The sequence below is a fragment of the Fundulus heteroclitus genome, chromosome 16, assembly GCF_011125445.2.
Source record: "Fundulus heteroclitus isolate FHET01 chromosome 16, MU-UCD_Fhet_4.1, whole genome shotgun sequence".
In the NCBI taxonomy this organism is placed as follows: Eukaryota; Metazoa; Chordata; class Actinopteri; order Cyprinodontiformes; family Fundulidae; genus Fundulus; species Fundulus heteroclitus.
In genome coordinates, this window is record NC_046376.1 from 35,938,855 (window position 1) to 36,227,212 (window position 288,358).

At 41.2% G+C, this 288,358-nt stretch overlaps 11 protein-coding genes and 1 long non-coding RNA gene across 22 annotated transcripts in view; 10 read left to right on the forward strand and 2 right to left on the reverse strand.

Moving 5' to 3' along the window:
- Positions 1 to 589: 589 nt before the first annotated feature.
- Positions 590 to 8,958, reverse strand: LOC118566446. Its single transcript, XR_004933017.1, has 4 exons — positions 8,683 to 8,958; positions 5,861 to 5,986; positions 5,450 to 5,590; positions 590 to 837 (listed from the first exon to the last, which is right to left on the reverse strand). It is a non-coding gene; the product is annotated as an uncharacterized LOC118566446 (long non-coding RNA).
- A 15,071-nt stretch (positions 8,959 to 24,029) lies between these two features.
- ppp1r35 (protein phosphatase 1, regulatory subunit 35) lies at positions 24,030 to 32,402 on the forward strand. Its single transcript, XM_021308227.2, has 6 exons — positions 24,030 to 24,167; positions 29,041 to 29,281; positions 29,809 to 29,911; positions 30,131 to 30,243; positions 31,386 to 31,476; positions 31,619 to 32,402. The coding sequence occupies exons 2-6, from the start codon at positions 29,042 to 29,044 to the stop codon at positions 31,924 to 31,926; spliced, it is 855 nt and encodes a 284-aa protein (XP_021163902.2). The 5' UTR covers positions 24,030 to 24,167; position 29,041; the 3' UTR covers positions 31,927 to 32,402.
- A 919-nt stretch (positions 32,403 to 33,321) lies between these two features.
- On the reverse strand, positions 33,322 to 42,045 carry prmt1 (protein arginine methyltransferase 1). Of its 2 annotated transcripts, none has more exons than XM_012882144.3 (10): positions 41,909 to 42,045; positions 39,400 to 39,486; positions 39,146 to 39,301; positions 38,988 to 39,051; positions 38,770 to 38,912; positions 37,994 to 38,081; positions 36,550 to 36,665; positions 36,309 to 36,459; positions 34,914 to 35,035; positions 33,322 to 34,840 (listed from the first exon to the last, which is right to left on the reverse strand). In XM_012882144.3, exons 1-10 carry the CDS (start codon positions 41,933 to 41,935, stop codon positions 34,757 to 34,759), a joined length of 1,038 nt encoding a protein of 345 aa, XP_012737598.2. In that variant the 5' UTR covers positions 41,936 to 42,045; the 3' UTR covers positions 33,322 to 34,756. The 2 variants fall into 2 exon arrangements, with proteins under 2 accessions (XP_012737598.2, XP_012737590.2); XM_012882136.3 differs by having other exon boundaries at positions 39,400 to 39,495; positions 41,909 to 42,044.
- Positions 42,046 to 47,520: 5,475 nt separating this feature from the next.
- Positions 47,521 to 80,366, forward strand: ap2a1 (adaptor related protein complex 2 subunit alpha 1). Of its 3 annotated transcripts, XM_012882095.3 has the most exons (22): positions 47,521 to 48,334; positions 52,448 to 52,659; positions 56,593 to 56,786; positions 56,907 to 57,036; positions 57,135 to 57,236; positions 58,292 to 58,551; positions 60,232 to 60,400; positions 61,001 to 61,138; positions 61,881 to 62,063; positions 62,764 to 62,861; positions 62,946 to 63,177; positions 63,274 to 63,462; positions 63,540 to 63,694; positions 70,235 to 70,297; positions 72,977 to 73,039; positions 73,550 to 73,632; positions 76,152 to 76,241; positions 76,486 to 76,609; positions 76,932 to 77,048; positions 78,229 to 78,298; positions 78,454 to 78,588; positions 79,354 to 80,366. In XM_012882095.3, exons 1-22 carry the CDS (start codon positions 48,268 to 48,270, stop codon positions 79,429 to 79,431), a joined length of 2,952 nt encoding a protein of 983 aa, XP_012737549.1. In that variant the 5' UTR covers positions 47,521 to 48,267; the 3' UTR covers positions 79,432 to 80,366. The 3 variants fall into 3 exon arrangements, with proteins under 3 accessions (XP_012737549.1, XP_012737557.1, XP_012737565.1); XM_012882103.3 differs by lacking the exon at positions 70,235 to 70,297 and having other exon boundaries at positions 47,522 to 48,334; XM_012882111.3 differs by lacking the exons at positions 70,235 to 70,297; positions 72,977 to 73,039 and having other exon boundaries at positions 47,522 to 48,334.
- Positions 80,367 to 83,190: 2,824 nt separating this feature from the next.
- On the forward strand, positions 83,191 to 88,031 carry si:ch211-195b15.8. Its single transcript, XM_012882125.3, has 5 exons — positions 83,191 to 83,382; positions 83,677 to 83,769; positions 84,430 to 84,589; positions 84,797 to 84,920; positions 86,971 to 88,031. Exons 2-5 carry the CDS (start codon positions 83,677 to 83,679, stop codon positions 87,755 to 87,757), a joined length of 1,164 nt encoding a protein of 387 aa, XP_012737579.2. The 5' UTR covers positions 83,191 to 83,382; the 3' UTR covers positions 87,758 to 88,031.
- Positions 88,032 to 92,782: 4,751 nt separating this feature from the next.
- On the forward strand, positions 92,783 to 111,388 carry rras (RAS related). The gene is made up of 7 exons (XM_036148582.1): positions 92,783 to 93,491; positions 93,643 to 93,795; positions 99,000 to 99,087; positions 102,691 to 102,793; positions 105,063 to 105,171; positions 109,599 to 109,717; positions 110,064 to 111,388. Exons 2-7 carry the CDS (start codon positions 93,709 to 93,711, stop codon positions 110,149 to 110,151), a joined length of 594 nt encoding a protein of 197 aa, XP_036004475.1. The 5' UTR covers positions 92,783 to 93,491; positions 93,643 to 93,708; the 3' UTR covers positions 110,152 to 111,388.
- Positions 111,389 to 114,380: 2,992 nt separating this feature from the next.
- On the forward strand, positions 114,381 to 132,159 carry prrg2 (proline rich Gla (G-carboxyglutamic acid) 2). Its single transcript, XM_036148583.1, has 7 exons — positions 114,381 to 114,572; positions 114,664 to 114,760; positions 122,335 to 122,507; positions 125,573 to 125,606; positions 127,384 to 127,516; positions 128,944 to 129,090; positions 131,952 to 132,159. Exons 1-7 carry the CDS (start codon positions 114,531 to 114,533, stop codon positions 131,989 to 131,991), a joined length of 666 nt encoding a protein of 221 aa, XP_036004476.1. The 5' UTR covers positions 114,381 to 114,530; the 3' UTR covers positions 131,992 to 132,159.
- Positions 132,160 to 132,831: 672 nt separating this feature from the next.
- Positions 132,832 to 157,766, forward strand: LOC105939767 (proline-rich protein 12-like). Its single transcript, XM_021308174.2, has 5 exons — positions 132,832 to 133,070; positions 143,636 to 143,784; positions 151,648 to 151,809; positions 151,972 to 156,515; positions 157,143 to 157,766. The coding sequence occupies exons 1-5, from the start codon at positions 132,991 to 132,993 to the stop codon at positions 157,146 to 157,148; spliced, it is 4,941 nt and encodes a 1,646-aa protein (XP_021163849.2). The 5' UTR covers positions 132,832 to 132,990; the 3' UTR covers positions 157,149 to 157,766.
- Positions 157,767 to 159,425: 1,659 nt separating this feature from the next.
- On the forward strand, positions 159,426 to 198,010 carry LOC105939680 (proline-rich protein 12-like). The gene is made up of 13 exons (XM_021308190.2): positions 159,426 to 160,243; positions 174,656 to 174,871; positions 178,111 to 178,194; positions 180,367 to 181,171; positions 181,312 to 181,916; positions 183,143 to 183,259; positions 184,370 to 184,503; positions 184,633 to 185,405; positions 187,200 to 187,319; positions 191,795 to 191,892; positions 192,007 to 192,138; positions 195,246 to 195,341; positions 196,985 to 198,010. Exons 2-13 carry the CDS (start codon positions 174,656 to 174,658, stop codon positions 197,117 to 197,119), a joined length of 3,315 nt encoding a protein of 1,104 aa, XP_021163865.2. The 5' UTR covers positions 159,426 to 160,243; the 3' UTR covers positions 197,120 to 198,010.
- A 1,132-nt stretch (positions 198,011 to 199,142) lies between these two features.
- Positions 199,143 to 225,661, forward strand: si:ch211-195b15.7 (synembryn-A). 3 transcript variants are annotated; one of them, XM_036148584.1, is made up of 14 exons: positions 199,143 to 199,252; positions 199,597 to 199,688; positions 200,194 to 200,241; positions 202,430 to 202,447; positions 208,947 to 209,036; positions 209,231 to 209,775; positions 212,770 to 212,905; positions 213,611 to 213,799; positions 214,082 to 214,173; positions 214,303 to 214,453; positions 215,978 to 216,073; positions 219,189 to 219,333; positions 222,558 to 222,840; positions 225,059 to 225,661. In XM_036148584.1, the coding sequence occupies exons 2-14, from the start codon at positions 199,599 to 199,601 to the stop codon at positions 225,258 to 225,260; spliced, it is 2,085 nt and encodes a 694-aa protein (XP_036004477.1). In that variant the 5' UTR covers positions 199,143 to 199,252; positions 199,597 to 199,598; the 3' UTR covers positions 225,261 to 225,661. The 3 variants fall into 3 exon arrangements, with proteins under 3 accessions (XP_036004477.1, XP_036004478.1, XP_036004479.1); XM_036148585.1 differs by having other exon boundaries at positions 199,151 to 199,252; positions 199,546 to 199,688; XM_036148586.1 differs by lacking the exon at positions 199,143 to 199,252 and having other exon boundaries at positions 199,558 to 199,688; positions 200,194 to 200,240; positions 202,428 to 202,447.
- Positions 225,662 to 229,260: 3,599 nt separating this feature from the next.
- On the forward strand, positions 229,261 to 240,281 carry unc119.2 (unc-119 lipid binding chaperone B homolog 2). 2 transcript variants are annotated; one of them, XR_004933048.1, is made up of 6 exons: positions 229,261 to 229,601; positions 233,174 to 233,287; positions 235,642 to 235,732; positions 239,132 to 239,304; positions 239,466 to 239,828; positions 239,904 to 240,281. XR_004933048.1 is itself a non-coding variant. In XM_036148749.1 (5 exons), exons 1-5 carry the CDS (start codon positions 229,346 to 229,348, stop codon positions 239,621 to 239,623), a joined length of 792 nt encoding a protein of 263 aa, XP_036004642.1. In that variant the 5' UTR covers positions 229,261 to 229,345; the 3' UTR covers positions 239,624 to 240,281. The 2 variants fall into 2 exon arrangements, 1 of the variants encoding a protein (XP_036004642.1); XM_036148749.1 differs by having other exon boundaries at positions 239,466 to 240,281.
- Positions 240,282 to 269,684: 29,403 nt separating this feature from the next.
- si:dkeyp-72e1.9 (syntaxin-binding protein 4) overlaps positions 269,685 to 288,358 on the forward strand; it is a 189,076-nt gene continuing 170,402 nt past the window's right edge. For 2 of the 5 annotated variants that reach the window (XR_004933019.1, XM_036148589.1), the window contains exon 1: positions 269,687 to 269,988. Coding sequence is in view for 4 of the 5 variants with exons in the window: in XM_036148589.1 (XP_036004482.1) it covers positions 269,924 to 269,988 (65 nt within the window). In the remaining variant the exon portion in view is untranslated. Of the gene's footprint in view, positions 269,989 to 271,553; positions 271,592 to 288,358 lie in introns of those variants that run through there. The other 3 variants (XM_036148596.1, XM_036148594.1, XM_036148593.1) reach the window with 3 other exon arrangements.

Genomic DNA, 288,358 nt, shown 5'->3' on the forward strand with positions numbered 1-288,358 from the left:
TAGCTGCAGGTGTGGCCATCACATCCCAATTTAGCCAAATAAACTACAAAAGCTTTGAATAAATCTTTCACCTGATAAGTTCTTCCTCCTGCTGCCTTGATGTTCTACCCACAGCTTTTGTTAAAAGTCTCGCCTGTCATAACGTCTGATTTGACTCAGATAATCAACACGTCCCTTCTGTAAGGGGTTTTCCCTGTCTCTAAAAACAGCAAATATCAACTAGCTGTTCAAAAATTACAAATTATTACTGCAGAACTACAAGCCCATCTCAAACCTCCCCTTTATCAGTAAGATTATTGAAAAAGCTGTGTTTCAACAATTAAGGCTTGATGGTGTGCTCTGATTGGAGAATATGAACTACATAGAAAGACAACCCATTTTCTGACCTGATTGTTTTTGAGCAAAGCAACAAAGCTGACAGCCCCTCAGCAGGTCCTTTGGTATTCAATTTTGACATTCACACGGCCTCATCAAGGCACAACAGATCAAATTATACCCCAAAACCTCAGAAAAAATACATTTGTTTCCAGAGCCCCTTTAACAGTGCTTAAACTTCAAGTTAAAATACTTTAGTCAACAAACTCTTTCACTAAGCTAACAACATTCAACTAAACTACTAACTAAAATGAAAAGAATAAGTAAAACATCTAAATTAGCTGATAAAAAAATAGACAATAAATCAGAAACCAAAATCCAATCAATTGATGCAGTGATGTCACAGTTAAGTCCGGCTTTAATGCTCTGGGAAAAAACAACTAGAAAACGTTCTCCCTGACCTGTCTGCTGGGTTCCTTGGTTTTCATGATGCTGGTTGTTCTCTAATGTTCCCCAACAAACCTGTGAGGGTGGAAACAGAGCAGGTGCAATTAAACTTTGCTTAAATTCAGCACAGCTGGACTCCAGTTACTTATAAAGCGGGTTTCTGGGGGTCTCTGGTGGGACTGGATTTTATTTAGGGGTATCAGAGTATAGACAGCTAAATACCAACGCACATCACACTTTTAATATACTAATTTAACCATGTATAATGTTCCTTCCACTTCACAACGGTGCAACGTTTTGCATTTGTATATGACAAAAAATACATTAAAGTTTGTTGTTGTAACATAAACACCTGTACCTGGCACTGTAGGCAGCTTTACAGTCCACTGAGATATGGACCTGTGCAGGTGTCGCTGTCCATGGTGCTGCAGCAGGTCTGTCTGCTACCATTATTAATTAGAAGTAAAATCCCTTATAGGCCGTGAGGCATGCCTTGAAATTGTCCACTTTTACTGAACATATCAAAAAACTATGCAATTTCACAGTTCACAGTGGTTATAGTTCATGGTATGTTTATTCCAAAAACAAAATATTCTAGATACAGAAGTTGCACATTAGTAAGATAGGAGCCCTCAAAAGTCGTTTTTGGACCAACCATTTTCTGCCATGTTTTCTGTTGACTCAGTTCCTACTTTGGCCACATTGCCGCTGTTTTCCAAGATGGCAGCCCCCATTAAAATGCTGCATACACTTGTTACCAAATGAAAAAGGACAATTAACATCACTATCTGAGGCAAATTTTCGAAAAATAAGTGATTGTACGAAAGAATTGTTATGCTTGGAAGGGATTTGTCACAATGTGGCAAAAGATTTAGCTAGTGACTGTGATAAATGTATTCATTCAATTAAATTTTATTTATATAGCGCCAATTCATGAAACATTTCATCTCGAGGCACGTTACAAAGTCAAAATCAATCATATTATACAGATTGGTCAAAAATGTCCTATATAAGGGAGCCAGTTGATTGCTTCAAAGTCCCGAAAGCAGCATTCACTCCTGGAGAAGCGTAGAGCTACAGGGAGAGTTGTCTGCATTGTCCATGGCTTTGCAGCAATCCCTCATACTGAGCAAGCATGAAGCTAGCTCAGTATGAGGGAGCATTGCTTCAGCTCACAGATTGAAAGCTGACTTGTTTGTGCATGCTGACCCATGGTCAGACTCCAGGACCATACCTTTGACGTCTATTGCCAGTGAACTGGGAAATGATATCTGTGATGCTCTGATTGGCCTGCACTGTTTTACAGGCTGTGATTCTGTCAGTGCTTTTAAAGGAAAAGGAAAGGTGAAAGCTTTCAAACTCATGAATAACAATAAAGAGTATATAGAAGTGTTCCAAAATATTGAAAAGAACTGGAGCTTAGATAACGTGAACATGATAGCCATCCAGTCATTCGTCTGTGCTCTGTACAACAAACAAGGGTTGATTGAAAATTGATGCTCCTAGCCCAGTTAACAACGGCTGGGTTCTGAATGAAGAAAATGCTCTGGATATTGTATGGAATACTCAGCCTGTTGCCCCTGACTCTGTCATGAATCTTATAGCTTGCTCATGTATCTTGTATCCAGGGAAAGTGCTCCTGCAACATGAATGGGATGAAGTGTTTAGAACTGTGCAACTGTATAAGTTGTAAAAATGTCCAAGAAATAGTTAATGACGTGGGACTTACTGAAATAGACATCAGTGATGATGAAGACGATGATGATAACTAGGCCCTACATGTATATGTAGATACATATCAACAACTGAACTTTACTAAAATTGGAATTGATAGACACTCCAATGACAGCTCGAATTTGATATATATAGATGCCTCAATTAAAATGTTCTATTCATTGTATCTATGATTTTTTTTAAATTTGTTAACTATATACATTTGGCTTGTAAAGGGTTATTGAGCTTATCGAACAACTGGAACATTCAATGTTTGGAATATAAGCCATCCATTTAACTATTCTGTCAGTTCATTTGATTATGAGGGGTTTGCAATAAGGAGGAGAGATAAGAAATCAAATATTTAATTTTTTGATCCATCTGTCCATTAAGGGGTTAATAAACAGGTCTAATGATAAGAATATTTGACTTTTTGAATGGGAACCTCCAGTATAAATCAGGAAACACTTAAAAGTATTTTACATATCTATTTGTTTGGTTTGTAGACAGGTATGTTATAGTAAAGAGCAAAAATTGAGTTAATGTGCAACTTTAGCATCTGGAACATTGCATTTTTGGAATCAGCACCCTCACATTACCTACTATCAACTATCCTTTTGTAGTTTTGAGATATGTTCAACAAAAGTCATTTTTTTAAGCAACTTTTTCTGGCATGCCCCATTGCCTATTAATCGAACCTTTTGGGGTTTATTTAACCCCCTTCAGTGTTTATCGAGTGTAAATAAATATTTGACATCCATAATGTTTTGCCTTTATATTTATTGACTTCTAATCTAATGGGACATATGGGTAAACACATATCGGAGTTCTTTGGGGTCAATCTGACCACAGGCTGCTTTAGCAGTAGAAAACATAAGGTAAATGTAAATTGTATTGAGCTTTATCAAGTCTGACAACCCCAAAGCGCTGTAGTGTAGTGTAACTACATTCAGTCATTCAACCATTTACGCACACATTCACACAGTCAGGGTGTAAATGTGTGGCTACATTGTAGATCCATATGGGGCAGGCTGATGGAAGCAAAGCTGCCATACATCGACGTCATAGAGCCCTCTGACCACAGCCAGCAGGCAAAGAGGGGGAAGTGTCTTGCTCAAGGAAACAACGACTGAAACGGTCAGAGCAGGGGATGGAACCGGCAACCCGCCGGTTACAGGACAAACTCCCTAACTCCTGCGCTAATGTCATCCACATAAGAAATATCAATATTTCACACACACTTTGGCTAATATTGAGGTCACTATAATATAAAATTTACTAGTCTTCAAAAGACTTTAACAGGGTGAGAACCACAGATAGTTCCCAAGACATAGAGAAGGGAAACACAGTGAGAAGTTTAATATTTCCCATGTTGTGGAGCAGAAAAATCCCAGTCCTGTAAAGATATTAATGCTTCACACAAGTTAGGGGTGTAGCAAACATATAAAAGCCTGGACAGCAGACTTCTGAAGCCTTTCTCTTGGTGCTCAGTGTGCTCTCCCTTTCTGCCCTCTGCTCAGCTATAACTAACTTCTCTGAAAAGGTTTTTGCAAAAATAAGTACTTTGTAATTGAATAATATTATAAAGTCGGGCTTTATAATATTAGTCAATAACAAAGTATTTAGCGCAGGAGAGAACAATCCCTGACACGATTTAAAAATACTGTTTTTTGTAAATTAAGTTGCTAAAAGAAAAAGCTGACATACAAGGAGGAGGAGATAAAGACCCTCGCTTCCTTCTATCATCATGGGAAATGATCCCTAGCAAACAAAGTGGAGGAATTATCTGGCCTAATGAAACATCAGAAGCTGCACAGAGAGGCTAGCCTGCTGCTGCTAACAGAAATGTGGCTGACAAAAGCTAATCCCAGATGCTAGTGTAAACATTGACGGCTTCCACATGATCAGAGCCAACAGGACAACTGAGAGCGGTAAAACGTGAGGAGGGGGTGTGGCTGCGGTTACTAAAAACCGCTGGTGCAGCTCTGAAACCGTTATGGTTAAGGAGAGACCTTGCACAAAGGACATTGAGCTGCTAACTGTTGGTCTCAGATCACACACGCTTCCCAGAGTTTTCACACCTGGCTGTGATAACGCGTGCATCCCCCCCAGATCTGTGGGAAGAGGAGGAGGAGTGGCAACTATCTTTCAGTCCGATTTATTAATTAGTCCCAGGCCAATTAATAATTACAGTTCTTTTGAACATTTAACCCTCAGTTTCCCTCATCCAAACTGCAAAGCAATAAAACCTCTTCTGTTTGTTGTTTTGTATCGTCTCCCCTGGGTTCTTCTGATCACAATTTCATTTATTTACAAACTGGTGATCAGGCTTTCATGTCAGGAGATACAGATGAGCTGAAATATGTGCAGAAAAGACTGGGGAGAAAAATTAGAGAAGGAAATAACAGATACAGGAGGAAAATGTTGTAGCTGCAACATCAGTGATTTATGGAAAAGCCTAAAAACCATCTCGGGTCACAAACAGAACGTCCAGGCTGTAGGTAACCTGAAATGGGTGAATGAGCTGAAACAGCACTGAGGTTTGAGCAGCCCACCCCCCCCCCCCCTCCCCCCAACCCAGCCTAACATGCCTAACATGCTGCAGACACCCTCACCTGCCTGTTCTTCCACCCACAACTGCATATCTTTCAGCTCTCAGCTGTCATCCATCCCCTCCTCTTCAGATGACTTCACTAGTGAGCCCCCGCCACACCCTGCCCTTCTCAATGCTCCAAGTGAGGAACATTCTGCGAATGACCAAACCGAGGAGGCCTGCAGGTCCAGATAGCATCAACTCCAGGCTCCTGGGTGCTGTGTGGATGAGCAGTGTTGCATCATGGGGCATATCTTTAACATCAGCTTGAAGCAGAGAAAAGTACCATAGCTGTGGAGAATCTCTCGTGTGGTACCAGGGCCCAAAACCGCACACCCCAAAGACCTCAACAGCTACAGGCCTGTAGCACTAACTCCGCACCTGATGAAGACCCTCGAGAGGCTGATCCTCATCCATCTTTGCCTCCTGGTTAGGTCTTCATTGGATCCCCTGCAGTTTGCCTACCAGCCTGGCATCGGGGTGGATGATACCGTCATCGACCTGCTGCCCATCTCGAGAATCCTAGAAGGACAGTGAAGATCATGTTCTTTGATTTCTCCAGTGTGTTCAACAACGTCCAACCAGGACTGCTGAAGGACAAGCTTGAGGGGTCAAGAGTGGATCACCAACTTTTCCAGCGGATACTGGATTACCTCTCCGGTCGACCGCAGTATGTGAGGACATGAGGCTGTGTTTCTGACAAGCTGATCTGCAGCATGGGAGCACTGCAGGGAACTGTGCTGACACCGTTTTTGTTCACTTTATACACTGCAAACTTCTCCATCAACTCACCAGGCTGTCATCTACAGAAGTTCTCAGATGACTCTGCCATAAGGTCTCATCACAGATGAAGATGAGTCACAGTACAGACAGTGGATCCAGAGCTTTGTGGACTGGTGCCAGCAGAACAGCCTTATGCTAAATGCAGGGAAAAACAAAAGAGCTGGTGGTGAACTTTGGGAGGTGCAGACCCACCTCTCTGACGCATTCAAACATTCAGGGAACTGATGTGGAGATAGTGGACTCTTATAAGTACCTGGGTGTTCACCTGAACCATAAACTGTACTGGACTCATACCAATCCTCTCTACAGGAAAGGTCAGAGCAGACTCTACCTGCTGAGGAGGCGGAGGTCTTCTGGAGCGCCCCTACACTCCAGAAGACCTTCTTTAACTCTGTGGTGGCATCAGCCATCTTCTATGGTGTGGTTTGCTTAACTGCAGCTTAACTGGATAAGCTCATTACGAAGGACACCTCTCTCCTGGGATGCCCCCTGGACCCAGTGCAGGTGGTGGGAGACTAAAGGACTTTAAGAAAAATGATGAACATTTTAAGAAAGGACTTTAAGAAATGAAACAATGTCTCCCACCCCATTCACGGAGCTGTTGCAGAACTGGAGTGCTCTTAAAGTGACAGACTGCTGCATCCCAGATGCTAAGGAGCGCTTCCGTCAGTATTTATAATCTTAGCTGCTCCCAACAAACATAATATCTGTTTAAATCATATAAATTGTTGCACAGGATCTGATCCAACCATTAACCATTGACACTGTTCTAAGATGCTAAGATAACGGTCTACATCATGCATATCGTTGCACATGCTCTGACTGAGCCATTAATTGTTTACAATGTAACCAGACGTCAAGGTAACTTGTACACGCTTTAGCTGGGATGCTGTTGGACTATGATACATAGTACATATTGTATAAGATTTGTACGTTGAAAAAAATTGTACGTATGGCAATATTGCATTCTCTATTATCGTGTGTTAGGTCTATAGCCTGGAGTTATCTTTCCACTATCAAATAACCTTGTCTTCCCTTTGGTCAATTTATTTATTTACGCTTATATTCTACTCTTGGTGTTTTCTTTCAAGCCAACTTTAGAATAGACAGTTTATGCATGTTTGCCACTGTCACACCCAAATTTCCCCATTGAGTGACATTAAAGGAATTCTTATCTTAAAACTGTTAAGTGTGCCTTGTTGATTTTGTGATGAAATGTTGCATGTATTGTTTGATTTTCCTGGGGTCAAATCGACCCCAAATATAAAACACGTTACTGATTTACAAAACAGAAGTTGCTTTTCATTACAAGTGTTGTACATAAATTAAATATGCTAATAATAACGGCATTAAATTATGTCAGTAAATCTGAAAGGAACAGGAGGGTTAATGATCAAATTATGGATGTTTTAGTAGCTGATGAACATCAAAAGTAGCGTGTATAGAACTGTCTGAAGTTTAATCAATGACCTAAACCCAACTTAGATCAATTCAACCACAGAAATGGTCCCAGATGTTGTCCAGCAGCAGCTGGACCGGATTCTGCTGAGGTTTGCTGACATACAACAACGTATTTAATCGTGTCAGATTTACCTTGATAGAAATAATCTAGCAGCAGGTGATGAATTGCAGTCATCAGCACCTGTCACCTGTGGCTCTAAAACGCTGTATAGGAATCTAGTCCAGGTTCTCAAAGCACGGATGGTGAGCCTGCAGACCCCTGAAGCCCCAGATGAACAGCTGCTGATGGAGAAACATCTGGAAACAGCAGCCCCCGTCCCGCCAGATGCTTACCAGATTTAAACTAGAACCTTCAGATGCTGCATGTGGTGAGAATTTGGGCACCATCATGCCCGGCAGCAGAACTACGAAGATCGGGGACTCCTCCCGGCAGAGCCCTGGACGAGGTCTGGAGGGAATCAGAGCAGCGAACTAAGTGGGAGGAGCTGACAGCTGCATGGAGGCAGGAAGGCGAACTTTAACCTGTCCATTTCCTTCTTCAACAGCAGCAATGCTTTATGGATTAGTGATGCACACTAACAATTTAAACCACCCGAAAATAGCTCAAATTACAGCTTCAGTTTAGATGCTGCTTAGTTAGCAGTCAATGACTTCCAGGATGTTCCCATAGATAGACATCATATATATCATATCAGGCCAGCTGACAGCTTTGCTAGGGCCCGGGACAACGCAGTCTTTCTGGGCCCCCCTCTCTACTCCTGCCGCCAACACACAAACACGCGCGTGCACACACACACACACACACACTAAAAAAAGTCAACTTAACTGTGTACTTCATGCCCTGGAAATCTCTGTATTTTATATTGGATATTTTAAACCATTCTATTGAATTTAGTGCACTGGTTAATCTTTTCTTCATAAGAGAACAGCAAGCACTGCAGCAAAAATATGGCCTTTTTTGACCTGCTGTATATTAGCCAGTCCCTAAGCTTGATGTATCATGAAACTGTTGACCTTCCGGGTTTTGTGATTTTTATTTTACTATTACAATTAAATAATAATAATAATAATCTTATGTTCATAGTGTTTTTTTCCAAATCAACCTCTTATATCTTTCAATCCTTATGTAATTTTGTCTGTGTTGTGTGCACCTGTCTGTTGCTTTAATCCTATAAATTTCCCTGTCGTGGGATAAATAAAGGATTAGTAAATGTTATTTTATCTTAAATAACACTTTTTAATAGGATATATGTACTGGGTTCTTTCAAGGTTTTCATTACATTTTCTGTGTGGGCTCCAGTAACATATGATAGATAATATCTACTTTGAAAGTTAACATGAACTGCTGCTGAAGATGAACACTGATCTACCTGGATGTTCCATGGAGGACTGAAACGCCTCAGTCAGTGACGTCAGTCTGTGGGTCTGTCGGGGCAATGAGAGAAGATTCGTCTCCTCTCTCCGTTTGTTGCTCAACGTTTTCTTGCTCATAGTTTTTCCCGTGCTTATATAAATGTGTTATGTTAACACTGAATTTAACCGGCTTTTTACAAACCTAACAGCCTGGTTTCATTTACGAAACCAGGCGCCATTTTAGCCAAATGGCGCTTCTTTCCCTGTTCATGTTTTTTTTCGCTTGCGCAGTCCCTCTCTCTCTAGGAGTCTGATCATTTGAACAGCACCGCGGATGTTTGTGTTGGGAGCAGAGTGGGCGGGCCGGCTGAGCCTGCGTGCTGATTGGCTGGCGCCGCTGAGCCATTTAGGAGAGGGGAGGGGGATCAGCAGAGTGCCGTGAGGGAGACTTTGGTGCAGCTTCTGCAAGCAGCGCATGCGCGCTGGTCAGAGTCAGTTTTGCCCCCCCCCCCCCCTCTGTCCTGGGCCCGGGACAACAGACCCGTTTGTCCCCCCCCCCTGTCGGCGGGCGTGTATTCATGTCTGTGGCTCGCTTCACACTCGTCGCTAATACACATGCGCGTCGGAACGTTGGTGCGGTGCGGGGGCGGTGCGGGGGCGGGGTCATACATCATAAGGTATTGTGACGTGATCAACGTCATAGGCAGCACTCGCTTTATATGGATTCCGGTTTTAAAACGCATCATTTCGAGAGAAGCATTTATGGAAAGAGCATCTTTCGTTAAATACTTTGAAAACCAAAGACAAACTTCAACCATGGAGGAGCAAAAACAACTAGAGAAAAGAAACATCTCCCTCTCAGTCGACAACTTGGAGGAAATAATATTGCCTCCTTTGAACACCATTTCTCCAGCCCAGTGGAGCTCCTTCTCCCAGGGTGTTATGGACTCACATGTAGGAGGAGTGATGGCTGACATCATTAGCAACATTCTACAGCAATGTGTAGGAAAGACATTAACAATCCTGGTCCCGGAGATTGAAGAGAGAAAGAAGGCCAGCATGCAGACTGAAATGCCGGATGAGAACATCCGTGTGCGTTTGACCAGTTTGATTTCATCAGAAATGGCCACCACCCTGGGGCTCACACCAGAAATCTGCCAGAGCGGCGAGGAGTTAAACACACTGATGGAACAGGAGATCTCTCAAAGAGTTACCTCCATTGCAAACGAGATCAGAAGAACCCACTCTTTTCCTGAGGTACCTGCAGCAAAAGCGATCAGCTACTTTCCTAAATTGGAAAATTTCAACAAAATGATTTCCAACACAGTTGATAGTCTCCAAAAACATATAAACGGAGCCAGAACCAGATGTGCTGAAAGATACTGGAGCATTTTCACAAAAAAGCGGACTTCAAGCACGCCTCCACCAAAACCACAGACTTCATTTGACCCTTCAGAGAAAAGCCTTTCTCCAGATGTAAAATCGCTCTTGTCTGTGGACTCACTTAGTGAGAACATCACTTACATAATTGACAAATATGCAGAAGAGTTAACCGATCCCAAAGATTCAGAAATCGATCCTTTAGAAATAATCGAAGTTTCAGAAAGAATTAGCCAAACTATTCTTGAGGACCTTCACTACTGTAAGTCTGCAAGTTCAGTTGGACAGGAAGATCAGAAGTGTTCCTGTGGCCCACATTTTGAACTGAAAAAAATTGTTGGTGATATCAGAAACGTTTTATCATCAAAACTGAGGACTGCTCCAGCTGGAAAACAACGAATCACCAGCAAGCCTGAATTTTCTAAATTCGTGAAGACACAGTTTGCCAACATGGGGGCTTCTCTGAGGAAAATGTTGGAATCCTGTGATGCGAAGGTGGTCAAACTGAAACGTTGCAGCCCTACATCAAATGAAATGATGCGCCTGATGTGTCCTGGATGTGTTCCTGAACTTTCAGAGGAGGAAGGAGCCCAGTCAGTGGACCACGTCGACGTGAAGCAAAAATACATGGATTATGAGTCCATCACGCCTCAAATTCAAAAGCTGTGTGCAGAATCTTTGGACAGTCCACATCTAGATGACAAGATCAAAGAGTTTGCAAAGGAACTGACGGATCAATTATACACCGACATCATGAGGGGGCATTACAATAAAATTCCCGTTCCTCGAAAAGGAAGATTTCTTTCTGACTCAGTCATCTCTTGCAAGAAAATACGGGACATTTCTGGCCAGATACAGATTTGCCCTGAAGTCTTCTATGCTACAACAGAAGATGAGGTCATGAAGTTTCTCCAAAAGACCTTTCTTTGGCTTGAAAAGGAACAAACAGATCAGATAAGTGTTGGCGACAGAGTGTCCAACGTGCTCTCAGAGATCGATGACCTGGTTGGACAAATATTTTACAGAGCGACCAAGAGCCAAAGCCCAGGAACCAGGTCTCCAGAACCCTGCAGTCCAGAAAATGACAAGGATTCCTTCCTAAATGTTTCAAGTGAATTCACAGACCAGCCTGAAGATGTAGAAGGAGACCAGATCTCTGTAATATCTCACACGGATTCCTTGATTCTGACACAGAGAAGAGCTGCCAATAAGATGTCATTCAGTGATTCATTCCCAGAATCTAACAGCGATCAACTAGAGAGAGGCATGACTTTGTTTGTACTGGATGCCGTTTTAAACTGCTCCAAGGAAAGAGGGGGACCCCTGAAGACAGAAGAGATGAGAGAGATCTTGGCTCTTTTGTCAGAGGAGGAAGCTGAAGAAACATCCGACATTATCTTCACCATGGACAACGAAAACATCAAACAGTTGGTTAGGGATGTTTGCAAAGAGCTGGAAGATAGGTTTAGCTCCGATGAAGAAATGTGGAAGGCTGTGCTGTCCCAAGCTGGACGTCCTGTCCAGAGGGCTGTATTGAGATGCCTAAAGAGGTACCTTCCCAAACAACCCCAGAGATCGGCTTTTCGCTGCTGCTTTTCAGGAATCATGAATCTATTCCAGAAAAAGAGAGGATCCTCCACCTCCCAGTAGATTACAGAGCACAAACAGTCTCTGCCATCTTTTAGATTTAGCATTCAATAACATCGACCTAACTAATAGCGCCAGGAATAACTTTAATCAACACGCAGCTTTTTTCTAAATTTTAGGTCAAGACATCAAGGGTTAAAATCCCAGTCTGACCTTCTTCCAACAGGGTCCAACCTTTTTAGGTTTTCACCGGGCGCTCCGGTTTTTCCTTTAAAAACCTTTCATCTAATCTAATCAGATGTTTTAAATGTGCCCTTTAAATACTAAGGTGACTTCTTAAAATAATTAACACCACTTCTTTATCTAGAGTCCATCAGTTTGGGTTTTCGCCGGGTGCTCCAGTTTTTCCTTTAAAAACATTTCGTCTAATCTAATTAAATGTTGATTCAAAGATTTACTCTGAAAAAAAAACACTGTTGCTACAAGAATGATCTTTACAAGACAAAGACATTTGATTCAGATCAAGGACTATGTGGCCAAATCATATCAGTACATTCCAACCATATGGACAGGTGTGAAATTCAATCCCCGACATTTGATTTAACAACCAGACATTGGTTTTCTTGTCTTGGCTTAATGTCTCACATGTGACTTGAGAAACTTATAGTGCAGCTTTTATACTTCAACATTTCATACCTCCAAACCTGATCACGTAACCATTTTTCTATCCTCTTTACTGTGGCTCCCTGACCATTTTAGAGTGGGTCTTAAACATTTCTTCTTTAAGCACTTAATGATCTGGCCCCTTCTTATTTCTTTGAATTGCTCAGCTATCGTGTGCCTGGTGTGGATGAGAGGAAATAAGAGGCTCACTGAAATGAGTGAAGAAACCTGAGATGATCTCGTGTTAGCTGACTCACTGACCAGAGTTAACAGTATACTTGCACATCAACTACTACCATACACATACACTTAATGTAGTTATACACACTTTATGTAAGTTTATACATGCTCATTCATGTTTAACACCTTTTCACCTCACATCACCACAGCCCATTTTCTTGTCCCAAACAGGCTCTAAGCACAGCTCCACTTCTTCCTGAACTCCTTTGCTTCCTGCCTTTCATTACTAGTCAGACTGATTAATCCAGGTGTGTCTGACCTCAGTAACCAGCCACACACACCTGGATTAATCAGGAAACAAAGGAGCTGCTGAAGTTCAGGCAGTAGTGGAGCTGTGCTTAGAGCTCATTAGTGGAATAAATAAATCTGCTTCTTTGAGATGCGGTCAGTTGACAGTAAGAAACATATAATCATCCTTTACCTGCGGGCTTGACCGCTACTTGTTTTTGATGTTAACGCAGAAAAAAACTTTTTCTCATAGGTATGTAGGCGTGAACAGAAACAAAAGTATTTGTTGCACTTTTTTAAAAATGTGGGGGAACTCTGTCTCCACAGACAGCCACAGGCTAAATGTTTGTATTTACTGTTTTTTCTTTTCCTCATGTCACTCTCCCCTTAGGAGGCAGCAGAGCTCTTTGGGCCCCACAAAATTAGAAAGCCCTGCTAACCACCCTTGACCCATCCACTCCCACCCCCACCTCTTTGCCCCAACCCAGAGACACAGTTCTACTTTTCTATTAATAACACTATCCATTTATTCATTTTGTTAATCATAGGATATACTAAAAGTGTGGAGAGGCACATTCCTGGCTTTTACACTGGATTTTTGTTGTTTAAATATTAATAAATATGTAAAAAATAAATGAAACCATTACTGTCCCCTTTTCCTAATTTCATCTTGATGAGATGTATAGATTTTTATCCACGAGCAAGAAATGTCCCCAGATTTGATTTTCAGAAATCTGGTCACCTTAATATTTGGTAGCTTCAAATTGATCAGGGATATATATATATATATATATATATATATATAGTTAGCAGTTACAATGTTTTGGCACGAGAGAAAAATGTTGACTGCTGTATGCTAGCGTTAGCTACGGCGATGATGCTAACTCTGATCTTAACTTGTATCTCAATGTTTGTCGTGCTTTTCAGGGTTTAAATTATTCTCTGATTGTTTGTGCATGTGTTTGGTTTATTTTGGCATTGCAGTATTGACAGTCACCCCTCGACGATAAGTAATGAATAGATACGTCAGCAACATTCAAGGATTTGCATGTAAGTGACAGCAAACGTCTTGGTTTTATTAAACTAATGATATTCACATTCAGAGATGACACTCAAACTTACAGTGCTAAGGTAATATGCTAATTCAATGTACTATAATGGTTATAAGTTGTATTTACCCTGTTCCCATTCAAAGAGATTGTTAAACACACTGAAGTCGTAGATAAAGAGATAAAATTAATGTTTTACTAGTTTTTGTGGATATGTCAGCTAGGCTACCATCTGTACTGAGATAAGTGGATGGTGGTGCGTCTAACCAGAGTTTTCAAGTTTAAAAATATCTAAATATGTTTTATTAAGTGGGCATACATCAATGGGACATTTTATTTTTGCAGCTTCTACCTGTCATAGTTTTCAGGTGTTGAACCCACATGCAGAAACACTCGAGAGAACAAATCAGAGCTTTTCACAATTTATTTAAAGAACAGAGGTTAATCCGCCGAGATCGGTAAAACACTGGAGGCTCAGGAGACAACTGGCAACGACGGAACGTCTGGTTTTCTCAGGAGGCAAAGGGGGTTCGGGTTTCTAAAACAAGAGAACACGGTTAAATCTGAATCCCCCGGTGTGGTCTAACCGAGTACACCAGAGAGAGTTCGCCAAGGGGTGCGGTCTACGGGTTCTACGGGCGTTCGGAGCACAGGTGACTTGAAGGCAGGTTGACTGATGGACGAGAGTGGGCCGGGTCTGGCTGACGGGGCTCTGAGGGATCCAGGTCCGACTGCCAGCTGGGATCAATGGGGAAGATCCGGGGCGATGAAATTTACAAGCAACTTTAGAAAAAATAAGATCAAAGTCGCATAAAATAAATGGGTTTCGCAACAGTGAGCACTCTTTCCAAGTTCGTCGTATCACTCCGCCGCTCTGGTTGGTAGACAAATGTCCTGGCAAATTCTACATTATAAAAAAGAAAAACCTACCGAAAAGTGTCGCTCTCATGTCATCTTGAAGACATTCTTCTTCGAAATGTTGGCTACAGATGACGTTTTTTTTCTCTGGCCAGAAGCACGATGGCAAATCCTCACTCTTTAAGTAGGTAATCCAACAAAACAGCCCGTGGTGTATGATGAATCGGAAAGGTGAAAAAAAACTGATGTTTTTTCCACTTTTACCCGATGTATTGGAACACCCAACGGCCATGCACATGAGCATTGTTGCTTCAACAATAGCTCTCGCGAAATTCAATGATGAAGTCCTCTGGAAATCCGAAATAATTGTTGCTGATCGCAGCTGTGTCCAACAACTCCTATTGAGTTTGCTTGTAAAGCGCGGAGAACTGCCCTCGGCTCAACGCAATGTTACGTCACAGTGTCAGGCGGCCATTTTTGCCCATATTTGGGCAATAATGGCCGCCCCATACACAGTGATCCAGACAATTTATGCTTTTATTTTATTATTGATTAACGCTAAATTCATTAAATCACCACAAATGTATTAGTTTTAGTTATAGCTAATGATCCCCTGATCATTCTCATTCTCGTTGTTGACCGGACCATAGACATTATATACGTAGACGCCTCGTTGGGTGGGTTCTGCCTATGCTGGGGATGCGTCAGAGCGTCCGCCATGTTGAATGTGGCAAATATGCAGTTAGACTCAGTCACTTAAACAGTATCAGTATCTCAGAATATACTTCATATTTGTAATATTTTTATTTTTGTAATATTAGGAGTTTATTTTCGTATCCCTCTTGGCTTCATTCTCCTGACTTTATTCTCGTAAAGAATAAAAATGAATATAAGAATCTATTCTGGGCCTATTACTCCAGGAATAAGATAGTTCTACAAACTGTGGCTATATTGGAAATGTTCCCTCTTAATTGTAATAAAATGACGTTATTCTCATATTACCACTTTTGTGTTTTTTTTTTTATTCTCCCATGACTTTTTTCTCATATTAGTACTTTTATCTATTTAATACTCCCTCAAAAAGTCTGTTCCTAATCTGTGTCTATACCAGATCTTAAAAGGTTCATACGGTTTTATGAAATAATGAAGACCACAATGTTTAGATTTAAGATTTAACCATTTGATTTTTATATTCATAACACATACACACATATATATATATATGTCTCTCTCTTTCTCTGTCTCTCTCTCTCTCTCTCATATATACATATATACATATATATATATATATATATATATATATATATATATATATATATATATAATACTATGTTTGAGCTTTTATGATCATCAAATAATACAGAAAATTTTATTTACATTGCAAATCAAAAATAAAAAAAAAATGGCCTGTACAGCTGTAATATAAATTCAGAAATGGCAACTGTAATATTAGACTATATCATCATAGTAATGATAGTGACTGTATCACAGTACACAAATGGCTACTGTGATACCTGTGGGAAACACTGAGGCCTCGTTTATTTCTACTCTTTAGTGTATTATCTCAAGCTACAAAGTGATACGGTAAACATTGTTGTCTCTTAGCAGGGAGATTCATAGTTTCAACCTCAGCTGAGAGTTTACATTGTTAGGTTACATGTTGCCCTTTATTTTCCTTCTACTGTCCAAATGCATGCATGTTAATTTCATTGTTATTTAAAAATGATTCCTAGCAGGGTAGGTGAGTTGTGATTTCACTGTGTGAAATGCTTAAAACCTTATTCCTGATTGCAGCTTTGATCTGCCTTGATCTGCTTGTAACCCCATCATAAAATACATTGGGTATTGCAAATTAATATTCATGTCCCTTGCTACAGTCTTACTGTAACTCTTCCAGGGTATACTGTAATGTGACAGACATTTCAGGGGACTCTCCTTAAACAAAAACCTTTGTGTAGAATATGTATAATTTTAGGTCACATCACTCAACATAAGACGTATTGTATTATGTATTTGTGCAGTATTTTTTTGAGTAAGAATTTTCTTGTTTTTGTTTTAATAAGGACATCCAAGTGCCTGACATTGACTGGAACGTTGCTGCTGAGTATGATGGACATGTGGATGGTGCAATAGTGGTCCCTGAGTTTCCAGGCAAGCAGCAACTGGCTGAGGTGCAGTTGCTGCTTGAAAATGAGGCTGAGAGTGATACTACAGAACTTTTTCTACTATGTCGTGAATATGTGACTACAGCTTTGTCAGGTGCTGAGTAGCCTATAAATAAACAATGACATATTTGGACCCAACATAAATAAACATTGCCCATTATGGCCACGACTCTGTTTTTTTCTATTCAATACAAAAAAAAAAGTGTTTGTCAGAGGGCAATAAAAGCTGAATGGCTTCTGTGAAGACGGAGCTGTGCCATTGCAGCCCACGGAGTAACCATGTCCTCCACAGGACTGACCCACAACGGCTCTTTTAAGAGCCACCCACAACAAACTAAGAGCCTGATTACTTAGTTCCTGTATTTACTTAGTCATTTATTTTGTGTAGCTGGCTAAATACTGAACCTGTTGGACTAATTAAATCTACAGAGTTCTTCCTTATAACATGCATGTATTTAGTTTTTCTGTTGTTTATCTGTCTCCCTCCTGTTTGCAGAAAGTAGCTGCCTGGGGTCCGTTCTTCGTACGTTGCTTAAAACATCCGAGATCAAATGACACATCCAAGATGACTTCATCTGGCTAATCATGTTCCGGCTAATTGGATTCTTCCAACACACCTGTTGTTTATGATTAGTATCGCTGGATTGAGTTATATGAGATAACTGTGCGTTCATGCGTTTGTTTAAAAGGGGAAATGTATCGATAGTAGAAACAATGATCAGCAGCGCTGCTATTGGCTGTTCAGCATGGCCAAAGAACGGCAACAGTTTTTCTCCCAAGCAGAACAAGAGCTTTTAATGGAAGGTTATGCCGAATTTGAGTCATTAATTAAAACGACAGGTGACACCTCAAAGTCTGCTAAAGCCAGGAGAGAGGGCTGGCAAAAAGTAGCAGACAAATTAAATGCATAAGTGCTGTCCATGTTAGATGTTTGTATCACTTTCTACAGTATGAATTTTTGCATTTAATAATTTCACATTTACTTTGTTCCTTTATGTCAGAGCCTCCACGGGACCCACTAGAACATGGGGACAAGTAAAAGTGAAGTACAAGAATATTCTACAAAATGGTATCCTTTAATTATTATACTTTATTTTAAAAAGCCACTTGTTATGGCAACAGATCCAATATCTGTGTCATTCCTTAGACACTGGAAGTTAAGGACGCGTACAAGACAAATACAAGATACAACACACTTCCATTTATAAACAACTAAAAATATAATATAAATGGTATTATAATACAGAGATAATATAATAACAGTATCCAGTAATACACATTAAAAAACACAGAATATAAAACTATAAAGGTATCTTAAAAAGGTACAATTTTTTACATGTTATTGATTTTATTGGTATATATTTTGATTACTTTTATTGGTATTTATCAGTATTGTTAATATTAATAATGTATATTTTTATTATCATTATTATTACTATTATTACTTTTATTATTATTACTATTATTAGTTATCATCATTATTATTATCATTGACATTATTATTAACATTAACATTATTATTATTATTATTATTATTATTATTATTATTATTATTATTATTATTATTATGGTGGATTTCCTGGTTTCTTCAGCTGTTCTATCAGTCACTGCTTCAAAGAATTGCCCCCTGAACTACTGGGGCAGAAAGTAGCACTGCTGAAGCGGATGTGGCCAAACTCTTTGATTTTTGGCTGTCATTTGCTGCATTTGTTAAAAGCCACTTCATGTACATATTTTCTTTTTTGGCTCCCAGTGGCCTCCTCTTCTGCCCTGCATCGCCTGTTCCTTTGAGTGAAGCAGGACACAGACACAGGGGCACTAGGTGCAGGAGCCACCTGTGTGGAGCCAGGGCAGGAGCATCTGAGAAATGACCTGCTGCCATCACTGTCAACCCAGGGTTCAATAAAATAAGCTGAGCTGGGAGCGGAAGAGGAGCTGCTGAGGTGATTGGCTGCACAAGCAGGTCGTCTGCCAGGCCGCAGCTTAGGAGCCTGTCCTGCTCCATTTGGTGGGAGGACAAATCTTCTGCAGTAAGGCCTTGGGTAATGACACTCATCTATTGTGTGCTCTCCGTTCAATTAAACCTGCAATCAGAAAATTGTCATTATAATTAACTGCAATACTTATCTTTCAAATGTCCAAGTAAAAAAAAAAAAAAACATTGTGCTTACCACTGTGTAAGAGTCCTCTGATGAGGACAAAAAGCTGAAGAGAGGTGGCCTCCATCAGGGTGTGGCAGTCCAGCACCAGGTCTCGGATGAGGTGGTAGTCGGTGAGCACTTTGGTCCACGAAGAAGCCGAACTCCATCCCTCTTAGTTGGAGACTTGTACAGCGAACATAACTTGATGCACATGGCCTCAACCAAGCAACTGGTGCTGGGCCACTGAGCCGGACCCCCTGGATGACCAGTCAGGCACTTCTTCAAGCTTCCCATACCTGCTGTGATGCCCGTGTTCTTAGGGGCCTTAAAGCGGCCGTGGCCAGCTTGGGATGGTGCCTGGGCTGATAATGGATCAGCCTCTTGTCTCCATCAGGAAGAGCAGTCCACAGGCGGATGACCTCTGTGACCTGCTGCTCGTCCAGGTAGAGTGTCTGACGCAGGGACACCAGGTACTCAGCCAAATCCTGCACCTTAACCCAGCCAGGGATGCCTTCAGGCTCTAGGACTGCAGCCTGCAGGGAAGTATTAAAATACAAAATACATTACTGCATGTAAAATCTCAGTGTTAAAGCAAATACATGAGGTGCTGATGTTCAGGCACTCCTAGGCTGGATGTAGATGGTGCAGAGGAAGAGGGGTTGAAGGCCTGGGGGACGTTGCTTTGTTTTGGATGATAGAGGATGGGCACTGTCAGGTCCTCGGGTTCCTCTTCCACAAAGCCTTCATCATGCACCGCCTCATCATCCATCAGCTCCACCAGCCCATCCTCTCCCTCTGGGTTATCCATGATGGTCAGCGACCGACCAGACTGACTGTACAGGTACTCCATCCCAACAAGCTCCCATGTAAAAGAACGCAGATATAAAGCACAATACACATTATTAGTCTAGAATTAGAACTAAGTAAGTATTCAAACATGCACTCCATATCAACAGTGGTGGAAACTAGCAAAGTAAAAAGTGGAAGTAGAAAGTGATGATACTTACTACATGGCTACATTTTGACGCAACTATCTGTACTTTCTACTCCTTTAAAGGTTTAAATTGAACGAAGAATCAAAGTATTTTAAATAGAAAAAAACACTGCATCCTCTTTCGGTCTTTGTTTGACTGGCTTTAGACTTTGTTTGTGACAACAATTATTCATTAAGAATAATAAAAAGATTTTTTACAACTAAATGTGTTGCTTCTGTTTCTGTACTTTTAAAATTGAGAATTCCTTTTAGCACTGCATCAGTGCTGGTTGGTTGAAAGACATCGGCATAAGAAAACCATTGATGCATTTCCAGAGTGAGACGACAACAATGAGCTTTAGTTGGGGATTAGGATATAATGAAATAAACAAAGTTCAAACAAACCTTTAAATACCCTTTTTGCTTTGAAGAGTGAATGTAGGCCAACACTTGGATCAGTGTTAATTCTCTGCGCAATAAAATAAAAGAGCATTTTGGGTCATTTAAAAAATACTTATAAACACCAACTTGTTTGTAAAACGTTGTTTGTGATTCACATACCTTGAGGAAGATGTTCCTCAGCTTGCGAGGCCAACAACCTCCATGAAGCACGGATTATTATAGAAGCAGCAACAGCGTGATCAAGATACTAACGTAGTTAGTATGCCTCGCTGAATCTTAAATCTAGAGCTAAGCTCCGGCTTTAGGGAAACAGAGCTATAAATATACGCCTAAAACATTTTGATTAATCCACAAAAATAATCACCAAAACCCAAAAACTTTAAAGATTCTAATATACAGGCATGTTAAATTGTATCAAGTGCCTTGTAAAAATCAAGAAACTAAATAAGGCTTTCAATGTCAATGAAGCCGCTATAATCTAGCATGTCAAGTACCAGTTGAATATGATTGTGTATGTTCCTTCCTTTGACTAAGGATGATTGGCTTTCATCAATTAAATCTTTGAGTCCTCTATCCAGTTGCTCAACAAAGACGTGAGCCTATATCTTATAAATCATTACAAAGCAGAGTGATAGGTTTCCAGTTATCTAAAAAAGTTAGATCTTTATTAGACTTTGGAATAATAATAATAATGGATAATCACCTGTTTCATTGTGTTAGAGAGATTACCTGCTGAAATGCAGTCTAAAAAGGCTTGGAACAACATCTCTCTAAAATCTTTCCAAAAGAACCTATAAAATTCTGTTGTTAATCCGTCTAAAACAGGCAACTTTCCAGAGGACATCTTCAAAATAGCCACGCCTAATTCTTCAATTTGAATCTGTTCCTCCATGAATGTTTTAAAATCAGCATTGATTACTTTATTAAATTTCATTATATTGTTTAGAAAACAAAACAACGTGCTTCAGAATAATTGGATTTATATAAATTACAATAGAGATGGTGTAATTCCCTTTGTATCTGACTGTCAGTTCTGCCAGTTCTCTTATCTTAAATTTAAGCAATTCCCATTTACTTATAGGTGACATTTCCAAGGCAATAATCTCCACAATTAGCTGTTCAGCATCTTTACAATACTCTGAAATCTCCAAAAGGCTATTATTAAGTTTCCAAATAGGAGCAAGACCAGGATTGGACCGTGAAAATGAAAGGAATATGGAAATAACACAATGATCAGTTAAGGGGGAAGCAGAAATGTCACATTTAAAAACATAATTTGATAAGGAAGCAGAGATGAGCCATGTGATCTATTCTAGAACTGTTCCCAGAAGCATGGAACCAGAAAAACTGCAGGTTCCTAGGATTTTAAGCCTCCAAAAGTCAATCAGATTTGCACTGTTCATTAATTTAATATTCAGGTCCTCATATGTATGACATTTAGCCTTGCGTGGGTTTCTATCATCAGGCACCAAATTAAAATCACCTCCTAGTAAAATCTTATCGGTGAAATAAGTGTGTGTACTATCTGTTATTTGTTTACATATGTCAGAAATCAATATCCTGTTTTTCCTCTTTCATTGTAGCCATAGACACATACTAAGATAAAATGTTGATTAATTTTTGTTATCACAATCAACCAATGACCACTTGTGTCACTAATATGATTAATGATTTTTCCTGGAAATCTCTTTAACAGAAGCATAACACCAGCTGAATGTGATGCCCATGACTAACAAAGATTGAATCACCCCAAAATTTCACAGCATTTTTAACAAAATGAGTTTCCTCTAGAAACACGCAGTTGGCCTTTTGCTTTTTACAAAACCTGAGTCCTCTGTTTCTGTTTAAAGTTGTGGACAGAGAAGACAGGTGGTTTGAGAGAGGAGTGGAGAAAGCCATTTATGTAAAGCAAGAAAAAAAACTTTTAACAGAGGCAGATGATTCAGGTTTCAACTTTCAAAAACTTACAACACAGCTATAGGTTTGATTGATAAAGGCTGCAATGCGCCTGCACGCATTTGAATTATAAATTCAGATTAAGGTGTGAAACACACTGCAATATACAAGTAGCCTGAGAACGAGGCTTTTATGAACATTTATCCAAAGAAACAGAACTGGCAATAGGCCATAACCATTGAATCTATATAGCTTGAACCTATTTATTTCTGTAGGCCTCGTCACCAAAACCATCAGGTCGAAGGGAGTCTAGAAACACTATCCCTCTCAGTTTTGCCAGTAGAACCTGCAATTGATATTCTTTTAATTATCGCATCATTTAACAGCAATACATATCCATCATTCACTGAAATTATTTCAAATAGAAAAATGTCATTACACAGAGGAGGTAGTGATCAGCAGCACTCTGTTGTCTCCATGCTGGGAAAACTACAAAAAAATTTGTTGTCAAGTCCTAATAATACCAATATGCATTAATATTACATCATACATGTTATATACACTAAAAAATAGAAAGAGTGAGGAGGACAGCAATATGGATAAATTCATGAAAATACCTACAGGCAATTAACACAAAGGATCCACATTTTCTGACCTCCACAGGGGCACCACATACAGATTGAAGATGAGTATTTATCTTCCCTTATAAAAACAGAAAGAATGATGTTAAGCATTTCGATTGGTTCATAGGGCTTAAAACCGAAGATCTAGGTAATTTAATTACACATCTTTTTGCCGTTTCCTCCACTGTTTCCAGGCAAGCATGTGCAATCTGAAAGACAATGAAATTAACCAGTGAGTTGACAGTTAGATATTACAGGTTTTATGAGACGTAATAAAGAATACTTACATTTGATTCCATGCACTGATTTAACCCCAAGGACCAGAAATCCTTCCCTGTCAGGCACACACTTCCCTCCTTCACAATCAGTTCAGTAGATGAACGATCCTGGTGAAACTGTGGTTTTTGTGAGGTTGAAAGTGAAAGTCTGGAACACCTTTACTTTGATTGCACTGTAGTCCAAAGCTTTTGGCTTGATTTTCTATTGTGGATCCAGTCAAAAAGAATTCAGTTACCTGACCTTACCCTAAGAGAAGTGTTATTTGGTGTAGTCATGAAAATTGGGGTAAGGAAGTTGGTGTTAATATTTTAATTTTATTAGTAAAATTTTATTTACAAAATGCCATTTCTTCAAATGTAAACCATTTATACCCCATGAAAAAATAAGACGAAATCCTATGTAAAAAGTGCTGGTAATTTTCTTTCTTTTGTGAGCAAATTTATTCTGCTGGTTTAATGCCCTGTTCTTGAATCTATGCAAAATATAATGTTACCCCTTTATTATTATTATTATTATTATTATTATTATTATTATTATTATTATTATTATTATTATTATTATTATTATTATTATTATTATTATTCCCTCTTCTTTTATTTTTGGTTTTCTTCTATATTAAGATATGCCTTATACACTTTCTGTGAATGCTGTTTATGCAGTTCTGTACTGGTACCTGATGGTAAATAAAGTTTTTTGGAAGAAAAAAAATAAATGAACGATCCTGGTCCAGTATGTAACTTAGCTAAACAGAAGAAAATTACATTATTTCAGGAGAATATTTACGCAGATACAAAGATATACAAAAGGAAACACCCGCCGCGAAAAAAGACAAAAGAATAAAACGTAAGAAAAACGAAGCTATACCCGGAAGTTTTTCTGTTAGCGCATGCGCAAATTAGCTGATGAAACGGCTCGCGCTACCGGTACGGATCGGGTAGTGAGAAGGGCGCTTATTTCTCTGCAGAGTTGCTTTCCCGTCAGAAGGTTGGAACACGGATCTCGGAGAGAAATAAACCAGGTAACACACGCTCGAATAGATGCAGCGGTGAACTTTAAAGATGTGTACACAAAACCGACACAAAGTTATTCAACCCTAACTGCCACAACTACTAGCGATTTACTGGGGTAGTGTTCAGCTGGGGCTGCAGGACTGGCTGGTTGGTGCTGGCTGTAGCCCCTAAAAGCAAACCGTGAGCAGGTTGCCCTGGTTACCAAGCTCAGAATCACTCTGAACAATGGCTTCAGTCCAGTGGCGGCTCCAGAGGTTTTTCTCTGCAGGTGTTATTGGGGGGGCTAAGACTTTTACTGAGGGTGCTATGAAGGATCAGACGCAAGCACAAGTGCGTCCAGAACTCAGACATCTGCACTAGTCACCTGTTAATGGATAATGAATATGTGGTATTCTGCTCTTAGATTAAAGCATATGCAATACATCAATGTCTTCTGTTTGCCCAGATGTATCTGCGTTTGTGGAAAATATTGATCAAGTCAGCCTTTGTTCAAACTTCGCACTTGCACTCCAAACAGAAGAGATGGATGTTTTTGCAGAAGTGGTCGTCTTGGTCCATCTTGACTTCTGCTAAGATCCTCTGGCCATGGACTGCTAATAGAGTTGGCCTTCTCAGCAGCAGTGGAGGGATGGCTGCACGGTTGATCACCTTCATCCAGATTAATATTTCTTTGCTGGTTGGGGTCTGCTTCCAAAATATCATCCTTCTCTTATTCCATCCATGGAAATTTGGCGCAGTAAAAAATCTTTGCATTACGCATTCCTTTTAATCAGTGCTTTAATGGAAAAGATTAAGTGTCGGTACTCCCCCTTAATGTCATACAAATATGGGACAGAAACATGAGTAATAAGATCAACAGTTTCACTGTACAGAGATGACAAGAACAAAAGAACAAAGGCAGTTCTAAAACAAATCCACATGAGCCACATTCAGTGTCATGAAGCCCCTTTTAACTTCAAGCCTCATGGTGTTAACATGGACATAAAAAAAAATCTAATATAAAACAAATGATCCTTAAAAACACAAAGAATTGATAAGTTATCAATAATCTTATTACAGTTATAGTTTCCGTCTGTAACATATTTCTTCTCAGAATTGGGCCTGGCCTCAACAAGCCCATGTCATTTTAGCGATATTATCTTACCATTAATGGAAAACTATGTTACTCTTCAAAAACTCAACATATTGACCAGCCATACACAGCGTCTCTGCTTACCTATCGAAGTATTTAATCATATTTAATATCATATTTCCCATCAGGTAACGAGCTGTATACAATAAGTGTGAAATCTAAAAAGTCATCAGGTCTGATGTTGGGTAGTCGACTGGAGGAGAACAACAACCGGCTGTCTCCACTTCCATCACCCTCAGGAATAGATATGAATAGGAGACAGCAGAGGCTGGAGGAGAAGCAGAAAACATGAGCCAGATATGGAGAACATTAAAGTCTCCAGCAGGTCATCTTTGCTAAATTGGTTCGGTGCTTCCTGCTCTCTCATCAGCAGCATCCTGCACCTGATCCTCTGACCAACAGTCTGGCTTCCGCTCATCTTATCCGACGTATCGCTGACTTCTCTTTTTGCTGCTAAATCCACAGTGACAGGCGTCTGTGCAGCATCAGTATCCCTGTTAGATGCGCTAGTGCTAGCTTCCATGGTCCGACCTGTTCAGGGCTGCTTTTATCGTCCAGCTCGAGTCCTATTGAGTCCTCTTGGATCTAGGACAACATCATGGCCGTGATCATTTCCCTCCGCTTTTCCTCTCTCATCCGAAACACCTAAAGCCACGTGACTGTACGGTAAGCATTGTGCGGCAAAACGAGGGTTTCTTTTGAGGCAGTACTTTTAATCAGCACATGCAGAGTCCAATTCCTGATGCGTGACTTTTATTTTTATTTTCTTAACTCGGTATGTAATAGTTGAATGTATATTGAAATTTTATGTTTTGTGTAGAAAATATCACAACAATCACATGTTAAATGATATTAACTTAGATGAAAAAGAAAATAATCTAATATTTTGTTGGAGGTGCAATGACTTTATCAGGGAGAGCTATAGCACCCCCTGGCACCAGCACTGCTTCAGTCCTTTGCAGAAGTATTAATGGTATAGCTATTAAACATAATCTCATTCTATCAAGTTGGAGCCAAACTTCTTCTGGGTCATTTTGGAAGATTGACACCAAATAGTGAGTAGTTGTGAAGTTAGAGGAAGCTCCAACACGGTTTTTAAAACACAACTTTCTCATACTGAAGGAAACCATCCCCACAGCATGATGCAGCCATCACCGTGTTTTACTCTGAGGATGGTGTGTTCAGGCGGTTTTGTAGTTTGAAATTTGCATCACAGACAAACAGTGCTTTGTTTGTAGGCCAGAAACCTAAATTCTCATCTGAGACATTCTTCCACATGTTTGCTGTGTCCTCTGTGTGATTTTAGGCTGTTTTCTTGCTCCTTCACAGGTCAGTTTAGTTGAGTCAGTAATATTTTTTCTCCAGGCAGATTCTCCCACCGGAGCTCTGGATCTCTGCAGCTCCTCTAGGGTTACCATATTCCTCTTGGCTGCTTCTCTCATTAATGCTCTCTTTGCCCAGCCTGTCAGTTAAGGTGGACGTCCATGTCTTGGTAGGTCAGCAGGTGGTCCATGTTCAGATGATGGATTGATCAGAGCTCTGTGGATATTGTTTTAGAACCTGACCCAACTATAAACCTCTCCATGACTCCTCCCTGACCCATCTGCTGGGTGTTCTCTAAGAACCCTCTGAGGCCAGAGACAGAACATCTGCAGTCAAACTCAGATGAAATCACACACTGATGGTTGTTGGTTAGGTAACTGCTGTGGACATGCGGTGGCCCTGCAATTTACTTGGGGCACAGAGTAAAGGGAATAGAACAAAAATAATTGCCCCTCTTCATATTTATTTTTGGCAACAAAAAAAAAGTCTGACTCCCATGAAGCAGGGCTGGCCAATATGGACTTTAAATTTTTTCACAATATTTTGTGCTAACAGTAAAAGACTATTCACAGCTTCTTGTGCTCTTTTTCAGGTAACTGTGTGACTGCATGTCAAGTAGCCCAATAAGCACAATTACTGTCCTTAAAAATATTAAAAAATGTAACGTATATTAAAATAAAATTCTAAATATGATTCATCAGGGCGCTAGTTGCATAAAATTGTGTATTTTTTTATTGCCAAACTGCACACAGTAACTGCATTTAATCATATTTTGTAATTTATTGATAAGATTCTCTCAATAAACCACCAGTGGAGAAAACAGCAAAAATAACAATCCTGACAATATTAGCATTTTTTTAAGACCCCACTAGTTGGAATTTATCCCTGTCAAGATAAATCCAAATTTTTACCATCTTAAGGAATTTTTCGAGATAACGTTAGAATAAAGGCCCGCCCCTACCATGAAGCGCGATCCTTCCATTTGACTCTTAGGTACTCATTTCTGTTGGCCGGTCATAGAATCCCAATAAAATATTTAGTTGTAATGCAACAAAATGTGGAAAAAGTTTAAAGATGTAAATACTTTTGCAAAGCTCTGTGTGTGTAGACATGGCTCTTTAATAAATCCTTTTGCTTACTGATTTCCTTCAGCCTGTCTGGCTTACTGAAAAGAACACTGCTTCCAGTTTACTGGTACAGTCTCACACTTTCATCCCTCTGCCCCTTAACTTTGACGTTTTAAATTGGATCCAAGTGTCTCAAATTGGTTTTTGCACCAAAGTTCGTATGTTTTGGAAGTTTAGAAATAAAGTTATTAGCCGTCACAAATTGTGATTTAAGGGGTCTGTATTCAGTGAAAAAAAATTGAATTTCATATTTTTTGTAGTTACAGCTTTAAACAGATCCAAATGCTTTCAGTTCCTGAGAAATGGTGAGCGGGCCCTTTACCACGCTGTTGAAGGCGAAGCCAGCTTCAGCGCTTTGTTGTCTCATGATCTGACCTGCTACTACCATCTAATGTAGAACAGATTACTGGATCAATGTGTGCTTCTGTGCTTTTTTGTTTCTCTTGTTGTGTCTCTGCTCTGTCTTCTGTAACCCCCAGTCGGTCGAGGCAGATGATCGTTCATACTGAGCCCGGTTCTGCCGGAGGTTTTCCTTCCCGTTAATGGGGAGTTTTTCTTCCCACTGTCGCTTCATGCTTGCTCAGTATGAGGGATTGCTGCAAAGCCATGTACAATGCAGATGACTCTTCCTGTGGCTCTACGCTTCTCCAGGAGTGAATGTTGCTTGTCGGGACTTTGATGTAATCTACTGGTTCCCTTATATAGAAATGTTTTGACCAATCTGTATAATCTGACCCAATCTGTATAATCTGACCCAATCTGTATAATCTGATTGAATTTGACTTTCTAAAGTGCCTTGAAATGACATGTTTCATGAATTGGCGCTATATAAATAAAATTTAATTGAGTCTGTGGAAAATAACTTCATATATTCAAACTAGATAGATTGTTTGGTCATCATTGTCATGAAAAAATAATGTCAACATCTCTAGAAGAACATAAGAATTGGTCATGGGAGGATGGTAGGAACCCTGCTAGCTCCTAATCTGAACCAACATGACCTGGATCAGGATCCTTTAGTTGTGAACACATAAAGGATCCCAGAAGTCTGTTGTTCTCTGTATAGAGCTGCAGCCTACAGAGGAGATCAGGATGTTTGACCCAGCCCAGTTTTACTTCTGAAAGGCTGGGCAGAGGAGATTGTAGCATCTGTGAGCCTGTTAGTTTCAGACCACTTGTTCCGATCTTTCTCCAGTGTGTCAGTCAGTCAATGAGACAGAGTCAAGCTGGACCGTGTCCTGCCGGGAAGCATTGGGCTCTGAGTTTTATGTGTTCTCTCCTTGTGTTCTTTACCTTCAGGATGAGTTTCTCCATCCTTTACTCTCCTCCTCCATCCCCCCACCCTGTTCCCGCTCCCCTCCCTGCTGGATCCTGTGAGATGCACTGCCCAGAGCTCGACCTGTCGCTCACTCTTAGCCCGGCCCCAAAGACTGACCACAGGCAACAGCAGCCCTGTCGGCCCAGGCAGAGTCAGCAGGGTGACCATCTCCAGCCGAGGCTCCGCCCACGAGGACAGACTGGGAAGAAGAGGAACACAAAGGTTGCTCTGAGCATCAGTGACATTACATGCACCCTCATGCTGATCCTAGGACAGCTCTCACAAGAAAAAATGCCCTTTGAGCCTGTTGCAAACCATTTTAAAGACTTTAGAAACCAACATAGTTCACCAGATTTTCCTATTAGCATTAGATGGATTCCTAGAAAGCATGCCTTGGTCAAATCTGTGATGAGGACATGCAAGCAGCTTTAGAAACGTTTCCATATTCATTCAACTTTTGAAAGTTTCAAACAGAAACCTCTATCTGCTTTACTGGTATTTGATTACCGTTAAATATATGTTTTGAATTTTTTTGATAATTATTGATATCGATCAACATCATTTTTATTCTATTGCTGTGTGATTTTTTTTTTTTTTTCCCATATCGTCCAACCCTATCCCCTATACTCTGATGTCCTTAAATAAAAGGCGTCCGGCTGCTGACAGAAGTAACCTAATTGATCAATTGTGTGTGTGTGTGTGACAGCACTATAATCCTAATTTGTATGTTTTCATTTGTTTCTGTACAGGTGCATTTTAAAAGGCCGGTTGTCATAGTAACACCTGAACCACACGTTGTTCCTCATCAGCAGCCTATTAGAGCTAAGAGAAGAAGCTCAGAACATCACCAGGGTAACTATGAGGTTTAATTAATTTAGTGTAACTTAAAATATGTTCATTCAGTTAATTTCACTTTAAAACTTCATTTTTCTTTTCTCTTGAGATTTATTGATAGAAATGTTGGGCATTAAATCAGGAAACCGTCCCTGTGTGCAGAGTCAGAAATGTCAACCTGCCAGGCACAGACGCACTGTGAAGCTAAACTGTCTGCTTCTTTCCTGTGGTGAGCAGGAAGCTGTTCTGTGGCTCCTCCTGCTGCAGCAGGTGTCCTGGAGCCAGGCAGTCTGAGGAAGCCAGAGTTGAACTCCACTCTGGCCCTGAAGGAGGAACTTCAGTCACTGCAGGTTCACGCTTTGCTTCATCACCGCCATGTTTCCACAGAGATGATGGCCGTGCATCTGATCTGCTCATGTATTCTATTTAAGAAAAAAAGCTGCAGTGCTTTGTGAAAGTTCTCGACCCTTTAAACTTTTCCACACGTTGCATTGCAACCAGGAATTGATTTAACTGGGATTTTCTGTGACAGCCCACCACAAACTATAACATTACTGAGAAGTGGACGGGTCCTCTTTATCTGGACATGATTGTGTCCACAATTATGGAATTTGACGTTGGTGACAGCACTCACAGCGTGCAGACATGAGGTAGAACGTTTGTTTTTGGAATATTAAAAAAATAAAATAAAATGAAAAAAAAACGGGTGGGGGTGGGGTGGTGCTGGTTTTACAGCGGTGTAGCTGACTGCTGAGGCTGTATGGTGTTCATCAGAAGGGGGGGAGAAACTGTCTCTGTGGCGGCTGCTTTTTGCAAATAACGCACAGTAGCGCCACCTGAAGGTAAGAGTCCAATAAGGTTTGTGTCCAGGATGTGGAGGGGTCTGCAGAGATGCTAGCTGTCCTTTTCCTGACCCTAGACCTGTAGAAGTCCTGGATGGAGGATCCTGATGATCCTCTGTGGACATAATTGTTCACAGCAGTTTGATCCTGTCCTGCTTTGTGGACGAGCCAAACCACACAGTGGTAGATAAACCCAGCACAGACTGAATAATGGCTGTGGAGAAGATGACCAGCAGCTACCGTTGGAGGCTGTGCTTCTTGAGGTGCCGCAGGAAGTCCAGTCTCTTCTGGGCCTTCTGCCAAACAGTTTCTATGTGCATGGAGTGGACAAGCTCTCCTTCCAGCAGAACAACCATAAGCATCCACTCAGGGATGAAATAGAATGGTTTAGATCAAAGCAGGTCCATGTGTTAGGTTGACCTAATCAAAGTCCAGACCTGAAAGTGATATTCACAGAGGCACTGCTGGTACAGGATGCTGGATGTGCAGAAAAAGATGCCTATGTAGAAATACTTTTCCAAGGCACCACAGATCCGCCTGGCAGTTTCTCAGCATTGGTTTTAGGGTCTTTGACCCTCCTGATCTTTAAGTATGCCAGAAGTGTTCAAGGCTGAGCAGATAACCACATGAGCCTGTTCTTTATCCTGCAGGAGGCAGAGTTTAATTCCCAGAAAGCCCTCCAGGAGACTCTTCAGAAATCAGGAAGGACCAAGACCCTGATTAATGCCAGAGCAACTGACGGTACCTCCACTCAGCTCTTTCTCTCAGACCTTACTGCTTTTGTCTTTGCTGCCTAGGGAGGTCTGATGTCTGCTCAGAAGTTAAGGAATGAGAGAATTTAGCTGTTTATGTTCTCTCTCTCTCTCTCTCTCTCTCTCCCCAGTGGTGAATGTCTCCCGCTCCCAGCTCCTCTTCAGCTCTCTGGTGAGCGTCAGCGTACAGGAGGATGAGCTGCTCAGCCAGGCGCTGCAGGCCAGGCTAATGCTGGCCCCACCACCTTCCTTCTCCTGTGACAACAAGACGGCAGAGGGCCCCTCCCTCAACTGCTTCATCACCTCTGACCTGTTCAGGCAAAAGCCCCTCCCACAAGAGGAGGAGCCAACCTATTGCAAGCCTTCCCTAATCCCATGTCCAGCCGACTCCACCTTTGACCTGTACAGGAGACAGCGATGCTGGGAGGCCACACCCTGACATCAGACCCATCAGTAATTCCTGTTACAGTTTAGTATATCCTTAAAGCCTTTATAAATATATTTATTCTTTATGTATTCTTAGAGGGAGTCTTGTAGTTTTCCAGTCATGCATTTAGCCTCAGGGCCAATCAAGTCGTATTAGTTATTTATTAAAACCAGAAATTCAGCAAGTACTGGAAACAGAGATGTTTTGCAAACAGTTCTGCTAAATATTCCAAGAGGGTGAAGAGCTCACTTTGGTTTAGCCGCTGCACTCATGAGCCTCAGAGTGGATCCAGTGGGGAGAGGGATGATTCATAAGGACAGGCATGGTGGGATCATTCTGAATATTGAAGGATTTAAGATTTATTCTCTGATACCTCTGTGTTAGAAAGTGCTCATTGACAGTCTAATGAAGGTTTGGGGTGTTTCTAAATTCTTTTTGTAATCTTCATTTCATTGTTTTTCTATTTAATAAAAAACGTTTTAAGATCAGCCTGGTTCTGGCTCTGCTGGAGGTTTCTTCCTCTGAAAGGGGAGTTTTTCTCTCCACTGTTGCTACATGCATGCTCAGTATGAGAGATTGCTGCAGTTAATTGCTGTCAATGTCTGTACATGCTCACCCAAGAGGGATTGCTGTAAGTCAATGACTTAAAGCAATCTGCTGGGTTTCCTTTGATAGAAAATGTTTTACCAATTGCAATAATAAACTAAATTTGACAGTTGTTAACTAAGATCTAATTGGAGTGCATATAATTAATTTTTGTGTGTCTAAATATATATATATATAATTTTGTTTGTCCAATGCCTTCAGATATTGTAATGTATGCTCATTTTGTTCATGAGCATTGGTTTTATAAATGCTATTTCTTCCAGACCAATGTGTTCTAAAGTACAATCTGGCAACAATTGTTGCATTCCATTTGCCTTGGAAAACTAAAATGGGAACTGGGAATGGGGTAAACCAAATAAAGATTTTCCAAAGGAAAGCTTGGCCCGCCCACATAGTGCTCAGACCATGCACCACCTCACCAGGAACATACCCAGGTATTGTAGGGAGGCCACACATGCTACTGAGCCTCATTTTGACTTGTTTTAAGGACATTACAAAGTTGGATCCACCTGTAGTGTTTCCACTTTTGAACGTGGCTCAAAATCCAGACCTCCATGGGTTAATAAATTTGATTTCCATAGATCACTTTTGTCAGTACATTCAACTATGTAAAGAACAGTTTGTAAGAATATTTCACTCGTTCATATCTAGGATGTTAGTGCTCCCTTTACTTTTTTTGCAGTGTATGTAGAATGTTTTTCTCTGAACAGCCAAGCATGGAAAATGAAAGCAGACCTAGCTTTATTTTCAGTTTTATTCACTTCTACCAAGATAAATGAAGGAAAACCATGAACACAGTCATGTTTTTGCCGATGAGGTTTATTGAAATGAAGGTACACTGAACCTAACAAACCAGGGATGTTGAGGAAAATAATGGCATAGATTACAGAACTCATGCTGCCAAGTTCTGAAACACTCAGAAAACAAAACATACAAGTATATTTAACTTCTAATTTAATGTAACACAACCATCACCTGTTTGTACTCTTTCCATTTCAACAGGCTACTGGTTTCTGAACCATGGTCCACTCATTTGCCTTCACACTTCTAACGAAAGGCTTTCTTTTCCAATATGTGGGAATGACAGTAGGGTTACAGGAACAGGTTCTTAGAAGCTTCCTGTCATGAAGCCAAAGAGTTCCCAACCTGGAGCGGAGCAGGATATGACTGAAAGTTTCAGCTCTATTGTAAACGTATGACAAAACTCGGGTACAGTAGTTTCATCAACCCATCACAGACTCTTAAAATTGGATGGAATTGCTTTATCTAAGATTCCTGGAGGACAAGCCAACTTTCTAATGGCTCGCACATAAAAGTTGAAAATTGTAGGCTGTGTTTTTTACGTTTCAGAAGATAGATGCCATCTTGGTGTGTGCTGATAACTAAAGCTGAGTCTCACTGATGCACTCTCTAACATTCTCAGTCCATGAATGCATCCAACAGCAGGAACATGGATGGCCTTTTGGGTTTAAGAACAATCAGATGAAGGTTCGATCCATGTGCTCTGGCACACAGATCTCTGTATCCCCACATTCTGCTGAATTTAAAACCAACACCTCCATCAAAGAACCTGCAGTATCTTTTTTCTATCTTGTAGTCCTCAGAAAACTAAACAGTAATTGGTCCAAATCAGGACTGGCAGGGTAGACCTAAAAAAAGCAAATCAGCAGAGCCCAGGAAAACTCTGATTGGTGCATCTCTACTATGAAAGCGAGGATCTTTTAGAAGATCATGAACACTTTGAAGGCGAGGGAGGAGAACCAACAGTTTATTCACTTTATTTGTTAAAAAGAGCAGCAGCCAAAAACAATACAAAAAAATCCCACTTTATTTTGGCCTCGACTTCCAGCTGTTTACTTTTGGACGGCAACTTCTCACTTTGAACTGTCTCAAGCCTGCAGAGGACCACCAACCAACCGTTGGGCTGTGTTTGCATGGATGCCAATGGTGCATGTGCAAACCACAGGAGCCTGGAAGCAGAACCCAGTGAGATGCTGAGCCCAGATACCAGGCGGAGAGAGACTACTGCACAAGAAATCACCACACCAATGTACTCTAAACTTAAAGATGTGGAAATATTGGAAATACTGTAAAACTATGAAAAAAAAAACCCAACATGTCTTTAAAAGGTCGCTGCAGGGGAGCTTTAACTAGAGAACACCCGCCCAATTAACCTAGATCAACTGTATACTGTGTCTGCTAATAAAGACCCACACAAAGACAGGGGAGGGGCTTCCTAACGCATCCTGTACTCCAAAGTCTTTGACATCTCACACAGCTGGCCCCTGAAGTCCACGTCGACAGCAAAGTCCAGGTCCCTCTGCAGAGAGAAAACGGGTCAGAACCAGAGAGAAAGCGACAGGTATTGATCAGGGCATGCTTTATCTGCCTACATTGTTCTTGACGTTTGGCTTCATGCTGAGGGTGCCGAAGATCTCCTCTCCGGTCTTCACGGTCAGGTAGTCATCCAGATAAAACACTGTCTGCTTCCAGTGGGTATAAGGAGACTCTGGGCCTGGAGAGAGAACATAAAACAGCCCAATGTTACTTAATGACAATCATGATTTCATTAAACACCCACTGAGAACAAATCCTAATCTGAAACCAAAGTCTAATTATTGTTACAATTAACCAGAGGCCCTGAAACAACACCTTCATTCTGATGAAGCTAGAGCTGTAGAGGCATCAGCTGGTGACTGGATTCAGCTGTCCTGGACTGTGACCTTGAAACTCTAAAATCCTATCTTTCTCCAGTCATGAATGCACCATGCATAAGAACCTGAAGCCTCTATTCAGCTACACTCTGCTGCACCGTGGATGCTGTTATTTCAGGAAGGAGGCTGAAAGTTGGCAGTTCTCTGCATCAATGACGTGCTAATGAATGAAATCAGATGGTGCAGATTCCATTTCTTCTCAGTTTCACTTTCAGTGGTAGTTTAAACCACCTGCAGTTCACCAAGGCTGCAGCAGAGGGCAGTATAGCGTCACTTCCTTGATGAGCAAAGAGCACTTTGCTGAAATATCTGCTTGGTTTATTTCAGTGTTCATTTATCACTAAGATCAATGGCTGAGATTAGGGGGAAGCTACATGATGTTTTATTTAACCTTAATGTGTGACTAGAGCGCTGGAGTCTATTTGGAAATGAACAATTAGCTCATTTTTAATATTGAAGCTGGGAATATTGGCAAATAAATAAGCCTGACTGCAAACATGATAATATGCTCCTCTTTTTTTAAACTGAGCTATAGTCCGCAACGTTAAAAGCTTCAAGGTCCAAAGATGGTTTTAAAAACATTTCTATGGTAAAAAAGTGTACTTTGATAGAAATATCAAAAAACTAAGTCAGTTAACTTTAAAATTAATATCTTATGGGGGATCATTTATAACGCTAATAAAGGAGAGTGACAAGAGGCAATAAAGAGGCGTTCAAAGGTGTGTAGACAAGAACAGGGGAGTCAAAATATATTTACAAGCAACTGAAGTGATGATGGAGATCATAAAAAAACAATGGTGATTAGTCGACAATAAAAATAATCAGCCCTATAAAATAATGGCTGCTGGATTCAAACAGAAGCAATTAGGCCTCATTCAAAGAAAATCTGATGCTAGCCACACCAAACTACAGGTAAGATATTTGATGCTCAACACCTTTCAACAGAAGCCCATTTGAAAATATCTGAAGTGATGTTGGATGGAACTGAGGAGATGGGCAGGCGTGTTAATTAGGTCTAATGGTGATTAAAGCAGAGTAACGGAGCCCAGAAACAGGAGAGGAAAGCAGACTGACTGGTGGAGAAGCCGATCCTCTTGTGGCACCGAGTGAACTCGATGTTGAAGTAGGTGACCAGAGCGTGGATGTAGTCGTTCCTCTTCACCTGCAGGCAGAACGGTGAGGTGAAGGTCAGGTCCTCCGCCTTCACCGTGTAGATATCCACCTCCTAAAAACACACAAAGACCACACAGTTCCAGTCAGGTATTCTGCTGCACAGAACAAGTCCATGGTCCCCCGGTGGGTCCGGTCCACTCACCCTAATGAGACAGGAGTTGGTGACCAGCTGCTTGGGGTCCACCACATCAACTAGGGGCTCCTTGATTGCCACCTCTTTGATACAGGACATATCGAACCCATACACGTTCTCCCACCCTGAGGACAGAGCAGGACACGGGTCACATCGCCGTCCCAGTTCTAAAGACACTCCACAAACAAGCTGCTGATGCAGGAGGCTGGCCTCTAAAGCAGCTACAGTATACATTAACAGGTCTGTGCATTGTAGCAGACTTGTGTGCTTTACAGAGATAAAGTGAAAATACTGACGGGTCAGCCATCCAACCATACTGTGACCTGAGCAGCGCCCTGGCTACAGCGGTTTAGAAATCATAGTGAATGTATCCGTGTGTGGGGCGTAAGCAACAGCATAAACGGAGTGGAAACACTCCACCCCTGCTTCAGGAAACCACCCAAAGGCAGAAATGTTCTGTAAACGGATGAACTGTTCAGCTAAAATGTGAGTTCTGCATGGAGTCATTAACACTTAGAAACGGTACGCTCCTGACCATCACATCAGCCATAACAGCATCTGTCTAACCCGTTTCCAGCCCAACATAACAGCCAGGACCTGAAGCTGTTGGAGCCACCAGGCTGGAGGGAAACACCAGGACTGGAACGATCTGTTCAAACCAGCCACCGTTACAGGAACCTGCAGCTGACTCGCAACATGGTGCAGGGCAGTCAAACTTTTTACAGTAGCAGGCCACACACTATCAGGTAGGAGGGTGTACTTATGCCGGTGGCCGAGCCCCAGAGGAGAGAATTTAGAAAAATAGACTCTCCCTGATGTATTATAGAAGCTTTCAAGATGGGTGATTATTTAAACAATAGAGTCAGAGTGCATTTTTCAAATTCAATAAAAGGCAAAAAATGTGAATGATCAATTCTTCAAAAACAACCTTTGGTTTTTTTTATTAAAACATTTTTTCACATGATGTTATCATCATGTTTTAACAAGGTAAGGTAATCTCCATTTGCATAAAATGAGTTTAATTTGAATTACTAGCACCACATAAAACAGATCAGATTAGGTGAGGTCTATTCATCTTATTATTATTATTCACAGTTCTGTTCTAAAAACGACCGTAGCATTTCTTCACGAACAAAGTCGAATTTTTATGATAAAAATACAGGGTTGGAATTTGAAATTGAATTTACATGTTGAATTTATTTCAGTCATATCGCTCTTTCGAAATCTCTTATCTCAGTTTAATTTCACTTGCACTCATCACAAACACGATATATCATCGGCGAGGATTCTAGAGACGAACACAAAATGCATCCCCTATAAAACTTTGATAATTTGCTGCTGTAATATTATATTATATATTATTACATATAAATATAGATTTTTCAGAAAGAACTGAACTAAAGTCCGGATGCCTCCGGTTTCAGGCTGTTTGCTGTTGGAATCAGTTACTTACAGTGGATCTTGTAGTCCTTGTACTGCCTGTCTTCAATAGCAGTGACATATAGTGTGGCTCTGTCTGGAAAAATCAGTCCATCTGGTTTCTGATGGGAGTCAGAATGAAAGAAAAAAAACTCGTAAAAAACAGAATGTTTCAGAGAGCTGACATTTCAAAACTAGGGCTCTAATACTTATGTGGCTCTTCCGACCAGGTGCAGTTCTCAATTTTTGCCAGCAGGTGGCATCGGGCACCATAAGAAATAAATGAATTTCCTTTAGTGTAAAATTTACAGGAGATTGATCTTTTACAGTTAGAACATCTCAGTTTAGCGGTCATTCTTTAAGAATTCATCTCAACTAGATTTCTCCCAGAATTGCCAATCTGAAGGGAAGCCGATAAGTAAGCAACATCTTTATTGCTGTTGTCCATATAATGAAGCGGTTGTTGGTTATACATGTAGAGCCCCATGCCAAACCCTTTGTCCATCTTGAACCATTTCCATCAGAAACAGCACTACAATGTTACTATAGAAGTCCTGTTAAGGCAGCACAGCAGGCGTTCTATTGATGTTCTATTCCTGAGAATCAAAGCTTTCAGCCAGGTTTGAAAGAGACTGCTGCCTTGGAGCGTGTTGTTTTATAGAAAACAATGGGAAGCACTTCCTGCACCTTCAAGTCTCTAAGCAGGACGGTATGAATTAAAGAAAAACAGCAAGCAGGCCTGTTCTTGTCAAGCTAATAAACCATCGGCTGCTATCAACCGATGTAATAACCTGCACCCCCGATACGTACCAGCCATTTGTCCCTGGCGTAAATGACCGTGTTGAGCATGGACTCATAAAAGAGGCAGTATCCCATCCACTCAGAGATGATGATATCGACTCCTTCCACCGGCAGCTCCACCTCCTCCACCTTCCCCTTAATGATGGTCACAACTGCAGAGAGAAGGCCCAACCTTTAGTCCCCGATCCTCCCGTCACCCAGAGTCCTGCTGGTCTCCACGTACTCACCATCATCCAGGTTGTTGGCCTTGACAATTTTCACAGCATAGTCTGAGATGCTGCTGCACTCGATCTATAAAAACAAATCACAAGCATGCAGCTAGTACGGTACTTGTTAAACCTGGAAAGCTAGGACGATGGAGAATGTTGGAGAACTTAATTCCTACCCCTATAACTTTCTTGGCTCCTGCTTTGGCAGCAAACATGCAGAGGATGCCTGTCCCACTGCCGACATCCAGGACCACCTTGTCCTTAAACAAGTGCTTGTTGTGGAACATGGAGTTGCGGTAAGTCAGAGTGCGAACCTCGTCTTTCAGCATCTCCTACAGAGACGGCAGGAGGGGACCAATAACAGCACAAGTTGAAGGGAGGAGAAGAATCAGTGGGGACCATTTGGTAAGTAAAAAAAAAGGGAACGTACCTCGTGGATCCCAAAGTGGGCGTAGGAGTCAAAGTAGTAGTCCTTTGAAGTCATGTCCTCTGCTGCAGGTTTGACTGAGCTCTCCCCCTGAGAAACCTCAACAAAGGCAAACACAGTTACTGGCTGAAGGGGGCTTTATGGTGGTCTCCACATTCAAATGTTCATTCACATGTGTTAACTAGGACTGGACAATTAATCACATCTGTAATATAATCACAATTTTAAAAAGCCCAACTTCCATATGTCAGGAAGTGGGTTTTCCTCCACATGGAAGGGAAGAGAGGTGCAGCAGTGAGATTATCTAATTTATGACTTGTTTTAGAGTTTATATAATCATACTGGCTTTACCAGAAACTTGCAGGAATCTCACCATAGCATTAAGTAGCAGTAGACTATTTATGTTTAACAAGGATTCACGTCCAACTCACATTATTCTCTTGAATAAGAATATTCTAATTAATAAAAACAGTTCAATTACTTGTTAAAATAGTCCTCATTTACAAACTTCTTTATCTACATGGTATTTTTGTTGCTTGTGGTTAATGCAGAGAAAAGTCAAAATTAAATTGCAATCTCGATTATTGGTGAAATATCACACAACAGGGAAATAACATGAACTTTCTCTTCTACATTATTTCAGCATACCACAAACCCTTCTACATGTTCTATTTAGATTTATTACAGTGATACAGTCAATTATTAGAGCCATTAGCTTTAGTGCTGCTAAAATGCTCTGATTCTTACAGTTAAAGAGGCACCAACCAGTTTCCTGTTTAAAAGGGAGCCAGATGCAGAAAGCCTTATTCATTAAATGCAACAACATTAATTAAATTAGTTTTGGTCATGTAACCCATTAAATATGATTGAATGCAATTGAGTTTATTTATATAACCTTTTAAAAACAGAAATAGAATATGGTTAGTGGATGTGCTTTGATGCATAAATAGGAATAATTTCCTGTTGGATTCCACAGAACCATGTCTAATAAGAGACCGGCAAGACACACGTTGTGTTTTCATCTTGTTTTATTAAAGCTGAATCAGGCTGTTCAGAACTAACATGCATGAAATCAAAGAAATTTTAATGTTTTGATACACAAGCTAAAGCGACAATAAAAGCCTAAACAGAACAAATTCTGTTGTCATTTTCTTTACGGTGCAGATGTTTTTATTTTTGCCAGCTGTTCTTCATAAAGTAACAGCTGGTTAATTGTTAGTATGGCGGGTGGAGCTTACAGATATACCTAGATGTTTAGCCATGGCAGCATTTAAAGGCTGCTGGCTGATAAAAGTATGCTTGATGCCTTTAAGACTTTTTAAACTGGATAACTGGCATTTTGGCTGATATCTCATTATAAGGACTTCAAAGCTCGGGTGCAAGTGATAGAAAATCTATGATTTTTGTGGCCGTGACCTTTTTTCAGCATCGATACTGCCAACTGGTCGCCCCCTCCCAATTACATAAAGAAATATTTGCCTTTTATAAACCGACAGAAGGGAAATGTGCCTCTCTTTAACCCATCCGTCATGGAGCAGAGTGATGCTACACCGAGAGGCGCACAGGAAGCAAGCTGTGGCCAAGGGTCTTGCTCAGGGACACAGAGTTTCGAACCGCAGACCATTGGGGCCTCTCCAAGCCGCAAACGCCGGGCTCTTTAACCTCCAGGCCACTATTATCGGTGCATGCTGTCATTTTTAACCCAGAGAGAAGATGTGGGAATCAAAGTTTAAGCTATGAGGTTTAAATCCATCGTTTCTACGCGTTTTAGAACCAAACGTCTCTTTATAAATCCAACACAGCGCAACATGAAATACTGGGACACATGGTTCCGACCCCCGCCATCACACTGACTCACTGTTCTAAAAACCGGTTCTTCCCCCCACACCTCCATGCCGGATAGCAGCAACTATTTAACGGACCGGCAAACTTTTCTCCGACCCTGAAATTGCGCCTAAATTTAAAAAAATAAGTAAAAAATAAAGAGTCAAAGCTAAATATAGCTGCCGATCTAAATCCCGGGCGGGGATAAAATGTTTGATCAGTAGTTGTATGGGGCTCTGGTTCACGGGCGAACAACGTGAACCTGGCGCAGATGAACTCAGCATCCCTTTATGAGCAGCTAGCTGAACTAGCTCCGGATGCTAACACGCTGGAGCCCATGCGGTCCCACCGGCTCAGGCTGAGGCAGGGAATAAAAAAAAAAACCTCCGCGCTTCACGCCCACATTAACCGTGTTTTAACGCTACTCAACAAACGAAAGCTTTTTGAGTCTTTACGTTTATCTGTCGAATTTCCTCAACTGCGACGGTAATGAATGAACAAACGCATTATTAAACGTTGACGCCGAAATAAAATGGACGCGTTGCCGCTTGATAACTCCGTGGACAGAAAGAAAAACACAGAGACCGCTCAACATATCGCCAATTCTGTTAGAGACTGGATTACAGCGCGAGCGAATCTCGCAGAAATGTTAAATTCCATTGTTGTGCTCCCTTCGCTAAGACCTTACCTCCATCCTCTCTGCTGGCGCGGCCATTTCGATCTTCTTGTGAACGTAGTCGGCTTCTTCTTCTAGTACTTCCCCTTGGCCTCCTGTGATTCCCACCGGTCCTCTGTCTGGGGCTTACTGCCCCCTAGCGACAGTGAGCCGCATGTAGCGTAGTCCCAGGCTCATTGCATCATGTACAAAAGAAATGGAATAACACCACTAGTCTTTAATTTATGCTTTAAATTTGAATCTATGTTAGTTCTTCCATTTTAAGAGTTAATAATAACTTATTTTAATAAAATCATATTCAGAGGTGGGTAGTAAATGGTTACATTTACTCAATTACATTTACTGGAGTATTTTTACTGCACTGTATTTTTACTTTTACTTGAGTCATACTATTACTCAAGTATCATAACTCTTACTTGAGTAAAACTTCTGGCTACTCTACCTACTGTTGGGAACTTCATGAATAAAGAACAGAGTAATTTTAACCAAAAATACACAAAAGACACAAAAACCTAGAGTTTATGTCAAAGCGAGACTTCTTATTTGTACACAAGCTTTGTTATTTTAATGTTATTTTCTGTCTGCTGAGCTCACTGAGCCATCTGGAGGTCAAATTAACGTACCGTAAACAGTAGATATTGTCGATGTTGTCATTGGAAGTACTTTGCACTCTTCTAACCTACTGTATATGCATTAACAGCTGTAAGTCTTGCTTTCACGTTTAATGTTGAAAGAATTCTTTAGAAAAGTGTTTCTTTTATCTTTAGTGTTTTCAGTATATCTTATGTCTTTAAAATACCAGAATTTGCACATAACCTTATATCTTTGTCTGTCCGATTACATGCTTTTAAAATATTAAATCATCAGCTGTTACTTTTTTACTCTTACTTGAGTAATTGGCTGACAACGTTTACTTTTACTTGAGTAGAAATATGTTGAAATAGTGCTACTTTTACTTACAGTGCAATTTTTGGCTACTCTACCCCCCAGTGATCATATTTAAGGCAAGTTTTTTCCCAACACGTGGCCACCATCAACATGTGCCTAGATAACGGGGCAGCTGGCTCTGCCTCACAAAAACTCGTAAATTAAGTGACAGTTTCAGCATGCTCATTCAGGTCAGTGGATGAACCTTTGAAAACACTCCAGTCTGCGTAGTTAAAGCAGGCCAGTAACTTTGAGCTTTGATTCATCACTTCACTTAGTAACAGACCTAACCACAGGGCTAGAGGTTTTCATTTTTTGCCAATAAATTGGGATGAGATGAAGCAGTGATCAGAAAGTCCCAAAGCGGACCAGGTAACTGAGCGGTATGCAACTTTTAAAGCTGTGCAGCTCTGATCCAGTGTGTGTTATTTGTTTCTGGTGGGACAGCTAATATGCAGTCTGTATTTAGGAAGTTCATTAGAGAGATTTGCATTGTAAAAATCCCCAAGAACAACAATGAGAGAGCATGGGTGTTACTTCCTCACGTTTGTATTCAATGAGTCTGCGACTGTAGTTTTTGTTGCAGCTGCTAGACATGTGATTACACTACTAGCCGCACCATCACCTCAATAAATCCTCCTGATTTGTTAATGCTTGTTTTTTGGAGAATTCTGGTGGATAATATTATGTTAGTGCACATAACACACAATTGATCTATTTACTTATCTTCTGTTAGCAACATAGCCAGGGCAAGATGCCAGACTTTTGGTCCAACAAAACAGTCTCTGGGTTATCTGAAGATGAGTAGCATTTCTTTTGTGATGCTTCAGACACAAATATTTTAATGCATTTTAAAATAACTGTTATGGTAAAGAATTAATTATAGATATTTTTCATCTTTATTTGAGAAAGTAACTATAATGTTTCATTGTGAAAAAGCTTTAAAGCAGAATGCCGTTCAAGTCACAATCATCTCTGCTGCTGCTTTATAAGGTCAGCATTTGATTTTCTACTGTAGGAACCTTGAACCTTTGGCTGAAGAATAGCTCTTAGAAATTATTTAAGTCATCGATATCAATTGCAGTCAACAAAAAAGAACAGTTTGGAAAGTTCCAGGGCAATTTCTTAAAAATGTAGAAATCATGATATTCAATGTGATGAATCTTCTGTTTTTGGGTCACAACTTGTCACATTTTAATTTAAACTGAGAAACATTGGTTTACCTAAAAAATGGGATTTTAAAATGCTGCAAACCCTTTATTATTTTTTTATGCTAGTGGACCCCAATTAACAGCAATCAGACAGGAACCAGGCATACTATATACTATAGATTATATATAGCATACAGACACGACAAAGCATAATATTTCCACACTCCTTTTTTTTTTTATTAAATCAATTGATTGCACTGACCAACACACTTCTGGAGAAGATTAAAGTGTGCAAATAGTCTTTAGGGTCTATAAGTCCAAAAGCTCCAATATGAATTACAGTGTTGTTGCATGAATGAATCACCCAGCACTCCCACGATGATGCACTCATACATGCAGTAAATAGTGTGCAATTATTTTAAGCCTTCTTTTTACAGAGTGGTGCAATCAAACATTCCCTGACAATTTTGTATGTGCAAACAGGCATTACCACTTTGTAACATGTAAGAGACCATAACTTCTCAGCAGGGGGCAATAGCCCTTACAGCTTTTGGAGAGAAGCTGTTTGTGAGTCTATTAGTTTTTAATTATATGTTTCTATAACGTTTACCTGATGTAAGTGGGTCAAACAGTGCACTGCCCGGGTGGGTAGGATCTGTGGCAATGTGTCTGGTCCGTGTCTGTACTCGTGCAGCATGAACTGTGTTCAGAACTTGTAGACGGCATCCCACAATACCACGTGCTGTCCTTGCCACCCATCCTAAGTCTTTCCTGTCCTGTTATGCTGAGACACAAGATGCTTTCTATTGTAGCTCTAAAAAAGTTTGTTAATGGTTCGTTCTTTTTGCCTCGGAGGTCAGAACTAACGAGTCACATCTTACATCATTTATGGCTTTTTGCATTACATTGTCCCTCTTGCCGGAGAGTAGGAAAAAACATGGACGCTCGCACTGTTGTTAAAACAGTACCACTGTTCTAGGTGGTATTTTGGGCAAATAAACAGAGCTAAAACATCTGTCTGATGAACAATGAAAGGTAGCACCTGTGCGACTGACTAAATGTTACATAAATAGTGGAGAGCTTCTACAAACAGTCAAAGTATGAGGTTTTACTCAATGTTGTTGGGTACAATCCTGTTGCACCGTCTTTCTGACTCATACTTTAGGGGCCATCCTAGTTAAATTTTCCGACCCGGTGGTCAAGAATTTCAATTACTGAGGGGAAATGGTACGCAGCTGAGTAGAAAATCCAGTCCATTTCAGTTTAAGAGGAAGAAGAGCTGTTGTTGGGCCTTCTACACCAACTAGGAGGTGTTCACAGTCTATGAGATGACAGAAGTTATATGAATCCCCAGGATCTTTATGCTGAGAAAGAGAAAGATATTAATTTTCAACATACTTCAAAACAAGAATCTTGCTTATAGATAACAGGGATACAATAAGTTCAAGGTAACTTTAATAATACTTGTTGATTTTTCTGACAGATAAACAACACAGACAAAACACTTTGATTACTCAAACATCAAGGCTGAAGATGGATACTAATAAATAAATAAATGGCTCACAAATTCTGAAAACAAGTATGAAAAAATTATATAACCAAAGAACTAGGACCCATTTTAAAACAAACTTGTATATTAGTTGAGCTGAGGTGATTGATGTTGGCTGGAAGAATCCCAAAATTCTGCCAAGGCCGCCAAACTATGGGGTTCCATTTGTGCCAAAAATAAGTTCATGTGTCTATGTAAGGTGTGTATGTAACGTGCTTATGTAATGGACGCTGTATATGTAGTGGGTTTAAGTGTATATGTGGCATGCATATGTTGTGTCCATATCCTGTGAGCATATGTATTGTGCCTGTGTGAGGTTTTACGTGCATATTATCAGTTGATCACTTTTTTCTCATGTTGTTTGACCATGTTGCTGAACCTGTCATCTCCTGTTTCACGTGATGTCATTTTACTGTCGTTCTCCCTTGTCATCTCCCTCTATGGTTATAACCTGTTGTCTTCCCCATTATCTGGCTGTGTTGTGACGTGACGTCATCATGCACTGCTTTTACACCAATGGGTGGGTTTGTCTGCTGCCGTCTGGCTGCGCTGTCACCTGATGTCATCTGGTTCTATTTGCCAGTGTCTGTTTTCTCTCCTTTAACTGAGTGGTTGACTGTCTGAATTTTATTTTATAATCTTTAATGTCACAACAGTAATAATTAGTGCTGGATGATATTGATAAAAATCATATCGGTAATTATCGATGTAAACATATATTTTAAGTACAGCCCTGGCCAATTTATTCTGTTGCTTAGCGGCCTATTTTTAGATACAGAATACACAAACACTGAATTCAAACTCAACCCTTTATTCATCCAACTTTTTACTAAAACTGCAAGTTTTAAAAAAGACAAAAAAGAATGTGTGCTCTCTAAACTCTTTGAAGGGGGCGGGGCTTGGTGATGGAGCGTTCCTGGGTCTGTGTTAATCATTGGTTGGGAGGGGGTAATGACTAGTATCTGTAATTCTCCTAAACTTCTTATTGACCCTTTTTTTCTACCATCGATATACGTCTATCGATCAATATATGTTGTTATTGAATTATCGTCCCGCTCGAGTAATAACTCCCTTTCAAATCTGACTGTTAACACTAATTAGCTCAGCTATACGCCTTGGTTCCTAGCTTACTGGTCAATGCAGTCATGATAAAACTATGTAAACACTACTTCTGGTTCAAAATAAAATTATATACAATATAATAATACTCCACTTTCCTCCCACAGTCCAAAAACATGACTGTTAGGTTAACTGGCCTCTCTAAATTCTCCTAGGCGTGAGTGTGTGTGTAAATGGTTGTTTGTCCTGTTTGTTTCTGCGTTGCCCTGCGATAGACTGGTGACCTGTCCAGGGTGTACCTCGCCTCTCGCCCATTGACAGCTGGAAATAGGCACCAGCACCCCTCACGACCCAACAAGGGATAGATGTGTTAGAAAATGGATGGGTGGATAATATAATAATAATATTTCAAAGAAAGAGTCCAAGGTTGACCTTCAATGCAATTAAAATGTGCACCACCAAATGTGTAATTTTTAAATCATCTGTTGATATTTACAAACCCAACCTGTGATTATGCCTCATTATAGATAAAAGAAAATATTACAATTTTAAGAAGTATTGTCTACAGGCAAAAAATATGTTCTCCGGATTTTAACCCAGCCCTTTTAAGGGAGCAGTGGGTTGCATACTTTTCCCCTTAAAGAGGGATAAAACCAGCATCCCAATGGTTACAGGATGAAATTCTAACTACTGAAACACTGGTGCCCCCAAATCATGTTGTAATGAATATCATGTTAAAATTTATACATTTTATGGCTAAAATAAATGAGGAGTTTGAACAATCCAATCCATGCCAAGAACTCACCATATTAACCTGATATAGGACCGGCTCTAGGCGTACTAAAACAAAAGTACGCGACGGTGCCCGAGGGAAGCTCTTTCAGTTTAACAGCGTGCACGCTCACGTGCACGCTGTTAAACTAAAAAGGCGTGCACGCACACCGTAGCGTCGCGCGGTCACGTTTTTTTTTGCTGTCACGAGCCTTATCCGACCGTGAGTGGAAGCTGGTGAATTACTACGGACAGCACATTCCGGGCAACATTTAGCAGGAGACAGACAGGCAGGGCCGCAGATTTCTGTCGTTTCTTGGCAAGTCAAACCCCGCCGAGGTCCTCCGGTCAGCTGGCGATGTTCTGCTGGATCTGAATGATTGGCTAGCCAGCTAGCTAGCTGTGGAGCTAGCTTAACGGTCCGCGCGAGTCGAAGAAACTTAACACAATTTTCCAGTTGACATTCATGCCAACACGTTTGTCTGCTTTCATCTCGAAGACATCCGACTGGTAGACGTGTTTAACCTCGACGACTGGTTCCCGTATGTGTTGCGCGTGGCTTTGTAGTCCGAGCGAGGTGAGGTTTGAATGAAATAACGTTAGCTTATCATAGCCAGCGGAAACGAGCCAGCTAACAGGGATAACGTTAACTTATCCTGCTACTGGACGCTTCCTCTCCGTCCAGGGAATCTAGCAAATGCTGCTTGGACTAGCCCCCCTCAAGCATAGAGTCTGTAGTTGGACAGGGGTCGTTTGCAAAGTTGCGAGGGGCGACTGGACGTGGGAATTAGCTCGCTCCTTCTGAACGTCAAGTTGGCCATCTTCCACTCCGCTCCAGCCCAGTGTTAAAGGCTGTCCAGCATCGGCTTGTTTTTTTCCAGAGAAGGCCGGAGTGAGGACAGGAATCTGCGAAAATGCCGGCTGTGTCGAAGGGAGATGGAATGCGCGGATTAGCTGTTTTCATCTCGGACATCAGAAACTGTAAGTAGCTTTGCTTTGATCTGCTGGCTGATATATTTCAGCTCCAAGTTCACTCTGGCGCTGCTTGGTTTTTATTGAGTCTCACGGTGAAGTGACGTGGTGGCACCGAGTGGAAATGGTGTCAAGGTATCAGTCTTCTCAGTTATGAGTCCATACAGCAGCTATGCTTTATGGATTGCTTTGAACCGAACCTTTTCACAATCACACTTGCCACTTAATTAAGTCTAATGTTTCAATGCAGGAAACTAGGCCTCAGATTTTGAGAGTTTCTAAACCGAAAACATCTTAGTTTGCTTAATTCTGTTAAGCTGATAAGACAGCCGCCTTGAGAAAGCATTAACTAACTGCTAGGTGCACGGCTCTGTTTTTAGGAGAGGAAAGATTAAAGCACCCTGAAGTGATCTCCTCCCTCACTGGGCCCCCATAGTCAAGATACACAGATAAGCACAACCCAGTGGGAGCTTTATTTAAATACAGAAAAATCAGATATGCACCGATCAGAGATTTTTGAGCCAAATCTTGAATCACAGACTTTGTAAAGCTCTAACAAGCAAACATAAATTTTCTTTAAATTGTGCTTTTTATTTTAGTGCCTACCTTTTTCACATCTGAATCACCCAGTTGTGGTCTGTATAAAGCAGAGCTGCAATGCTGTGGTCTGAATTCTTCGTTAATTTACCCGCATGGTCCCCCTTTTCAAGTTTTCTGACAGCAAATTGTTTCGCTGCTGTCTCTTTAAATCTAAAGGAGGCACTTCAAATTGCACCCCCCCCCCCTCTCCAGGTCACACAGCATTTCAGTCCACCCTGTTCAGCCATTTTTGTAGTATGCTAGGTGACTGTGTAATTAATTGTGTGGGTTAATACACCCAGCAACTGAACATTTTCACTGATCCACTAGTAGCTTCGGCATCTTTCAGCTTGGACTACAAAATTGTGGTGAAAAAGCATAAAAACAGTGGATTTGTTGGGGGGGGGGGGGGGTTGTCTTTCTGCTTCTGTATGCATTTATGCAACGGGCGGACTTGCAGAGTGCAACTTGAAGGGGGAGTCCAGACAGAACCCCATCACTGGGCTGTCCGTCACGCTAATAACAGCTAGCGTTAGCTTGTGTTGTCTGGGAGGTTTCCACCTGCGCTGCTGCACATTCAAGCTTTACTGAACTTTCTGTGTTGCTCTAAAGCATCTGTGTGGTGCGCTTAGCTTAGCACCGTTACAAATGACCGTAGCGGTCTAACTTTAAACTACAGAGCTTTCTCTCTGCAATACTGACACAAGCTGCAAAAACAATAAAATATTCCAAGTTATGGGACAAGGAGTCTAACCCTCACAATATACATGAGAAATTTTTCACAAGATATAACTTTCTTTCTTTTCTTTTTTTTTTTTTTTTTTTACAAAATGTAGTTAAAATAGAAAAGCAGAAGTGTTCAGCTTCTGGCATGATTATCCTGGTTTAGGGGTGCCCAAGTTCAGTCCTCCAGGGCACCTAGTCTGCACATTTTAGCTGCATCAGCATGTCTCCAACACAGCTCAATCACAAGGCCTCTGACTTAGAAAACATGAAACAATTGATAAATGTAATATTCTGAAAAACACAATGGAGGATTGCGCCTTCAAGCAATATTGTCTTAACAATGTGCTGTGATATTTTATAAAACTCTGGTTTGAGCTGAGATTTTAAACTGCATTTCAGATAACCTTTACTTGTTATTTGCTGCTTTGTCCTTGTTGTGTTTTTGCTGTGTTCTTGATGTCCCTGAAGTGTTCCCTTGTCAGTGGAGCTTACTTTACATTGGGGTGTGTATGTATATAAATGAATAAATATTTATTTTCTTAGTTTAAGCAGAGTGATAGTAGGTTGCTGTCACCAAGTGAACTTCTTTGAAGCTAAAGATGTCATAAGCTCAGTTTCTTTACGAGGCCTTTTTAAACGTTCTGTCTAACCAATCAGATTTCTGCTCGTCTAAAAGCTGTTTTTATTGAAGGCTTTCAGTGACTTTTGCACAGTTGTGTACCTGCTTATTATTGACTTTGCGCTGGCTCGTTGACTTAGCCGAGGTGGTTGACTCCTGTCATTGTGATTTCTAAAGAGCTGTGGGAAAAAGAAGCAAGACCTTGTGTTGTGAGAATTGTTTTCTTGTAGTATGTTATAGAAAAGCTTTTCATTGACTCAGCTAAGTAAACAAGATGCATTCAAACTTATCTACGGTCTGTCTTAGTGGCTTTTATTGGTGACATTTGGCAACTGTGTAGAAAAACTGAGAGATTAAGAATTGTAAGCTAGCAGAGTGGAATTGAACAAGTGTTGTGACAACACTAAAACCAAAAAATGTTTTGAATCAAAGCCCTAAAAAGTCATTAAAGACAGTGCTTTTAACTTTTTTACAGTAAAACAGTCTCATGTTCTTTAAAGCTACAGTCAGCTGCTATAGCCACAACACCTATTGAAAGCACACATAATTGTATTGTTACCATTATATTTGTATTTTGGAAGGAGTCAAGCTATTACACAGAAACCCACTTTGTGTTCAGTTTTAAATTTGCACATTACTTTGCAAAAGTGTTCATCACCCTGGAAGTTGTTCCCCATTATTTCATGTTTTAGCTGCAAGTTTAATTGTGTGATTAAAGTTGGGGTTTTATGGGATTAATTACAATGTAATTTATACTTGTGAAATGGACAGTTCTGAAATGTCTCTGATGCATTTGTAGAACTATCTTTCACTGCTGTTACAGCTGAAAGTCTTTACAGGACCTTTTCTGTTAGCTTTGCACATCTGGAGACTTTGATGATGGCCGTTTTTAACAAAACAAAAAGACAACGCCCCGATCTCAACTTTTCCACAGCATCTTAAACACTTCTCTCAGCAATAGCATGTGTCTGCATGTCGTTATTACGTCCCTGATGAAGATGATGATCTGTGGTAGGAGCTCCATCATGCTGTGAGGATGGTTCAGGTGCATTTACATTATTACATTGTTAAAGACATAGCTTTTTGTATGTAGGCCAGACGATGCTAGTTTTGGGCTCCTTCCACGTGTTTGCAGTGTCTTCCTGAAACTTTGTTCCAGCTGCAAACCAAACATATTTTATTTTTCTGTAAAGGCCCACTTTGTGGACTTTAGATTATTTCAGCTGAGCTCTGGATCCCTGCAGCTCCTCCAGAGTTACCATGAGCCTCTTGGTTGTTGTCTGACGTGACAGTTAAGTGGATGGGTGGTTGGCTACATTGGATGTTATTTAGGGGTATCAGATTAGAAAGGAGCTGAAGATTATTGCAGGGCACTATTTTCTGAACATCTCTGAAAAAATGAAAACCATATAGGCGTATACATGTTTTTTCACCTCACTATAATGTCCTACTTTGAGTTGATTTATCACATAAAGTCCATTGAAGTGTCTGGTTAAAATATGACAAAATATGAAATATTTGAGGGGAAGGAAAACTTTTAAAGTCGGTGTGAAACCTAAGGGGGAGTGTGAAACTGCTGCTACCATGACAACTTTTATTTATTTATACTTAAACCACGATGGTGTTGGTTTTGACCACAGTGTGACTCAGTGGTTACAAGTTTTTGTAATATATGTTAAACAATACGGCCAAGTTGTAGGACAGGAGAGCAGCAACAGAAGGTTTGCTTTGGCCATGAATAATGAATAAGTGCCAAAGACTATTATTAATAAAGTTAGTCATTTAAATCAAAATGACCAGTTTGGGGCTTCTCATCCAAATCAACACGAGTAACTTAGCCTTAAAAATGGTTGTTGCAGTGTGGAGCTCTGTACCAAAGTTTGCCTTGTATCTAAATGATTAGGCCAAATAAGTGGTTGTTAAAAAGGCCGCAGTAGCCCAGACGGCGTCTTGACTGTCAGCTGCCAGCTACCTGCAGGTAATCGTATTCTGTAAAGTTTGCTGTTTCACTTCATGGAGCACACTTCAGGAATGGTAAAACCAGGTTGTTGGAAGATCAAGCCGTGGTGATTACAAGGAGTTCATCCTGGGTTCTTTGCTTTCTTTTAGAACTCCTTACTGTTTCTTGGATGTAATAGAGATTTTATTTTTATTGCTAGGTTACTCATGGCCACCTTTCCGTTTTTCCCCCTCTTCAGGTAAGAGCAAGGAGGCTGAAATCAAACGGATAAATAAGGAGCTGGCCAACATCCGCTCCAAGTTCAAAGGCGACAAGGCTCTGGATGGTTACAGCAAGAAGAAATACGTCTGCAAGCTTCTCTTCATCTTCCTGCTTGGCCATGACATCGACTTTGGACACATGGAGGCGGTCAACCTGCTTAGCTCCAACAAGTACACAGAGAAACAGATCGTAAGTCCGCTGTTGTTTTGTTTACCATGTTGGCATCATGTGGGAGGTGGCCTAGTGGCCAGGGAGCCGGGGGTTTGCGTTTCATAGAGGCCGCAGAGGTCGCTGGTTCTAAACTCACTCTGTTACTCTGGGCCCCTGAGCAAGACCCTGAACACAGATTACGCCACGCGGTGTCAGCAGCACACTGCTCCCGAAGGGATGGGTTAAATCCAGAGACATATTACTCCTCTGGGACTATAAAGGGACATATCTATTTCTTCTAATGAAGGGATTGTAAACAAATGAATCTGTTAAGTTGTTAACCTGAGCAGTTAGGAGCTCAGCACTGCTTTCTCCTGTAGCTCTGTGTCATTGACCTCTTTGTCCTTTGCTGCTAAATGTTTGGTCAAAGGATAACGGGACAGATTATTTACGGTTGTAGACATACTTGTAGTTTTTTTAGCCAATGGAAATAAGAGTTGCTCCTGGCTGGACCAATCACGTGGCAGAAAGTTAGGCTGACGCAGACATCACAGTAGCAGCCACATGCCAGCGATATCACGAATGCACAAACGTCTGCACTACTACAATAAACCGTTTATGAGCCATACAAAGTAGAGATTTAGAGAATTTGTTTCAATGCTTAGTTTTTATTTTATTTGCTCCTCGTTTGTTTAACATTAACAAAATAATATATCCATTTTCGTTGTGTACTCCTGTAATGCTTAAAGAATTTAGTTCATTCAAAACACTTTGGTGACAAGTTCAACTTTTAAAGATAAACCTATAAGTGAAATAAAAAAACTTCTCATATCTTCAAATCTCACCTTAAAGTACCAGGGAACTTTAAAGATTGACAAACATAGTGATTTGTTTTAGCTACGCTCTGGGTAGTGCAGCTCGAGGGAGGCTCTTCTCCAAGCTAAGAACAGCTAGCGCTAGCTTCTGCTGTTAGGAGGTTTATAGCTGCGCTGATGCACCTTCTACAGCTTTACTGACTCTTCTGTGCGCTCTATGGGCATACTGAGCGTAATGGTCTAAGTTCAGCGTAACTTTAACTCTCATAATGTTTCATTATGCTGAATTGCAAGGTAAGTTTATTTATATAGCACTTTTCAGCAAGATGATTCAAAGTGCTGTACATGAACAAAAAAACATTAGAGACGCAAACCCTGTTACCTTATGTTGACCAGGAGGTTTTCTCCCTGACGGGAACTTTAATGACAGTTTTATGTTACTCTTAAACTTTAGGGCATTTAGAATAAGCTAACGACGCTTAGCCTGGCGGGGAGTAAAGACCGACGGCTCGCTAGACTTAGAATACGGTGAGGAAACCCTGGTAAAGACAAGGAGGAAATGTATTTATCGGATTTGGTATAATAAAATCTGAGATTTTAGTTTTAAGCCATATCGCCCAGCCTATGTTCTTTTTATTTATTGCTGTTAAGCGATATTTGTTGTGTAGTGGAAAAAAGATTCTTTCATGACAAAACAATATTGCCTAATGCGGCCATTTAAACCGTAGAAATTGCAACATAAAATCTGTCTTGTGCAGCATTTGAATGCAGAAGGACTTATATTCCTCATATCTAACCTGACTACTTAGTTTGAGATTATGAATAGCCTTCAGTGTGAAGGTAATGGCCTCTAAATGGTTTCCTAGTGAGTGTCATAAAGCAACACGTCGTTGCTTCAATGTATATGTTGCACCACTTGTCTTTGTGCCTGTTTCCTAATTGTGTGCTGGAGCGTTTTCTCAGGAACAGGAAATGTTTAGTTAGCAGAAAAAGGACGAGTCAGACTTCATGTTATTGGTGGTGAGTTTTAGCCGAGATTGCAGATTGCTGTTCAGATACATTTCCTTTAGATCTTTTTCTCAGGACAATACATGTTTTGAAAAGTTTCAGCCATTTTTGAATCATGTCTGAGTCACCACTGTCACTATTCTTCACATTTTCAACCTGAAAAATAACAAAAATGTTGTTTTGAAAAGGCAAAATATGGCAATGTAAAATGCAGAGTACTGAGAATTTTTAAATCCCAATCTATAGCAGCTAAACTGGCCAGGCTGCCTCATTTAAGAAAGCTTTCCACATGTTGGTGGATGGAGTTATTTGGTTGTTCATAATACCACTTTCTGTGTTTAACTTGAATAAGTACTAGATGTAGAACATATAGATGGATGATTGATAGACGTGTGGTGTGATAGAAAAAAAAGGGTCAATAAAAGGTTGAATAGAAGTTTTCCTTCCTTTTGCATCCTAGCCTATCAATACATCCTTCCAGCCAATCACAAACTTTGCACTGAAAGTAATGGGGGAGATATTTTAATAAAAGAGCTAAACGTGTAAACTGTGACTGTATGTTGGACACTATGCTGCAGGAATACATCCAGAGACCTTTCTGTCCTAACTTGCATACAGGAGGAAACAACGGCAGTACTTCTCACACTCTTGGAACATAGTGTCTAAGAAAGTAACATTTTAGCCAGATGTCTGCAGAAGGTTGTGCTTTAGGTTGAGGGTAGGTTTTCACTTGTCAGGGTAGCGGAGTTGATAATGCAATACTTTATCTATTAAGCAGTGTGAGTGTTCACCAAAGTGTCGCTATAACCTGTAAAACCCCTGCTGTTAAAATCCCATTGAAATGTAGCATATCTTAACTTTATGAAATAATGTATGAATTTGGATGCCTTGCCTGAATCCACACTATGTACATCTAATTTTTCCAAAAACATAATACATACGTAATCAGAGGCACACACAATGAACGAGAGGAATAAGTGATTCAAGGTGTGTGGTAGTCAGGTAATTAGTGCAAAAAAACGATTAAAAACTATATTATATTTACAGGGGTTTCAGCTATGAGAGGGTTCCCGCTTCCCTCCGCACTGTTTTTTTTTTTTTTTTTTTCCTCTTTCTCTCTCTGAAGCTGTTGCTCTAAAATAATTCACACTCAGCTTCAATCACACATTCACTTGGTTCACTTTGTGCCTCTGATAGCTTTCTTTTTGGTACAGTTTTATGTAGTGTGAATTCAGGCATGTATTAAAATTCATAAATCATTTTATAAAGGTCATTTTAAGTTCCAAACACATTTTTTTTTTGTCATGGCAAAAGCTCTCCTACAGCCTGGGTCACAAATGTATGAACAGATATGCAAATTAGACGATGACCTGCGCGGTCTTGTACTTCCTCTATCATTCAAAATAAACACGAAAGGCTTCATTTACTAACAAACTGAGCAAAAACAAAGCGTAAAATGCCAAAATATTAACTAATACGCCTGCAGGACGTCATAATCTTTCATAAAAACTTTGTATGAAACCAGAGTGAGCTATTGACATATAAATAAAAGAAGTTAAATAACGTGGCTATGCATGTCTTTAAGCATGTGATACACGGTGCTCATAGTTGTTCCCTCCAAGGTAAGCTATCTTCAGAGTGGTACGTATACCACAGGTGGGAACTCCTGCTGAGGGTGAATGAAATTGTGTTATTGTCTCATTCAACTTTCGTAACTGTGTCAAACAGTAAACCTGATGTGCATATTAACACCATAAATGTGAGGTAACTTGTTCAATTACCGTCATTTAATTTACTGAACTTTGGTCTGAAACATACCAAAGTAAAATAAAACACTGCAGAACCTAAAACAAGCCCTGTAAAATATGTAGTTTTGGCCCCATCTACTGGATTATTGTGTAATTAACTTTACACTTTAGATGCATTCAGGGTTTTGGCTCATTCTGCTGACTCGGCGGTTCAGCCCACACTAGATCTGTTCTCCTTACACTAAGGACTGTTGATGTATTTCTTACAGAACAGTTTCCGTCTGCAGGGATGGTTGCAAGTTTGGAGAGCCAATTACACCAGGATCAAGTTCTTTGTATGAAAATGTTGCGTCTTTGTGCTGTGCTTTGTTCTTATTGGGGTTTTCTGTCTGTCTCTCCAGGGCTACCTGTTCATCTCCGTGTTGGTGAACAGCAACAGTGAGCTGATCCGTCTGATCAACAATGCCATCAAGAACGACCTGTCCAGCCGCAACCCTACCTTCATGTGCCTGGCGCTTCACTGCATCGCCAACGTGGGCAGCCGGGAGATGGCCGAGGCCTTCGCCAGTGAGATCCCGCGCATCTTGGTGGCTGGGTGAGTCTGCTTAGGGCCTGGGTTGTGTTTAGAAATAAATAGAACCGTTTGGTGGTGGTAGTTTTGCCTCTTAATGACGTGCTCTGACCTGTCCCGTCTGTTTGTTTTGGTGAACCGAAGGGATACGATGGACAGCGTGAAGCAGTCGGCTGCCTTGTGTTTGCTGCGCCTCTATAAGACTTCTCCTGACTTGGTGCTGATGGGGGAATGGACTTCACGTGTGGTGCACCTGCTCAATGACCAGCACATGGTGAGAGCACCAGCTTAGCTGTGGCCTGTGTCATTCCACCCATAGGCAAGCACCACTGCTTACGGTCTGAACTCATGCCTTTCATGCTCTGGCTGCAGGGCGTTGTGACAGCAGCCATCTCTCTCATCACCTGTCTGAGCCAGAAGAATCCAGATGAGTTCAAGACGTGTGTATCTCTGGCCGTGTCTCGACTCAGCCGGGTGAGTGTTGCCACAAACACCGCTGCTTTTCTTTCCTGTAAATACTGCATCTCACGTCTTGACAGAGGTGGGTTTCTACAAACTGGAAGTAATCTACAATAAACAGTGTTGTTGAAGATGGGGGGGGGGGGTTCTCCTGGTGCCCACCATCATCTCCACGGTCTTTAACAGTTTAGCTTCAGGTGGTTCTTCTGGTGTGTAAAGGTTCCTAACAGTTTTGTTGAAACATCTCTCCTGTCTTCTATGAGTTTAACGTGCCGTACTGAATGTTGGTCTTCGGTTGTGGGGCAGCGTAAATGTTGCAGGTCGTGGTATTTTTTCTATGTGTTTGAATGTAGTTCTTTAATATCCGTGAGCACCAGGCTTGTCACATTGCTATATTATAACTCATCTCTGATCGAATGTGACGGTTGAATGGGGCCCACATGGGCACTTTGCTAGTAAAGGACATCATCTCCTGCTACTGTTTTACCCTTCTGCCTTTAAAGGAGCAGTACGTAAGATATTTATTGCAATATCAACCTAAATCATTGTCATTTGTCACCTGGGATGGAAATAACTTTCCCTATAAACAATCAGTCCTCTCCATCAATAATATCTTAGTCACGTTTTTCTCCTTTCAAACCTAGAGTTACAGTCTGGAACCACTTTGGTGCAGCGTGTAGCCCGTGTTTACTTCCTGGTTCCTCAGCAGATCATATGAAAGTTCCCAAGGTTTCCAAAACAGAGCGCAGCATTTGGTATTTTATGTTGGTAAAAGAACAGCAGTAAGCCAGTAAGAGAAGCGGACCAGAAATAGAACATCGTGTCTCTATCATGTGTAAAAATGCAGTGAGGTATCCCAGCAGCAACGGACCGTTTAGAAACGGCAGGCTGTGTGTGTGTGTGTGTGTGTGTGTGTCTGTGTGTGTGTGTGTGTGTGTGTTCAGATTTCAAACACCAGGTGTCATTATTACTATTGCTCCTTTAAAGATGTCACTGAAAATCTCTGAGCTGACGCTGATTCTGCATGAATTTAGGGTTGTCTAATAGAAAACCTTCAATGTTTTTTCCAGATTGTTTCTTCAGCTTCAACTGATCTACAGGATTACACCTATTATTTTGTGCCTGCACCTTGGCTTTCCTGCAAACTGCTGCGTTTGCTGCAGTGTTACCCTCCACCAGAAGATGGCGCAGTCAAAGGCCGGCTGGTGGAGTGTCTGGAAACCATCCTGAATAAGGCCCAGGAGCCGCCCAAATCCAAGAAGGTGCAGCATTCCAACGCAAAGAATGCCATCTTGTTTGAGGCTATCTCCCTCATCATCCACTATGACAGGTGAGCATTTACAACAATATGTCAGCAGAATATAACAGAAAGCTGACCTATAGACAGACTAGTTGATGTCAAATATTTGCACTGGGATGCAGTTGTCATTTAGAGCCGTACAGCTGGATAACCAAACGCCTTATTTACCTTTTCAGTGCATGTGCAGCGTCCCTGTTCTGTATGAAAGGGCTAATCTTCGACTTTGGCATTGGGTTTAATTTTGGTCGATGTTCTTAGACAAGCTTCGTCTGTGGGACCTCTCAGCCCCAGAGGCGGGGCAAGGAGCTTGGTCCTTCCAGGAAGCTGGGTTTCCCTCGTGGACCTGTTGCCTGGTGCCCGGATTTTTGATTTAGCCTTCAAAGACAAATGCATATGTGACTCCTCTGTTTTAAAAAATGAAAGCAAACTTTAGTTAATGGAAGTTTATCTCAAACATGTGAAGAACAGAAAATGAAATTAATTCCTCAATCGAAACAGTCCTAACAGTTTATTTAATCCCACGCCTTCCTAAAAATGTAACAGTAGTCTATTCCTCCTTATCCTCATTTTAAATAATACGTTCAAAAGGCTGCACAGCATATGCCGTCCTGACTAGTCCTGACTGGAGAGGATCAGCTGCACTTTCATGGTGCTTTCTAGTACATCTGGTACACTCGCTGGTCAAAGTGATTTAAATCGTTCTTAACAGTCTTATAAAAACGTTCCATCCATTCGTCCTTCTGATTGAAGCAAACAGAAACTGAACTCACTATCAAAATTAATTCAACCCTACACAAGATAATTATTTTCTACAAGAGCTGTTCGCAGCAAAGGTTAGATGTCAGAGGAAAAAGGTTGATTGAGGTTTTGATTAATTATGAAATAATTAATTAGTTGGAACTATGCAGAGACCTTTCTGTGATGTAACGTTGTTTGTAGTAAGATTGTCTCATGCATCACTGCAGACATGAGCAGAAGGCAGGGATCTTAAATCCACCAGAGAGAACCAATGAGCTGTACTCTGGACTTCAGAACAGCACAGGGAAGGCTTGTTGGACATATTGTGCCCTGACTACATGCAGACAGCATCCCGCTCCTGATGCTGGCACTAGCTGCCTGCCGCCTAATAATGAGCCAGTAAACATTTAGTTGGATGATCTGCTTTCTCCAGGATTTGGGTTGATCCTTGATTGATTCCACGCCACAAGGCGCTCCACCTCACCCTGATTGGGCAGAACTGTGCAAACTGATTAGAGTATGTTTAGAAATGCTCTTTGCCCTGAGTTATGGTGAACTGTGCTATGTTTTATTTTATTTATTTATTTTAGGCACTTTGGTCTTAAGCTTAAGGTTGGACAAAATGACTTTAGATCATAAATCCACAAGAATTTACTTAACTTATTTCTTATTAATAGAAACATTTAAGTCTGTCTGTTTAATGTATGAAAGAATTTTAGTCAGGTATTTATTTAGCTTATTCCTTTGTTTTTCCTATGTCTGTAATGTTTTTTTTTTTATTAATGTACAGCACTTTGAATCTTCTTGTTAGTAAAAAACCTTTATATAAACATACTTACCTCATGTCAGGAAATGATGATTTCACTGTAGGAATGCTCTATCAACCACTCCTACTTTAGGGTGTTTATGTCTAATACCTGCACTTATAATTCTGCTGTGCTATCAGTGAAGCAAACAATTTTTCCTTCCTAGTGAGCCAAACCTTCTGGTGCGAGCCTGTAACCAGCTTGGCCAGTTCCTGCAACACAGAGAGACCAATCTGCGCTATCTAGCTCTGGAAAGCATGTGTACCCTGGCCAGCTCAGAGTTCTCCCATGAAGCTGTCAAAACACACATCGAGACGGTCATCAACGCGCTCAAGGTGCTGCCGCACACACAACACCACATCATGGCTGCTACGGCCGTGTGAAATGTGTTGGCCCCTTCCTGATTGCTAATGTTTGTGCATGTTTGTTTCAGAACATCAAACAAATTTAAACATTTGTCATAGACAACACAAAATGTCGTTTTTGTTTTTTACTGAGAGAGAAAAAAAAATCCAAACCTACATGACCCTGGGAGAAAAAATGCCCTATGGCATGACCTTAGCTAGGCCGTTCATGCTGAATGACAACAATTCTGCAAAGATGAGTGGGACAACATTCCTGCCTAGCGCTGGAAAAGATTCATTGCTAGTTATTGCAAACGCCTGAGTGCAACCAGTTATTAGGTTTTAAGGGGCAATTGCTTTTCCCATAATAAAAGCCCCAATTTAAAAACTGCATTTTGGGTTTAGTTGTGTAGTCCTTTACCAATATTTACATTTTGTTTGATGTTCAGAAACTCTAAAGTGTTACAAACATGCAAAAAAAAAAAAAAAGTCTTGTAGGTGACCAACACTTTTTTACACCACTGTATAAATGATGGGGAATAATTGCATAGTGGTCTTCCATTTATTTTGTTATTTACTTTTCTCTTTTAGACTGAGAGAGATGTAAGTGTTCGACAGCGAGCGGCTGATCTGCTGTATGCCATGTGTGATCGCAGCAACGCTAAGCAGATCGTAGCAGAGATGCTCAGCTACCTGGAGACAGCAGACTATTCCATCAGAGAGGAGATGGTGCGTGTCTGATGATTCTCAATAACGTGTGAATTGATTAAGTACATTTCCACTAACTACTCTAAGAAAACAGAAAGCCTTGATTCACTTTGGAAGCAATGCAGTGATCAGATGTGGAACAATCTGCCTCCACATCTGAGGGTTCTACAGACCCTGACACACTTTAAAACGGGCCTTAAAACCTTCCTTTTACCCAATATTTTTAACGGTGTCTTGTTTTGCTTTTAGTTCTTACATTTAATTGCCTCAAAACTTTTACTAGTGTATTTCAATTGCATTTGAATGTCTTTGTTCTTATTTTATTAGCTGTTTATCTTTCGACTGTAATACTTGGAGCTTTGTTGGAAATGTTAATAATAATAATAATAATAATAATAATAATAATAATAATAATAATGTCCATTATTATTATTACTATTATTGTTATTTGCCTTGTGAAATGCATCAATGGGTTGAAGAAGACAAGTTTTGCTCGGACGACTCGTGGGGGTGGGTGTCTATCCATGTATTCACCTGTTTCTTCCCTGCCAATCACTGTATGCATGCGCGAAAGCAACAACAAACAACCGCGTGTTAACGTCAAATAAACGTGCAAGCGTATCAAGTTTTCTTTTTCTTTTTTTTTTGGGAATGTTAGATAGCGCTGCGGGAATCACTGTCTGTAGCTTAGAAACAGCAAAGTTGACTGTATATTTTCCAGAAGATTGACTGACTTGTTGCATGTCGCACTGCTTCCATGTAGGTGCTTAAAGTAGCCATCCTAGCAGAAAAGTACGCTGTGGATTACTCCTGGTACGTCGACACCATTCTTAACCTCATCCGCATTGCTGGGGACTACGTCAGCGAGGAGGTGTGGTATCGTGTCATTCAGATCGTGATCAACCGAGACGATGTGCAAGGCTATGCTGCCAAGACCGTCTTTGAGGTATTTTCATGTTCAATTGTTTTTCTCGCTAAGGCCAGTATTTTATAGATGCACTGAAATTTTGTGCCCAATTATAATTTTGTAAAGCTTCAATTAATCCGTCCATTTTCAGCTTAATCCAGTGTCTGTCCAAAAACGTTAAATAACAATATGCTTTAATAAATAGACTTCCTGGATGAATTGTAAGTTGAATTTAGAAATAAAATGTTTTCATCATAATAAAACGGAAATTTCTTTGCCTTGCTGAAAATGTATAAATGCTGTAAATCCTCCAGGCTAAAAAGCAAAGCAGCATATCGCAGTTAATCCTTTACAAGGCAGGTTATAACTCAACTTCTTTTTTTAGTTGTGCTGCACAGTGACCGTTTCACCAGTGCATCATGGGTGGTCACTGTTTATGATTAAAGGAGAACTCCAGAAATAAAACAGTTCATCTAATGGGCTCAAACACATCCATTGTTGATCTATCCATATTGAAACATTTCAGTTTGTATAGAAATACAGTAAACACCTCAACATGTAGTGGTAGAGAAAACACAAGGTTAGGAAAGAGTTGACATGGATGAACAGATCATGGTGCCCATGTCTCGGCTATTCCCTCTCATGTAACGCGTAACACCAACCAAACTACCGAAGGAGGCTCTTAAAGTGTGGCACAGTTTTAGTTTGAAGATATGAAAGTGGAATGATTTTGTTGCAGGCTCTGCAAGCTCCGGCATGCCATGAGAACATGGTGAAGGTTGGAGGCTACATTCTGGGAGAGTTTGGGAACCTGATTGCTGGGGACCCACGGTCCAGGTGTGTTCACTTTTACACTGCACAGCAAAAACTCTGACATTTCTGAGGCTAAATGTTCACCTTGTTGTCTTTTTTTTCCTCTAGTCCTCTGGTCCAGTTCAACCTTCTCCACTCCAAGTTCCACCTGTGCTCTGTGCCGACTCGTGCCCTGCTTCTGTCGGCCTACATCAAGTTTATCAACCTGTTCCCAGAAACCAAGGCCACCATCCAAGAGGTGTTGCGCTGCGACAGCCAGATCCGTAACTCTGATGTCGAGCTGCAGCAGCGAGCTGTTGAGTATTTGAAGCTCTCCTCCATCGCCAGCACAGATGTCCTGGTAAGTTCTGACTACCTGCTTTAATCAAGCTTCAGCCCAGGTTTGCTTCAGTCATGAAGGATTTCACTACAAAGGCTTTCTTCTCCTTTCACTCAGGCCACTGTTTTGGAAGAGATGCCTCCGTTCCCAGAGAGGGAGTCATCAATTCTAGCTAAACTGAAGAAGAAGAAGGGGCCAGGGGCAGTATCTGTGACGGAGCTGGAAGACGGCAAAAGGGAGAGTGGCGAGTTGAATGGCGGGGGCGATCGGGGTCAGGATGCAGCAGCCATGGCTGCCTCTAATGCAGTAAGTCACTTCTGCGTTCTAACGTCTGTATGTGAAGTAGATATTCCACCTCTGCTGACAGTGTCCATGTCTTCCAGTCTACCCCATCACCATCAGCTGACCTGCTGGGGATTCGTTCTTCGGCTCCAGTCAGTGCTGCTCCAGCCAGTGCTGGCAGTCTGCTGGTGGATGTTTTTTCAGAGGCAGGACCTGCTGCGCCTTCTGGTGCAGTGAACGATGATGGCTTCCTCAGGTGAAAATCCTCATGTGTTGATCAGCAAGTCCAGAATCACAGAGACAAAGTCCAGTATGAATGGCTGCACGTCTAGTTGTCCTAGCGATTGATCTAATACCTGATAGATCATGAGATACTCTGCAAATGTAATCCTGTTATTAGGATTGCACTATTAGAAGTGTTACCAAGAAACAAGCAGGACTAACAGCGCCACCCACCTCCCTTTTCACTGCCGCACATCTAACATTTCCACTAAAATGATTCCGCTGTCAATTTTGTTAATGTAGCGCTATTTTCTCTGAGGAAAAGCACACGAATAATGTTTTTACACTGTGCGATTATAGCAATCTTATAAGACTTCTCCACAACACGCCGTCCGACATGGATTTCATTATCTTTGGTACAATGTCCAGTTTCACGTATGCACGTTAACCGTCTACAACTAAATCGGTAAGGATGTACGACAATAACAGGGTTTCCGCGGGGTCTTAAAAAGCCTTGAATTTGAAAATCTAAATTTAAGGCCTTTAAAAGTGTGCGAAATTCATAGAATTATCATGTTCAAGTCTTACATTTTATTTAATAGGTCTTAAATATCTTGCGTGCTACCTCAAATGCACAATAAATGCTCCCTTGACTGAATTGTGCTTTATTGAATTTATTTACGACTAAAAACTTGCACCCAGCCAATCAGCTTTCGTGTTATTGGTTAGTCCGGTAGTGCTGTGATTGGTCAGAGATAGACGACAGCTATCAGTCAGTTCTGCTCTGGCCCGACCCAGGACTCCCATTAATGACCTCCGTGTTATCTTTTGATCAGAACCAACATTACGTGTGGAGGTTCTCTGGATTCTTCACACGGTGACTAGATGCCACTCATGCGGCGCAAATGGCTCCAATATGTGTGACTCCGACATGTCACTAAGGATAAAACTGCTCACAAGTAAATGCCTTTTAGCAAACATTATTACTGACACGTTTATTATATTAAGTATTTTTCGGACAATAAGGCACACCTAAAATCCTTACATTTTCTCAAAAATTGATGGTGCCCCTTATAATCCAGTGCGCCTTTATATATGATTATTTTTGTGCTTACCGACTGATTTTATGTGTTACAATGCGCTCATAAATCAGTTAAAATGTGTAAGTACGACTTTGGTAAGCAATGAAGCAGCTCCACTCAATGGCTTTTCAGAGTATTACGGTACTTTGTCACTACCTGATCAGACCCCTGAACTGTCTGCAATACTGCCTGACTGTAATGTCTAAACTAGAAGTGCATTCATGGAAGGCAGCCCGCGCCCGGAGTACGCGCTAGCAACAATAAACCTAGTCAGTAAATTCAATGTGAAAGTTAAGTTTGTTTTGGCATAATGCTAGAAACAGGGCAGTATAGTCCAACTATTCTGTCCTCCCTACAGAGACGGATAGCTCTCTCTCTCACTCACTCACTCACTCTCTCTCACACACACACACACACACACACACACACACACACGGGAAGAATATTTAGTGCGCTTTATAATCCCGTGCAGTTTATGGTCCAAAAAATACGGTATTTGGGAAAATGGTTTCTCAATTAGTAATTGTTTGATCATAACATCTGATTTGATATTTAAAAAAAGAGATGGAGACAGACAAATTTATAAGGTTATGATTTTGGAAATCTTAAAGACTAAAATAAGTTATACAAAAACAACATAATTCCTAAAACACAAATTCATGTAGAATAAACTTTTCTAAATCCATTTTTTTCTACATAAAACTTATGAAAACACAACCTACAGTATGTAATGTACATTAATCACTACAGTGCTAAGTCCTTCCATTAATAATATCTGCTATTTACAGTATATTTATTTGAGCCAGGGCCAAATGACACAGCGGCTCAATACATTGAAATAACGTTAATACAACAAAGCTTATGTATAACCAGGAAGGCCCACTGGTTAAATATCTCTACATTTTAATTTAGTGAAGTTACTTATGGTGGATAGAGTTGCCATAAATTTTACTCAATAGTAGCAATACATTCTTATAATATCATTAAAGTTAAAGGAAAGATTACTTTGCAGTGAAACTACTCCTAAAAGTAATTTTTCCCCCAAAAAAAGTTACTCTAGTAAATGCATCTGAAATGTAACTAGTTAGTGTGTGTCGATGGATGGATAGAGATATAGATATATAGAGAGATATAGATAGATATATAGATAGATAAATAAATAATAAATAAATTTGAATAAATGTACCTATTTTCCAAGTAATGTTATTAATACAGTAGTGATATAAGTCTTAAACTTCATTCTTAATGGTCTTAAAAAGTCTTAAATCTGTGTTGGTGATACCTGTAGATACCCTGAATAAGCAGCTTTATCAGTGTCTACCTACATAATAATTATATAATTAATATAGACAGTCAGCAGCATGCTTTGCTCTTTAATCCCAAATCTATCCCAAACAAAACCGCAATCAAACAAGTTTGATGGAAAATAGTCCAGCAATAAATTAAAGAGTTCTTTTTGGATGAAGCAGTTTAATGAAATGTCAATTTCTTTCCTAAATAACAAAAAAAGAAGTTTGGCTAAATGTCCTAGTTCAGTGTATCAAAGTCTGCAGGCATAAAAGAAATCCAACAAGTATAAATTCATTGGGACCCAAATTATTTCCCAGTGACGGTCAAGGCTTCCACAACTAGAGAACAATAATGAAAGCTGTCACCGGTTTGTGCCTAACGTCCAGTCTGACACGCACACAGCTGATGAAGAAGAACCTGTTCACATCCTGATGGATGTTCTGTGTGGCAATGTTTGCTCTGAGAGCCAAGATGTTTCCCTTTTTCTTTATTTGTGGGGCAGCATCGTTAGGAACGTGCAGAGTCTCTTGTATCGTAACTTTGAATAAACGCATGTTGTAGCAGCTGTCACACAGAAACTCGTTCAGAACCTGCGATTAATATCTGATACTGTCGGATGTTAATCGCAGGTTATCTTTGGTCGCAAGGCAGCCGTCCTTGAACCTGTCTCACTGCGACGTAAGACTGCAGATTTAGAGCCACGAGTTTTCTTCAGTCTTCGTCTATCATGTACGACAGCCCAAAATCACAGTGTGTACCTTCCATAAAGCTAATGAAACGTTTTTAGGAATATAAATTGACAGTATTAGTATTTTTTTCCAAGCTTTGCCTTAAGCTGAAACTTGAAGAATTTAAATTTCATATGAAGGAAGTTGGAGTGTGACATATTCTACCCTTGTATCCACAATAGGTTTTAGATCTCTAGTTCTGTTTTCATCGGCATGTCCAGAAAGCTGAGATGGTTACATACCTGCCAGAGACACTAACAGATGAAACTCACTTTCTCTAATCATTTCAAATATGTTATTATTTTTTTCTCGTTTGTGTAACAAAATCTGCTCACCTTCCTCTTTAACGTGTAAATGGCAGCTCTCTCATACTGGACAGAGAACAGTAGCTACGTTTACATGGACAAAAATAATCAGAATAAAAAAGCGTCATGTAAACAAGCCATATTGTTACAGGATTGAGCTCTATAGGGATGAAATTGTATTCCGAATGAGAAATGTGGTTTATGCCGATTGATAATCTGATCAACATGCATATAAACACTTGTTAAGTTACTCCGAATGTGGCAAACTGACCCAAGTGCGCATGTGCACCCGATGTAAATGTGACATATTTCCGCAATTGGTGAGTGGCCGAAATATGTCGGGGAAACAACTGTCAAGGATCTCGATAAAATCTTTCTGTTAGGAAAAATAAGAGCTCTAAGCTTAATCGGAATTAATTAGAACATCGGAAGATAAACAAACTCGTATAATACTGCTTTATTTACTATTTTTATGTTGTTTAGCAAAGACAGAAGTACTTTTTTTAATTGGGGAATTTAACTGCGCATGTCAGAGTGGTTCTATTCTGAGTAAAACCAGGTGCAAATACACGCACATTATGATCGGATTAATTGATTGTGTGCCCATATAAACGGTACAGTCAGATTATTTAATCTGAATACATTTTAATCTGATTGTAAAACTTTGTGCATGTAAACATAGCTAGTGTGGTCTTTGACTTTAATGGCTGTCACAAGTGCTGCCTGTCATGTGTTGTTTGTATTGACCTGTGGTCGGTGCACAAGAGCTCTCCAAAAATTTGAATATCATAAAGTTCAAGATCTTTAGTCACTCGTTTCAGAAAGAACTCTTATGTTGTATAGATTCATTACAGATAGAAATATTTCAAGTCTTAATTTTCTTTGGATTTAATGATTATGGCTACAGGTAAGGAAAACGCAAAGTTTAGCGTCTGAGAAAATTAGAATATTACATAAAATTAATAGTAATATATTTTAAATAGAAATTTCAGGTTTCTGAGAAGGATGTTCATGTCTGTCTCCTCAGTATTTGCTTAGGGCTCCTTTTTCTGTAAATGTTTGCATCAGTGCAGCGCAGCATGGAGGTGGTCAGCCTGTGGTTCTGCTGAGGTGTTGCTTTGATAGCTGCCTTCAGGTCATCTTCATCGTTGATTCTGGTCTCTCATCTTCCTCTTGACGATACTCCACAGATTCTCTGTGGTGTCCATGTCGGGCCAGTTTGCTTGTCAATGGAGTACAGTACCATCAGGATCACTGAGCTTTTGGTACCTTTGGCAGTGTTGGCTGCTACTAAGTACTGATTGAACATGAAATCAGCATCTCCATACAGCTTGTCAGCATGAGAGGCTCTAAAAGCTTTTTGTAGATGGCTGCTTGACTTTGGACTTCAGAAAACCCAGTGGACCAGAACCAGCAGAGCACATGGCACTCTAAATCATCAATGACTATAGAAACCTCCCTTTGGACTTCAAGCAACGTGGATTCTGTTCCTCTCCCCTCTTCCTCCAGACTCTGGAACCTTGATTTGCAGAATTTACTTTCATCTGTAAACAGGACTTTGGACCACTGAGCGACGGTCCAGTTAGTTTCCCTTCAGCCCAGGGAGGGTTCTTCTGACGTTGTCTCTTGATGTGCTGACCACAGCCTCAGACCAGTCCATGTTGACTAAAGTCCTGAATGGATTTTACCCAACAACCCTCTCAATGCTGCACTTCCTGCCAGTTTCCCCTTCAACTTGGCTTTCAATGAGTGGCCTAAAACTTTTTCACAATATTCAAATTTTCTGAGACGCTGAATTTTGAGTCTCAATTATTCCCAAATGACAAGAACCAAAGGCCTGACACATTTCATTCTGCGTGTAATTTAAGGTATGGTATGAATACAGAACTGCTCCTGATATTCTCATTTCTGGGGCTGCACCTGTAAATGGTTGTGGTGTATTTGTGTTTGTGTCTATGTTGGTTGTGGTGTGGATCTGTTGCTTTCATATATCTTTGCTTTATCTTTGTTGCATTCAGACCTGTCAGCCTGAAGGTCATCTGTCCAAAAATCTGGATTTGTTTAGGAAGGAACTTGACAGATCGTTTCCTCCTTGGATCCAGCCTCTGTTCTTTCTGCTGTTTTAGATTATAGTTAATGGGCTAAAGGTTTCCAGATAAAATCCAAACCGCTAAACTTTGCTGCACTGCAGAATCTTTTTAAGCCACTATGATTACAGGTGGCCAGTAAGCACCAATCAGACACCGGCAGATTTCCACTCTGTTATTGTAAAGCTTTGGTCTGACTTTTGCCAACCTTGATTTCTGTTAAGAACAACAAATGACATCATTAAAGATGTTTCGTTGTTACCACCTTATTGTGAGCGAACATTAGTTTCCATTTATATCTGGGGCAGAAGTGACACGTGGTTTTAAAACCGTTGTTTTGTCTTTGGTTTAAACTGATTGCCAACTAAAAACTGTCTGACATTAAGCATTTTAAACATGTTAAAGTCTTTAGCAGCTTATGCAGTTAACATGGTTAATGCAGCTGTTTTCAGCTGGATTTATAAACCATTACCTTCACTCTCAGGCGGCCGACATTTACAGAACTGTTTGAGTTCTATAAAACTCTCAGGGCCAGGCAAGCTTAAAGATGTCCTGACTCTGCTCACCTTTCAGAATAATTAAAAGTCAGAAAACTGAAATCTGCTTCTTCTGTGTCTTTAAATAACAGCAGTGATTAATGTGATGCTGTTGATCAGACACTTGGGGTTGGTTTTACTAATCTCCCCCTGCTGGCCGGTTATTGAAACGACTTCAACATAAAGTTCTCAGTGAAGGAAGGGGTGCAGCTTTTAGGACTGTCATGAGATAATATTTTTCTCAACTAAAAGTCTTATTCTATTGTCATTCCTGAGGAGGGAGCCGTCTAGCTGAGGCTAGGTCTTATGTCAGAAGAGAAGTTTTTCTGTGTCTGAATAGACGGCCACAGATCAGTGAGTCCCATTTCAGGGCTGGCAGGTCTGCTGCACTTGTTGATTCTTTATCTTGCTCTGTATGTGACTGTCTTTCGTCTTTTTCTCTCCTTCCCTTTTCTCTATTTCCCTCTTTGTGTGTGTGTGTGTGTGTGTGTTTTAACTTGACTGTGTGTCTGTCCCCTGTCCTCTACCGTTATTGTATATTGGCAGAGATCTGGATCAGCCCCCTGAGACCTCCGATCCTCTTTTGGTCGAGGGTTCTGGTGACTCGGAGTAAGATCCCTGTAGTCAACTTCAGAGTTAGAAATAGCTAGAACTACAAACATGACACCCCAGCAATACATACTGTTAAGCTTGCCTGTAGAAAAGTACTGTTACTAGGTGTTCCTCTGCACATTAGCTTTAGTTAGACACCTAACTTAGTGGTTACTCCTTCTAAACAGAAACATTATCAATGTCAGCTGTCATTAAGAAAAGACTGAGGAGCTTTTTGCCCTCAAGCTCATCGTTTTAGTTGCGCTTGCCTCTTGCTTCCATCAACCCCAGTTCCAGCACCAGCTGCGGTCACTTTTAATTGGTAAAGTTTCGTCAGTCATACGGACGGCTCAAAGCGCCGTGCCCTACAGCCACATTCACCCATTGGCTCTCACTAATGCACACTTTCATAAACCCACGCACAGATCGGTCAGAAACCTGGAGTTAAGTGCCTTGCTCAGGAAGAAGCTAGAATCGGACCAAAAACTTCTTTGTAGCAGGGCGGTTACCCATTGAGACAACCCCCTTTTTTGTGTGTGAAAATGCTCAGATAACAACTTCATTAATGCACTGCTTCTTAACGGGCCCTTTGACACAATGTGGCCGCCTCCATCCAGTTAGGCAGTGGCTCAGCTAACGAGTGTTTTGTTCTCCACTCACAGCTCAATCATTTCAGTCATCTGATAAAAACAGTTGCATTAAATTAGCAGTTCTCTTGTTTGCACTTAGGCTTTATCACTTTCTGTACATTGGGATTTCTCACTATCATTACTTAGTAGAGATTTTTCTCTTATTAATCTGACTTGGGAACAGCATTTAAATACGTTTCCTTCTGGCTTGCTTTCAATATCTATAGAGCAGAAGTGACTTCATGTGTGTCAGAGGGGTCACGAATACGACAAGATTTTACTCATTTAAAACAAGGCAGTGATTACCGAAGAGAAAGTTTGACTTGTGTTTTGCAACTTATATTAGAAATGTGCTTGTTTGGCACCTGTAATAAATCTGTGCCCTCTGTTGAGAAACTAGATCTTCACTGAAACCCTAAAGGTGCGTTCACACCGAGCCCAAACCAGACTTCTGGAGCGAGTGATTTACTCGTTAGGCGCTTTACCTAACTTATGAACCAACTTTAACTCTGCATTAGTTAGTGTAGACTGCAGTGGATGTTTTCATACTGCCATCGAACTGTCCATGGCAAGAGTTTACTGCAAAATTCTGTATTAGATGTCCAAAGTTTAACTTTCTAAACAGAGCTCATCCAGTTTGTCAGCCAAAATTTGTCACATTTATTGATGATCAGTCTTGACTACTGGACGATCTGAAAGAAAGTGATTAATAATCAGGGTTCTTGAGTCATGTTTAATGGAGAACTGTGATCTGAAAGTAGCAGAAGTCTTAATGTTAGCATTAAGCTGATAGTTGTGGAGCCGTTTCTACTGTCGCTTGTTCTGCTGCAGGTTCACAGAGCCACTCGTACTGAAGGTGGTGGGGAAGCTGATGCCACCAGTGGCCACCATGAATGCAGCACATGGTTTGAATAAAGGCATAAGAAGAAACTGGACACATGTAGAAAGCATACTTAGCTGTGTGCTGAGCTCGCTGCATAAATCAGATCTTTGTGGGTCATAATCGATGGCGTCTCTTCTGTAACGTTCTGCGTGAGCAAAATTACTTAGTAATGACAAGAAAGGACGAATTAAAAATGTCAACTGAATGTGGGGGTGTGCTCTACCTGACAAAGCATATTCCTTCTGCGTATTTATCAGAATATCTTTTTGGGACGGGAACTGAAAACCCCAGCCTTTAGCCTGAAAGGCCTTCACCAGATCAGTGGAGTTACAGAAGGGAAAAGAAACTATTGCTTAAAGCAGCCTGCTACTGCACACGATTGATGGGAAAGAAAGCAACAGCATTCAAACCACAGGCGTAAAGCAGTGACCACGAGAAAAATAGACACATGATGAATGAGAATAAAAAGCTGTCATCAGTCACATTTTTCATTTCATTTGTATCGCATCAAATGGGAAGGCTCATATAGGTCGACCTCTAATCTTAGTTTTTTTCTGCTTATTGATTAATGGTCTGTTTTCATTGCTTTTTAAGCCACATTTCTCTCATGTCATCCTTTTATTATGTTGATAAAAAAAAAAATCAACATTTAAAGAGAATACCATGCGACGCATCGGTGTGAATTTTGATTCTTTGTGACTGTTTTCAGTCAGGCACCATCTGGCCAGCTCACGATAAACAGAGTAAAGGGACTAAGGTCCAGCTGGAGCGCCGCTGGCACCCATGTCTTTCCTAATGAAAATGTAGATGATGGCATGAAACGCTGTAGACTGTAGAGTGCATGTAGGATCAGAGACGTCCTGTACCATCGCTTGTTTCTGTTTGCTTCTGCACAGCTGGAGAAGCTGACCAGATACATGTAGAATAATGGCAGCACAGCTGTTTAACTAAATGGGTTTTACTATGTAACATGTTTTGGTCAAAGATGCTTTTACTAACCACCTCTGCATTTTATTCCCTTGTCTGTCTTCTTCTCTTGTGGCTCCTCCTAATGCTTCCTCGCTGTTCTGTCCAACCACGGCTTTTTGATCTCCTATCCCGGCTCCATCCTTTTCTTCTTGGATTACCCTGTTTGCTCGTCTCTGGGCTGCCTGTTCATCCCTGTGCTGTCCTGTGGTCTCTCAGCTCTGCTCCTCCCTCTGAGGATCCTGCTCCTCCTCTGTCTGAAGCAGAGGAGCTTCTTAACAAGTAAGGTCTTCTCCTGTATATTTGACAGTGTTTACTGAGCAGCTGTTAGGCTGGCTTCTCACACTCCTTTAGGATGCTTTGTTCATCCAGTATTCCTCCACAACCTCAATTGTACCAATCTACGTAGCTTCAGGCTGCATCTAATGTTTTTACTCGTATGGCTATTGCTGCCTGGTTATGTGATTTCAGATAAAAACTGAGATTGATCCAAATTGATTCTAATGGGCCAGACACTAAGAACATGGATTCTTATTGCTTTTGCTGGATTGGCTTTTATAATGAACCTCAAACAGATTCAAATGGTGGTTGTTAATAATCTGTTTGTTTTAGGACTTTTTGTCTTTAAATAATGTCGATCTATAGCAGCTGGTGATATGATTACCAGTATTTTGTAATGTTATGCAATTCTGACTTACTGCTGTCTGAAAGCTTAGAACATCCATACTAGGGACACAATGACATCACCTGATGGAGTTAATGTGCATTTTATAATAAATGGTCATCCTACAGGTTTGTTTGCAAGAACAACGGGGTTCTGTTTGAGAATCAGCTCCTGCAGATTGGCATCAAGTCAGAGTACCGACAGAACCTAGGTGAGTTTTTCTCAGCATCAAGCTGCAACATGTTGCCTTAGATTGGGTAAATTGTTTCTGCTGTCACCTCAGTATCAAAACTACTGTCAGTGCACTCCAGTTGTAGAGCATCAAGTTGAGCTCAATGTCTGCTGTTTGGTTCACAACCACTGAGTTTGGCAGAATAGAGCATTTACATTTAGATGAGCATTGTCTGCATCTGCTATGTAACTCATATGGCCTTTAAGTGTCTGCTCTGTAAGAACTAATAAACATGGGGGGGGGGGGGGTTATTCTTTATGTTGTCATTGAGATAAAAAGTTGCCAGACAAACCAACATACAGTAGTTTTGTGCACCATGTACAACATGTAAACATGTTGTTTCTGCTGTACAACAACACATTTCTGACATTTTTCCAACACTGTTTAAAACTTTTGACTCATTGGAGAAAGTGCAGTTTTTCACCTTCTTTCCAGGCCTCTTTAGTTATGTCAACACATAAATTGGGATTGCAACTCAACATGTGTGTCTGACGGTTTGGTGTCCAGTACCTTGTCTCATTAGAACTGTAAGCTTCATGTTTCTGCCAGGATTTCATAAGAGAGACCAACAAACACAAAGTAGGGTAGAATTATGAAATGGAAGGAAAATCATAAATGGGTTTTAGTATTATCTAAAGACTTGATCTGAGTTTAACTGCAGATGTTCTGTTTCTGGCCTCATAGTTTTATTAGAGAACATCAGAGAACAAGCAGCATGATGAAGACCAAGAAACCCAGCTGACAGATCAGGGAGAAAGTTCTAGTTCAGTTTAACACAGGATCAGGTTCTGTAACAATCTCTGAAGCTTTGAACATCTCCCAGAGCTTTGATCAATTCATCATCTGAACGTGGAGAGAGGATGGACCCCCTGCAGACCTAGCAAGATATGGACGTCCACCTAGACTGTCAGGCTAGAGAAGGAGAACAATATTCAGAGAAGCAACCAAGAGGCTCATTGTAACTGTGGAGGAGCTGCAGAGACCCACAACTTGGGTTGGAGAATCCGTCTGTATTTTAGTTTTAGTTTAATTGTGCACTGACCTTTATGGAAGAGTGGCAAGAAGAACGTCCCTGTTGAAACGAAGCCAAAGGAATGGCAGTTTCTAGTTTACTTCAAGCAGATATAAGAATAGGTTTTGAACACATGACACCAAAACTGAAATTTTGTTCCTATTTGCAGATTGCTGAGGGATGAAGAAAAAGGGGGAAATTATATATTTATTATTTATATTTATTTATTATTATATTTTATTTATCATTATTTATGTAACCCCCAGTCGGTCGAGGCAGATGACCGTTCATACTGAGCCTGGTTCTGCTGGAGGTTTTCCTTCCCATTAAAGGAGAGTTTTTCTTCCCACTGTCGCTTCATGCTTGCTCAGTATGAGGGATTGCTGCAAAGCCATGTACAATGCAGACGACTCTCCCTGTGGCTCTACGCTTCTCCAGGAGTGAATGTTGCTTGTCAAGACTTGATGCAACCTGCTGGGTTCCCTTAGATGTTTTTTGACCAATCTGTATAATATGATTGAATTTGACTTTGTAAAGTGCCTTGAGATGACATGTTGTGAATTGGTGCTATATAAATAAAATTGAATTTATTTATCATCAAAATTACGTTCGGTAGAGCCGCCTTAATATCTCTGGTCGCTGAAACTAATTAATTTCCTCCTATGGGATGATGGTTTATTTAATCTACATATTAATAATTGTATGATTGTCAAAGAGGTTTCTGTGCTCATTTCCTCTACTGTTCAGGTCGTGGATCAGCCAATCAGCTCTCTCTGTTTCCACCATCTTTCTGCTTCAGACACTCTTAGACTCGCTAAAAGTCTTCTTCACTACTGCTAACATTTTATCACTTTAGGAGCTCTCTAAAGGCCTAAGATGCTTTGTGAATAACTTTGATCTTACCGAGGTAAAATCCTAAGAATAATCTTAGAATTTGTGAAATTCTGAGAAAAAAATTTTCGGGAAAAAAAAAATTCCTAAAAAAACGTCACTAAGCTACTTTTAGTCTTAGAATTCTTTGTGAATACGAGCACTGATCTGAATTTATCTGGGAAGGAGTGGCAGGACTTGAAAACATAGTAGTTGATAGTTAGATGCTTTCCATTCCATCTGACTGAGCTTTAGCTTTTATGTAGATAAAACAGGCAAAATGAAATTCTGTGGATGTGCATAGCTTGAAAGACAACAGGCATGCAGTGATTATTTGTAAAACATTAAAACAAAACAGGATTTACTTCCTTCGCTTTACAATTCTACCCTAGTTTGTTTTGGGCTGTCACAGAAACCCTCCAAAATAAGTAGAAATGTTGTGGCTTAGACGACACCAGAGGAGAAACATTATGAAGCGAAATAAAAGCTTTGCTAGGTTCTGCTTGAGCCTGGTTTTGCCTGTTTGGTTTTAAAGTGTCTATACTTTAATACTGAATGTGAATCTTTCCACGTTCCCTCTCCATGTTAACTGTTACCGTGTGTCCTCCCCCCTCAGGGAGAATGTACCTGTTCTACGGAAACAAGACCTCAGTGCAGTTTGCCAGCTTCACTACCACGGTCAACTGTCCTGGAGAGCTTCAGTCTCATATCCTTGAAGTGTTAAATGTGTTCATTAAAGGAACTAAACCTGTGTCCCTCCTCTGTTTAAGTTTCTGTAAAGAAAAACATCGCTGAACTGTATCAGCAGTATGGAGAAGGAGCAGGATCCAGTTTCAACTGCAATCACACACAAATGAAACTTTTCCCCCTGACATGTGCAGGAGTGTTACTTTAGTGTCCGGACATTAAACGCTGTAGTGTGGAGTTGGAAGTCCTTGACACCCGGCTACAGCTCAACGTTCAGAGCAAACCGGTGGAGCCACTAGTGGAGGGTGGAGCCCAAATCCAACAGGTTCTGAACATCGAGTGCCTGACTGACTTCTCTGATGCCCCGCTTCTCAACATTAAGTTCAGGTGGGCTTTCTCTGCTGGGCCTCATCATCACACACTTCTGTTGAGCTTTAAAAGCTGTAGCATGAAGAAGATAAAAGGTGTCCATTTCTGGTCATTAAATCAGTCCAGTCAGCACAAATATTGCTGTTACATCAGAATCGCAATTAATGAAAGCAAAGGTTTAGATTTTCTTTTTCCCATTAATGTAAGACTGTAGCGAATTGTACGTTTTCTTTTCTTTTCCGGGCTAGAATATTTCACTACCTGTGAGGTTGGTGTTTCCAGAGTTACCAAGCAAGCTGATTGTCTTAAACTTTTTGGTGTGTGTTGTTTCCATCTTCAGATATGGAGGAGCGCTGCAGAACCTGACTCTTAAACTTCCTGTCACCATCAACAAGTTCTTCCAGCCAACTGAGATGGCCTCTCAAGACTTCTTCCAACGCTGGAAACAGCTCAGCCAGTAAGTGCGTCACGCTACAGCCCTGCACCACTCAGCTGCGCCTGCTTGTGAGTGTTTGAGCAGCAGTTTAGGGCCAGCCGGCTCCTCTGGCATACCCAAGACCAGGGACAAACCGAGCTGACGTGAATGAACACACTGCTGTGCAGGGATTGACCGAGGAGCGAGGAGAAATGAGGTTTTCTCAGAGGAAGTCCAGAAAAACTGTAGAGCGACGACATTAATATTAAGGACCACTTTGAACAGAGTGCACCATGAACTGTGCCTGAAGGAAGAAAAAGAAAAAGGACACTTGAGCTTTCTATGCAGACACGCTGTGTCAGATCCGTAGATTTTCTGAGGCTTTCTCTCGTTTTACACTTCTGTCTCTGAAGTGTCCATCCATCCACCTCATGCGGTACAAAGCAGCGGCTGTCTGCCTTTCAGAGAACAGCGAGGGGAGCTGCGCTCTGCTTTGCAGAGGTTCCCGCTGAGAGCAACTGGTACTCAGGGAGCGCCTGGACACTCTCCACGCTGACACAGCAGCCTGGAAATTAGCACAAAATCAAACCTATAAAAATAATTTCACTGCGGTTAAAATTATTTTATTTATTAACGGGTTTTCTCGTCTCTCCACCGCGGCGAAAAATCTCCTAAAACTGTAAGTGTTTACACCATGAGGCAAACTGGAGCAAGTTTCTATCGTCTCTCCTCTTCTGTCTCTCTCACACAGGCAGACAGAAGCAGAGGAGCTGAGCCTTATTTTATTATTCCCTCTTCCAGGCATTTCTAAGGCGGTTGAAAGACAAACGGCACAAAGTTAAACCGAGTCTGTGGAACCACGGCTCCTGCCCCCCCCAGTCGGCCTGAATGGATCTGTGTGATGAACAGTTCAGCTTTGCCTCTGTGGTTAATTAGTCACTGCTGAGTTACATGAACTGCTGGGAACAAGAAAACCAGAGGTTTGCTATACAGCCTAGAAGAGCGGTGTGCTTACACCAACATAGGATTTATATTTGGAATTACTTTTAAGGCAGCTCTTCATCACAAGATCCAGCTTGTGTGCATTTATTGCTGCGCCAATGGGATGAAGGGATGACATTAGGCCTAACGAGCTGAGACTCTGAATTTGCAGATTCCTGCGTGATTAAATGAGTATGCCTAATGTTAAAGATCGCTTTTAAAGCTGTGTTTCTCTCCTCAGGCCTCAGCAAGAAGCACAAAAGATATTCAAGGCCAACCACGGCATGGATACTGAAGTAATCAAGGCAAAGGTAGGGTTAGATTCCTCATTTTTATCATCTGTCACCACCCCAACCCCCCCATGTGCAAAATGTCTGAGTAAATGGTGTAGAGGAGCTCCTGGTTGATTTTAGTGTCATTGAGAAGCTTTTTGTGTATTTAATATCAGTTTTCTGTTTGCACACAGCTGCTGGGGTTAGGAATGGCCCTACTGGACAATGTTGACCCAAATCCTGAGAATTATGTTTGTGCTGGAGTGATCCAGACCAAGAGCCAGCAGGTGGGCTGCCTGCTAAGACTGGAGCCAAACGCACAGGCACAGGTACGAGCATCCACAACATCAGTCCTCGTTCAGCGCAGAAGCTCGGCTTTGTTATTCTCGCTGGGCTGCGGCCCCTGGAGGGCCCTGTGGCCCCTGACCACAGCAGGAATGGGACAAATATGGCTCTGATGTAGATGGACACTTTGCTTCTAATTATTTTAGGACGAGATTTTCAATGACAACTTCATATATTCTTAAATGTTTGGTACACGTATTTCTCATTATTGATGTATTAGTCAGGTTTTATTTTGCATTTATTTTAATATCTTTCTACGTAGGTTCACAAACATGCAGCAGTTTCCAAAGAAACTTCTTGCATTTGTTGCTGGAAATGGACTAAAAACATTTTATATAGCATCAACATAGAAAACTTTGGAAAGTGAGAAAGTTGTACACATTTGATTTGGTAAGACAAACGGTCCAAAAAAGGTGAACTTTGTTTCAATGAAGTATTAATATTGCAGGTTTATTTAATATTCATCAAGGGGAGAAACAAACCAAAATTCACAACCTAATTTTCCCTGGAATATCTTCAAGTTGCCGATTTTATCCTGTGGTGCAAAATGTTTAGAGACACTGCTGGCAGATAAAGCTTTATTTATTTTGGAGCAATTATTATGAGGGTTGCTGTTGTATATTTAGGTAAATGCATTTTAGTAAACGTTACTGGGACTACAGATCACAGCTTATGGCGATGCCACACCGGGTCCGCGGTCTGCTCACCACAACACTGAGCTCGCTGACTCTGGCTAACTGTCTCTGCAGATGTATCGTCTGACTCTGCGCTGCAGCAAAGACTCTGTGTCCAAGCGTCTGTGCGAGCTGCTGGCCCAACAGTTCTAGAGTCCAGACCGGGACCAGTACTCCTACCATCCCCACCAGCGACCTCTCCCTCCAGCCCTCCTGCCACACCTGTCCTCCTGCCTCCAGCAAAGAGTCTTTGAGTAAAAAAGAAAAAAGGTGTAACCTACATAAGGGAACGTGCAGCCGCTGCCTGCAGCTGCAGCAATATTATTGTCATTATTCTTGTCCCGCATTCTGATTCCAGTTCATCTTTTACTCGTTTATTAACACAATGCTACAATCTTGTTTTTGATGGTTTACCTGTGTAGCTGGTGTGTGTGTGTGTGTGTGTGTGTGTGTGGTCAGGAGTGTGAGTGTGTGTCCTGTGGTTGTGCTGGGGTCTCATTCTGCTCATCCTGACTTTAGTTGTGACTGCTGTGGAAAAGATTTCATTTGTGCAACATTCCTTGAAGACAAATGGGAGAAGCTATTAGTCGCACACACCCACTCAATACTACCCTGATCTCCCACCACACACACACACACACACACACACACACACATATATGTGTGATTCCCTGTGGTCAGACCTGAGGGATCATCAAGCATTCCTGCTGATAATGCACTTAACGTGTCGGGATCCTCTTAGAGAGTTTTTGGCATGCTCTCCTGTTCATTCCCCTCATGCAGCCCTGCTATGAGTAACCCTTCATCTCAGTCAGCTTGTGCACTTGTTCTTGTTGTTTATGTAAATATGTGCCAGTGAATCACTTTTGGACACATTCCCTTTGTGCTTGCTAAGAATGCCGGCGGTTACCTAATCCATGGCGCTCAGGTGGACTGCTGGCACAGAATGGACGATACGAGCAGAGCAGACGGCCACAGGGTTCACTCTGTCCTGTCCTGTCCTGTCCTGTCCTGTCCTGTCCCTTCCACGGCTGTGGACACGGCTCAGTGAACAGCTCGAAGAGGAAGTTTATCACTTGTACACATGGCAAGATGCCCGATCTAATCACTATCATCTTATTCCTGTCGAACTGGAACTATATTTTGGAGAAAGAAAAATAAATCTCCTGGTTGTGTTTTTGCTGCTAGTCAACACAGGTGAGGTGTGTTCAGATGGGGAATAAGTGGCCAGGTGAGGTTAGGTTCCCAGCTGCCTCTCCAAGGTCTCCAGATGTTCTCCTTGGCTGGTGGAAGGGACGACTTATTGAAGATGGTGTGGGTTACTGCGCAAACATTTCTAGGAAGGATTATTCTTTGGTTTTTAAATGAAGCTAGCACAGCGTAGTTGGAAAAATGAGCCTAGTCTACATTTCTATACATCCATATTTCAGCTTTTCAGCAAATCCTCCTCAGATGGGTTTGTGCTGTTTATTGTGGCGTGTAACTGAGCACTACAATAAGTCTTGGTAAATTTAGCCTGCTTTGATCATCTAGAGCTGCACAACTCTTCTCTGGACTTCTGTCCCTGTCGAGCACTGACGTCGTGGGAGGACAGGATGTGAGACGCCCAGATGTCCTTTACAGCTACAGGGGACGTGTATGCGTGTGTGGCTGTGTGTGAATGGTTGTGTGGCAGTAAACAGGTGAGGGGGGGGGGGGAAAGCCTAAAGACATTTCTAACACATGGTGGCACTACATCCTGTGGCTGCACAGCGGTCCCAGGACATTGAACTTTGTAGTGGAAAATGTAGTCATTTTGTGAGTGTGAGTTTGTGTGTGTGTGCGTGTCTATGCAGTATCCACTAGCTAATGCAGCCTCATGTATCGGTGTTAAGAAGCTGTCCAATACCTGTGTTAGACTTAAGATTTACTCTGTAATGAAAAAATGTGAAGTAAAATTATGCCATATATCTGACATGAGGCCTCCTGTCTTTCTTTACCGTCATGATTACACTGAGCTTTATTTCCAAGAACTATAAACTGATATAAAAACAAATCTCCTTTTCCAAGCCTCCCTGCAGTGAGCAGCTATGTTAGACTAGGAGCTGAAGTGATGCCACATTCTGCAAGTTAGCAGAAACTAGAAGAATTGTTCTGTATTAATACAAGAACAGGACTTTTGAACCTGTCGCTAGTATCTAGCAGATCGTCCCAAACAACTGACCACCATGCAAATAACAGTCTAGATGGATTAAAAAACAGTGCTTTGCTGGAATAAGCTGACAGATTGTTTAAGATGGCCTCCCTATGAAGGCCTAATCTGCATGAAGGAGGACCTTGCAGCACAGGGTTCTTTGATAGAGGAATAGTAAGTTTGAATCCGACATAAAATGAAAGAATTACAAGATTTTTGCCATTTATCACAGCATGATGCCTCTATCTGATTTTTATTCAACTTTCACTTGCTGTCAGATGATGTTTATAAACTGAATATGGTCAGAGTTCCTACTAACGATGCTTTCAAAGAACAGGACACACGGATTTCTCTATAACTGACCTGTAAATCATTGATCAGAACCATTCAGGTGAATTGAGCAGATCTCTAGTCAATGGATTGATGCATCTATAATTAGTATGAATTTCTTTACTAGAGACCCTTTTAGAAAGTCTGTCACCTGCTCTTGGCCCGCGGCACCACGATCACTTCCCGCTGCGGGCAAGAAAACTTTCATTTAACATGAAATGGAAAAAATCAATAACTGATAAAGGTAGGCTTTAAAATTCAATGAGACCGACAACAGGCAGGATGAGGGCCACGTTTATTTAAAGATTTAAAAAAGATGGAGAATAGTTTGCAAACGTTGAGAACTTTACTTTGCTGTATTTTCTCTTCGTACACAGACATTGACATGGTTGTAAATGGGATTAGTCCATCAATGTCTATAATGAGAAAGCATCAATTCAGAGTCCTGCTATTCTAAAGGGAATCCCTGTTTAGTTTACTGCAATTATATTTTTTTAATTCATTGGTTACTAATCTACAGACCTTTATTTGGTTGTGATAATCATTGAAAATGTTCAACTCAGGGACAATGATGGTGATCCTTTCTGTCCATATGACCTGGCTCTGAGCTCACACATTGAAGGAACAGTTGAGTTCCAGATTGATTGTTTTGAAGAAGAAGAAAAACGAATATTGACGAGACTGGAAGCAGTTTTTAACCTGAAAGGAGAGGAATGTCAGCAGAAGCACATTTGGATCCAGTGCAGCTGTTGGATGGAGGGATGGTCAGGAATCCATTACAGCCCTGTTCAGTATACTAGAATCTGCGATCCCATGAGACTCTTTGGACAACATTACAAGTTCCTTTGGAAAATAAACTGGTTTTAATTACTTTTCATTAAACCCACATTTCTGTATTTATTTTCCCCGGTGTGACGTAATGTTCTAATAATAGATGTTTTTTCATGACTATAAGCAGAAAATGATGTCAGAAATAGACTTGAAAACACCAGTCTGTGTGTATTAAATCTATATAATGTGCTTGACTTGGGGAATTGAGTTACTGAAATAAATGAACTTTCCAATAGAATGAAGACGCTTTATTGTCATCATGTGTTACCATAATGACACTTTGGTGAGGCAGAGCGGCTCAGAATGCACATAAAATCATTACTACAAGACATGGTATTTCCTTTAAAAAAACAAAAAAACAAAAAAAACAAGAGAAAAGCTGATTCCACTGGCCAACAACAATCTAATTTCTTGAGCATGATTGGATTCCTCTTCTGCTGAGAGAGAGAGAGAGAGAGAGAGAGAGAGAGAGAGAGAGAGAGAGAGAGAGAGAGAGAGGGGCGATGCGCCTGCGCGCGTGCAAGCCCGCTGATTGGCTAAAGATGACATCATCTATAAGTGATCTATTGTTGGAAAGAGGATGAGCTCATCGTTCAGCAGCAGAGCAGTGTGAGGGAACACGGCGATCAGCGCGGAAGGTCAACAGGCGGCTGCTGCGGACGGTGTGTTCAGCAAACCGAGGAGAGGAAGCTTCTGCAAGCCCCGCTGCTGCTACTGCTGCTGCTGCAAGAGAGAGAGAGAGAGAGAGAGAGGTGGACGTCCCGCACACTGTAAGTAATGCTTGTTTTTAAACAGCATCTACCTGCATGCGGAACAAATCAGCACCACAACACTGGCTGCTTCAGGATTTGTTTGCTGGTTGTCCAACCAAGCTGCAGCAGCAGCAGTTCAGTATTCCTTGTTGCTGCTCTGCTCTGAGAAGAACAGGGCTGCAGTTTTTGCGCCACTTATTCATGCAATTTACAGTCCTCACAACTAAAGAGAAAATGCCTGAGTTCATTCTACCGTCATGCTGAAATAAAAAATGCCCTCCATATAATCTGGATGTGGTTGTGCCGCTGCAGATGGTCTGGTCCCGGGACTCCGAGGCACAGCGACCCCCGCTGTCCGTCATCCTGCCGCGGCTCTACCTCGGAGCGGAGCGCGACGTGACGCAGGTAAGAACCACAACAACAGGCGCTCCACGCAGGCGCTGGCGCATGAGCCGCGCTGCTGCCAGGGGCGCATCCTGAAAGCTTCTGAAGGGGCAGATAGGTGGGGCCTCTGGAGAACAAAACAATCACAATAAAAGAGATCAATATAAATAGATGATGCAGCTCACTGAAGCTTTCTTAAATCCGTATAACAATGTGAAAATGTATAGCTGCTTCAACACTTTTTTGCAATTACATCAACTAAAGGCAGATGAAAAGAAAGTGAAATATGTTATAGCTGAATTTGGGACAGTAAAGGACAGTTCTGTCCTCTTCTTACAGCTGACCTGTGTGTTGGTGTCACTGTTTAAGATGGAGGTATTTATACTAATCCAGTTATCAGTATTTTATTCAGCTTTAGTAGACCATTATTATATTTTTTGCTGTAAATCTTTGCTCCAAAAGCAGTTATTAAACGTTTTTTGGTTTTTTTTGAAGTAACAAAACACACACAGGGAAGACATTTAATCTCTATGATTGTTTAGGTATAAAGGGGTTTGCCTCTGCATTCAGATTTAGAAGAATGTGAAAGCATTAAACATGCACTGCAGCATTTTTCTGAATTGCAGTACTGTGCAGAAAGAGTGAGAGAAGAAATGTGTGTGTGTGTGTGTGTGTCTGCAGGACGGACTGGCTTCTCTGGGTATTTCCTACGTGTTGAGTGTGAGCCGATGCAGCCCCCAGCCTTCTTTCCTGCCTTGCTCCAGATACCTGCGCATCCCCATCGATGACTCCCTGTGGGACGACCTGCTGCCCTGGATCCCACAGGCACTGAGCTTCATCGGTCAGCACTCTCCCTCCCTCCTTCTCTGATGCACTTACTTAAAATGCCACTAACAAGCTTAGCCATCTGCTGCATAGGTTTTTTGGTCTTTAGCATGCAGTGTTACATGTAAATGCAAACAGCTGTCCAGTTATTCCGTCTTAATTGCGCTAGCTGAACTCGCTCTGCGGACCCGTGGGCTCACCCGCTGCTGTGTGTTTTGTGCAGATGCAGCCATGTCCTCTGGAGCCTCGGTGCTGGTGCACTGTGCAGCAGGAATCTCTCGCTCCCCAGCTCTGGCTGTGGCCTACATCATGTACAGCCTGGAGATGGACCTGGACCATGCCTACAGGTGCAGCACACAGACCATCCTCTGTTGCCTTGAACTTAAACGAAGTAGCACTATCATACTTTACATGCCCGAGCTATGTATTTTAGGAGGTAGTTCACAACTGTGCAAAAAAAAAAAGCCTTATGTCAGAAAATAATCCTGACTTTTTTTTATTCAAGTCTTAGATAGAAAACTTTTAAATCCATTACTCAAAATAATGAGATTCACCATTTAAAATCTTGTGGTAAAAAGGATAGAAACCTCATGTTTTGGTTTTACCCTGGAGAAGAAAGTCCATTAGTATTTCAACAAGAAATGCCAGCTCGATGGTGTCTGGTTTCATTTTAAATACGTAGTAGCTGAAGTTCTGATTATTAATTGTTGTGTGGAAAGCAGGACACTTTGCATAAAAGTTGCTTTAGACCTTGGTGTCACAAAAAGAAGGAGGGCCAAGTCTGACCTCGACTAACATGGGATTTAAATATGCAGGCTCACGGATGGACAAATATTCTAACAAGTGTTTATTTAAAATATAGATTTTCAGCAGTTTCTACTAGTATATCTGACTCACACATTCATCTAGTCTTTAATAAAGTCACGTATTGCTCCAGCTGAAAAAGTTTTGCCGAAATCCTTAAGTAACATTAACATGTTTACACTCTGGTTTCATGCAACTCGCTGATAAATTGCTACATAACATATTTCAGTGTGGTTCTTGATAACTTGCTTGAGAAACTGTGCTCTTGTGCCCTCTTTGTAGTTTTCCTCTGCACAGAAAGCTGTCTGAGCAAAGTGCACAGAACAGGTCACATGACACAAATAGTGGGCGTCCTGCAGCAGCCAACACAGTCTCTCTTCCGCTGTAAATGTTGGTGCATAGGGTGAAAATCACTTTGTTCTAAAATTATGTACACAACTTATGATATGGTGTTTCATGTTGTGCATCTGATCAGGATTTGACTTTAGACTGCTACTCCAAAATATATAATTTTTTTTTAATTCCTTGATTGGGACCCTGATGTAGTGTCAACTATCATACTAGTCTCTTCCATTACATAAAACCACCATAATTACCTTACTATGTAAGCTACACAGCAGGCCTTATGGGTAAAAATATTTGGTGGCCATGTTTATCTTTAGCTGCTACAAAAGACCTCAACCTAAAACCTTAACCACATTTCTTGAAGTTCAAACTCCCTCCAAAACAATTTGAACTCCACTATTTAACCAAAATATGTGTATAGTTCCCTGCAAGTTGCTGAAGAACATGTTGATTGTTCAAGATTCAATAAAGCAAATGCTTGGGTTTGAGTGAGATCAAAGACACCAGGGTGTTTTTTTTTTCTGAGACGCATGCCTCTCTTTTACAAAAACGTTTCAGATGACTTCATCCTCTGTCGGTATATTAATAAATAAGCTATGGGTTAGGGTGTATGACAGGCATGCACCAAAGCATGCAGCAGCAGCAGCAGCAGCAGCTACAAAGCTGGTTCACCCTTGCTTATGCTTGACTGTTGGTGAACTTTCGTAACTCGCTTTGGTGGCTCAGAGATGCAACAACAGGAAGTTATTTTCAGCCCCCTCTGGTCCTTTCACTAATCCCACCTACTGTAGATGACAAGAAGACATCACACCTCTAAGGTTTTATTTAGAAGGAAACTATGAGGCCTTTCAGCCTTTACCAGCAGTGCAGCACAGAAGTGGTAGCATCATGACTTCATTATCAGCATGTCAGCATTAGACTCACTGCAGCCAAATGTTTTGTCTTCTAATGCAAATTTGATTAAAAAGCCCATTTTATTCATCTGTCAGTATATTTTGTGGAGTTACAGTAAATTTGGTAGTCTGATGTTTCTGATTTATGGTTATGAAGAAGATAGAGGCTTCTAAAGGAATCACAAACATTTAACCCGCTGTGGCTGACCCATTTTCCCTCTGTACCTATCAGCCCCGCTGCCTGGGTTTTGTTTCTTTTTCTGTTCCGCTGTTATTCACAGAGCAGATCTGAGTCATTGTGTGAAATGTGGTCTACTAGTAGCTCTGACCCACATCCTGTCTGTCCCCTTATAAGGTTTGTGAAAGAGCGTCGGCCTTCCATTTCCCCAAACTTCAACTTCCTGGGTCAGCTGCAGCTCTTCCAAGGCACCCTGAATAAGAAGGCCTCCAGCTGTGACCTGATGAAGCGACAGGAGGAGAATCAGAGGCCATCCACGGGTGACAGGGTCAATACGTCTCTGTGCAGTCAGAACAAGCTCTATCAGACCCACACTGTCACCGGGGACTCATCACACCACGAGGACACAACACAGACGAGACACTCGCTCATAGATAACAGCGGGAACAAGCGGGGACCTTGGACTCTTGACCTGACCCCGTGTCAAAACCGACAGTACAACCAGAAACCGTGCCAGGCTCCAGCTTTGAGCCCCCGTGAGCCCAGAAAACCTGGACCGCAGTGCACACAACTACAATTCCCATCAGGCTCTGCTTCTCTCCTGGAGAAACGCAAAAGCCTCACCCTCTCTTTGACTCCCATGGGAACCTGCCCACCGTCCTCAGCGAGCGGCAGCCCTCCATCAGGAGGAAGCCCGGAGCTTAAAGCCGGCCCCGTCCACAGCAGGGATGGGGCAGAGGGAGAGCCGAGGAGCGACAGCAACGTCTGCAGGCCGGCAGGGGACCCCCACAGAGAGCACAGTCCCTGTCGCAGTGAGTGCCGGCGCGCTGAGGCGAAGGGCCAGCTGTCGCCGTTCAGCATCACTCTGAACAGGCTGCTGGACTGGGGGGAGCGAGTGCTGCTGGGGGGGGTGTTCGTCCACCCTGTGAAGATGGGACAGCCTGCATTACCCTACAGGTGCTGAGGGTGGAGCGTGTGAGCTGGACGGGCTGGTTTCTGCGCGTGTCCATCATATAGCAGTAACCACATGTGTGATGTACATAAGTACTGAAGGAATCCATCGTTCTCTATTTATTATTTTTACTGAAGAGCTGATTATTAAAACGATCTTTGTCAATTGCTTCTTGTTTGTCACACACTGACAGTCGTCAGCTCGTGTTTCCCTTTGTAAGCTGCAGCAGTTTTGAAGTCTATGGCACGTCAGCTTGTGATGAATTAAAGACCAAATTGCAACCATATTTATAGCATTTTTTTTATCAGTGGAAGAGATTCTAGTAACGGTTACGAATTACGAGTCTACAGTGTGGCATAATGACACAAAACATAACTTAACATTTTTTTTTAAAGATGAACTGGATGGACAAGTATGCATTTAATTAGTCCTGGGCAAGAAAATAACAACCTCAATAATTTATTGCGAAATAAATAAAATATCAACAACGGTGATAAAGGTTGGCTTTAAAATTCAATGAGACCGACAACAGGCAGGATTAGGGCCACCATTATTGAAGACTTTTTGACAAGATGGAGATGAATTTGCAAACAGTAATGTGAACCAGACTTGCAGTATTTTCTGTTTGTACTCAAACAGATTGACACTTTTGTAAATGGGATTAGTGCACCAATATATTGATTATTGAGAACGTGGCATTATTAATCCAGAGTCCTGCAATGCTGAAGTGAATCCCTGTTTATTTTATGGCAATTGTTAAAAATACATCTCATTGGTTATTAATATTTTTGCATTTATTTTAACTTTGTTAAAATAAATTATTGGAACAGATAGGAACTAGAATAAAATTTAGAAACCGCACTATGACAATTATCAAAACTGTTCAATACAGAAAAAATATTGTGATTATATTTTCGCTTTTATTTCCCAGTTCTAAATTGCCTCTAATACACACAGATTCAAAAATGACACTAACAATTGATTAAATGTCCTTTTGCAAGCTGCAAAGACACCATCAACAAGTTCCTGATTTAACTCTGGTTGGACCATTGGCCACTATTCTTAGAAAAATTAAATTAGCTGGTTTCCTAATACAGACCTGGCTTTCAAACAGACTTTTCAAATTGACCGAGGTGAAGACAGTGGGGAGTGCAAATAGGTCCTATTGGAACACCCAAATGTTTCCAATTTTCAGCCACCTGATCCAGACTGTCACCCTCTGAAGGAAGGAGATTGGCCATGACATTCACTAACAACCCAGGACCCACTAAGCCTCAAGCTGACTGTGCCGGCAGGGAGAGGCTGGGACACCAGTGGGCCTGTCCACAGGGAGGCAAAGCAAGAGGAAGCTTTCAAACCTAAGAACCAACTGTTGAGCATGGTGGTAGTAGCATCATGCTAAGGGTCTCTTTTACTGTCAGCACAGGTGCTTTGTACAAGTGGGTGGAATGATGACGTTGGAGGACTCCTTCCAGATGCTCAAAGTCAACAGCTAGATGGTTGAAGCTTGGAAACGTGGATAAAGTAGTACACCCTTCTGCAGACGCCTCAACTTCAGCCCTGTTAAAAAAGTATTGCTATGTTTAAAAGCTACGAAACCAAGTAATATAAATTACTTCTGCTATTTCTGATAGAAGTTTTTGAACATTAATTCAGACTTATAAGCATATTTATATGTTTAGGGACATTTGTCTAAACATTGGGTGTAAAATGGATATAAACATCTGACTGGTCATTTTTCAGCTTTCATAAACCTACATAAGAGATGGTTCTGATTACAAATTTATTAAGAATTAAATAAGATCAGTTTTATACAGGGCCACGCCAAAACAACATTTTAATTGCTGATGGCATTAATTACACAATGTAGCTCTTCGCACAGATTTTCATTGACACACGTTCAGTCAGGGCAAGGGTAAATAAATGTAGGCCTCAGGAATGTCATAAGGCCTGTTTTACAGTAGGAGTAGCCCCTCATTTCTCTGTGGCACAAAGTGTCCTGCAAAGGTATTCATACCACTGAAGTTTTTCTCATGATACAACCACATACATCAACGTTTTTTATTGTGAATTTTAGAACCAGAACCAGAATCGACTTTACTCACCAAGTCTGTGGGTACAAAGAAGGAATTTGACTTCAGATTGCAATGCATTATTGTGAAGTGGATGAACAATTAATCAGAATACAAAGAGCAGAAGTGACCTTTGTGGGTCAGGATGTAGAAAAAATAATAATAATGGGGAAGTATGGAAGGTATTAAAAAGGATGAAGAGTAAAAAGGCAGTTGGTCCTGATCACATACCTGTGGAGGTATGGAAGTGTCTAGCAGAGAAAGCAGCAAAACGTTTGACCATGCTCTTCAATAAGACCTTACAGCAGGGGTTCCCACTGCTGGTCCTCAGGGACCTCTGTCCTGCACGCTTTAGGTGTCTCCTTGCTGCCCCATACCTGACTTAAATGAAGTGACGATTAAGAGGCTTCAGGAACACCTGATGGATGCAGAATGGAGAAGAAGTGGATCTGCAGAATTGTGGCAACTACTAGGAAAAAAATTTAGATAAGCCTTATAATGAAGATATGGGAAAGAGTAGTGGAAGCAAGACTGAGGTCAGAAGTGAGTATCTGTGAGCAGCAGTATGGTTTCGTGCCAAGACAAAAATACTACAGATGCAGTATTAGCTTTGAGGATTTTGATGGATAAGCACAGAAAAGATCAGAGGGAGCTTCATTGATATTTTGTAGATCTAGAGAAAGCATGTGACAGGGTGCCAAGGGGGGTGGGGGCTGTTGTATTGTATGGGGAAGTCTGGAGTAGCAGACAAGCATGTTAGAGTGGTGCAGGACATGTGAGAGAGCTGTAAGACAGTGGTGAGGTGTGCTGTAGGTGTGACAGAGGAGTTCAAGGTGGAGGTGAGACTGCATCAAGGATCAGCTCTGAGCCCCATCATGTTTGGTGTGGTGATGGACAGCTTCTGATTAGGTTAGACAGGAATCTCCATGGACTAGGATGTTCGCAGATGACATTGTGATCTTTGGTGAGAGCAGGGGACAGGTGGAGGGAAATCTAGAGAGATGGAGATCTGCCATGAAAGGACAGCCATGAGAGTTAGGGAGACAGAATGCATGTGTGAAAACAAGAGGGACCCAAGAGGAGCTGTGTCAGAGATAAAGATTGTGGAGGATTTAGGTAGTACTTAGGGTCAACAGTCCAGAGCAACGGTAGCAGGTTGGAACAGATGGAGAAAGAGTATCAGAGAGAATCAGAAAAAGGCGTAGAAGAAGGTGGTGTGACCGGCAATGTTGCATGGTTTAGAGACAGCGGCACTAAGGAAGAGGCAGGAGGCAGAGCTGGAAGTCGCAGAGTTGAAGATGTTGAGGTTCTCTTTGGGAGTGATGAGGGTGGATAGGATCAGGAATGACTACATCAGAGGGATGGCTCGTGTTAGATGTAATGGAGATAAAGGCAGAGAAGCCAGCCTGAGATGGCTTGGAGATGAATAGAGGACTGATGGTGAGTACATTGATGGAAGCTTGGGGCTGGAATTGCCAGGCGGGAGGTCTAGAAGAAGACCTCTTGATGCAGAAGATAGGGTTAGATGGAGACAGTTGACTTGGTGGGAGACTTCTAAAAGGGAAAAGGCAACAGAAGAAGATATAAAAATGAATTATGGGTTTCTAATCGTTGCATCTATACTCACCCCTCCCCCACACCCTGCACAATGCTTTGTAGAACCACGTCTCACTTGAGTTATAGCAGAAAGTGTTTTTATGGTGTTTAGCGTTGTTCAGCAGTTGACTCCTTCCATCTTCTGACCAGTTTCCTGTCCATTTGAGAACTGTATTCCCAAAGCATAATGCTGCTACCACAATGTCTCATGATTATTTGTTCAGGGTGATGTGCAACATTAGTTTTCCACCGCATAAAGCATTTTACTGTGATGCACTGGTCACCTATCCAAGGAGTACCCTGCTACAACCAGTCACTGTGGTAGATAGGCACCCCCCCCCCCCCCTGCAACCTTGTACAGATGCTGTACATCAGGGGTCACCAACCTTTAAGCTACTTCATTGGTACTGTGTCTTACAAAGAGCTACCTGTACTGGCCTTTGAACTAGAAGAGTCAGAGCTCAGCTTAACTTTATGTAATATAAACATGTTTTTATTTTTTTTTAATTAATTTTAAATCTATGTAAGTACAAGTATGACTAGAAAGGAAGAGCAACAAAATAAAAGAACATTTTAGATGCAGCTCCCTGGAGGGTTGTGCTACTTTTGAACAACCTCGAGGGTACCACATAGTCTCAACCATGTTGGTGACTCCTTCTGTACATGATGGATGGATGGATGGATGAAGCATTCTGTATGTAGGTCAAAGATGTCACATTCTTTCTTATGTTTTTTGTGCTTCCTTCAAGACTTGTGGCAAACCGCAAACAGGATTTCTTATGGCCTCTTCTTTTGGCCATTCTTCCATAAGGTCAGATTCCTACCATGGTCCTCCTCTTGCCTGCTTCTCTGAGTATTGTTCTCATTGCTCGGCCTGTCAGTTTAGGTGGACCTCCATGTCTTGGTAGGTCTGCAGGTGGCCCATCCTCTCAGTGTTCAGATGATGGATTGATCATCTCTAGATGTTTAAAGGTTGGGAGATTGTTTCAGAACCTAACCCCGTGTTAAACTGAACCAGAACTTTCTCCCTGACCTGACTGCTGGGTTCCTTGGCCTTAATGATGCTGTTTGCTCTCTGATGTTCTCTAATAAAACTATGAGGCCATAACCAGAACATCGGTAGTTAAAATCAGATAATAATTACGCACAGATGAGCCTGTTTATTGATTAGGAGAGCTGTGAAGGGAGTTGATGGCCCTGGAGTTTACTTTGATGTGATCAGAATAAAAGGGATGAGCAGTATATGACAGATGGAATATTTTTATTTGTAAAAACTTTTGAAAACCATGAATCATTTCCCCCCATCTCACAGTAATTTTCTACCTTGTGATAGTTTGTCACGCTGAAGGTTGGAACGGAACGAAACGATGGAAGGTTCAGAGGGTAGGAATACTTTTGCATTGTCGCTTAGGACCAAAGGGTGGCGCTGGACTGTGACGTTTTGGTAAATGCCCACATGAAGCTAGTTCTTGGTGCCTGAGAGATTTCCACGGCGGGGGTTTCCTTCTGTCGTGTTCCTCTTTAATGGAGCTCATAGGATTTCATGAAACGTTTCTTCATCTATTGTAACACAGGGCTCTCCTCTTTCCAAACTACGGGCTGGTAAGCAGAGACGGGTTTAAAAACAAAGCTACTCCCTGGAAAAGTTTTCCGAGCTCGCGCTGATTGTACATCCTGTGAGACGCTTGAAATGATGTCACGGACTCCCCGCATGACCAAATAAGGAAAGTGACACACCAAACTTGATTTTTTTTTTTAACGCCGAGTGTTTTTCGGCATTAATGAGCAGCAAAGCAACAAAGCGCTTCCAAGAGGACCGACAGGCCGCGACAAAACCGGCCGCTGCTCCGCCAACGTCCGCCTGAAAGCGAGCGCTGCCCCGCTTCTTCGGGTTTCCTTCAGGGGGTTAAAGAGGAAGCAGTTCCGCCCTCAGAGGCTGCTCAGGTCTGAGGGAGAACGAGCAGAAAGAAGAGGCAAGAGTCCAGCAGCCGAGCTGTGTCTAACTGTTCTAACTCCAACCAGGGCGCAGATAGAGCCTAAACCGGACAGCTGGACTCCGGGAGGACTTTGGTACCCAGGTGTGTCTCTGTCCGCAAAAAGCAAACTATCAAAAAAACAACACGTCGTTGGGGAGAAAAAAATGCGCTGGATAAGTTTTGAGTTTGAAACCGCGGCGATAAAGGTTGGTGTCTGCAGCTGCGCTTAAAAGGCTGTACTTTGGTTTTCTAGGTGGGACCTGTTGATTCAGGGCCTGAAACGCTTTTTGATCCTCGAAACGAGTCTCCCAGTTCAGGAATGGTTGGAGAAGAGGAGAGATTCAAACTGGTGGTGGTGGGAGGAGGTGGAGTGGGGAAGAGCGCCCTGACCATCCAGTTCATCCAGGTAGGTCCAGAAACTTTGTCTCTAACGCCACGATCTGTGAAAGTTGGGCCTGTATGTAATGGGGGGGATCATCCTGAAGTTAGCTTTTGATTCCTCTCTGCAAGTAAGGACTAGTTCACTGTACTTTAATGTGGATCCTTCTGAAGTTAGGGTGTGATTCATCATTGCCAGTAAAGGGCTAGTTCACTGTTTTTTTTATTGGCGAGCTTGCTGAAGTTAGCTTGTCATTCATAATGGCAAGTAAACCCTGTGATATACTTTTGCGAGAAGCAAGGATTATGTTCTTGTTCTTGAGGTGGCAAGAACATAACCTGGCCAGCCAGACCGATCATGTGCAGCATTCTAGTTCAACACAATCTGGGACCTCTCCATTTGGATCTGTTGGATTAAAGGAGGGAATTTCAACAGAACTCCCTGAGCTGATTGGGCAAAGCGACTCAGAGTGCCCGCCTACCAAAGGTTGGTTTTAGCCAATCACGGTATCAAATTAAAAACCTAAGCTGCAGGCGTCATGAGAAACCACAAGAAAGTAAGCTAGTCAAGTCGCTACTTGCTGTTCTATCAAATAAGAAATCATGGATTATTGTAAGAATGCTTGTAAGGCTGCTTCTATCACATCTGTTTTGTAAAACAGATGTGATAGAAGCAGCCACACATGTGTCCTCCATGTTTATGTTGGTTTGGCTGTGGGCTCAACCACTCTTGCTTTCCTTACACCTCCATGTCCTGCCTTACACCAATACTGCAACGTGATTGGCCCGAACAGTTTTTGGTTTGGACACAAATGGTTGAAGACCACTGAGCTATATAATACACTGGAGTGCTGATTTTGCCGAAAAACTGAAGTCACTGGCCGCCATCTTGCTACTCCCTACTCTCACAGAATCCCATAGGATTTGCTTGCAACAACAAGCAGTTTTCTGGCTGTGTGAAAATATTTCACAGGTAATTCTACAGTCAGTGGATTTACTAACACTATCAACTACTAGGAAATTAGGTGCTGAAATATTTTACATGTTATTCATATTAAATATATATATGTATATATAAGTATGTGTATATGTATATATATATGTATACACATGTAAATATATGTTTTTGTATATTGTTATTTATATATTTATAAATGTTAAACATATATATTTAAATGAATAAAATGCAAAATATTTCAGCACATGACTTTCTCAGTACTTGATATTTTTAGAACATAACATAAAAGTAAGTTATATGGCATTTGAGATTTTAAAAGTCTTAAGCCCCCCCCCCCCCCCCCCCCCCGAACATGAGAAAATCCTCGTTATTCGATGCTGTAGCGCACATATTCCCTAGTTACTGGGGGGAAATAGGGAGTACCAATATGGCGGCTGGTGGCTTCAAAGCGACTCGTTGTAACAGACGGTGATTAGCACTCCAGTGTATTATATAGCTCAGTGCTGAAGACCGAGCGATACCATAGGCATTATATACGTAGATGCCGCATTATGTGATTGAGCACATACTGCATCGCTGCCATCTTGGATGGGTCTCTCCTACTCAAGGCTGGCACAGGAACCGACGGGAGTGAACGCAGAGGGAGCAACTGCCCGTATTTTCTGCAGCTCATGGTTGCAATAACTACTGAAAGTAGATCACACGGTGCAGATCACCATTTTTGGACTGAGATTGGCTCTGAAGATGAGTTTTTACTTGGTGAGAACAATACATAAACCCAACAGATGGACTATAATTTTATGCTTATTCATTTTTTATCTCTGTATTTCACAAATTAGGGCTGAATCACGTTGCCAAATTAAGTAACCTGGAGTTACAGAGTGCCAGCACATACAAGAAGCTGTGCAAAAACAGTTGTTTTCAAGGGTCTTAAGCTCCAGCCTTATTTGCCAGCAGGGTAGTGTAAGACACTGAAATGGCTTGGGAATACTTTTCCAGGCCTTTTAAAAAAAACTGTGTATGCATGTGTGCATGCACAAATGTGAAGAAAGTATTGTTGTGTGTAGAGAAATTCTCGATTGTACATGTGAGAGAGAGCGAAAAAAAATGAACAAACCAACTTGTTTCTTTATTAAAAGATAAAATTTATTAATTTATTTTAAAAAATTATTTCTAATAACACACATCTTTGTTTAAGAAATCCCGTATTTATACATTAATAGCCATGTATCTGTCAGTTAAACAGCATAAATGTATGTTTAAACAACGTATAGCAGCATGAAAACATGTTTTTTTTTAATGTGTGACAGCATCCTGTAACATAACCACATCTCTGCTGTTTGTAACAAATCAAACCATGTGACAATAGGGTACAAATTCAAGGAGTTATGATTTATTTTAGTTGGGCAAACGGCTTCCTCGCTTGAGAGACCCATCCAAGATGGCGGGCGTGCTGAAACGTCAGCTCCAATCGCTGTTAAGTCAAAGCAGGTGGAATGCTCAACACCTTAATGCCATCTGAGTTGAACAGGGTGAATACAGCGTTTAGTTTGGCATAGGGCTGGGCGATATGGCCTAAGATCAATATGACGATGTATTGAGCAGGTCACCTTGATAACGCAATGTGCACATTTACTGACTGCCAGGTGCAGCCAGTGGCCAAATCACTGCACTTGCTTCCATCTATTGAGCTCAGCAGCTTTAACTGTTTTCGCCATTGTCAGTAATAATATCGACAATGGCCTCTTCCTTGATGTCCCAAGCATTGTGCTTAAACTTTGTCTGACCATCTCCCCGTTGTCGTCTGGAAAAGAAGCCGTCTCAAGCACGCTGGTGTGCAGTTTCCATTTGTCATTGATGTAACGTACAGTCTGACTAATGTACGGGTCCATCGTGCGACTGGACCAGAGATCAGATGTGGCTGAAGCATACTTAACGGCTGCTCCTCTTCCTCCTAGACCAGCTCTACTGCCGCTGCTTCCACGTTTGACATTCCCTCCATTTTCTCAACCTTACCATCTCCCACGTCTCAAGACTGGATGGGTGGAGTTTTGTGACTACATGTAGTGCAGCATCTTAAAGGGACATGAACATGACCTTATCTATACACAACAAAAAAAGACGAAAAACCAACAAGAAAATACCGACATGGGCAAAATGACGGCGGTCATTGTCGTAACTTTTGGTGTCGGTAAATTTCCGGATTACAGCCCAAACCTAGTTTGACAGAGGTGAGACGTTTCTGCTTTTCCAACCTAAACACGCCTATCCAACTCCTGACCAATCACAGAACAGTTCTTGGACACACAGTGAGAAAAAAGTTCTGCCCAGATGATGTGTCAAGAACAAGCAGCTAGAACTACCAGAGCAGGGCTGCAAAAACAAAATGACGTTATTTTGTTCTCGCTGTTGGGGAGAGCAAGGGCAAATTGCTTCTCGTGGAGTATGCAACAGCCTTAAAGGACTTTGTCACTGTTGTTGTTTTTCTTTCTTCTGTGGATCCTCCTGAAGTTAGCACATGGGTTCTCGTGGGGATTAAAGGGCTGGTTCCCTGTTTTTAAGGACTCGGAACATTCACTCTCACGCTGTTCACATCTGCAATCAAAAGTTTACTTCCTTTTCACTTTTGGCTAACCTTCTCTATGTGTTAAAATGATATTAAAATTGTGAAATGGTACAACATTCATAAATGATAAACTAAGCTTTACGGAATCTGGTGGTTCTTCGTCATAATTCGGTCCTAGTTAGATCGTTGACATGACTGAGCGATCAGTAGAACCTGAGAGGGTGCGTTTCCAAGCATCTGGAGCTCAGAGTTGAGCTGCTGATCCCCTTTGCATGGACAGGAATCAGTTGAAGGCCCCTCCATTAGGGTTTCTAAGCAAGTCCCACTGGGAGGAGACCCTGGAGCAGACTCTGGCTTTCCTCCTAGATCTGTGGCCCTCTCTACCTGATCTGGTATAAGAAGGAATGGCTGGTTGGGAGACGTGTTGTTGAGGTGCTCCAACCATTCTGGAAGCATTTCTGGTGTGGTTCAGAGAGCGTTATTCTGCTGGAAAGTTTCCATCAAAGGAGTCGGTTGGTCAGCAACAACTTGTATGTAGTTGTGAATAGATGGTCTACATAACGGGCTGGACCACATGTTACCCAGCAGAATCTGGGTACATTGTAGCAGCACTCATGGTGTTCTGAATCTGCCGTCAAGCTGCCCCTTTTTGCTACCGCAACAGTGACTTGAATTTACCCTCGGTGGTCATAATCTTTTGGCTAATCCACTGCGTTGTACATGAAGATTGGACTCTACAGCAATGGAAGAAGGTCATATGGTCTGATGAGTCCAGATTTACCCTGTTCCAGACTGATGGGCCCATCAGGGTAAGAAGAGAGGCAGGTGAAGTGATGCTCCCATCATGCCTAGTGTCTACTGTACAAGCCTGTGTGGGCAGTGCTATGATGCTATGATACGCTGCAGTTGGTCAGGTCAAGGTTCAGCAACAGTATGTGCTCAAAGAATGAGGTCAGCTGAATATTCTGAATGACCCGGTTATTCCAGCAATGGCATATTTCAAGATGACAAGATGAAAGAGTGGTTCAGGGAGCATGAGACATCATCTTCACACATGGGCTGGCCACCACAGAGGCCAGACTTTAACCCCACTGAGAATCTTTGGGATGTGCTGGAGAAGGCTTTGCACAGCGGCCAGACTCTACCATCATCAATGCAAGAAAAATTAATGCAACGCTGGGTGGAAATAAATCTTGTGACATTGCATAAGTTTATCGAAACAATGCCACAGCGAATGAGTGCCACAATCAAAGCTAAAGGCGGTCCAACGCAATATTAGTGTGCAACCTTTTTTTTAGTGGTAACTTTTTTTTTGCCCAGGCAGTTTATTATTATAAGTATTATTCAGTGAGAGGCTGGACCAGTGCATCAGACTCTAGATGATTTTCTGATTCCAGCCCTAACACCCACTCAGAAGATGGTGTTTGGAGTTTTTCTGGGAAATATTGTGGATTTTTGTCTAATTTAGTCATCTGTTAACATCTGCTGTTGTCCTAAAGGAAGCAAAAAGAACATTTTTTATTTTATTTTTTTCTTGTTAATGTGAATAATGGTACCAAATGGCTGTTCTGTAGCAGAAGTTCAGCTGCAAGGTTAGATGTGTTTTTTTTTTTTTTTTTGGAGGACAGCAGTAGAAATCACTACACTAAGCATGTGTGAGGTGTAGGCTGCTCTGTCACTAACACAGAACTCTGAATGTGTCCCACAGTCCTACTTTGTGTCAGACTACGACCCCACCATCGAAGACTCCTACACCAAGGTCTGCACTGTGGGAGGGAAGGAAACCCGGCTGGACAGTAAGGCTGCACCACATCACGCACAAATCCTGGTTTGTGGGGGTGGTCTTGTTCCACAGCACAGGCTGGGAGAACACACAAGGTCCAAGGTTGCCTTGTGTAAACCTTCAGTGGTCCAAAAAACCCTTACCCACATGTTGGATGAAAACAAATAAGTGAAGATCTGAGCAAAAGCATAAAATATAGCAGTGCTTAAAATGCTCAAGACTCCATAAATTGAGAGGCCAGAGAAGAAGAGAGCGAGGCTTAATAATCATGAACCAGATGCAGAAGTTTCCTATAAACAGAATCAGCACTGACGAGGCTATTTGCACACAGCCTCAGTTAGCTTCAAAGTGTGATTGTTAAACGATAATAGTTCCAACATCTGAGTTAGACCGGACACTCAGTGGCCTGCGCTTTAATTAAAGTGACACAGCCGGTGTGTTTGCTCTGGCTGTTTGGGCTCGCCTTGGGCCAGCCATGCATCAGTGGAGGATGTTGGGTAATGCTGCTGTTTCACCACTTTATGAGATCATCAGATGTACCTACTGCTTAACTCTGCACAGCTGCTGTTTGGGGGATTTTAGAAATCCCTGGATATTTATCCCTGAATTTCCCCTCTGTGGGACAATACAGGATATTTCTGTTCTATTGCTTCACTGGGTGTCACTGACAGTATGCATGCTCCTGAGATCGTAGCACGTTTGCTCTGCATAGGGACTTTATGTAACAGACCAACCCGCAGGAGGGCAGTACCTGAGTTAGTTTAGGACCACTTTTTCCTCAGTCAGATTGGACAGAGAACACATGGCAAGCTAGTCTGGCAACAAATTCTTAATTGATTTATGTCTGGGCTTTGACTAGGGCATTCTAATACTGGCTGGATGTTTAGAGTCATTGTTCTGCTGGAAGGTGAACCTTCACCCCAGCCTCAGGTCTTCTATAGCTTTTCTTTCCAGGATTGTCCTGGATTTAGCTCCATCGAGCTTCCCATCAACTCTTCCCTGTTCCTGCTGAAGAAAACATCCCACACCATGACGCAGCCTCCACCTTGTGCTGCAGGGGAGATGCTCAGGATAGTGTGCACTCTTACCTGAGGTGACCAGATTTCTCAAATGAAAGCTGGGAACGTCTCTGGTTTTGTTAAGCGGGGGTGATGAAGACGCCTTGGTCAGATCACTCTTGGTTTGTTTTGCCTGATCTGCAATGCCGACTGTGAAGGCACGTTTGGCTCAACTCTTCTACATCGGGACAGCGGCAGGACTGGGTAAATGCCTCTTGTTGAGCTAAACCTTTTTTATTCCGTCATGATGCACTAAAATTGGGGACAGGTCATCCTGAATGGGGACTGTACCCGGAAATCAGGGATGTCTGGTCACCCTGCTCCTACCCCCAAATAACACATGTACGTGCACGTCTGTCCAACAGAGCAACTCCGTTGTTATTTTAATTAATGAGAACGGTTCCACATTCTCCGAATATCACCGTCAGCAGACAAGCTCTCCGTCGTTCACCATACAAATACGGAACAAGTCCAATTTCTGATCTGGTATAAGAAGGAAAGGCTGGTTGGGAGACGTGTTGTTGTGGTTCTCCAACCATTCTGGAAGCATTTCTGGTGTGGTTCAGAGAGCGTTATTCTGCTGGAAAGTTTCCTTCAAAGGAGTCGGTTGGTCAGCAACAACTTGTATGTAGTTATGTGAATAGATGGTCTACATAACGGGCTGGACCACATGTTACCCAGCAGAATCTGGGTACATTGTAGCTGCACTCATGGTGTTGTGAATCTGCCGTCAAGCTGGCCTTTTTGCTACTGCAACAGTGACTTGAATCTACCCTCGGTGGTCATAATCTTTTGGCTAATCCACTGCGTTGTACCTTATTTTGAATTGGAATCCCCGTCTGAAACGGTGTGTGACAGTTCTGCATGTTATTAATCTTGCATGCTTGTCCTGTTTAATCGTAGCTCAGCCTTGACAAGGGAGTAGTCAGCTAGACCTTTGAAACATGTGATAAACAGCTCGGCTTGGCTGACCAATTAGCTCTTCTCATCTTTGTCAGCATCAAAATACGGAACAACTCCAATCTCCTGCTCCGTTCCGGTCCGTCAGACTCCAGCCAGATCAAGCTCCACAATTGCAATCGTATCAAAAAGGAAAAAGAACGCTAACAACATCCGGTTTGTCAGAGTAAAATAGGGAAACGAGAGATCAGTAACTACAAATTAAAACATTTTTTAAAAATATTCCCAAGAAAGTTGAACGTTTTATTTAAATATTGGATACAAACTACTGTTTTTTCACCAAACAAGGAAGCAGATTTATCATTTAATATGTACAGGCTGGATCAATATATGTATTTTATTCTGAATGGCTTACATTTCGTCAAATCCTGTAGCAACACGGAAGTAAAAATACGGCCAGATGATGTAAAATCAGCAACAGAGAACTTTTTAGACACTGTTAAAAGTTTAAAAGTACGAATGAAAAGTTTTAGTTTCCAGCTCCTTGAACTTGTACGTCTCGCGTATGCTCTCCTAGAGCTCCAAGGAGCTCAGAGCGGAGGAAGACAGAGTAACTGAGGATGTAGTAGGCGGTTCTTTTCACTGACTTACAGAGGCGGTCCAGATGGGGTTAGTTTTCTATCCAAACATAATAATGTGGTCTCATCAGAGCAGAGGACATCCTTCTACATGCTCGCCCTGTCTTCTACATGGCTTGTGAAAAGCTTTCTTGAACAATGACTTTCTTCTTGATGCACTCCCATTGATGTCAGAGCTGTGCAGTGCAGGACAAATGGCTGTCTTATGGAGAGGTTCACCCACTTGAGCTGTGGATCTCTGCAGCTCCTCCACAGTTACCATTGGCCTCTTGGTTGTCTCTCCCACTAATGCTCTCCTTCCCCAGCCTGTCGGTCTAGGTGAACATCAATGTCTTAGTAGGTCTGCAGGTGGTCCATCCTCTCTCCAGGTCCACATGATGGATTGATCAAAGCTCTGGGAGATGATTAAAGCTTGTGAGATTGTTTTAGAACCTGACCCTGCTTTAAACTGAACCAGAACTTTCTCCCTGACCTTTATGCTGGTTCTTTGCTTTCCATGATGCTGTTTGTTCTCTAAGGTAGCTGGTTGCTCCTGATTTTATGTAGCGCTGTCGGAGTAAAGGGATCTGCATACATATTTAAGCTACATCATTAACATTGTAATGAAACCCTTAGTCATTTTCCTCCCACCTCAGTTACCTGCTACTTTGTCTTGGTCTGTCACATAAATCCACAGAGGTTCTGTTGGAAGGGACAGAAATTCTGTTACGAGGCTCTGAGTAGCGCGGATTCTTAACGACTACAGCGGCCAAACAAATAATCTGGGTGTTTGTTAGACAGTCAGCACAAATGAGCAAATGTCTACACGCCTATGTCTTGCAGCAGAGATTAGTAATGACGGCGTTGAACCTATGAGTCCAAAGTTTGAGTAATGAGGACGCACCCAGATTTAGAGCTCCAAATGGGCCAACAAGCCGAGTGCTGTGTGTCTCACTTACAAAACTGGACTCACCTTTGCCAAAATGTGTACGGCAGCCACACTAACTCTTACGTGTGTGTGTGTGTGTGTGTGTGTCTCAGTTCTGGATACAGCAGGCCAGGAGGAGTTTGGTGCAATGAGGGAGCAGTACATGCGCTCTGGAGAAGGCTTCCTACTGGTGTTTGCTCTCAACGACCGGAGCAGGTAATGTTGGTTGTGCGTCTCTCGCATCTCAGTTTCTTCTTTGAGCAGAAAGTGGTACAGTGTAACACATGAAGCAGTTTACAAAGCACCACCAGTGCTTCAAAATACTGTAAATTTGCATAAAGATTCACCCCTTTGTGTTATCACGTTCTCACAACCTGGGATTAAAATGGATTATATGAGACTTTGCACCTTTTTCACTTACAGTGGTGTGAAAAAGTGTTTGCCCCCTTCTTCATTTCCTGTTCCTTTGCATGTTTGTCACACTTAAGTGTTTCGGAACATCAAACCAATTTAAACAATAGTCAAGGACAACACAAGTAAACACAAAATGCAATTTGTAAATGAAGGTGTTTTATTATTAAAGGTGAAAAAATATCCAAACCACCATGGCCCTGTGTGAAAAACATACTATAACTGTGGTTGTCCACACCTGAGTTCAATTTCTCTAGCCACTCCCAGGCCTGATTATTGCCACACCTATTCACAATCAAGGCTTCACTTAAATAGGAGCTGCTTGACACAGTAAGGTCCACCAGAAGATCCTTAAAAGCTACACATTATGCCGAGACCCAAAGAAATTCAGGAACAATTGAGAAAGAAAGTAATTAGATCTCTCAGTCTGGAAAGGTTTATAAAGCCATTTCCAAAGCTTTGGGAACCACAGTGAGAGCCATTATCCACAAATGGCAAAGACATGGAACAGTGGTGAACCTTCCCAGGAGTGGCCGGCCGCCCAAATTGACCCCAAGAGCGCAGCGACGACTCATCCAGGAGGTCACAAAAGACCCCACAACAACGCCCAAAGAACTGCAGGCCTCACCATCAGGAAAAAACTGGGCAAAAATGGCCTGCATGGCAGAGTTCCAAGGAGAAAACCACTGCTGAGCAAAAAGAACATCAAAGCTCGTCTCAATTTCTCCAAAACACATCTTGATGATCCCCAAGACTTTTGGGACAACATTCTGTGGACCGATGAGACAAAAGTGGAACTCTTTGGAAGGTGGGTGTCCAAGTATATCTGGCGTAGAAGGAACACTGCATTTCAGAAAAAGATCATTATAGCAACAGTAAAATATGGTGGTGGTAGTGTGATGGTCTGGGGCTGTTTTGCTGCTTCAGGAACTGGAAGACTTGCCGTGATAAAAGGAACTATGAATTCTGCTGTCTACCAAGAGATCCTGAAGGAGAATGGCCGACCATCTGTTCTTGTACTCAAGCTGAAACGAACTTGGGTTCTGCAGCAGGACAATGATCCTAAACACACCAGCAAGTCCACCACTGAATGGCTGAAGGAAAAACAAAATGAAGACTTTGGAGTGGCCTAGCCAAAGTCCTGACCTGAATCCTATTGAGACCTTAAAAAGGCCGTTCATGCTTGAAAACCCTCTAATGTAACTGAATTCTGCAAAGATGAGTGGGCCAAAATTCCTCCAGAATGCTGTAAAAGCCTCATTGCACGTTATCGCAAACGCTTGGTTGCAGTTGTTGCTGCTAAGGGTGGCCCAACCAGTTATTAGGTTTAGGGGGCAATCACTTTTTCACACAGGGCCATGATGGTTTGGATTTTTTTTCACCTTTAATAATAAACACCTTCATTTACAAATTGCATTTTGTGTTTACTTGTGTTGTCCTTGACTATTGTTTAAATTGGTTTGATGTTCTGAAACACTTAAGTGTGACAAACATGCAAAGGAACAGGAAATGAGGAAGGGGGCAAACACTTTTTCACACCACTGTACAGAACATGGCTAGAACTCTGAACATGTTATTATTTTATTGTGAAGCAAACAAGAAATAGGACCAGATAACAGAAAACTTCAGCGTGCATACTAGACAGAATATTTCTTATTTGTCAATAAATCCTAGAAACTTTTTAATGTAGGATTTAAAGACATGTCCCAATCAAACGTACAATGCAAGTACCACTTTCTGTCTGCAGGTCACATAGTCTTATCTGGTTCTATTCAAACCTACCCTTGAATATGAAACATAGTATTAGGTTTAGCATGTACTAATTTAAAATCCACATCTCTGCCTTTCATGTCTGGGTTTTCCCCCTCCAGCTAAGTCAGCATTCTCTGCTTATTCACATTGCCAAACATTTCACCGTTTGCCTCTGAAATGATGAGAATACAAACAATGGCAGGGATAAAAAGTTGATCCGATTCCTAAGGGTTTCCTCTATCTTCTCTACATATTGCATTATTTTCTGTAAATCTGTGTTTATATAGACAATGCTCATTGTTTCTGTTTGCGATCCATACAGTTTTCATGAGGTTCAGAAGTTCCACACCCAGATCCTGAGAGTAAAGGACCGAGACGACTTTCCTATGGTGCTGGTTGGAAACAAGGCTGACCTGGAGCAGCACAGAGTGGTATGAGTCACGGATGTCAGCCATTTTCACGGTGTCCCTGGATTACAGCAGTTTGTCTGTGTTTAAGCTAGCCTGTTGCTAGCCCCTCTGGAGCATTTCCTCAGGGACGACCAAAGATCTGAAGCTTTCTTACCTCTTTTGATTGTGAAGGACAACATTTCCAGGGTCCTGCTAATTTTTGGCTAATCTCTTTAGCACCAGTCGTAGTTGTGTTTGCAGTATTTTCCTAGAAGTTGCAAATGTTATGTCAACCAAAACAATTTTATATATATATAAAAAAAACAAAAAAACACCTTGGTCACAGCTTGCTGTTTTCAAAGTGCTTAATATCGAAGGAACAAAATGAATGAATAATCATGACATGAAAACATAAAAAAATGCTAAAATCTAAATGAATCCCTGCCCCTTTTCTTTGCATTTGGACCCAGTAGAATTTTTTTAAGATCAGATTAAAAAAAGGAAAGTGAAGAAGACTTATAATTTCTAGCAGGGATACATTTCATAAATCTGGAGTTGCTATGGCAAAAGCTCTGGTATCCTCTTGTATCCCTACACTTACAGATCCTTACCAGGGCACCACTGTCAGTGTGAGGTGCCTCCTGGTGGTAGCCTCGTGAGACCATCCTGATCTCGCGAGCTTTCAAGGTTTCACTCGCAGATCAGTCTGGCTACCCTCCGTTAAAGAAAATTTGGAGCCGTTCACCAAACGAACGTCCAATCAGCGTTGGCTTTGAGGCGGGTTGAGGTGTGACGCAACGGGAAGCGCGTCAGTTCAGTCTAAAGAACATGGCGGCTTCAGCCGATGAAACTAGCGTTAGCATGGCTATCGAGCAAGTTTTATCGGAATTACAGAGTATTTCTCTGCTGAGCTAACGAGCCTTTACCTGCAGCAGCAAGAGTAGCTTGGCTTGTGGTTGTGTTTTCGTCGTCGCTCTGTTACGAGCGACGACGAATCTGATTGGTTTATTTGGCCCGTCTATCACCAACATAGGCCAATCAGCTAACCAGTATTTTCGCCCCTTCCCAAAGTTACTTCAACGGAAGGTTTCCAGATGGATATGCGAAGCAAATCTATCTGGCGGAGTCAGGTAATCCTGGTGGAGCCAGATGGACCTGAACATGATGTCCCAGAGATGTTCTGTTGGATTTAGGTCAGGGGAGCCTGAGGCCAGTCAGTGGTATCAATTCCTTCATCCTCCAGGGACCAGTGTTAGACTCTTGCCTATATGAGAGCATTATCACATCAGGAGGAACCCAGGAACACAGCACCAGTGAAGGGTCTAACAATAAGATAAGATAAGGTAGAGCTTTACTGATCTCACAATGGAGAGATTTACTTGTGATGTGTCTAAGGATTTCATCCCGATACCAAATGGAGGTCAGGGAGCCATCGTTTATCCATTGGACATTAGCATCTGAGAGACCATGTAAATGATTCATGATCAGATCAGAACCCAGGCAACCATTAGCATGTTGTAAACATTTATTGAGTCTGCTGTGAAAAGCAAGATTGTAAAGTCTAACAGCAGCTGAGATGAAGGACCTGCGGAAGCGCTCCTCTGAGCATCTCAGAGGCAGCAGTCTATCACTAAAGGAGTTCTCCAGTTCTGCAACAGCTCCATGCGTGGAGTGGGAGACACTGTCCATCAGTCGTTATTTTTCTTACATTCCTTTTATCTCCTCCCACCTGGTGGGTGCAGCCCAGGACAGACCTGTCCCTCCTGATAAGTTTATCCTGCTGCTCCAACAGACTACACCATAGAAGATGGCTGATGCCAACACAGACTCAAAGAAGGTCTTCAGGAGCGCCCCATGCACTCACAAAGACATCAGCCTCCTCAGCAGGGCGAGTCTGCTTTGACCCTTGCTGTAGAGAGCATCAGTGTTGTCTCCAGTCCAGTTTATTAATACTGCAATAATTCAACCAGGTGGACACGGAAGAACCAAGAATCTAAAAAGCTCTGCAGACCTCTGTGAAGGTCAGAGATCATGATTAAACAATAAAAATGAGAAGGGACAAAATATCCTCTGTGACCAGAACCACTGCTGACCCAAAACAACACAAAGGCCTGTCTCACATTTACCCCCCAAAAAACATCTTGATGATCCCCAAGACCTCAGCGAAAGTATTCTATCTGCCGATGAGACACACGTGGAACTCTGTGGAAGGGCTGTGTGGTGTTACATCCACTGGTGCTGCAATAGTGGGGGCCGTGCAGCGTTATTCACTAAAAAATGCAAATTACTGCGCTCATAACTAGTCTGTCATTATTGTGTGCATCCCTAAGGCAGCTGCAATGTGCAAAAGCGATGCACAGTGCGCACCAACGGCAGGTCACTATGTGGAGAACATGCAGGTAGATGAAAAGAATAGCAATGACCTTCTCTGTTCATGTGAAGGTCTTGGAAATAATAAAAGAAAAATGTAAGCAGGACCTGTGACAACCTTGGAAGGTCATCGTTTAATTTTCTGTATGCAATCTCAGTCAGAGGCGGCCGTCAGATAATCTCTCCAGACACACAGGACGCACGAAACAGTTTTTAATGAATGGAGAACTTCTGCTATTTGTGTTTTTTATTATTATTAAAGATAATGTTGGTTATTATAAAAATAAAGGAAGAACTGTTGTTTTGTAAAGAGAAGTTCAGCAAAAACTGTTCAACAACATTACAACAAAACAGAAGAAAAAACTTTTCTTTTTTTATTTTATTTTTACTCTTTTGAGTTTAATAAGAAAATATGACAGCTGCCAAATGTGATGGTACCCATGTGAAACGCAACAGCTTATTCAGCCTCTGTCGACTGAAAACCTCCCTCCAGTCAACGGTATCCAAACGGCATCTTAATCTCCTCCTCTAAACAAACTGACAGGCTGGACCTGAACAAAGTGCTCCACCACTGCTGCTTTGCCAGAGAGCGAAAGGAGGCTCATTATGGCAGATACTGCAGCAGTTAGGACTTAATAGTTCACAATTTCATAACTCGCTTCCCACATCTTTTAATAGGCCATATGTTTAAAAATGACATCAGCAAATGTTATTTTTGTGTATTAATTTTCTTGCTGTGTTGCAAGCTTGACCAAGTTTCTGTTTTAACAATGTGTGATGTGAAATGGCTCCTGCTGTCCACGTCAACAGTGCGTGCTGGGGGGGGGGGACGTCAGCGACTCGCTGCTCGTTAACCACCCAATGATTAACAGGAAAAAAAACAATCAACGATTGTTTATTTTGTAATGTTTTTGCCTTCAAGGTAAAGTTTGGTGTTAACTACATTAGTTGAATCTGGACACCTCCAGGATTTTATCTGCCGCCGCTGGTTACATCTGACCTAAAACTAACTGCATCTCAGAATCAGAACATCATACAGTCACTCTCACACGTGGTGATGGTCTGAAGATGCTCAGCTTCCTCTAGACCTGGGTTAGGTCTAGACTCTAGAGGAAGCTGTAATTGATTGAGTCCTGAATAGCAGACAACCCTGCAGGTGACTGTGCAGCCAATAGTTTGTAAGCTCATCTGGATTGTGTATCAGGACAATGATCTAGAGATCACCAGCAACTCCATCTTGGAGATGTTAAAAAAATCCCATCAAATTCAGACCACTTGTGCTGAAAACCCCTCCAATATGGCTGAATTAAAACCATTCAGCAAAGAATGGGCCACAATTCCTCCACAGTGATGTTAAAGACTCCTTGGCAGTTTTCACAAACTCTTCATATCAGCTGTTGTGCTTTTTGTCCACATAGTGTCAGATTGGTTTGTTTAACTTAAAGCTGCACTCTGTAACTTTTAGCCACTAGGGGTGCTAGACATGAAACTTCCAGGTTTAGTTCCCTTGAAGGCCACTGGCCACACTGCACTGCTCCAAATATAAACCGTTTCCCTCCGTGTTTTGGAATCTGAAAGCAGACCGCTTTAGACCAGCAGACTGACAAGCCATGGAGTTACTTAGAAAGACAAGGCCACATTCACCCCTCTAGGTTAAATCCTACATCGGCGAATCAAAATACTTCTGATTTAGCAACAGATCCGAAGTTACATAGGCGAGTTTTTTAGAAGGGCAGCCCACACGTACGCATCAAGTGTTGTACACTGACCTGAAAAATCATTCAATATACCCAATTTATAAGCCAATACTCACACAATGCTGCTTTAATAGTGAAATTTTGATGCAGCTAATTTCCTCTTTTTATGTACTTTAATGATCTGAAACATTGAAGTGTGAGGGGGGGGCAATCAAGGAGGAATGAGCGTCTACACTCTTTTTCTGAAGCTGCACTGATGCAGGATGGTTCATATCCACAGACACAAAGTTCCACAAGGACATGGTAGAGATCTGACAGTGTTAGCTGGGCTTTTGGTTCCATCGCTGCTCATTTATTGCACAGAGAAAACGGATTTTGACCTAAACATGGATGTGTCTGCAGATCTCCAGGGAGGACGCTCAGGCGTTTGCCAGAGAGAACTCGATCCACTACATGGAAGCTTCTGCAAAGAATCGCTACAATGTGGATGAAGCCTTCATGGAGCTGGTGAAAATCATCAGGTAGAAGCTTTGTGGCTTTGGGGTTTTTGTTAGATTTGGTATTGCTTTTCTTATTTCTTTTATTTTTTGCTGAAATAATGATTGTATTAAGATTGTACATGTGCATTGTGGGACTCCAGTTTCCTGGGCTTGGTTTACAATTCAGGGTTCCAAGTTTGGGGCCAGATTAAGTGTTCCAAGATATTTTAGATTTCAATAATTTCACCATTAGCAATACCTCACTCTCATACCAGTCATAGTGCAGCATAAGCAAATAGTTCTTGTGTGGATACTTTACAAATGTGGCCCACAGGAGCAAGATTCAAACTGATCCCTTTCATTGTCTGTTTCCATCTTCCTCACTCAGACGGTTTCAGGAGATGGAGAGTCCTCCTCCTCCAACCCAACAACAAAGGAAACGAGACAGCCGTGGCTGTCCCTGTGTCATCCTGTAGGCACCGTTACTATGGACACCAAACCCTCATCCCTCATCTTGTACAGAGAAGTTTGTCTGCACGGGTGTGTGTGTGTGTGTGTGTGTGTGTGTGTGTGTGTGTGTGTGTACGTCAGAATGACAGGTGTTTCAACCAACCTTCCAGAACTTTCTCCTTGCCATTTACCAAAAACAATGATTTTATTCAACATAATTTTTCTTTTCGTGAGAGGAGGATGTAAAGGGAAGGCCGTTTTGCTGGAGCAGTTAGAGAAACGGGAAGTCAAACCTACTTGTTATCACAGCAGAGCGTGCTGTACAGAGTATGTGCCGCACGATGCAGGAACAACTGTTTCATCATTCTATGACTGACTGCCATTTGAAAGGCACTTGAAGTAATTTCCAAATTCTGAGTGTGCAGGTGTTATGACTGTGTAAGAAAGCATTTCACATGCTCGTGTAATGTGGCGTGCCAAAAACTTGTCAGTTTTTTTTGTTTTTTTTTGTGTATTTTCTGCCATGGTCCATGACTTCCTGAAGGGGGCAGCAGAGCCTGACAGCAAGAACAACATGCCTGCCCCATGTTAAGCTTTCTCATGTTTTGGGTTGTGCCTTTATCACCGGGGGGGCCACAACGGCACAGATTGGAAGCAACCATAAATCTAGTGTGGCTTCTCAGGCCTGACCACAATAAAAAGTGTTTCAGCTGGTGCCTTCGTAGTGCAGAATCTGCATACCTGGCACAGATAAGTGGTTCAGTGGGAAAAATGTTTTATGAAAGATTACACAAACTTCCGCTGGATGCAGTATTTTTTTTTAACAACAGAAGTCATTCCTTTATTTGCACATTTGAGGCACGTTTTGTCTGCAGGAACTTCTCTATTGACCTCTGTTTCCACTGCCACCATACCAGGGTAAAGCTGATTAGCAGGCTGGTAATTTACCCCAGAAAGCATCCCTAGAAATGACGCATATAGTAATTACCCTGAACCTATAGGCTGGAGCATTGTGAAAGAACGGTGCTAAACATAGCATTTGAAAAATCATTCTTATTGTAAGCACGACGCTTCAGTCAATCCTCTGTACATGTTTTTTGTTACCTGAACTGTAATAGGTTTTAAATCATTGATCACTGCTTTTGGCTATCTGAAAAAGAAGTAGTCAATAGTTGACCATACTTCATGTTGGTGTTTTAGTCCATCTATGGTCCAAGACACAGGCAGAAGAAATGCCCACAGCTCCAGATGAATGTGTAGTGGTGGAGTCCTAAGGGATTTTGTTTATGTTTCAGAGTGTAACTGCTGTGAAAAATCAGAGGTTGTGGCTGTAAAATGGTGGGTTGAAATCCTGATCAGAGCTGCTGCTCTTCTCTTCAGTAGAGACACGGCATGTTTAAAATGCTTTGCAGAGTTTGGAGGTTCATTACATATGGAAAAAGAATTGTCAGCTATGATTTCAGTGCTGAAACTCTCTGCAACCTCCTCAGCATTATTTGAAACAGCAGCAGCAGCAGTGGCAACACAAACAAATTTGCTTCCTACAGATAAAGGTTCAGGGTAACACAAAAAAAACACAACTTTGTAATTTCAAACGGTGGGTGAGAAGCTGAGCGTGCAAATATACTTCCTACTTGATGTTTTTGTTGGTGATTGGTGAACTGCTTTATGTTTTGTTTTGTTTTTCCTTGTGAACATGATCACTCTCAAAGAATAAGGTACCGACAGCCCACTTAGTATTCTGATTAGTAAGTGGCTTAGAGTTATTCTATTGAATTTTGTGAGCTGCAGACTGCATTGTGTTTATGGTCTCCATTTCAAAATGAATGTGATAGGTTCACCTGTCATTGTGTCACTCATTTAGGTTTACTCACGTTCCTGTTGCTTTTTTACAAGGCAGGGGTGGTTTCAAACTTACATGACAGCGAAACTGTCTCATCTAGGAAGATCAATTTCAGTTTGCAACCAAAGACGTGACAGATAGCTAAAAGCTTTACATGAAACTCCAGCTAAGGTAACTGCCCTGGAGAGGAAGACAGTCCGTTTCCTTCTCCGCCAGTATTGTCAGCATATTCTATGTTATCATCAGTGTCAGGAGATCAGAAAGAACGTGTGTTTATTCTTAGATCAACCATTGGACAATCAGGCGGTGTTGAACGGAGCTGTTCAGGCACTTTTTCTGCATTTTATTCGAGCACAACACGGAGTCGTATGACCTCATATAAAGCACTTCCAAACATTCACATTTCTAAGTGCTACTTTTCATTTCTGTTTTTTTTTTTTTTTTAAGAGTTTTCATATTTATAACTATGATAACCTGCAATTTACATAATCAATTTTCTGTAATAAAGTCTTACATGTTTAAACATCAATAAAACATTTCTAGGAACATTTTTCTTGTGTTGTGACTTTTCTGAGAATCAGAAGTTTTTTTGCATGATTTTTTTATTTTTATATATCCATATAGCATTAAAATCAAGGGTGCCAGTTTATTACCCCAAGTGTGTATATTCATTCGTATTATTGTGTCTCTCAGCAAAGACATAGAATGAACATGGGGTGGAATGTGACTGGTAAAGCCCTGTGTTTTAAGACAGCCCCTGAAGGAGGAGCATCACAGTAGGCAGGAAGGTCATTAAAATAAGCTCAATTTCTGAAGGAAAAAATCCTAGTTTCATCCTCAACTTCTTTACATGTTCAATATGTGACTTAAGTGGAAAAGGAGTCAATAAAAATGGCAGAACAGTCGTTTCTGGTATTAAATGCAGTGTTGTTTATAATAAATGATTGTAAATGTGCCTGTGCCATTTCTTCAAACTAGACTGATGACCTGACAAGATGGAAGTTGTTCTTAATGTCCTCCAGTAGCCTAAGCCTATAGCAGCACAACTATAGAGGTAGCTCAGGGTAACATGAGCCACTCTAACTATAAGCTTTGTCAAAAAAGGAAAGTTTTGAGATTAGTCTTAAAAGTAGACGGGGTGTCTGCCTCACGGACCAAAACTGGGAGTTGGTTCCACAGGAGAGGAGCCTGATAGCTAAAGGATCTGCCTCCCATTCTACTTTTAGAGACTCTAGGAACCACCAGCAGACCTGCAGTCTGAGAGCCCATTCACATCCCCAACTGAAGGAGGTGCTACAAAGGACTGATTCAGGAGGGCTGAATACAAATGACTGGCACACAAATTTTTCTTTGTAAAAATATTTAAAAATATGAATTGCTTTCCTCCCCCTACAAAATTCTGCCCTACTTGTCCGTCTGCTATACAAAATCCCATTAAGATAATTGAGGTTTGTGGCTTCAGCGTGACTAAGGCATTGTTTAGTCTGTAACACTTTACAATAAAGTACACAAAATGTTTACCTTATTGAGAACCTATCATGTACCAATTGGTAGTTAACCAGTACTTACTGGTGACCACACTGCTCAGCCTTATCAGGGGACTACTCATTATTTATTAGGGAATCAAAGAGGAATGAATCTAATCTAAATCTGAATCTGAATCTAATGGGTAGTTAACCAGTACAGACTGGGCAAGATACAGCCAAGCCTGATTAGAGGACTACTAGTTTGTTACCAAAGAAAAAGGGCTAAAAACTCTCTGTGTGGGTTCTGAATAACCCTGTATCAATGAATGCACCATTGGTACTGGGTTATTCCCCACCTAGCAGTTAACTACCGATTAGCTACTGGTCCGTTCCTCTTTGATTTCCTTGGTAGCTACCCATTAGTCCTGATTAGCTCTGCTTTGTTTCCCAGGTAACTAACTAGTAGTCAATTAAAAAGGCTGGGCTATGTGTTCCCAGCCATAGCCCAGCCTTTGGCTGGGAACACCAACTGTACTAATGGGTAGTACTGGTTAACTACCCATTAGTACATGATTAGTTCCCGAGGCATACCCTAGTAGTTAATCAAATTTTGTGGACCGTATTGTAAAGTGTTACCATAGTTCTTATGGAATGATGTTCACTCGGCTTCACAAGCCTCTTCATTGTTAAAATGGGTACAGGCAAACAAGTGTTCGTTTCTGTTGTAAGTGGACTTATTGCAGAAATAAATGTGTCAAGTTTTCAGGTTGCATAAATGTTTAGTCACTGATCTACCAACCACTATGCCAGCAGTACGTGTTTTGTATTTGTGTATAGAGCTGACCTGGAGAACTGATATGGTTTACTCTGGGCCATCTCTGTTGTGTCAGTCTGGCTTCCAGCTGAGTCATTAACAGCCACTGCCTAAACAGGTTTGGTGAGTTTCTTGCCTTCAGCTGGCATGTTGCAGAACAGGTTTGGAGTCACCCTACCTGCCAGTACCGAGAAAGCTCCCTCTGAGGTTCCATTGCTACTCCCGTGTTTCTAGAAGTCTGAAAGGAGTAAGAGACGTTATCATCATTTGAGGCTTTGACGGATGGGTCAGTCTGAAGCCCGGGGGTGTAGCTGTGTTGGACAGGTGAGTGCTCCAGCTTATTCTTTCCCAAACTCTGCTAATCGTAGGAATTTACACTAAATGCTTTTCCGTGTTTTTCCTGTTTTCCCTCCAGCTGTTTTCTTTGATGGCAGGCCTGCCAGCCCTCTGGATCGTGGTTCTGTCTCTACTCCAGACGGGCCATTGCTATGTCCGATACCAACAAGCACCAGGTAAAGCAATCCTCTTCTACCACTTAACTATCTCACACACGGCATTAACTTAATAGATAAACTCGGAGAGGAGAAACAGAACCGTACTCGTCACATGACCGGATCAGATCCTGATCTTGCCATGCAAAGTGGGATGGGTGGAAACAGAGTGATATAGAGGAACGATGAGCACTTTCCCTCTGTGTTTAGTCAGCACAACTGAAGGTGAATGACCCTGAACAACAAACAGCTGGGGAATGACTAGAACATGTCACACAGTTGATATTTTGACCGTGAATTTTATGCCCCATATTGTTTTTACATTTTTATTAAATGAACTTAGATCATTTAAATTTGATATCTTCATTGTAGGGTTTTTAGTGCTTTTAAATTAAACTGTCTTAATCCCCTTTTAAGGAAATAGTCATTTTACTAAAGAACCCAATATTAAGCCAGACAAAGTTACATAAAAAAAAGAAAAAAGAAAAAAAGATGAGTAGTGGTTAACAAAGCAGGCAGGCAGAACCGAACTTGACAGGTGAGCAGTGGCTGACGAGGAAGGCAAGCAGAACCAGGCTGACCGGGGGTAAAAGGAAATGACGGAACAAACCAGTGATGAAGGCAGGGACTGACCAGAACCAGAGACGAAAACAGGAGAAGACCAGAACGGACGACGCAGACCGTGGAACCACCAGAACGGGCAGAGCGAGCAGCTGGAACTCACAGGGAACAAGGCAGACTTTAAGTAGCATGCAGCCACTGAAAGCAAACATCAGTGAGAGCTGAACATGAGCTGGGAACTAGAGTCCAGCTGGCAGAGCACGCAGGAGCTGGTAGAAACACGGCAGCAGTGGACAAGAGGCAGGACAAGATGTTCTGGCAGTGAGTGGACAACTGTGGCAGGTAAACGTAGGCATGTGAACAGGTGAGCAGAGCTGATTGGACAGTGGCTAGTGGCTGAGAGGTGACAGGCTGATTCTAGAAAAGGTCCAAAACAAACAAACAAACAAACAAAAACCTAAATCATGACAGAAGTAATGGGTTCATCCCGGGTTTTGGCATTTTATGAACTATTTTTGTGAACCTTTAGAAGAGAAACCTCTTTTTGAAGAACAACTTAATTTACGTTTTATTGTTAAGATTGACCTTCGGTTTTATTGTCTCCTTGTACCTTACTGGGATTAAACCTTTACCAGCTATGTTGTCCACTGGTCTCTGTTTGCAGGGTTCTGATTCTCTTGCTCTCCCAGAACCTCACGGTGTGAAGCTCACCCAAACCAGCTTGGGTTTCAGCACATTTATAAATATATTTTCGAATTAGTCAGACTGCTGGGTTCCATTAACACTTGAAACAAACAGCAGCAAATCTCATTATCTCTGTAAACTCTTGAATAATTAAGAATCTTTCACAATTCAGGTCATACAAATTATCTGTGAAATTGAAATAATAACTCCCAGATTGATATCAACGATCTAATGCTTTGCAGACTTGGCGAATAATTAAAACCGTTATTTAACTAGCCGACGGATATAAGTGGGGGACTTTTTGAGGATAGGTTGGAGCTTGCAAAAGCAATTCATATTTTTATCTATGCTTTAATACAAACATACATAATGATCTTTTTAGACTGCTGAACAAATGTTGCGTTTTCTCTGAGCCTGCCATCAGTCAGTCGGCTCTGTGGCCCAAAGATTGAAGATGAGGAAAGTTACAGGCTCTGACAGGATCCTGAAACTCTGTGCAGACCTACTCTGTGGTGCTTTTACAGAACTGTTTAACCTGTCTCTTATTTAGCTAATGGTTCTAAGCTGTGGAAGGGACCCGTAATTGTAGTGGTGGCATAAACACAAATCTACAAAAGAATGTAATGATCTTTGGATGTCAGCTTTGACCTCTGTTGTTATGAAATGCTGACTGATAATAAAGCATGGGGCCAGCCTGACCCATTGCAGTTTGCTTGTCAGGGATACAAACGAGTGGAGGACACTGCTGATACTCTTTTGGATTATCTACTCAAGCATCTTGGTGATTTGTACTTCAGCTTTTAACACAATTCAGCCACACATCTTGGTGAACAAACTCCTGCATCTTTTGAGTCTTGATGTTTACGTGGTTAAATGAAATGTAGACTTCTTAACCTGTAGGCTGCAGGCAGTAAATGCAAATGATATTCTATCCAGGAATCAGTTGTCATCTACAAGGCCACCACAGGCGTGTATCTTCTCCCCTTTTTGTATAATTTATACACATATGACTGTTAAGTCATTCTGCTGCAGGATAGAACGAGTAACTATGGAGAGATCCGGTGATCTGCGTATCGATGGAGGGATGTGTGCGCGTTAGTGAGTGTAATTGGGTGAATTTGGATACAGTGTACAGCGCTTTAATTGGTCAGTATGAGCAAAAAGCACTGTATAAATTCAGCCCGTTTGCTATTTACATGTGTGGCTTAGGCTTTGACTGTCTTTGATTGGTGGTGTGCACCATATTTCCACTTGTGAGATAGTAAAGAACTGAACTGATAAATTCTGTGGTCTGCGACCCCGTTAGCAGGTCCCTGCTGTTAAATGTGTGATATAGTCTTTTGGTGAGATCTCTTCAAAATCTGTGACAACAACAGAGTTATTCAGTGTTTCACCAGCCAAGGGTTTTCATACCTAGCCCATTTGGTTGAGTCTCAGTTTCTTCTTCTGTTCTGCTCTGTATTGGGTTTAGTAAGATTCTTTTTGTCCTGTTTAGTTCCCTTTGTGACTGTTTATGTTTATTAGTCACTTTCCCTTGGTTATGTTTTCACTCAGCTGCTCTATGTTGTCCTGATTAGTCATACCTGGTTCTCTTGCCACTCTCAGTATGAAACCCTGCCAGTTTCCCCACTTCTTTGCCAGATTCCTCTGTCTTCCAGAATCAGTGTCTTCAGGAAAGCGTGTGCTCCTCTTGCTTGGCTGTTTTCCAGTTAGTTATTTCCCTGGTTATCCTGTGCCATCTCAGTTCCTCAATACTTATCTAATTAAAATCAACATGGGTTTGGGGTTTTCCTGTCTGCTCCCAGGTCCACCACCGCAACAAAAATATCACCACAGTGGGACTCACCTGTCTCATCAGTCCACAGAATATCAGATGGGGCTTTTTGTTCTCCAGGCCAGCAGTGGTTTTGACCTTGGAACTCTCCAATGGAGCTCCAATCTCTGTTTCCTATTTTTGAGTACCGAACTCTGACCTTAACTAATTCTACTGACATGTTTGAGTAATCAAACCTGTCTGAGAAATTAAACATACTTTTTTCACATCGCCAGGTTGGTTTGGATCACTTTTTTCCCGTAATGAATGAAATCGTCATTTGAAAAGTATTTTCTGTGTTTACTCAGATTATTCAAAAGTAAAATGTATTTGATGATCTGAAAAAAAACAAAACAAAAAACAAAACAGAAGTGACCTGTAGTGGGGTAAAAACTCTTTCACAGCACCATAAGAACTAGTTCTAAATTCAGATCGGCTAACTTAAAATTAATTAATTCATTTTTAGAGTTTGGAAGCTAAATATTTTGTACCAAGTTGTTAGAATTAGTCTGAAATTAATAATTTTATTCTCCTCTGTTGTTTTTGCTCGCCAGCTATTTTAGAACACCTGAATTTCCAAGCCGCTTCTTTCATTCAAATATTGTGATGTTTTCATCAACTGAAAAGGAAACATACTTTACCTGAATAGTGTCTATTTAGATAAAGTTTTTTAATGCAGTCCCTTTTAGCCTTTTTATTATAGCACGATCAAGAATGCACAGTTCACGGACTGCTGACATTTTCTTGCTGCATAAACCGCTGTTCATATGCAAATTATATTAACAATTACAGAAAAGAAAATTAGACAAGTTAAAAATAGATGAGTAAAACTAGATCAAATATTTAAAAAATAGAGTCAGCCTCTCAGGATGTACAAAAGGCTTTAGCAAGTAAATATGTTTAAAGAAGAGGCTTAAACTCAGAAAGAGAAGAGGCCAGTCTGACATGCAAAGCTAGATTATTCTATACCTTTGGGGCAGCTACAGCAACAGCACCGTCCCCCCTGGGTCTAAGCTTGATTTTTGGTACATTGAGCAGTTGCCTTAGGTTGGAGGACCTAAGGGACTGGGCAGGTTTATGTAGTGTAGCTGTAGCAACTCAGAAGTAAGGAAGCCCAGGCCATTAGGACATTTAAAAAGTCCATGAAGTGTAAAGGAAGCAAGAGATGTTAAAATGTGGATAATGTGTTTGTGCTTTCTTGTTCCTGTTAAAAGTTAAGCTGCAGCGTTTTGCACACTGAGCTATATTATACACTGGAGTGCTAATCGCCCGCTGTTAGAACGAGTCGCATTGAAGCCACCAGCCACCATATTGGTACTCCCTATTTCCCCCCAGCATCGAATAACAATAATTTTCTCATGTTCAGTGGGGGCTTAAAACTTAAAAATGTCAAATGCCATATACTTTTATGTTATGTACTAAAACTATCAAGTACTGAGAAAGTCATGTGCTGAAATATTTAGCATATATATATATATATATATATATATATATATATATATATATGCATTAATTGCACATTGAATCAATAAGAGCAGAGTGTGAAGGTCCAATTAGCAGGGTAAGAGCACAGTTTTGGTCAAAATATGGGAATGCACACAACATTATGGGTGACATACCAGAGTTCAAAAGAGGACAAATTGTTGGTAAACGTCTTGCTTGTGCATCTGTGACCAAGACAGCAAGTCTTTGTGATGTATCAAGAGCCACGGTATCCAGGGTAATGTCAGCATACCACCAAGAAGGACAAACCACATCAAACAGGATTAACTGTGGACGCAAGAGGAAGCTGTCTGAAGGGGATGTTCGGGTGCTAACCCGGATTGTATCCAAAAAACATAAAACCACGGCTCCCCAAATCACGGCAGAATTAAATGTTCACCTCAACTGTCCTGTTTCCACCAACACTGTCCGTCAGGAGCTCCACGGCGTCAATATCCACGGCCGGGCTGCTATAGCCAAACCTTTGGTCACTCGTGCCAATGCCAAACGTTGGTTTCAATGGTGCAAGGAGCGCAAATCTTGGGCTGTGGACAATTTGAAACATGTATTGTTCTCTGATGAGTCCACCTTTACTGTTTTCCCCACATCCGGGAGAGTTACGGTGTGGAGAAGCCCCAAAGAAGCGTACCACCCAGACCGTTGCATGCCCAGAGTGAAGCGTGGGGGTGGATCAGTGATGGTTTGGGCTGCCATATCATGGCGTTCCCTTGGCCTCATACTTGTGCTAGATGGGCGCGTCACTGCCAAGGACTACCGAACCATTCTGGAGGACCATGTGCATCCAATGGTTCAAACATTGTATCCTGAAGGAGGTGCCGTGTATCAGAATGACAATGCACCAATACACACAGCAAGACTGGTGAAAGATTGGTTTGATGAACATGAAAGTGAAGTTAAACATCTCCCATGGCCTGCACAGTCATCAGATCTAAATATTATTGAGCCACTTTGGGGTGTTTTGGAGGAGCGAGTCAGGAAACATTTTCCTCCACCAGCATCACGTCGTGACCTGACCACTATCCTGCAAGAAGAATGGCTTAAAATCCCTCTGACCACTGTGCAGGACTTGTATATGTCATTCCCAAGACGAATTGACACTGTATTGGCCGCAAAAGAAGGCCCTACACCATACTAATAAATTATTGTGGTCTAAAACCAGGTGTTTCAGTTTCATTGTCCAACCCCTGTATATATATATATACATATATATATATATATATATATATATATATATATATATATATATATATTTAATACGAATAACATGTAAAATATTTCAGCACCTAATTTCCTAGTAGTTGATAGTGTTAGTACATCCACTGACTGTAGAATTACGTATGAAACGTTTTTACACAGCCAGAAAACTGCTTGTTGTTGCAACCAAATTCTACAAATTCTATGGGATTCTGTGACAGTAGGGAGTAGCAAGATGGCGGCCAGTGACTTCATTTTTTTCGCCAAAATCAGCACTCCAGTGTATAATATAGCTCAGTGGTTTTGCACAACCTGCAGGCAACTAGTGGATTAATCACTAACCCCAAAATGAAGCAGGCTAAAATACTAATATAGATCCACACATGCTGCCTTCACACACTTATCAGGCACAGTGTAAGCCTCTAGAGTACATGCCGTGGCTTGTTCTCCATAAAATGTCCAAATTTCAATCCTGTTCTCTCTCTCTTTGGAGACAGTCGCTTTTTCTCTCTGCTCCGACAACCGCCCCCCCCCCCCCCCCCCCCCCCCCCGCCCGCTGCTGCTGTGTCTTGTCTTTCTGAGCGCTATCTTCATATCACCCCAACTCTGAAAACTATGGATCTGGTAAGCTGATCTCTCAATGCTATTGATCAAATTTTTTCAACGGGAAGGTAGGGAAGAGGGGACCCGTCTTGTCCTTCGTGAGATACACCGAAGATTCTTGGAGTGAATGCAAAATGGTGTGTTTTCGATTTTGTCAGTTGAGGATGTGGAAGACGTATACATGTTTGGATTCATGGTACTTGGATTTCTGCAAATTGGATTTGGTGGATTTTTGATGTATTGGCAAATTCATCGGATGTCAGTAGCAATTAGGGCCTTGATCAGGCTGCCGGCTGCATATGACGCGATCACTAAGGCGGTGAACGAGCAGACCCGTAAGTTGGAGGAGCAGAGCTGCAAGCTGGATGCGCTGGAACGCAGACTGGCTTCGGTGGTTGAACTCAAAGGGGAGATGGGATAAAATCTGGATGTGATTGTGTATTTGGATTATGCTTCCCTTATCAATAAAACTCCCCTGGATGTTATGACGAGAGAGCTCAGAGCTGCTCCCCCACTCCCTCCTCCCCTGCGGACATCTGTGGAAGCTTCTGAACTGTGGCGTCGGCTGATAAACTTTCCATCATATCAAGGACAATGGCCCTCTGGACAGCGTTCATGGAAAAAAAAAAATAATTCACCCAAACACACACACGTAACTGATGCCCACAACAACATACGAACTTCATGTGACTAGTCTTCAAGGTTAACCCCCTCCATAAATGTTGCCTCGTCATATGTGCTTTTCTTGTGCGAGGTTTTTTTGATATCTCAAACTGGATCCTGGAATAGGATAAAGTGTGAAATATGTATTTTTTCCTCTCCCTCCCCAAATGTGGCTCCTATCTTTCCACAGAGTTAATGGCAGCGCCTTATGGAAACCGCGTTAGGCGGGGTCCTCGGCAGCAAGGCCTCAGTCAGTCGTTCCCCCGAAATGTTTGTGATGGATGGTTGTACTGGAACTGTAATTTCCCTCTGGGATTATTAAAGTATTTCTGATTCTGATTCTAAAAAGATAGTGTAAATCTTTGGTTCATTATGAGGGTGCTGATAAATGATGTCAAGAGGAGCTTAATAACCATGAAGTTCCCCCAAAAACAGCATGGTTCAGCTCAAGGTTCTAAAAGACGTGAGCTCAATTCATGAAAACAACACTGGATTTAAGCATTCCAGTCATCGGTTTATGAGGCTTGTCTGTCTGCTTTTCTTTACTGATCTATAATTGTCTTGAATCCTGCAGGAGGCCCAGTGTTTTTGGATGGGCAGTCAGCAGCATCTTTCATGTCTCGCTCCTTGCTCTATAACAAGTGGGACTTTGAGCTGGTGGTGAAAGACAACTTGGAGAGGGAGTGCATAGAAGAGATCTGCGACTATGAGGAGGCTAGAGAAGTTTTTGAGGATGATCAGCAAACGGTAATTCAATTCAATTCAATTCAAAGTTTAAATATATAACACAACAACCTTAGCTGACCAAAGTACTTTACAATGGTTACTGCACACAGATAGAAAAAAGTGTAGATCAAATAAGAAATATCAGTATAATTAGTAATTAAATAGGTATGGTATAAGAGGGAAGATATTATTTAAATTACAAAACCAAGATATACCCTGCTTCAATTTCATGACAGTTATGATAATTTCCCAATTCTGGGATCAATAAAATACATCTTTCATATTTTATCTCATCCCAGCTAGTGTTGAGGCCAGGGAGATAAAATGCATTTAAAGTCTGGACTTAAGATGATCTAGGCACTGAGAGAACCTGGCAGATAAAGGGAGACTATTCCACAGTCTGTGTGCTGCCGCAGAAAAGGCTCTATCACCTCTGGACTTTAACCTGGCTTTAGATGCAGCCAACAGAAGCTGGCCGGCTGACCTCAGGGTTCTGAAGGGGGTGTAGAGCAGCAAGAGTTCATTTAAATAAGATAGGCACAAACAGTTTCAACACCTAAAACAGTTAACAAAATCTTAAATTTCACCCAAAACCCAACAGTGAGCTAATGTAGTGCAAAAGTACAAAAAAACAGGAGGGAAAGATTCACACCTCTTTGTTCTGGTCAGCAAGTGGGCTGTATTGTTTCGAACACTCTGCAGACGGGAACGTTGGTCCAACCCTAACTACAGAGAATTACAGTAATCCAAACGCGATGTTATAAATGCGTGGATTGATCTTTCAAAGTCAGTATGAGGAAGATAATATTCCTCAGATGAAAAAGCTGGCTTGGTTAATACAGCTGATTTAACAATAGATCAACCATCACACCCAAATCTTTCACAAAAGGGTGTCAGTAGGAGGACAGGGGACCAATTACAATGTAATGACCATGTAGGGGATTACTTTGTCTGAAGCTCAGGATCTTGGTTTTATCTTCATTTAGGTTAAAGAAATTCCATCTCAACTATGCCTGTACCTTCCTAAAACAATCCTGTAACATTATTACAGCAGACTGGCTGTTATTTAAGGTTACAGGCAGATAGATTTAAATATTGTCTGCACGATCGGCAGATCAGTTGTACCTACTATGAAGACAAAAAGTTAAAAGTTGAAATAACAACAAACAATGGGAATTGGATAACAATAGGAGACCTTGGCAGAGTGAGAAAAATAGAACCTGATGTCCTCCAGTAGCCTAAGCCTATAGCAGCATACTATAGAGGTAGCTCAGAGTAACATGAGCCACTCTAACTATAAGCTTTGTCAAAAAGGAAAGTTTTAAGCCTAGTCTTAAAAGTAAACAGGGTGTCTGCCTCACGGACCAAAACTGGGAGTTGGTTCCACAAGAAAGGAACCTGATAACTGATAGGATTTTTCTCCCATTCTACTTTAAGAGACTCTAGGAACCACCAGCAGACCTGCAGTCTGAGAGCGAAGTGCTCTGTTAGGAACATACGGGGTAATCAGAGCTCTGATATATGATGGAGCTTGATTATTAAGGGCTTTATACGTTAGGAGAAGAATTTTAAATTCTATTCTTGATTTGACAGGAAGCCAATTAAGGGAAGCTAAAATAGGAGAAATTTGATCCCTCCTGTTCATTTTCATCAGAACTCTTGCTGCAGCATTTTGGATCAGCTGAAGGCTTTGAACTGCATTTTGTGGACTTCCTGATAGTAAAGAATTACAATAGTTCAGCCTTGAATTAACAAATGCATTGGCTAGTCTTTCAGAATCACTCCTGGTTGGGATAATGTCAAAAATACAAGTTGAATGTTTAGATGAAATTTGTGATAACTCAGAAAGCTCTACAGTGTCTAAACAGTTCAAAAACAATTCAGGTTTAAAAGATTGCTCCAACGCTGCCTCACTTACTGAGGACGAGGTAATCATGTTTGGTAGGATGCCAATTATTTTATTTTTAATAGAATACATTTTATTTATAAAGAATCCCATAAAGTCATTATTGCTGAGAGCTAAGGGAATGGATTCATCAACAGAGCTATGACTCTGGGTAAGTTTGGCAACTGTACTAAAGAGAAACCTAGGACATTTTTTTTATTCTCCTCTATTAATGATGAAAAATATGCTGCTCTAACTCTGGGAAGGGTCTTTTTATACAACAGTAGAATGTTATTGTTCAGATTAGGTAGGATTCCTCTAGATTTGTAGAGGAATCCTTCCTCATGTGTTGAGGCATACGCTGCTGGTTCCATATTAAAAGAATAAATCAAATATAAAAGGTGGTCTGGATTCACAGTAAACATGAATAATGAAATCCCCAACAATCAAAAATTTATCAGAGATCAACAATAGGCCTGTGACAAAGTCTGTAAAGTCTTGAATAAAATCTTTCTTAAACTCAGGTGGGGGATACACTAGACACCGGAGTGGTGTGCCAGAGCTGATCACAAATGTCTGTAGCTCAAAGGTAGAAAAAGAAACTGCCAGGACATGCTGACAGGTATAACCAGAGGTGGAAAGAGTATGAAGAATTTTTCTTTGTAAAAATCATCTCCTGAGTTTTCAGAGAGTGAGTTGCTCTGATGCTGCTGATGGCAGTAGAGATCACACTCTCGACAACAAACTTATAGAAGTCATGCAGCATATTGCTGTAAACAAGCTTCCTCAGAAGTAAAGTCTGCTCTGTCCCTTCTTGGAGACAGATTCTCCAGTTTTTTGAAGCAGGTGTATGATGGCATCTTCAACTGCGAGTAATAACTGTGATTACCTATGTTGTTCCAGTCACTTCCATGGTAGTAGGTGTATAACGTTGGAGGTGTAGAGAAACTTGACAGGTCTGCACAGCTGACATTAATCTTGTTCAACACCTTTGGGATTAACTAGAGCCGAGGAAGGGGAAATTCTGGTTTTCACATCTAACTATCCCAGAGGTTCAGTTAAAGTTGGTATTGCTCGGAGCGAAGATCCATCAACAAATTGATCCTACAGATTAATCTGAAAAAGGAGAGAATGGAAAAAGTTTTAAGGAGAACACAATCAGAATATTTTTTACGAAACACTTGTTTTCATCTTTTCTCAGATGGACTATTGGAAGGACTATACAAACAATCATGGTAAGACAAGCAATACTTCTTCACTCTTTTTAATGGATGCCTTTAGCTTGGTCTCACCTGAAATAAATGTACAACATTTAAAGTTACAAATACATTTTCACTGCACTGAACTTGGCAACACATCTCTGGAAGAGTTTACAACCAATTCATTCAATTATTTTTCTAGCACTTCTTCACAAGCAGTAACATCATAGGGTACCTTTTCAGAAAGCAGATCTAGCTCATTTCGAGTTCTACTTATCTATCAGATGAATGTGTGTAAAAGGGGAATTCTACAAAAGTTTATTCTTTCAAGCCAAATATGGATTGTGGCTTAGCACTTAAACCTTCTTTCACTGATCGGCTGATGCTTCAGAGGAGTGTTAGTACTCACAAAAGCATAAGAAACCTCGGCAAAACTCAGGCGGCTTGAGACCATGGTTGGATTATTGTGACCTTTAACCCATTGGACTGCTCCACCCTGATCAATAAAGCCACTTGAGTTACTGGAAAACTTGAACTAGACCTAGAAAATGAGTCCTATTGCTTAGACTTTTTCACATTTAGTCACGTTATAACCACAACCCTCAATGTGTTTAATTTGGAGTTTAGGTTGTTGACCAACAATAACTAGTGAGTAAGTGTAAAGTGGAAGAGCAATGATGAGCAATGATAATCAACATTTTTCTAAAATTAAAATCTATATATCAATGGTATTCTGGTCAGATGTAATGGGACAAAATCCCTCCTAAAGGTTTCTTCATTGTCTCATCAGACCACTGAATATTCTTTGTCTTAGGGTGACAGAGGTTGGACGGGTCGGACCAGGGAATTGAACCAGCACAATCTCTTACTGTACATTACAAAAGTCATGCATTACTTTACTGCATGCCAATAAAGTGCAGAATGCTATCATGCTGGACAAAGGTATATCATAAGTAGATTTGGTCAGAATTAATCGTGATTAATACAATGTTACAGTGGAAATTGTCATTATAGTAAAGCTGAGAGAGATTTTAACAAGCTATACTTCTATATCCATTCCTTTACATAAAATACATTTTACTGATAGTTAAATATAACTATTCAGCAGTCTCTCTAACCCCAAGCACAAACTTTCATCCTTATTTGGTAAAAAAAACAAACAAACAAACATATCTCTTCAAAGCAGTGAATGACACACAAAAAAACAAAGATTATCAGAAAAAGTTGAGGGTAGATTGATCAAACAGAGAACTTTTGTAATTGCTGGTGTATTTTATTAAAGCCTCTTCAGCAGGTATCTACTTAACTGTTATTTTGCTTGGCAACTCTGCATATAATGTACAATGAGATACTCTCTTTAGCTGTTTGAAGTATTTCTGAAAATTAATGAATTTATTGTATTATTATTTGTTAATTTAGAAAATTTATATTTTTATTATCATTTGTTAAATGTAATTTGTTAATTGTCTGAAATAAATCCCTTTCATTCATTCATTCATAGCTCAAGCCTTGACACAGAAGTAAAATTAAAACCCACTGTTCCAAATTACTTCTAGCTCTGGAAAAAGTCCAAAAATCTGAGTAAAATCGTGGGTTATCAAACAGAAAATTCAAATGAAACAATCAAATCATTCAAAACTTGGTTAAACCTGTTTATCAGATGAGCTTGCAGTTAATATCATCCAGCAGATGGCAAAATTCACAGTGAAAATCCAGTTTCTCTCATGATACAAGCAGATCAGCTCGATAGCGTGCAGCAATGCGAGAACTTGAATGAGAACTTGTATTTGTAACAAGCATTTTGTTTTTGAAGCAACTGACTCCAGGGTGGACGTTTCTGGGTTGGTGGCAGGAATCATGGCCATCGTGGTCACAGCTATCATCGCCACAGTCCTCGGAGTCTACTGCTACAGAAACAAGAAGAAGCCTGGGATGAGGTCGGGCCGGTACGTTCATGTCAAAGTGGGAAATATTTGACAAATATTTGCTCAGTTCAAAATTCAAAATGAAGACACCTTTTAAACAAAGCTGACTCTGATGTTTGAGAAGGATGTTATTTCCTCAAGTAATGATCAAATTATGAAAAAATTTGTTGGCACCCATGGTAAAATAAATTCCATTTATTGTTGCACCATAATCTTTCACAGAAAAATATCAAAAAATCCAACGTTTAGTTTAAGAGCTTTTTTTAGAGCAACAAGAAATCATTTTTGTCAAAGACTTAATATTTAGAACAAAGGCGATGACAGAATTACCGCGGAACTTTTAAGCTGCATTCACACAGAACGTGAATGTGGCGGCCGAGCGACAGAGTTACGTTATCCCAATGTACAAGTGCAACACATGAGCAATGCAATAGAAAGCGAGGCAACGGGCGCCACTCCAGTCTCCTCACTCACTCCTCTTCAGGCTTGGTCCTTTCTGGACTTGTCTTGGTAGAACGAACAGGTTGGGTCATACAATTCAGGCCGACCGCAGAATGCCATTATCAGCTTTTCTTCCATGTGGAATGAAAACAGTTTTGTCTCCCCTGCAGTCTTCACCCCACGTCACAGCCACATGCAGTTCCTGATTGGTTGTCACGACGCGACAAGACACAAAAGTTCCGATTTTTCAACTCCAGCAACTGTCGTTTTGCATGTGTGCCATGACGTGTATGATCTCAAATTTTCACACACATTTTATTGGTCGCTTGGCTGGAAGAGGGCAAGCGATTGTCGCCTCATCGCAGAAGATTCCTAGGAAATGAATGGAGAGCTCATTAATTGTGTGTTGAGCTCATTAATTGTGGCTTTTGCTTTGCTAGAAACTGTTGCCTCGCTTTACATCAACTTGAGTCACGTTGCTCCTGTGTTGCATTGGCATATCATGTCACCTTAAAACACATTAATAAAATATAACAAGCCAACAGGGAGCGATCATGTAATTGGAAAACCTTTGAACACCACCAGAGTGAGCTACTGCCGTAGAAATTTGTAAAGTCATGATACTAGCCATCTTTAATGTAGAATTTTCTTCTCCATTGAATAAAAATTGCTCCAATAAAGGTTTGATTTTGAAACATGAATGTATGGTGCTGCTATAAAGGGTGAATTTAACTTGTCTTTGCCAGGAAGCCAACAAGTCTGCCTGTATGTATAGCGGCCAAGTTCTTCTGACATTTCTTCTCTTTGTGGTTATTATAAAGTATTTCTTAGTTGCATTAACCTGCATCATTTCATTGGTTTATAAAGTGAATTCACTTTTGTCTGATTTAGAAAAACAGTTATTTATTTCCACTGGACAATCGATTGTTTTCAATCTATTGTTTTGCTGGTAAATTCCTTCAGTATTTTTGTCTGTACTTGATTTTTATTTTGTGTTTTTGCTCCAGTGCTCCAGTAAGAATAGCAGGAGAGGCGGGCCCAGTCCCAGAGGCGATGCCCCTGTCTGTGATGATCCCACCACCACCTTTACCCAGCTATAATGATGCTTTGCACCAGAGTGGGCAGCATGATGCCCCCCCACCACCTTATTCAGGGTAAGTGGGGAAGACAACATGCACAGATGTTCACTATGTCCAATACATGTTGCAGACGGTCCCAACTCAGGGTGAGAAAAGCAAGTGGTTTCATTTATTTAGTGGCAATAACACATCCCTATAGTTATGGTAAATAGTACTACACATGTATACTGTGTAGCATCAATAAAAAAGTGATATTATGCACAATTGAACGGTATTAGGAGGCATCTTATTTTCAGCTCTTAATCTGCTCACAATAGTGCAGTGTAAAAAAAATTTCTACATGGAGCTGAAGAGACAGACACTGTCTGTAGAAGCCAATTAGATGGCACATAACAAAACGGACATGCCATAAAAATCTTATGAACAAAACGTGCCACGGTTCCATTTCCTGTTTCAAATTAAAAGCACTTCCTTCTAGTTTTAAGGAACAATTAATAAATTCGTTCTTAATATTTCTAACTTGATATTTTGATCGTCTGACTAACCGTGTTTCACTGTAATTTATAAAAATCTATATCAGCTAATTTCCTCTGAAACATTTGTTATTGTATTTTAACACAAACATTTTACAGCAGGAGTATATTCTTGAATTCCTCTGTATAGTGCAGCTTTTTTTTTTTTTTTTTTTTTTTTTTTAAAAGTCATACAGCAGGACGTTCTGAAAGCCAGCGATGCAGTGACTGGATTGCTACCTCTAAACATTTAAAGGAGACAGACAAATATCAGAGATGAGGCTTGCTGATCTGGAAAATTAAAGTAAAAAAAAAACAGTCCAGCTTCAATTCAATCACGAGAACAACAAAAACAAAGTAACTTTGTTGAATGTGTCCTGTAGGAGACCAGGGAACAGTTCCATGCCTGCCCTAGAACAGTGAACGCCCTGTAGGAGAGAGTTCATTCAGATGCATTTTCCAAGAACCAGTGACTGGTGTGTTTATCAGTTGTGTAATGTTCCCAGAAATGTGCAGCGTTTTCAGTGGAAAAACTATGCCACCTGGTGTACAGTGGACTGATATCATCAGACCTCAAGTCCCTCAAACCTTTCCCCATTTCATAATGTAACGATCACAAGGTTTAGGCCGTTGCAGATATTTTCAAGTGATTTAGGAAAATCTAACTTTATTGCTATCTCTCTTTTCTTTTCTTTTTTTACTATTTATTATACTAAGTAGAGTATACTATACTGTACAAACAAATGTATGACAAGTGTGGCAGTCATATGGCTTGAGCCGACTTACCACGATACCTCTGAATAAAATCCAGGGTAACTCATTGCCTTCAGAAGCAACCAGTTTGGTAAATGGAATACAACTGTGAGTAATTCAAAGCTGTATAGCAAAGTATGACACAACTGCAAATTTACCAAAACGTGTCAGCCCATCTCTGGACAAACCAGACAAGGAGTTAGCAGACAAGTGACTAAGAGGCTCATGGTAACTCTATAGGAGCTGCACAGCTCATGTGGAAGAATCAGTCAACAGGACAACCATTAGTCACCATGGACTCAAATCTGGCCTTCATGGCAGTTCAGTTGTTACAGGCTATGTAGGAGACACAACAAATTCTGCCCTGCTCAGAGGAGACCAACACCAAACTTCTTGACCTACATGAAAAACACTAAGATTATATGTCACCCATTCCCACAGAGAGACATGTTAGTGTCAGCATACTTTAGACTAAAGTAGATTTATGTTAGAATGGTCCAGTCAAAGTCCAGACCTACATGTGAAAAACTGACATTTTACAAGAAACAAGAGCTGCTACAAAATGTTGACTCAGATTGGCTGAATACAAATATACAAATTGTGATTTTTATCTTTCAGAAATTCCAAAAGCGTACATTATTTCTCTTTCACTTCACAGTTCTGCACTTCTTGGTGTGTTGAAATGTCAGATAAAATCTTAAGTAGCCTACATCAAAGTTTGGTTGAAGAGGGGAAAAAAGGGAAAAGTTTAAGAGGTGTGTATACTTTTGGATGGTACTATACTGTGCATATCCAACATTCAAGCTTTGTACCTCTCTCATCTCGATAAAATTTAAAGATAAAATACAAAATAGTTGCAATTAATATTTATTTAAGTCAAAATATGAAATGTGTACATTTGAAACATTCCAGTTCTTTTCTCAGTTACCTGCGAGTAACTTCTCATGCTCTAGTTGAGCTCAGTGTAGCACAATGATTAAAGACAATGTTTCTCTACACCTCCATACAGGTGAAATATTCTTTATCAGGAACAAGCTTCCTTGCCAACCTAAATACGTGGTATACATAGTGAATTGCCCCAGATGCTTGGTGTACACTGGTGAAATTAACATTTAGATTTCTGAACGTAAAAGTACTACTGTATTTAGAATAAGGATAAGGATGACTTTTTATGTCTAGAGATGGGGTGTAGGTTGTATTGCTGTTCTTTGACTGTTGCTGACTGGTTGCCATACGTAGTCTGCAACACTGTCTGGGATAAGTCAAAGTAACAGACACGCAGGACTCCAGGTTTACCAGCAGAATATAGTACAGCCCGTCCCACTGACCCCACGGCTGAGGCCTTTTTCTCACTGTGCATCCTGGTGCCACGTGTTCCCCAGTGATAGGTTCCCTCACACCCTGCTATCCACCTAACACAGAAGAAAATATCGTTCATCAGACCAAACCACCTTCCTCCATTGTTCTGTGGTCCAGTCTGCGTGGACACTGGACTGTGGCCATATGCATGGTGATGATGTTACGCCTGCCTGATCGGTATATGAATGCATTTGATGGAAGTTTTGTGCTGCGTTCTGCTTCCGTCATGTCACACACATCATCTTTTAACATGTAGAGAACCACACTCTCCTCTCTACCCTCAATTATGACACATCCTTTCTCTGACCACAGGGGGGCGCCATCGGAGCCCGCTGAACCAGGAGACAACTAATGAGAGATGTGGCCCTGGGAGCGTCTTTTTTCTGTACCTGGTGGCGATCTGAGTGAACTTTGCTATCCCTGTGTTTCCTGTTGCTTGTTGTGTCATGATGAGTGTGTATTTATGTTAAAACACAGGCCCCAGGATGCTCACTCCTGGTTAAACAATGTGTACACTGGAGTTCGTGTTCATGTGATGCTTTTTTTTTTTGGAGGGTGGGGTTCATTATGGGTGGTTCTGCTGTCCACCCAAAAAGATTTATGCAAAAAAAAAAAAAAAAAAAAAAAACCCAAAAGATCCCCTTTCTCCCCAGAAAAACAGCAATATGTTTTATTAAATAAACGGATAACAATAGAAGACACTGGTCTTTTGATTTCATCCCAGGTATTCGCCTGGACTTTGAGGGATGCCAGCGCACGGCTCTGTCTCTACGTGCTGTAATGCGTGTGCTGGCTCATTGTCACCACGTTTCATCGCGGGGATGCAGATCCAAAGTCTCCCAACACATGTCAGCCACGCTGTGTGTTTTGTGCGTGAGACAGAGGGGGGGTGAACGCCAGCTCAGTCATTCCATCTCAGAAAAATGGCGTCTGGTGAACAAAATGAGAGAAAATAGCTCCAGTTTGCTGCAAGGCAGCAGCAGCAGCAGCAGCTGTGAGGGTGAATCCAGCCGCTGGTTTATCAAAGTAGCTGAAGAGCACGCAGCATCTGCTCTGCGGCCCATCAACTCAACACAACAGACAATAGACTGTGAAATATATAAGAGGAGAAGAGAGGAGAGGGGAGGAGGTGCTCCTGGCTGCTGTGACTCCCCCTCCTCCTCCTCCTCTCCCCCCCTCACTTCTTCTCCTCCCCATTCCTTCGAGTCTACAGACTCGTCAAGCAGAGAAATAAACAGAATCGAGCGCTGAGGAGAGAGGACGGTCCTCCCTCCCCTCCACCCCCTCCTCCCCCCCTCTCTCTCTCTCTCTCTCTCGCTATCTGCCCATCTTCATCCAGCCTGTTCTTTTCATGGAGAGGAATTATCCCACAGCAGGATTTGGAGACCTGGGCACTGGGACGGGATGGAGTTACGACAGATCGAAAGCAAGGTAAGCGTGTGGTGGGGGTGGAGGGGAGGAGGGAGGCTCAGTTGGTTTGAAACAATGCCGGTGTCCAGCGCTGCCTGCGCCGCTGCGTTCAGCCACAGACGCACGCTGCTGCTGCCGCTGCCGCTGCCGCTGCTGCTGCCGCTGCTGCCGCCGCCGCCGCTGCCGCCGCCGCTGCTGCCGCTTCATGGCCACCAGTCTCAGGTACAGCCAGCCGTATTGTCATCCAGGGAAGGGGAGGGCTATGGGGGCTGTCTCTAACTGAAACGCATGGAATGCGAAGGAAGGTTAATAGTTTTCTGAAGACCGGAGAGGGGAAATATGAAGGGGGATGGGTTGTTGGAAGCAGAGACTGTAATAAAAACACAGAAATGACTTGCAGCTTTTTTTTTATGACTGCATTGTCCCCGCTGCACCTTTGTCTCGCTGTTTTGGCTTCACCAGAGGATGACAGGTATCCCTGGCAGCCCGACTGGAACGGCACCAATTAGATATGTTCGAAATCAAAAGCAGATTTACTGTCAGCCGTGAGGCAAAGTAACGCAAGATCCCAGACTGGTGGAGGGGAGCGCAGAGGCACGGCTCCTCGGCAGAGCGGAGGACTAAAGTTCCTCCAGTGACCGTTCGGTGCTCGGCCAGGTGCTGAGTGAACGGACGCAGCTGGAACGTAAAGGTGGGAACGTTCTCCCTTATTAGTAAACAATGCTTTACAGTTACGTCACGTGACAGACGATGCCGCCCAGGTTATCACCTAATTAATTTTTTCCCGGTAGGCTAACACTTCCACCGTCTTAACGCTTAGCGCCGTCGTGTCAGCTGTCAGCGTGTGTCCCCAGGCAGCAGAGAGGACACCTGTCTGGGACAGGTACGTCGAGTTTTAAACAAACTAACAGAAGGCTTTCTGTCTCTGAGCCGTTAGAGAGGAGAGGACTGATGGACAAAACGTCGTTTCCTTTCACGTCCACGCTGGCGTCTCAAAATGAAGCGCGCGGGCGGCCTCGAGTCACGTTAAAGTTAGCCCAGCACTGTGTTAGCTTTTCTCCACGTTACTGGTCGCCTTGACAACCACATCAGTCTGCCGTCACTATGGGTTCCTGCGCGGCGAGCTGATTGGAGCAAGACCGTGATTTGCCCACGCCGACCCCCAAACCTCAACTGTTGATGGACAACAGCTGGATGTGTTACAGGTGAAATGATCTATGTCCTGTAGAAAACTTTAATATCCTAATTATTGATGGCTGCAACCTGGGTTCCCCATGTAAATAGCTTTTCATATAAGTCACTCGTTTATATTCTTAAATGAAGTTCATAAACATAAAATATATAACAAGTCATAATTTCTGTTTCTTTGGGGCTTTTGAGCAGCCGAAACGTTATTGGTGCAGCAAGACATTTAGAGCATGCTTATGTGTAAAAAAAGGCAAACATTTCCTCAGAGCATATACTGAGGAGAGATGTAGATCAGATTTACCCAAGAGCATAACCATGATCTCAGAAGTGTGGGGGACAATTTTGTCAAAAGTCCATTGTGGGATTTAACATCTCCTCGCACCTTCCCTTAGTGACTAAATAACCACAAACAGCCACAGTACATTGGGGGACCACTTTAGTTTTTTAAATATAAACTGTGGGAGTGGTGGTCTAGTGGTAAGCCAGGTGTTTGCTTCTTGGAGACTCCTCAAAGGTTGCCAGTTAGAAATTCACTCTGAGTCCTTAAGCAAGACCCTTGACCACAGATTGCTCCCTGTGCACCTGTTAGTGTTGGCAGCACACTGCTCCCTAAGGGATGGGTTAAACACAGGGACAAATTTCCCCTCTGGGGGACTATAAAGTGAAATATTTCTTTATTATATACTAACAAAATGTAAAGTTTTGGCTGGCGAATTGTGGTTGAGTTGACAGAATGACCCTTGAACATCTACAGGGTAATAGCCAGATCAGAAAGTTCCAAATGACAACACTGAGCATATAATACACATATTTTTGTTACATTTGTGTACAAACATTCATGCCAATTTAAATCTACGTCCATGTAAATTATGGAGAGTGGAGCAGAGACGCTTAGTTATTACATCTAAATGCACACATTTCTGTTACACTCTTGTTAAATTTGATTGCACGATTGATTGTACTGTAAATCCCTTATATGACTTGATTGAATTGACTTTGTCAAGTGCCCTGAAATGACTTGTTGTGAATTGGTGCTATATGAATAAAATTAAATTGATTTTAAAATAAAACAGTTGTATCATTTTAACTTTACATTCATTCCAATTTTGAGAATATAAATGACCAGATAAGTGTATAAGACTGGTATAGCAAATATATCAGTTATTTTTGTGGAAAAACAATACTGTTTACTTACCCTACCTATGATGAGAATCTTGTTCTTTACTTTTAGTATATTTACATCTTTCACCGAGCCACTGTTGCTTGGGTTGAAAGTGTCCAGGCTTTAAGTGCTATATGGTCTAGACACTTTTTGGTGCATTAGATCATTCACAATGTCTGTATAGGTTGCTGCTGAGAGTGAATCCAACTCGGCAGACATTTTACATTTTTCCACCTCGTACGGATCTCAGCAGGATTACTGGCTTCCACTGCCACAAATTGAGCTCGCTGTCTCTCCCACCACTTGACAAAGCCATAGCTTACAAAAAACAATAAAAAAAACTAATACAAATCTTGGTTATGCTGTTCCTATGTAACACTGTTTACTGGAATACTATCAACATGCCGATTTTCTGGAGTCACTTACTTGCAGTCTGGTCTTGTGGGAATTACCTATGGGCATGTATTAACTAGTCATCATTTAACTAACATGTGCATGAAAAGCATTATTCAACTTATGTTGGACACTTGCCCTGGGTCTTTCTGCATGCAGTTTGCATGTTCTCCCTGTACATGCGTGGGTTCTCTCTGGGTACTCCGGCTTCCTCCAACAGTCCAAAAAAAACCAACAATACTGTTAGGTTAATTGGCCTCTCTAAATTCTCCTTAGGTGTGAGTGTGTGCGTGAATGGTTGTTTGTCCTGTTTGTCTCTGTGATGCCCTGCGACAGACTGGTGACCTGTCCAGGGTGTACCACGCCTCTTGCCCATTGACAGCTGGAGATAGGCACCAGCAACCCCTCGCGACCTCACGAGGGTTAGGCGTGTTACAATATGGATGAATGGAACTTACATTGGTTTACTGAACATGATTCTGATACACCGTGCACCACTGCAGCAGGTCTCCTGTCGGGATCTACCTACAGGGTTGCCCGATCTGACTGATGGGCAAAATGTAAATCCCTCTCAACTAAAAAAACAAACAAACAAACCCAGCTCAAATCTCTCTTAACATCGTAGAACTATTACATACATAATAAAGAACACGGCATTTGCACACAACCGCATGAACACAAAGAAGAAACAAAATAAAAAAAGTACACACAAAGATCTCTTTCTCAATCATGTCATCACAGCAACCGCAAAAATAGTTATTACTAGCCTACCAGCATGAATTGTAAATGCAACTTAATATAAAAAATGTTCCTTCTTACACACAGTATAGATTAATCCAACATTTCTCTTTTATACACAGCCATGAAATATTTTTAGGTTGAGCTGTGGGATTTTTTTTGGGAGTTTTCACAGCTCTAGTGGCTCACTGTAGGCTGACAGGAAGGGGGGTGGAAGCGGGGGAGAGACATGCGACAAAGGACCACAGGTTGGAGTGTAACCCGTCGAGGACTAAGACCTCTGTACATGGGTCTCACTACCCGCTGCGCCACCAGTGCACCCTGATCAGTGGAACTCTTAACGTAATACCATTTGGGGAATTTACAAGTGACATTGACCAATACCATTTCATAGTGACACTTCATTGACCAATGACTGAGCTCCTTTGAGCTCCTTTGAGAATAAGCTGTTTTAGGGCTCTGTCACTTTTATGGAATAAAGCTGTAACTGGCCCAACTAAGTGTTTACACTAGCAATTTATACACGTGAAAATGGCTGCAATCAGATGTACAAAGGTACAGCAGTATTTTGACCCTGAGTCAGACCCACAAGCAGACGAAGGGGAGCCTACTGCACAATCAGCAAAGATGCAGCAACAGTTTCTGAATGGTAAGTAGCCTATTTCTACAGGGCTGCATTACAGAGTGCAAGAGCTACGTTGAAAGCCACGTTTCTGCAGTGTTAAACTATCATGTTATACATATCTTCTCATCTGCCTAGAAACATCTGTCTGGGAGTGTTATGTTATTTTGAAGTGTTGGTTTGTGTAAGATACTTCCAGGAGGCCTTTTGGTTGTTTTAGATTGGAAGAATCTGAAGAAAAAAAGAAGACGCTAATAGTGCTAGCATCCCTATGTAATTTTCAATTAACATCATACTAACCATTAGTTCTCTGTGTCTTTTCAGCTGTAGTGTTAGGGAATTATATGTACATTTTTGGCACGTATTAATGTCAATGTTAAGTTGTGCATTTGATTTATTCTGATAATTGTAACTTCATTGTAAGAGGGACGCAAACAAATAATCAATTTACGAATAATTGTCGATTAATGGTTAATTAGATTAAAGTTTGTTCCATCCAATTAGCTGATAACGTCCTCTTAGACATTCTTTCAGTGTTGTAGTGTGGGCTCCATCCAGAAGAGGTCATTCTAAAGTGGAGCCAGACCGCAGTAGTAAGAGAAAAAAGTATTGGTGGCAGCAACATGTCCAAACCGAGTCCAATGTGGGATCATTTTTGATTGCACTGTTTAATGACGACAAGGATGCAACATGTTAATTTATGTGGTTCTGTTTTCAAATGTAAACACTCAACAAGCTCCTTAAGTTGTCAGCTAAATAGCTTCTATTCTTCTAGCTTTTCAAGCAAAACGCACTGATGTGCTCAGAAGGCGAGGATGTGATGACATAAAAGCGGAGGGCATTATGCAAAAATATTGTAACTTGATAGAAAAAGACATGATGACAAAAACGCAGTTGATGTTGAGGGCTTTCATGGGGATAGTGTTTCAAATATTTTGTTCTATTCAATTTATTTGTTTCTATTTAGTAACCTAATAGGTTATTGTTTTGTTATATTTGTTAAATATGTCCAAATCTAATAATGTGTGAGAAAACCACAACTTTTGTTTATTCAGTCAGTATTTAATGCAGGTTTCACAATAAACTGTTAAAATACAATGATGTGCCTCTTTTAAAATTCAGCATATTGTAAAAAAATAAATAAAATTAGCCCTGCGTGTTATGGAAAGACCCTCTTGATTCAATAGAAAACTAGGGTTTGTAAAAAAAATGGCCGTTAATCAATAAATTGTTGGTCAGTCGATGAGATAAATCAACTTCAGATTAACTTATTAATTGATAACTCGAATCCCTAGTAAGATATCATTTTTTTTGTATGTTACAGTTTTACTTTGCTTGGGTTGCTACGTAAGGGGCTAGACTGGGGTTGCTAGGTGAGGGGTCTGACTGGGCCTGGCTGGGGTTGCTTGGGTTAGGGTTGGGTTCAGCTGGGATGGCTAAGTGAGGGGCAGTGCCCGCTGATATATAACCGGGAGGTTTTTCAAATTATTTGTTTTCCAGACGCCAACAAAACATTTACTTATTGCCAAAAAACAGCTGGATGTTTTTTCTTGAACTGTTTCTGGAAGCAGTAGAGACCCAAATGGAAGTACAAAAACGTGCACAAAGTGAATTTCAAGATAAATGAACTAATAAAATGGGTGCAAGGAAACCAGCGTGTCCTGGGTCTCCCTCTGGGTCTCCTCCCGGTGGGACGTGCTCAGAACACCTCACCAGGGAGGCGTCCAGGAGGCATCCTGACCAGATGCCCGAGCCACCTCAACTGGCTCTTCTCGACGTAGAGCTCTTTCTTCACCACAACAGACCAGTACAGCGCCCGCTTCACAGCAGACGCTGCACCAATCCGCCTGTTGATCTCCCCTCATTCGTGAACAAGACCCCACGATACTTAAACTCCTCCACTAGGGGTAGCACATCCTCCCCAACCCGGAGGTTGCTGCAAGGAAACAGCATTTTATAAAAATGTAGACTTTTTTACGTTTCAGCCACACAATGTCAACTATTTTTATTTATTTTTCCCATGAATGCTTACTAAAAACCCACATAAAAAGCATTTTTATTCCTACCCAGACGTGCTCAAAAGAAGCCCCTATTTGGAGCTGGAAACCTCTCTATCTGGCAACACTTTCCACCGGATACTGGTGCTAGCGTGTGTGTGATTAAAGATGGCTTAGAAAAAAGACTTTACCACAACATTTATTACCGGATTAAATGGGTGTAACAGCTGAAAAACGCGAGGGGGACACAGGGCACAGACAGGGAAAGTGTGGGGATCACGCCCATAGATTTACCTGGTGCTGAACAGTACAAGCTTCAGCCAAAGATCAATCCAACAAATCAGCACAGCGGCAATCTCCAGTATAACAATAATTTCACTGTGGTGAAAAGTCTGCGGTCTAGTGCTTTAAAGGCCTACTGTTGTTCTTGTCATTCCTGAGGCAAAAAAATTCTCATAAAGCCCTAAATTTTTACTCTGTGAGGCAAACTTTGGAGCAGATCAGACCGTCTCGACTCCCCACTCTGCTTATGTCCCCCCCCCCCCCCAAACACACAGACACATGTTTAAAGTACATGGTGACACTATAGTACGAAACCTATCCCAGAATAAAAGAGAGGACCGACAAAAGGTCCTCACTTTACTAGTAAAATGAGCAAGATGTGTTTAGCTGCAAGTACAAGAACACACACACACACACACACACACACACACACACACACACACACACACACACACACACACACACACACACACACACACGTGCAGACAGTGAGAAGCTGGGCCTTGTGTTGTGATCCAGTGGATTATTTTATACTTAAAACGTATTCAAGACATTCTTGCATATACAATAATACAAACATGTTTTCTTGTTTTATTTACCGTATATTTTTCATCCTTATAGTCCAAAAGATTATTTAAAATGATTAATTAACTTTTTTATTCTTCACCATTTTTCACAAATTTCTTTTACGTGTTAAAGAAACTATACCTGAATTTATTTTTGTCTAGTTAAGAAAAACGCTTTTCACGCCATATATTCTGAGTTAAAAGACATAATTTGATAATAACAATTAACTAATTGATTGTGCAATCAAACAAGTTCAGGCTTTTTTTAAGTAGGAATAAGCAGTGAACTGGGGAAAACACAACAACTTTTCTCTGCCAATGGCACAACGAGGTGCAGAGCCGTTGCTAAACTGCAGAACAAAATGGCATGCATGTAAGTGTTGATCATTCCATTCACATAGGAAAATATGATTTTCCCGAGACATAACCATTTATGAAGAAAAATCCTTCGATGAAGCTTTGTTTCCTCCGGAGGATTGTGCACGAGTTTGAGGTGCGCATTTAGTCTTGTGCATGTCGAGAGTTTCTCATGGGGAAAAAAAAACATTTGGGTGCAGGGCTTACAGTTCAAACTAAACTTTTCTCCTTACTCATACTTCAAATTTGTGTAGAATCAGGTATAGTTCCTTTAATGTCACATAGTAATGCTTAATAGTGGCACAGCACTGACACCTGGAGGTGGGGCTAAAGCTGGCCTCAGGAGAAGTTGCCCAACCCTTGGGCCTTACCGGGTCTGTTGAAAACCAACACGAGTGTAATAGACTAAAGGCTGAACGGAACTGAACCTGTGAATTAGATTAGAGCCTGATTAAAGGGGCTTTTTTGACTCAAAATTGTTTTCAGGCTCTTTCAAACCCCACTGATGTCATTCTGCTGCAGCCTATCCTCCATCTTCTTCCTATAGACACTTTTTCCATTGCTAATCTTGCTTCTCAGTTCTCTCTGCACAACTCTGAACCCCTCCTTGCATCCTGATCTTAAGGCCCCATTCTTCTCCTTGATCAGAGCCTTTATTTGAGATTATTTGATCTGGGGTTTGTTATTGGAGAAAGACAGTACATTCATGGGGAGCACACAGTTGTCAACGTAGATGGCAATGATGTCTGAGATGCAATCTGTGATCCTGTCAATGTCCTCTCCATGATATACACAGAGCTCTTCCCACACAGTGGAGCTGAAACAGTTCCTCAAAACTTCCTTAGTCTTATTAGACCATTTTGTCACTGTGCGACTCACATTTATGCGCAGACGGGGGACAAATCAGACTGTGATCCAGACCCTCTAGGGAATAGGAACTGTATGTCTCCTTGGTTTTAGCATACAACAAATCCAGCTTTTTATTGTCTCTGGTGCACCAGGTAACATACTGGGTAAAGGTGGGGACAGCGGAGGACAGGGAAACATGATTAAAATCAGAAAAAAGGGCCTGGGGATGCTGTGTTTGGTTTGTATGGATGACATCACAGGCTGCTGAAGCATTGGCAGAGGGGGGGACCATACACTGTTATACCTCTTCTTGCCACTCTACGTATTCACATGTGAATCACACGTGTAAATAACCTTATACTAACACCATACTGTGCATTACCAATAAACAAAAAAACAACAACAACAAAAAAAAAACAACAACCACCATACCCGTTTTGAAACATGGAGGTTGTATCACCATGCTTTGGGATTCCTTTTCTTTAGCTAGAGCATGCTAGTCAGTGTGGATTTGATTATGACCTAAAGAACTTTTGTAAGTTACTATGGTCAAATATAAGTGATTTGAGATATAGCATGCTGATACACACAGTAAAGAAAATGGAATGCTCAAGTTGAATAAAATGGTGATTCATCAGTAATAGTTTAATGTTGTTCACCATTATGGAAACATGTTATTATTTTTGAGAATTGCAAGGTACCCCTTTTTACTCCAATTATACCATTTGTTTTGTGTTGAACTTTGCTACTTCTGATCGTGCTCTTTGTTAATATTCTCAGTGTTGTGACTTGTTGTTTTAGTTCTCTGTATCCTGCATCACTACCCTTGGGTATTTTTTTATGTATTTTTGATTAGGCTCTAAGTTTGTTATTCTGAATGTTTCACCTTGTTATAAGATCTCTGTGATTCTGTTCCCTTTTGATCTCTATTTTCTCTCTGTGGGTTTTGCCTGTCACTTTCTTGCTTGTGCCTGTTACTCTGATTAGTGCTTCATTGACTTCACCTGCACTTTTGATTTCCCCTTTGTTTGCCTCCTCTTTTTAAGCCACCTGTCTGCCTTCACTAGTTGTCTGATCCTCTGTTGTACAACCCTCTATTCTGGCCTCACCAGGTTCAGTGAAGGTCGGCTTGATTCAGTTCTACTTGGCAAGGTGGCCAAGTCAATCGAGAGTTTGGCATTGTAATGTTTTTCATCAGCTGCCAAGCACCAAAAGTGTGCACCTTCACGTTGGATTCCGTCTTTGTTCAGTATCTAATGTTATACTCAGTAGCTGCTTTGACTGTAGCGAGTTTTCTTTTAAATATTCCGAGTCTGATTCTTCTTCTGAAACCTAGTTACTCAGTGACTTCACCCTGTTTGTCAGAAGACTGACAGTCTTCTGACGTCATGTGTTTGAGCAGACACGTGGCCCTTGGATATATGAACAGTTCCACTTAAACATTAATAATGGGGACACTAAAAAAGCAAGTTAAACCTGTAGCAAATTGCTTACAAAATCACAATATCATCATCAGAATCAGCCTCTGAGCTTTCCCTAATTGTTTTAAGGTGTAATAATTGTAGTGTATGTAAACTTCAGGTTTCAGTACAATTTTGAATAAAACTGAAAAAGATTTAATGTGAGAGAATTAAGTATATGTGTATAGTGCATGTCAATATCAATGTGACTCACAGTTGAAACTGTTTAACCTTGAAGGTGGAAAAAAAGATTTGAAATAATTTGAAATCATTTAGAAATAATTAAATTTAATGTTGAATTAATTTATTATTTCTCATTATATATAATACTAACCTCTTCATAGGGATTTATGTTCTTTAGATCCCCTGTATGCAATGTCAGTTGATGATTCTCAGTATTCCAATAAAAAAATTTAAAGGGAAAAAGGATGTGTTAAATGTGTTTAAACATTTGTGTTTAGACATTTTGACCCAACTTAGTTTATAATAAGTACCTTAAAAACTCATTACAAGACATGGAAAAAAAAACATGTGAGTTTAAATTACGTGGTAATTCAAAAATATTTAATAGACATGATGTAGCACGCTAACCTGAGGTTATACACTTACCAAAGCATGCGATTAGATAGATGTCTGATGGAAACCCATACTAACAATTAACTTGTAAATTTTTTCTAAGCTAATTTTAGGCACATGTGTGATTGACTTTTAATTACACAAGGCTGTAGAATCCAGGATTTAGTGGATGGTTCTTGGCGGTCTGTGCATCAAATACATAATTAGTGTTATATTTATTTTTCTAACAGGGTGCAGACTTCTGTGTTTGTGTAAATGTATTTTTATAACTCCAGTTGTGTTTACAGGTTTGATGGTGATACTGTTTTCATATTGCTACTGTCATGCTTCTTTGAAGCAGACTAATGTTTTACATAAAAGTGATTTTAAAGTCAAATTTACTAATTTGTTTTTCAGCCTCATATATGGGAGCTCCAGGTCATCCCATCCAGATTCAGAACTTCTCCGCCGTCAAGCCTATGGCCCCCCTCATCCCCTCCAAGGCTATGCAACTAACCACCACCCCAGGCAGGGTGGGGCCTGGGGTCCTCCCACACGGACACTTGGTAAGGATTTACTTGGTGTGTCTGTTGTATCAAATTCTTGTATTTTCAATAGGGCTGTCAAACAAATACATTTTTTTTATTGCGAATAATCGCATAATGTCAATAGTTAACTCAAAATTAATAGCAAATGAATTGAATATTTTATTATTTTACTTCTGAAAGTGTAAAAACCTATTTGGGCATTTTAATATGCAATTTTGCAATAAATTACACTAATAAAAAACATGCTTCTACAAAAAATATTTTTTATTTTTCAAGCACAGAATTGGAATGAAAACATCCTGGTGCCATAAAATGTTAAACTATGGCCAATAATGGCTAAATTGCTAACCGTAATGCCCTGATGTTTACACAATGTGTAAACAAATGTGTAAATAAATACCTGTTTTCATGCTGAAATATTTTTTCGCCTCTTAAACAAAGATAGACATGGTATTAAACATATGCATATAAATAAATACAACTTTTACATTTCAATAAAGTCACAAGTTTTATTGTTAATTTTTTCACTCTCTGACACACACATCTAATTCTGAACTTTCACACCAACAACAATAATTTCTTTGTATATTGTTGCATGTTGTTTATAGCCACGTTCATACACACAATTTTTTTTTAAGCCTGGAAAAAGGTTTTAAATTTCCAGGTCATTCTTACACTTTGCTTGCAACTGGGTCAGGAGCTTAACACCCTTGAAACCAGTTTAAGAGAACTGTTTAGCACAGCTTGGATGTGCTGACACTGTAACTCCAGAGTACAGATTTGGCAACGTGATTCAGCCTTAGTTTGTCAAATACAAAGACAACTAATTAATAAGTATTAAAGTATGGTTTATGGGTTGGGTTTCTGCAATGTTATCAGCGTGTAAAAACTCATCTTCAGAACCAATCTCTGCTCAAAATGGTGACCTTCACCATGTAATCTACTTTCAGCAGATATCACCGGCTATTGCCACCGTAAACTGCTAAAAATACGGGCAGAGTTGCCCCCTCTGCCTTTACTCCCTCGGCTCCTATGTCAGTGTAGAAGAGGATGTGCTCCAGCGCGTGACGAAGTGGAGGGATATTTCAGCTGCTTATACTCAAAGTGTCTGTAGTGCAAGCAGGTCTCTTAATAACTCTTAGTTTATCATCACTTATTTTAGAGCCCAAATAAGCAATTTCACTTTCAGAAACAAGCAAAAAAAAAAAAAAAAAAAAAAAAACGCAACCCGTGAATTTACAAGAGACTTAAGGGAAAAAAAGCCCATAGTCGCATGAAATAAGCAGACTTGGCAACAGTGATCACGGGTCTGTCAACTCAACATTATAAATAATGTTGAGTTGACAATATTATTAGTTTTTAAAAAGGGGGATATATGATTGTTTTGCAAGCAAAAGTTCTTAAAAACAGCTCAACAACATAATCTTTTTTTCACCTGACTTTAACAAGAAAATATTGTAGTTCATTATAAAAGGTACAATATGAATTATCAGATTCACATCCAGGCAATAAAAACACCCCCGATTATCATTAATCTACGGGTTTGTTTATCAATATAAGTCTTTAACCTCATTGGTGAATGAGGCTGAGTTTCATCAAGCCCATATGGTCCGACATTTTCCCCTCAGCAGCAACACTTGAAGCACACAGGGGTTCATGCTGCGTCTTTACGCATGATCCAGCTGCTGATGTTTTTCCTTTTCAACTCCATACACTTCTTGCCTGTTACAGTTTATAACCTTTGTCTTTACCTTTCACAGCGACAGGTTTCTCATATCAGTCTCTGTCCTGACCAGACAAATCTCCTCTATTGCACAGGGTACTCTAGCGCGTAACTACATAAGCCGAAGGCTGAGTTTGAAGTTTTTCTCCCAGCACAGGTGTTGTTTGTGGTTCGAGCGGACGGAAAGATTACATTCTGCTTCGCTTTTAGCCCACTAATAGTCTTAAATGGGGAATCCTATAGGAAATATAGCAATTTTTATGCAGTGCAACCCTAGATTTGATGAGTATATGTGCAGCTTTTCAAGCTCTGCATCTCACTGGTTTCTAAGTAACTGAAAAATAAATATTTTTTTGGTAACGTGTGTTACCAGCATAATTTATACTTAATGATAGCTGTTTTAGGCGGAGAGGTGGGCGGATTCTTTCCCCCTTTGGTATGCTGCGTCCGAGGAATAAACAGTGGGGAAAAATGCCTAAATAAAGACTCCTTTAGAGCTTGTAGCACTGTTAAACATTTTGTTTGTTCCTGATAGGGTTGCCAACTCAGGCCCCTATACAATACTGGACAGCTTCAGCAGGGGGTTGTTGATTAACGTAAATGGCGTCACATTTGTGACCCGCCAAAGCAAAAATAGGAAAAAGTTGACAGAGCACAAACTGAGAAAAACGTGAAAAACCTTCAATGTGTTTAAACTCAGGATTTTTTAGCTTAAAATCCCCCCAACAGATATCTCCATGTCTGGGTGGGGAAAGCTGTGGCTCATTTGTATGCCACCTTAATGTGGCCGCAGAGGTTTTTGTTTTGCGTGTCGGCCAATAAGCTCCGTGTTTGAAGAGAGCAGATAGCTACTTATGGAGTTACTTAAGCTGTTTGAAAGAAAAACTGAGTTTCCGTGACTTGCGAAGAAGATGGACCGAGCTGAACGGATCTCCAAGAGCAGAATTGCAGCTTGCTCAGCGCTCCACTGTGGGAATACATGTTAACCAGGATGTGGGACTTTTTTCATATTCTGTATCAAGAGCCTGAAGCAGAACAAACTGATGAAGTGACTGCATAACTTAATCATAGTTTCCAGCTGGAGTTAATAAAGTAAATAAAGAAAGCTTTGGACTTGGGGCAGAGTAGCATTAACATGAACTGATTGTGCTATAACCCAACCGCCATTGTAGAGCGCTCTGCTATGGGAACGTTTTTTTTTTTTACCAGGACACCGGAGTATCTTAATTTCTGTATCAGGAGAAATCAGCATCATGTAATAGCATCTGACTGCGGATAGAGCACATTCATAGTTTCCAGCTGATGTTAACCGGAGTTGATGACGAAAGCTTTGGACTTGTGGCAGAAGAGCGAGCATTAACATGAACGTGAACATCAGGACATGGGACTTATTGTTTTAAAACGTTTTCAATAAAATATGGTGTAGTGTATAAATAGTTTTGTATGTTAAAAAAAGCTAAAGAACTCACCATCATCATTCAACCTTCCATTTTTAATATCCAAACACGATTTAAGTGGCAGATTACCTTTTTAAGTGTTTTAATGTAACACAATGTCATGGAGAGGGTGCGAGGACCTAGGCGGCAATGAGGCAGTGGACAGGAACTTTAATCAACAAGACTTACAGGGGTACAGGGACAAACACAGGCTCCAACAAAGGCAACAGCGCAGGGGACAGAACTCAGAGGAAGCAGCACGGGGAGAACACAGGCTGAACGCAGAATGACCCGACAACGGGGAAGCAAAACGGAGAGAACTTAAATACCAGCTGGGGATAATTAAACACGAATGAGTCCAATAAACAAAAACATGAGTCCAGAGCAGGGAGGATCCTGACACACAAGACATGAAAAATATTTATTTCTTATGTTTCAACCGTAGGCTTAGCTCAATAGTACGAAAAACAGTGTATAGATGTGAACATCTCTGTTCATTCCTGCATTCTGAGGAGATACATCACCAATCACTGCTTCCCCCTCCTGAGACTCCGGATAGTGGACTAGAATCGCTTCGAAGCCGTATGGAAGTCTTTCTCCATGGCCTCTCCGAACTCTTCCCACGTCCGAGTTTTTGCCTGGCTTCCTCCCCCACCATCGGAGCCAACTCACCACCAGGTAGTGGTCGGTGGATAGCTCCGCCCCTCTCTTCACCCGAGTGTCCAAGACATGCGGCCGCAGATCAGATGAAACGACAACAAAGTCGATCATTGAACTGCGACCTAGGGTGTCCTGGTGCCAAGAGCACATATGGACACCCTTTTGCTTAAACATGGTGTGATTGACAATCCATGACGAGCACAGAAGTCCAACAACAGAACACCACTCGAGTTCAGATCAGGTGGGCCATTCCTCCCAAGTCCCCCAGCAAAACGAGGGAGTCCCCAGGAGGGGCACTCTCCAGTACCCCTTCCAAGGACTCCAAAAAGGGTGGGTAATCTGAACTGCTGTTTGGCACATAAGCGCAAACAACAGTTAGAACCCGTCCCCCCACACGAATGCAGAGGTAGGCCACCCTCTCGTTCACCAGGGTGAACCCCAATGTGCAGACACCGAGATGAGGGGCAACAAGTATGCCCACTCCAGCTCGACACCTCTCACCAAGGGCAACTCCAGAGTGGAAGAATGTCCAGCCCCTCTCGAGGAGACTGGTTCCAGAGCCAGAGCGGTGCATTGAGGTGAGTCCGACTATCTCTAGTCGGAACCTCGCGCACGAGCTCAGGCTCCTTCCCCACCAGAGAGGTGACATTCCACATCCCAAGAGCCAGCTTCTGCAGCCGAGGATCAGAAACCAAGGTTCCCGCCCTCTACTGTTACCCATTGCACAATGCACCCGACCCCTTTGTCCCCTCCGATAGGTGGTGAGCCCATTGGAAGGTGGACCCGTGTCACCTCTTGGGGCTGAGCCCAGCCGGGCTCCATGGGTAAAAGCCCGGCCACCAGGTGCTCGCCAACGTGCCCCACCTCCAGGCCTGGCTCCAGAGTGGGGCCCCGGTGACCCGCGTCCGGGCGAGGGAACACGAAATCCAATAATGTTGCTCATCATAAGGGGATTTTTGGGCTGCTCTTTGTCTGGTCCCTCACCTAGGACCTGTCTGCCTTGGTTGACCCTACAAGGGGCTTAAAGCCCCTGACAGCATAGCTCCTAGGATCATTTGGACACTCAAACCCCTCCATCACGGTAAGGTGGCAGCCCAGGGAGGGGCTTTTTGAAAAGCAATTAAAAAGCAACAATACCATTGTGCATGATGGAATTCTCAGACACAAAAACATGATAAAAACAAACTGTTTGACATTGACCAATTTTGTAAATGATAACCTAAGTTTTTTGCTTAGTTTTTTTTGGTGTGCGTTACCATTAAATTTGGTGTTGCAATTTTTTGGTCAGTTTAAAGTTCTAACACAAATATTGTAATGCAGAGTTGTGAATTATCTTGAAAAACATAGTGCTGTGAGTTGATCTGGACCCTCTACTGGTATTGAAGGAGTAGGAGGTGTAGCTGCAAGGTATGCAAAGTAATTCAAATCAACAGCTTAAACATTTTTGAGGCCTGTTTTTATCACTAATCTTATTTGCAGAGTGCCAACATTCAAATGGTCATGTCTTCGTCAATTTTTTGTTCATTTCCACAAGTTTTGACATCGTTGGAAAGCTAGATTCCACTCTTTCAGAATCTCCAAAGAACTCAAAACGGCCCCGGGGAGACTTTTTTCCAGGCTTTGCTTTGGCCGGTCACATTTGTGCAGGGACAGCTCCAAAATACCAATCACGTTGGAAGTTGACAATGTCCTGGAAGCTAAATTTCAAAAGGCTTCACTTGAGATACACGTAAAGAACAGCTTAAAGTCTAAGTCTTGTACCGAAAAAAATATCCTGAAAACCGTTGAATAACTTCCAGAACAAGGTAAACTTTGAATACTCATGTATCAAAAGTGTTCAAATTAAGTTTAAATATGAAATATCGCACATTTTTTATACCGATTATGGTATTTCGCATTTGAGTGCTGCCTCCGTTTACGATCGGCCATTTCCGACAAGTGTGACGTCAATTCAAGAACAACGAGAACGCGCGAATCGAACTTGCATAGAAACACACATTGTTTACATTGTACAACTGGTACGGCAAACCAGGATATATATACATGTTTTCCGGGATCTTCTTTCACACACCAAATCTGCGGATCCACGTGTACTATGAGCAAGCGCTTATAAAAAATATAGCCGAACTAATTACAAGGTAAAATGCCTTCTAGGTGCGTAGTTGGTGGCTGTAGTGTCGCTTATAGGCCTAGTGCAGACCGCGGTGAAGTTGGTTTTGATATTGGACATTCAAGCTCTGCGGAGTTGGCGGGATCTAGCTCACGGTTGATCCGGTTGAAGGACTCCGATTCCGGCCAGCGTCTCTCAGCTGCTCCCTCCTCCCATACGCGGTGGTACAGTTAGGGACCGTCAACAAATCTGATTTGATTTTTGTTTCTCAGGAGTGCTCCGCTGTCCACTTCACAATGTCAAATCCACTTCACCGCGGTCTAGTGCAGGCCAGAAAGTTTCGCTACATACTTGGCCGGTGGATCAAAAGGTCCGAAAGAAATTGGATAAGTTCGTAAAAGAAACGCGAAAGGACTGGATTGCTGGCGGTGACAAAAGTGTTTTATGCAATTCACACTTCACGAGCGAGGAAAGTCGTAGTGTTAGCAGACACTACGGCAGCATCCTCAGTTGAACGATTCTCCCTGTAGGTAAACTGCAGGCTGCTCAGGCCAGCAGGGATGGTTTCCTTGATGTACTTTAGAAGGATCCTCTCGAAGCACCTTATGATGACGGGGGTCAGTCTGATAGGACAATAGTCATTGAGGCAGGTCATGATTGGTTTCTTGGGGACAGGCACGATAACGGATGATTCCAGACAGGCAGGAACCGTGGAGAGCTGCAGGGAGAGGTTTAAGATGTCCAGAAAGACCCCTGCTAGCTGGTCAGCACATGATTTAAGTTCCCGGGCTGACACAATGTCTGGACCTGCTGCCTTGTTGGTATGACCTTTTTCAGGGAAGAGGTCATTTGGTGGAGCTTCAGGACGAGAGGCTGATGGTGCTCCTTTGGCTGGGAAAAATGTTAAGGCTCCCTGCTGCTTGGAGAGTCAAATCGTGCAAAGAAGCGGTTTAACACATGGTTGCTGGTCATGAAACACTCTGATTGTCTTTGTGTGTAGGACAGCATTAGTGCAGAAGTGGATATAGAAAAGCACAGATGATGTGTAGCTTTCTAGGTGAGCCCCCTCTTTAAATACATCCCAGTCAGTGTTTCCAAAACAGTCCTGTAGAGCTGAGCAGGCCTCTTCTATCCAAACAGAGGGCAACAGTGGCACAGAAGTTAGGGAGTTTGTCCTGCAATTGGCGGGTTGCCAGTCTCAGTCATTGTGTCCTTTGACAAGACCCAAATTGCCTGCTGGTGGTGGTCAGAGGGCCCGGTGGCACCGGTGCATGGCAGCCTCGCCTCTGTCAGTCTGCCCAGGGAAGCTGTAGTATGCTTGGCGTGGGAGCACAACACCGCCCTCTACAGTCTAGGAGAATAGTGCTACTTCAGAGGAAAAGGCGCATGGAGCATAAATGCTGCAGATGTTACATCTGCACGTTGTGTCCACACGTTGTGTCTACACGTTGTGTCCACACATTGTGTCCGCACGTTGTGTCCACACGTTGTGTCCGTATGTCACACATATGTGTGTCAAGCATAAACCAGCTGTGAGGAGAGTTCTGCTCAAGGTTTCTTTCTTGTTAAAGAGTAGTTTTCCTTTTCAGCTCTTGCTATATGCTTCCTAAGAAAACATTCCTAAGAAAACGACTCAATGCAATTGGCTGTCCACTGTCACTACATGCTCCTTCAGGAAGAGGGATTGCTGTAAGTCAGTAATTCGATGCAATTGGCTGGGTTTCTTTAGACTGTTGTAAGCTGCTGTACAAGTATGGATAATAAACTGAACTTGAATATATTATGTAACAAGTAGGATCATACTAAAATGTATATTATTGACATTAAATCGGTATGATTAGATTTAATATTTTTGTTGCTGCTTGTAAAGTGCTTTGAGATTATATTAATATTAAACTAGCTCTGTATGAATAAAGTTAACCAAACTAAATGTAATTATTGTTTGTTGTCAGGTCTTTCTGGGCTGTTTGACACCAGCCTGCACCATGCCAGCACCTCCGGCCCTGACCCTGCTGTCATGAATCTGATTTCAGCCCTAGAGTCCCGGGATCAACAGCCTACACCCTCAGCTTCATCTCTCCTCTCTCAATTTCGGACACCATCTTGGCAGCCCAGTGAGTGTCAGTGGTCTACTGGAATTTGAATGATTATTCAATTTCCATAATGATTTACCCAAATCATTTGCAAAAATGTAGCAACAAAACGCTTTTGCTTTAAAATAAAAACTTGTCTTAGTGTGCTGACCAACCCTTTTTGTTTATCATTGTGTCCTTTAGCCATGCATACACCAGCCCCTGCAGAGCTCTTTATTTCTGGGGCCATCTCAAGTTCCGGATCCTTTTCATCCTCTTCACCCATTTCTGCGTATCAGCATCCTGGCTCTTTTCCTGGACGATCATTGACTCCATCTCTGTCCTTGCAGGATACCCCTACATATAGCCCAACTTCCAATGGTTTGTTATCCCCCCATGATGCTCTCTTGCACATAAAAACACCCTCCCAGTCTAACTTGGGCTTTGATCGCTTGCTTTCTTCTCAAAGTGTCACATTTAGGGGATCACAGAAGCCCCCGGGTTCTCAGAACCAAGCCCCTTCTGACTCCTCTAATTGCCACTTGCCTTCTCCCCAGTTCAGTCTGTTATCTTCCCAACTTCACAGCCGGTCCTCTGAGTTATATAATTCATCCATGTTCTCTTCTGGTCCACCCCTGCTGGGTACAGCAGTCCCCCAGCCACAACCTTCTCCGGAGAGGGCAATTTCTCGACAAGACAGTGTAATCAAACATTACCAACGATCACCCTCAGCTCACTCTACATCCCTACAGCAATATGCCAGCTGTGGTGGGTCATCTAGGTACCAACAGTTAGTCAGCCAGCATCAGCATACTGGAATGCCCTGTAGTCCCCTGGATGAGCAAAGTTCATCCTCTGATCCCAAACCTCCACTGCAGATGGAAACTCAAACATATCAACCAAATATTCAAACTTCCTACACAACCTCATCAACCAGTTCCTCTGTATCCTCTTCATCTGCCACAAAGGGACCTAATGGTTCCAGTTCCAACAGTGGCTATTCCTCCTCAGGCTCTTTGTCTTCTTCTTCCCATACTCCTCACACTCCACCATTAGCGTCCTCTTCATCCACCTCTAATTCCAAGACAAATAGTAATTCTTTGTCTGCTCCTCCTTGCCAGCAGTCTGGTCCTCGGCTAGCCCCAGCACCCCCTCCACTGCCAGTGGTGTCGTCTACCCTTGTTCAACAACCTGCTGTCAAACAATGCCTACCTAGCTATAGCTCTCAATCTCTGGTGAAATCTAGCACAATCATGCCAAACCAATCTCCCCCCAAGTCCCATTCTCAGACCTACTCCCCCACCCATGGTCCATCTGCACACATGGCCGGGACTCTTGGAGGATTCAGCTCACCTCATCTGCAGGATTTAAGTTCTGGTGGAGGGGTTACAGAGGGAAAGACTTTTGCCAGTATAGGCTCAAGAGGACGCTCATTCTCTGCAGAAATAGTCTTTGGTGACTCCAGTTATTGCTCTGGTTCTCTCAGAAGGGCAAACAGCCCTTCTTTGGATTATGGAAATGAATCAACAAGGATGGGACCTCTATCAGGACTAACAACACAAAGGGGTGGAATTGGATCTATAGGTTCAGGAAGTGCTATCCCTGCTGTTGGGAATGAAAGCAACAATTCCTACCATTTGCATGAGTCAGCTACATCACCTGCTATCATTTCTACTCTCAGTCACTCTGCATTGCAGTCACCTGCAGCTGGTCGTCCTGCACAGTCCCCTGGAAGCTCAGGGGGAACTAAATGCTTGTCTTCCATCCTGTCGCCTACTTTCATGTCCTCACCTCAAAATTTCCCAGATACACATCAAATTCAAAGCGACTCCTATCACTCTATAACAACCAAACCAAAAACTGATGCAAAATTACTGCCGGCTGATGGATCCCGAGTTGAAGCAGAGGAAGCTGATGATTTTCTAATCCAACACTTATTACACACACAAAGATCAGCACCTCACCCTTCCCAACATCATTCACATTCTCAGCAACTATCCCAATGTATAACACAGGTCAGGGATGGTGAAAGCAAGATCACCTTTGATAACAACAAGCTCTCAAATGAGTGCTTCCATCCTCAGAGTGTCATTCGCACCAATAACACTGTCAGCTACCCTGGTCCTGAATCAACAATTAGCGAAACAGCAAATGGTCTAAATAGACCGTTAGAATCAACTCAGAAAAAACAACTGCCGAAGTCAGAGTTGATTGTATCAAAGTCTCCCACCAGAGAAGCACAAGGAGTTTCAGAATCTCTTTCTTGCTCCATTACTATTCAGACTGATCAACAGCATCCTGAGTCTTTAGGGTCTGTAGTACAGTATGGAAGAGGGGATCCCTATTCCCAACACCCACACCACCAACACTCTTATCACACCACACATGTATCCCCATATTCTCAGCAACACACTCAACACTCCCAGCAAAGCACCCAGCTTTCCCGGCATAATCAACTTACGCAGCACTCTCAACATTCTCAGCACAGCCAGGCCAATTCCCACTCTCAGAGCAATTCTCACATGGACCTAAAGAAACCTTCAAATACATATAATACTCCAGATTTGCTGCAGCCTCGCCAAAGCCAGGCCCCCCATTCTTTGGCAGATTCATCACCGGACCCTTCACAGTCAACACATATGATGCAGTCGGTACTTTCTCATACTCCCTGTACTAAGATGGACCTTCAGCATGTACTCACACAGCAACAACAACAGCAGCAGCAGCAGCAGCAGCAGCAGCAACAGCAGCAGCAGCAGCAGCAGCAACCACATCACCCTTTGAGTCAGAAGAGTATGATGGGTGTAAATGCAGGAGTGAGGTCTGCTGGGGTAGAGCCCAATTCACAAAACCTTTCTCCCCAGTTGCCACTTCCACTGCAGAACCAATGTATGGATACCCACTACAGTCTTGCTGCTCAATCAAGAGATCAGCTTCAAACAAGTCAAAACTCAAAGCCTTCTCTGGACATGCTTGATGAATCTCTTTCCCAGGCCAGTACCATTGACACTAGTAAACCACCTGACAGAACTGGTCTTGGTGTGACTGTTCCAGTAGGGGAGGGAGGTGGTGGAGACAGGTATAGACACCAGCACAGACCTCTGCCTCAGCATAATTCTCAACAAAAGCACTCAGATCTCCATAACCTTCTTGATGAACCAGAGTTAGGTGCATCCACACTTTCACACCTTCACCACCTCGACCCACCCCCTGTCCACGCCCGATCTCATAGCCTCCAAGGGCAACAAGCACACACTCACCAGCAGCTATCACATGAACAGTTAGGTCATGCACCACCTCGCAGGATTTCAGGAAACATGGCTTCTCCTCACAATCTGCAGCAAACTCAACAAAGAGAGCAAAAAACACAACTCCCACATTCCCAGTTTGACCAACTCAAACGACACCAGTTTGGCACAATTAGCCCAGCAAATAAATTTGGACTGAATCAAATTCAGCAACAGCAACGGTTTCCGCCTGTAACATCCATCTGCTTTTCAGACTCTCTTTTACAAGACGAGGATCGTTCATTCTTTCCTGAGATGGAGGACATGTTTTGTTCAACTGAATATAAGTCAAACTGTGCTGGTGATTCTGGGACAGGTCGGGCTGTTCAAGAATGCCTTAGTAAGAGGCATGGGCAATCACAGGAGGATATAGAAGCCCTGAAAGTGGGGCATGCTGGTGAGGGATACGATGTAGGTAATCCTCACACTGATCAAGGTTATGGACAGTACTGCCACAACCTCCCAGGAACAGGTAATGGCAATCTGCACTTAGATCTTGACTCCCTGAAGACCCACGAGCTTCCTTCTACTGTAAATACTGACCAGCTTGGCCTCATCCAGTCTCAGACTCCCTCTATGGCACTGGGTTCAGAAGCCCAAGTGGATGGATCAGTTAACAAAATGATGGGAGCCATGGGTGGAAGTTCCAGCAACACCGGTCTTACCTCACCCATCTTTTGTTCTTCTAGACCCAAAAAACTGCTGAAGACCAGCTCCTTTCACTTGCTCAAACAGCGACGTGAGCCACTACCCCAAACAAAGAAAAACTATCCACAAGAGTATGAATTTGAAGATGATGAAGATAAAGCTGATGTTCCAGCGGATATTCGTCTCAACAGCCGACGACTTCCAGACCTGTTGCCAGACTTGGTATCAAGTTGTAGGAGGGCTACCGGTGCTACTGGGCTCAGTCCCATGATGAGTGATGTAGACTTCTGTCATCCATCTAGCTACACTCCTCTTGGGCACCATTCCCAAATTTTACCTCTTGATGCTCCTAAGAAAAGAGGCAGGAAACCAACTAAGCCAAAACGTGAAGGCCCTCCTCGCCCACGAGGTAGACCACGTATACGTCCTCTTCCAGAGCCTCCACACTGCAGGGGATTGATGAGCTCGGCTGCTGGAGAAACAAGGAGAGGACGTGGCAGGGGGAGGGGACGTGGCAGACGAGATGATGGATTTATGGAAATTCACAGAGACATTAACAAAGCACACAGCCTTCCATATCATCATCAGCACCAAAAGCAACTGTATAGCCAACAGCAGCATGTCCAGCAACACCCACAAGAACATTATAGCCAACAGACAGATCTTCATCAAGCTTCACATGAACATATGCAGCATCACCTCCATCATCAGCAGCAGCAAGTTTCCTTTTCCCACCATCAACTGCACCATTCGCAGCTATATCAACAGGAGCATCAGCAAGCACACCAACAAGACTTGGCCAGACCAATCAAGGTAAAATGCAACAAACTAAGAATTATTCTTATTAAAATGCATGGTTTGGATTTCTTTTTTAAATTTTGGCTCAGTTAAGTTATTAGTCATAGTTGTTACCTAGAGTAGACGGACATTATAGTACTTTGATTTTGTTGGAAAGGCTTTGGAATGCTAACAATTAGTCAGGTGGAGGTCCTTATTTTAGCTGTCGCAATTTAAAACAACTCAATTGCAACAGGTTCAATTTCAAGGGATACAACGTTATATTAGAAAATTTTTATTGTCTTTAATTTCACAAGGACATTGTTAGGTTTTCTCAATTAAACTACGTTCATGTTACTAAGATATTATCAGTCAGCTGATTGTCAGTCAGCCTGGATAATCTACAAACTACTACCAGACCTGGACAAGCACAGGAATCTGTTTCACTGTGTAAAGGATAGCTTAATGTGAAATCTAAATATTTACTCTTTGTGGACGTACACGGGAATGATGAATTACAACTGATCAGGTGGATTGATACAGCTTGCAGCTTCAGCTAATCTAACTTTGTTTAATAACATGGCTGTTCTTTGGCAGGGAACACAGCAAAAAAAATATAATAGTCTCTTTCAAAAAATTTACATATGTTTTTATATCTCACAGATGTGAACATTTTAGTCTGACTAGCTATTAGCCTTCCAACACTTGGAGAATTTCTTGACTTTTCAACAAACTCAGCGAAATGAGATCTGTCTACTACAGGTAAAGAAAAATTTCCCTTTGAGTTTCAGCCTTTTCTTCTCACTCAAAAACATGTTAGAGATGCACAGTATTAGAAAAACAGGCAATATTGATTGTTGAAGCTCGCAATGATGAAATCAGTTACAGTTAAGCCAAAAGGTTTCTATCATCACCATTTCCACACCACATACCTTGAGATTAAGCATAGCCATCACAATCATCCCTTGAAGTTGTGAAAAGCAATGACATATAAAGTCTATTATTACTGCCACAAAGTGCAGTAATGCATGGCACTTGAAACATGTTCATCCATAAATTATTCAAGACAAGCAATTACCATATTAAAAAATAAACATTGATGCTGTAATGATTATTGTGATCCGATATATTGTGCAGCTCCAGAAGTATCCGTTTATTTTCATTTTCTTAAATCTCTTTTTATGAAGTTTTCACATGTGCAGTAAGTTAACAAAATAACTGTCTTGAAAATATACAATTAAATACATCCTAACATAGGAAGCAGAAAAGCAGAGAACAAAAAAAAAAAACCCACGTAAAATAACTAATAATATTAATAATAGTTATTCTAACTCCTCGATATTTACAATATTATTAAAATTATTTGGAGAGAGGAAAAATAAATCTCACAACAAAACTTTGTCAGCTAACCTATTAATCTGTCCTGTACAATGGAACGTTCTCATGTAAAGGTAAGCAAAATAGAAATAAAGGAAGCTTTTTGTTGTTGTAGCAAAGAATTAGCAGAGCATAGTTTTAGTTACCACCCAGTAGAGAGTTACTACCTTGTGAATAAAATATTGAAAGCTATATCATCCCTTTTAACCTTAGAAAGTTGAATCATTAAGTAACTCCAAACCATTTAACAAGTGGGTCCAAATCAAACGCTACAGATCACTGAGGGCTTCAAAGACACGGCTTCTAAAATCAGTGAGAGAAAGACAGTTCCAGAGCACAGTCTGTTGGTATTTGATGTGAATTTGATGAGGTTTTAGATAGACTTTCTCTGGTCCAGTGAACTTTATGAATATATTTTATATTGAAGACTGTAGTAGGCGCAAATCAAGGAGGTGTGTACTTTTTTAAACACCTCAGACTTTCATTCTGATACCTCCTAATCCATTCTTCTATAAGGATCTGGCACTATTGGATGAAATGTTTTGCAAAAGTTTTTCTTTTTCTTCTTCTTCTTTCTTTGTGCTCTGTTTTCTGTAAGCCCTAGTCTTGGTCATGGCTATTAACACTTAGCCTTGTTCTGCTGGTTTCTTCCTGTTAAAGGGGAGTTTTCCTCTCCACTGTCGCTACATGCATGCTCGGTATGACGGACTGCTGCAAATTCAATGACACAATGAAAGCGACTGTCTGCTGTTGCTACGCACTCTGTCAGTAGGATTGAATGTTGCAAGTCAATGACTAGATGTAGATGACTACATACTAGATTTGCTGGGTTTCATTTGATTCAAAACATTTTAACTGACCTTTCTGTATGATTTGGTTGAATTGACTTTCTAAAGTGGCTTGAGACAACATGTTTTGTGAATTGGCGCTACATAAATAAATTGAAAGCATAAATGTATTTATAGATTGTCAAAAGACTATTGTTCATACTTAGAAAAGGACTCCCAATTATATATATCAAACAGATTTTTAAATGGAAGCGCCCAGAAGCACTGCTACAAATCTTTAACAAGGTAAAGAAAAAAAATGTCCAGGTAGACCATATTCAGAGGAAAGCTGTTTAAATAGTAGCTAAACCCCAAATCAACCAATCCGTGGCAAAGCCATCAGTATCACCCTGGTCACTTTCCATGTTATCCTTACCTCACGACTGCCTAAAACCACCTTCATTTAGCCCCACATTTGGTCCTGCCAAATGGGCTACTTTGGTGGAATTTTTCAAAATGTATCTAAAAGCGGGGTTAGGCTTTTAAGTTTGGGTGAGTCACACTTTAAAAGTCAGGAATGTATTATTGGTAAACAGATCTTTAAGCTTTTTAACTCCCTGCCTTGACCATAAAAGAAAAGCATTCTCAGCTGTATTATAAGTTTTTGAAAGTTGGAACATAAGGCCCCCTCCTCTGTTTAAGGTTGAGGGGGCCTTAGGTTCCAACTCTCAAAAACGTATAATACAGCTATAGGCTTAATTCCAGCCAATAATCACCTCAATCCTCACCCTCATACGGGTGATCAAAACATCGTTCCGGCAAGCCAGGCCAATAACGACCCTAACGACTCCCCGTTACAGAGGAGTGGACCAGTTTCAGTCCAATCTGCTGTCTTAATGGCTTTAAGGACTGCCCATTTCTAAGGGGGTGGACCTGTTTCTGTTGAAGTTTGATGTGTCTCGGTGACGTAATTGCCGTGCATACCAGAGACTATACAACTTTGCGCACGTGTTGCTTTATCGCACACAGCAGACGCAGGCGGCTTGTTGTTTTTGCTTATCTATTTTGCGCCGTGGATTTTTGGAAGAACATTTGCAGTCGTGATGGCACAAAAGGCGAAATTGACCATTCCGGAGAAATTATGAGGGAGAATGACGCTGAAGACGAAGACGAGCAGCAGCTGATTCTAGGCCCGGTTAAATGAGTAAGTCATACAGTTACTTTTTATTTCCAGCATCTTTACCTGACATTTTATGAAGAGGTAATATCATTTATACTTTTCCAATACAACTGATGTTTCACATTTTTCAAGGTGAGAAGTCTATTCTGCATACTATTGTGATTACAAAATAAATATGTCATTACAGTATTAGTATTGTATTCCTACGCTTATAATAAATCTGTGTCAGATGCAACATTAGTTTTAGCCTGGCATTTAGATAAACACAGTCAAATCAAATCTTCAAAATATGTCTTTTTTTCCCCAGTGATAACAGTGCAGCAGAAGATGAGAAGTTTCAGACACCTGCCTGTTGGCTACAGACTGCCACAAGGCCTGTGAAGTGTGTGGCTGCCTCTGCCCCAAGAAAAAAAGAGCAGTTCAACCAGGCCAATCCCTAAGTGGGCAAGTCACATTACCCCACCGCCCATTGATGACAGCGAGGACATGTGGCACTCTCCTGGTGCACCAGACACTGAGCCACAGACACCTACATTTTCACCAAGGCATCTGCCTGGTCCCAGAATTAATATCACAAAAACATTGTCTCCTTTGAGCCTTTTCAAACTTTTTTGTGTTACACTATTATTTCAGACATAAAGACCAATGCACAACAGCTTATTTTAAGCAGGGAGGAAGTTCTTTGTTTTCTTAGCCGTTGTTGTGTTTAGTGGATTTGTGCAAGTTCCATCCAGAGCTGACCTCTGGAGAACAAAGTGATTTTACTGTGAAGGTTTATGCACATTTTTTGAAAAGTTTATCTAAAGGTTTAGTTTTGTGATTTTATTTTTATACAGTGATGTATATATATATATATATATATATATATATATATATATATATATATATATATATATATATATATATATATATATTAGGGCGGGGCAAGTTAACGCGTTAATTTCGCGTTAATTCATTAGACTATTAACGGCAATATTTATTTTATCGCGCATTAACGCATGTTGCTCACATGCTTTCAGTCAGTGTCGGTCAGCACGCACGCTGACTGCTGCGCGCTGTCTCACGGCAGCACTCTGGTGCTCCCCCTCCCCTCTCGTACCTGGCTCAGCGGCGCCAGCCAATCAGCACGCAGGCTCAGCCTGGCCCGCCCACTCAGCTCTCACACAAATTCAACTCACAAACAGCTGAGAGAGACCGCAGCAGCGAAAAAACATGAACAAGGGAAGTAGCACCGTTTGGCTTTATTTTAATACCGTAAATGAAATCAAGCTGTATGTTTTGTAAAAAGCCGGTTAATTTAAGTGGAAACACAACAAATTTATCTAAGCACGTGAAAAAACATGAAAACGTTTAGCCACAGAAACGGAGAGAGGAGACAAAACTTCTGTCATTGCCCCGACAGACCCACAGACGTCTCTGACTGAGGCGTTTCAGTCCTCCAGGGAACATCCAGGTAGATCAGTGGTCATCTTCAGCAGCAGTTCATGTTAACTTTTAAAGTAGATATTATCTATCATATGTTACTGGAGCCCACACAGAAAATGTAATTAAGACCTTGAAAGAACCCAGTACATATATTAAAAAGTGTTATTTAAGATAAGATAACATTAGCTAATCCTTTTTTTTATCCCACGATGGGGAAATTTATAGGATTAAAGCGACAGGCAGGTGCACACAACACAGACAAAATTACATAAGGATTGAAATATATAAGAGGTGGATTAGCGAAAAAACACTGAACATAACATTATTATTATTATTATTATTATAATTATTATTATTATTATTATTATTTAATTGTAATAATAAAATAAAAACCACAAAACCCAAAAGGTCAACAGTTTCATGATACATCAAGCTTAGGGACTGGCTAATATACAGCAGGTCAAAAAAGGCCATATTATGGCTGCAGTGCTTGCTGTTCTCTTATGAAGAAAAGATCAACTAGTGCACTAAATTCAATAGATGGGTTGAAAATATCCAGTATAAAATAAGTGCTACAAATGTTACAACACTTTTGTTCATATGGCAGCAGAACATTAAAATAAAAGTGCTCTTTACACTACTTTTGAATTCATTCTTGGAGTTTGCGCATACAATGCGATTAATCATGATCGGGCAAATGATGCGATTAATCGCGATTAAAAATTTTTATCGTTGCCCAGCCCTAATATATATATATATATATATATATATATATATATATATATATATATATATATATATATATATATATATATATATATATTAGGGCTGGGCAACGATTAAAATATTTAATCGCGATTAATCGCCCTGATTAATCGCGATTAATCGCATTGTATTTACAAACTCCAAGAATGAATTCAAAAGTAGTGTAAAGAACACTTTTATTTTAATGTTCTGCTGCCATATGAACAAAAGTGTTGTAACATTTGTAGCACTTATCAGTAACACATATTTAGTGTAAAGCTCAACTTAAACATGTAAAACAAAAAATAGCAATAATAATAAATTAAAGCTTATTGCCACTGACAGGGAATTCTCTTTATGGGGAAAAAATCTACCAAAAACAGGCAATTTCTGAGGTAACCGCAAGGAGCAGCATTATCATTTTATGTTCAATACCAAAATTTAACTTGGCAGTGGTTACAACTAACTTGTTTCTGTCATATTCCATGCTGGAAGAACTTTAAACTGAAATGCTTGCTAACTCGATATGCTTGCGTTGCTTGCGTTTATTTGACGTTAACACGCGGTTTTTTGTTGTTGCTTTCTCGCGTTCATATAGTGAATGGCAGGGAAAAACAGGCAAAAACACATGGATACTTTGAAACGAGAAGCGACTTCACCGACGGCGTCTAAGCAGACCCCCCCCCGCTCCGCTCCGCACAAAACTTGTTCCGGCCGCCAACTCACCGCCTCGCCTCGCCCCGCCTAAGCTCGCTCGCGGTACCTGCGGGAAACACCGCCTTCCGCATGTCGGCTTTGTTTTTTTCCGGCCAGTATCTTTCTTCCTCTGAATCCGAGGCTTGGCTGACAGCGAGGTTATTGGCGCATTATCGCCACTTACTGTTCTGATTCAAACCCCTACACCGCAGCAACAGACCTTTACAAAATAAAAGCATGTGAGCAACATGCGTTAATGCGCGTTAAAGAAAATATCGCCGTTAATAGTCTAATGAGTTAACGCAAAATTAACGCGTTAACTTGCCCAGCCCTAATATATATATATATATATATATATATATATATATATTGCACTTTATTTGCTGCACATTTATATACACATTTTATTGATAGCTACCTATTGGAAAGTTTTTCAATAAAATTTTTGTTTGAGACATACAATTATTTCTCTTCATTTTGATGAATCATGTGGTAAAACTTATGAACAAATACTTTGTCATATGCAGAGGAGTCCTACAATTGAAATCAGCACTTTTGTTTGACCAGATTCCCTTTTATGAAGTGAAAAACACATTTGGCACAGCTTTGGCCCATTTTGGCACAACTGTGCTAAAAATCACATGTCCGCATGGCACACTGTCCACTAAAACCTTTGAGCAACAAATATCCTTTAACCGATTCAGTCCAGATTTGTTGCAGTTATAGTCAAGATGTGGATCTATAAACTCTGAGGCTTCTCCTATAATTTCAATGGGGTTTTCATTTAGTTTTGCAGTGTTTATTTTGGAAATGATTTAGGTGGGGCTCAAATATTTTGATTTTCTTTCTTTAATCACCTTTGCATTGGCAATAGTGGTTCCACTTGAAAATGTTCTTTAACATCATAACTTGGGAGCTCTACTTGATTTATTTCAGATATGTAATTGCAGGCAGAAAATGCTTGTAAAACCCTCTGGGCTTAGGGGGTTAAAACATTATTATTATTATTATTGGATTACAACATAAATATTTGGGCTATCTCCAAGACTTGTTGATAAATTACATCTTATGACACTGAAAATGCTTTACATTTTAATTAAAATGTAAAGTACTGTGTGCAGTGATCTTAGAACTATTTGAATCCCATATTTACATGTATTTCTAAATATTGGCAAAACAATACGTGGTATTGAACAAACTAAGGAATGTAAAAAATGTTTCATGTGTAGGGAAGAGCAATCAACTTCTGCACAGATATCACTCGCAGGGACCCCTCTGAATAGAACCAATAATGTCGCCACAGGCCTGGTTGAATTTGCTCTCACATTGTGAGAGAAAGGAAAACCTTTGTTGTATGGGAAAGAAATAACCCCCACCCCCACTACCCAATGAGAGAGTATCTTTCTAGATAGAGCCTTGCCCCTAGCGGAATTGGGAAAACACAAACAGCTGATCACACAACTGCAAACCCTGAGTCAATGTAAATTTGCAGTGAACATAACGGGCACAGACGATGCAGCCTCCTTTGCTCTTCAGAAGTAAAAGTAGTGTGGTAAAACTAGAAAGCTCTGTAGTAATAGATTTGTAGTCTGATGGGATCATTTTAGGGAGATATGTGGGATTTGGGTGCAATATGACCTTCAAACCATCAGCTAAAAACTGAACACAAGACGGGTGAGACGAAACTGCATGCAAATCCCCATTATAGTTGCCAAAGCAAGAAGCAAAGCTGTCTTATATGACAGAGGGGCTCAATTGGAGCACCACAATGATCTTCCATCACAACAGTCAGATCCCAGGAAGGAACACTGCTGTCAGCCTATGGACCCCTTTTGAAAAACGCACAGCCAAGGGATGACCACCTGATGTTCCTCCTCCCTAGGAGGTGTCATTATTACTTATTGTTCCTTTCAGTTCAAGAACAGAAAGGGACTGAGCTATTGGATGTCTCATGGCATTGGGTCCAGACACCAACACCTCAGTTTTATCATTTTTGAGTAAAAGAAAATTATCAGACATCCAAGATTGGATGTCTGAAACACAAAGTGAAAATGTATTAAGAGTAGAGAGGTCTAGTGGGTCAAATAGATCTGAGAATTCAACTCAATTCAAAAGTACTTTATTAATCCTAAACTGAAATGTAATGCTGGTGAAACTCATATGGGTTTCTTAAACGAGTTGTTGTAGATCATGATGGCTGCAGGTAGGAAAGATCTACTGTATCGGTCTGTTTTACAGCGGATCTGTAGTAGCCTCTGACTGAAGACACTCTGTTGTTGTACAACATTCTGATGAAAAGGTTGCGTATGATTGTCCATCATGTTCAAGAACTCTTCCTTGAAAAGTCATCTCTAGAGGTTCTACAAGGGTCCCCAGCACAGAGCCAGCCTTCTTTATAAGCTTGCCGAGCTTCTTTAAGTCAATTGCTCTGATGCTGCTACTCCAACAGATGAGAGCAGAGGAGATCACACTCTCCACAACAGACTTATAGAAAACATGCAGCATCTTGCTGCATACCCTGAAGGACTTAAGCTTCCCCAAGAAGTACAGTCTGCTCTGGCCCTGTCTTGTAGACAGCTTCACAGTTGTGTCTCCAGTTCAGGTTGTTATCCAGGTGAACACCAACGTATTTATAATACCCCAAAACTTCCACTGGTACTATTCCTGTTTCTCCTGAAATCTACAATAATCTCCTTTGTTTTATCCACAGTCAGAATGAGATGATTGTTTCCACATCATGCCACAAAGCTGTCTACCAGCTTTGTCGCATGGTAGATGCATCTAACGACTGCAGTCATCTAAATATTTCTGCAGATGACATCAGTATGTGTTGATTTCAAATTCTGAGGTGTAAAGAGTGAAACTGAATGGTGAGAAGACATTCCCCTGTGGTGCTCCTGTGCTGCTGACTACCTTAAACTCTCAACTCTCCAATCTCACAAACTGTGGTCTGTTAGTCAGGTAATCTCTGTGATCCAGGCGATTGTTGCGACCTCCACATGAGTGTTCTGGAGTTTCTGACAAAGCAAATCAGGTTGAATTACATTAAATGCACTGGAGAAATCAAAGAACGTGATCCTTAAAGTGCTGTCTGCCTTGTTTAAATCACAGTGGGTTTGTTGAAGCATGTGAATGTTGGTATCTTCAACTCCAACTCCACGGCGACAAGTAAACTGCAGGGGCTCCTTATAGCTGCTTTTCTTCTTACTCAGGTGGGCCAACAGGAGTCTCTCTAGGACCTTCATGATGTGGGATTTCAGGGCAACAGGTATAAGTCATTGAGGACTGATGGGTGAGTTTTCTTTGGTACGGGAAGAATATAGGAGTTATTCCACAACATTGGAACCTTCTCCTTGGTCAGAATAAGGTTGAAGAAATTCTGTAGAATCCCAGAGAACGGTTCTGCACAGGCCATAAAGGGGTCATGACAACAAATTTCATTTTTCTGAGGTATTGGGAGTATAATATGGTCTGTTGTGCACTGATGAGGCTGTGTTAATGTCATAACTGAATACCCAACGAGGGGGCCAGGGGCAATCAGCTTTATTGGTTTGCTCAAAAATGGTTAGATCAGAAAAGGGGCTGTCTTTCTACGTGGGTCGCCTTTCTTCGTATTCATATTCTCTAATCAGTGCTCACCAATTAAGCGAACAGCCTTACCCATCCCCTCATCCCCCCCCCCCCCCCCCCCCCCAGGTGATGCACTGGCTGACCTGAGAGGAGGAAAGGGGAGCAGTGAGCAGCAAGCAGAGGGAAGCCTCAGATCAGCCTCCCTGCATCATCTCGAACAGGAGGCAGACGCTGCTGAAGCCGCAGAGCGCAAATAATCTTATATTCAACTTCAAAATGACTTCACAGTTGTTACTAAATAGGGGAGCTGAAATGTCTGAGGGTGCTCAAAAATGCTCTAAGTTTTTACTTACCCCCGAAAGGGTGGTGGTGGGTGGTTTTCTGAATATGGTTATAGCCAATCAGAGAGAATTCAACTTTGTAGAGCTGCACGTGGTGTCACAGACACAAAGGCCACTAGCTGACACAATTAACTTCAAACAAGATCCGCACAAAAATCCAAAGCAGCAGAATAGAGAGAGAGAAGAGAAGAAAGGAAACAAGAGGCGATCGGGATTCTAACAATAATGTTCAGAATAAACCTGCCGTTGATGACGTGGCCTGTTCAGAATTATAATGATAGAAGACACACAATAATAGTCAACCGTTGGCTGTCACATTAATCAAATAAAAAAAAAACACAGTAAACAACTTATCACCTGAATTCAGTCACAGCATGTAAAATATTCAAAGACAGTTCAACAACTCCTTCTGGAATAGAAACATCGACATTAAAGCTTTATCTAAATAAATCCTGCCTTGGCAAAAATTGGCTTCTATAGAAGCCAATTAAGAAATAAAAGAGGTCCTTTCCGGGTCGAGTGGAGGGAAAGATGCGTCGATCCTGACTTGTGCGGGTAAGAGGTCTCAGCGGTCTTTGTGAACTGCTTGGCCAAACGGAAAAACCTATATGTTAACTGAAAAGGGGGAAGTAACTCCTTGTTCTTCCTATGGCTGCGTGCTACAATCTCATTAAATTCCTAGGACCTCCTCTGTCATTCCAACGACCTAGGGGGTGAAGGTGATATTTGGCTTTGTCCAGCAAGGCAGCGAACACTGTTTTCTACAAGTGTTCCATAGTGAGGGATAATACTAGTAATAGTAATAACAATAATAATAATACATCAAACATACCGCTTTTTTGGATAATTAAATACGCTTTACAAAACAATTTTAAAAAACACAGAAATATATGAAAAATCCTACTACGGAAAAGCAAGTTTAAATAAGTGGGTCTTGAGATGTGATTTGAAGTTCTGTAATAAATCAGAGTTTCTGATGGTTTAGAGCAGTAAATTCCAAAGGGTGGGGGAAGCAGCAGTGAAGGCTCGGTCCCCTATGGTTCCGTGTTTGGTGCGGCTGATTGGTCTGATGATGTTGGTGTCTGCAGAGTAGGCGGGCAGCAGAATTCTGTATGTACTGTAATTTTTGGAAATGACTGAAAGGAAGACCATAGAGGAGGCTATTGCAGTGGTGGAGTCTGGAGGCGATGAAGGCATGAATGAGGATTTCAGCTGCTGACTGGGAGAGGCATGAACGGAGGCGAGCAATGTTGCGGAGGTGGAACAAAGACGTTTTGGTGATATGGCTGATATGTGTTTGAAATAACAGGGAAGAGTCCAGGATGATGTCGAGATTACAAACCGAGAAGGATGGGGAAACATTGTGACCATCAATAGTGAGGTTGAAGGAGGGAGGAGGGATTTTGGATCGGTGATGAGTAGTTCTGTTTTCTTGCTGTTGAGTATTAGAAAATTGTTGTCCATCCAGGTTTTAATGTCTGAGATGCAGGGAGTGGTATTGGAGAGAATGACTGGGGTGATTGATTTTGTGGATATGTAAAGTTGAGAGTCATCAGCATCAGGGTGAAAATGGAGTCCATGAGGGCGAATTCTTTGTCCAAGGGGTAACATGTAAATAATGTAAATTAAAGAGGAGGGGCCCCAACACCGAACCTTGGGGAAAACCATGAGTGACAAGAGAGGTATAGGACATAATGTTGTTAATGGAAACAAAATGGTAACGGTCGGAGAGGTAAGAGGTGGACCAAAGCAGTGCTGTACCGGAGACGCCGATGGACTGAAGACTGTGGAGATGGATGGTGTGTTTTATTTTATCGAAAGCGGCAGAGAGGTCAAGGAGAAGAAGGATGGATATGGAACCAAGAGTCAGCGGCGAGGAGGAGGTCATTGGTGATAGTGTAGTTTCTGTGCTGTGGTGGGTGTGGAATCCAGATTGAAAAGTTTCAAACAGCTGATCGGTGTGAAGATGGTGGTTGAGTTGGGAGATGACTGAGCATTCCAGGATTTTTGAGAGTAATGGAAGATTTGAGATGGGTATGAAGTTGTCAAGGTGATCAGGATTGAGGCCAGGTTTTTTCAAGGGGTGTGTAATAGTGGTAAATTTCAGTGGGGATGGGACAGAACCTGTGATAAATGAAGTGCTTATGATATGAGTTATCAGAGGGACTAGGGTGAAAATACAGGTTTTAACAATGGGAGATGGAATGGGGTCAAGATGACAAGATGAGAATTCCATATTTAAGAGACGTTTGGTGGTGTCTGGGACAGGGGAGTGAAGGAAGTGAAGCTGAGGGATGTAACAGGGGAAAGTGTACGTACCAGTGGGGAAGCGGAAGAGGTGGATGTCAGCAAGCTGTGAATAGTTTGGATTTTATGAAAAGATGTTAGGAAGTTATTGCACTTTTCTATTTTGAATGTGGAGGTAATGTTATCTTGTGGTTTGGTGAATTTTGTAAATGTAGAAAATAGAGTGCAGGGGATTGAGGAATTGGAATGTATAATGTCCAAGTAGAGTTTGAAGCGGGCAAATTTTAGTGCTGAGTTGGAAGTGTTGACGGAATGTTTATAAACTTGGTTATAGACAGTGAGACCAGATTTTTTATATACTATACTGTCGCTAAAATTTTCTGCAATTCTTTTTGAGTTTGTGGAATTCAGCGGTGTACCATGGTGAGGTGTTCCGGGCACGTCCCACCGGGAGGAGGCCCAGGGTAAGACCCAGGACACGCTGGAGGGACTATGTCTCTCTGCTGGCCTGGGAACGCCTTGGGATTCCCCCGGAGGAGCTGGCCCAAGTGGCCAGGGAGAGGGACGTCTGGGCCTCCCTACTTAAGCTGCTACCCCCGCGACTCGACCCCGGATAAGCAGAAGAAAACGTATGGACGGACAAACAAGTAAAATATATGCAAGATTTACTCCTCCTGAATGACCATGTTGCAACAGTAGATAGGTGATTGGATTCTCTCATGGACTCCTCCACAATCTGTCAAACTGAGCATGCATATACATTGGAGACCCCTGGATATGACAGTGTCCTGTTGAGAGTGAGACAGGTGGGTGAATGCCCATAGGTTGTGCAGGGGACAGAAAAGGTAGTAGTATAAGACAGTCAAGGTTCCTTGAAGCCTGATAGAAGAAGATCTTCTTTAGCCTTCTGGTTCTTGCCCGGGGGCTTTTCAGCCTCCTCCCTGATGGCAGCAGACTAACGAAGTTTTAAGATGTGTTGATAGGGTCACTTGTAATCTGTAGGGCTTTGGGATATTGTAGTGGAAAGAAATGAGGGAAGAGGGGCACCAAGCATCTTCTCTGCTGCTCTCTCTGCTGCTCTCACTATGCGTTGCAGGACACGGTGCTAATACCATACTACACAGGGATGCAACAATGGTCCCTCCTTAGGAGGTGTTCATGACGTGGGCTGGGGGTCTCACTTTAGTTTCCAAAGGAATTACGGATGCTGATGGGCTTTCTCGGTCAGTGATGCAGTGTTAATGCTCCATTGCAGGTCTTCAGAGATGTGCTTACCCATAAGTTTGGTGCTTGCCACACTCTCCACAGCAGTAACATTGATGGTAAGATGGCCATGCTGGGGGTGCACTCTCAGAGGGGCATGCTGGGGGAAATTGTGGTAAAGTACAACACAATCTCCCCCTCCATGCACAATCACTCTGGGTTTCAGAGTAATTTTACGGAAGGTGTTGTTGCCAAACGTGACCTACCTCAGGTCTCCTGGGGGGTAGTTCAGGTTTGGCAGATAAGTGGAGTTATCACAGGCCTGTGGTGAAAACCCCTTAATCCATTATGGTCTGAATCCCTTGCCACAGGTTCCTGGACTCCCTGCTATTATCGAGGTGGCTGAACATTCTACTGGATATTCTCCTGGAGTACTGCGTGGCATCTGTTATAGCTCGTGACAAGTTAGCCCTTGCTATTTTTAGACTCTCCTTTTCCACAACACTAGAGGTAGCGTTCTGGGCTCTCTAAAGCTTGTGGACCTCCCAGATCAGCCATGGTTTCTAATTGGTCTGAATGATTATGATTCTGGAAACTGTGATAGCATCACTGCACTTCCTCATGTTGGCAGGGACAGTTTCTAATTAAATATTGATAATGACCTTATCAGTATTACCACTTAATCACAAAAGAGATTCATTTGCCTGGGATTAGACAATAAAACTGTACTAAAGATGGTTTCTATCCTTCCTACTTGCCCAGTATTTCAACGAATGTGAAATTTTAAAGTCATTTATACCATCTTAATCCTCTTGGTGCAGCCAGGGTTGTGTGAGACAAAGTTAATCAGTGTTGGAGGGGTAAGGGCTAAGTTTGATCTCCTTGTTTACTCAACTCCAGCACAGAAAACTATTCAAACAGTAAGCACCAAAAAAACACACGTGAGTGTATTTTCATGATTTGCTCCTTTTTATTTAATTTTTAATCTGTTGATTTTGGCTGTGGGCAACACACCCAATGGGGTAATGGTTGGGTGTACAGATGTATAGAGTAGAGAGTTGTGTTAAATGGTAAATTGACTGAATTCATATAATGCTTTTCTTGTCATGCTGACCTCTCAAAGCACTTTACACTATAGCAACATTCACCCAATCACACTTTTTAATGCACACACATTTATACATCAATACACAGAAAGTAGACAACTTGAGGTTAATTGTCTTTCCCGTGGGGAACATCGACATATGACAAGGGAATCTAGAATCTGACCTACAGCCTTCGGATTGCAAGATGACTGTCATTGAGCCACAGTCGCTCACACTATGATTTTGCGTCCTGGTCTGGACCCTGGATTTTTCAGCATTATGGAGATCTAGATTGATAGAAAGAGGTGCTGCTCTGTTTAATGTGGGACCAATGCCAGCTCTCCTGGTCAGACCAGGATTTTACCCCAAAAGTTTCTCCAGTTATTAATGTAGTCTACATCATTTTCAAGGCACCACCTGCACATCCAGCAGCAAATGACTGCATGCGATTTACGATTTACCAATCATATGCAATCATATGCAAATCACACTATTTTAAAACCCTGACCACCTTTACAGGTACATCTCAAACAATTAGAATATTGCATAAAAAATGGAATATACAGAGATTCATAACACTTAGAATAAAATATTTCAAACTTTTATTTCCTGTAATTTTGATCATTATAGCTTACAGGTAAAGAAACCCCAAAATTCAGTGTCTCAGAATATTTGAATATCACATTAGACCAATTAGAAAAAGATGTTTTAAACACAAATGCCAGGCTTCTGAAAAGTATGTCCATTTCTATGCACTCAATACTTGATTGGGCTCCTCTTGCATGAATTACTGCATCAGTTCTCCATGGCATAGAGGTGATCAGCCTGTGTCGTTGCATAAGTGTAATGGAAGCCCAGATTTCTCTGATAGGTGCCTTGGTCCATCTGCCTTGTATGGTGTTGTATCTCATTCCCTCCTCCTTGCCCATAGAGTTTTTCTATGGAGTTCAGGTCAGGGGAGTTTGCTGGCCAATCAAGAGCAGAAACACAGTGGTCACTGAACCAGCTTTTGGTACCCTTGGCAGTTTTGGCAGGTGCCAAGTCCTGCTGGAAAATGCGATCAGGATCCCCATACAGCTTGTTTGCAGAGAGAAGCATGAACTGCTCTAGAATTTCCTGGTAGCTGGGTGGATTGACTGTGGACTTTGGAAAATCCAGGGGTCAACACCAGCATATGACATGGTTCCACAAACCATCACTGACTGTAGAAACTTAACTCTGGACTTCAAGCAACATGGATTCTAGACCTCTCCACTCTTCCTCCATACTCTGGGACCTTGATTTCCAAAGGAAATGCATAATTTACTTTAATCTGAAAACAGGACTTTGACTAAGGTTTGGACGATAATTAAACAATATATATTGATCAATACACTTGTGGTGCAATATATAAAAAAGGGGGGGGGGGGTCAATTAAAAGCTCAATAAAAAACTGCTTTGCTTTGAATTCTAGCCTATCATGTAGGATACATCCTCCCAACCAATCAAAAAGGCAGACACAGGAATGCTCCTTCAACAAACTCTGTCCCCTTCAAAGAGTTCAAAGAGCATGCATTCTTTTTTCATTTTTAAAAACTTGCAGTTTGGTAAAAAGATAATTGAACAAAATATATGTTTTGAATTTTTTTGATAATTAGTGTTGTCGATCAATATTTCTATTTTATCAATAAGCTTTTTCTATAACGTCCAGCCCTACTTTACACCATTTAGGGACAGTCCAGTTCTTTTCCTCCTTATCCCAGGTTAGACGCTTGTAGCTGATGTGTAGGCTTTGTGTAATCTGTGTGTAGTAGCTCTTGAGACACTGACTCCAGCCTCAATTTCCTCGTTGTTAAGCTCCCAAGTTCTTGAATGGATTTCACTTGACAATCCTCTCAATGCTGCAGTTCTCCCTGTTGTTAGTGCACATTTTACTACCACATATCTCTCTTACCCTCAATTTTCTGTTAATAAGTTTGGATACAGAACACTGTGAACAACTGGCTTCTTCAGCAATGACCTTTTGTGGCTTCCCCTCCTTGTGAATGGTGTTGATGGCTGTCTTCTCGACATATGTCCTGTCACCAGTCTCCCCCATGACTGTGTTTCCTACTGACCCAAAGTGGGTGACCGTTTACACACTCTGGAAACCTTTGCAGGTGTTGTGTTGATTAGCTAATTAGGGACTACGAACTTTTTCACAGTATTCAAATTTTCAAATTTTCTGGTTTTCATTATCATTAAGCCATAATCATCAAAATCGCAAGACACAAAGACTTAGAATATAACACTCTATATGTAATGATTCTATATAATATATGAGATTCACTTTCCAAGATGACTGGCAAACTTTTTTGCACTTTTACACTTTTGCACTTTTTTAAATGTACCTGTATATAAGCAAACGATTACAGTTTTTGTCATATCAGCTCCCTTTCACTTTTGTACAATACTAGAAATATCCAACTTTTTGGGCTATAATATGATTGAATACACAAATATTTGTTTCATTGTCTGTTATCTATGGTCTGACCTCTTCACCACTTAGCCTGTCTGTTACTTTAATCACATAATCAAAGGAAAAGGGCAATGAGAGGAGTTTGTGTAGTTCCTCCAAGTAAAATGTATCTGGGTCAGTCAGCATTTTACTGTAAAGGCATTGAAATGGATTTCCACACTGCTGACTATTCAACAACCTTAGATATAGTTTAACAAGATCAAATTTAAAGATTGCAGAAATGTTAAACACTAATACTAACCAGGTTTGTTAACATTAACTACGTTTAATTTTCCTTATTTATTATTTGGTGTTGTTTTTGTTGTATGTAATGGTAACTACATGAATGAAAGCTTGAAACTTGTACATTTGTAAATGGTACAAATGTTCTCTAACTGCACTGGGAAGGATCTCAATGTGTTGTGCCATAATCCTGTCCTTGTTTGACTGGTATAAGAGTTACATTGTTTGAATAAGAGGTGGTCTTTTTTTGTCCAGATACCTAGATGCTGTGAAATAACTATCTAAGATACGCCAAAAAAATCAGAAGCCACTGTCAGCAATGTTGTTTAGTGATTGGTGTTCAGTTCAAAATGAATATATTGTACTTGAATGTCCAGCATGTTATGAAACTGCAGAAAGTTCTGGAATTTTGAAATGAAAAATGAGTAGAGAACCCTGTATACCTAAAATCAAAATCATATTGTTCTCCCTGGCTGTTAGTTTTGAGCCTCGGGCCTAATCAAACAGATGGTTGAGTGTGCAGATAAACTGCTGATTTCCTCCCCATTTACATCAGCAATGGACTGAACAAAATAATCACCTGAAGCGCACAGAAGAAGTTCTTGATATCAAGTCAATTAAATGTGTCTGATTTTGTTGTTTAGGAAGAGTCTTTGTAATTCTGGGAAAATGTCACACACAGGAGGGAAAGCAGATGCAATTCTGCTGACAACAAATTAACCTACTACTATATATAAAAAATAATCATGAATCTTTAGAAATATTTGATGTCCAGTAAATGCTTTTGGAAATTCATCTGCATCCAACTTGTCTGTGTCTCAGATGAAACAGCAGCATTCCACCATGCCACCATCAGAGTCCTCGCTGAAGACAGACTCTTTGTCCAGCAGCGAGCCTGTTCTGTCTGAGGGATCAGTGGGGTCGGCACCATCTTTGGGCATTAGTCCTGGGCCAAGCAGCACCATGGATGTTGGAAGAAATGATCATGATGGAATTGAAGACAAAGCGATGAGCATGCAGCAGCACAGAGCAGGAGAGGTAGAGAATACTTTGAGATGTGCAACACTGCAGTGAAAGACCTGATTAGCACTGGTTTAGATGCTTGCATGTTTTTGTTGAAAATAGGTTCCATAAACGTGATATTTGTTTATCTTTTGCTGAGCCCTCTATGCCAAACACAGCAGTTTTAAAAGGCACAGTTAGGGAAGTTTTAAGAATTATTCTCATGAATCTGAACTGAATCTCAGTTCAGATTCAATCTTGCCTTTCTGAATAAATGCCTAAAAGTTTTCCTGTCAGATAATAAACATGAGGAATTACATTATAGAAAACCATGAGCAAGAATCAGAAGACACTCATGTGAATGGTGTACTTCCTTGTACAATATTTGATATTGAGTCTTGGAGACGTGTATCATGTCTTACGTGGATCTAAAATTCATTGCTTTGCCAATTAATTTGCAAACCAATTAATGTATTGTAGACAGCACAGTCATACTAAAGGGACCATTAAGGTCACAAATTGGGTCATTAATGTCACATTAGTCAATGGTTCTTGTTTGGTTGGCTGTTGCTTGATGATCCAGATACAACCCTAACAATGCCAGGTGACATGTTTAAAGAAATTGGTCAAAAAGTTTTCTATCTAAGGAAACCCAGGAGATTGCATCAAGTCTTGACAAGCAGCATTCACTCTTCCTGAAAGAGCCGCAATGGACAGTCGTCTGCATTGTCAATGGGTTTGCAGGAATCCCTCATACTGAGCATACATGAAGTGACAGTAGAGAGGAAAACTCCCTTTTAACAGGAAGGAATAACCTACAGCAGAACCAAGCTCAGTGGGAACGGTCATCTGCCTCGACTGACTGGGGGTGAGAGAAGACAGAGCAGATGTTATATGGTATAGCGGATGATCTGCCCCCCTTGGATGATGTCACAGCTAACAGAACGCCAGGACAGGTGTACCTACGATGAAGAAAAAAATTACAGAAAACAAAAAGCTAAAAGTTGAAATGACAACAAACAATGCAAAGTGGAGAACAATAGGATGAACTCAGCAGAGTGAGGAAAAATAGACCCTGATGTCCTCCAGCAGCCTAAGCCTATAGCAGCATAACTATAGAGATAGCCCAGGATAAGCTAAGCCACCCTAACTATAAGCTTAGTTAAAATAAAAAGTTTTAAGCTTAGTCTTTAAAGTAGACAGGGTGTCTGCTCCACGGACCAAAACTGGGAGTTGGTTCCACAGGAGAGGAGCCTGATAGCTAAAGGATCTGCCTCCCATTCTACTTTTAGAGACTCTAGGAACCACCAGCAGACCTGCAGTCTGACAGCGAAGTGCTCTCAGACTACAGGTCAACTAAGGCAGTGAGGTTTGCAAGACTTTGGTCACATGTTTCAAGGTGTGAATTGCTGTAAAACCACCTGGGGAACACAAGTCAGAGCTGCAGTGTAGGTGTTAGAAAACCTCTTCTGTTTAGTGTCGCTTTTTCATTTTCTTCCCTCTCAAAGCACCTCACATCCATGTCCAAAATGTGCACAATGTGCTGTCTTCAAACGAGCGTCGATTGTCCCTGAATTGTAAATCAACCACTGATTTATTTAGATGAGAGGTGAAATGTCATTAGGAAATAATAGAAGTCCAGTTGACCTATGATTAAGCATGTATCCTTTTCCCTCCACTTAAAACTGAAACCCACTTTGTGTTATCAAAACATCAAATACTTTAATTGTTGTGAATACTTCTGCAAATTAATTTTGTTCTTTAAATTTATTGGTTTGCCTTCACTTCTGTTGATTTAGTTTGTTATTTCCTATCTAGTGTAAAATTCATTGATAAAAGATGCACCGTGCCTGTGCGGGATGACAAATGTGCAGGTTGGAAACAAAGCTTATTTCCTGAGCAACGGGGAAAGGGACACCTTGAGTTTCACCAAAAACTCCAAGAGATTTCTTAAGGGTCGGTTGGGTGAACCATCATGTACAGGCTATGAGGGATTTTTTAAATCTCAATGTGTCAGATCATCAAGTAAAGTTTATATTGGATAACAATAACCTAGATAAATACAAAAAACAGCTTTCAAATGATAATGTAATTCATTATGCTAAACCCTGGCCATGTGAACAGGAACTGCCCCACAGTTGGGCCACTGTTCTTTGCGAAAAGATTTCAGCATCATTGGATTGTTTTTAAGCATAAACGATCTGTTTACATATCAGACTTTAACTAGACCACAACAAAACCTTCAGTTTGTCTTTTTGAGCCAATCAGAAGCGGACTTGCTGGTGTGCTTTTTGGGTCATAATCCTGCTGCAGAACCCGAGTGAGCTTGAGTTTCAGGTCACAAACCGATGAGCGGACATTGACTTTCAGGGTCTTCTGCCAGAGAGCAGAATTTGTGATTTCATCAGTCACAGCATGTTATCCAGACTCTGAAGCAGAAAAGCAGCCCCAAACAATCACACTCCCATCATCATTTTTCACTGTAGGTAAGATGTTCCATTTATGAAATGCCTTGTTAGTTTTTTTTCTATTTTGTCTCTCTCTGTTTTACTGTTGAATCAATACCTTAGCTGAGGCATTGAGGTCTGCAGATTTTTAGATGAACTCCTGGAGTAATTTTGATAGTTCAGTCACCCCTAGTAAGGTTCTCCGCTGTTCTGTGTTTACATCATTTGTGGATCTTACTGTTGAAATGGCATTATTAATGTTTCCAGACAGACAAATATTCACTTTTTCTCTTCTCCTGTTGAGTTTCTTTAGACCCGAGCCTAATGTTTTGCTTTGTGAGATCTTTTAGCCTACTTCATGTTGTCAGGCATGTTCTATTTATTCAGTTTTCCAGTTAAGCAGAAAAACAAAGAAGATAGTCGGCCTTAATTGTAGACAACCATAAATAAATGACATTTTATTGTCTGGGAGTGTGTTATCCTAGTGGTTAGAGCGGGCTGCTTGTGTCCTGGGCTTCAAGTTCCCTGGTTTGAATCCCACAGATTGCCACTCTAGGTCCCTAAGCAAGACCGTTATTCCTGGAATGCTTCCCCAGTGCTGCACAGTGGAAGCCCTTCTCCCTAAAAAAAAAAAAGGGGGGGGGGGGGTTAAATGAAGAGGGGAAAAAATTATTGGAATATATGTTTTATACTTTTTATTATTCTTGCAATAAACAAAAGGTATGCTGTTGTTCAATGCAATTATAATAAACTATAGGCTGCAGTTCCTGTCAAACCTCTGTCCCATCAAATAGATCTCACAAGCATCTTTCTCTGACACCAACACAGATGATGGTGTATGGCTGGAAAGAAGAAATGGTCCATCCTCTGAATCCTGAATCCTGGGCTGATCTGCAGAAACTCTCCAATTCAGTAAGTTGCTTCCCACCCTCTGCAAAAGGAGCAAGGCTTGAAGCCTCATATATAATTCATACCTCATCTTTTCAAACTAATGTCTCTGGTAGAGAAAATAAATTCTCTAACTGATTAACACCTTAGGTGCCTATTGGCACCTTGCCAGTCTCTGTGTTGCAAGGTGGCTGTACTTACAGGTATTTTCGAAACATGAATGTATAAAAAATACATATTTGCTGTTGTTTCTCCGGTGGATAAAGAAAAAAGGAACATCTGAATCCGATTTCAGTCCTGTTTTTCTGATTTAAGGCTTAGAGAGAAGGGGGTTATAGTTGACTGACAGCCAGCTCTGTCTGACTGACAAAAGAGAGAGGAGAGAGATGCCTGTTACCACGGCAGCTGTTGCCACAGTTACTGCATCTTTCTGAACAGGACCCTTGCTGCCACCTGCTGTCTGTTAGGAGTAATTAGTGTCAGACCGACATGTAGGCCCTTATTAAATGAAACTATTTAATTGAAAATGTACACAAAGAGTACAGTAAAATTTTATATCCATTGGATCAGGGATCTCCAACCTTTTAGAAATTGAGAGCTACTTCATTTGTACTGTGTCATACAAAGTGCTACCTGTACTGACCTTTTAACTAGAAGAGTCAGAGCTCACCTTAACTTTATGTAATATAAACATGTTTTTAATGCATTTATCATTGCATAAATCTATGTAAGTTCAAGTATGATTAAAAGGGAAGAGCAGCTAATTAAAATAACATTTTAGATGTAGCACACTGGAAGGTTGTGCCATTTTTTGAACAGGCTTGAGGGTACCCATGTTGGTGACCCCTGCATTAGATCTTTGAGACTACTATGGATAATAGAAGGCAAATATTTAATTTTAGACATTAGATTAATACAATAAATAATATTAGTTTAGTCATGCAGCTCAAATCCACTAATAAACTCTGTTCCTCAGCTGAGATGGCTGAAAATATTATGCTGAAAACATCTGATGCTATAGACATGGTTAACACGCTTTAGACTTCATGAAACATGCAACAGTTTGGAAACATGAGGCGTGTTACTTCATTAAGATGAGTTAAACACCACCGCCCCCTTGTGGCTCAAATCAGTACAACTTCAATTACTAAATGTGACATCCCAACAATACACCCTGTCCTTTTAAAGACGGTTCACACATTCAGTCTACTTTATTGGGATTTCATGTGTTGGTGTATGTCTTTACCGACTATAAACATCTAAGCCCTAAAATTTCTCTCCACGCTTACTCCCTTACCAATGGGAATGGAGGGCACCTGTGAACATTGGTTATCTATATATCACCAATTCCCAATATCTGTCATTTTCAGGCACAGAGAGGTCCGGAAATAGATGATCAAATAAATATAACACAGCCTACGCATATAAATGGACGGATTCAGATTGAATTAGATACCTTTCAGTTTGGTGCAGTTTATAGTTTATAGGTGTATTTCCTTATTTGACAGGAACTGCAGCAAAAAAACAGCAATACTATATATAGTGGCTTGCAAAAGTATTCATAGTCCTTGAACTTTTTCACCTTTTGTCACATTACAACTACAAACATAAATTTATTTTATTGGAGACTTATGTGAAATAGCAACACAAAGTGGTATACAATTGTGAAGTACAAAGAAAATTATTCCTAATGCTTCACTGCCAGACAAGGACACTTAAAAAAATAACGGCAAATCTCTGATGACCTAATATCCATTTTATTGTTGCTGACCTGGGAGGCACATGCATGTAACTGATATTTTATCATGCACAATGGGGCTCTATTTAACAATAGGCAACCCTCAAGTTAATTGGTTTTGGTGAGTCTGAAAAAAAGCGGCTAAATACAAATGCCCGCCACACTTTTTAGATTTTTATCTACATTAAATATTGAAAACCATGTATTATGTTCCTGCCCCTGTGCTTTGTTTTTATCTGGCACATAAAATCACATTAAAATACATAGATTTTTGTGGTTGTAAGTATGGAAAGATGAAGGGAAATGCACACCTATGCGGGGTACTGAAGTTTCAGTGACGCGGCATCTAGGAGTTGCATTTGGTTGACCAACATTAGAAATGAGGAAATCTTCCAATATAAGAACACAGATGTAGAACATAATAAATAGGGTCACTGATGTGATTCTCCTTTTTCCAGGCTGATGATAAAGACTTTGACTTCAAACCTGCCTTCATGGCCTCTTTTCTGGACTTCCTAAAGACAGGCAAAAAAGAGTCTGACCTCGCACCGGGACACGATGGAGGCGAGCAGGAAGCCCTTGACTCCTGTTCCTCTTTGAAGGGAGGAATCCGGCCGCTGTCATCACCTCCTCCATCCCTACTACCACCTTCTCCACAGCCACCTCTAGAAACGTTCACTGAGGATGGGAAGGGGGAGGGGGCCGATCTGGCACTCAGCGACTGCTCAAGTCCCTGCAAGCCTCTTGACGAGGAGCTGAAAAGGAACCTAGAGACGCTGCCGTCTTTCTCCTCGGACGAGGAGGACTCTGTTAGTAAAAATCAAGACCTGCAGGAGAGCATCTCATCCGCCATCTCGGCTCTCTATGACACTCCACACTCACTGGCTGCTGTGATGGCCTCTGCCATGATCAAGACCCAGCCCATCCCCTCCCCTCCGACACCACAGGAGCCATCGCTCAGCCCCCCTTTGCCTGCGATGCTTCCTGTTGGCCCAGCTGTGGAGAACATAAAAGAGGAGACGCTGATGTACAGTCAGCAGCCTACACAAGGAGATGGGGAGGAGAGTCTTATCTCCACACAGCCAAGCAGACTGAAAACAGAGGAGAGAGATCCAGAGCAACGAGAGGAAGAAGAGGAGGAGGGAGGAAAGGAGACTGGGAATAATGAGGAAATAATAAATGAGTCACAGAATGTGGAGAGCCAAGGAAAGGAGCAGGAGGAGAAAAAACCCACTGAAGGTTTGGAGGCTCCTGTAGTTGAAGGTAATAAAGAAGTATGAACTGAATGATTACTCTGTTGTTTGGTTAATGCAGTAAACCAGGAGGGGACAGGACTCCCCTCCAGGTGTTTTCCCCTTTAAATGTGTGCTATTCACTGGACAATGTGCTAACTTGTGTTTCAGATCCTTTATCAGAACCTGCGCTCGCCTCCACACCTCCATCTCAATCCCGCTCTATCTCACCCTCACCACCCACCTATTCTTTGCCCTCACCCCTTCCTCCCTTGAGTTTGTCCATCCCCTCATCACTGCCGATCCAGCAGGACGAGGACCAGACAGGTCCAACCCACCTGACCCCAGAGGCTCAGCCTCAGCCGTCATTATATCATCAGGCTTCAACTGCAGGCACCTCTCCACCACCTTCCACCTCCCCTCCAGCCATCCCATCATCACCGCTCTCCAGCCTTCCCCAGTCCATCCCACCTCCCTCGACCACTCCGCCACCTTCATCCTCCGACCACGACCAGGATCATGAAGCTGGTGAGCCTTCTCCCTCTTCACCATCTGCTTCCTCGCCCTCCGCATCTTCCTCAGAACCACCATCCCCTCCGACTCCAGATGAGCCCCCCGCCTCACAGCGCCTCACCTCTCTGCACCTGGCAAAGAAGCAGGCTGATGCTGCCATCGCTGGGGAGAGTGATGAGGAGGACAGTGAGAGCGGAGGCGAGGGAATCTTTCGTGAACGAGATGAATTTGTGGTTCGAACTGAAGACATCGGTACTCTTAAGGTACCCCCCGACCCACTCCCCACAGCTTCAAAGAGTTACCGTTCAAACTATGTAGTTACATACACTATATAAAAAGACACGTAACCCTTTTTTCTCTCAGTGACAGATCAGACAAAATTCTCAACTAACGCTGCCAACATGATTTGTATTTTGCTAAATAATGTTGAAATTTTATGTCAACATTCTTTAAAGTTAGAAGTTTACATAGACTAAGATAAATATAAATTGAAACAGTTTAAGAACTCCCAGCCCATGATGTCATGTCTATGTGGGATTTTGATGAAATCACATCATTTGAGTCAACTGGAAGCATACTGTGGATGTTTTTTATAGGCAACTCCTCATTAATGCTACCTCCTTGTGTGACGTTGTGGGAAAATCTAGAGAAACGGAGCATCATTATCTAGTGTGAAGCAAGTCATGTACCATCATGGGCTGGAAGGCCACTCAGGGAGGAAGAAGCCAATAACATAAGACAACATTATAAGGCTAGGTTACAGTTTGTGCATTTGCATTTTCAGCAAATCGTTACATTTGGAGGAAAAAGGGGGAGGCTTGCCAGCCCGAGAACACCATCCCAACTGTGAAGTACAGGGGAGGCAGCTTCATTTTGTGGGGTTGTTTTAGCAAAGGAGACACCATATAGATGGCATCAAGAGGAAAGAACAATATTAATAAAAATATTGGAGCAGTATCTCAGGAGAGCAGTCAGGAAGTTAAAGTTTGTACACAAAGGGGTCTTACAAATGCACAGTGACCCAAAGCATACCGCCTAATTAGTGTCCTAACTGTCTCTTAAGTGTCCAAGGATAATAAACGCCATGTTTTGGAGTGTCCACCACAAATCCATAATCTCAGTCCCAGGGAAAATTTGTGGGCAGAGACAGCCTGCAACCCTGACCCAGTTACACAGCTTCTGTCTGGAGGAATGGGCCAGAATTCCAGCAAACTATTGTGAAAGGCTTGAGGAAGGAACGATTTGAAGCAAGTTAGACAGTTTAAAAGGAAATTCTTCCAATTACTTAGATGTATCTAAACATCTGAATCTGATGAAAGTTAAAAGAATTTTCTTAAACAGGCTAATCCTAAGTGACCTACAATGAGAAATGCTTAGGCTGGTTTAATTCCAGAAAAAGAGGGAAAAATGGGTGTGCCTTTTTATACAGTCTGGTTTCTACTATATGTTGACACCAGACACTCAATGCCCTGTTTGTCTATATTCTTAGATGGCTTTGCAGACAGGCCGGGAACCCCCACCCATCTGGAGAGTGCAGAAAGCGTTGCTCCAGAAATTCAGCCCAGAGATTAAAGATGGCCAAAGACAGTTCTGTGCAACCAGCAATGTGAGTTTTCCAAATAACATAACATAAGTTATAGTGCCACTAAAATGAATTCACATTCCTTGAATTGGCTTTGCATTTTTTACCCTTTAACCTCAGACCTAAATGTATCTAATGGGGAGTTTAATCAACATACCAACATAAAGTAGTAGTGAATCATGGAGTGGAAGGAATAAAAGGCACAACATTTTTTACATATTAATATCAGGCCTGTCACGATGAAGAATAAATCAGTTAATCACACGATACATTTTAATCACATGATTAATTCAAATAAGCTTGATAATTTGTGAATGCATGCTTTCTTTTCCCCCCTTTTGTTTCCCTCTCCTCTCTGAGACTGGGTAACAAAAGGTTTCAGTCTGGTGCACCGGTGTCTACTTATCCTTTCCTTTTCATTTCCTCAGTGTAGAAGGAATAACATTTTGTGTCAGGTAGGCACATGCTAGAAGTTTAGCATGAGAACCTTGCGTGGGAAAGCCAGAGAAAAGTTAGTTAGAAAAGAAATTGGAGACAAAGCTGAACAGCACCTCTGGACTTTGGAAGTTTTTTTTTTTGGATATGAGCCAAATGACGGTGGCCAACCGCTTAATCTATCTGAGCTGTTATATTGAGAGGATATACAATACTTGTGGTATTATGCCATTATTAAATTATTTGAAAAAAGTCTCAAAATGACAATATTATGGTTTATTGCAATAATGTTTAGAAAAACATTATCGTCCAGCAGAATTAGTTAGCGTGACAGGCCCTATTAATATCTGAGTGTTGTGTTTTTTGTATTTGTATTTGGCCATCATCTGTTACTTTTTAGAACCACCTTTCACAACAGTTACAACCGTAGGTATTTTGGGGTATGTCTCTACCGGTCTTGTAGTTACAGGTAGAGGTTTAATGTTCATGGCTAGACTTTTGTTTGTAAAACATTTGTAAAGGCATTCATCATTTTCCTTTCACTTCACAATGGTGTGCTTTGTGTTGGTCTGTCACATGAAATCCCAGGAAAATCCATGTAAAGTTAGTTGTTTGAACAGGTGAAAATCACTGTATGGACCTGAGCATTTCAGACCAGTCTGCGTTCCTGTAATCCTTTACTCCATGGTTCTTCCTCAGTACCTGGGCTACTTTGGAGATGCAAAAATGTGCTACCAGCGTCTTTACGTAAAATTCCTGGAGAACGTCAACAAGAAGGACTATGTCCGAGTGTGTTCTCGGAAGCCATGGCACCGAGCCGGCCAGGCCCTGAGGTAAAGCTACAGGTTTACTTTCTCCTGGTAATGACTTCAGATTGATTCCAAATCATTATCCAGCTCCTCAGACCTGAGGACGGGCGCTCACTTTGTGTCTGTCCTTCCTTCCAAACAACCGTCTGACAGACGGCAGACTCTGGCCAAACAGGTGTCGAGTATTCACAGTCAAAGCCTGCCCCGAGTGGAGAGAGACGACAGAGACAAGGAGAGACAGAAAGAAAGAGAGCTGAAAGAGCAGAGAGCTAGAGAAAAAGAACGAGAGAGAGAGAAATTAGAAAAAGAACTAAAAGAAAGAGAGAGGAGGGGGGAGAAGGAGAGACAGGAGAGGGAGCAAAAGGAGAAAGAAAAGTTGATGAGAGAAGAAAGACAGCGAAGACTAAGGGAGTGCAGTGAAAAGGAGAGAGAGAAAGAGAGGTTGAATGAGTGGCAAGAGAGAGAGAGGAGAGAAACAGAGGAAAAGGATAAAGAGAGAAGGGAATATGAGCAAGAACAAACTGAAAAAGAGCAGATGGAGAGGAGGAATAGGGAGCAGAGAGAGAAGGAGAAACAGGAACAGGAGTGGAGAGAAAGACTGAGACAAGAGAGAGAACAGCAAGAGAAAAGGCTAAAAGAGAGAGAGAAAGGAGAAAGGAAGGAAATCCCCAAAGAGGAGAGGGATAGGAGAGAGAGGCAGAGTGAGCAGAAAGAATGGGAAAGAAGAGATGTTGAGAGAGACAGGAGGCAGGTAAATCATGGAAGCATAGATATTTTAAGAGCAAAAGAAGAGAACAGAGGAGGAGAGGAAAACAAGACGTCGAAAGACAGAGCTGAGCCGCCACCAAAGAAGAGGAAGAAGTGGCTGAAGGAGGTACCGTCCTCCTCCTCTGAGTCTGATTCCTCCCGGCCAAGTGAGGATGAAGGTCAGCAGCTCTGTGTGTACATGGTCATGGTCATGTCCATCACATACTGTCCACTCTGTGACACAAATGTTGTTTTATGGCTTCAGGTTTGTCGTCCAATTGTTGTGAAAGATAGAATATGTACTTAATGAATTACACTAAAAGATCTTTCATAAAAACAGTTTGCACCACCTTTATACCCTGGACCTGATCACCATCAGCCCAGCTGAACTCCTTCAGGTAATCAGTCTCATTAGTGCACTGATTGGTCCAACTACTTGTTGGTGCCTACAAAAAAAGGTGTGTGCCATCATGGCATCACATGCTGGAAACTTCTACCAATAATTTTACACCTGAAAGATCAGTTTTTAAGATCATCTACAACCTCGAGGTGAAGGGTCCAGCTGCAATGAAAAATATGTCAAGATGTCCATGAGAGTGCAGTGGGCTCAAGTACTACCTGCTCCAGGATCAGCTTGCTGCTAGAACAGAGCTGCAGCAGGAGGGTGTTAGTGTGTCAGCACACACTTCACTTCAATTCGCTTCAATTTTATTTATATAGCGCCAATTCATGAAACATGTCATCTCAAGTCACTTTACAAAGTCAAATTCCATTAGATTATACAGATTGGTAAAAAAAAATCCTATATAAGGGAACCAGTTGATTGCATCAAAGTCCCGACAAGCAGCATTCACTCCTGGAGGAGCGTAGAGCCACAGGGAGAGTCGTCTGCATTGTCCATGGCTTTGCTGCAATCCCTCATACTGAGCTAGTATGAAGCGACAGTGGGAAAAAAACCACCCATTAACGGGAAGGAAAACCTCCAGCAGAACCGGGCTCAGTATGAACGGTCATCTGCCTCGACCGACTGGGGTTACAGAAGACAGAGCAGAGACACAACAAGAGAGACAAAAAGCACAGAAGCACACATTGATCCAGTAATCTGTTCTACATTAGATGGTAATAGCGGGTGATATGTCTTCCCTGGATGATGTCACAGCTAACAGAACGTCAGACCAGGTGTACCTACTATGAAGATAAAAAAGAGAGAGAACAAAAAGTTAAAAGCTGACGACAAGCAATGCAAAACTGGAGAACAGTAGAACTCAGTAGAGTGAGAAAAATAGACCCTGATGTCCTCCAGTAGCCTAAGCCTATAGCAGCATAACTATAGAGGTAGCTCAGGGTAACATGAGCCACTCTAACTATAAGCTTTGTCAAAAAGGAAAGTTTTAAGATTAGTCTTAAAAGTAAACAGGGTGTCTGCCTCATGGACCAAAACTGGGAAGCTAAAGAGCAGAAAGACACTTGTATCCAAGAAAGGTATGAAGGAGACTGAAATTCTGCTAGAACTATAAAGATGAGAGGAAGAATACTGCTGCAAAGCTACGTTCCCTGATGAATCCTCTTTCCGATTGTTTGGGACATCTGGAAAACAAAAGGTGATGGGAAAAGAGAAAAAAAAAAAAAAGGATGATGGGAACATTAAAGCGTTCCAGACGTCAGGAACATCTCCTGATCTTAACCCCTCTTTGGGGTGGTGGCTGGTTCTTAGAGTAGGTGGGGGAACAGGGGCCAACAAACTTGGAGCATTAAGAAGACAGGGATAGCTCTCCAGAAGTGAACACCCACCACGTCAGAAAAAAAGCCAAAGGAGCTAGGAGGAATCAACACGGGAAATACTCAACACTAATTTCACGCATTTGTTCATAAAAGCTTCTAAAATTAAAACCATAGAAGTCACACAACACATTAGTGTCAGAACCCCTGCTGCATTGTGTTCTCCCACTCAATGCAGCATCTCCGTGCTTTAGGGCCCGTGAGGGGAAGCGTGAACAGCCGAGCCATGAGAGAGATGTTCAGGAGCTATGTGGAGATGCTGGTGAGCACAGCACTCGACCCTGATATGATCCAAGCTCTGGAGGACACTGATGGTAAGTCTCACATGAATGATGCAATTAATGACTTAAAGAAATATGATATACTGATGGTAGAGTGGAGAGATCCTGCATGTTGGTCAGAGTTCATAACCACCCATCCTCAACTTTAACAATATAATAATAATAAAGGACACAGCTTAAGTGGTGTTTAAACATCAGCATTGGTTCCACATGTGTTCGTTGTAGATTTTCATGTGTCAAAAATCTCCAGACAGGCTCAAATATATACATACACCCCTTGTAAAATTTGTTTATATGTCCCTCAGTAAGTTAAAAGAAACAACCTATGTTTTGTAGCCGCCGGCATCATTCAGGTTGTTATTTGACCGACCTTCTTAGCACAATTTGTAGAGTTCATCTGGTTGGTTTCCTGGAACAAACTAGCTTTTTAGGAAATCAGATGTTCAATATGGCTGAGGTCTAAACCTTAGGATTCAGTCGTAGAATCCATTCCAAACCCAGTTTGCATATGTGCTTGGGATCATTGTCCAGTTTGAACACCCAAAGGTTTCACTTATCTAACCAAAATTGTCTCAATCAGATAAAAGGAAACACCCAATGAAGCACCACAATGAAGCCAGCTTCACATCAACATAGACATAGACTTAGAGGATCCCGACCGCAAGAGAAGCACATGCTGTACAATAATCTAAAAAAACTGCAGCTGTCCACAGAGCAAGCTAAATGTTTGAGTGAAAGGTTTTAAAGTCAGACAAAACAGCAAGAATGTTTGAGAGAGTCAAGCTTGGGTTTTACTAGTGCATTACATGAAGTAGATGGAATGATGAAGGATGAGCACTACCCCCAAATTCTTCAACTGCACCTCTAATCAGGAGCTAGATGGTTGAACCTTGGACTCAGTTAGATATTCTAACAGGACAATGATGAACAGATAAAGCAGCCTAACAAAGCTTCTGGAATGACTCAGACCTCGGCACTTTTGAAGTTTTGTGGATGTATTATACATAGTCAAGTCCATGCCAGTTTAAATGAAATTTACCAGTTCTGATGAGTAGAGCAGTCAACTATCTTGCCAGCTTGTCGATGGCTAAAATAATGTTCTTTGTCTGTGTCTGCAAATAGCTAAAGACATTTAACCAAAATGTTAGGTGGGTATATGTAAATAGTTAAAGGTGATATATCGGGCTCTTTAATGCTTTACTTTTCATATTTAAATCATTCAGTTGTGGTCTAAATAAAGTGGAACTGCAATACTTTGATCTGAATTCCTCATTATTGTTTACCCACAGTCCCTCTTTTTCCCTTTTCTGAGGTTTGGCTGAAAGCAACTTGTTTTGGTGCTGTCTCTTTAAATGCAAAGGAGGCACTTCACACCTGTCCCCTTTCAGGTTGTGAGTTTGACCTAAACCATCCCATAGCATTTGTTTGACCATCTCTTCGGCAATTTTTTTTCACAGAGTAATGGCAGCGCCCTGTGGGCACCGTGTAAGGCGGTTCCTTGGCAGCAAGGCCTCAGTAAATCGTCTCCCCCTTAAATATTTGTGATGTTTGTTATATTATGGCGATTGTACTGAAACAGCAATTTCCCTCTGGAATTATTAAAGTATTTCTGATTCTGATTCTGACAGGAATTAACGTTTCAAAATGGTGGTTTTGCTGGAACTAGCAGAACCAACCTCCGGAACAACTGTGGGGGGGCGGGGAGCACAGGGTTAGTGGCTGAGAACAACTCAGTGGAGATGTGAGGACACTGAATAATAGCCACTAACCTTATGAGAATCTGGGAGGTTGCACTGGTTCTGAGAGAGTGATCCAGAGGATCTGTCTGGGTGATTCGGATCACTGACTGACTGATCCACTTCACATAGTCAGTTTGGAGGGTAGAAGCAGAAGGGGAATCCAATGTCCGGGCTTGGGTCATACACAGGAAATCCGTAACCTTGGCTGAGGTTTCCAGTAGGGCTGAGACAACAGGTGAATCCAGAATCCAGGTGAGAGAATCGGTAATGGGAAGCACAATCAAGGCGGAGGTATCAGACAGGGGCAGAGGCAGGAAGGAGAGGTCAAGAGACAGTTCAGGAAGTTGAAGTTCAGACACAGAAGCCAATAGGAGAATTTGACAGGAACAGGACAGGCAGGCAGGAAAATCCACAGGAATAAGACATATATATTAGGCAGGCAATCAAAGAATGCTGGATGATTTACTCACATGGTGGCTTTCAAGAATCTGGCAGTTATTCACTGGGAGGGGCTGGAATATATAGTGCTTCAGGAGGCATCCTAACCAGATGCCCAAGCCAACTCAGCTGGCTTCTCGCGAAGTGGAGGAGCAATGGCTCTACTCGGATGACTGAGCTCCTCACCCTATCTCTAAGGGAGAGCCCAGACACACTATGGAGAAAACATTTCGGCCGCTTGTATCCGGGATCTTGTTTTATCGGTCATGACCCAAAGCTCACGACCATAGATGAGGGTAGGAACGTAAATCGACCGGTAAATCGAGAGCTTCGCCTTTTGGCTCAGCTCTCTCTTCACCACAACGGATCGGTACAGCGCCCGCTTCACAGCAGCACCAATCCGCCTGTCAGTTTCCCGCTCTATCTTCCCCTCATTCGTGAACAAGACCCTAAGATACTTAAACTCCTCCACTAGGGGCAGCACATCCCCCCCAACCCGGAGAAGGCACTCTACCCTTTTCCGGCTCAAGACCATGGTCTCGGATTTGGAGGCACTGATCCTCATCCCGGCTGCTTCACACTTGGCTGCAAACCGCTCCAGTGAGAGCTGTAGATCATGACCTGATGAAGCTAGCAGAACCACATCATCCGCGAATAGCAGGGACGTGATCCTCTCAGCACCTTGGCTGCGCCTACAAATTCTGTCCATAAAAGTTCTGAACAGAATCGGTGACAAAGGGCAACCTTGGCAGAGTCACTTTCCTGTAGTCTCAAACGTGGTGGAGAAAATTGTTGCAGAACAATCAATTGAATATCTGGAGTCGAGGCAGCTACTACATCCTCAGCAGTTTGGCTTCAGACAAAAGTACTCCAGTGAAACAGCCAACTGCTATTTGCTGGACAAGGTAAAAAACCTTGACAAAAGCCATATTGTCGGTGCAGTGTTGTTAGACCTGAAAAAGACCTTTGATACTGTACATCACATATTAATGCACAAATTACAGCAATTCAAAATGTCATCAGCAGCTCTGTTGTGGTTTAAGTCCTACTTGGAGAGAAGGCAGCAACGTGTTAAGGTTGGTCCATTTAAATCTAATCTCTGTCCTAATGCCATTGGAGTGCCCCAAGGGTCAGTGTTAGGACCTCTATTATTTGCAATGTACATAAATGACCTGCTGGACTGTTGTCAGGAAGTTTATAGTCAGAGCTATATGCTGGTGACACAGTTATTCATGTGAAACATCACAGATGTAAATGAAACAAAATACTTGGGTATTATTCTTGACAAACATTTAAAGTTTCCAAGTCAAGTTAAAAATATATGTAAAAAGGTCAAACCTAATTTGAATTGCTTCCGTTTTAGCAGACAAGAGTTATTACATTGTGCAGCCCTGTTCTACATGCATGCAATGCTTTTTTCACATCTCTCATATTGCATTACATGTCCTCAAGGATCCCTTTCCACACTAAAGCCAATCATCTCACTGTATAATCAGTCTATCATGGTCTTGGACAAGGATCCTATGAGGTGGAATCACTGTGACATTATAAAGAACACAAGCTTTTTACTTTCAAAAACTTTGTAAATTTTAGCAAATTGAAACTAGTTTTTAAAGGTGTGAACATTTAGGTGTGAGATGTCAGGGCCCACTTAGACAGTGGGGACTGTATAGTCCCAATGTTCAGGACATCTTTTGGACAGTCCAGTTTCTCCTCTAAGGGACCAGACTGTGGAACTCTCTCTCCCGACTGACTTCAAACTACAGACTGATATTAACACCTTTAATAGAGGATTCAAACAGAGCCTGAAGTCAGGACAGAGTTGTTCACATAACAATGTCAATACATAAATTAGTTTTAAGTTTAATGTGTACAATTATCTGTTCACTTGCACTTTAAATTGTCTGCTATTGCATTTAATTATTTCTACTGTACTGTGTAATATTAACCTTTTTCTAAAAGCCTCCTATGGACTGGTGTTGAAAACTAGCACATATGCTAATACACTCGAGCATTGCATCTGGTTTGTCCAATTTACATGTGATGTCCATTTAAAAAATAGATAAATTAATAAAATAGAAAAAGAGGATCTTGCATGATGTGTCCTCTTTTAGGCCCATATGTATAACTTAGGACCTATGTTGATTGGAGGAACTTGAGCCCCTCGTTTATGGCTTTAAAAATCCTGGAAGCTGTTTGTGTTATTAGCCATCCTTAAAGATAACAGTTTAGGATCATCATAGAAAGCTCAACGTTAATAAGAAAATATTGTCTTTCATGAAGAAGGGTGCGTTAAAAGTGAACTGCTGTTCTGTTGTTCTAACTTCTTAGATGAGCTGTACCTCCCTCCCATGAGGAAAATAGACAGCTTACTGAGTGAACAGAAGAAGAGGTTGTTGAGAAGAGTTAATATGAGTGCTCAGCATCAGGTAAACATTTACCTTCAACTTCTTTGGTTTCACACCTACATTCCAAAACACCAGAACGATTATGTCAAAAACAATAGTGGAAGAGTTAAGCTGAACTTGCCTTCTTTTTCCCAGGAGGCTTTACATCAGTACCCCAAAATGTCAGCAGACCCTCTGGAGCCAGGAGCTGTCAGAGTTCATCTAGATGGGGAAGGTTACAGCCGCAAGACCCTCAATCGTATCAAGAAGAGTGTTCCTAAGCAACAGGTGAGAAGATGATGCAGTATCACACTGGATTACAGGTGTTGTTTGTACAACTCTCCTAACACAAGTTTAAGATCTCATCCTTTCATAAAGGGTAGCAAAATGTTCTAATATTTGCATCCAGTTACATCTCAGAATATTGTATAAAAGTTAAATATTATTTGTACCTCATTTTAGAAAGTAAAGACTAAATATTAAAGATTCACTACACAAAGAGTGAAATATTGTAAGCTTTCATTTCCTGTCACTTTGATCATTGCTACTGTTAATGAGAACCCAAAATTCAGTGTCTTCCCGAATTAGAATTTAGAGGAAGTTAAATATTGGAAACTTTTGGTGTCACAGCCATAATCAGCCTATAAATTCAAGGTTTCCTGAGTCTCTAAATGGTCTCTCAGTCTGGGTCAGTAGATCACATCATCATGGGGAAGGTTACTGACTGGACAGAAGTCTGGGAGATGTTCACGGACCCTCGGCAAGGAGGGTTAACCACACAAGGCCATTGCTAAAGAAGCTGGTTGCTCACAGGGGGCTGTATCAAAGCATATTCCTGCAAAGTTTAGTGGAAAGAAAAGGTGTAGTAGGAAAAGGTACACCAGTAACACTAATACAACACCTTGAGAGTATCATCAAGCGAACTACATTCAATAATTTTGGGGAGCTTCATAAGGAGTGGACTGGGGCTACACACAGACCAGCCCTACATATGAGATACAAGTGTGGCTTTCCTCATGTTAAACCATTCCTGGACCAGAGACAATGCCATAAGCATCTTCCCTGGGCTGAGGAGAAATGGACTGTTGCTCAGTGGTTTAACGTCCTGTTTTCAGAAGAAAGTAAACTGCATTTCATTTGGAAATCAAGGTCCCAGAGTCTGGAGGAAGAGTGGAGAGGAACAGAATCCACATTGCTTGAGGTCCAGTGTGAAGTTTTCACAGTCACGGAAGATTTAGAATGCCATGTCCTCTGCTGGTTCTGGTCCACTGGGTTTTCTGAAGTCCACAGTCAATGCAGCCATCTACTAGTACTTCATGCTTCTTTCTGCTGACAAGCTTCATGGAGATGCTGATTTTATTTTCTGTCAGCATTTAGTTTCGGACCCACACTGCCAGGTGTGCCAAAAGCTGGTCCAATGACCACCACATCACTGTGATTGATTGACCAATGAGCTGGCCTGGTGGAGAATCTATGGAACATTGTCCAGAGGAAGATGAGAGACAGATGAGAACCAACAATGCAGCTGGCCTAAAGGCCGCTCTCAAAGCAACCAGGGCTTCCAGAACACCTTAGCAGAACCACAGGATGATCACCTCCGTTCTACGGTGCATTGATGCAGTAATTTTATGTGAAACAAGAGGTGGCACAGGAGTTTGAGCAGGGTGCTTGCATCCTGGGAAGGCAGCAAGTTCCCCTGTTCAAATTCCACAGACTGCCACCCTTAGCGCCAGAATGCTCCTCAGGCTCCACACAAACGCTATTCCCACCGCCTCGGTTTAGCCGCGCTCTACTACTTGCTTAGCAAGCATTTCAGCAAGGCTAGCCTGGGTTTCTCCTGCCCTGCTCAATAGCAGGGTCAAACCGAGCTGACTTGATGGAGTTTTGACATGAACACACTGCTTTTCAGTGATTGGCCAAGAGCGAGGAAAAATGAGAAGGTTTTTCTCCAAGGAAGTGCAGACAAAACTGAAGAACGACAACATTGTTATTAAGGGCAATCATGAAGAGAGTGGGTCAAACTGAAATATAATCTTGCAATTTACAAACCATGAACCTTGCCTGAAGGAAAGAAAACAAGAGAAAGTACACTTCAGCTTTCTATGCGAATTAGTCATGGGTTTCAAGATTTTCTTCAAATAAAAGTCTGAAAATTGACATGCAGTGGTATTCATGCTATGCTAGCCCTAAACAAAATTCAGTGCATCTGGTTGTCTTCGGAAGTCACCACTGTAAACAGAGTCCAGCAGTGTGTAACTGAATGTGAGTCTAACTGCAGCCGTGTCTGTTTCTGAAGATAGGGTTGGGTTCTAAAGCAGGATCCTAAGCTTTGAACATCTCACACTGTACATCACTATTGTTGTGTAAATTGTAAAAAAAAACAAAACATTTAAATGGAATGAATTTATATAGCGCTTTTTTAGTCATAGTGAACACTCAAAATACTTCAGACAATGTCCACATGCACCAAATGGGACGTTTCTCAAATCACGTGGCATTTGCCCAGAGACAGCCCGACTTTCCCGGATGGTCAGACAAGCTGAGTACAAACTACAATGGCCGCAACCGCAATACCAGTCATTTTGAAAGAGGACAATGTCCTGAGAGCTTCATTTCAATCTTCTTCAGTCAAGAAACCCAGCGTATAACAACTTAAATGTAGGTTGAAATGTAGAGGTCTCAAAATGAGCAGAAAGAAAGCAGTGCTAGTAGAAAGGTAGGAGAGGCTGTCCTCTCCTCTCTCACAACGCATTAAACACGAGGAAGAACCCGCTGAATCTGTGTATAATTACAGCTAATACAAAGAAAAAATATATACCGGTGTGTGTGTGTGTGTATGTGCACGCACGCACGCACGCACGCACACACACACACACACACACACACACACACACACACACCTCCGCAGACACAAACAATCACTCATCTTGTGAGAGAAACAAGCGACTTGATCCATGAAAACAAGCCGAAGCCACACAAGCAACTCGCCATGCTGTAACACACAGACCACTTCTAATCTTTACTAATGCATGCATTTAGCTGGTATTTATACACACCGGTGCTACAGTGGCAGCACACTGCGCCCTAAGCGATGTGTATGTGTATTTTTTTGTGTCCGTAATGTCTAAAGCAGCAGCCAGGTGCTGGACATCCGAACCTGAATATTCGATCATCGCCTGTCGGACCACTGCATTGGCCTTTCGACTTTTTAATAATTACTCTTTGTGAAACTAGCACTTTCAAAGTGTTTTTGTGGATTACTGGGCCAGAAACAGACATTCGTTTTAACCCTAATCCCCTGTGCAGAACAAAATTTTGCTAAAATGTTGTGGACCTCCTAAAGAAGAAAAAAGAAATGTTTGCTATTAAAGCTCTCTTCTTTCAACCTTCCTCAGGATATGAAGCTTTCAATTGAAACCTGTCGAATATACAGTCTATATCATTCCCTTCACCACTACAAGTATCACACCTTCCTGCACTGCAAGAAGGAGGTAAGGAAGGCTTCATGCATGTAATTATATTCAGTTGGCTGATTGTTATTCCTTGGCTTTTCTTTGTCCTCCATCTGAATACTGTTGATTGGACTCATTCCTCTGCTCCTGAACAATATTTTCAACACAACTTTTTGCATCCCATAAATACCAGTAGCAGTTGTACAACCTACTGCAAATTGGAGATTAAACCTAAAACAGAAAAGAGGCCAGTTGCTTAAAACTGTTTTACTAAAACTGTGTGTAAATGCAGTGATGAAACTTTTTAACCAGATTTGGTCAACCGTGTACAAGGCATAGATTACGGCACAGCAAACCAGACATGAGAAGGTAGTAAGCAACAAAGAAAACGTTGGATTAATTTCATTGATTTAGAGAGGGAAAAGGGGAATATTTTGGTGGTTTAATAAGAATAAGAAATCATTCATTGTCCCACAATGGGGAAATTCAGGATTTAGTTTCTGGTCTACAACCATACAAAGAACTAGAACTGGTGAACATTTTAACACCTTGCACCTTCAAAGTATTAGAATTTTTATTTGATTCTTCTAACACGAAGGAATGCATACTAGTGCTGCGGAAAGAAACTGGCATTAGATTTTTAAAGATTTCACTAATAAAAATCTGTAAAGTGTAATATGCTCTGGCATTGAGCCCCCTTTACTCTGATACCTATAAACAACCGCTTTTCTTCACAAATCACCTCAGCAGTCAATAGAGTCCAGTTGTGTGTAGTTTAATCTGGGTCTAAATGCAGCTGTTTTGTGAAGCCACCAGAGGTTTGTTAGAAAACAAAAATGAGTTTTTATGGTCTAGATACAATACATGTATGGAGGAAAACTAACACTGCACATCACACCATCACAGCATCACCATGGTGAGACACGATGGAGCCAGCATCATGCTGTGGACATCTGAACAGAGTTGATGGGAAGATGGATGGAGCTAAATCCACTACAATTCTGGAAGAGCAGCTGTTAGAAGCTGCAGCACACCTAAGAGTAGGTTGGAGGTTGAGCTTCCAGCAGGATAATAGCTTTAAACACAGACTAATTTAGTCACTTGATTCTGGTGTGTAGAGCAAATGATAAATGTAAATGTTGCATGGGACAGGCCCTCAAGGATTTCAGTTTGAGAACACTGGTTTAGATCAAAGCAGATTCAGGTACTAGAATGGCCTAAACCCAAATCCATGCTCACCAATACTCTCCACCCAAATTAGCTGAGCTTGAGTTATTTTACAAAGAACAATGAGCAAAAATTCAATTTTATGGGTATTCAGTGTGATAGTCTATCGGGCTCTGTCTATTCCAGCTTATTTATCTATAAATGAATTCTCTAGCGGGACACTGTAGATGACCTGAGTCAATGACCCCCATCAGTAATATTTAGATTTCATTTCATTTCATTTCACCTTATTCACCTAGCACACTTTCATTTGTAAACTGATGTCCAGTGACAGAGACAGTACGATAGGCCCAGTCCTACTTCTAACCTGTATCCTGCATCACATCATGCTTATAGCATCAGTTCTTCGTCTAGTTTCTACCACAGAGCCATACAGCCTCACCTACCAGATCCCCTCAGGTATGTTGAAGAGATGACTGTTGTGATGTCTGTATCCAACTTTATTTCCTGTCCAGACTGGTAACATCGAGCAGGCAGCAGAGGACCCTGGCCAGGAGGAGGTGGTGCAGCAGTGCATGGCCAACCAGGCCTGGCTAGAGAGCCTGTTCAGCTCCTTCATCGAGCTGCTCACTCTTAGTGCCAAGGCCTGAAGGAGGACCACGGCTTGAACCTCAGCCTGTAAACCCCTGTGTTCACCCACAGCATCAAGCAAACTGTCTGGTTGCAACCAAAGAACCGCCACTGTCAGTTTGTTGGTGGTACATGCTTTGTTGTAGAGTCCATCTTACATACCTCTTGATTTCATAGCTGGTATTGACCAACAGGATAATGAACTCTGAATGTGGTGGATTGTCCCCCAAATCCTGTAAACAGAAATCACACGGACAGTATTGTGAAAGAGATCCTCAGAACTTGATGGACGCCCGCCCAGCTGTCTTTAAGTATGTGTTAATATCTCTGGGTTGTATAATTTATACAGTGACATTTTTAAAAATGCCCACCTCAGCAGTGGGTTGTTTCTTGTTCTTATTTTTAAAGAATATTTTAAAGGGATGTACATAAAATGAGCTGCCCTCTTTTATTGGTTCTGTTCAACCCACAGAGTTCAATCTAGAGTTGAGTGAGCTAAGAGGCGATTTTAGTGGACTACAAGCTGTAAGCAGGAACATAAACTGTACTTTGTTCCAAACCATGATGTTTTTGTTTCTTTTTAAATAGATGGTTTACTGCTACAAATGACAATGGAATGGAAAAAAAAAAATCAAGCACGCCTTTCTCTAAAGAAATGTGAGGTGAAAAGATCCTCCAGCAGCCTAAATGTCCGTGTTTAATGTTGGTCATTTTTATCTGTTTGTTGGTGATTAATATTTCCTATTGTTCTGCCTCTCCTGGAGACTCTTTCAATGTGTAAATACTGTACAGCTGATACATTCTCTTGTTGGCAGTTGCTCTTCTGTACATGAAATTCCTGTATTTGACAAAGGGAAATAAAACTGTTCAAAATGACAAATGTGATGAAAAATAAACAGCATCGTGCTCAAGTTTTTTTTTTTTTTTTTTTTTTACCTTTGCCCGAAAGAATGTCTGTACAGTGCCGATCGAACATTCACATCCTCCACTTGTCATCAGCTGGAATGATACATTCATACTGACTAAATGGCAGAGTTAATTTAAATTGGTTATTTTGCTGGTGCACACATATTAGTCCATAGATTTCCCAAACAACTGAGTTTGGGGATATTCCAGAAGCTTCTTGACAGCCTGATTTATTCCTCCTAAAACCAGTTTGGATGTGTGTGGAATAATCGTCTAATTGAAACAACCATCTGTGTCCAGGTTTCAGCAGTCTGAGCTAAACTGTTGCCTCCAGATAAAAAGGAAATTGGTTAGGATGTTTAGCGATGACCCAGGAGGCATCAAGGCTTAAGCCTGCCAAAAACTGCAACAGTCCCTTTCCCAGTCCCTGTCTCAGTGAACACAGTTCATCCCCTTCCAGTTCAACTGAAATTTGCTGATCAGCAGGTGGAAAAACCTCAATTCTTTAAGAGAGAAGTTTCATGATCAGCTAAGATGGTTGCTACAGAGACTGAGTTTGGCAACAGTGAAAAGAAGTCAATTTGAAGCTTTAAAACCTAAGAGCACTGTTAGCTATCAAGTATGGTAGCCTCTGAGCATGATGCTGAGAGCCTAATGGGCCAGTGGTGCATTGCTCAAAGTGGATGAAATAATGAAAGAGGAGGACCACCTCCAAATTCTTAAACTTTAGCACAAATAAACAGCTAAATGGTTAAACTTTGGGTTTGTTTACCAAACAATTATCCCAAACATACCAGAACTGGTTTTAGGATGGATAAAGTAGGCTAGCAAGTGGTGCTGACCTCAACCCTATTGGAAATCTATGGACCGTGCCTATTAGCTGGGTTTATGTCAGGAAGCCAACTAGTTTCATTTAATTCTGTACTTTCTGATAAGAATGGTGATCAAATATCCTGACTAGACAGAATTATGCCAGGACTTGGCTGTGGGCTTTATATATGAGGGTATATGTATATATGTTTACATTTAAGGCTTAATTCTATGTCTTTTTGAAATGTAGAACAGCAGATACAGCAGAGTGCGGGGGATGAGGGGAGCTGTGAGTATATCCAGAGCTTAGGGGGGAGGGGGAAAGGTGAGGAAGGATTGTGCAGTGGAATGAGAACGCTAGGATTACACTAACACTGTTTTATCAGGAGGACGGAGACACTACCTTAGACGGGGTGAGCTGTTTACTACACCAACAGGTAAGTGCAACAGTTCATAGGCACTACATTAATGAACTGAATGTCACTTTGTTTGCTAGATGCATTTGCTATGATCCACTTTCATGTTTCTGAACTTAGAGCTGTTCAACACAACTTCAATTCCTATTCCATTAGTTACCTTTTATAATATCCTGAAGAATAATCAGCTACAACTGTAAAGACTACACTGTAATTTGTTGCAGTTGACATTACGTAATTGTTACTTTTGTAATTGCTGATCCTTTATTTAGGTGCATATATGCAGTTACTTTAATGTTGGTTGATAATTACAGGAAATACCTTTGAGCTTTTCTGCACCGGGCTGTTTTTTGTGTGGGCCTCAGGCATGGCACCAGACGTGGAGCGGATCATCCAGAGCATTGGCCTTGGAGACCAGGATGCCGTCCAGCTGCTACTGGACAGCTACAATACTCAGGTTACTGATGGTTGCCATGACAACTGCATCAGTTTGGCACAAGACATATTCCTTTTTTGTAACCATGGAAACAATGTGCAAGGCAGGATGAGCATGGTTGTCATTGGTTGGAAGAAGGTTTGAAATGTTTGCAGAAGCAGGGAGCAGTGGATTGGACTGCTCTGGTTCTATTTACCCCAGAAACATGTTGAGGGATTTCAGTACTTCTCTTCACTATCTCCACACCTTCTGATACAGTGTACACAACTCATCTTTCAACTTCTAAACACCCATTTAACTTGGATATAATGCTGTAACATTAATGACACGAATAATTATATAAAACAAAAGATGTGTTTTACAATGACAATGAATTTAATATCTTGCAGCCATGACAGTATTTTTTCAGAGGATGTCTTTTCCTTCAGACATCCTCTGATGATGATGTCTTTGAGAGACACCGTTTGAGCTCTTTGTGGATTCTAAATAAAAGGATAGCTCCTCCATCTTTTTTGTTTCTCCACAGAATGCAGAGTGCTACTTTTTCAACACTGAGGCACAGGACAGAAAAAAGGTCAGTAAATAAAATGTCGGCTCTGTACTTTGTCCTGCAAAAATGCCTTGCAGATAAAAATCCAAAACGTATGGCATGTTTTTTTGTTTTTTTTTATCTTGCACTATTTAATCAGATACCTCTATAAACTTCAGTGTAATCAGTTGTTAGAGGTCACCTAATCAGTAAACAGAGTCCTTCTGTGTTGGAGTACAAATTCAGCAGTTTTGTCAGGGAGCGGTTCAGTCAGAAAGCAGCAAATAGGCCAATAGTAACTCTGAAGGAGCTGCAGAGATTTACAGCTCAGGTGGAATACTCGAGTCAAACCTGGTCTTTATGGAAGGGTGGCAAAAAGAAAACAATGGCATAGAAATTCATGTTTAGGTTTTGTCAAAAGCCACGTAGGAGACACAGCAAACATGTGGAAGAAGGTATTCAGTGAAGAAAAAAACAGCTTTATTTTAACTGACATCTAAAACATTTTGTTTGTAAGAAAAGTAATGCCACAACTCACCATGAACAGACACTTCCACAGTGAAATAGGGTGGTGGCAGCATTGTGCTGTGGGGAGGCTTTTCTTCAGCCAGGACAGAGAAGCTGGCCAGAGTTGATGGAGTTAAATACTGAAAGCAAAACTGCAGGGCCTCAGGCCTGTCGCCATTTAATCCTGTGATGGTGCGTTTCTTGGGGAATGGGATGATGTTGGAGCATTTGAAGTAAGTGGGAGCCTCACATAGCTCCAGAGATTTGTTGAAGATGTGAATGCAAATGGGGGGGGGGGGGGGGGGGGGGGGGCAGTTGGTCAGTGCAGATTCTCAGACATGGGAGAAATACTATTGGGTCCTGGAGCTTTCCTGGTCTTCAGTAACTGAAAGAGCTTATATTTTATTAAGAAATCATAGTTAGGAATGTGATGCTTGTGCGGGGGGAGATAGATAGATAGATAGAGAGAGAGAGAGAGAGAGAGAGAGAGAGAGAGAGAAAGAGAGAGAAATTCAGTCCATTTACATGTTTTCATTTACATTTTAAAACCCAACATTGAAGTACAGTGTGAGATGTTCATAGCTTAGGATCCTGTTTTAGAAACTAATCCTATCTTCAAACTTCTCCACAACCTTTTCTCCCAGATCTGTGTTGAGTCCCTTGGTCTTCATGCAGAAGCAGAACAGCTGCAGTTAGACTCTCATTCAATTACACACTGCTGGACTCTGTTTACTGTGGTGACTTCTGACTCAGGATATCAGAGCATGAATACTAATGCATGTCACCTTTCAAACTTTTTTTTTAAGAAAATCTTGAAAACCATGAATACTTTGACTTCTGCTTCACCTATATGCACCACTTTGTGTTGCTCTGTTACATCAATTCCCAATAAAACTAAAGTTTGTGGTTGTAATTTTACAAAATGTGAAAATGTTCAACACAGTGGCGCAGTGGGTAGCGCTGGTGCCTTGCAGCAAGAAGGTCCTGGGTTCAAATCCAACCCTGGGTCTTTTTGCGAGGAGTTTGCATGTTCTCCCTGTGCATGCGTGGGTTCTCTCTGGGTACTCTGGCTTCCTCCCACAGTCCAAAAACATGACTGTTAGGTTAATTGGCCTCTCTAAAATTAGGTGTGTGTGAATGGTTGTTTGTCCTGTCTGTCTCTGTGATGCCCTGCAACAGACTGGTGACCTGTGCAGGGTAAACCCAGCTCTCGCCCAGTGAACGCTGGCGATAGGTACCAGCACCCCGCGACCCTATGAGGGATTAAGCGGGTCAGAAGATGGATGGATGAAAATGTTCAGGGGATGAAAGACTATGGCAGGGAATGGCATATTAAATAAATACAATCTGGAAGTAGAGGCTAAAAGAAGTGATTTTGAACAAGTGATCAACACATTTCAACAAATAGCTGTTACAAATCTTGTTTCTCCATTAATTTGGTCACATTTAAGATGTGGGGTTGAAAAGCTTGAGACGGAAGAAAGTCTCATTTTCATCTGGACAACACCTGGCTTCACAAAGTTATAGAATTACATTTTACAATCCTTGCTCTCTTTGAAACAGGACCCCAAATTAGTTTTGAAGGTTAAAAAGTAGTATGTTACCACTTTGTTGTTTTTGTCTACCCACTCTAGCTCTGTTCTTTTTAAATCTAACACTTTATCATCTTTTCCTTGTTTTTATGCATGTGTGTGTCACTGTTGACTCTCGGACAACCTGTGTGCAGCAACAACGAATGGAAGAGGTAAATAAATCACCCAGGCAGACATGTGCCGACAATGAGTTCACACTGTCTTACAGTAATCTGAAAAGGTGCTTAAATTGTTTAGTCACGCCCAGTATCTGTATGCACTGGTGTCCTCTAAAAGTGATTAATCATGTGTTACTGTGTGTTCCAAAGCTGTTTAGATACCTCATGACTCATCATATTACTCTGTGTTGACCTTCACTTTGCTAAATGTGCTCAAGCTTAAACTACTTGTGTCCAGAAATCTCAGTTCTAGTAACAATTCCTTCTTTCTGTATTTTTTATTACCTTTTACATGCCAGAAATTTATACAGAAAAATATTTTTCATGTATTAGATCTGGTAACTCAATTCTGAACTCAGAACACGGCTTTGTTAACATAGGAAGAAACCTATCAAACAGGAACAGTAACACCATCCTCCGTCTCAGCAAAGACATCTGTGTTGTTATCCTGGATGGGATTTAATTGGTGATGCTGGTCAGAGGGGTGGCCAGCACAATTGTGCTTCCAAAGGTCCTTGAAGTTTCAGTTGAAGGAGGACCAGCAAGCTGGGCTGCTGAGATCAAGGGAAGAAGTGGGTAGTTAGGGTTAGAGTTAGCGTTCAGCTAAAGCTGCTGCTCATGTCTCTTCTCCTGTACCACGTATGGTACCAGTTAAGTAGTTCTTCTGTTCTCTCATTTTCAGTGTCAACATTTGAGATTTTGAATCATCCTGTGCTCCTCTCTTATGTGGGGTAACACAAGGCCCAGTTCTAGGGTCACCATTTTCCCTATATCTATCATTTATCTAGATGCTATGCTTAGAATGTACAGCATTGCATTCCACCTGTATGCTGAGGATTGTCAGGTCTATCTGCCTTCAGTTGAAGCACTATTAGATTGCTTGAAGGCTATCAAGGCTTAGCTCATCCTAAACACTTGCATAAAAACAGGTATTAGGGTTTAGGCCATTTGCCCAGCTGAGTCCACAATATTGTATTCTGAGACTCCTGACAGCAAATATAAAACCAACTGTGCACTGTGGATACTGTGCACTAACTCACAAGAGAAGTTTTTAGCATTGACAGGGTTGGTCAGGTATGACCCAAAGAGTCTGACCAAAGTTGTTGACGGTCTGTAACTCAGTGGTTCCTATGAGTCATTACAGTACAGCATTTCTAAACTGCACCAACAGTGTCCTCTCATGGACAATTATATGTAAACTCAATCTCACATTACTACTTCTCTCCCCCTTAAATTGTTATCTCAACAAAAAATATTGCAACACATTTTCTTTCCTTATAAGAAAATAATCAGTCTTGTTTTACTGGAAGTCCTTTATTTAGTCCAGTATCATATACCTTGTTTCCACTACCACTTTTTAACCGTGCCGAGACCAGTCCGAGCTCGGTAACCGAGATAACTATCGAGTGTAAATGGAACGCAAACTGAACTGAACCGAGCCAGACACAACCGGACTGCGCTAAATGCAGACCAGTTCCATGTGTGGGTTCGGCCCGTTTTTTTTTCTGGCCCGGTTTTCTGATAACAAAGAGCGCATGAGCAGACTGCGTCATCTCGGTGCGGTCAGCTGACATTTCAGACATTCATAAAAATACTAGCTTCCCTACCGTGCCACACGATTTCCAGAGATGATTCTGCTTAGCAGTGTGATGAACCTCAGTGTTTGTTGTTGTTTCCTGCGTCTGTAAATCCTTATTAGACGTTTGTTTGTCTTATCCACTTCCCAAAAGCGACTCTGTTAAGTAAATTCACCAATTGCTGGTCCACAATTGTCCTTGATTTCCAAAAAGTGTTTTGAAGCTAATGTCACATAAAACTATGAGCACCAAACATACTTATTCTAAAAGACACAAATTAAAAAAAGAATACTAACTCGAATTTAATCACAATATACATTAAGAAATACTTTTGGTGCGTTTGGTATTTTCTTTGACCATTCGGCTGTGTGACCTTACCTGAGCCACCGAGGATAAATGGCACACAGACATTGAACAGCAGCAAGTAGTAGGTTCATCATGGTTCAGTGTGTTGCTATTAACTGTTCGAACCGAGCCGGAAAAACAACTGGAATTAATTTTTGTACTTTCCCCAAATACAAAAAACTTGAAAAACAGTGTGCTGCTCTGTGATCCTAACCTCTAACCTGGGATTCCACTGAATGTGGAAGTGGTGAGGGAGCGCTATGGTGCTGCTGTGCTGTGCTTTCTGCCAGGCACTCTATTCCACCTCTGTGCGGTTGACTGCGTCCTCATGCGATATTAGGATGCTTGTACGCTTTAAATTAAATAACAATTGTTGTCAGGTTTGAAGTGAGATGTTCTGATGGCTTGGAGCTGGAGGATAATGGTAATGATGTATTGATGTTTCAAAATAAAATGCGATCCAAAGTCTGCACATTTAGTCTTTTACTCGTAAATTTGACCGGATCCACTTTGCTTTTCATCATCAACTGACTTCCGGCCTGAATGATCGACTCTGCTCCAGACTGAAGTGGAGTCGGAGCGGCAAGTAGCAGAAATAGAATAACTGTGTATTTTAGAAAAGTGCTGAGCACTTCAGAAACGCTTGGGATGCTTCAGAAACGGCAAAAAGTGTGGGAATTGTAGGAATTTCCTGGAGGAAATGTAGGCAATAGTGCACTCAACTATGAAGGGTAAAACATCTGCGTAGAGTCAGCGTGGAGTCCGCGCAGCTCACAGTATACCCACAGTACACCCGAGTATGTGGGAGCCTTTTAATTAGCATAGGAATCATCCATGTGCGTTTCCGTCACCTAATGACGTCGATGTTGAAAGTTGTCTGAAATCGGCACAGCAGTCCAAAGCTCCTTTCCTATTCACGATAGTGTTCTTACTGTTGACTCCATGTAAAGTCAAGGAACAGGAGCTAGGAGCTATAATTAAGGGTATTCAGATGGAGCCACTGTCTACTCTATGGCAATCCTCGAAGGACATTTAACCAGCATGTATAAGTAACCTAAAAAAAGCTTGATTTGTTGCATGTTTGTTAAAAAAGAGCCTCTTGACAGAGGGTAAAAGGGACTGCTGGAATCATGCAGTCTTGCACTGTGTTCCAGGGTTCCAGGAGTGTTGCCAAGTCTGTTTGTTATAAGCGACTTTGGGCTTATTCTATTATACTGTCTACAAGCGAACTCTGTATTATGGTGTGTGTGTGTGTGTGTGGGGGGGGGGGGGGGGGTTGCCAGTTGGGCTTGATTTAGGCTTGTTTGCTTCTCATAGAGTTGGTTGCATGTTACTTTCGCAAGGACTGGCTAAACTGACTGACCACACTCACATCATTTCTTTTAAGACGTTGCTGTCTGGGCACAGAGGAATGAAATATTCTTCTTAAATGCTTCCATTGCTGTGGAAAAGTTAACATTTATAGTAATTTATCCTGAACTAAAACAGCTATCTGTTCATACATGGAGCACTGTTCGTCATATATCCTGTGTGCGTGCAGTATCTTTTGTCTCAAGACATGTGACACAGACTGAGTGACAGCTGGTGATCATCGATTAGTGGCTAGCATTAACTTCCTCAAATGTCGTTGTTTATCATCACTTTAACGGTAGTGAAGCTAATATTTTGTTTGCGGAATATGAGTTTGTGAAGCTAACTTTTTGGTTAGCTGTACCCACCTCTGACAGTAGCCATAGTGGCTAAACAATGAAGAATGGCCACCTGTTGTCTAACGTTTCATGTTCAGTGGAACAGATCAGCACAGCTTAAAAACGACAAGGCCAAACATTTTGCTATAAAATGTGTCTGAGGCTCAAGATGCAAGTGTCCATGTTTTATTCACACAGTCAGGAAAACTTTTTATTATTCTTTGGGATTTTTTTTGGCACTAGTGGCCCTTTTATTGAAAGCAGGCTGACAGAAAGGGGGGGGGGGGGGGGCTGAAAGAGGGGGAAGAGATGCGGCAAAGAACCACAGGCTGGAGATGAGGTTTTGGACTAAGGCCTCTCTACATGGGCCGCGCATGCTACTCCTGTGCCACTGGCGCCCCAAAATCAACTTTTTTGAGCTATTAGCTATGTTATGATGCTATACCTTCATCAGAATCATGCCCAAAGTGGTATATTGCTTGATTCATGCATGTCTAAGTAATCCTGGTGAAGTAGCAGCCCCTCCCTGTCCTGGGAAATTAGTAATTCATTACTGGTGTATTTAGAGTGTTCATTACTCACCCTCTTCAAGAAGTACTTGTCTTGACCACAACACTTTACTGCCTAGTAAACCACAACGAGTTCAACGAGTGCTGATGTAAGGCAGAACGCGATCATTCCTGTTCAAAGTGACGCTTTTAGCACACAATATGCACAGCGACAGCAACAGTTCTTTTTTGATACCATGCTGCAGCGACTCTAGGGCCACCCCACATGGGGAAAAACGGCGTCGCAGTGAATGCAATTGTCTTTCTTGGAAAAAGAGCACCAGAAAACAACTAATATTTCAAAACAAATGAATACTCTGTACTTCCAAAGGCAATATTTCATCATGTATTTATGCCTGTAATTGACTTTGGAAGGCTTAAAAAGCATTATATAGAACCTTTAAATCGTACAGCCAAATTAGACCTGCCTTCTGTCAAATGCTAATCACACTTATGACACTAGTGTGATCTGATGTTTGGGCAAAAAATTTTGAGGTCCCAAATACTGCTTAACACCATCAAATAGGAATAAGGCCCAGATGCCATTAATTGTGACATGGTTTCAGTCTGAATTATCCAGTGATGGCCACACTGAACACCACCCATCTGCAAAACAGACAAAACAACAGGAAACAACTGTAGGGACCAAGACCATATAAACAAAGTATCTGTTTACTGAAACCTGACTCATGAACATCGAGAGTCCTGTAAAGGAATAGAAATAAACTGTGGCGTCCAGATGTCGCTGTGGAGCTCTATGTTCGCAATAATCAGTGGGACATGATCGTTCTTTATAGAGCAATTTTGTAAAAAAAGACAAATTCCCTTACCAATAAAATTCTGTTATAAACATGTGTTTCTATATATCTAAGTCTGCCAGAAAACTGACAAGCTCTGTGGGCTAAATCCTCTTGAGGTGCCTTGATATTGGGGCCGGCCCACCAACATTTGTTTAAATCATGGACATCTGAAATTGCAGTGCGCATAACCAACACACTCTCAGTACACAGCCTTGGACAACAAACCATGTGGCCCCAAGCTTGGACCGATCAATCAAAATACAGGAATTGCACACATTACGTTTACATTCAGCTGGCTAGTTTGTGACCATCTAGGCAAGGCAAACTTATTTGTACAGCACATTTCAGTACAGGTCAATTCAAAGTGCTTTACATGATTAAAAAACAGAATAAAAGCAAGTAAAAAACAGTTGGAATAAAATGTGGGAAATTTAAACTGAATAAGAAAATGGAAACTAAAAGCAAATATTAATCTCGTGTTGGTTGTCTTTGCTGGCTCATTGAAGAATTTAATCTTATCTGTTCAATAAATGAACAATATCAGTGAGCCTTTATTTATAATTTTATGTATAACAATTTAATTACATTTAGCTTATATAAAATGGAATTTTTGGTTTATGCTAATGTATCTGTTGAATTGATCAAAGTCAGGTTGTGTGCATCACAAAAAAAAATTGTTACTTCTAATAGGTGTTGCGCCACTGGAAATAAGCCTCTAATTTTGAAGAGCCCACACCAGCAGCATCTGGTTTGTGGCCACGTACCACAACATCTAACAGTCTAACAAGTATTGATGCTTCTGATGAAACTACCTACGGCCGAAGTCCAGTAATCTTAGCTGTCTCCATCCACTTCAACAGAACATGTCCAGTCATATCTATTGGAGTGACACATTGTGCCAATAATAATATGCATTCCCTTTAAATCCTTGTAATCAAAGCTCCATCCCCCTTGGGTCACTATAAGATATTCTGGCCTTAAGGTTTTAGGTATTTGGAAGCAGAATGTGGGCAAGTGTTTAAGACCTTAGTGACATTTGTTGTCATGGCTATTCAAAAGGGCCAATACACATTTGCAATTGCAACTCTTCTAGGACTTTTCTGGTGGATGAAGACCTACCAGAAAGTGGTCAGAGGATGGAAAACCACTTAACTGGAGACAGGGTCATTGGTGGCTGGTTTAGTGATGAACACTGGGATTAAAGAACTTAAATAGGTGAAACAGATAAAAAAAAAAGCTTATTGTGATTCTGTATGAGGCTCTGTGCTCGACATAACGGCAAGAAAGCTTCAGAACAGGATAGAAAAATATTAAGAAGAATTACAGCGGGGGAGGGGTGATGCTGGTTTTAGCATATATTCTGACAATACATGAAATATGGATTCTGGGCTAGATTTGGAAATCTTCCATCTGAAAGGCTGATAACTACAGAGGGTAAAGTGAGCATGGATGCTGCATGAACAAAATGTAACTGTATAATATTTTGCTACTGATCTCATCTGCAGTGGTGCTAATTCCCTCTCTTGGTTCATCAGTTCAGAACGAACAAAATAAGGGAGTGTGCTCCTAACTCTGAATCGGACAGTGAGTCGGACGACGAGAGACCGGATCTTCTTCTCAGAGAGGTAGGCCAGTAAAAGGATGTAATGTGTTTGTTATTATGTGCTCTCTGGAATTCCCAGAACCTCTAGCTTTTTACAGCGTATCTACATATAGGTATGTTACAGTAGAGGAAAAAGTAAACACAAGTGTAAATGTCCATGTATTTGACTTGTGCAGATCTGAATTCTTGGATTTTACCAAAACTTCTTTCCTGCAGGATCTGGCTGCAGCCCTGCTCTGCTTTGTAAGAGGCCAGCTGCAGCCTGCAGTGTTACGGGCTTGTCTGCATACTCTGAGAATCCTCTCCCGTGACCGCAGAGCCCTGGGACCGATGATCACTGATAGTGCCCTTTTCACCCTGACACATCTGGGAGGCATTGATCTTCTGCAGCCCTGCCAGCAGCAGGACAAGAGACAAAATGAAGCTCAGTGGGACAGAACAGAAACACACATCCACAGAAAAGCAGCGAGTGGCTGTCAGGGAGCTGCAGATGCTGATGTGGGGTGTGCGATTTCAATTTGTGTTCCCACCAAAGAAGCTGGTGATGCTACCCCAAATGGCTCTGATCGTCGCTGCTATGAGCGGAGAGGCAATGAAGGGCACCTTTCGCTTGCACCCGGGAAGAAAGATGCCCGGGAAGAAGACAGTGAGGAAGATAGGAAAGAGGAAGATGGGGAGGTGTGCAGGATGGAGGCCATGAAAGTCTTATGTAATATAATTTACAACAGCCCCCGAGCACAGGAAAGAGCCAGCGCACTGAGGTGACAGTTTTAAAAATGCCTTCGACTTTCTGTAATATGTGAGAGATCAAATCTTCAGTCGTCTTAGCATGAAATCAAGTACAAAACGTACACAGTAATTGAGAACTCTATGCAGGAGGATACATACAGCTAATATTGTTTAACAGTAATAGGGCTGGACGATATAGAAAAAAGCATATCGATGAAATAGAAATCAAATTGATCGATATAGATAATTATGACAAGAGGTTGCACACATTACATGACAGGCTAGAATGCAAAAGGAAGGAAACCAGTTATTCTATTGAAACTTTTAATGACCCCCTTTATTTCTATTGAACACATTTTTTAATGACCCATTTTCAGTTTACTAGTGGAGTGGCCAACAGGTTTTATTTAAATCTTGTGTTTTAATGTGGTGAAGGCTCTCAGATCCCCATGCATACAGTGGGCATTCTGACTCTCCACGGATGTTTACCCTTCATAGTCATACTCTTTCTGCCAGTGGGACGAGGGGGGGGGGATGAATATTAACATGTTTCATAAGCTAGTTGAGCGCCTAGAGACATTTTTTCTCCAGCAGGCACCCACTGCACATCTGTCAGTGTGGCACAAACAGGGACTGTGGCACCAGGTGTCCTTGTGACTGCCTGCGTGGAGCAGCTCAATGTATCACCTTGGTGTTGCATATAAAGCAGTTTGATGTGAAGACTTCTTCCTGATGAGCAGTTTATAATGAGACTCTGTGTACATGTTAAAATTTAGCTCTTCTCGTACCTGTGCACAATCCACCTCCAGTATGTGGGAGCCTTAACAAGGTTCCTTGAGCCTCTGGAAGAGAAACGGGCCTACAGCATTACAGATCACCTACCATACTTAACAGTAAACATTATGTACTTTCAAACACATTTGTTTTGTATCTCTCCAAACCCTCAGTCTTACTCTCATCTGCAATCTCCTTATTATTATGACTGGGAAGGTAGGACAGAAAAAAAGCCTTTTTCTTGCACCCCTCACTAACATCCAGTTAGCATGGAGATAGCATCTTCAATGGAGTGGTTGTTATGGAGACTTGGTGTTCCCAAGATGTGCCTCTGTGCTGCAGTTTCCTAACAGTGAACGTTGGGGATGTTTTTACCTCTCTCTTCATCCTCATCACTGCCTGCACTGTCATACGGGTCCTGGTCCAGCCTGGTGGCATGTACTAAAGAAAATGGGCCTCTGTGTCGCATATTTATACCCCAGGGAAACAGAAAGTAGTAAATTACAAATTAGAAGTTCCTGGGAACGCTGATCAAAGTGAATTTACTCACACGCTGCCCCAAAACAGTGTCACTGTTTGTTCTGAAAATGTCTCAGCTTTATAGGCATGCTTTTATTAGGTTTCCCTCCCTGTCTTACTGACACTGGAGGTGATGAGAAAAGGTTTTCTCCTGTTGCTTCAGTAACAGCAGCTTCCTCCAGTTTCAGGTCAGGGGGGGTTTTATCCAGCTCAACTTATTATGGTGGTTTCTATCATTATTTATAAAAGCATTGAGGATTGTTTTTCTCTTAGAGCTGAAGAAAAGCTATACAGAACAAATTAATAGACCTTTAAAAGACAATATACAAATAGTTGTGCTTATATTAAAACATAGGCAATAATTTTTGTATCTCCATCCAAAGAGTCAGACATTCTTGCAATCTTTCAAAGTCCAAAAGTGAAGCTGTTCTTTGGTCTTAAGCTGTGTTTCACTAATTTTCTGTCCAGTCCTAGCATTGAATTAAATACTTTGTAGCTAACTGGACTCTGACAGCACATTCAGCAGTATGTGCCCTAAAACTCTGTAAAACAAAGAGTAAAGTACCAAAGAAGAAGGGGACATCCAACAAATCCCTGAAAGAGAGGTATCAAGGATTCAGTTGATCTTCTATCTATTTATCAATGTAACGGTGTGTCCCTGAATTATTTATAGTTGGAATAAGATAACTCATCAAGGAAAAATAACAGACAATAAAAAAGCAAAGGATGAACAAGAAAAAGAGAATAAGTGTGTGTGTCTGAATGAATTGATGAATATAACATACGCACATCTGCAATCTGACTGAATATATATCACTTAAAAATAAAAATACCAAGATAAACAAATCACAAACACGTCAAAGAAAAACCTGATTACTTCACTAAATAAAGTATAATGACAGCAGGAGTAGATTACAAACCTTTGGAAAAAATTTAGTCTTGAATATTTCTAGGGCACCATTCATCAGGAATAAAAGATAGTTTAAGGCTCATTTAGACTGAAACATTTTAAAATAGAACATTTTGCTAACAACACAAAACTGGTTAAGTGATATTCCACATTACTCTTACATTCATTCATAAAAGCCTATAGACAGAGAACTCGAGCAACATTTTCTAGATTGCTTTATATGAAATGACTTAACAATTCTATTGTGGAAACACGTAAGTATTGCTGGGCTGGGCTGAGCCTCCAGTGCTTCAGGACCCTAACAGCGCCTCTGTTGCTGACATTATTCAGGCTTTCTGAGGATCTTTGAACGGCTTTCTTTGAACACTAAGTTCAAAGAACTCACCTCCCAGCACTAAAGACAGTGAAACTATGTGGTCTTTGGTGATTTTATCCATTCTAGTGAAGAGGCATTGTGACAGGTTTAGATGTTTGATTTTGCATTTAGTAGTAGAATGATCCATAGGTCAGGGTCTTAACAAACTGACCTTCCTTTAAAAATGGTAATGTACAAAGACGGCACTACAATAAGTGAAAAAACAACCGACGTCCAAAGAAAGCCAACTACTGATAATGCCTAATTTCAGATATTATAAGAAAGTCTGGCTACAACTTTATGAGCTCTTACTAATATATTATAAATCATTGTCCATCTATAGCACCAAAGAGCTCTTCATACTTCAGCTCGTCTGAAGAAACAAAATGTTGGTATATGAGTGGTGCTTTGCAGCTGCTTAGCAACCCCTGGCCTCACTTTAAGCTCCATCTCTGTTTCCATGGGAAGGCTTCTGCAGGGATTATGGGAGAGTCTGAAGCAGGGGATGTGGAGTATGGCGCCACCCACTGGCCAGTTTTACAAGCTGAGGCTGCTCTTCTTACTAACAGCCCTGAGGCCTGAGCTCAGGCTGCAGCTGCAGCAGGTAAATGCTCATCAGACTCTCACTATCAGTATTAGTGCTTTATAATGTTTGTCTCAGTGTGCTGCTAATTTTTGCTTTTTTACATTTTGTCCTACATTAGGGTTAACTAAACCACTGTTTGTAAATAGCTATGCAAACAGTTTTGTTGAGCATTGTGGAGGATGTAAAAATACTATTATAGCGATATAATTGTGGGTAATTACAGTGCTTTGCAAAAGCTTTCCACCCTAAAGTTTTTTTCAGCGTTATAAGTGCAAATGTCAGAATGTCATAATTGTGAAGTGGACTGATAAGGATGCAGCGCTTTTAAACCTTTTTAAATGAACATCTGAAAATGTGGTCTCGATTTGTTTTGCTCTTTAGTCAAAGACCCCTAAATAAAACCCAGACTGACCGACTGCCTTCAGAAATGACCTAATAAGCATGCGTGTTGCTGAAATATACTATACAAATAAATCCGTAAACAGAATCTGAGTATAAATGCAGATGTTGTAATCAGAGAATCAGCCAGGGACCCATGGTACCTACCCGCTGGGTAGGTACTCATGCACGTTTTGCCTGCCCGACACATAAAATTGGGTGTGAATACTTTTACAAGGCGTTGTATGTCTTTGTTAGGATAAATGCTTTAGGTCGATAAATGCTTTATGATAAAAGCTGCTTTAGGTGGGCCCCAGAGCTTAGAGTTTTGTTTGTTCTCTTCAGGAGCGCGGGGTGTTGATTCTAACCCAAGCCTTGGAGCGGTGCCTGGCCTTGAGTTGGGCCGAAGGACATCAGCTGATCACTGACGGCACAGCCACTCCCGTCTCCAAGGAGGTGTCCCAGGATGTCATCGAGATCCTCAAGACAATCTTCAACATCGCTCACAGGTTCTACAGGCAGGAGCCCGATGAGGTGAAAACACAGAGCCACCGTTTGTGACCAAATGTGTCCATAGTTTGGGTTCAGTACACGTCAAAATAATTGTTGCTCAGCTTTCTTACTGAATAAAAAAAATAAAAAGACCTGAAAGTCTTAAACAGGAGCCATCATGATGGAGACTGGCAGGATGCTTTAAGTGTTTGGCAAATTACTTTATGTCTTTATGGATGATGCTTACTTGTATGCTTTAAAGTTACATCCTAAACACGTTTATAAGGTTTGGTCAAAAATTAAAGCTGTAAAATGTCCTTACAGGAGGAGGCCACTCTGTACCGCCACCTAGCGGCTGTCTTACGTCACTGTCTCTTGCTGCCGTGTGATGGAGCAGACACGGAGGAACTACAAGGGTGAGAGGGCTACTTTTGGTCAAACAAATCCTTGTTTGACAAATCCTACAGATGTGCATGGGAAAAATGGCCTGAAAACAGTTGAAGGGTGATAATAAAATATTTCTTTGTTTCATATATATTTGTCAGACATTCAGTGAACATCTTGTCAGCCTTGCCCCTGACCTGTCTGGACGTCCTGCTGGCTGTCCCTGTGGAACAGGCATCTCATAAGTATGAAGGCGTCAACATGGACTGTGTCCACGCATTGCTGCTGTTCATGGACAGACGACTGGACAGGGCAAGTACACCTGTGCTGCCGTAGGCACAAATGGATGGAATTCATCCCGGAGGATGGCTTGTAAATCAGCTCATATATTGCCCAACATTTATTTTGTTTTGCTTAATTTATAAAGAGAATATATGATTGCCTTTTTTCAGCTTTACTGGTCAGCAGAAACGATGGAATACTGAAATAAAACGATTTAGTATTAGTTGGTAGCACTGTGGCCTTGTAGTAAGAAGGTCCTTGGTTTCAATCCCATCTTTCTGGACATTCTGTACATGCGTGGGTTCCCTTAGGGTTCCTCCCACTGTCCCAAAACATCCCTGTTTGGTTAATTGATCTTTCTAAATTGCTCTAAGGCTCGCTGAATGTGTGTGTTTTTTGTCTCTGTGTCTCTGCGATGCCCTGTGATGGACAGGTGATCTGTCCAGGGTGGACCTTGCTTCCCCCGCAATGACCACTGGAGATAGGCATCGGCCCTCCTGTAACCCTGTGGTGAAAAGCCAATATTGGCTATGGATAGATGAGTTAGCAGTTTATAACAAAAACAACAATGAAGATGGTCACAATATTTGAAGCTGGAGAGGTTTTTTATTTTCATTGCTTAGCAATTCCCAACATTTCCATTGTGTCTCAATGAGATTTAATGTGATAAACTAACACAGAGTAGTGAATCATTGGAAAGTGGAAGGAGCATATGAAGCCCTGCTGAGTCAGTACTCTGTAGAATCACCTTTTACTGCAGTTTTGGGGCACATCTCTTCTGGCTTTGTGCTTCTACAAATGGACAGATGTAGACCGTCTGAACATCATTTTTCAAGTCTCGCCACAGAATTGTTTCAGTTTGGACTGTGACTAGATCAGTCTTCCTGTGGGTAGGTCCTTCGCCCCAGTCTCAGGTCTTCTGTCATCACTGCTGACACATTCAGTGGTGATGATGCTGACTCCACTCTGACTCAGTCCATACCTCCCAGCTGCTTCATCACTCCAGACATAGATGAATCTGCTGGGGTGTTGATGACAGCTTATTCATTCAATAGTGATCTTAAGACTTTAAGGCTTCATCAAAACCCACAAAGTGGCCCAATCAGACTCTGTTATCCGTTGGAAAAGCTTATCAGCCATCTTCCAGGTCTGCTGAGCTCCATCCTCTGTTGTTACTGCCTGCGACAGTGTTCAGCCAAGTACCAAGATGGAGATATGTACATATTTAGTTTTTTTTGTTTACAAGAAAAATAGTTCTGTTTTCCTTTTTTTGTTTTTCTTTTCTGTATATTTGTTCTTAAAATGTCTTCACTGAGAGTAAAGTGGAACCAGAGTCAAATTCAAGTTTGTGTGCACAAACTTGCTGATTAAAGCTGATTATTTTGATAGCAGGACTTAATGCTAAGATTGATGCTTTAGATTTGTCAACTCTTTGAAATATTGTCTTAGTTTTGAGCCTATTAGAATTATAACTAACAGAAATCCCCTGTCTTCTGTTCAAAGCCATAGTCTCATAGGCTTTTGAAAAATATCATTCATTTTTCATTTTCTCAGGGTCTGAAGCTGAAAGAGAAGCTAACTCCTGTTCTAAGTTTACTGACAGAGAGTTGTCGAGTTCACAGAGAAACACGTTGCTACTTACGACAAAAGGTAACAATTTTCATTTTCTTTGACAGCATTCCCATTCCCTGATCAGTTCTATTCTGTTTTTGCTTTTTCTTAACATTACAGATCATCAAATAAGTGTCAATATCACATAAAGATGACCTTTGTAAATACAAAAAGCTTATTTTGAATGAAGATTTGATTCATTAAGGGAAATGGCCGTCCAAACCAACCTGGCTCTCTAGGAATATATAACAGGCCTTCTTGTTAAATTATAAATAAACCAGGACTAATGGTTTTGTTGTAGTCTTCTTTGCTGTGGTTTTATTTTTGTAAATATGTTACGAGCTACACCCAGTCCTGGTCCATACCAGGCCTGTAGAAGAAGACCTTTCTGATGACATGAAGTAACCAGGAAGTAAAAAAATATCTCAAAAAGCGACATTATTATGTTCTGCTCTGAAGAAATTCAAAAACAGGCAAGAAACAAAGTCTTTGACATCTGTCAGTCTGGTAAGGATAGTATTTTTTAGGGCTTTGGGACTCCAGAAAACAGCAGTGAGAATCATGATCCAGGGATGGAGAAAACATGAAACAGTAGTGAACCTTCCAAGGAGAGGCCAGCCTATCAAAATTAATACAACAGCTCATCAACAACTCATTCAAGAGGTTGCAGGACATCTAAAGCTCTACAGACCTCAGTGTCTCAGTTAAGTTCACAGTTCATGATTCAACAGTAAGAAAGAGAGAGTCTCAATGGGAGAGTTCTAAGGCCAGAACCACTGCTGATCCAGGAGAACAAATAGGTTTGTCTCACAATAACCTAAAATCATCTTGATGATCTGCAAGAATTCTGGGAAAATGTTCTGTGGACCGACGAGAAAAAAGTGAGACTTTGTTGGAGGTGTGGGTCATGTTACATCCAACAATAAAACTAACAGTGTTTCAGAAACAGGCCATCAAAGTGACAGTGAGACATGGTGGCAGTAGAGTGATTGTTTGGGCAGCTATGCCTCCTTAAGACCTCAACAACTTGTTGTAATTGATGGAATCCTGAGTTCTGCTCCCTGCCAGAAACACTGGAGGAGAATGTCCAACCATCAGTTAGACGTTAGGCTCAAGAACTAGGATTTTACAGTAGGACAATGATCCAAAGGACACCAGCTAGGCCACTTATGAATGGCTAAAAAAGGTTTTAAAGTGGCCTTGCCAAGGTCTGAACATAAATCAGATTGAAATAAACAGCTCATTCATTCATGTCGGACAACCCTCTTATTTGGCAGACATTATCTCTGCTTACCATCTCTGCTAAGGGCAGTGGTCCAAAAATCCCCAGTGGTAATGTCAAAGACTCATTGGCAGTAATATCAAACTCCTGATATCAGTTATTGTTGCCAAGGGTGGCACAAGATATTATGATAAGGAGCTAATTACATTTCCCCAGAAGTGGTTTGGAAAGTTGTTTTCACAAAATTTGTGCAATCGTCATTTAAAACTGCCTTTTGTAGGAAAATAATTCAAACAAATGTTTTTAAACAAAACATTCTGAAAAGCGTGGAGTACTTTTGTGTTAAGTCCATATGGGCCAGTAGTTTGAAGAACTACCTGTCACTGGTACGGTGACATCTGCATGTGTTTTGGAGCACACCTCTACCAACCTTGAACATCCTTTTTTATCCATCCTTCTTTGTAAAACAGCATAAGCTCAGTCAGATTGAATGGAGAAGGTCTGTGACAGTAATTTTAGGTCTCGCACAGATTCTCAGTTGGACCTAAGTCTGGACTTTGACTGGCAACCCCCCCAAGAAAAAAAAAGCCTTCTGGTTTCTTTAAGCAATGGCTTTCTTTTGGCCCCTATTTGATGAAAGGCCAGATTTGTGAAGTGATTGACTAATGGTTTTCCTGTTCTCCGCTGCTCCTCCAGAGCTACTGTTTTTTGCTTGCTGTTTGTTCTCTAATGTTTTTTTTAATTTTTTTACCAAACCTCTGAGCCCACAAACAGAACAGTTGCAGTTAGAGTCAGAATCAGTTACACACAGATGGACTCTGTTTACTGAGTAGGTAATTTCTGCTATAATCTGAGCAGAGTGTCAAATGTATTCATATATCACACTTAAAAATAACAAGAGTTGACCAAAATGCTTCCAAGTTACACCAACAATGATAAAATAACAAATAGAAAACTGTAATGAGGATAAATACAACACAGAAATGTAAGATTCCTAAAAACTATTTAGGGTCTCATACTGAAACAGTCCAGCTCAAGGCCTGAGAACATAATACTCTTTAGGGTATTATGGTAGGGTTTTCCCCAGTATTTGGAGCAACATCTCTACATTTTAACTCTGAGCATCAAGGAGAAACTGGATGGTTGACATTGGACATAATTAGATTTTAATGTCATTCAACTGCACTGTCACAATGTACATTTGAATAAAATTTAGTTGCAAGGCTTTGAGCCAAAACAAAAGAAAAAAAGAGGAAAAATAAATGTAAGTATCTTTTCAGGAACGTAGCAGCAAAAAACATCGTGCTTTCAAAGGTGTGCGCATGTTGAGGAGATCTTGTAGAAAAATGTGATGATAGACAGGAAGCCATTCAAGAGATTTCTAAACTGGAGTTACATATTCATGCTTTCATTATACCAGCTAAAGGCGAGCTGCAGGATTCTGAACTATTTTCAGAGGCTGCAGGGATGATTGATCCAGTCTGACTCATAAAGAATTACAATAGTCCAGACAAGATTTGATAAAAGCAGGAATAACCTTCCTGAGATCCCTAAAGGAGAGCTAAAGCCTTGATTTAGCAATAAGTCTGAGATGGAACAAGCTTAACTTAATAACAGAACTTATCTGTTTAGGGCTGTCAGAGTTTAGGGGACTAAATTTTAATCCACAGCACACTTTTCAGATTTCTGTTTTTGAAATAAATTGTCAGAACCATGTATCATTTTCATTCCACTTCACAATTATCCACCACTTTGTGTTTATCTATCACATATAATTGCCATAAAATCCATTGAAGATTGTTGTGGGAACGAGAAAAAACGTGGAACGTACGTTTGAATACATTTGTAGGGCTCAGTATGACAGTAATCCACAATGACGTTTGAATCAGGGTAAAGATCAATGCATTCTTCTGTTGTAAACATTATTCACAGATCTTACCTCCTCTGAGGGATGTTGCAGTTCGACCTGAGCAGGACAGCTCGCTCAGAGGCCAGCTGGTCCGCCTGATGACCCACGTTGACACTGATGTGAAGGACTGTGCTGCCGAGTTGCTTTTTGTGCTCTGCAAAGAAAATGGTACAGTCACACTTCTCCACATCTTTGTGAGCTTTAATTAATGAGAATCTTCTTTAAATGCTTTTGTCTCTAATCAGTAAAGATATTGACTGAGGGTCAAACTAAACGCTTGAGGGTTTGTGAGACCTTGAGTGGTTTTGTACTTCTGTAGGTAGAGCAACGTTCTAATAAACACATCAATGGATAATTCTAATGGGAAGACCTTGTAAGCACAATTTACTTTTATTTCATACATACTACATGAACACAATCTTATTGTGGAAAGGAAATATAGTTAATTGTGCTGTGTTTGTCAGAAATGTATATTCACTCATCATCAGAGTGTCATATTAATTTTGGGCTTTTTTAACGATGAAAGTTTTTTCAACAATCTATTAACTATTACATTTTTAAAAGGGTATTTGGCTGCCCAAATTTGTATTATTGTGGATTTCATTAAAGGATGTATTTTATCCATTAATTGTTACATAACCCATCTCTGGTGCTGAGGTTGCTGAGGTTGTTAAAAAGCTCCTCGGTGGCAAGGTTCCGGGGGTGGATGAGATTCGCCCTGAGTACCTTAAGGCTCTGGATGTTGTGGGGCTGTGTTGGTTAACTCGGTTCTGCAGCATTGCGTGGACATCGGGGGCAGTTCCCCTGGATTGGCAGACTGGGGTGGTGGTCCCCCTATTTAAAAAGGGGGACCGGAGGGTGTGTTCCAACTACAGAGGAATCATACTCTTAAGCCTCCCTGGTAAGGTCTATTCAGGGGTTCTGGAAAGGAGGGTCCGTCGGATAGTTGAATCTCGGATTCAGGAAGAGCAGTGTGGTTTTCGTCCTGGCCGTGGAACACTGGACCAGCTCTATACCTTCAGCAGGATCCTGGAGGGGGCATGGGAGTTTGCCCAACCAGTCTACATGTGCTTTGTGGATCTGGAGAAGGCATTCGACCGTGTCCCCCGAGGGATCCTGTGGGGGGTACTCCGGGAGTATGGAGTACCGGGTCTTTTAATAAGGGGTGTTAGGTCTCTGTATTACCGGTATCCGAGTCTGGTCCACATTGCCGGCAGTAAGTCGGACTCGTTTCCGGTGAGAGTTGGACTCTGCCAAGGTTGCCCTTTGTCACCGATTCTGTTCATAACTTTTATGGACAGAATTTCTAGGCGCAGCCAAGGTGTTGAGGGGATCCGTTTTGGTGGCCTTAAGATTTCGTCTCTGCTATTCGCGGATGACATGGTCCTATTGGCTTCATCAGGGCGTGATCTACAGCTCTCACTGGAGCGGTTCGCAGCCGAGTGCGAAGCGGCCGGGATGAAAATCAGTGCCTCCAAATCCGAGACCATGGTCTTGAACCGGAAAAAGGGTAGAGTGCCTCCTCCGGTTTGGGGAGGATGTGCTGCCCCTAGTGGAGGAGTTTAAGTATCTTGGGGTCTTGTTCTCGAATGAGGGGAAGATGGAGCGGGAGATCAACAGGCTGGATTGGTGCAGCGTCTGCTGTGAAGCGGGCGCTGTACCGATCCGTTGTGGTGAAGAGAGAGCTGAGCCAAAAGGAGAAGCTCTCGATTTACCGGTCGATCTACGTTCCTACCCTCATCTATGGTCACTGAGCTTTGGGTCGTGACCGAAAGAACGAGATCCCGGATACAAGTGGCTGAAATGAGTTTTCTCCGTAGTGTGTCTGGGCTCTCCCTTAGAGATAGGGTGAGGAGCTCAGTCATCCGGGGAGGACTCAGAGTAGAGCCGCTGCTCCTCCACATCGAGAGGAGCCAGTTGAGGTGGCTCGGGCATCTGGTCAGGATGCCTCCTGGACGCCTCCCTGGTGAGGTGTTCCGGGCACGTCCCACCGGGAGGAGGCCCAGAGGAAGACCCAGGACACGCTGGAGGGACTATGTCTCCCCGCTGGCCTGGGAACGTCTTGGGATTCCTCCTGAGGAGCTGGCCCAAGTGGCTGGGGAGAGGGACGTCTGGGCCTCCCTACTGAAGCTGCTACCCCCGCGACCCGACCCCGGATAAGCAGGAGAAAACGGAGGAACGGACATAACCGAAAATTGCAAACATCTGCATTTTTGAAATTGTTTTTTAATTTTTTTTTATTATTTTGCAAATGGCATTAATTGTCCAGCCATACCCTGGACTTCCTTGAAGAAGTCCTGCTCATTTCTCCTCACCCTCGGCCAGTGAACAGCAGTCTGTTCATGTCACATCTCAGCCCTTCGCTTAAGCAGGGACTGAAAAAGCCAAGGTGGTGTTGAAAAAAGTGTAAGCAAAATGGTCGCAAAGCGGGTGGAGCTGAGTAGAGCTCGGCCAAATGGAACAGGTGTAAAAGGGGCATGAGTCAGAATCCTGGGCCTTTAACGCAGAGTCTACAAATCTGCATCAGGCTTTGGTAATTTCTGTTAGCCTGCTTTATCACTTCACTGGAGAGAGCCACAGGGGCAATGAATGAGTGACTAGCTAACACGTAGAAACAATATGCTGGAATGAGAAAGCCTAGATGAACTTGGTTAAAATTTGTTTGTGTTGTTTTATTCACCAGCAAGATAGTTCTTCAAATTGCTTACAGTTTGGTTCTGAATTCCAGTGAGGGGACCTACAACATACCCAATATTTGGGCTTAGATCAAAACAGCCAGCACCTCACTGGAGAGACAACCATGAGGATCTGTGGAACTCCATGCACTGAGCTGACAAATTGGACATTCAGAACCGCAAGACAAAATACACAGTCTGGTTTACTGAATGGTGACACAATGAAAGTTGTCATATTTTTAGCTAAGGCTGTTGTGGGCATCAGCACCATTCAGACCTGGGAGGCCTTCCTCCAGTGAATTTTAATCTATTGAAATCTATTTTCTCTAAAGTCTTGACATGTATTCTAAATTATGAGCAGAAACGAGAGAGAGCGAGACCGTCTGACAAAACCTAAACTCTCAGAAATCATAATTCCTTTCAAATAGTTAGATTTAAAAAAAAATAAGGTCTTGTTAAGTGCTCAATCATGTTTGTGATTCTTAATTTTGCTAATATTCTTCTTCATAACAACTAAATGAAGTTAAAAACCACTTGAAGGCATATCCAAGGAAAATCGCCCATGATCCTTTTACAGCAATATTATTGCAAATATTGGTGACACAAAGAAATACCATCTATCCTGTAACATTTTACCCTCAGGCGTCTAGCTGAACAGCTCCAAATGCCATCCTGTGCACAGATTCATTGCCGTTTTCGTCTTGTGTTTCTTTGCAGTCAGCCGCTTTGTTAAATACACTGGTTATGGCAACGCTGCAGGGCTGCTGGCAGCTCGGGGTCTGCTGAATGGCAGGAGGAACTCCGGTGACAGCCAGTTTGCCTCCCACTACTCCAGCGACTCAGACTCAGACACCGAGGAGTACCGGGAGGCCAAATCCAAGATCAACCTGGTGACAGGCCGGGTGGAGGCAGAGCAGCCCGATCCAATGGAAGGCCTGACGGAGGAAGAGAAGGAAGAGGAAGCCCATCGTCTCATCTGCATGATCAATAGACTATCACGGTGAGAGCACTGATATGATGCTGATCATGATGCTGATCCAAGTCTCCTTTTATCTCCTCAGTCAGAGAACTAAGAAAGCATTCACAGTGCTTCCCATTCCTCACATTTAGTTACCATAACAACAAAGGGAACAAATAAGGTTTTGCCAATTTATTAACAATAGTCAAAAATAGATGTACAAAGGTATTCACACCCTTTTTGATGAAAGAACGAAGAACTAAATGCTCCATGTCTAGTTCAGGTTATGCAGATTAGATTTGAGACAGAGGACTTGATTGGTCTGGAGGGTTGATACACTCATAGCAAGTCTGTGATGTATTCAGGTGCAAAGAAATTCAGTGATTAATAGAATAACAGGAGCATTTTAAAGTCTATTCTCTCAGATACTGGGAGCCAGTGTACGGACTTCAGAACTGGGGTGATGCAGCGTTCTGGATCAACTGTAGCTGTCTGATTGACTTTTTTGGTAAACCTGTGAAGACACCGTTGCAATAATCGATTCGACTAAAGATCGTGTAATTGTGTTTAGATGCTTTTGCAGGTTCAGGTCTGAGTCCATCACTACAGCCAGATTTCGAGCCTGATCAGTGGTTCCTAGCTGAAGCAGCTAAGGCTGTGTGCTAACTCTTGATCTCTCCTCTATTGGTCCAAAAACTATTGCTTCAGTTTTGTTTTTATTCAATTGAAGATGATTTTGGCACATCCATGTATTGATTTCTTCTAAGCATTTCCTCAGTGCTTGAACTGGTTCATAGTCACCTGGTGACATGGTGTACATCACCATGTCACCAGCTGTGTGTCACTGAGCTGTGTGTCGTCTGCATAGTTATGGTAGCTGATGTTGTTTTTTAGGATCTGAGCAAGAGGGAGCATGTAGATACTGAATAGGAGGGGACCCAAGGTGGACTCTTGGGGAACTTTAAGCAGAATTTAAACCAATTGAGTGCTATACTAGAAAGGCTGACCCAGTTTTCCAGGTGCTCTTGTAATGAATGGTGTGGGGCTGAAACCCGATATTCATCCGAAACAGAAATTCTTTAACGGGATTTATTGAGGGAGTGATGAACAGAAAAAGGATCCGAAAAAAGGCAGACATCCAAAAACAACTGACGGGAACAGGCGAACAAACTGGGCAGGATAAACAGAAACAGGTTAATCCAAAACAGACTCAAGGAGACAGGGCTCTTACCGAGGGAGAGTGCAGACGAGGAGGAACAGAGCATGGGTATGTGAATGTGACGACCCGACAACTAACTGAGGAGGGAGTGAGGCTTAAATTGACGGCTAAACAGGTGAGCGGAATTGAAACTAATTAACCAAAAGTGGAAGCAATACAGAACTGACAGGAGCTGGGAAAAGAAAAACAGAGTCCAAGGACAATAATGAAAACAAAGCGCAGAACTAATACAGAAAACATATAACAAAATATTGAACCGGCTAAACAGGACTCAAGAACCTAGAACACAAATAACCCAAGAGGCAGGAAATTAACACTAACCAAATAATAACCCAAAACCAAAACAGAACATTACAGCTCTAACAGAATGAAGTGATTGACAGTATTGAATGCTGCACTTAATTTCAATAATACCAGCACTGTGGTTCTTCCACAGTCCGCATTTATATTGATGTCATTAAACAGCTTGACAAGAGAGGTCTCTGCACTGTGCTGAGGAAACCTGACTGGAAAACGTCAAAACGGCTGATCATTTTTAAGAAGGTTTTTACTTGTTGAAACACAGCTTTTTCAATAATTTATGCAGTATTTATCGGAATTATTCTTATTATTTTTACATTGTATTTAGTCTTTTTTGAGTCAATAAGAAAATAACTACTATTCATCATTTTGTCCTGATAGTCTTTTAGCAAAAAAGAAGCATAACTGTATGTTCATAAATGATGAGCCATTTATAGCTAAAAATAGGAAATGAAAGTAAACACTTAAATGTTTAAGATTAATTTTAGAACAATTACAACTTTTTTTTTCTAAAACTCTATATTTTGTTACCCATTTGACTGAAACAATTCTGGGTTGATAAAAGACTACATTAGTTCCTCTTACAAGAAAAAAAATTGTGAGAAAGGAAATATTTGAGAGTCACAGGTTTAGAGTAGTTTAATCTATTATAGAATAAGGCTGTAACTCAAGAAAAGTAAAACGCTGTGAAAAAATTACTGACACACTGTATTTTTATTCTATTTTTTTTATCTCATTCAGAGACCAAATCATTCAGCCGATGGGTGTAACAACAGATGGCAGACTGGCTCCGTTTTGGAGCCAGATGAGGGGCTGCACGGAGGAGGAGGAGGAGGAGGAGGAGGAGGAGGAGGAGGAAGAGGAGTTGGAGGAACAGGAGGAGGAGGAGGAGGAGGATTTGAATTTGATGCCACCAGGGTTGAAAGACAAAACAATCAAATAGCAAAGTATTTTTCCTTCTACGCTGACACCGAAATGACCAAGAGGAGCACCTGCAACAATGAGAGAACTGTTATTTTAATTATTATTTAATGCTTTGGCATGCTGTTACTTCTGCTCAGGTTATATTAATTTTTATTCGTACAATTAAAATCTGAGCGATCACTCTTTTGCTACTTCAACAGCAAATCAAAAACAGGATAGTTTGTCGATTAGTGATGTCAGAAGGAATAATGAGTAGAAATGAGAGACAGCTTTAGATGTAAAATTGAAGCACTATATTTTCAGATGAATTTATGTTTTGTCTGTTTGCATTCAAACCTTTGGGCACTTTAGGAATGCCTTGTGTTTCTGAACAAATTTTTCCCCAGCAGAGAAATAGAAATAAAGCTCTTTTAAACTGTTTGTTTAAGCTTTCTGTATTTCCGTGCCCACACAGGATGCCAAAAGTTATATTGTTAAGCGCCTATTCAAATAACTGTTCTATTCCATCTGTTGCTGCACTGGAAAATCTCTTTCATAAGATTACTACACAAAAAGACACATACAGCCAATGCTAATAAATTCTCCACTCTTAAGCTGCTATGTATTGATAAAAGCTTTAACCATCAGGAAGTTAGGTGCACCCCTGCTTTGTAGGGTGTGTCTGACTCCACTGCATTCGGACAAGGTGCTCCATGTTGTCCATAAAGTCACTCTAACTTTATTTTGTTCCATATCCAAGGATTATGTATGGAAGGTTAATTGCTCTTTGATTGGTTCCAAGTGGTCAAATACCCATTAAAATAATAAATTAGAAGTGGTGGATATGTTTGCTATTTTAGAGGTTATGAGATTACAGATGCTGAAGCTGCTGAAAGCAGTTATTGGAAAATAACAGATAACCCACTGACACAGTGGATGTCACAGATGTGGCATACATAAACAAATGGACAGTTATCTCAGGGCAGCATGTCCATGTGGATAAATCTTGGAATCTGTGTTAGTTCACAGTCTGACAGTGACAGTCTCCTACAGACAACATGAGAGGATGGACCGCTCCTGCAGGGGCGTGTTCTGGCTGATCTATATTTAAACTGATGTAACGTTCAGGCGCTCTCATGTCCTGCATTGTGATCAATATGAGAGTCCAGTACTAAGCTGTACCATGCAGGCTCTGAGCTCTATATGTCAGCAGACTACATAATGATTAGAATTAATGAACATTTGTGACATCATCAAATTATCTGAAGTACAAGACAGACTGACCCGAAGCAGAAAGGAAGTAATGTTTCATCTCCACAAAGTGTGGTCTTCTCTCCCTCATGGATTCTGCCCCCCGGCCCCCCGCCCCCCCACCCCTTCATGATCAATCATTGTAATTTTGATTCACGTCTTCTGCTATATAAAACGCTACATGGGCTCTATGTAGTGTCGTGTCCCCCTCTGCCCACGAGTCCTTAATGAATTCTCAATGGAAAGAAGGTCATCTGATTCTCACATAAAAGAAAAACGATTTTCTTTATATTGGACATGTCCATTCCTCAGGATTCATAGATATGTCCAAAAATATTCAGGCCCAAGCAGGTAATCAAACTCAGTAGTATAGTGATAAATGCACTTTGATTCCCAAGGGTCAATTTCAATGTCTTTTAAGACAAAAAGAGAAATCTCCTTATGCAACTTGCTTTTGTTTGAAAATCATATTTATTAGCTTATTTAATTCAGTCAAATATTTCAGTTACTTGTATTGGTACTGGTTTTGTAAAATTGTATTGCTTTTGATGCTATGTTTTATCATAAAGGTGTCTCTTGAAAATGAGATATTGGATCTCAATGAAATACCTGCATAAATAAAGATTAGAATAAAAACTATCTACCTTAAACTGCATATCTTCCTACACAATTAAAGCAGTGGGCAGATGTGCAATAGTCATCAATTCTGAGCAGATGATCATGTTCACAGACTGGATGACCTGCTGATAACACACTAACTCACCCATGTGGTAAGGCTCTTAAAAAGGCAAGACACCTGCTCCTGCTCATACACACACACACACGCGCACACACACGCACACACTGCAATTGGCGGGTTGCCGGTTCGATCCCCCGCTCTGACTGTCTCTGTCATTGTGTCCTTGGGCAAGACACTTCACTCGCATTGCCTGCTGGCGGTGGTCAGAGGGCCCGGTGGCGCCGGTGCATGGCAGCCTCTGTCAGTCTGCTCCAGGGCAGCTGTAGCTACTAACATAGCTCACCACCGTCAGGGTGTGAATGTGTGTGTGAATGGGTGAATGATAAAACTGTAGTGTAAAGCGCTTTGGAGGTCGTCAAGTTAAAGTGCTATACAAGTACAAGCCTTTTACCATTTATTTACCATTAAATGGGCACTGAAACAGGAAGGTAGAAGAGGAAAACAAAATGAGACAAACAGATGAGACAAAATGCCAAACGGGAGAAAAGGTGAAAGAGAACGAGGACAGAAAATGGAGAGAGCGATATAACATCCTCTGAGTCTGCTTCTTCACCTACAAAGAGAGATATAAGAAGAACAGCAAAACTAACCCATAAAGTATTACAGGTACAAACAAACAATGCCTTGAAACCATTACTGAAGAATATACAGTATTATTTAACACAAAATGTATAAAGTGACAGCCAAAGAGAAGGATAGGAGTTTTCTGTATTGAAGTGAATCTGTAAGAGTGAGAGTGTGCTTGTGTATGTAAGCATGAGAAAAATGCTCAATAGTGGTTGTAAGGAGCCAAAGACCCACCCCCCAGAACACAGAGGCAGACGCCAGGGGAACCAAGACCCCAGATGCCAGAAGGGACCCAGAGAGCAAAGGAGCCCAAGAGGGGCCAACACAGGGAAAGCTGCCTCCCCCACCTGAGGGAAGAGGAGAGACGGCCCCCAGGAACTTAGTGGAGACCTGAGATGTCCTGGGAGAGGGGGCAGTTCAAACCCAACCTGAGAAAAAGACAAACAAAAACTACATGCACAGTCACATTCACTCATTCCCACCCTAGTACCCCCATATGCAAACATTCCTACGGAAAAAAAAAGAAGAGGGGTGACTACCTGTAGACCTACCATAACATAGAGGTCCACCTATGCTGACTGGCTGGGAAAGGAGACCATTAATTAGAGAAACAGCTGTGAGGCCCAGGATAACTCTGGAGGAGCTGCAGAGACCCACAGCTCAGGTGGGGGAAACTGTCCACTGAACAACTAGTAATGCACTCCACCAGTTTCAACGTTAAGCAGGAGTGGCAAGAAGAAAGCCAGTGTGGAAAGAAAAGCCAACTGCAAAACGTTGTGTATTTGCAGAAAATGAACACTATACATCAGCCTTGACACACCATCCTAAAAATCAAACAAAATGGTGGCAGTATTGTTCAGTGTTTTTTTTTTCTTCACAAGTAACAGAAAAAAAAAGGTTGATGTAAAAATGTCTTAAGTGGATGAGAAGGTAGATGGAGCTAAATCCAGTACAATCCTGGAAGAGAAGCTGTTAGAAGCTGGACAGCAAGACAAAAACCCTGCTCATCCTGCCAGAGCTACAATAGGCCAGTTTTAGATTAAAGCAGAATCAGGCGTTAGCATGACCATGTATCAGATTGTTACCCGACTGAGAATCTGCAGTAAGACTTTGTTAACAGGCACTTTCCATTCAATCTGACAGAGCTTAAGCAGTTTCATGAACAGTGGACGATGATGTCAGTCTCTAGATGCACCAAACTGGTAGAGGCATTTTCCAAAACATCTGCAGCTGTCACTACAGACATAGCTGGTTCTTCAAAGTACTGACTCCAATAGGGCTAAGTACCAATACATACCACACTTTTCAGATTTGTGGTCCGTCACATAAAATTCAAAGAAAAAATACAATTAAGTCTATGGCTACAATGTGATAGACTTTGAAAAGGAGTACCTGTCCATCAGAGAGTGCATATTTAATTGGGGATTGACTCAGATTCCTAAATCCAGACTGACATAATCAGTTTAGACACCACAAGCTTGCCTGTGGATTACACACTTTGCAGCTTTGTTTAACACACTGTGTCATTGATAACTACCTTTAAGAAAAGAAAGAAACTGGCATCCCAGATGGAGGATCACAAAGAATTTGGGTGTGAAGATGAGGAGTGCAGGAAACAGAATGAGGAAAGCAGAAAGGGGCAGAAAGATAGAGGCTGGGACGATGAAGAGATGGTGGTCGATGGAAGCATGGAGGAGTGGAATGGCTTCATTTCCAAAGAGACAACTTCAGTGCCAGCAGAGAAAGACGTGTTGGTGAGCAAATGGAACCCGGGTGAACCGGTAACTCCCCAGCAAGTCCTGCAGCTGAACAGTTACACAAAGGGTGAGTGTCAGAACACTGCAATCATTGTCTGGAAGAGGGAGAGGTGAAGAGCTAGCTAAAGGCTGGAAACCTTAGTGTATAAATACTAACATGTGAGAACGCAGTTTACATTGAGAAAATTTGTTGCGACTGTGATGAATAACAGAGTGACAGGGATAAAGTTTAAAGGATATTATAAAATCTTGTTGACCAATGTTAGCATGTATTAATTAATTCATGGATGTAATTATATAACATGCATTCCTAATAGTGTACCCAGACAAACAACAGTAGACAGTAAAAAAGTAGACCTTACAAATGAACAAATGGTTTAATGATAATACAAATCTAGTCAAACAGTAAAATGGAAAGAGTATAAAAGTCTTATTAATTCCCCTTCTTGTTCAATGTTCAACTATCCAGTGCAGTGGTTCTCTACTTTTTTTAAACAAATTCCCCCCTGACCATTCCATCATCCTAAACCCCCCCTTACAAAAAAAAAACAAACAAAAAAAAAAACTACAGGGTTGCCCTGCGATAGCCTGGTGACCTGTCCAGGGTGTACCCCGCCTCTCAACCATTGACTGCTGCAGATAGGCACCAGAATCCCTCACAACCTCACGAGGGATAGGCGTTAGAAAATGGATGGATGGAAAACCTACAGGGTGACGCTTTCAGTGTTCTTGTAGTAAACAATGTGTTAGACTGGAGGATTTCAACTGACATCGGGTTTTATGGTGAGAGAAGTCATTGTTTTGCTTTAAAATCCCCATCTTTATTAGATTGGAGCTGTATTTATGCCCCCAACAACTTGATGTGCTGCTGAGCAAATCTGACCATTTTACAGGAAATTAAAGCATTGATTTAAACAGTGGCTTATTTTTGAGACATATAATAGCTCATGTTTGTACATTACTTAACTGGAGAAACTGGTAAACAACATGGAAATGTTATTTTAGTTGAATTTAAGTCAAATTGGTATCTCTACTGAGAGAAAGGTCAAAGCCTTTGAGGATGATTGAATTGCGTATTAATAGTTCATTGAAAACCATGTTATTTCTGGTATCTGATAAAGTTTTGTTGGACCTCTGACAGGTGTGTGAAATTGCAGTATAATATGGGAAGTCTGAATAGAACTGGTTCATATTCATACATTGACAATATCACATTTAACCTAAGGTGTATTAAGCAACATGGAACTTGGGGAACTGCAGAATTTGTTGAAAATTAGTTTTACTGATATATTCAGAGATGCCGAACAACATGTACACTTCACGTGATCAACCGTTAACGACAAAAACAAAAATCGCTCACGTGTCAATTAATGTTCTCTGGGCTTTTGAAAAGCAACTGAGGACTGAGACGCTGAGGGAAAGAAAGACTATTTTAAAGAAGCAGAAAAACTTTATGCACTTTATTTAGTGAGAGCCCTGTGCTTGGTGGGCCACTGCCAGCTTTTTCACATCTGGACACTGAGAAGTCAGTTTTAGCCTGAGTGCGGCAGAGCTAACCAGGTTAAGCTGGTTACGATATTTTGTCTGCATGTGGAGAGCTTGGCTGAATCTTTGCTCCACGATATAAGACGTGAGGAAAGTGAGAAGCAGGAGATGGACCCTCTCCCACAGCAGGGGAAAACGCTGACCTTGTGCTACACACATTGCACGCCAACCGGAGGTCTGAAACATAACTTCATAACCTCGTCTTTCTGGAGATCAATGAGGATCTCTTGAATTTTGGGCTTGCTTGCAGCTTGCCTTGGCTCCATCACCAAGTCAGGCAGATCTGACCGTTCCAGGTCCTTGAAGCGAATTCTTATGTTGTCCTTGACTGACTTCAAGTGGTCGGTGTAGAGCAGCAGGTGGCGATCTGTCAGCTCATCCAACACCTGGCCAAGTACAGTACAAATTATTATATTGTGGCGTAGGCATAGCCTATTGTATTTTATCATGTGAGCAGAAATCAAATGAGTCTAAACGCCTGTTCATACTCTGAAAGAAGACAGACTTTTTTCTCGTTTTCTTGAGGTGACAAGAACAAGAACAGAGTTTGTTCTGGTCACGTTATTTCTTCATACACACTTCACACTTACCACAGTACATCATGTCACGCATGCTAAGGGAATCTCCTTAGTGCAGATGGTAATTTTGTATTGATTCAGGAGGAGGCGAAGGAAAATAACACGTTGAAGTGGCAGTGGCAGTGGTAATATATTTACTGATATTATGCACGATTGTAGAGGAGATGGAAATAAAGAGGCATCCGAGGCAGCATGTCCGATTCTGACCAATCACACATTTCTTTCTTCTTGCGGAATATCTACAGACCTTAATTCAGAAGCCCACCTTGGCTAAGTGTGGAAAGTGAATTAATTGTTGCCTCCCCAGGTTTTTTTGGTAGAGCTCCAGTTTTGCAAGGAAGCTGTAGACGGTGGTGCGTCTGCCTGGTCAAGAAATTCAATGACTGAAAGGAAAAGCTCACACAGCCTGGCCAAGCAGTTGCCCTTTGACAGCCAGTGCACCTCTGTGTAGAGCAGCAGGCGCTTAAAGGCCTCATCATTTTCTCCACACAGCGCATGTGCTTTTATTTTGTTAATCGCCTTGACCATAATGTCCAGGGACTGATGGAGTGACGAGGACACTTTTTTGGTCACCAAGTTGTGACTGTCCAGTACGCAGGGCACTGTTAACACACGGGGGGCTTTCTGCTTCAGCAGGGTGGCGAGCCCCCGGTATCTGCTGACCATTGCTGGCGCTCCATCCGTGGCGCAGGCGATGATGTTTGTTACCGGGATGTTCCTCTCCCACAGGAACTTCGTCAGGGTGGCGAAGATGGTTTCCCCTCGCGTGACTGTGGTCAGGTATTCCCCAAAAAGGAAATCCTCTACTAGGTCCCTCCTGCACACATAACAGACATAGGGCATCAGGAGAACATTGCTGTCAGCCATGGTGGTCTCATGCAGCTGGACACTGAATGGACAGCCGCGCAACTTTGTGCACTGCTGTTCCTCCGTGTCAGTTGACATCAATTTGTGGTGCCCCCATTTGTGCCTGAGTGCCCCCATACCAGCCCTCACACATCCAGCGCCCCCCAAAATGTTTATAACGCCCCCCAGTAGGGAGGTATTGTCCCTATTGAGGAACCATAATCTAGTGAATTGTTTGAGGTGATGTTGAAAAATGTTTGTGGTATTCCACCCAGTTTCTCTAATGCACCAGCAGCACTATCAGTGAAGCAGCTTCCAGCAAGATGCTGCCACTACCATGCTTGGTAGTTGATCCAATGTTCTTAGGAGTGAAACTGAGCTTCAGCAATTGTCCAGGACTGGGGATTTTTAGTCTGGTTACATAAGACTAAATGTCTAATGAATTTATTGGTTTAAGAAACATTGCAGTTTCTGTTGTTGTATATCAACTTTGACATAAATCACAAGGAAAATTAACATGACATTAAACAGCTAAGATAAATGGATGGAAACTTCTGACTGTAAAAGTAAATTAATATTTTACAGTTGAAGAACATAATAGTGCTTCTACTTTTTGTAATTCTGGTTGTCATATCCAAGACTATAGTTCCATATTGATTTTTTTTTTCAGATTACTTGTGTTTACTTGAAGACAACATCTACAACGTAAACTTCTCTCGCTTCAAGATCAGAGATCTGGACAGTGGAGCAGTTATCCTTGACATCAAAAAGCATCGTCCAACAGGTATGGCTTCCATTTTGTTCCTATCATATTGCTACATGCTGGTTGTTATGTTTAAAACCTGTTAGCTGAAGCTCACAGATTCAGCCCCATTTAGTTTGATACCACTATATACAAATCAGTGAAACCAGTTTCTTTTAAGCATAATCAAATAACTAAATATGACTCATCAGTGAATAAGCAATCCATCCATTCATCATCATCATCTGCTTATCTGAGATTGTGTCACCATGACAACAGGTCTAGGATGGAACCCAGACATCCATTTCCTCGGCAAAACATCCTCCATCTAATTATGGGGTATACCTGCAGGCTGGAACCAAACACATGAAATAAAGGAGTGACAACTCTTCAAGTTCAAGAATTTATTAACAGAAAAAAATGAACATCCAGAGAACACCACTATAGAATGCTGTTTATCTGAATTAAACATATATTTCAATCAACAAATCCTCTATACTAGGCTAGTGAAGCTTAACTAAAACTACTAAGCAAAATGAAGATAAAAAGAAGTTAAGGAACTATGTACACAAAAGAAACCACAGGACAAATAAAATGGTTGAAAACTCATCAGAATGATTCAGTGAATCCTGGTTCTAAATTAGAGAACTAAAGTTCATCTTAAAAAATGTGAAATGAGATTAAATTAGCTTGACTAATTTAGAACAACATTGTTATGTGTTTCTACCTATTCACAATGCAAATCCTGAGTTAAACAAAACATTATTCAAGAAAATAACATTAAAGAATGTTTTGCTCAGTTAAAATCAATGCCTTTCGGACACTTGATTTAATTTATGCAATTATTCATCCAGGAACTAGGGGCGATGTAGCGATCAGTCGCTTGTTGGATTAATCCTAAAGTTAAACAAAACACCCTTAAATCAACATTAATGTTCCATATTAATGTGCTAATAACGCTCATAGCATTATCGAATGATGGTGAACCAATACGAAAACAAACATGATGTTTAAAACAAACCATAGTTGCGTTGACTCCGTGGTAGCACTAATCCGGGAAGCTAATAGCGCTATGCTAGCAGACATTTGGCACTAATTTAGGAATACTTATAATATCTATTTGGTCGTTCAACTGACTGACCACCAACTCAGAGGGGGTACTCACATTCTTCCAGAAGAGAATCATGAGCTAGGCTGAGAGGAGCTGACCAATCCTGGCCACTTCATACTCAGCCTTGAACTGCTCCAGAGCACACTGGAAGTTGTGGTATGATGAAGCCAACAGAAGCACAACACGTGCAAGAACCCCTGAAGTTGCCAAACCAGAAGCTTTCCTTTCCACACAGTGTGTGAAGGATTCTGCCAAGGTCCTGCTCGCCTGGAAACAGATTGAAGGATGTGGACACACCTATTGCTTTGAACATTCAAGGATCTGAAAGCTCTGCCACCCATGGACATGTTACCCTTCCTCCCGCAGCACCCCGTCCATAACAACTGGTGGACATGGTAGTGGCCTTCTCCAGATCCACAAAACCCATAAGTGGAACACACTTATTATGGGTTAAGTGTGCCAATGGTGTTGTCCTGATCCTTCTTGCAACGTTGAACAGGCTGTTCAACCATAATTTCCCCACACTGTCCACTCTCAGGTCAAATATCATCCATGCAATCCGGTCACCCTGCCACCAGGGGCCATTTTAAACACCTCGGCAGCCTGTGACGGAACCACATTTCTCGCTTTAAGTTTTCGGGATTTGCCACTGTCATGGAGAAAATGGTAACTGGATTGAAGAGAACCTTCCAACTCATGACAGTATCCTCAGCATACAAAGCTTGCCGTGGTCCCTGTTTCATCTTTCTGAGTTCCAGTTTTCCAGAACTTTCTTAGGGGAACCCAAATATGTCTCTCCACAGCCTATTCAAATTCCTTTAATGCCCGTGTGCTTTCTTCCACAACCACGAATGCAGCAGTCCTTCTGGCCACCTGACTTCAGGGGTCCCCATGGACAACCAACCCCTCAAAGCCTTCTTCTTTTAACTGACTGCTTACCTTACTGGTGGTGTTCACCTTGTGAGGTTGGCGATTCAACAAAGGCCAAATCAGTCTCATTTACTAATTTTACATTTTCTTTATAAAACTTCACCATAAACTCCATGAGATTACATAGCAAAGCCATAAACATGCTTTGTTATGTTTATTTGCTACAAAGCTGCATATTTATTTGGCAAAGGGAATTCTGAAACATTCATAAATGTATTTGGATTTTCGTGAAGACACCAACAGAAAACTCAGGGTGAAGACATGTGGGAGTCAGTTTTACCTTTCTCAGTTTTGCGTTTCTCCAATTTCTATCCAGCTTCTTCGTTAAACTTGTTTGTAATTCCTATGGTTTCAGAAATTCAGGACATCATTGAATATGATACCAGCAGATTCATCCAGTACCACTTCTCTCCTGCTTTCCTGGCTCTCCGAGAGATTGGAGCTACGTAAGTTTGAGATATTTTACTTCTTAGGGATTGAAACTGAAATAAGGAAATGTCCAGTAATGTTAGTTTGATTGTTTGTTCTGTTATTTCAGTTGTTTTGGAACAGGTTTTGTCATTTGTTATTAGTGAATCTCCAGTTATGGGGTTAGTGTTCTTTACCTTCTGTCATTTGTTGTGGAGCAGGTTTTCAGCATCATTTCTGTTTGTTGTTGATTCTGCCTCCTTGCACATCTGATCCAATTATCAGAACACATTTTGAGCACTTCTAGTGTTGCACTGTATGCACGGTTTTGATTCCTCAGTTTTGTTTTCTTTCACTCCCTTATTGTCTGTAAAAAACTTTCTACAGCCCACGTTTGTTCCTTGCATAGGTTTTGGACTCCTTGGTCCTGAAGCCCTTATGGCTTGTTTTTTTTAGTTTCTAGAAAATATGGTGGTTTTCATTACCTGCAGGTCTCCTGGTACAATTCCCTTTCCCTGCCTCTCCTTCAACTGTGGGCATGTAGGATGGGAGCAAGTTTATTTGCATATCTGACAGACTTCAAAACCCTAACCTTGAATTTTAGTGCATTTATTGAATGAGTAACTAGTCCTACATTTAGAAAGAATGTCATGTGAGGTGTGGTTGTAGATTAAGGGAAGGGAAGTGAAAGTGATTAGCACAGGTAAAAGATGTGATGGTAATGAACTGAACAAGAGGAAGTGCAATGAAATGACAGAGACAGAAGAAAAATAAAATCTAACAATGAATGAACAATGACAAAATAAACACACTAACTGAACTGACGACAGGCAGGAAAGTAAGGATCTAACAAGAGTAAACTAACCAAATCCATGATAAACAAAACACAAAATAATGACAAGAAACAAAACAAAGAAAACTCCCAAAAATAGAAGAACCAGAGTTCGGGTGGGCAATCGGGAGGTTGTCCCGATGAGGCACAAAGGGTTGAGGAGGACGGCCGTGAGGTCGTCCCGACGAAGCAGAGAGTTCAGAAGGGTGGCCGTGATGTTATCCTGACGAGACACACAGTTCTTCAAGTTGCCGATGCTCTAGAAACGTTGGGAACCGATGGCGCAGGACGTGGTCAGGAGGCCAACACTGCAGGACGTGGTCAGGAAGCCAGTGACGCAGAGTGATGGCTGGTGACCGACGGCTCAGGAACTCCGGAGAGACCCAGCTGGAAGGCAGCCCACTGGGCAATGAGGTGGACACTGGGAGAGGCTTTGTTGGCTGGAGCCCTGCAGGCTGGAACCAACAGCTGCTTCGGAAGGCTGGAACCAGGAATCTTAAGACTAGATCCATGGAACCCATGCCGAGCTCGGACTGACGGCACTCAGACCGCTGGAATGGTTTGCTTTCTGGACTACTGGGACTATCTAATGCTGCCATTCTTAAGGGTTAGGCCAGGTGGATTTTTGTTGCATGTTAGAAGGCTTAAAATGTTGTTTATTGTCCATGGCCAACCAGGAAAGATAAACAGTTGCTATTACTATATTCTGCCTTGGCCTTAATCTCCATTGCAAATCCAGAAAAGGCTGCCTTGTTACAAATGGGATGCCAGAAAAAAAGGCCTTTTTATCTTTTCATAACAAGCATAAGCATGTAAAGTTTGTTCAACTCTATTGGTGCTTTAACTGGAGCTGTTTGGTCTAAGCTAGGAATGTCCAAAGTATGGTCTGGGGGCCGTTTGCGGCCCCTGGACTGATTTTGTGCTGCCTCGATGGAAATTCAATAATGATTTGGCCCACCAGCACAGGTGGTTGATGCAGAGGGAGACAGTTTAGTTTTAGTTAGAGCAAATTTATTACAGACAAGTCTCACAAATGAAAATGGTACAAAACAAAATAATTACCATACTTGTTATATTCTCCTTCATTTTATTGCAATCCAATGACTTTTACTGAAATACAGACTTTGATGCTCTAAAATTTGCATTTAATTAATTTATTAAAACTGTTTAAATTACAGCAAGCATTTTCAAAGAATGGCTGACCCAATTCTTGTTCTTATTGCTGAGAATAAAACTATTTTAATCAAGTACTAAAGATTTTACGAATGGATAATCACTTTTCAATAAAGCAATGAAGCAAAACCTAATTAAGTTTTTACCTACAATGATCCACATATCCATTTCTTAAAGAAATCTGACTAATTTGTTTAATTAAAATATTGCATGCAAATATTTTTGTTGGGCAGGTAAAAACAATTCACAATATAATTTTGGTATAATATTAGTTTTTTTTTATTATTTTTTGGCCCTTGAATACTTTTGATGACACGATGTTGGGCCATATAATGAAAATTTGGATATCCCTGGTCTAAGCTAACCTTAACATGGGGGAAAGCACTTCGTGCTAACTGTTACATTTGATGACGATCTGTGATACTGTGGGCCTATTTCTCTTCCAAAGATCCTGGGTACCTTGTCAGAATGCATGACATCATTAACTATCTGAAGTAATGGAATATTTGAAATATAAATCTGGTGACTTCAACCAGTGAACCAAAATTGGTTCTTAATTGGGTCCTTTAGCAAGATAATGATCTAAAATGTATGGCAACATCAGCACAGAATGAGGGTTCAAAAATAAAATAAATGAAACAGAAATAGGGAGTAGTCTTAAGGAAACAATGTACTATAAACTTTAATGTGTGATATGAGCATTTTGTATGACTGTTTATTCCCACATTTCAGGAAAACTGCAAATAAAAATCAATGAATGTAAAATGCTTTCAGCACATAGATACAAATAGATTTATTTATGGCTATGGAAACAAAGGAAGGAGCAAATGGGTAGCCATACTGTAGCAATGTTTCTGTCTCTCCTACTTTTCTGGCACTGTCCATTCAGCCATCTGTCCTTCCATCCATCCATCCATCAATACGGCCGTCTGCCTTTCCGGCCACCTGCTTATTCATCCGACTGTCTTGATTTTTAAGAAGTGATGAATTATAGTTGTCCCTTAAGACCATAATAATCAAATCCCAGTAATCTGTTATAAATCTAAACAGACCAAATCAATAACAATTACTTTTGGTAATCGCTTCCTCTGGTCAGCTCCCCGCTTTAGAGGACTGATACATTAGGAGAGGATTTAGAAAGTACCAGCATGAGAAAGTAGATGAGAGGGGACTTGTTGAACGCTGGTTCTTATGGTCCCTGTGCTGTTGATACTCTTTGCTGGAGCCTTCTACCTGCTTCTACTTTTTGTTTTACATCTGAGATTAGTTACTAATTAAGACAGACAAACTATATGTCAATAATCACCTTTGTCACAACGTAGAACAGGTTATCTTTGTGACAGACAGCCATTGTTAGCTGAGCACTGTTATTCCATTAAGAGGCTCTGCTTTCTTACTGAGAGTGTTTCATTTTGTGGTGTCTGTCCTTCAGGTTGGAGTTCACAGTGGGCAGCAAAGCACTAAACCACTTCCGTCTGATCGAAAGACATTTTTTCAGAAACCTGGTTCTTAAAACCTTTGACTTTGAGATTGGCTTCTGCATTCCATACAGCAGGAACACCTGTGAGCACATCTACTGCTTACCTGACCTGGAACCAAATATCGGTGAGTTGATTTGAAAATACTAGGCCACCAAATGCAACCACCATGAAATGAGTTTGCTGTCTCCAGATGTACTGATTGCTAAGATGCAGTGTAAAGTCTTAGTCCCATTCTCTTCCTGGTGATGCCTAGCTCACTGAACCTTCTCCTTTTTTCTCTCCCAGTGGAAGAAATGATTGCCAGCCCATTTGAGACGCGCTCGGACAGTTTTTACTTCGTCAACAACAAGCTGATCATGCATCACAAAGCAGAGTACTCCTTTAGTCCACAGACACAAGACAACTCATTTGGCTGTAACAGTATAAACAATGTTGGACTGTAATATGTTCATTACTTTGTGCTCAACTTTTACTATTGTACAGTTTTAAACCAAACAGGCAGCTCTACACCTATTTGGTTTAAAACTGTACAATAGTAAAATGCTGACTCTTGTCACAAATGTAAGTCCTTCTTGATGGACAAAACAACCAGTTGTAGAAAGCCAAGACATCAATGAGCTGAATACAATAAAAAAAACACACCTGTATGTCTTTACAAATTTAAATGATCCGTTAACCAATTCCAAGAAGTATAAACCTGCTCTTACAATATTTCATAAGTAGTCTCAGATCATTTTACAAATCAAATAATTGACACAACTGTATAAAGTCAACTTTCTGATCAAGTCTTTATTAAACTCCATTATGGTTATGTGCTATGCTAACCTGACCTTGTTTAAGAAATCCTTTACTGTCCCACAATGGGGAAATTTAGGTTCAGACTCAAAGAAACTAGATGCATAAACATTAAGAATCCGTGGAAAATAGTGTAACAGAATTATAGAAAAATACTTCTACTGTTACTATTTAACTTTAATATTGTAAAAATAGATTTCTGAGTCAGAACCTGTAACACTTTGACCCTGTATTCAAAATGTAAGTTCAGGCATTATGATTTAATTAGCAAGCATGAAATACCAAAATTACTTCTATTTAAAAAAATTATATTAACTATAAATAAGGAGCTGGATCAACTTTGAGCCATCATTATTTGCTTAAGTTTAAATATCGATAGAAAGTGAATGCTGTTGCATTTCTATCCATAGTTTTCAGTCCACATGTTTTATTTAATGAAATATGATCCTTTTTTATCACCTTTTAATGTGAGCAGCAGATGAAATTGCTAAAGAATCTCTGTTGTGTTAGATCTGGGGATTACGGGTAGTGGTAATAAACTGGTTGGAAATTTATAATGCTTAGTTTTGTTCATTCAAATTATGTTGAAGTGACATTTTATTACTGTTGGGTCACATCACGGAGGCCTATGACACGGCGATAGGAGACACAGCAGGGTGTTCTTCCTGTTTGCCTGCGGATCTCCAGGCTGCATGGGAGGAAACTTGTGAACGTCTTGATCTCGCTGGCGGAGTAAGAGACTGCATCTTTGAAGAAACCTTGCATCACAGACAAGCATAGTCTGTTTGTGTATCCAGTGACTGTACCCTGGTTGAAAATAAAGCCTGGTTCACACAGCAAGATTTTAAAATAGTTGCCTGATACTCAAAGCCTGAGAAACACCACACATAACCGTGAAAAATCATAGATAAAACAGGTTTGCTCATACAGTGTGTAGTGTCCGGTCAGACGGCAAGCAAAACACACCACACAAGAACAGATTTCACTCAGGATCATTCAGATGTCAGATGGGAAAACTTGCGAAACCTCTAAAGATCAAATAAATAAATAAACATAGACGACGAGGAACAACAATGGCGATAGTCTGTGGACTGTTTTTAATAGAGAAAAAAAGATAAAAAGATAAGGTGTTGATTAAAAGAGTGGAGACAGCACAAACAGAGGCTCTACGTTTCCTGCACTATGATATAGAGGTGAGTTGTGTGATTCTTTTCCTTGGGGGTTCTCTCACATCCCTTTTTGACTGGTTACATGTCACAGTCAACAGGCTATGTGTTCCTGTCTACGGAGAACACTCCACATGCTAGGATATCAGGGTAGATAATCCAACATGTCGCATGGCAGTTGCAGGCTCTCCCGTTTGGCTGCTGCATGCATCATATTGAGCAGACAGCAGACAGAGAGCGGCCAGCAAACAAGTCTGGCCCTATTGGAGTTCTTTCTGTTCATCAGAACGGTTTACAAAAGGGCTTGTTTTTGGGCAGAGAAAATTGGTTTAGGAAAAAAAAGAGTTAGACGTTGTTTATTTCATTGTGTTTTTTGTTTCCTTTGTTTGTGGTGTTAACTGCTCGAGGGCTAACAGGCCATTAAGCAAGGGTAACCAGATTTAAAAACACTTTCATTTTTACTAAAAAATGAAATGATAACATATCCTTGGCAGTGACTTTTAATAAAAGCTTTTAATTGAACAAAGTGCACCAGCTGCAGAGGTAATATTTGAACATCTAAATGTTAAATATAACATTCTTTTGTAATATCATGTGACATTAAACAAATCACGATTGTATTGTTGAAACATGTTTGGGCAATATTAAATGTGGCCCTTTTTGTAAACAGTGAAAACAACATTTAACTAACCTCAAGTTGTTTTTTTTTTTTTTCCCCAGTGTCCTGTCTAGCAATGTGGCAATAAAAATTGATATCTTAATGCCAAATAGAGCTCGACAGATTTTACTTTCACAAGTGGAGCAAACAGCTTTCGCCATAATGCTCCGCTTGATTTGTGCGTGTAAATAGTTTTATTGTGATTCCTGCAAGGAGAATTTCAAATTATATGGACACTACAATGGGAAAGTAGGAGAGTAAAAGAAAAACAAGAAGAGGAAAAAAAAAAAAAAGAGAAAGAAGAGGTGAAAGAAAGAAGAGATAAAAGGAAGAGAATGATAAAACTTCCTCTGTCTGCTCCATCACCTGGAAAGAGACACAAAAAGAACAGCACAACCAACAGACATAAAGCAACAGATACAATCGTGTAACACCTTGATACCATTGCTAAATCATATGTATTATTATTTAAGCTGACATGTGTAATGTGATACCTAAAAAAAAAAGGTAAAAGAAAGTAAATAAATTATAGCCTTTCTGTATATAAGTGAACATTTAATACCTGGGACCCAGCACCTGTGGGAGATTGTGAGAGTGCACTAGTTTAGGTGAAAATTATCCAGAAGGAAATGGCTTGATAGTGATTGTGGAGAACCGAAGACCCACCTTCCCCGAGCACAGAGGCAGGGGTCAGGGGACCCATAACCCCGGACTCCCAAAGGGGCCCCCAAAGCAGTGCGCCCGAGAGGGGCCTTCACAGGAAATGTACAACCCCCCCCTGAGGAAAGAGGAGAGACGACCCCGAGGAAATCCCCCAGCCACCGCAATGCCGACGCCCCCAAGAGCCGCGGGGACGAGCCCGTGGGCTCCGCCGGCAGCCGGCCCCGCTGAAGTGGTCCTGGCCATGGGCCCTGGGGGCCAGAGGCCCCAGGGGCGCCCCGCCCCCGCGGCAGGGGGGGCGCCCCTTAAAACATAATACTATAACACAAAAATAACAGAATTACTGTTTTTTATTAATAATCCACTCCGGCTTTAAGTGTGTTTCATGCTTGAGTGTATATTTTTTTTTACCAGAGTAAGACTGTCAACAAGTCTGGCATGAAATTCAGAGCAATTGTCATGGAAGTTCCCCCGAGTAATGAGCAGTGTCTTCAAAGTGTCCAGTCCCAAACGATTTCTCTCACTGGTCCAAGTAATTTTCATAATAGAAAAAAAAATGTTCCACAGAGGCATTGGTGTCAGGTAGGTACATGGCAAATTAGCAGATAATGGCTACATTTTTAAACGGAACAGGTTTGTGCTTGAAATATGTGAAAGTTTTAACCCAGCGCCCATCTGCAGGTTTAGTGTCTTTCTCCCACTGTTTTAGAAGACATACCTTAGGGAGGTTTCAACCTCACCCCAATCTGGTGAATATCCAGGAGAGGCGTTTCATATAAGTGAATAATGAGACACAACTTTCATAGAATGTGTGGAGGCCTTTTTTTAATTCCTCCACTTGATGGTGCCCTTGAGTAGCCAGAATACTGTTCACCTGAAAAATGACAATAGTAATTTATTTAGAATAATACCAGAGACTATTTGTTTTGACAATACAGTACATTTTAAACATGTTTAAGCTCTCACATTTAACCCTGTGAAGAGGGCAGCCTTCCTATCCACTGCAGTACTCTTCTTTTTTCTCTTTTTTAATAGTGTCATTAAAGAGGGATAGTTGGTCATGTAGAAACCACAACCAGGCTTCACACACTTGGTCTTCAAGGAACTTGAGGATTGAGTTAGATGCCTTGTTCTGAGACCTGAAGTATGACTGAAGTGTTGGATATAACTTCAGGACCTGTTCCAAAGCAGGTCCTGGTGAGAGCCATCGAGTCCTGCTGGTTCCAAGCAGTTTGGCATGTCCAATGTCAAAAAAATTCAAAAAACGCTTTGACTTCCTCCGTCCTAACTGTGTAAATGTGAAAGTATCCAAACATACTTCCTCCCACTCAATTTTCTGTTAATATGTTTGGATAGAGAACTGTTAACAACCAGCTTCTTCAGCAATGACCTTCTGTGTCTTCCCTTCCTTGTGAAGGGTGTTTATCGCTGTCTTTGGGACATCTGTCTAGTCAGCAGTCTTCCCCATAATGGTGCCACCTACTGACCCAAAGTGAGAGATCGTTTTGACACTCAGGAAACCTTTGCTGGTGTTTTGTTTTGATTAGATGATTAACGTGAAAACGTTAATGTTGCCATTAATGAATTTTTTCAAAGTATTCTAATTATCTGTATGTCAATCATCAAAATCACAAGAAAATTATAAGAAAAAAATGCTTGGGATATATCACTTTATGTGTGTCAGGATTTTGTTGTGGATGAACCCGGACACAGCACGCACACACAGAGGAGTTCGTTAAGACAGTTTATTGCAGGTGGATGGTGGTGACATGAGAAACCAGAGTTTACCAGTCGGAGGTGAAGGATGCAAGAGCTGGCTGGCTCGTAGTGTTTGTTCCTGACCATCATGCCTGTCTGCTCCAGTTTCCCCGCCTTGGTTCCTGTCTCGTCAGGTTTGGGTTTTGTTTGGCTGCGCTGCTAACTTTTGATGACTTCGTCTTGGTCTCGTTCCTTGTTCCGCAGCAGCCCAGCTCCACTTTGCCTTGTGTTGCTCATGTTTTTGGACTCTGTACCTGCCAGCCAGCTCTTGCATCCTTCACCTCCGACTGGTAAACTCTGATTTCTCATGTCACCACCATCCACCTGCAATAAACTGTCTTAACGAACTCCTCTGTGTGTGCGTGCTGTGTCCGGGTTCATCCACAACAAAATCATGACAATGTGTAATTATTCTATATAATATGAATTTTACTTTTTGAGATGACTGGCAAAAACTATATATCTATTTTAATTTTTTTTTAGACATACCTATAGCATGTGTTTCAGGGGTTTAACCGCATGTTGCTGGATGTGCCTGATAAATTAAATCCCAAGACCAGCACCAGTGCATTTTGTAATAGCACACAACATAGTTTGATTTACATGTCAAGCAATACCTACAATTCCAAACACTTCTGGCTAGTGAGCTTTGCTTTATGTGTGGTAGTATTACTGAAATTATTGGTGCAAATATATAACTGGCTTGAACATCATGCGACTACAGCCTAACACACTGGTACTATTGAGTGCATTGAGTTTTGGGCTGCTGCAGAAGCAGCCTCCGATGTACAAAAACTGGTTAATTTATAAGGGTAATAAAGTTATGTGAGTAGAATGACATATTGCTTTGACAATCTGACTTGAACTGAGATCAAATTAAAATGAAAACATGTGCAACATTCTAATAAAAACAAATGTACGCAAAGGCAAATTTATTTATATAGCACAATTCAGTACAGAGACAATGCAAAGTGCTTTACATGATTAAAATATAGGAAAATAAAACAGAATAAAAGCAAGTAGGGATAGTGTAGAAACAAAAAATGAACATTTGAAAACAGTAAAACATTTTAACTTGAACATTCAAAGGCAATTTTAAACAAATGTGTTTTTAATCTCGATTTAAAGGAACTCAGGCTTTCAGCACTTTTACAGTTTTCTGGAAGTTTGTTCCAGATAAGTGGAGCATAGGAACTAAATGCTGCTTCTCCGTGTTTGGTTCTGGTTCTAGGTATGCAGAGAAGGCTGGAGCCAGAAGACCTTAGTGGTCTGGAGGGTTGATACACTGATAACAAGTCTGTGATGTATTTAGGTGCTAAGCCATTTAGGGATTTATAGACTAACAGAAGTATTTTAAAGTCTATTCTCTGAGATATAGGGAGCCAGTGTAAGGACTTTAGAACTAGGGTTATGTGCTCTACTTTCTTAGTCTTAGTGAGGATGCGGGCAGCAGCGTTCTGGATCAGCTGCAGCTGTCTGATCCACTTTTTAGGCAGACCTGTGAAAACACCGTTGCAGTAATCAATTCTACTAAAAATAAACGCATGGATTAGTTTTTCTAGATCCTGCTGAGACATCAGTCCTTTAATCCTAGAAATGTTCCTCAGGTGATAAAAAGCCGACCTTGTAATTGTCTTTAGATGCTTTCGAAGGTTCAGGTCTGAGTCCATCACTACTCCCAGATTTCGGGCCTGATTAGTGGTTTTTAGCTGAAGCAGCTGAAGCTGTGTGCTAACTTTTGATCTCTCCTCTATTGGTCCAAAAATTATTACTTCTGTTTTGTTTTTATTCAACTGAAGAAAATTTTGGCACATCCACATATTGATTTCTTCTAGGCATTTACTCAGTGCTTGAACTGGTCCATAGTCACCTGGTGACATGGTGATGTAGAGCTGTGTGTCGTCTGCATAGTTATGGTAGCTGATGTTGTTATTTTTTATTATCTGAGCTAGGGGGAGCATGTAGATATTGAAGAGGAGGGGACCCAGGATGGACCCTTGGGGAACCCTTCCTACTGACACAAAAAAGTCCCTGTCCTTTAAGTAGGATTTAAACCAGTGGAGAGCTGTACCAGAGAGGCCGACCCAGTTCTCCAGGCGCTCTAACAGAATGGAGTGATCGACAGTATCAAATGCTGCACTAAGGTCCAATAGTACCAGCACGGTGGTTCTTCCACAGTCTGTATTTATATGGATGTCATTGAACACCTTAATAAGGGCGGTCTCTGTACTGTGGTGAGCACGGAAGCCAGACTGGAAAACGTCAAAGCGGCTGGTCGTTGTTAAGAAGGTGTTTAATTGTTGAAATACAACTTTTTCAATGATCTTACTGATAAAGGGGAGGTTTGAGATGGGCCTGTAGTTCTGGAGTAGTAGTTTGTCTAAGTTGTTCTTTTTCAGCAGTGGTTTGATAATTGCTGTTTTTAGGGACTGGGGGGAAAACACCCGACAGAAGGGACGTGTTTATTATCTGAGTCAACTCAGACGCTATGCCAGGTAAAACTTTTTTAAAGAAAGCTGTGGGTAGAACATCAAGGCAGTTGGAGGAGGAACTTGACTGCTGAATGGTCTGCTCTAAGCTTTTGTGGTTTATTTCGCTGAAATGGGACATTTTGTCAGAAATAGTTCCAGCTGAATAAAGCATTGGTTCTGGTGTTGATATGGTAGTACAAAGTGATCCTCTAATTTTTATGATTTTCTCAGTAAAGAAGTTAGCAAATTCATTGCAGGCCCTGGTGGAGTGGAGTTCGGAAGTCACGGACACAGGAGGATTTGTTAACCTGTCAACTGTGGAAAATAAGACACGAGCATTATTAATATTTTTCTTGATGATCTCAGAAAAGAAAGATTCTCTTGCATTTTTCAGTTGTAAGTTATATCTGTAAAGTCTCTCTTTATAGATGTCGTAGTGAACCTGGAGTCTGTTCTTTCTCCACCTGCGTTCAGCTTTCCGACATTCCCTTTTTTCACTTCTCACTGCTGGAGCATTTCTCCAAGGAGATTTATTCTTCCCGGAAAGAACTTTCACTTTAACTGGAGCAATGCAGTCAATGATGTCTGAGACTTTAGAATGAAAGTTATCTACTAGCTCATCTACTGAGTTGCAGCCCAAGGTTGAAGTATCAGAGTAAGCTTGAATAAAAGTTTCCGCGGCATTGTCCTTAAAGGTGCGTTTTCTTATGATGTCCCTTTGGCTAAATGAGTCACTGGAAATGATGCTTTCAAAGGTAACAGAAAAGTGATCAGATAGGGCAACATCAGTTACATTGACCTGTGAAATGTTTAGACCTTTAGTGATGATCAAGTCTAAAATATGTCCCTGCTTGTGTGTTGGCTGTTTAATATGTTGACTTAAACCAAAGTTTCTAAGTGTGTCACACAGTTCTTTTGCACTTCTGTCTTCAGGGTTGTCAACGTGAAAGTTGAAGTCTTCCACAATAATTAAACAGTCATAATCAACACATATCACAGACAGGAGGTCACTAAAATCATTAAAAAAGTTTGATGTGGACTTAGGAGGCCTGTACACATTCAGAAACATAGTTCATACCGGGCTCTTTACCTGGAGAGCCAAATGTTCAAAAGAGTCAAATTTTCCTAAAAACACCTTTTTACACTTTAGTGAATCATTAAACAATGTTGCTACTCCTCCACCTTTCCTTTGCTGTCTGCTCTCACAAAGAAAATTGTAGTTTGGAGGTGTTGACTCCATCAGTATAGCTGCTTCACTAAATTCATGCAGCCATGTTTCTGTTAAAAACATTACATCAAGATTATTGTCAATAATGAAGTCATTAATTAAAAGGGATTTTCCTGACAGAGATCTAATATTTAATAAACCCAGTTTATATGACTTAGTGGTTGATGATGTCTCTGTGACAGGTAGAATCTGACAGTTTATGATTTTTAAGTATTTGTTCCTGTTTATCCCTTTGTTTTTCTTATTTCTGCCACGTATTATCACAGATATTCCATAATCTCCGGCAAAAGGCCCCGGCTGATGCTGGGAACTGTCATGTCTGATAAACGTGTGGTCAGGGGCCAATCTGTATCACAGCGAAGTAATTTGGAGTTCCTAAGTACCAGGGTGTTCTGTGATACGTGGAGGAGGAGGATCTGAGGCTCTGAGGCCTTTGGAGAATCCTGGTTTATTCACAGCAGAATGGCTATGTGGAGAGGATGTCATCTGTAGGCCAATCTTAAATACTTTGTTCATGTTATGAGAAAATTCCAGAGAAGGAACTTCTGGGCTTTGTGGAGAAGAAGGGGAGGCGGGTCCAGTCTGTACCGGTGTTTGTGACGATGGAGGTTCTTGGTCCTCTCTTTGTCCTGCTGAGATCTGGGATGAATCGTCCTGTAGCTCTGACAACGCCTCATTCTGTGTCATCTTTCTGGCCATTTTTATCATGGCTTGTTCGGGCTGCACTGGGCTTATCATTTGTTTTGGCACTGGATGTTCTTTGTTTAGGAACAAAGCTGATGACGCATGGTTCACAGAATAGAAGATGTTTGAAATCAGCCGTTTTGCACCTGACCTATTTAGAGAGAAACAATCTCTGTTGAACAGATGTCTTCTATCCCAAAAGATGTTAAAGTTGTCTATGAAGGTTACAGTTGTTTCTTTGCATGTTTTTTCCAGCCATTTGTTTAGCATCAGAATTCTGGAAAAAAATCTCGTCTCCACAGTTAACGGGTGCATGAGGCCCGCTAAGAAAAACCTTGACATTCAGGCCATCAACAATGTTCAACAAACGAATGTAATCCTCTTTTAATACTTCTGATTTTCTTATCCGGGTGACGTCACCCAGGGCTTCAGCTTGTATTATGAGTTTTTCCAAGGTCGGACGTTTTTTCAAGACCCTTGGAAGGTCTGTCTGAAGGATGTCTGTTAAATCAGTCACCAGGCCACTGTTCAGATCGTTATAAATCAACACCTCTGTGTTTTTCTTGTTACAGAAATGTTTAATCCCCCTTACAGAACCATTGCATAATATCAGGGTCCTTGGCCCTGTGGCATGTCTTTTCTCTGATGTCTTAGAACGAAAATCGTTGACATACCTCTGATTTTTGTCCTCCTGGGTCACATTTTGGAGCGAGGCAAATCTGTTTAGTAACGGAATTCCAGCATTTCCAGCAGGTTTACTCCTATCGTTTGTTTTGAGAACAGCCCCCTGTTGTTTCCCTTGTCCTGGGACATCTCTCTGTAGTCTCGGCCAGTTTTCTTTGTCTAGGCGTGGGGTTCGTTGATCCTTTGGTCTTGCACCCAGAGTGGTCCAGGGATTCTCATTTTCCTCAGGGAACTGTTTGTTCGCTGAGTTGCTGGGCTGGTGGTCACCGCTCGGAATCACAGGCAAGGTTGTTTCATTTCCATGCGCGGCGTTTACATCATAATTCACTTCAAGTCGACAGATTTTCAGTTCCATAACAGCTATCTTCTGTAAAAGCTTGTCAAAGTCCATTGTGTTGAAGGAAGACATCTTTTCAAAATCAAAATAAAAAATAAGTAAAAGAAAATAAATAAATAAAAACTAAATCCAACTTTCTGTGGTTTAGGTTAAGAGATAAAAAGGAGATAAAAAGTAAAAGGCAGGAAAATGCAAGCAAGCATAGAGCAGAGAAAAAAGCGTCCGAACAGGCAGCGAGGCGGAGACCATTCCGCGCAGGTATGCAATGAGAAGTAGTAGTTTTTAAAATACAAAAACTAAATATTTTATATTTTTAATATTCATATATACATTTATATATATCAATATTCATATATATGTCATTGTGTTAAGTCTTTTAACCCGCATGCAGTACACACTGAACAGACAGATTTGGTAAATTCACACAGGAATGAGTACAGGAAATGTGTTGTTTTACCTAAAAATTCATAATATAAACCCCAAAACCTGCTCTTCCTGAGCTAGGATCCCTGGATCCATCTGTAAAAATATGACAGTATTGATCTTTATTCTCAAATATTAATTCACTGACCTGCTTACCGACACAACCTTTACTCAACCCCAATACATCCAAACATATCTCAGGTTCTGGCAAGAGTCAAAAGGGAATAGAAGACTACACTAAGCCTATGATCTTTACCTCCCAGTACTGCCTTTATAGCAACTTCCTGGACACAAAAAAGAAAATTTGCTTTATTTTCCTTTCTAACAAATTCAGAACACTCTTTCAAGGGGCACGTAGCAGCTGAGTTGTGTACAAGCCCTGCTAACCTGACCCAGTACTGGACTCCCAATTTTTTCCTTCTGTTTGATGGAGTCACACCTGTTTCAACCAGCAGTGCCCATATTGGTGTGGTAAACGCACCACTGCAGAGTCTCAAAGCTTTTGTCTTGATCTTATCAAGCTTGAGAAGAGCTGGTATAGCTGCAGTACCAAATACAAAGCTGCCATAACCCATGGATGATGTGTAGATCTCTCTGCTCCCCAATCACATTATTTACCTTTTCACATTTGGCAACAGTTTTTTTTTTCTATATGGATGATCCATGTTAATTTTTCATCCACCGGCATACCTAAAAATGTAAAAAAAACTTTCATCTTCTCTAGTAAACATTCATACACGTTAAAGGTTGTGTCTGGTACTTTCCTTTGAAGTCCAAAAATCATATACTTGGTTTGTGATGTTGAAATCTCAAATCCCCACTTATTAACCCACTGAATTAATTATTTGATCCAAGGCTATCTTAGTCTTTCATTAAAAACGTAATGTTTCTACCTCTCCTCCAGATGGCGCCATCATCCGCAAAAAGGGATCTTCCAAACCCGACATTATAACATCTCAAGATATATCATTGATCTTGACATTAAAAAAATATTGGGCAAATAACTGAGCCATTAAAATACACTCTATTTCAGAAAATTCTCTGTCTACCCTTAAGTGGATTGTTTTGTTACTTTTGGTACATCCTACCACATATACCTGCATCAAATAATTGAATCAACAAACCTTCTCTTTTATAACATTCGCTATTTTAAGCTTTCTAAATGTGAAGAAACACTGCTACAACTTCTTTATTGATAATAGGTCGTCCAATTCATTGATACAGCACTGTTACAGAGTTCATAGCGTTCTAAATCCATTCTGATATGCAACAAAAAACCCACCAACTTCTAAAAAATAAACTAAATTGTCTTTAACTGTTCTCTCCATCACCTTACATGGCACCACAGTAAGGGCTATAGGTTTATAAGATGATGGAGAAGAGGGATCCTTACCTGGGTCATAGCATACTTCCAAGATTTTGGCAGAACTCCAGCTTCCCAGATGTAATTAAGGAGGACAAGAATCTCCTCAAACACAAAGTCATCAAAGTGCGGCAAAAGTTTGTAGCTTGTTTTATATTGTGCTGGTGTTTTCACCTGCTGGCACTGCATCTTTTTGTTCCATCAGTGAAAAATACTTTGTTAAAACCATTTGATTGTAAAACTTCCTCCCTCAACCTCAAGCCTACTTCACTTATTAACTTTAAATTAAAATGCTGAGACACATGTCAGCTTTATCCTTGTTAAAAATAGCCTATTTACATGTTTTAAAACTGAAATATACAGTTTACTAATTGTGTCTGGCATTTTAGGAATTTGTGACCAAATCTGATTCATGGGAGTATTAGAATTGAATGCACTATGATCTCTTTCTTGTTTTCCACATTAATAATTATCAAGCAAGAGCTCTGCATTTAATTTTTTCTTTTTTTTTTTTTTACATTTCCTTGAGTTTCAAGTTCCTAAAAGTATGTTTTCTCTTTTTTTTACTGCTTCATCAAATTTTTTGTTCCACTATGGGACAATAGATTGATCATGGAGACACCTCCTACAAGGAATAGACTCTGACGCCTTCCTTAAAATCATATCTGTTAATGATTCATTAATCTTTTCTATTGAACAATCGTTAATACTATCCAAGCCTTTAACCATCCCTTCTCTAAACTTATTCCAGTCAGCTCTTTAAAAATCAGCCCTAGCCACTCTGTCACATTTATTTGTTACTAAAGACTTTTGGAAAATACAACAGGAAAATGGTCACTACCAACTGTGTCTTTATCTAAAACCTTCCATTCTGCTATTCTAGCTAAAGCTGGAGTGGCAAATCAAGGCATGAAATTTTACTTGTATAAATATCAATACCCGTAGGACTATTATTATTCAAGATTATTACATTTCCTTTATCTAAAACTTCTTCAATCGTTATACCACTCGAATCCCGGTCTTGACTTACCCTCAGTGGGCTGTGGGCATTAAAATCATCAACCAAAAGAGCATGAGACCCTGTTTTACTCATTTCTCAATGTTTTACTCTGCGAACACAAGAGGTTTATGGGGGTTTCAACAGTTAACTACATTAACATTCAAATGACTCTGTGCATTTACATAATTTGTATTCCAGACCTGTTTTGATCAATGTAGCACATTCACCTCCTAACCTATAGATTCTGTCTTTTAAGAAATTTATATCCTAGAATGGAGAAATCAAGAACCAGATAGCAAGATGTCATTGAATCAACTCGTAAATATGGTTGAGCAGAAATATTGAATCCATGTTGAAGCCTGACATTTAAACAATACATAACGTGGTCGTGACTTATATGTTACATCAATGTAAGGTTTTCAACCATAACTGATACTATATCAATGTTGATTCAACCATCATTTAAATGATAATCTACACGTACATTTGTGTTGATTTTATATGGAATCAAAGTTAAGGCATCAATATTGATTTGTGCACATCTGATGTTAAAATATTCAGCTTTTCAAAAGCCATTGTGAAGCCCATTAGAAAAGTTTCGTTTTTCATCAATGAGTTTCTGCTGAGAGGTCTACATCATAGCATACCATTACAAGTTTCTTCAGTTAGTACTGGTGTTAAACACGCAATATCGTTTGCAAACGATTGGTGTTAGGTTGTTAAAATTATCTTACCATATTTCCAAAAACGTGCGAACACAAACTTAGCAATGACAACATGACATTAATATTAGATTTTTATTGAGGAAAACATCAAGACAGTCAGCAACTTGTCCCTGAGTAGCAGGTGTGTGACTAACAACATACTTTGATTCAAGATTTATTAGACATTGACATTTCAATCATTAGAATTTGACCACAAACCAACATTGAATCAATTACATCTTTTCAACATTGGTTAACTGGCTAGGATTGAAAGATTGTTTCATGGTTGAACCACCATCAATCATCAACCTTAACCAAAAGCTGACCTTTTTCACCATAATTCAACATTTAGTCAACATCTTTTGCTATCTAGGAGCATGGTTTCAAACAAGTTTCCTGCACACACAAGACGTCCAGTTTAACTTCAATATCTTTGATACATTTCTTAAACTCCTGGCCATTGGCCACCAGACTTCTTGCATTCCATTGAAGGGCAAAAACCAAAATAAATTCAACATTATCCATTTTGTCCATAAGGTCACACTCCATATCATAACCTTCCTCCTCTTCTTCCTCACCCCTTGCACCAGGCTGCTTCAAGGGCACCTGATTTGTGCTTATAAAAGAATGCAAATCCTGAGGAGAATAATCTTGTAGTTCCAAGAGCCTTACAGCAGTTTCAGCCATAAATTCTGTTTTACATCAGACCTTGATTGTCATGGGCCTCATAAAGTATATCCACAATAAAAGCAAGAAGAGCCTCTCTATTTACAACAAGAAGCTCTTGGTTAGAGTCAAGATGGTGAGCTCTTACCCCCTATCAGCATGCTCAAGGTGGATTTCTCAGTACTTAAAGTAAGATTTTTTTATACCTTTTTCAAGGCTTTAGCTTAAGAGACCTGTTGCTGTGCTTTAACTTTCTCCACTTATTTAGCGTTAATAAACTGGTGACATCCCCTTTAAGAGGCCATATGGCTTCCTCCACAGTATTTAGGAGCAAGTACATTACAAGATACATCATGACATTTAGCACAGCTCCTTCCTGCATGTAACCCACTTCAAGGTATGAACACGTCTAGGCCTCTAGGTTCAAAGGAGCTGAGAAAATAGCAATAAGTGATGGACACAAGTATTTGTAATTAAATATACCTTTAGTAAGCAAATATGAAAAAACTGCACAATACATTAATAGCAATACCCATGAGCCCAAAATAAAACTGAGAAAATGCAATGCCCCTTGGAGAATGTTCTTTCTGGAATTTGTTGATTGGCAACTTCAATAAATGTTCAAGTCTGTTAGTCAACGGAATTAGTCAAGTCAGGGATTGTTTCCAAAGTAGGCTCCCTTTATGTCTGTCAGTGGCCTCACACAATCCTAACGCAGGATCCGTTGAATGGTGTGGTAGAGCTCACGATTCAACAGGGAGGGCTCACCATTGGTGGATCATCTATCATCAACCTTGTTGGACACCAATGTTGGATGCATCGGTTTCTGACGTAAAAAAAAAAAACGGACCTGTATTAGCAAAACAGGTTTTGTAGTCATAATTCTCAAATATGCAAATGCTTTAAGCTCAGAAGAATAACTAAATAATCATTTACATGTGTTGTACAACAGAAAATTTACTTCTCAATTGGAACAATAACCAAAAGGATTAAATAAACAGTTAACTGCAGTTACTTCCCAAAACAAATGTCTATTGTTGTCAAAAGAGCTTACAATGAAATGTATTAATAAAATCACATTTTACCAATGAATTCACTTACAAATGAAAAACACATTAATTTGTACAGTATAATGCGTAAGCCACGTTTCTTGTGTGTAATGTCTCACTTTGAAAAGCCCTTTTTACATAGAATTTTTGATTGTAAATAAAACAAATGGAATGTGACACAAATCACAGTTTAGCTGTTTTTTTTACCCATTTAAAATAACTTAAAATCACAAATTTATCTGAAATTGTCTTTGTGTTTCGACTGCAATCATAGTTAGAAAGCGTGACTAGTTCCTTTTAAGGTTTTTAATCTCTAGTTTTAATTGGCACTTTAATGCTTATCACTATGACATTTCTTGTTAAATTGTCAAAAAATGCTTTTTAGCACAATACATTCTTAGAAGATGAACATAAAATGTGCAAAACACCAAAACAATGAGCACATTAAATGAGAACAAGCGTGTGCTTACTAACTCAGTAATAAAAGTGCTTATTTGATGCTCTCCGACCTCTAAACAGGAGTTTTAATCTTATTAGAACATAACCTTCAACACCTATCACTTTTCAAGACATTAGATTTCATTTTTTAGCATACCTATTCTCTCTTTTTCAAACAACACAAAAGAGTAGAGTTGTGCTCTGTGCCTCAGTGAGCGAGTTAAAAGCTATCTGCTATTCTACTACTTTTGTGTAGTTCTTGAATGATTCGTTCAAAAGAACAAATCATTTGAGCAAATTAACTGAACCGAATCACTTCATTAACTGATTTGTAAATTTCTCAGAACAGCTTAGGAGGAGGCCAACACACGTCCCTATCGGTACTGGAACTTCCACGTTCTGTCACGCTCATAAAGCTGAACACACAATGCCCAGAGTGATTGTACCATTTCCTCTTCCAGGGGATATGACGTTAACAGTGGCGGTTCTACATTGAATTACTCCCCCGGCGAAAACCCGCCCAAGCGCAAGAATCTCCGTCTGCCAAGCCTCAAATTAGAATATGAAACAGTTGGAAATGTGAGCAATAAGCAGTAGCTACCCTTTTCTTTTACAATAACTGTTACGCCCCCTCTCTCTAGGGGTTCAGAGGAGGCAACATAAAACTGTGTCCAGAGAAGCAGGGTGGCATGGGTAGGGTTTATTTACAGAGGAAGGGTTTTACAATAACCAAAACACAATACTCTTAACTCAATTAATAGAACCAAAGAAAAGGGCTAATGATTTTAGGGATGTTGAATACAAAAGAAAATGAAGCTAAATGCGGAAATTCAGACTGAAGAAACTCATTGCTTACCTCCATCAATCAAGGACTCATTCGCCTCCGACGCAAGCCAAGCAGTTTTGAACTGCTCCTCCTCGAAGCCAATCGGTGTCCTGGATTCGTCTTAAAAGAACTTCAAATCCAGCTCAACTTCTACCCAGCAAGCAAGCAGTTGCTGTGTGATGTCTGATCTGGACTCTGATGACTGGATTCAACCCACCTCCACCCCCTTCTCCACCATCATAGCAGCTCCATCTGGCTTTCCTATGTGCTCCTACAACCTTGTTCCTATTAGAGTGTAATTCCTCCTGGACTCTACAGAATTCGCTGTCATATCTTAATCGGTCCGGCAGAAGACCGCCATGTTGAGCCTGGTTCTGCCAGAGGTTTCTTCCCAAAGGGGAGTTTTTCCTCTCCACAGTCGCTTCAAGCTTGCTCATCATGGACAATCATGCAAACCTGTGTTTATCAAATTGGACATCTAACTCAAACAGATCATCATATGGACTGAACAAACTTCTTCTATCTCCACTCCACCACCAGTTTCAGGCCTGGGGGATCATTCCTATTCTCATACACCTGCTTATGCATATTGGAGTATAATTCAGCGTGAATGTTTCCTGCCGAGGTCTGAGCGCCAAAGTCTTAAAATATTGTATCAATAAATTCTTCTAATTGTCTCTTCTTTCCGTGTGAGTTTTTCAGATTGAAATACATAAGGTTCAATAGGTCAGGTTAAAGATAACTCAAACCACCCAAGAAGACAAATAGAGAAAATAAAAGTACACACAAAGGGAGCCTCAAAACTCTCCGTTTTACCCTTCATAGTCGAGCATACTATTGCGTACATTTCTTGTGGAAAATTCCTACAATTCCCACACTTTCTGCCAGTGGGACAAAGTAGTGGGACGGATGGTAAAATGTGTGATTAGCTAGCTGAGTACCTAGAGCTGTTTCTTTACCAGCAGGCTTCCACCGCACACCTGTCAGTGAGAACAGAGAGGGAATGTGATGCATCCTTGCTACCACCTGCTTGCTCAGTGTATCAAGGTCGGCGTCACATGTAAAAACAGTTTGATGTAAAAACGTTTTGCCCCTGAGAAGTTTATAGTGCGACATTGCATACATGGCCGTAAAAATTAAGCTCTGCACATAGTATCTGTATGCGAGGAGTCCATGAAGAGTCTGGTTTGAGTACACCTCAAATATGCACAGACCTCCAGGGAGTGAACTACCCCCGAGTATGTGGGGGCCTTTACGTGAATGCACTTCTGTTTTAGACATTACAGTCAGGCAGTGTTGTAGACTGCTCAGGGGTCCGATCAGGTAGTGACACAGTGTACCGTAATGCTCCGAATATCCATTGAGCAGAGCGGCTTCATTGCTTACCAAAGTCGTACTTACACATTTTAACAGATTCTTGAGTGCTTTGTACCTCGTAAAATCGGTTAGTAAGCACAACGGTAACCATATATAAGGTGCATCGGATTATAAGGCACACCATCAATTTTTGAGAAAATTTAAGGTGTGAAGTGTGCCTTAGAGTCCAAAAAATATGGTAAATCTGAATGTGACAAAAAATTGTGTTGATGTGTTCTAAATATCTTTGCCTTTGCTGTGCTTTAGCTGAAGATTTATTGTATGATTTTGTACCGTGTGTTTATCGAAAATACTAACGTTTATTGTTGTGAAATATTCCATTTTTTACAACTTGAATTTTGAAAGTACGGACATTTTTAGCTAGCTATTAAACTGACAGTTGGCTGTATTAAACAAAGTGAAGGTAAAGATTCACTTTGTGCCTCACCTAGCCTTTCTGCTGCTTAAAACCTTGAATGCTTTGTATCAACTATTACAGTGTCCTCCAAGGATAACTATGTATTCTCAGTTCATAATACTATAAGTGACTTTCATAAAGCGACAATAGTTAGCGACCATTGACCTATATGCCACCTAGTGTCAGAAACAGTTTTTAGTTGGTTGAGCTAATATTAAACAATCTTTTTATACATGTCATATTCAAGTTCATTCTAATGAGAAAATTAGAACAATCATGTGAATGTGATAATCCCCCCTAATACCGCAGATATCGTAATCTTAATATAAATCCAAATAATTAAATAAATATTATTTGACATTGTTTAGAAAGACACAATGTTCTTGAAAAGGACATCTTTGCAATGCGGAATATGTTTTGTAGCTATTTTAGACTTAGACTTAGACAACTTTATTGTAATTTTGTCATTTTGTATGTACAGAACAGAATTTCGTTGCATACAGCTTACGACAGTGTAATGGGATTGCAAGTGGAATAAGGCAACATTACAATATAAAGTGCTGCAGTGATCAGATGTAACAAAGCAGGAGAAAAACAGTGTAAACTGCAACAACAGTGTGCAGAGAATGTTAAACCATTGTTTAAGTGCAAAAATAATGGTGCAAAATGGCATTTGTATGCAAAAGTATCGTGCAGTGCAAACAATATGTGCAAAATGCAGTAAACGTTGAGTTGTGTACTATTTAAATGGGTTATAAAAGTTCGGCAACGTTGGTAATGCCAAATAAAGATGCGAATGTGATGCACAGTCCAGTTTAGAGTTCAACAGTTCAACATTCTGATGGCAGCAGGGAAAATCAGGGACTGGTTTATTTAAACCAATCAAATACATAAAAACGAAAAGTAATGTAAAAAAATGTGATTTATAAAGATGATTACAGTTTACCTGTGGTGGATTCTGTTTTAATTTTTCAAGATGTTTGCATCCTTCAGAAGCTTGTTTCAAGCCTGCGGTCTGGTTAAGATATTCTTCACAAGCATTGTCAGGCCCCTCTGTCATATGAGTAGAATACATTTTACTTGAGAAGCAATAAAAATGCGTTATCTCAAGATTTCATTTTCTTTACTTCCTAATTGATCATGTGTCTTTGATGTGCAAAGAAAACACTTTTGAAACTATCAAATTTAACCTCATTGCTATGCTAATAATGCCATACAGTATACAGTATGACTTTTATCCTTTGACACAACTGGTTTGATTTAAGCCGTTTCCCACAAACTTGAATTGTGCTTGTAGAACATTTATAAAAATATAGCCGCAGGGAGCTTGTACTAAGTGCCCTAATATGTATCATGTGCTACTTTATGCGATTTGTTTCCTGCAAAGGAGGCCGAGTATAAATTTTGCATGAATTTTACAGCCACAATAGCCATATTAATTAGAACAGACAAGTATTTTCCAACTTGATGTGTTGCTTCATTGCTTCCCATAATTACTGTATTTGTAACGCTGTGACTGATTTTCATTTGCTGTAACTCTAACATTGTATTTATTGTAACATGTTTACTGTGATGTACAGGAGTTGGACCCAAAGAAAACCCGAAACAGGTCAGTGACGTTTAAAGCCTTGTTTGTTTAGAGGGAGGAGGAGTGTTGCTCCCGGGGCGCGCTGCTAGTGCTTAACCGTCTGGCAGTCTTCTGGAGGGAAGGGAGCAGGTTAGAGATCAGCGGAGTTTGACGTGATAGATCAGCAAAGCTGGATCACTAACCTGACGAGAGCTGGCTTGTCCAGGGTAAAGGCTCCGGGGCAAACTGCGGCTGACAACCAGAGCCCGAGTGGAACAATCCAGTGGCGCGAATTCAGGGGCAGTCCGAGTCCGTTAACGGGGAAACCAGAGATCCAACGGCAGTACAGCAGGGGTATCCAAGATCGGGTTCCGGTTTGGTCCAGGTTCGGTGCTCGGGGAGACAATAACACCTCAGTAACAACATTAGACAATATACCTGATTTAAACCTAATGGCCAATCAAGATCATGTATTGACTTTTGGTTGGTAACAAATGTAATCTTTAGACATATTGTAGAAACTGATATTTCATGCAGCCCTTTGTCATTGCATTATACTGTACATCTGAAATTATCCAAAAATGAAGCTAGAAACAAACTTATGGCTTACTGGAAATTCAATTAAAATTTACTGAAAAAAATAAGAATACTGTTAAAAAAAAAAAAATTGTTGAAGATGTTGAAAAAATGATGCAATATTAGCTACATCAATACAAAAGTAGGAAGTAAATTCTTTACATTTAGTATCAGGAAATCTTCTAAAAAAACAGTCTGAACTGAGTCTGAAGAGTCTGAAAAAATACTAGTTTTATATTACAGTAAAAAATAATGGATTGAAGATAAATGTAACATCAGGCTAAACTGGGTGAACATTACCAAAAAAAAGCTCATGAAGCATTTATAAGATCTAGAGCCATGTTGATAAAGGAGGGTGAGAAAAATACTTCTAATTTTTTTTTCGATCTAGAGAAGTAAAGACAACAAAGCAACTCAACTAATAGCTTGTATGAGAGTCCAGTACTGAGTCAGCACATTAATGGGATGGAATGTGCAGAAATGAAACATATATACAAAGAAGTTCAAGAACTTTATAGTAGTTTATATATATATATATATATATATATATAAAATTTTCAAAGCAAGACTCCGACTCTTTTTTTGAAAAAAATTAAAATGTTATTCCGGTTATAGTTGGAACATTTAAAAGTATTTGTGAGGAGTTCTGCATTGAATAATTTGATCTTATTCTTTAAAGAGTTACTTAAGATGAAGCGCCTGATTTGGATGGTGTAACAGTTTATTTTTTATAATTATTTTTTGGAAGTAAATAAAAATGTTGTTTCTAATAAAGGGTTATTACAGTTTTTAATGTAATATCTGGACAACTTGAATTAATAAGGGGGGTAATTGTGGTTGTATAGTGTGGTAAGTCATTATGTTTCTAATTAATAATTTAAGTTCCTGGGGAAGCGCATTAGGCAAACAATAAATGTCTAACATAGGAGAGTTGAATTTGTATTTGATACAAAAAACTGTCTCCGCCAAGGAGCTTTTTAACCACCTTGGTGACCTCAGCACCAGAGATGGGAGAACCTGACCCAGAATCCCCAGGCTCTGCTTCCCCTCCTGAGACACCAGATAGTGGGACCAGAGTCTTTCTCCATGGCCTGTGTTGAGGAAAATAAAACGAACTGTTATATTAATCAGGCATTTGTATGGAGAATAATAAAAAGAATGCCTCATCTTTAAAACTGTCTCCCTTTCAGGGCAAACTAAAAACGCAGCTTGCAGGATGTGTTGAGAGCCGGTTTATGGTTTGTAAGGTCATTTGGCTTGACCCCTGATAAGACAGTTTCAGTAATAAATTAGCCGTACTGCATGGGAACTTTGAGAGTTGATCACAGTTTGGAGCCGCTGTGTCTGCCACCACACACCCCAAAACTAAGCAGGAGGGGCAGTCAGCCTTTTAAAAGATGTCTTCAGAGTAGTGTAGACAGACAGACTCACTTGCATCACCATGAGGCAGGAGGCCGTGTAATATAATGAATGCAGCGAAATGGTAATGTAAGTTCTGTCTCCTTTTGGAATCCTAAATGAATTAAATATGCAAATATGTTTTAAATGTTTGACTCTGATCATTGTTTCTCCTTTACTGCCAAATCTTAAACCGGGGTAAGACGGGCCTTCAGAGATAAGCAGGAGCAGACCGGTTTTAATATCTACACCTCTCAGAACTCTTCCCAGTTTTTGCCTCAGAGACCAGCTGAGCTGTCTGCCGCTTTGATTGTCAGTACATATCAGCTGCTTCCGGAGTGTTCAAGGTTTGCCGCAGAAACATGCACTGACAACCTTGCGGCCACAGGTTCGACTAGCCACCTTAACAATAGAGGCATGGAGCATGGTCCACTCAGACTCAATGTCCCCCACATCCCTTGGGACGTGTTCAAAGCTCTCCCGGAGGTGGTAATTAAAGCTCCGTCTCACAGGGGACTCTGTCAGACGTTCCCAGCAAACCCTCACAATACCTTTGGGCCTGCCCGGTCTGACCGGCTTCCTCCCTCACCATCGGAGCCAACCCACCACCAGGTAGTGGTTGGTGGAGAGCTCCGCCCTCTCTTCACTTGAGTGTCCAAGACGTGCGGCCACAGGTCAGGTGAAACAACAACAAAGTTGATCATTGAACTACGGCCTAGGGTGTCCTGGTGCCAAGAGCACATATGGACACCCTTATGCTTGAACATGGTGTTCATTATGGACAATCCGTGGCAAGCACAGAAGTCCAACAACAGAGCACCATTTGAGTTCAGACCAGGAGGGCCGTTCCTCCCAACCACGCCCCTCCAGGTCTATCATTGCCCACGTGAGCGTTGAAGTCCCCCAGAAGAACAAGAGAGTCTCCAGGAGGGGCACTCTCCAGTACCCCCTCTAAGGATTCCAAAAAGGGTGAGTAATCTGATCTGCTGTTTGGAGAATTAGCACAAACAACAAGCAGAGCCCGTCCCCCAGCACATATGCGGAGGGAGGCCACCCTCTCGTTCACCGGGGTAAACCCTGTTATGCCAGAAACCTGTTTGATTATGAGTATTTAATTATTATATATAATTATATTATAATTTTAATAATAGATCATTTAAACTCAAATGGTAGCTATAACAAATGTAATTCAAATGGTTGTGATCCAAGGGCTACAAGCCTGTAATTACTAACAAACAATGCATTTATCAATTAGCTGTTATGAACTTATTTATGCTGGAAGAGTGTGATCTGATCGGTTGTGACCAATCAGACTTATCCAGCAAATGCTGATAACACAAATTATAACTGCAATTGGAGTTTTAACCCTTGCTTCCTTATCACAAACCAATGAAAATGTCTCAGTTGATTCGGTTGTTAACTCAAAAAGAGGTAATTCTTTACTCTTAGAGACCATCCAACTTCTGGATCAAAATAAACAAACAATTACTATTCCGCATGTTTTTATTTATTAAACCAAAACAATCCCCTGTTACAGTAATTATTCTAATTCAATAATAACTAGAAAACACTACTCGCTACTAAAATACAATGCAAAAGAAAATAAATGAAAATAAAACAAATAAAAATGGATTAAATGAGAGGTAGCAATTCTCAACTCACAGTTGTTTAAACATCACATTCAAGACATCGGCACTTTGACGTAGCAGTATTGAAAGACAAAATAGCTTTGAGAAAACAGATCTGCTAGATGGAAGACACTTTATATTCCACAATAAGCTCCTTTGCCCTTTTCAAAGATGGCGACTATGACGACATATGACCTATGACCTTGCGTGGTGCATGAGAAGGAGGTCTTAATGACCTCTAATGCATCTCTGCACACGCTAGTGTAGAGCGGGTTTTGATCAGGAGGCGGTCTTATTCTAGCCTCGTGAGACCATCCTGATCTCGCGAGCTTTCAAGGTTTCACTCGCAGATCAGTCTGGCTACTTTCCGTTAAAGAAAATTTGGAGCAGTTACCAAACGAACGTCCAATCAGCGTTGGCTTTGAGGCGGGTTGAGGTGTGACGCAACGAGAAGCGCGACAGTTCAGATTAAAGAACATGGCGGCATCAGCCGATGAAACTAGCGTTAGCGTGGCTATCGAGCAAGTTTTATCGGAATTACAGAGTATTTCTTCACTGAAAGAAGAGCAAAACACTGCTCTGGAGGCTTTTCTCAGAGGAAAATATGTTTTTGCTCTTCTCCCGACTGGTTTCGGCAAGAGCTTGTGGTTGTGTTTTCGTCGTCGCTGTTAGTACGTCATATGCTTCGTTGATCTGATTGGTTTATTTGGCCCGTCTATCACCAACATCGGCCAATCAGCTAACCAGTATTTTCGCCCCTTCCCAAAATTACTTCAATGGAAGGTTTCCAGATGGATATGCGGAGCAAATCCATCTGGCGGAGTCAGGTTAGTCTTATTCCTGAACAAAGGACTTTGAACAAAAATGCGGGAACCAAACTTTAAGACAAAGGAAGAAAAGATGAAGAGAAGGATAGAAAGGGAAAAATGAAGATCGGCTCTCGGCGGAGCCAAGGTGTAACCAACCAAACACAGCAGAATCACTTATTACATGCACAATATCAGGAATATTCACCACAGTTAAACAAACTCCGTCTCGGAGTAATTAAGCATTAAACTAATTCCTAATAGGTTCTGCCCAGGCACAAAATATATCACCTTATGGGTGAAAAAGAGAGAAAAAAAAGGGGGGGGGGGGATTCCCGTTTACTTGTGTTGTCTCAGTGGAGAGATCTTGGCTTCGGATCCGCGGATATGTGGCTCCATCAGATGGGTCAGCGGTGGATCCGTCAAGGGGTGGGCAACGCAGAAGCTAAAGGGAAAACCCCACTCGGTCTCTGGGCTCTGTCTGACGCTTTGTTTGGACAAAACAAAAGCGGAGTTTGACGATCACTGGGAGGCTTCCAGTAGGATCGAAAATGAATTCGAAGTACTTTTAAAGTCGACCTCCTGCATAGGAAAGCAGGGAAAGTTTGATTCGGAAGTTCTCGGTAGAGCGAGAAATCGAACACATGCCATGTAGGGGAAATCCCAGCGGGATGAAACAGCTGCGTGTCTTGCCAGTTGCCACGGTGCCAGTGAAGAACAATGAGTTGGTCGCACCAGGCTGTTTTATATCCTCTCTTAGCAACGAGATAACGTTGCTAGGGTCGGTGGTTTCAGTGACCGAGTTGCATGATGGGAGCCGGTGGCCATTTTGACCATGTTGCATGCTGGGAAATGTGGTTTGTCATGTCATAAAATGGCATAACAACCCGAACATACAGGCACCAAGATGAGGGGCAACAAATATGCCCACTCCTGTTCGGCACCTCTCACCAGGGGCAACTCCAGAGTGGAAGGATGTCCAACCCCTCTCAAGGAGACTGGTTCCAGAGCCAAATCCATGCGTCGAGATAAGTCCGACCATCTCTCGTCAGAACCTCTCAACCTCGTGCACTAGCTCAGGTATGACACCTGCTAACATCTGCATCCATGTGAGCCACTTAATGAAACACACATTCAGTAAGAACTTCCACACGACAGATAATAAAGTCCAGAATTACAGCGATGTTTCAGTTCACTGATAACCTGGTAGCCACGGTGACAGCAGCAGCCTCTGCTGGTAGCAGCAGAAGATTCCATCTAAGGAAGACTGATGCAAACCAACCAATAGAGAGCAGTTTTTCCAATAAGACTGCCCCCTCCTCATTTGCAAAATGAGTCAGAATATGCATACAGAAATAGAAAAAGGGCAGGCATAAATAAATAGGGTGGAAGAAATAAATGTGGGGGGATATATAAAGGAAAATTAAACAGATAAAAATATTGAAACATAGACAAAATAAATACATTTTAAAACTAAGTAATTAATAAATAAAGTTGACAATCATGATGAAAAATAAATAAATGAGGTGATTATTAAAAAGAGGAATTAATCCACCCATTTTCTAACACATCTATCACTTGTGGGGTTGTGATGGTTGCTGGTGCCTATCGCCAGCATTTCAATGGGCGAGAGGTGGGGTACACCCTGGACAGGTCGCCAGTCTGTCGCAGTACATTTATGTCTCATTGTATAATTTAATTACTGCTTACATTTATTTAGCGGCTGTTGTGATATTACCGCCATGATCATCAAAATGGTTTGACTGAATCAGATTGTAATTCTGATCACACAGCCACAAGTGAGAGAGAGACAGCAAGAAAGCCTCTCTCTCACTCTCTCTCTCAGCAGGAGGTTAGCTGTGACCACTCCCTACAGATAAAAGTCACAGCACATCTCCTCAGACTCTCTCTCCTGCTCTTCTCTTCTGCGACCCGCTCTCCTCTCCAAGCTGCTCACACTATGGGCCCTGCACGGGCCCATGACCGCTACACAAGCCAAAAGGAGATGCAGTTTTAAAATGTATTTATTTTGTCTATGTTTCAATATTTTTATCTGTTTTAATTTTCCTTTATATATCCCCCCACATTTATTTCTTCCACCCAAAAGGAGTTCGTATTAAAGCACAAAGCTTAATCGCTCGGCTCCGCCATCCTTCGATGGTGCTATGAACCTTACTCCCGCATCAATATGGTATATTAATGCCAGTTTTCAAGGCAATTTTGATAACTATAGACTTTAACCAGGTTAGCAACGATTGCTGCAGCAACCCCTAGTGCCCGGAAGCAGAATCGCATAAACAAAGGCAAGCGATTCTGAATTAAATGATTTTGCAGGACAAACCGGTCCTCAGAATGTTATTTCATCAAATAATGTTTTGTCTAACTTGGGCTTTGCATTGTAAATGGATTGAAACACATGCCCAATGTTTTTAATTCCATTCCATGTTGTTTTTTTGGAATCAGATCTGCAGTGAACCAGATTCACTGAAGGATTCACTGAAGTATTCTGATTATGATCAACCACTTTTGTTTGTCTTTTGTTTGTTTTGCATGTAAATAGTTCCTTAGCTTAGCTTCTTTTTATCTTCATTTTGCTTAGTAGTTTAGTTAAGTTTCACTAGCCTAGAAGAGAGGATTTATTGATTGAAATATTGTGTTAATTCAGGTAAACAGCATTACATAGTGATGTTCTCTGGATGTTCATTTTATTTCTGTTATTAAATTCATGAACTTGAATAGAAGTTATCACTCTTTTATTCTATGTGTGTGCAGGTTTTGCTGTTAAAAGATCGCTAGTGCTCGAATTCATCCCTTTCAACCGTTGTCTTGATATCAGCTTAAGAGCTAATCATCACCAGACAATACTTAACAGACAGAGGGTTATTTAATAAACATTAAATAACTTTAAACAGTGTATAATTGCACAACACTGTATGTTTGTGTATTTATTTTATGCTTATGTATTTATTGAACATATATTTATTTCTCTATTTACTGTGACAGACTGGTGACCTGTCCAGGGTGTACCCCGCCTCTCGCCCGGTAAATGCTAGAGATAGGCACCAGCAACCCCCGCGACCCCATGAGGGATTAAGCGGGTCAGAAAATGGATGGATGGATGGATGGATGGATTTCTATATTTATTCTTGAATAATGTCAGAGCCAGTCCTCCATATACAGCGGGCCCATCTGCATCTAAAAAGCTGACGTGTCCTTTATCTTTTCTTTTTTGGCTTCAGACGTGGTTCATTGTTTGTAAATAGTAATAGAGTTCACATCAAGGGTTCACATCAAGTCAGTCTTACGGAAAAGTGTTGTCTGTTTACAGGGAAAGTGAAAGAGCTCCGTTTGATCATTAGCACTAAAATATCAGTCTACTTACTTAACTGTAGTGAAAAAGGCATAACTTAAAAATGCCGAAAACATGGAGCGAAGAGTTTCACATTTGATACTTGGATATTTTCCCACAAACGCTTTCTATCCACTTTTCAGCTGCGACAAACAGATCCAGTGTGCGGGAAATCCCAGGTGGTCTGGCTGACTGAATGCTGCAGCAATGAGGTTTCCCGCTGCAGCTCCCTGATGAGACCAGGCTTTCAGCAGGTCTCTGCCGCTCCTGACCAATCCGGATACAGAATCAAAATTGACTCATAACCCAGATGAACTGACTGCACAGGTGAAGTTTGGAGGTGTAGATTCTCTAATAAAGATTTTAAAAGTACTTTTTCTTATAAATTAAGAGTGTAAAATCCATTGGTTTGTAAACTCGTCATCTCCTTACTGCTCCTTACTGCCCCTACCTGTGGCAGACAGTTTTTCTAGTTGCACACAACCCCACCCACTGAACAAAGCAGTAAGGAGTAACTGCAGAGCTGTGGGGGCGTTCCGACTGGGGGGGCGTTCCGACTGGGGGGGCGTTCCGACTGGGGGGGCGTTCCGACAGAGCGGCCATCTTAGGTCAGACCAAGGTGCAGTCAGACACAATACAAGTCAATTCAGGAAAATTTACTTTATGTTTTCAGACACTGAATCCGGTGAATTCTCACCCGTTTTCCAGATAAATCAACTGACTGAAAACGTCACCCCTTTAGGGGCTACATAGGACCAATTGATTGAATTCAATTATTGTCTAACTTAATAAATTATTTCGAATTTGTATTGAAAGTAAGCAAACTTCCAGAGCTCCGTCCGAGGATGCCCGATTTTTGCTCCGCTTATGGGTGCGCAAATAAAAGGACACTAGGACACTTGTTTTTTATTAAACAAACCATACATTGAAAAATATTGCAGAGTTACACAAAAGCATCCGAACCTTTCGTCCGTTGAAAGGCAGGTGACAGTCCGGATTTTGAATGCCCCACACGCATATTTGTCCTTCTTTTTCAGGCTTTATGCTAGGAAGCGGATTTTTTTTTTCCAACTTTGCCTGGCTCCATGCAGCAAAATGTCCAATCGCCTACTCGCTCGGATCTGGTTTTTAACTGGGATTACATGTAATTAATACGCTGCGCTGCAGCTGTGTGACAGAAGCAGCGCTGTCAACTCTGCCTCTGTATGCTTTCTTTGTTTTTCTACAGTCGCTGGTAAATTTCGTGAGTTGTTGGTTTTTTTTTTTGTTTTTTTTAGCTTTATTTTTGAACGTGCAGTCGCATATTTGGGGTGTTTCTCCAGTAGAAGCCCTTATCCTGACAGGACAGAATTCTATCGTAGGCTACTACATATAATAGTCATAATAGTCCTCGCGCTGTTGCTTTCTCCTGACACCGCGAGCCGGTTAATATCTGTCTGCATACAACGCCGTTATTATTACAAATCACATGTGGTCCCTAGGTAAAACTAATACCCTGCGATAGGGATTTTTTTCGTCGGGACGGATTTTTTCAGCGGGACGGACATTTTTCGTCCGTCCCGCTGAATGAAGGAGATGGAGGGAAAAAATATATGTATTGAAGTGGGCAAATCAACGAACCAATCAGCGTTTGCGTTGGCGTGTGGGCGTTCCGACAGTGGGGGCGTTCCGACAGTGGGGGCGTTCCGACAGTGGGGGCGTTCTTACGCTCTGCAGTTATACCCTTCTCGAACAAAGCCCCAGGCTTGTCCCACCTCAGACCAAGCCTTTTCCTCGTGAAAGTAAAGCCTGGGGAAAGTGATTTAGAAAGCCCCAGGCAGTTCAAAGCTTGGGGCTTTTGATGTCTAATCAAACAGGGCCTATTGAGTGTTTAGAAGAAATTGTTTCATTCTAGTGCTTAATCCAGTTTATATTTTCCAGGGTTTTGATCCAGAGAGGGATAACCGATTGTTTGCTCCCTCCGCCATCTTCCCGGAAGTCGAGTTTTGCACAATTACACAAGGAGGCAAACGCAACTGACATAATGGCTGAATACGGAAATCAACTGTGGACATTATTAATTGGCATGAATACCTATCAGGTTTAAAGTGACATGATTACTTTGCTTATCTTTAGTTGTTTTAAAATCTCTCATTGTTTAAACACAACGAAACATGCCTATGTTTAGCATCAAAACATAGTTTTGGGCATTAATCTGAACATTACACAGTTCCGTAAAACAAGCAATGTCACAACAGGCAGGGGGTGTGGGGGTGGAGGGGGCTGGAGCACCTGCCCCTTTTTCCTCCATGCCCACAGGGGCCCTTTTGGTAAAAAAGGGAAAAAAATAAATTGAAAGCATTATTAATATTATTAAGGTATTAACAATGTTATTAATCGTGTTTTTTCATAAAAGAAATGGTATGCAAGGAGCGGGTTTCCAAAGCCCGAGCTGCTGTGCGCGGATTGCTGAGAGCTGCCAGAACTGTCGGCTAAGGTCAGTCAGCAGGAAGAAGCTGCACGTGTGGGCCCTGTCCCCGTTACCGAACAGAGCAGTGCCCGTCGCATTGATTTGAAGGGGAATGAGTGCTGACACATCCTGTCCGCGCAGAGAGGCTCGCGCGGCTCCCGCTTTGCCTCACAGCGCGAGGCCAGCTGAGGGGCGCGCGGACTAATGAGTCTCTGGGGCAGGGGCGCTTGATTTCCGCTCTGAGACCTGCCCAGCAGCAGCCGCAGCACCTGGACCACAGCTGGACATGTCTCTGCTGAAGCAGCGGGGGAGAGAGCTCGAGCGCTTCGACGGACTGTCGCTCATTTACTGGTACGTGAACAGCAGCTGAGATGGTCGTTCTGCGGGAAAATTAACAGAATAATTCAGTTTTGCTAGAAAAAACAAAACAAAACTAATGCTGTTTGCTCGACTTAAAAAAAAATCTTAATTCTTACTCAGATGTTTCTTAAATCCATTTTGCTTGGTGGTTATAATGTGCGAGACGTCTTTATTGATGAACTCCACTCTAGTTTCTGAAAGCGCGTCATACTTACTTTGGCTTCAGAGAGACCCGGCAGAGGCGGCTCCAAAGAGCTTTCAAGGAGTGGCCTATCGGGGGCTACTGATTATCTCAGGGAAGCGCAACAAAAACGCAAGAACATGACAGAACTTTTATGAGTTGTGTTGTATTGTCATTACATATAGGGAGCTGGACATGCATAAACAACAGGCAGATAAATGACTAAATGTTGGAACTCAGTGAAACTTGTCTACCTTCTCATCTAGGGGCTGAAATGGGCTAGTGGGACACCAGCACCTTTGTAGGGGTCTCCAGTTGCCAGACCTGAATTCCAAATTGAAACGAAACAGTTAAAAGTTGTGTTGCACTGTTCCATCTCTTCTTGGCATATACTGAAATACGGTTTTCGTAGAGTTCTGATCATTTCTGATTTTGAATTATTCTGTTTTTTATCCAGAAGATTCTTACACATAAAAGAGATAAAGGTATAGTTAAAAAGATGAATTAGGATATCCCGATTTATTCCCATTTATGCCTCCAAACAAATCTTTATCCATTTTTTATTCACATGAAAAAAAGTGCACCAAAGCTCATGCAGTTTGTTGGCGCATTTATAGAGCAAAAATGGTTAGTTTTGATGCATTTAATAGGAAAACAAAATCCATTTTTTTTTTTGTATTTAACTTGTCATCTTCAACCTCTGACCTAATAATTGATACATCACTAGTTAAAAGTAGATATAATGAAGAACAACAGCAGAATGCACATGTGAGTTGAGGTAACCAGAAATTAATACAAAGCTCAGAATTTAAGATTCAACATTATTTGGATTTTACAGTAAAATAACTGTGGATGTAAAACGACTATTTCATTTTTGTCTCAACTGAAGCACACTGGGACCACAGAGTATGTTGACAGAGGGCTGAAAACTAACTTGAAGCTTGTTGCATCTGAAGGCCACATCACATTTCATGCAATCAGAAGAGAGATTCTCAAATAAAGTCAGTTAAATCAAATCAAATGTGATTGATGGTGGAGGTAGGGCAGATTGGAGAGTTCAGTTTGTGCTTGTGTTTTGTCCCACGGGGAAGAGTCCGTCAGCTAAATGTAGGTGCTGAGTGGACGGTTGAAGCTGGGTCAGCCAGGAGTGCTTAAAGGCGAGCTGGAGGGACGGAACAACATTGCTGGGTGACCCCATCCCTGTGTGTCTCCCATCTTCTGCGAGCATTTTCTCTTCCCGCTAACAGAGTCTGCCACTAAAGCCACCCTCATGATTCTCTCCTCTAAGAAGTTACCCGAGCTTTGGGACTACTTTCTGATTTATGTCACAGGGGCCCTTGAGTTTAATCCCGATTGCAAAGATATAGACCTGGGACTGTTTCCTCTACGGATGAATCCCACCATAAAGCCAAGGTAGGTGCGATGAGAGAGAAAGTGATGTTTACATTTTTTTTCTGGCTTGACTAAAAGTTATGTGTCTAGTTTTTATGTTTAACGCTGACATTAGAGGATTTATAGCAGAATATGATCATGTATCAGCAATTATGTGAAGAGCTCTGTGCATCAAGTTAGCATGCATAGGTCTCAGAATTGAAAAGTGAGTACCTTTGTGAGGCGGACCATGTAAGAGATTCCAAAAAGACAATGCAAGTCCAACTTAAATTAAGTGCTTCAATTGGTAACAAGTAATTGAACTGAGTTGATCCACTTTAATTTGTGTAGTTTATAAGTTGTTAACTTAAGCCATCATAAATAAAATAAGTTGGGTAAAAACCCTGATCTGTGGTTTTCTGTTGGTTATCTACTACAAATAGGTTTTTAGCTCTCATGTAAAACAACAAAACAAACAAAAAAACAATAATATTGAAATGTTTTTTAAATCATGCAGATTGAAATCTAGTCCTTCCAATCAGAGAAGCTGTGCGGATTGTTTGCTGATGCTAAATCTGCATGTTATGTTTTCATAATAGTTAAACACTGTTTACAGCAGCTGAGAGTCAAGTCTCATTACACTGCAAATATTACAATGTACTGAGTTTGATCAAAACTCAGTAACATGCCATGATCTATTACTGTCTGTAATCAAACTCACATCCAACATTTGTGCCTCATATTTTTGTCAATCAAGTTTTTAGTGGCTAAAACCAATTCTCAGTTTCTCTTAGATCTGACCTTCCAATTCCAGTTCTGGCAAATTCGGATTTGGACAATAATACATCTACACCAAGGATGAGAGCTTTAAAGGACAATATGGCTGTACTCTTTAACATTCCTGTTTTTTACTGCAAGACCTACCTCACAGCCTGAATGCACCCCATGTTTTACATATGTTTTAACATCTTGAAAATAGAGGTTTTTTTTTTAAATAACAACACTGTGTCATTACAAACATCACTGATGTCACATATTTTTCACTGGTCTTGAAAATGGACAACATAACAACATCCAAACAAGAGAATGACCTGGCAGTATATTGCATTTGTTGATCAGAATAAATTGTTTCACATTTACAACCAGTCAGTCTCTGGGCTGGGCCTGTCAACTAAGAATTGGACAATTTTGTTTACCATAGAATTTCTTTACCTATCAAAAGGGTTTCTACAAAATAAAGAAATAAAAAATGGGATATTGTGACACCTTAGCGGAAACATGCTAAAAGAATTCAGTATACTGCAAAAAAAATTAAGATGTAGGATTGATGGCTAGTCTGACAAATCTTGCACAGGATTTCGAAAAAATATTATTTAGAATCAGGCAAAAATACATCTTATTTTTTCCATTCCTTTTCATGCCTCATTAAAGAACATAAACAAAACGCAAGATACAAAAGAAAACCATGTTAAAGGAATGAAAATTATTTGTTTCTTTTTTAAACAATGCTTGACAAACTTGACAAAAGCATACATCAACCACACAATTTCAAATTTAATACTGTCACAGTTCAGAGACCAAAAAGGAGAAATCTCAATTCAACCTGGAGAGACTCACACAGACTGAGGCAATTGGAAAAATGTCCGTCCGTCCGTCTTCTTCCGCTTATCCGGGGTCGGGTCGCGGGGGTAGCAACTTCAGTAGGGAGGCCCAGACGTCCCTCTCCCCAGCCACTTGGGCCAGCTCCTCAGGGGGAATCCCAAGGCGTTCCCAGGCCAGCCGGGAGACATAGTCCCTCCAGCGTGTCCTGGGTCTTCCCCTGGGTCTCCTCCCGGTGGGACGTGCCCGGAACACCTCACCAGGGAGGCGTCCAGGAGGCATCCTGACCAGATGCCCGAGCCACCTCAACTGGCTCCTCTCGACGTGGAGGAGCAGCGGCTCTACTCTGAGTCCTCCCCGGATGACAGAGCTCCTCACCCTATCTCTAAGGGAGAGTCCAGACACACTACGGAGAAAACTCATTTCAGCCGCTTGTATCCGGGATCTCGTTCTTTCGGTCACGACCCAAAGCTTGTGACCATAGATGAGGGTAGGAACGTAGATCGACCGGTAAATCGAGAACTTCGCCTTTTGGCTCAGCTCTCTCTTCACCACAACGGACCGGTACAGCGCCCACTTCACAGCAGACGCTGCACCATCTTCCCCTCATTCGTGAACAAGACCCCAAGATACTTGAACTCCTCCACTAGGGGTAGCACATCCTCCCCAACCCGGAGAAGGCACTCTACCCTTTTCCGGTTCAAGATCATGGTCTCGGATTTGGAGGCACTGATTTTCATCATTCATTTGGAAAAATGTATTGACATAAATCAGAAAGTTCTTCGGTGCTCAGACCCTGGCAGAAGACGTCAAAACTGTGAATGTCTATGAGTTTGGGTGTTGATTTTGGGATTAGGATTAGTGAAGTCTTCCCCCCGGGTCCAGATACTGGTGGTGGAGGCCAGAGGAGATAAGCCAGCCAGGTGGAGACTGCAAGCATGAAGGAGGAGATGAGGTGGAGGTGGTCAAAGCTCAGTTTAAGATCAGGAGAATCCATGGATGTAGAGCTTTATAAGCAAAGTCTTGCAGGATGATTGGCTGAAGGATAGAGACTTGGTGCAGATTGGCTGGAGCACTGGCACATGACAAGACAGTCGGGATGATGAAGGGCCTGGGGTGAGTCTTCCAGTTTGAATTTACATTTAAACTTCATTACATTTTATTTGGGTTTCATGTATGAGACTTAACACAAAGAAGCACTATTTGTGTGCATAAAAAAATATGAAGCCGATCATTTGCAGGGAACAATTGTTGAGATTTTTGATAGGTCAATCAATTGATCCAATTAGAATTGGTCAAGCAAGAAGCAACTACACCCCTGATCCTTCGGTTCGGACTTGTTATGACCACGTTTGTATATGTATGTCTGTGTGTGTCTGTAATTTTTTATCCCGTGACCCTTGGAATTCCTGACTCTACTGTGAAATAACTGACTTGTCAGTCAGCTCTCTCTAAATAGCACCAGTTGCAAATACCCCAGCTTAGTTCGAACTTGAAACGGCATCGGTGAAACACGGTTCCCCCTGGTTCCCCCTAGTTTCCCTCTGCATCACTGGGGCCAGTTCAACAATAATTTCCTTGGGCAATCTGAGTAATAAGCCACTCATCACCATGTGGCAACAGGTCAGTACGATCTCTGAAAACATCCTCTGCATTCTTCCATCAGCAATGTTGTCCAGTAGTGACCAGTGCTGCCATTACACAATTATGTGCACCTTTAATCAGCTATTTATGAACATGTGTAAATGTCTCCACCTTAGAATCCATCACACCTGATTTGTTTGGAATTAATCTGCAGATCTGTCATTCTCTTTTTCATTGAGAACGAAAGTTTCCCTTACATCATGTAAATCATCCAAGGGGCACTTTCATGCACATCGGCACAAAGACCAATGCTCATTTACATCTACATGTAGTTTAACCTACAACAGCTCAAATTCATGAAAAAAACATTGGGTTTGATGCTCCCTAGTTAAACAGAACTGAACTGAGTCATATTTCAGCGTGTTTAGGTGAGGTTTAGAACCTTGCTGCTTGTTATTGTCGAATAAAGAAGTTTGCATTGAAGTTTGCATTAAAGAAGTTTGCGTTGCTGCCATTCACTTTCATGGCAGCTTAAAAACACTTTCACACAAGGCTCATTTATGTACATTTCAAGTTGAGTATTAAACATTGCACGATATGTTTTCTTTGTTTGTGCATATAAAAAATGCAAGAAAATATTCCAGTGACTCTGACCTACCTGATAATTAATATTTGTGAACAAGGATTCAACATCTAAGGTGCATATGACTCGTTTAAAAAATAGGTAAATAATTTCATTAGAAAAATAGTATTTTTTCATTGTGAGGAATTGATTTAAAATTTTCTGCAACATTGTCTAAACCACATAAAAAGTGCAAAAGTTAGTTGGTGGTTTTATTGTTTTTGAGTTCTGTCCTTGAGTTCATCTTGACTGAATTTGACTGTAGGCTGTGTCAGTAGAGGCAGGTGGGACTTGATGCATGTTGACAGATTATTTACTAGAGACCTGTCTTGTGTAATTCAGGCCTCTGGTGGCAAATAACATCACTTCAGTCTTTGTGTGACAGAGAACAACAACATGATCTCATTAAGTCACCTGCCGTAAGCATCTGTCGCCTCTTCATCTGGAACCCACTTGTATTTTATTTAACCCGTAACATCCTCTACTGTAAATGCAAGAGATATACATCATCCTCAGTCTGCAACATCAAAAGCAGTTAATCAGAGAAACAACTAACAAACCTTGTGCAGCAGCAGTTTGTTATTCTCTCTGATAAAGAGGAACTTAGGTGGGGAATTTTGGCAGAGGTGGGTCGAGTAGCTAATAATTGTGCTCAAATAAAATATTAGTACTTTGACATATTTTTACTCCAGTAATAGTAAAAAGTAGCCAACCAAGAAATTACTCATGAAAGAGTAAAAAAAAGTATTAAAAGTAAGTCTTCGCAAGTACTGAGTAACTAATCATAACATCTGATTTAATATTTTAAAATTATGTAAATCGGACAGACACAAATGTAAAGTTAGGTAACAATTCTGCTATTTCAAAGACTCTCTCTCTCTCTCTCTCTCTCTCTCTCTCTCTCTCTCTCTCTCTCTCTCTCTCTCTCTCTCTCTCTCTCTCTCTCTCTCTCTCTCTCTCTCTCTCTCACGGAGGACCAGCTCTACCATATTTAAATATAAATACAGAAATAAATAAATGCTCAATAAATAAATACGCATACAATTAATTGCCACCAAAAATACAATAAACAAATAAATGTAGGTAGAAATTAAATTATACAGCGAGACATAAATGTAAATATCTCTTTTAATTAGCTTCTTTATTTATTGGCCTTTGTAATAATTACCTTATTTATTTATTGTCCGTTATAATCTTCAACTTTATTTATTAATTACTTATTTTTTTAAGTATTTATTTATGTGCATGTTATAATAGTTTTGTCAGTTTTATACTTCCTTTGTATTTTTTACCCTATTTATTTCTTCAATGCTATTTATTTCTGCCTGTTGTTTGTATGCATTTCTGCCTCATTATGCAAATGAGGTGGGCTGTGTCTTAAGGGGTAAAACTCTGCCGTTTCGAGACTTCGGTAAAGTTAGAAAGATATTCACAGATTCGGCTTTTCCAGATCAATAACTCGTCGGCGGATAATTTCTTCTACAAAACCAACACCTCTCTGCAACCATAGCAAGGTAGCCAGTGAGCTACAACAATAGTTTCCTCAAAACTAGTCTCCCACCGCGCTGGGAGAATTACATTGGACTCTATGCAGAGCTCGCTCGTCCGCTAATGCTTAGGGACCGTCTGCAAGTTGCAACACCAGAAAATAATTATAGAGAAATATTCAATAGCGTCGCCAAGGAGAGGTGAATTATTATCAAATTCATTTCACGTGTATCTCATCTCCTGTCTGTCATACCACATTTAAGTGATTGTAAAATAATACATTTTTTTGAAGAATTTCCCAAAGCCTAAATGCCAAAAATATTAATTAAAGTCCCTTTTGCTAGGTGTAGGATACAAAAGAAATCCATTAAACATAACTGTTTGCTCTATAAATCAAATAGCTTTGGATAAAGGGCTTTCACTTTAATCAGATTTAATCATTTAGATAAGCAATATCTAAATGATTTTATTATTATTTTATTATTAGAATAAGCATAAAATGAGCAATTACTACACTATAGATTATTGTAATGCCACCAAACTTGTAGGATACATAGATATCCTCACCTGGATCATACTTCAACTCTTATTTTGGGAAAATGTGCTAAACTCTATTTTTATAGATTTTTTTCATTGTTATTATAATCATATAATAACCAATAACTACACTATAGATCTTTGTAGTGCCACCAAACTTGTAGCAGATAGGTGAGGCTATGTGTTCTACAGATTTGGTGGCACTACAATGATCTATAGTGTTGTTATTGCTCATTTTATACTTATTATAATAATAAAATAGGTGAAAGTGTAGGTCTTATCTAAATGATAAAATCTGATTAAAGTGAAAGCGCTTTATCCAAAGCTATTTGATTTATAGGGCAAACAGTTATTTTTAATGGATTTCTTTTGTATCCTACACCTAGCAAAAGGGACTTTAATGAATATTCTTGCCATTTAGGCTTTGGGAAATTCCTCTAATAAAATGTATGTATTATTCTCCAATCCAATTAATGTAGTATGAAAGATGTGAGATCAGATACACATGAAATTAATTTGATGATAATCCTGGATAATTAGATCTGCAGTCACAGTGTTGACACGTGTATTTTTTTAAATAATATTTTATGTCTGAACTGTCTGTGTTATTGTCTGCATTAATTGTCCTTTTTGTCTCCTGATATACTGATGCTATTTGTTGCTACTGTCTATTGCTGTTGTTTTAATTTCTCTCTCTTTTTCTTTTCTCTGTGTGGCCTTCCATTTTGTAAACATCAACCTACCCTGGGACTACAGATGAAATTTAGCTTCTATGGCTAATGACTGATGGGGCATGCTGCCTTGCAAATAATGTCTTTCTGGCCAGTGTACCAAAGGGCTGAGCCATATAAAGACGACATTGATGGCGTTAGTGAAGGTGATGGATAAAGTAGATGGGTAGATGCAGAACAGGTGTGCAATGTGCTGGATGGGGAGATTGGGCACCTTTGCTCTGGGGGTTCCCATTGGGCATCTGGGGTTCTGGTTCCCCTGGCCTCCGCCTCGGTGCTCTGGGGGGCAGGTCTTTGACTCCCCACAACCAGTATTGATATTTTTTTTCTTTCACAAGTGCACTCTCACAAATACCTACAGGAGCTTGGATCCAGGTGCTTCCAGAATCACTTCTTGTACAGAAAACCCCTATTATTGTCTTTAGCTGTCGCTTTTTACATTTTGTGTTAAATAATACTGTATATTCTTCAGATATGGTATCAAGGTGTTGGTTGTTTGTACCCTTTATCCGTTGGTTTTCCTTTTTTTATCTCTCTATGCAGGTGTAGAAGCAGACTCAGAGGACGTTATATCACTCTCTCCCTTTCCTCTCCTCTTTTTCTTTCACCTTTTCTCCCTTTTAGCATTTTGTCTCATCTGTTTCTCTTCTTTTTTTCCTCTTCTACCTTCCCGTTTCTGTGTCCATTGAACCTGAAATAGTCCCAGGATAAAATCTAATAAAGGTTTTTGCATATATAAATCAAGTTAAGCACTATAGCGAAAACAGTAATGCTCCACTTGTGAAAGTAAAATCTGTTGGGCTCTATTTGGCATTAAGACAATAATTCTTAAAGCTACACTGCCAGACAGCACAAGAACTATAGAACCAGTGGAGCGCTCCACTATTCACTGTGTCTGTAGTGTGGCAGCGCCACTTATTTTATAGCCCTATTTAAGCAACTTTACTTTCAGAAACAAGCCCAAAAAAACTGCAACTCATGAAATTTACAAGCGACTTTAGAAAATAGAACCCCAAAAGCGCATGAAACAAGTGGATTTGGCAACAGTGAGTGCGGGTCTGTTTTGCTACAGTCTCTAGCATTCTTGAAACTACGGAAAGCGTCAAGGGTAAAACAAAAATCACAGACCGGAGAGCGCTGCGGGGAAAAAAACATTAACACGCATCAGCAAAAATGTCGGCGTTATGGTCTAACAAAGTTAATGCGTTAAAGCTGACATATATATTAGAGAGAGCAAACCTGGAGCACAGGAGTAGCAGGCAGTCCAGCAACAGAGCAGAGAGCAAACCTGGTGCACAGGGACAGTTCTTGAGATCCAGGGGCTGTAGTAAATCCAGCAGCTAGCAGAGGCCTTACTTGAAACACATAGGTGGCAAGAAATCCAGCAGCTAGCAGAGGCTTTACTTGAGGCACAGAGGAGGCAGCAAATCCAGCAACAAAACAGGGAACAAACCAGGCTTACAGACGTGAAGTGAGTGGAGACTGATGAGAACAGGACTAGACAAGCGTGGTGTTGATAGAGACTGAAGGCGAGCCGGCGGGAAAGTGAAAACTGAGGGAGGCTTTTGTAGGGAGGCTGGCCGTTGGAGTGAATTCTGACTAATTAGTGCCTAACAGGTGTGACTGATTGCTGATGAGCTGAGTAAGAGAAGGAGGAACTGAAAAATAACAGGGTAAAAAGCCAGACCAAAACTAAACCATGACACAACTTGGATAATTATTCTTTTTGTTAATTTTTAATTCACCTTTTGGTTGTATAGTTTTTTTTAATATGATTGTTGCTCCAAATTTTGGCACAATAACTTAGATAGGGTAAAAATAAGGAACAGTGCAGAATGTGAAGCACTCTGTGAGCTAGATTTTAGAACATGTTTAGCTTTACTTGATACTGGAACACTTTTTCACAATTGATTTTGCACTTTCACCTTCAGCCTGGTGGGTGGGGGTAATAAGAAACCAATGTCCGATCAAAGCTGTATCCTTTTTTTTTCTTCAAACATTAGTAAAATCTGTGAAGGTAATGGTACATTGGATTGAACCTATGGAGCATTTCAGATCATCAGTTCCCACATCGTCTATTCTTAAATGAGTAATGTATTAAATTTTGCATGATACTTTTGTAACTTAAAAAGGTGATATAGTTTCTCTAACCACTGTTTTCTAGACCTCACAAATGGCCCTTCTGTTCTCCTTCTGTGTGTGCTATCCATTCTTTCTTGTAACACTTAGGTGTTTAAAGGAGCAATATGTACTAATGACCACTGTTTCAAATTGGAACAACACACAAAACAGATAGCGGAAAAGGGACAACAGCCTGCCACTGACAACAGCCTACTATGCTGTTTCCTCAACGGTCCGTTGCTGCTGTGAAACTTTAATTACACTGAATAGGTATATGATGTTGGATTCTGTTCTGTTTCTGCTCCGCTTCTCTTACTGGCTTCTATTGTATATTTGCAGGCTGCTGCACTTTTGCCAACATAAAATACCAAATATTGCGCTTTGTTTTGCCCTTGGAACTCCTATGTATTTGGCTCAGGAACCAGGAAGTAAACATGGGCTACAAACTGCACCAAAGTAGTTACACACCATACCTTTTAGTTTGGAAGGAGAAAAACTTGTTAAAGGAGTTGTTCATGGAGAAGACTGATTGTTTATAGGGGATGTTACTTTCACCCTGGGTGACAAATAAGAATGATTTTGGTTAATTTTACAATACATTTATTACTTATTGCTGCTTTAAAAGACTGTTAGTTGATATATTATTTTTGTTTCAATTTATAATTAATAGTAAATGATGACCAGCTTTATAGTTATTCACATTATTAATTGCTTCCATTATTCCTCAAAGGTAGAGTGGACGATTTTTCTGGAAATGTAGATAATAAACACTCAAGTCCCTTTTTGAATAACAGCACATGCGCAAGACCATCTTACCTGCTCTTCTGCTTCTCTGGGGGATTGTTTTAAAGAATCTCCTAAATACACTGGTCTTATTTCTTTCTTCTAATGCTTTTCTCTTCTTCTCATAAGCTTCAAGATGCCGGCGGTGCTGGGACTTGTAGCCGCCTAGGTGCTCTTGGCTCTTTTGTTTGTTTTTGTGTTTTCACCCGTGTTATTACCACTCCAAACTCTAATACAATACAGGAGAGAGGAGTTGTTGGAACTTCGACCCAACCCGGGAGTTCACAAACGTTATTTACCCCGATCTGCAACGGACAACAGAGGCTCCACTGTATCACCCGGAAACCCAGGAAAAGAGGTCAGCAAAGAAGGAGACAGCAAGGCTGTTGGGATGGCCTACTGAATCGGCTAAAAGCTAATCCATACAGACCAACTCTTGTGCCTGACTCTGGCCAACATAAGATCCCTCACCAACAAACTTAACGAGATCCGGTTAAGAATCGCTGCGCTCAAGATGGACAGCTGTGTAGCAATTTTGACAGAACTGTGGATTGTAGGATTGGAGAAATGCATGCAGTTCAGGGCCAATCAAACGGCAGCCAGGTAGAAAAGCAAAGGAGGATGTCTGATGATCTATACTCACAACATCTGGTGCACTTCGGTAAAAATCTCCTTCTGCTCACCTGACCTGAAATACCTTTCAGTTAAGTGCAGACCATTTAAACTGGCTATAGAGGTCAGCTCTGTGATAATCATTGCTGTTTACATCCAGACAAGAGCTAACGCTAAGCGAGTTCTTGAAGAACTCTACTGCTTTGTTACTGGCCAAAGGAACAGTAATCCAGAAGCGGCTATGATAATCACAAGCCAATTGCACACTCCCTCAAATCTTGTGACATCTGTGGCATTGTGCTATGTGATAAAACTGCACCTTTCAGAGTGGCCTTTTATTGTGGGCAGTCTAAGGCACACCTGTGCACTATCATGGTGCACAGGTGTATCATGGTATCATCAGCATCTTGACATGGCACACCTGTGAGGTGGGATGGATTATCTCAGCAAAGGAGAAGTGCTCACTATCACAGATTTAGACTGGTTTGTGAACAATACTTGAGGGAAATGGTGATATTGTGTATGTGGAAAAAGTTTTAGATCTTTGAGTTCATCTCATAAAAAATGAGAGCAAAACCAAAAGTGTTGCGTTTATATTTTTGTTGAGTGTATTTAGAGAGGATGCTGACTTAGAAAGCTACACATCATCTGTGCTTTCCTATATCCACTTCTGCACTGATGCTGTCCTACCCACAAAGACAATCAGACCGTTTCCTGACCAGAAACCATGGGTGGACAGCTCGGTGCGGTCCCTGCTGAATCTGGAAAATGAGTGGCCTACAGCAGGGCTAGAAGCAAAGTTGGAGAAAATCTTCTCAGAAACTGTTGACATATGACAATATTTTTGCATCTCTGTTTTCTCCCCTGTTGTCGATGCTGTGTTGTTTCTTCTGCTAGCTTTGTTGGCTGGTTTAATAAACACCCATTTTGGGTAACCACAAGCTTGCAGCGATTTCCTGACTTGCTTGTGTTCTTTTTGTTTCTTCTCTGTGGCAAATGTAATGTCAGCCCGATAAATCAGAGTTCTTATAACAGAGAGTTTGTGCTCCAGTGGGATGTAATCTGCATTTTGATTCTTAATAATACCAATGTGAGTACACATACTTTAGAGAAACATCTGTAGAGATCATTTCTGACATATCATAGTGCAGGGGTTATCTTCAATTCCGGTCCTCAAGGTCAGGTTCTTGCAGTTTTTAGATGGGTCCCTGGTCCAACACATTTGAATCAAATGGCTGAATTAGCTCATCAGCATGCAGTCAAGTTCTCCAGAGTCCTGCTAAGGACCTGATTATTTGACTCAGACGTGTTGGACCAGGGACACATAAAAGTTGCAGGACACTGGACCTTTAAGGACTGAAATTGAAGATCCCTGTCATAGTGAGTCGCCTAAATCAAAAATGCCTTGGACAATTTGTTATCCCAGTTCACCCCTGGCCTATAGTCAGTTTAGGTGGATGTCTTGGTAGGTCTGCAAATGGTCCATGCTGTCTCTAATTTCAGATGAAAGATTGAACAGATCTCTAGGAGATGTTTAGAGTTTTGGAAATACTTTTAGAACACAGCTCTGTTTTAAACGTCTCCACACCTTTCTCCCTGCCCTGCCTGTTGTGTTTGTATTCATGACTCTGTTTAATGAATAATGTTCTCTTTCAAACCTCTGAGATCTTCACAGAACAGCTGCATTTAGATTAGGATTAAATTATGGAGGTGGCGTAAATTTACCAATTGGGGGAATTCAGAGTTTTATTTAGGGGTGCCGAATACAAATGTACACTGCCTTGTTCAGATTTTTATTTTTGAAAAAAGTTAATAAAATATTTGTATTTACTTTGCATTGAGCTATTACATCAATTCCCAGTAAAATGCTGTGAAGTTTGTCAACAATCAGGAACAAATGGTTGACCATTAGCTCCCGAGACTCGGATGAGGATAGCCAAAAAAAGGCAACAGGTCACCACTGCAAGGATCCATTCCCTAGGAGTTGAGGTTGGGTGCAGTGTGAGTTGGATGACTTCAGTTCGGTATGGGTGGTTTTCTATTACAACTTAATGTGCTGCAAATGTGGATGGGATGGCCTCAGCAAGGCAGCGCAGAGACAGAAAAGTGACATGATGAAATAACACAATAATAAAACAAAGCAACAAAATTAGGGCTGGACGATAATTCAATAACAATATATATCGATTGATAGACGTGTGGCGCGATAGGAAAAAACAGGGTCGCTAAAACTTCGATAGACAGTTTTCCTTCCTTCCTTTCAGCCTATCATATTAGTTGATGCTACAGTCACTACTACCAATCGTAAACGCGGACCCAGGCACGCCGTCATAAAGCGCCGCCCTCTGAAAACATCAACACAGAGCACGTGAATATGTCGCAGCAAGTAGCGGCGGAGGAAACGGTCCCAAAACGGGGTTTTTTACTAGTTCACCAGTCTGACAGAAATAAACCACAGTGATTTGTAAAACTTGCAAGGAACCAGTAAAAACAAAGTCTGGTAACGTAACCAACTTGTTTCATCATGTAAACCGCTCACACCCGCAGCAGCGCGAGCCGTTTTAGCCCCGCGCCACCACGCGTCATCTTCAGGGAAATCTTACGGAGCTTCTTCCGAAACAAAGCAGGTATAGCAGCTAAACTGGGCTCCCTTCTTTGTGATAAAATGGTATTGGTATATTTATTTTGGTCATTTAACTGGTCACTTTAGTTTATTCTTTGTCAGTATTTAATAACATAACTCAGGTCTCTTAAGTTATTTTTCTTTAAAAAAAATCTGTTATGGTTAAAAAAGTTGGTTAAATAAAGATTTAATTGGAATTCTGTGTTTGTGTTCTTTATTAAAATTAAATAATTTGGCAATATCATAAAATGTCCAGGCAGAGCTGCACATAAAAAATACTTTTAAATATTTTCAATATTTATCGATATCGATCAATATGCATTTTTTTATCGATAAACTTTTTTGCTATATCGTCCAGCCCTAAACAAAATACGTGGACACATAGCTAAGGAGCGGGCTGTGCAGTCTATTTTTTATCAGACTTGGAGTAGGGAGACAAGAGGGGATAAAAAGTTGACAGAGAAGAGAATGACTGGAGAGAACTGAGAGAGTGCAAGAGCAAAGGAAGAAGATAAGATAAGGCACTTGGAAGCCTTGGATTAAGGATGAAAGTAAGTTTTATTTGTATAGCAACTTTTACAGACATTAAAATCACAAAGTGCATCCCAATAAAAGCAACATAAAACACAAGTACACTACAACATAACTAAAGGATTAGTGTTCCCTGGATAAAATCGATCCAGCGTTCTGTCCTGTTATCCTGCCTGCTTGTTTCCTGACCTGATCTGTCCTCTGTGCCTGAACCCCTGCCTGATTTTGACCGCCTGCCTGTTTGCCCGACCCGTTCTGCCTCTGGATATCCGAGCCTGCCTGACCCCTGTTTATTGTCAAGCCAGCCTGTTACCGGACCCGGATCTGTGCAGCCTTGGATTTCCCCTTGGATTCTCATCGAACCTCTGATCACCTGGCTCTGACCCCGGATTGTACCTCGGAACACAGAAACTGGAAATTCCCTCTGTACCTCCTGCTTGTTGTTGTCGTAACGGATCTGACCTTCTGCCTGTTCCCCGACAACCGAGTAACCGCCAAAGCCCACCAAAGGTTTTCTCGACCGCAACGGGAATCATTGGTGTGCCTACCAACCAGCAAGAACCGGCACTCATTTGTTTCCACCAGTCCCCAGACTACAAAGATTAGTAATCATTTCCCCTCAATCACATTGGTCCCGAAGTGTCATCAAGATCACTTATCTGCTCTCTTCTTCCAGAGGTTTAAGCTTTAAAAAACTGTCTTTAAACGTCACCCGTCTGTCTTGGTTGAATTCTGGGTCCTTAGTCTCCGATCGTAACAACTTGCAACTAATTGATTAAACTAAAGAGAGCTACTCTTAAATTAAAATACCTCAATGAAGAGTGTCTCTTCATTGATGGAGTCTACCTCCATTCATCTCTTCCTGCAGTTTGCACTGTAATGGAAAACCCCCCTTATCAGCTGAGATCCCTCACGTCTGGACATGTATTGGAAACGGTGGTCGACTCCTTGCTGGAAAAAGCCCCAAACCACCTTACCTCTTGTTGTGGTATTGACAAGAGAGGTCCAGGACTTTAATTAGATTGTATTGCACAACCAAAGAGGAACAAGGAGTTTATTTCCCCTTTTCCATCAACAGACGAGGTGGCACATTTTTTTGTGTTTGGCTAAGAAGTTAATAAAGAGATTCCTTCTCCATACAGGTCGGACCCACCGATCCATCTTCCACCGCTGCTGGAGAAGGCGAGACATAGTAACGAGCCATTACGACCTGACTGACCCCCCCCCCCCCACACCTCCACGGAAGCAACGAAAGACTCCCTTTTTATTTCTTATATAGAAATCAATATTTAGCTGTGCAGAATTTATTTAGAAATAGGTTTAATGCCAATGTTTTTACTCCAGAAGGAGTTTGTTGGACTGTTTTTTAAAAGTGTTTTACATGTTGTGACGGAATTCAGGTGATAAGCTGCTTGCTGTATTTCCCTTTTATTTGGTTGCTCTGAGACCACCGTGCCGATGGTTGGTCATTACTGGGGATCTTATCCTTATTATCATGAACTAGCCGTGCCGTCGGCTCCAAGGTTATTCTGAACGTTATTGTCAGGTTCCAACTCCCCTTTTTCTTTCTTCTATTCTTTCTCTTCGGCTGCTTTGACATTTCATACAGATTTTGTTTTAAGCTCATTAATTGAGTCTTGCTAGTAGTTTTTGTCTCCAGTTAGGCACCCCTCGGTTGCTCCATGTGCTTGTGTCACCTAACTGGCAAAGGGTTAGCTCATCACCTGAGCAGTTGCCATTTTGAGCTGTTAGCTTAGCTGTTTGAAGCTTAGAGTGGCTATTCGAGCTATTAGCATCAGGCCTGTGTTTTGAGGAACATCACATCAAGTATTAGACTTACCCATTTCAATGCTGTTACATAATTTGCTACTTACAAAAAAAGTGATCATAATCAAAATCCACAACACCATGCTTCAGTCATGAACAAACACATACGTAGCCCTAAAAACAACAGCTAAACCTGAATACTTAGTCAAAATAACCATAATGCTCTTTCCAGTTATGCCTCACTCACATATCTTAATTTAGTCACTTCAAAGTGAAATGAAGGTTCTCATTAAGAAACACCAGCTTCTCAACCCTGTCAGCTGACAGACGGTTTATCTTTTCATCCATTATGTTGGACACAGCGCTGAAGAGTCTCTCACTGTCCACACTTGTGCATGGGGCAGAGAGATACCTTTGATCAATTCCCACCAGTGAGGGAAATCGGGCAGCATTGTCCCTCCAATATGTCAAAGGATTCGCAGACCGTGGAATGGTTTGCTCAGTGAGGTAAGTTTGCACCTGAACCAGTACAGATGAAGAGGTCACAGATCGCCTTTCCTGCTCACTTTCTTGCAGGACCTCTTCAAATACACTGGCGAGGCTGGTGCTGAGACATGGCTTACTAGACTGTTGCTCTTGGGGCCTGCCTTCAGGGCTTCACTTGCAGGAATCACGTCAGCTGTAGTGGCCAGTTCAGCGCTGACATCTCTTGTTAGCTCCTCGAATGGTGCTAAGATCTCGACTGCCCTCTCCATCAGTCCCCACTGGTTTACTGTTAGAGTAGCTGGGAGGTTGTGCTCTGCAGTATAAACGCTCAGGGTGCACTTTTGGTCGAAGAGGCGCTGCATCATGTAAAGTGTACTATTCCATCTTACTTGGACATCTTTTAGTAAGCGCTTTACAGGTACTTTCCTCTCAGTTTGGATGACATGTAGTTTTGAGTATGCCAAAGTTGAGTGCTTTAAATGACTAAAGATTTTTCTCGTGTTGTCAAGTGCATGTATAATACTACATTGTGAGAGCAAACCCTCATGCAAAGCTAGCTGGAGTGAGTGAGCAATACAGCCTAGACTTGGCACGCCCAATTTATCCATTACCTTCTTCAAGTTCCTCGCGTCGTCACGTAAAATGGCACATGTTGTTTGTCTATTCCCCACGTATTCAGTATCTACGAAATGGCTTGTCTGACATGTTCTGCTGTATGAGCCCCGCGGAACAGATAAGCATGCAGTATGGCACACTTTAAATCATAAGTTTCGGGATCGACCCAGTGTGCCATGAGGCTCAGTAGGGACATCGGGCAAATATCAGTAGTGAAACTAAGAACAGCATTCCGATTCAAGTGACTTTGCATCGTTTCTTTTACTTTGCTGTACTGCTGTGGTGTGGTTGTGTCGGCAATGTAGTGTCTCGATGGCAGAGCGTAGCGTGGGTCCAAAACTTCCAAAAGATGTCTAAGTCTGACATTCTCGACTACTGAGATGGGCTAGTGTCAAGAACAGTAAATTCGACTAACCTCTCTGCTGCTACCTCCTCTTGAAATTGCCATATTGCAGTTATTGCAAATAGGTTTAGGACAGTCTTCACTCTCGAGAGTAAAATATTTCCACACTTCTGACATACTTGCTTTGCACCGCCATGGAGGTTTGTATTGCGCAGCTACCGTCAACCGTAATTAGCGGGTACTTGACGACAGTTGCCGTAAAGATTGGCACGACTAGTCAGCTAATGTAGCCGAGCTCCGATCACCGGAAAATAGGAAAAGATCAGGCCGATCCGATCTCAAGATCAGGATCAGGACATCCCTGAAC

Bases quoted from the DNA above. Each gene is read 5' to 3' on its own strand.
- prmt1 (XM_012882136.3), bottom strand. From the start codon at position 41,935: ATGGCCGCGCCAGCAGAGAGGATGGAG. The intron at 39,496-41,908 runs GTAAGGTCTTAG...GCCTTTGTTGAG, and splicing joins CGCCAGCAGAGAGGATGGAG to GTTTCTCAGGGGGAGAGCTC. The intron at 36,460-36,549 runs GTGAGTGGACCG...GTGTGTTTTTAG, and splicing joins CCAACTCCTGTCTCATTAGG to GAGGTGGATATCTACACGGT.
- LOC105939680 (XM_021308190.2), top strand. From the start codon at position 174,656: ATGAAACAGCAGCATTCCACCATGCCACCATCAGAGTCCTCGCTGAAG. The intron at 191,893-192,006 runs GTAAACATTTAC...TCTTTTTCCCAG, and splicing joins ATATGAGTGCTCAGCATCAG to GAGGCTTTACATCAGTACCC. The intron at 192,139-195,245 runs GTGAGAAGATGA...AACCTTCCTCAG, and splicing joins AGAGTGTTCCTAAGCAACAG to GATATGAAGCTTTCAATTGA.
- prrg2 (XM_036148583.1), top strand. From the start codon at position 114,531: ATGGGTCAGTCTGAAGCCCGGGGGTGTAGCTGTGTTGGACAG. The intron at 122,508-125,572 runs GTAATTCAATTC...ATCTTTTCTCAG, and splicing joins TTGAGGATGATCAGCAAACG to ATGGACTATTGGAAGGACTA. The intron at 129,091-131,951 runs GTAAGTGGGGAA...CTCTGACCACAG, and splicing joins CCCCCACCACCTTATTCAGG to GGGGGCGCCATCGGAGCCCG.
- ap2a1 (XM_012882095.3), top strand. From the start codon at position 48,268: ATGCCGGCTGTGTCGAAGGGAGATGGAATGCGCGGATTAGCTGTTTTC. The intron at 48,335-52,447 runs GTAAGTAGCTTT...CCCCCTCTTCAG, and splicing joins CATCTCGGACATCAGAAACT to GTAAGAGCAAGGAGGCTGAA. The intron at 61,139-61,880 runs GTGCGTGTCTGA...GCTTCCATGTAG, and splicing joins ATTCCATCAGAGAGGAGATG to GTGCTTAAAGTAGCCATCCT.
- LOC105939767 (XM_021308174.2), top strand. From the start codon at position 132,991: ATGGAGAGGAATTATCCCACAGCAGGATTTGGAGACCTGGGCACTGGG. The intron at 133,071-143,635 runs GTAAGCGTGTGG...TTTGTTTTTCAG, and splicing joins TACGACAGATCGAAAGCAAG to CCTCATATATGGGAGCTCCA. The intron at 143,785-151,647 runs GTAAGGATTTAC...GTTTGTTGTCAG, and splicing joins TCCTCCCACACGGACACTTG to GTCTTTCTGGGCTGTTTGAC.
- ppp1r35 (XM_021308227.2), top strand. From the start codon at position 29,042: ATGAGTTTCTCCATCCTTTACTCTCCTCCTCCATCCCCCCACCCTGTT. The intron at 29,912-30,130 runs GTAACTATGAGG...TGTGGTGAGCAG, and splicing joins AAGCTCAGAACATCACCAGG to GAAGCTGTTCTGTGGCTCCT. The intron at 31,477-31,618 runs GTACCTCCACTC...CTCTCTCCCCAG, and splicing joins TAATGCCAGAGCAACTGACG to TGGTGAATGTCTCCCGCTCC.
- si:ch211-195b15.8 (XM_012882125.3), top strand. From the start codon at position 83,677: ATGGTCTGGTCCCGGGACTCCGAGGCACAGCGACCCCCGCTGTCCGTC. The intron at 83,770-84,429 runs GTAAGAACCACA...GTGTGTCTGCAG, and splicing joins CGGAGCGCGACGTGACGCAG to GACGGACTGGCTTCTCTGGG. The intron at 84,921-86,970 runs GTGCAGCACACA...TCCCCTTATAAG, and splicing joins GACCTGGACCATGCCTACAG to GTTTGTGAAAGAGCGTCGGC.
- rras (XM_036148582.1), top strand. From the start codon at position 93,709: ATGGTTGGAGAAGAGGAGAGATTCAAACTGGTGGTGGTGGGAGGAGGT. The intron at 105,172-109,598 runs GTATGAGTCACG...ATGTGTCTGCAG, and splicing joins ACCTGGAGCAGCACAGAGTG to ATCTCCAGGGAGGACGCTCA. The intron at 109,718-110,063 runs GTAGAAGCTTTG...TTCCTCACTCAG, and splicing joins GAGCTGGTGAAAATCATCAG to ACGGTTTCAGGAGATGGAGA.
- unc119.2 (XM_036148749.1), top strand. From the start codon at position 229,346: ATGGAGGATCACAAAGAATTTGGGTGTGAAGATGAGGAGTGCAGGAAA. The intron at 229,602-233,173 runs GTGAGTGTCAGA...TTTTTTTTTCAG, and splicing joins GCTGAACAGTTACACAAAGG to ATTACTTGTGTTTACTTGAA. The intron at 233,288-235,641 runs GTATGGCTTCCA...CTATGGTTTCAG, and splicing joins CAAAAAGCATCGTCCAACAG to AAATTCAGGACATCATTGAA.
- si:ch211-195b15.7 (XM_036148584.1), top strand. From the start codon at position 199,599: ATGGCACCAGACGTGGAGCGGATCATCCAGAGCATTGGCCTTGGAGAC. The intron at 199,689-200,193 runs GTTACTGATGGT...GTTTCTCCACAG, and splicing joins TGGACAGCTACAATACTCAG to AATGCAGAGTGCTACTTTTT. The intron at 212,906-213,610 runs GTAAATGCTCAT...TGTTCTCTTCAG, and splicing joins TCAGGCTGCAGCTGCAGCAG to GAGCGCGGGGTGTTGATTCT.